The sequence below is a fragment of the Xyrauchen texanus genome, chromosome 3 (genome assembly GCF_025860055.1).
Source record: "Xyrauchen texanus isolate HMW12.3.18 chromosome 3, RBS_HiC_50CHRs, whole genome shotgun sequence".
Taxonomy (NCBI): Eukaryota; Metazoa; Chordata; class Actinopteri; order Cypriniformes; family Catostomidae; genus Xyrauchen; species Xyrauchen texanus.
Window position 1 is genome coordinate 48,618,659 of NC_068278.1, and position 243,543 is coordinate 48,862,201.

Consider the following 243,543-nt stretch of genomic DNA (forward strand, 5'->3'; position numbering starts at 1 on the left):
AAATGGCTTGATGAGCACAATTTTCTGTACTGTGTTGAGTATTTGCTATTGATTTTCTAATGACTAATAACCTTTTGTTTATGTCAAAATCATGAGCCATGATTTGCTGCTTGCTATTGCTAAACTGAGGCAGGTGGTAATGGAGTAAGACGATGTTCTCATTCTAGAGATAATCTTACAGGACAAAAATGTTGATACATCCATAATTTTATGATGAGTAATCAATTTGTTGCTCTGTTTTCTCAGAAGAAAAAGAAAACGAAATGTATACAGTGAATTTAATGTGTATGTCTGCCATAAGTTCACAATTTTGTCAACTTTTAAGTGTACACAAGCATATGGCCTCTAACAGACACCAACAAAACACCAATTGTGATTTCATGGGGTCTTTAAAGTAGATCAGAAAACATTTTAAAACATGATTCTGTTAAAGTTAAACAATGTTTAGTCATTTCTATTTGTATAGCGCTCTTCAGAACACACATCGTTTCAAAGCAGCTTTACAGAATATCATGCTCTAACAGAAAATCAAGCTGTAATGTCTGTAATATCTTGAAGTCCTCATTGTGTGGTTTAATTAAAAAACGTGACAGTAGGTAATGCCTTAATAAATTATTTGTCTTTAGGCCCCTAGTGAGCAAGCCAAAAGTGACTGTGACAAGGAGCACAAAACTCCATAACACGTTGGATAATTGAAAAAAAAACATAACCTTGGGAGAAATCAGGCTCACCAGGGAAGCCAATGTTATTATTTCACAAGTATTAATACAATGGTTAATTTTCAAGATAATTCGATAATTGTTATTCCCATTTAAAATAAATCTCTCTCTATACTTATCACTCAATTAATTTACCATTTCTCTATCAAATCTATTCAGGGTGCAACACCTACCTGTGCTGCCTCTCTGGCTTTCTCCCTTGATTAGCAGGAGGCTTGGGCACACTCTGCTCTTTTACTTCTTTCTCCACACTTGCTTGTATCACACTCTCCCCTTTTTCTTTGTCATCTGAGGCTGGAAGGTGTTGAATGACAGCAGAAGGCCTGATCTGAGTATCTGAATAGCTTTGTTCTTCTTGTTCAGAGCTGAACTGGGAACTGACCTGGCTAAGGTTACCAAAAGACCCAAAACGAGAACAGTCCACTGGGCTGAAAGAGAACACGATAGGTATTACAGAACAAAAACACAATCTAGTGATTGCTCAGTGTGGGGCAGAGATTCTCAACAAAGGGTTTCAAGGGTTTTCAAACTAAAATCTCCTTTTGTGTTTCACAAAAGATATAAAGTTTTACTGGTATGAAATAACATAAGGGCAAGTGAATGATGACAGACTTAACATTTTTGGGTGAACTATCCCTTTATTTTAAGAGCAAGCAATGGTCTTGTAATTAATTTAACATGAATTTGGAATTTATCAATTTATGCATGTCTTGACAGACTATTAGAAACCAAAACAGAAAATGACTAATAATGAATATACACAAAGCAAATTATTCTACATCCTGGGAAGATGGAGGGGGATGTTCACATAACAGCATAATAAATGGCCTCAGGACAGTCATTTATTATGATCTTACTAGCCTTTTGTCAAACATTTGTAGAGGGTTTTCTGGCGGCAATCCTGAACTGTAATCTGTAAAAGAAGGGACCTTGTTGTAGTCTATGTGATCTTGGGGAATTCGAGATTTGTTCAAATGTTCTACTTCCATGCAGGAAGCAACTTGTTTAAGCACTGTTGGACTGTCTGGACTTGTGTCAAAGCTTGGACCCTCTGTATCACTAGGATCTGCACTCCCAGTAACCTCTGACTCGAGTGACAATTTAGCATCCTCTGGTTCCTTATTTTCTTCAGTCTTTAACTCTGTGTGTTTGTCTCGGGTAACAGGACAGGTCTGAGGGGCTACACTTTCCATGGGAAGCCTACTTTCCTACCAAATATGGATAGGGAAGACATGGATTCTTCCTTTGCATTAGCGGACTTCTCTTCATGAAAGAGCCCTGCAGAGAGGCATTTGAAACCAGAAAGCAGACCACCACTCTCTGGTTGATGCTGAGAAGGGTTGGGGCTGGCTGAAGGGGCAGGCATGGAGGAACCAAACAATGAGCTGAAAGGTTTGGCTGTCTGCTGCATATGACATCAAATCACCAAAAGAGGATTCTGACAAACTAGCAAACACTCCTTTAGCAGGTGTTGAGAAACAAGTTGCTGGCTTGCTGTGAACACTTGTACCAGAAAACATTTACATAAAGCCAGAAAAGCCACTTGGCTCTGGGGATCTTTGAGAGTCAGCCTTTCTTGATCTTGGTTGATCAGAAATTCCAGGTCTAGGTCCTCTCATTCCAGGCCTTGTTTCATACATACCTGGTCTGGGTTGACTAAAAGGTCCTGCCATTCTTTGTCTTGGCTGACCTGGAATAGCCGGTATTCCTAGCTGAGGTCCAATAATTGCTGAACATGAGATATAGTCAGTGGATCCAAGGATGGATGTGTGAGTGCCACACTTGTTTTTTTCACTTCTGATTTTTATGATTTCACCTAGTTTCTCTTCCAGTATCCAATCTGTTTGTTGGCATCGGAAATGTTATTTAAGACAGTGTTAATTTCAAATTCAATAGCAAATTTGTCTGAGGTTTGTATGTCATCACCTTTCCCTGATTCCACACTTTGCAGTGTTTTATCATTTTCTGTGGGTTTCTCAAAATACAGAGGTCCATTTTTTTCTTGATATTTTTCCAGTTCCATGGATTCTTCTGAATCCATTGTTTTTTCCAACTCCGCTGGTTTGTCAACTACTAAAAATATTTCAGTTTCTAATGACACCTCTGACTGTTTCTCAGGTCCAGTAGACTACGAAACACTCTTGTGCTCTGATACATTTTCAAAGGACACATTGACTAAAATTTAGGACACATTGATTTAAATATAGATCCGTTTTCTCATTTATGTTTTGTTGTTCAACTATTTTGTCAGCTGCAGAAATTAGTTCATTTTAAAGTTGTTGCTCTATCAGAGGTTCAACCTCTTCACCCTAACTTATTGATGTCATAATTGACTTTGTATCTTCACATATGGCTAAATAAATTTTTTCAGTCTTCATTGTAACATCAACAGATTCTTCTTTGTTTTCACCACAGGGATTCTGATCTATTTCCACAGGAGGTACAAAAGCATTCTTTATAGGATGCACTTTTTATCTATAGTTGTTGTATTTTCACCTGTAACTGCATCAGCTGTTGGTGTCAGTTTTTACCATCTTCTATCTTGGTTAGAGACTCTTGTCTAGAAGCACTGGACGCTTGGGCACTCCCCTTGAATTCTTCAGTAGGTTGTGTTATTTTGGAAGGGCTGGCCTCAGGGTGGAGACTTTGATCACTTAGTTGTGCCACAGGAGAAACAGTATTATGACTTTGAGAACTGAAAGCATCTTGTCCAGCAGTGCTTGGTATGAATGGTACAGAATTGGGGGGTAAACCCGCAATAGAGTCCTCAGGTTTTATCTCGAAAACCTCAGTTAGAGCCTTTGAGGATGTCAAAGCATTAGAAAATATATTGATGCATTGACTGTCCGTTTCTTGAGATGCCACATCTGAAAAAGGCTTTTCATTTTCCTCTGTAACAAAATGGCAAAAGTTAATTTCTTGAGTAACTTCAGTGCTTTTCTCTTGGGTTCTCTCAATGGAAGATAAAGCAGAATCATTTTTCTCTGTAGTACCAGGTTCATCTGTCATTTTTTCTTCACTAGGATAGTTTTCCTCAAGACTGCTAGCCACTGAAATCATTATATGAGGGATAAGCATCTCTTTTGGGCCAAAATCTGAAATGCCCAACGATTGATTCTCTAACTCAGTAGGTGAAACTGGAGTAAAAGATGGTCTCTCTTCAACAGATATCATCTCAAACAATTAATTCCTGTTGTGGAGTAATATCAAATTAATCATTGTTGTCCTTTACAGAATCTGGTTTCAAAGCAGATTGAGGTATTGCTGCTGTTTGAGGTACTGAGGTCTGTGAGGGGGTTTGAGTTAACATATGTTGGATGTCTGGTTTGCCAACTGTGGCTGAAAAACCTTGATCTGATATTTCTTTCATTGGAGATGTTTCATCTAGTTGACCTGAATTACTCTGGTTGCCAAATATAACTAAAGATAGCATCTCTTTCAATTGTGTTTGAAGTGCTATGGGGATATTTGTAGTTCCATTTGCAGAGGTACCAGGGCTTGTGGCATCCGGAAATGACATATCACCTGTGACTGAGTCATCAGCTAAGGGTATGCTTCCAGAAGTGTTTTCTTGAAGAGCTGATGTTCCATTATGTTGCACTAGTAACTTCTTTCAACATTGATAGTTGTTGGCTCAGGGGCAGACCCACTATGTTTGCATTGTTAAAGAATGGTGAATGGAAAAAAACTCAGCCACTGGAACTGGTGAAAATTCAACAAGTTTAGCAGGTGGGCATAACACAGAATATACTGGACTTGGAAGAGGATCTGTAGGTGGATAAACCAAGGACGGTGGTGCAGTATGTGCTGGCACAGTAGTTTGTATGGTTCCACTGAATACTGACACCAAGCTCTTGACAGACGTTTCTGCTGTTGTTATCACTGCCTGGTTTGGAGATGAGCTCAATTCATCGTTAGATCCAATACACTGATGAAGTGATGGTTTGATAATCGGCCCACTTCTTTGGGAGACATTAGCTGTGGTTGACTGTGGGTGGCTTGCTCCATCAAAAATCGATATTAATCCTTTGACTGACTTTTGTGTGGTTGAGCTGGAATCTGGGGTTTGGCCAGGAGATATCTGACAATCATCAACAATACTTGTTTTACTTTGTATTTTGTACTTGACAGCTGGACTTTTTGAAAGTGGTTTTGCATTGGACATTTGAAATTGAGTGTTCATAGCACTTGTGGGCACAACCACTACAGATTCTGGTATAACACCACAGTTCATTGGACATTTTTGCAGTAGCAGTACACACAAAGTTAGATGTCAGACCTTGGTCAAATGTGGAGCTTACATCTTGAATTGATACAACTGGGGCAGTTGCCTTAGCTGAACTCTGAACAAGAGTTTTTTCTAAAACTTTTGGCTTTCCATTGAGAGTAGTTTTCCCACTATAAGTGATGCACTCTTCTTAACATTTACCAGCTTACCATTGTTGATTGCTTTATTTGGTCTGTTAGGTATATCTATTTGAATGTGTTGACTCCATGCATTCTCAGTCAATCTTGAGGGAACTGACTGGTGGCTTATCGTCTTTGCATTGATAATGGACCCTTGAGATGGCAGCTGATTAGCTGTATCCTCTGAGCAATATTTATAAGGCATAGATTTTGAGTTCTGGTTACTCAACGTCACCACTATAGAGTCATTGCTAGTTTGTACAGAGAGATTAGAGCCATCTGCTTTTCACACTTGTGCTTTTTTGAAGTGGATGCTCCTTATTCTCCAGATGTGTGGCGATTGATTTAGCAGATTCTCTTTGTGCTTCCATTTGTTGTACAGAAGGTTTGCAGATATGCATGCTCTGCAAATCAGTTCCATTCAATAGACCATTCAAAGGTACTGGCATATTTGAAGCCACCATAGATTAACTATTGAGGTGATCTGTCATTTGAGTAGGCACACTGGACTGAATAAATGGGTATGATGTTTGAGATCTAGCTAAATTCATAGATTTGGTAGCACAAGTCCTGATTTCCTGGCAGTTGGGGAGAAGGTTGCACATTTGTTGGGGGACTCTGAACAGAATATATGGATGGTTTACATTTTGAGAAGATAGGCTGGTAATAATTGGAGATGAAAGATCTTTGGCCTCATCATCACTAGTGTTTCAATTTACACCAACCATTATGTCAACTGTCAAATCAACAACCCCAACACGAGATTTCTTAAATGTGGTACTACCACTTTTTGGAAATCTGCACCCAACACTTGATATCGCCTCTTTGTTTTTAGTGAAATCTATAGGACTTTCTTTCTGCAGAAGATAGGGGTAGTTGTGTTTTGTAGAAGAAGTAATGACAGAGAAGTCCATTGGTTTGCTAGAGGGGTGAAATTCCGCAATTTCTACCCTTAGCGATCTGCTGACATAACAAAGGTTCTGTAGAATGACATCCTTGCAATAATTGCATTTGGTATGGTTTGCCTTGTTGCTCTTTACTCACTGTTGTTACAGGAGTGTCCTAGTTAATACAGGAGGTGTTCCATTGGCTTTCAGTGGGTCAGGAAGTTGTCTAGAAGTGACCTGAGGCTGTGGTGTAATTTTAGATACTGTTGATAATGTGCCATTAGCTGTTTGTGAAGCAGTAGATTTATTTGTCTCATCTTTCCAACTAAGTTGCCAATGGTTGAATAAATAGGGCTGATTGTTTGTTTACACTGACTTATCATTTGGTCAACAAGCTTTTCATCTACATGCCCAATCCTGATTTCAGGAATTGAAAATGTTTTGTCTTATCACCTTTCTGAAGAGCTGAAGACAGATCAACAGGAGCATTAAGGTGCTGTAAGTCACCCTGGTTTTTCCCTGGTGCCCAAAGTGCTTCATCTTCATTGAACAAAGGTATTTTAAAAAACCATAGTGTCATCTTTGGTTTGTCTTTTCTTCACAGAATAATTGAGGAATTTTCAGTGATTTGTTCTAAAACATGACTCTCCTCCTGGGTTGAGATTGTGGTTGACATTTTGTATCTGATTTTTGTTGATTTGGATGTTTGCAGCTCCTCAGTTGCTGGAATATTTTCAGGAGCTGCTAATTTCACAAGTCCAGATAAGAAGCCACCCGACTGAGGCAGAGGTGAAGTTCTTTGAGATGGTTCAGGTGATGTATCCTGTGACATTACTTGCATTGTGTCTCCTTGATTTTCATGACCTGCTGTTGACTTAGCAGAAGAGGTTTGGGGACTTGCAAAGGTCACATTGGCCAATTTGAATAAACCAGATAAAATTCCAAGCTGGGGAGGAGAAGCACTCTGATGTGGTTGGTTGTGGCTCTGAGCAGTTGCTGGTGATTCTTGATGGGACTTCACTTCATGAGAAGGAGGTTGTTGTTGTGGACCTGCTGGTTGGCTGCTTGTGGTGAGGTTTTCAGTGGCAGCCATTTAAATATATCCAGACAACAGTCCTCCTGACTGAGAAGATGCTGCCCTGGTTGAGACTGATTCAGGTTTTGTGAGCCAGTAACAGTGGATAGCAACCCTGATAGTAATCCACCCTGTTGAGGCTGACTAGAACTTGCTTGGGGTTTGTTGCCAACAGATAAAAGACCAGAGAGCAAATCCTTTGACTGGGGTTGAGACTGTGTATCACTTTGAAACTTTGGCTGCATCGGAGTCTGTGGATGGCAATAGTCCTCTGGCTTGGTTTTTGTTCCATCTCGAAGTGACATGTTTTCAGTTGTAAATTCCAGTTGCTTCTCACCTTGGTCTGCATCCTGTGTAACTATTTTAATCTCATTTTGATTTTCATTAGTAGACAGGAATTTTTCTATGCTTTCGAGTTTTTCAGGGACAACAACAACAGTGGGAATATTTTGTGTGGTTGCTCTTGGCCTTGATGAGGCTTGTGTTACAGTCTGTGCTTTGGGTGGATAGGATGGACTTGCTTTAAATAGATTGGAGAACCATCCAGTATATGAATTTCCTTTGGCACACTTTCAAGCAGCACAGCAGGACTGGACAGTGGTGATTTAGCATCAGTTTGGTGTGTGCCAGGTTTATGAGCATTATTATGTTTACCTGTTGCCAGTTTTAGAAATCCAGAGAGCATACCACCTTCTTGTTTAGGCACGTGAGCATTGGTATGAGCATCTGAGGAAAAGAAAGGGAGCTTTAATTTACTACAAAACACACCTGATACATCACCTGTTTTTGGACCCTCAGCTGACTTGAAAATAGAAAACACTGAGGGGGCAGGAGAATTCTCAGCTGGTTTATCATCAGGTTGGTTGGTTGATTTCAGTGAGTTAAATTACTTTTTAAAGGGGCTGAAGAATCCAGTGTCTTCAGTCGGTGCTTGACTGGCATGTTCTGCTTCAGTTTTACAATCTCCTTGCTTAGACGAAGCCCCTTTTGGCATACCATCAGGTAACTCAACAGATAATTCTGTTTCAGGTAAGAGCTCTACTGGCCCAGTTCCTAATCCCCCACATAATGACTGATGCTCAGGTTGTGAGCCCATGCCCTCTATAGACAAACTCCAGCAATACCTTGATGGCTCTCATCCTAGCTTTCTCCTCCTCACAAGAAGTTGTATAGTTATCAAGGGTGTCTTCAAATAAATGTTTGATAAAATGCCCACATCCTGGTTTTGTACAACAGTGCCTCTCTATATGATTCTTGACCTGCCCTTTGCTTGCGAAGTTGCATAATTGAAGGTATGATGGCAATCTCGGGCAGGGAAATTTCATCCTCAAAGTTTGTAGCTTCGTTATAGAATAGACAGACCTCACTGCTGCCCATGTCTGCTCTCTCGATGAGATTTCCTGATGCATCAAACTCCTCAGCCTTAGGGGACATTACATCACACTCTACTGTCTAGTAGAACTGGCTGGCTTTGGAGTAATTCTACAAATTTCACTCTTGGTGTCATCATCATCCCAAGTTTTCTGCACTGGTTCAAGGTTATCGTCATCCAGTATGTTGTAATTTATTTTGTATTTGGTTTCCCATTCTTCAACTCCCATGCCTGAATCTACTGGAATTATTCCAACTCCATCTATACCATTTGAAAATCTTGTATTCGTAAAGTGAAAATGGATGGGGAAAATTAACAATGGAGAATAGAACAAATAATTTGAAATGAAAATAAATTAATGGATAAACGAGAAAAATCAAATAAAAAATTGTAAATGTATGAACATTGTACAGTAACGTCTGAAATAATGCAGAACATTGAATTCTGGGTAGTGTGCATATTTCAAATATATATTAAAAAAACATATGTAAGCAAAATAAGGTTTGAATATACCTCTGTTCTCTTCCTTCTCTATAATCCAAGTCATAGCTCTGGAGATAGTCTGTCCTAGAGTCTTTTGACAAAGCCTGATGCTGTAATCGTTGGCCAATAGGATACTGATGGAGTGAGGAATTGGGTTGGGCTGTTGTGTGGTATCGTGGAGGCCTGCTGTTTGTCTCACTGCGGTAATCACTGTCCCTGTCATCGACAGCACTGTCATGGTCATCAAAGGCTACAGCACAAAGAAATAGAGAGGATAGTTATGTGTTGTCAATTCCAGGTGTGTGGATAGAGGGGATAGTCTTCACTTAAATCTTTGCTCTGAACATTCAAACAGATGATGAATGTATGAAATGAAAGCAGAGACTCCACTGTACAAAGTGCAACATGGTAGTAGGCATGAAAGTGTCTGTTCTAAAACCTATTGAGCTGCTTCCAGAGTAGCACTTTAAAGGGGTCATGTCATGAGGAATCAAATTTCCCTTGATATTTTGACATATAAGAGGTCTTTCTACTGTAAAAACATACTGTAAATTTCAGAACCCAAATTTTAATCCACAATACAATAAAAGCACTTATTGAAAACAAGCTGCAAAAACACCTTGTTCTCTACTTCCATGACTTCCCAACGTCACTAGGGTAGTCATGGAATTAATAAATTAATGGCCGCCTCTACAGCTCAAAAATATACCCTTGGCTCTGCCCACTGGTGCTTCAGTTTGTAAACTGAAGAGAAGAGAAGGACAAACAAGATATACTATGGCCTAATTATTCCTGAACATCAAAGTAGGACCCATCTGCACTATTTTTGATTATTTTTCTATATATTCATGTTCTAGACAGACATCTTTGACTGCTATTTTTAATTATTGAAAAAATGCACTAGATGGACATTTTTAACCATTTTCAAATCAACATAACAGTGATGACAGTTTACATGAATAATATACAATGTACAGTATACGATACACACAATATGGAATACACAGTATACAATAAAAATTGTATATATAAAATATACAGTAGGTTGTATTGTGCTGTATTGACATTCAGGCTGTCGGTTGATAGTCAGTTGCCAGTGTGTTGTTGAGAGAATATAATGTATGACTGTCCAGTGTGAGATAATAAGATTAATATTGATCGAGAGATCAAGAGTTCAAAAGTCTGATTGCTTGAGGGAAGAAGCTGTCATGAAGTCAGCTGTTGTGGTTCGTGATGCTGCGATACCTTCTGCCTGATGGAAGCAGAGAGAGCAGCACATGGTGCGGGTGGCTGGAGTCTCTTATGATCCTCCAAGCTTTTTTCAAACACTGCCTGGTGTAGATGTCCTTTCGCACCACACTTTGCAGGGCTTTGCGGTTGAGGGCAGTAATGTTGCCGTACCAGGCAGTGATGCAGTCAGGATGCTTTCAATAGTGCTGGTGTAGAACAGTGTGAGGATGTGGTGGTCCATTCCAAACTTCCTCAGCTGTCTCAGGAAGAAGAGGCACTGGTGAGCCTTCTTCACAATGGCCTCAGTGTGGACGGACCATGTGAGTTCCCCTGTGATGAGGACACCGAGGAACTTGAAGCTGCTGACTCTCTCCACCAGTGCTCCATTGATGGTGTTGGGGCTGTGTTATCTGTCTTTTCTCCTGAAGTCCACCACAAGCTCATTGGTCTTACTAACATTGAGCGAGAGGTTGTTCTCCTGACACCAGCGTGTCAGAGTGTGCACCTCCTCTCTGTAGGCTGTTTCATCATTGTCTGTTATCAGACTTACCACAGTCGTATCATCAGCAAACTTAATGATGGCATTGGAGCTGTGTGTTGCCACACAGTCATGTGTGTACAGGGAATACAGGAATGGGCTGAGAACACAGCCCTGTGGGGCTCCAGTGTTGATGGTCAGTGATGAGGGGATGTTGCTGCCCATTCTAACTACCTGGCGTCTGCTTGACAGGAAGTCCAAGATCCAGCTGCACAGCGAGCTGTTTAAACCCAGAGCTCAGAGTTTCTCATCAAGCACTATGGTGTTGAATGCTGAGCTGTAGTCTACAAACAGCATTCTCACATATGTGTTCCTTTTTTCCAGGTGGGAGAGAGCAGTGTGCATTTTAGATGCAATGGCATCATCAGTGGTGCGGTTGTTGCGGTATGCAAACTGCAGTGAGTCCAGTAAGGAGGGCAGCACAGAGCAGTTGTAATCTCTGATTAGTCTCTCAGGGGGTCAGAGCAACAGGATGCCAGTCATTTAAGCAAGTGATTTTTGATTGCTTTGGTACAGGCACAATGGTGAATGTTTTAAAGCATGTGGGGACCATAGTCAAGGAGAGAGAAAAGTTGAAAATGTCCATAAAAACACCAGCCAGTTTGTTCGTGGATGCTCTGATGAAACAAGTTACGCTATCAGCGTATACCTCGATGTCGTCATTAGAGGTGGACCGTTTTTATGTTTCTGGCAATGTGATGGTGTATGTGTGTATCTAGTTCACATTGTGCTTTGTGCTGTGTGCGCGTCATGTGGATGTGTCTTCATCATATCCAGTCATAATACGATTCAAGCATAGCAAAGCAACTATTATTGAAGGATGGGGCAGTTCAAAACACTAATGGACCAGATGCAAAACAGAAAGTAAACCATTTAATTAATGAATACTTCAAATGTCATGAATGTTTAAAAGTTTATGTTGCTTTGTGTTAAATGCTAGGCTTGAGATGAAACAGTTTAAAGTATTCAGATGCAATGTGGTGGATGTGCATTATGTGTAAACCCTGAAATGTATTTAATTATAACATTGTGGGGTTGTTCATTCTCTTCCAAATTAATTTCAAATATCGCTGATTTCAGAGGGCTGCACGATGTTAACCAATCATAAAAGTGGACATTTATTTTGAAGTTTTAAGGAGGTGCTTAGACCAAAACCAAGTGTTTCAGTCAGAGGGCCAAAGACAGGGTAGAAAATGATCATATATTACTAAATTCTGACAAAAGAAAACCCTCAATAACATTGTCAGCAGATCTCAGGGAAAAAAAATAAAACTATATATAAATAAAAGAGCATTTAATGAACCCTTAAAGACATCATAGGCTCTTCCGATGCAAAGGCTGTTCCAAAAGGTAGGTGAACTTTATTACACCGTGTCCAAACCAGATGCGACGCAGCACTGCTGCATGCAATAAAAATGTATCTTTTCCATGTTAAACAGAGTTTTTGTCTTTACCAGCTACGATAGCCATACTTTCTGCAAAGGTGCGTCAGTCAGCACAGTCAATAAATGGGTCAAAAACCCTTCTTATAACAGTGTATTAAAGCCAGCATCTCACTAGCCCATTCATGACAACCTGATTTTGGCCGAGTGTCAAAAACCTACTGAAAGTTGTGCTTCAGTTCTCACTCACTTCAGTCAGAGGTCTGTCACACACACACAACAATTAAGAATGGTGGGGAAATACTGGCTGGCTCCCTCTGACGTTCTCTCCGCTTCCCTGTCATATGGAGAATGGCGAAATAGCAACTGGAGTACCACGTGAACATAAACAATGGTAACAGACTGAATTAGGATGTGATTTGTAAAGTAACTTTGCCCTGTGTATGTGAGTGATTGTGCATTTATCACGTCCATAGAAGGCGTATGTCCATATGCAGATTCAGTGAGAAAATGAGTTATGCTCGATAAACAAACGGTTACATTTGACTGTTCTGATTTTATTGTCATCTTAGTGTATGAATAATGTGGTGTTGCATCACATCTACTGTGGACAGAGATTGCTTGTTGCTGAAATCTTACTGCATCGTGTCTGGTTAGGACAAAGTGTTATGCAGACTCGAAAAATATCCAAATTCTAAGGTATCATCATATGTATCCTTCCCTGGGTAGGCGATCCAAAAATGCACCATGATGAGCTTGATGGAAAAATAAATCCAAGATGGTGGACAAAGCAAGACCATTTTTGATAAACAAATATACTTATAATCCATTCAATACTGTAAAAGCATCGATACAATTTTGTTTAATATGATATAATTTTTTTTAGAAAATGTTTACCCAAAATTTGTGCGCTATGCGTGTTTATGCTCAACTGAGTATTGTATTGTTTCTCTCGATGCGAGTCGAGTCTCATGTGCGCTGCATGGGGGGACACAAGCAGTGACAGCAGTGTCCTGTAGTGTGACATGCTACACTTCACCTCAAACTATTACATTATTATTTCTAATTCTTCTATTATTACATGAAGTTTTATGACTTCGTATTAATTGAAAGATTACATGGAATATTTCAATGATTAAAAAAAAAAACATTTTCACACCACAGGAGCAGATACGTGAACTGCAAAAAGGTAAAAGGTGATTAAAATTGGAGGCATTTTTAAATCTTAATGTTGGTAAAGTTCAAGGACATGTCCTTATGATTCACTCTTTCATTTTGTGAAAGAAAAAAGAAAGAAAGAAAGTCATGCAGAGATACAGAGAGATAGATGCAGTGAATCTGAAGTGAAATGATGATGAGTGATGGACATGAAGTACATACTCTGCTGATTACTCCATCCAAAGTATGTCCAATTGCCTAGTGATGTGGAAAAAGTTGCAAATTTGAAAATGGTAAATCAAAGCATTGCCAACTACAAAACCCCCAGGTCTCTACTTTCCTAATCATTTCATATATCATAAAACAGACATTCTTCTGATCTTCTTAGAAAATACTTTTAAGAAATGATATCAATTAGCCTACTCAAGGACATCCTGATTGCTTAAATAACAGGAAATACCTGACAAAAAATAAATACAACAAGCGTAATGCAACATGAAGTCTGAAAAACATAAAAAGCTAAATGCATTAGAACAGCTATAAATTACTGCCATCTACTGGCTTGAACAGGACATTTAAAAATACATAATTTTCCAATGTAAAAGCTCAAATAAAAACACTTACAGCATTGGGAGGGCACTGAGGGAAGTTGTCTTCTCTGTGCTTCATCTGGCAGTGAATACTATTGAGATGAACAGGACATTTACATGAAAAGTAGGCTAAAAGGTCACGATGACACACAACAGGAAGTGCTTCCTGTCATACCACTTTAATACCTGTGCATATTTACAATAAAGTGCATCCCTTACAGTAGACATATAGGCCTACTTGTAAAGATTTTACATTGATTAAAAATGCAATTAAGCATAGCAGCAATGAAAACTAAATGCAACAATAGATTTCTTGAGCAGGGGTTCTCCCTGTAGAGACATTTCTGGTCTGATCTGCCCTTTCATTTGTTATAAAACTCAACAGTCTATATATGAGTGGCTCTCAATTGGTGGGTTGCAAGTCAAAAATAGGTCACAGGTCTGTTCTGATAGTTTTACAGATAGCATGGGTAAAAATGCTAAATGCAAACAATAAAATGCAACCAACCATATAAACATACAGCAAAATAAAAAGCCTTACTAACTTTTAAAAGGGAAGAGACATGGGTCTCATTTCTTTCATTGTTGACATCCAATGCCAAATAAACTCTCCAGTACTTTGGCACATATTTATCTATCAAGTGGTAAAAGCTAGCCAAATTAGGCAGATGCCACCATGAATTGTGTGTGACATGGTTGTGTGAGACGCCTTCATCCTCGAAAACCATGAACAAAAAACATAAGGTAAGAGAGAGAAAACCCCCCAAAACAGACTATATTAAATACACGTTCACTTGCAACAGGGATACACATGGTTTGTGCAAACCGCATTGTGTTGTGTGCATTGAATTATTGGCTGTTGAGAGCATGAAAGCATTAAAATTCGAAACTAAACATTAAATGATAAAGACAAGTCTCTTGAGTACTGCATTAACAAATTACTATAATATATGAATACATTTCGATTTTTAACTTTAAGGATGCTTTTGTTTACTTTTACAAGATTACAATTTTGGTGTCATGTTGCTTGCTTTAAATGTCATATTTACAACAACTTTTCAATGTCAAATCTGGGCCCTGAAGTAAAACCAGTTGAGAACAATCTCTTTTTAGGCCCCTGCAATGACTCTGTAGACACAGCAGGTGGCAGTAGAAGATAAAAACATGAGCATGATTCATTTCACTTAAATGCAGAAATCCTTTTTGTTTTAGCAACGGCACAAAGTAAATCAAGAATATTGCGTATTACAACAAATTCATGTAGGTTTGGGCAAGTTAGATCAAATATATAACTAATCATGGTCACAGTAAGGAATGCATCAATATTGCTTAAAGAACAGAAAATGAAATAAATAAAAATCCACATGTCTCTTGCCCTGTCCCATTAGAGATGTTTCTTCTTACCCTTACATTATCACATACATATCTCTACACCATCTAAACACATGCATGAACAAACAAAAATGAGATACAGACTGTACCTCATCATGTATTCTCATAGAATTGATACGCTCCAGCTTTTTAGTCCAATACTGGGCCTCGTCATCAGGGATATCTGAACCATCAACAAAACATCAAGATAAAGTTACAGATAAAGTATATTCCCATAAAACTCTTTCACTGTTTCCACTATATCTCTTGCTTCTCCCTTCCAGTTTCTCTGTCCTACTACACACACAGCTCTCTCAAATTCTGTATTCAAAGTGTTTACAATGGCATGAGACACCGAGGTTATTGCAAGAACATCACAAACAGAGCCCTTCTACTCCTCTCCTTTTTTCTGTAATGCTCTGATCTACAGTATGTCTCCCCATTAACCTATCTTTACTATCTTTCTATAACATGCTTTCTTATATATTGCAATTTAAAGAACTGCTTAGGATCAATTCTGAGAAAAGGTATAACACCATTTGTTTGCAGATGCCACTTGGTTTCATATTTTATAATGCAATGAGAATATAAGTGTGGCTTTTAAGGGTCGCAATACTTTTTGAGGCCACGGTATATGGCGCGCACACACATGGCAGCCAGAAAATATGCTTAGGATGGATACAATGCTTTCAAAATTATGGAAATGGAAAAAACAAGAATACCAAAAGGAAGCTCGAAGCGTGTGTCCAGCAGCACTTGGTGAGGAGTGGGGTTTTTAGTACCATATATCTCATCTTCCTTCATCAGAACCTCAGAATCCAGTGAGGTCCATTCTCCAGGCCCCTCCTAACGAGAGAGAGACAGACCAGCACTATAAAAGTCATGCCAAGCAAAGCGTTGTTAATACTGACTCTGAGATACAGTATGAGTGCAATACAGATAAAGAGAGAGAGCGAGAGAGAGAGAGAGAGAGAGAGAGAGAGAGAGAGAGAGATTTTGTTCATAATGTCATGTTTCATGTTTATTTTATATTATGTATATTGTTTTTTATTTATTTAAAAAATATTTTATTTATTTATTATTTATTTATACTTTCGCCAGTGACAAACTTTGCTCTGTGTATGTCATGGTTCCTCAATAGGTAACCCGGGGACAACATCCGGTCTGCTAGAGTCAAATGTATGGCCCGTGCTAAAGGCCTGCTCACACCAAAATGAATGCTAATAAGTCTTACAATTGAATTTGCAATTAAGGAAAGTGCAGGGAGTAGATCTCCTTTGGAGACGAGCTGGAACAGTTGACTCGCATGTGGGACATTTTTTTTGTTTTTGTTTCAGCAGACAAAGTTGTGTAGTTTTGTGTATCTCTATACAAACAAAATGTTCATAATTATTTTAATAAATAAAACAGGCTACTAATACTGAATACTACTAATACTAGTCACGCATTAAAATATTTATGCGTGACTCTTTTAATAATAAATACAACAATATTAATAATAATAATATTAATAGCAGTAGCACCATAAGTTGTCATTACATTGATGGCCCTTGACTTAGTAGTTTGGCCCTTGGTGAAAACTAATTGGTGAACCCTGGTGTATGTGTTGCAATTTATATACGTGCAATTTATGAATTTATGAGAGCCACCCTAACTAATTCAACTAGCTTTTTAGTCCATGTGACTCTTTTCCTGTTTGAGTCACCAGGCATGATTGCTTAGAAAAGTATAGAAATAGGTATCCCTAATACAAATCAATGGGGATAAAATAAGTGCCAAAGTTTAATACTTAAGGTTATGGGTTTTGAAAAAACACTAATTATATTTGATGTACCCCCTAAAACCTAACTGAGTGACTTTCTGCTTAAACAGACTGTTAATTATACACTCATTTATGTCTTGACTGGTAACCTGGGGTTATTCCAAAACTGTCCAGAACATTCCCCACACACCCCAGCTCTGGGTATGACTCAGATGGTCTTGACAACATGTGTGAGACAGGGTGGGAGTAGCACTTTCATGCCTCACCAGAATGACAGTGGAGTTGTCTGCATTCGGATTGGATGATGGTGTCCCCTTACCTCATCTGACGTGTGGATGGTGTTAAGTGGGATCCATGCAGTTCCTATCAAGGTGTCCCAGATGAGTCCTTTATTCCACACCTCCACAACCAGACCCAGGTCCAGACGATTAATTTCACTTAGACCACAGAAACAAACACACACAGAAATACACAAGAAAAAAACAATTAGAACATCAAAAAATATGGACAAATGCACAAATACAGATCTTACATGCATTTCTAAACTATGACCTGTTTCTTCAACCTCAAAGCAGGCAAACTGTAGTTTTATGCCTGGGCCTGGCAATAAAGGAATAGTTCACCCTAAAATAAAATAATTAACTTACCTTTAAGCCATCCCAGATGTGTATGACTTTCCTTCTTTAACAGAACCGAAGTGAAGACTTTTACAAGCACATTTCAGCTCTTTTTGTCAATACAATGCATGTTAAAATCTATTTGACGGTCCAAAAGGCATATTTAGGCAGCATAAAAGTAATCCAAATGACTCAATCAATAAATGTCTATTGACTCCAGTCGAAACAATTCAATAATTTAAATGATTTTAAGTTTTTATCTTTAAATCATTGCTTCCGGCCAGTGGTGGATTGCTGATTGAAATGACCTAACTCTCATGTAACGTTCCTTCCTCAGTTGTCTACAAAGCGTTAACTTCCGACTTCTTGCATGAATGCACCATTTTGCTCACGTAACGTGACAGCAATGTGATGTAGACTACTGGCAGGAAGCGATTTTTTAAAGTTAATAAAGTTTTAATTATCAAAAAAAATTTACACAAACCTATTGATTTGCTTCTGAGGGCATTAATTGACAGTAATTGGATTACTTTTATGTTGCCTAAATATGCCTTTTGGACCATCAAACAGCAAGCAGCCTGATGACACCTGTTTTTTTTTGCATTTGTATGGACAATCAGAGCTCAAATGTGCTTATAAAAATCTTCACTTCGGTTCGGCTGAAAAAAAGAAAGTTATACACATCTGGAAAGTAAAAACATCTGGGATGGCTTAAAAGTAAATAAATCATGTGAGAATTTTTGGGTGAACTAACCGCTTTAAAATAACGTTTTTTGCATCATTCACCTCTTTTCCTAAAATCTTTGTTGCAAAGCATGCTCTCACTTACAAGGGATTTGTGCTCTGTGACAGTGAGACACAGAACAATAACATAAATAAAGTAAATAAAGTACATGATACGCATTAAGACAAAATAACAAATTATAGGCAATAAGAATAACATATTTACACATATGGGAATATGGGAATGTAATAGGAAAAAGAGATAAGGGTATGCATAGGTATGAACTGAATTTACAGCACACATATTAAATTGCACAGTGAATATACTGCTAAGTGCTCTGTAGTGCCGGCCAGAGGGCATTAGATCAAAGAGTTGGTGGCCTGGTTGTACGGGGTTAACAGTGATATTTCCAGCCCATTTCCTCACTCTGGAGGCATACAGGTCTTAGAGGCTGGGCAGGGAAGCACCACTAATCCACTTTAAAGTCCGGACTGTCATTTGTAGTGTTCTTATGTCCGATTTGGTAGTCGAACCAAACTAGACAGTTATCAGAGTGCACAGGACAGACTCAATGTCAATGACCAAGTAGAACTGTATCAGCAACATCAAAGGGTACATGAACAGGGTAAACTGGGCTGAACATCGACATCCAACATCTACAAACAACGATCAACCGAGACTGAACAAACAACCGGGCTTAAATACAGAGGGGTAATGAAGATCAAATGACAAACAGGTGAGAACAACGATTGAAAGCTGGCAGTGATGAGGGCTGGGAATTGTGGGAATTGTAGTTCATGAGAGGTGACACGAGAAACACGGGGCAGACAACCAGGAATCGTAACACTAACCCTAACCCTAACCCTAGCCTCTTAAGAGGGGGCAGTGTGGTCCTGTCTGCTGAATTATTACAGTATTCACTAGTGGTCGACCGATATGGGTTTTTTAATGACTGATGACGATGTCCAGAGAGCAGGGTGGCCGATAGGCCGATACAAAATATGATATATCACTATATTAAATATTGTAAATATTATAAACATAAAATTGCTAAAAAGAATTATAATAAACCCTTATTTAGCAACATATTTACTCAATTTAATACAAAACTAAAATATGATATTGTATTTTAAATGGTAGATTGCAGTTTCTTCAGATTTCTCTTTAGTCATCAAATTTTAGAAATGTATTTGAACAACAAATTGTTAATATATTAGGAAGAAGGAAATAACAGTACACACAGTAGTCCAGCAACCATGGATGGCATGTCCACACAAGCAATCAAATTTTTTAAAAGAATATAGAGTCAAACTAATTGTACATACAGTGCATAGTGAATAAGACATCTACTTATAGCACACGTGAAGTGCTTTTAATTTGGGCTGCATCCGAAAACATAGGCAACTGACTTGCTGCCTAATCAGTTAATGGCTTAACTGACATCTGTTTTGAATGAATGGAACTCTTAAGGAAAATGGTCTCCCAACAGTTTGAAAAGCACCTTATTTTCATCCTACCTCCATATATAGCCTCTGTAGGCAGCATTTTCCTGGTTTTAGTCGCAGCCTTGAAATTGCACTCATGCTCTTGTGTGGATCCAGCAATCTCCTGACAGTTTAAACTGCATGGATCGCTTGCTTGGATTAATGTTTTGATTTGTGAATCAGAGGAACTTTTGATCCTGATACTGAAGGTTTTGATTCTGGATGGAATCTCTTGGGATCATAACTCGTTATAATTAATTATTCATGTTTCCCTTTTAGAGATATTTTGACTGTGGTATATTTTGATAAATAATCTCATCCCCGTTTCTAAACGATTTTGCTTCAAAGCTATACCTATGTGTCTAATATTATTGTCAATAAGCCATGAGAATAAAATTACTCCAATAAGAGAATTAATCATAATTATCTTATTAAAGCTAATTCCCTACAGTAGAAATTGTGAGCGGATACAACTAGACGTTGTATTACGATTTTAATGGTTTAATGGTTAAGAATTTTATTCAGACAAATAATCTAGTTATTTGTCATTTATCTAAATGATAACGATTGTCAAATGTGACTGATTCCATTATAAATTTCCTTACATAGTAATGTAGAAACAGGACCATTTAATTTAATAAAACACACATACTGTTTCCCTTACAAATAATAGTAATATACATGACATTTTAACCAGTGCAGTGAACATTTATCATACCAAATTCGCTACATATATTGTTGTGAGAATCTGGGCACTTAAACTTATTACTGTTTGTTACTGTTTTGAAACCAATTTCATTAGTGTTGACCCAGATCACCAATCACTGGTGTTGGTTGCTATGGTGACGACAGTTCACGGGAAGTCCTAAAGAGACTCTTCTGTGGCAACTAACCGCACATGCGCAACTTGCCAACACCATATTGTCAACACAGTACAGCTAAGCTAATAGCATAACAGCACGCTAAACTAACCAGTTAGCGAACTTTCATTGAAACCCCTAAATATGCTACAACATGCTTCACGTACATGTGATTCCCATGTATTCATTTATAGCCTAAACCTGAGCACGATGTTAAATTCCTGAAGTGATTTAATGTCAGAGCCAGTCTATCCATCTATTAAAGTTGACCACATATATATTCACATCAGTGATTAAGGAAATTATCTTATTAGACTTTTTCCGAAAAAAAGTAAAAATGCTCCATAAAGGTTTAAATGATGCATTTAGTTTTCATCTATTAGGAATATTCCTCCTTATGTAAAATGAAGAAACTGAAACATGCCATTTTCTTCTTCTTCTTTAAACTGTGCTAAATGTGAGAATGTTAAGTGTTCTTGAACTGGAAAAGTGCTTAAGTGCTAAATGTAACATAAATATTATTATTATTTAACTAAATAACGGTGTCCTATCGTAAAAAATTATGTTTTTAGGATATATTGATGTCTGAATTTGTATTTATTATTCACTGCAAAATATGTGCTTGACAATTTCACATTTTGCATGACACCTCTTGCCTTCAGAATAATATTGTTATACATTCACAGCAGTTTCATGCAGATATTAATATCTGAAATACCAGAAGAAACCACAGTTAACAACATGTTCCACAGTTAATGTAGCCTAAAAATTCAGCTTCATCTGGTAAATTTTTTAAAAATAAAATAATATACATTTTAAAATAATCATTTGGATATTGTGCCAATAATAATAATAATTATTATTATTATTATCCATCCATATTCTATAGCTGCTTGCCCTATGCAAGGTTGCATGCCTTGGCAGGAAACACCCTGGACAGGTCTATTACAGGGAATTATTATTATTATTTTTATCATGCAATTATTATTATTATTAAGCTATTATTATGAAAAAGCATAAACAAGGCATATTTTTAACAGAAACCATAAATGGATGAGTAACATTTTAAAATGGGCGTTTCATTTAGTTTTGACACACTTCTGGTTTAAGCCCTACCCACACCCAGTTCTATCCGAATCAGATCATTTTGTCATATGAACAGATACAGATACAAATACGGATAATGGATTCGCTGTACACCCCTACTATGCCTTTGTTTGTGTGTGTGTGTGTGTGTGTGTGTGTGTGTGTGTGTGTGTGTGTGTGTGTGTGTGTGTGTGTGTGTGTGTACGGGTTTGAGTGGATAACGAGGACTTTTCTTAGTTTACAAACTGGTAATTACAAGGGTATTATGCTATAAATGTAGTTTATGAGGACATTTATAGTGTCCCCATAACTCTAATAGCTTAAAAACAAACTAAATGTTTTATTGAAACGTTTTTGTGAGAGTTAGGTTTAGGGGATAGAATCTATCGTTCGTACAGTATAAAAATCATTATGTCTATGGAGAGCCCTCGTAAGGATAGCCACACCAGCGTGTGTGTGTGTGGATTTTTTACATGCTGATCATAGTGAGTCCTAGTGAGCAGCAGGACAATAATCCAGGCACAGAGGATCTCCCTTTACACACACACACACTCACAAACACACACACACACACACACACACACACGTAGTGTTTCCATGTTTTATGGGGACTTTCCATAGACATAATGGTTTTTATACTGTACAAACTTTATATTCTATCCCCTAAACCTAACCCTACCCCTAAACCTAACCCTCACAGAAAACTTTCTGCATTTTTACATTTTCAAAAAACATAATTTAGTATGATTTATAAGCTGTTTTCCTTATGGGGACCGACAAAATGTCCCCACAAGGTCAAAAATTTCGGGTTTTACTATCCTTATGGGGACATTTGGTCCCCACAAAGTGATAAATACACGCTCACACATACACACACACACACACACACACACACACACACACACACACACACACACACACACACACACACACACACACAAAGTCAAGGAGTTCCTGACACATTATCCCTATAACCACACTGTGCCTTTTCAAATGTGGTAAAGGTTTTGATAAAAGCATAAATATATGTTAATTTCAGCTAGTAGTCAACAAATTTGGGCTTTTCAAAAGGCTGTTGCAGAGTCAAAATCAAATTTACCATAAATTGTTACCAAAAATATAATAGAAATTAATACCAAATCCATACATTTCAAGCCATACAACTACATAGTTCATAGTGACCTTGGCTGTCAAGCTTCAAAAAGGAAAGAACACCAAAAAAGCATAATGAAAGTAGTGCATATGACTTGTGCACTCTATTTCAAGTCTTGAAAACCCACAGCAGAGGTTTGTGTAAGGAACAGACCAAAAAGTTATTATTCTGTGAAAATGTTCACTATGTCAGTGCTTGCGTCTTGCCTGTGTTCATGTTCAGAATTTCAAAACCAATGTTTTTTCCCCTTTTCCATAATTTTTTTTTTTATCTAGACACAAGCTAGAGGCAAGCTTCAGCGGATTTGAAGATTATCAGTGAATAATTATGTAATTTCAGTCTGTTCCTACACAAAGCTATCATTATAGCCTCTAAAGACTTGGAATACAGTCAAATAGACTTCTATAATGGTGCTCTAGTGGTGTTTTTGTAGATGTTTTTGGAACTTGACAGATGTCACTATGAACTCTTGTTGTATAGCAAGAGCTGTGTAAAGATTCATCAAAAATGTCAATTTTTGAGTTCAATTAAAACAATTACTTTATACAGGTTTGTAACAAGATGAGGCTCATCCCCAACCCAATTCTACAGGTGATAAGTAGAGAGCATGAATGTAACCAAATACACTCAGAGTATAACAATCACAAAATGCTTTAATCCAACATTAGTCCTTGAGTTTTGTGTAAGTGAATGTTTTTGTGTGTAGTCCCAGTCCTGCTTTCTCTCTCTCTCTCTCTCTCTCTCTCTCTCTCTCTAGTAATTACTTTAATTGTGGCTGATTCTCATTATGTTTTCTTAGGAATTGTTCTATCTAGAACAATCTGAAAATCGGGGACAATTTCTGGGACACACAAAACCTCCTGAGAGGCCATCAAACACCTATTTAACATTTGTCATTTCGACACAAGAGGGTCAAAGGTAAGAGAAATTGAAGTGAGGTAATTTAAAGCAGGACAAAAAAGCAATCTCATCAGACATGATGGCTGTATGAAGAAATACTGAAAAAGTCAACAAAAGAACATGATAACTATTATATCTTTAAAAGACAATTCTTTCACCCCAAATACATTTATTTCTATTTTCTTCCAAGGATAAAAACAAATATTCAAAATTGGGGAACAAATGTAAAAGTTTAAGAATCGATCCTTATCGATCCTAAAACAATATTGATTGACCACTATTCTGAATACTGAAGACCCCCTCTATGGGGTTTACAGCCCTGATTGCTATATAAAATAAAATATTAAAACAGAGATGAACAGACCTAGAATGTTTTCATTTACATGGAACACTTCTGCATATCCAGTTTGATGTGCTCATAAACATCATCTTTCATTTTCCACAGGAAAGTAGTTTTGAGTGTTTTTAAAGTCCTTCAGTGAATCAGGCCCTTACATTAGTCCCAAAATTGAGCACTGTGGAATAGACATGCCTAATAACATAAAAAGAAAAACATAAAAAAACACCGCTATACTCACAACATGAAGTCTTGTTCCCAGCAGGGATGGTCTCCCCGCACCGTGATGGTGGTGCTCTTAACATTCTGGACCTTTAGCGTAACATACACGTTAAATTTGTCTGCAAAAGAAAAATAACCATTTATTATTATTATTAATTAAAGGAAGTAATGTGACATAATCTGGTAATCTGACATCCATTGTTGTGGAATTGTTGTGGAAAATTGAGACGTGACATCTTCCTCTAACTGCGTGTGTAAGCGTGTGCGTATGCGCGCATGTGTGTGTGTGTGTATGTGTGACATATTCATGGGTTTATGTAAATGCAATAGTTATTATGTGCAGAGACAAAGACAGGCTGTCAGAGGTCAAAACAAGCAGGCATAATTAAACCTAGACATAAAGTGCCACAAGAACACTTAGAGAGACATGGGTACCAATGATATCATGATAAATGCAAGTGTTTCTCTATCTCTCCATTCCAATTTATAAAAAAAACTTATGTATAATTGGAATAAAAAGATAGACTAATAGTAAAAGTTAAACAAAGTTCAACAATTCATGACTTTCTTCTCTTGATAATTGACTTACCAGGAAAACATCCAACAACCAATTCACACACACACACACACACACACACACACACATGTTGTGTTTCCATGTTTTATGGGGACTTTCCATAGACATAATGGTTTTTATACTGTACAAACTTTATATTCTATCCCCTAAACCTAACCCTACCCCTAAACCTAACCATCACAGAAAACTTTCTGCATTTTTACATTTTCAAAAAACATAATTTAGTATGATTTATAAGCTGTTTTCCTCATGGGGACCGACAAAATGTCCCCACAAGGTCAAACATTTCGGGTTTTACTATCCTTATGGGGACATTTGGTCCCCACAAAGTGATAAATACACGATCACACATACACACACACACACACACACACACACACACACACACACACACACTTATTGTGTTTTTCAAACTTTCCTTCTAGTCATCTTATATAATGTTCATATATAATACTGGAATTTATAATTCTGTAATGTCTTTCCTATACAATGAACCTCAACCTAAACATTTTATGTAATCATAATATGAAAGCATTCAAATTTATCATGAAGCCAATCATGCAAACATCTGCATCTGCCAACAACTGGTTATGTCTTTGAACTTGTCACATATTCCCTGTTGTCTTTTGTTTTTGTGCTTTTATGTTGAAGTTCTTGTTTAGTTCCTGTTTCCTGTTTGGTTTTTGAAGTCTTTTGTAGTTTCATTTTATGATTGGTTTTCCCCTGATTGTCTCTCATTCCCTGATTGGTTCCTCAGGTGTTCCTTGTTTTCCCTTGTGTATTTAAGCCCTTGTTTTCCCCAGTTAATTTGTTAGTTTGTGCATGTTTTGTTATGCTTTGTGCTAGGTTCCCTGTGTATTTCTTTACTCGGTGTATTTCTTTACTCGGTGTATTTCTTTACTCGGTGTATTTCTTTACTCGGTGTATTATTATTATTATTATTATTATTATTATTTTATTAAAGCTGCACTTAGATCCTCATTCTTCGCCTGCCTTGTCACAGAAGAACTGACCCAAGATGGATCTAGCAGCCATCAGCGTTCTCCTCCTCGAGCAAGGGGACTGTCCAGTTGAGGATCACGTCCGTGAGTTTAGAGCTGACGAATTTAGTGCACTACCCGAGTTCTTGGAGGAGGCTCTGCGAGTTAGCGGCTCGCCTTTCACTGTGGGCGTAGAGGAAGAGGGCTTTAAATCTCCTCCCACAGTGGCCGCTCCCCAGCCTTCCATGCCTCATCCTTCCATGCCTGCCACGGCCAACGAGCCAACGCCCACGCCTGCCAAGGCCAACGACCACACCTTCCACGGCCAACGAGCCAACGCCCACATCTGCCACAGCCAACGAGCTGGAAGTCTCGTCCGTTCCAGAGCCAGCGTTGCCAGCCTCGTCCAGAGAAGAAAGGCTTCTGTTCCCCAGACTCCGCCTTCCACGGCCCCGCCCCGGAGTTCTCCACAGCTCCGCCCCCGGAGACTGTTCCTATAGCGGCTCCGCCTCCCAGGCCTCCGCCCCCAGAGACTATTCCTATAGCGGCTCCGCATCCCAGACCTCCTGACCCGGTCCCTGTCCTGTGGCCGACTACCAGGCCTCCTGACCCGTCCCCGTCCTGTGGCCGCCTCCCAGGCCTCCTGACCCGGTCCCCGTCCTGTGGCCGCCTCCCAGGCCTCCTGACCCGGTCCCCGTCCTGTGGCTGCCTCCTGACCCGGTCCCCGTCCTGTGGCTGCCTCCCAGGCCTCCTGACCCAGTCCCCGTCCTGTGACCGCCTCCCAGGACTCCTGACCCAGTCCCTGTCCTGTGGCTGACTCCCAGGCCCCCTGATCCACTCCCTGTCCACCTCCCAGGCCTCCTGACCCTGGCGTTCAGCCTGATCTGCTCCCTGACCTTGCCATGTTCCTCTGCTCTCCTTGCCCCTTGTGCCCCCTAGAACTGCCTGTTTGCTCCTTGTGTCGTCGTCCCCCCGAACCACATGTTTTCCCCTACACTCCATGGACAATTTGTTTTTGTTTTTTTGGAGCGTCTGGAATCCGCTCCTTAAAGGGGGGGCTCTGTCACACATTCCCTGTTGTCTTTTGTTTTTGTGCTTTTATGTTGAAGTTCTTGTTTAGTTACTGTTTGCTTTTTGTAGTTTCATTTTATGATTGGTTTTCCCCTGATTGTCTCATTCTCTGATTGGTTCCCCAGGTGTTCCTTGTTTTCCCTTGTGTATTTAAGCCCTTGTTTTCCCCAGTTAATTTGTTAGTTCGTGCATGTTTTGTTATGCTCTGTGCTAGGTTCCCTATGTTTTTCTTTACTCTGTGTTTTGTTGTTTTTTTTTTTTGTTTTTTTTAATAAAGCTGCACTTCTTCATTATTTGCCTGCCTTGTCACAGAACTGATCAGTATATCAGTACAAATTTGCAGCACCCATCTGAAACGCACTATTTTGAGATCTGGTTTAAGACAGTAAAAGTAAAAAGTGGTAAATCACTTCTGTATCTTGACCCAGGACTCTGTGTCCTGATTTTTACAAAGACCTCAAAGCAGATTACTATTTTAATACAGTTAGAAAAATTGTCAACCTCATAGGGGTGATTTGTAAAAGAAATGGTCAAATATAAACAGAGAACGAGTGGATGAGAGAGAGGAAAAAGTGCAGAAAAAAGCATTGTCAAATTGGATAAAAAGGATTATTTAAAATATTATTATTAATTTTGAAAAAGTATGATTATTTCAAGATATTGTTATTTCCATAATGAAATCATCCTTGTGATTACTCTAAATGTAGCACAAACAATTTCCCAACTTTTCATTTGGGAAAATTAAGCAGCAGTATATTGCTCAATTGCATGTGTGTGTGTGTGTACAGTGGCATTTTTCATCTAATCTAGATGTTTTCCCTGAGAAGACCTCACAGAAACGAAGTCCATATTTTGTACAGTCTTATATGGAGGACATTCTTAAAACCACTCAAAGAAAATGTTGAACATAAGAGGTGTTTCAGGACATGCACCTCGTTGATGGTTTCCTCTCTTTTTTCACACTTAATTTCTTGTATTTTAACAGTCTGATTTTAGGTCTAATGAATCTTATAGATGGTCCCAGAGAAAATGTTGTGTTCTCACTGAAGAGGATGGCTCAATCTGACCATTTGAGATTATCTGGCAAGGCTGACAAATAGTACAGTCAAGACTTTAATGCTTTCATTCTCTTCCTGCACTAAACCTACATTTTAAGTTCCCCCTGTCCTCTAACTTTCACTTTTCCAGGTCCAGTTTACAAACGAAATGCATGGTGAAAGAGAAGGCAAGCACAGAGAAAAGGGTGCCCAAAGAAAAGATCTCTTTCAAGTGAACCTGTTGACATGCAATTAAGAAAACGTCCCGGGTTATGACTATAACCCTTGTTCCCTGAGAAGGGAATGAGACACTGCGTCGTTGAAAACGACTCTTTGGGGAACGCTCCTTAGCGTGCGCCTCTGAATTATGAATGAAACTATTCCAATCTTGATTGGTGTTGCGTCATGACGTAACATGTGACGGCATAACCGGATGCATAAAAGTGACGCCGGTACACATACACATTAGCCTAGCGATGAAGCAAGCCGCTCTCAGGCCTTGAGGGGCGTGGCAGGACGACGCAGTGTCTCGTTCCCTTCTCAGGGAACAAGGGTTATAGTCATAACCCGAGACGTTCCCTTCCGAGGGAACTCGCACTGCGTCGTTGAAAACGACTCTTTGGGGAACGAATGCCCACTAGGCCACGCACCGAAAAAAGGCCTGCCCTAGGGTGAAACTGAACTCAGGCACTCAGCTAGGACGAGAGCACACGTGCGCCAGGCGTACTGGGGAGGTGCAGACTGTAAAACCTGATGAAAGTGTGCGGGGTAGCCCAACCGGCTGCCTCACAGATCTCCTGGAGGGGTACTCCCGATAAGAGAGCCCTAGAGGACGCCATGCCTCTAGTTGAATGAGCCCTCACGGCCAAAGGTGAAGGCAAATTGCGCACCTTGTAGGCCGAGATAATAGCCTGAACAATCCAATTACTAATGGTTTGTTTCGAGGCAGGAGCCCCTTCTTAGGTGACCCAAAACACACTAACAGTTGGTCCGACCTCCTCCAAGAAGAGGACCTCTCGAGGTAAACACTCAAAGCTCTGACAGGGCAGAGCAAATGGAGCCTCTCTTCTTCTGCCGACACATGAGGTGGAGGATAAAAAGCCTGCAGGACCGTAGACCATGCCGTGTTAGACGGCACCTTAGGCACATAGCCAGGTCTCGGGTGTAAAATGGCTTTAACTCCGCCAGGGGCAAACTCCAAGCAAGCTGGCGTCACTGCCAGGGCTTGAAGATCACCCACCCTCTTTAGAGAGGTAATAGCTAAGAGAAAAGCCATCTTGAACGTCAGGTCCTTGGGCGAAGCCGACTGAAGGGGTTCGAAGGGGGCCAGGGATAACCCTTCGAGAACCACCGCCAGGTCCCAGGCAGGAACCCTGGACCTGGTTGTCAGTCTCATCCTCCATGTACCACAGAGAAAACGAATGACCAGCTGGTGCCTCCCCAGAGGCCCATCACTCAGTGGTGCATGGAACGCCGAAATGGCAGCCACGTACACCTTAAGTGTGGAAGGGGAGAGACCCGCAGAGAAACGATCTTGAAGAAACTCCAGAACTGAAGCCACCGGGCAGTTAACTGGATCTAATTCATGTTCTCTACACCAAGTGGAGAACACATTCCACTTGAGGCCATATAATCTCCTAGTAGACGGAGCCCTAGAGCTAAGTATGGTTTCAACCACCCCCGCTGATAGACCAGCATTTAGGTACTGAACCCCCTCAGGGGCCAGACCCACAGTTTCCACAGCTCTGGACGAGGGTGGAAGACTGTGCCCCCGCCTGAGACAACAGATCCCTCCTCAGAGGAATCTGCCATGGCGGAGCTATCAGGAGTGAAATTATGTCTGAGAACCATACTCGGGCCGGCCACATGGGGGCAACCAGAAGTAGACTGATGCCCTCTTGGCGGACCCTTTCCAGGACTCCCGGGAGCAGAGCGATCGGGGAAATGCGTACAGGCGAAGCCTCGGCCAAGCCTGTACCATGGCGTCCAACCCCAGTGGGGCTGGATGTGAGAGGGAGAACCAAAGTGGACAGTGGGATGTCTCTCGAGACGCGAATAGATCCACTTCTGATGGTCCAAATTTGTCCCATATCAACTTCACCTCTGGATGAAGTCTCCATTCCCCGGGCCTCAGCCCCTGCCTCGACAGGATGTCTGCTCCCTGATTCTGAACCCCCGGAATATACATGCTCTGATAGACAGTATTTTCCCTTGGGACCAAAGAATTATCTGATGCGCCAGTCTGCACAGAGGGCGCGATCTGAGTCCTCCTTGTCGGTTCAGATAAACTACCACTGATGTATTGTCCGAACGTACTAGGACATGGTAACCTTTGATGTCTGGAAGGAAGCTCCTCAGAGCCCTGAACACAGCCAACATCTCTAGACAGTTTATGTGCCAAGAATGATGATGGTCCTGCCACAGACCCCTAGCAAAGCGGCCGTCCATGACCGCGCCCCAGCCAGTGAGGGAGGCGTCTGTCGAAACGGTTTTCCGGCAACATGACGCTCCCAACACTGGCCCTAGGGACAGGAACCAAGGTTTCTTCCATATTAGCAGAGAACGAAGGCATCTGCGCGTTACTCTGATTATACGAAATGGATTCCCCTTGGGGGAAAACACCTTGGCTTTCAGCCACCACTGGAGGGGCCTCATGTGTAGCAGGCCCAAAGGTATCAAGTTGGATGCCGCTGCCATGAGGCCCAGCAGTCTTTGAAACTGCTTTACAGTGATGGCCTGGCCTAGTTTTAACCCGGACACCATCGCCAGAACGGACTCGATACGTGCAGGAGACATGCGTGCCTGCATCTTAACAGAGTCCCACACAACACCCAGAAACGTTGTGCACTGGGATGGTTGTAACACACTCTTTTGTGTTGAGTCTCAACCCCAAACTTCGAATATGGCCAAGGACGACATCTCAATGCCGAACCGCCATTTCTCGAGACTGGGCCAGAATGAGCCAGTCATCGATAAAATTCAGTATGCGGATGCCCTGAAGTCTCAGAGGAGCAGGAGCTGCATCCATACATTTGGTGAATGTGCGGGGAGAGAGTGCTAGGCCGAACGGAAGAACCCGATATTGGTAAGCTTCGCCCCCGAAAGCGAACCTCAGGAACCTCCTGTGACATGGAAGGATGGGTACATGAAAATAGGCGTCTTTTAGATCTATCGTGACAAACCAGTCCTCGGATCTGATCTGACTCACGATGACAGGAATGGTAAGCATTTTGAACCTGAACCTCCTCAAAGGCCGGTTCAAAACTCTGAGATCTAAAATCGGCCTCAACCCCCCATCCTTTTTTTTTTTTTTTTTTTTTTTTTGGAACTATAAAGTACCGGCTGTAAAGACCGGACTCCCTGTCTGAATGAGGAACACATTCTATGGCCTCCTTCAGCAGCAGAGATTGCACTTCTTGTTCCATCACCTGAGCCTGCTCCGGAACCACTGTAGTCTGCACCACCCCAGAGAATTTGGGGGGGGCGGTGCCCGAACTGCAGTTTGTACCCTGATTTTATTATATGCAGGACCCATGCAGATATGTTGGGAAGATGATTCCATGCCTCTACAAAATCTACTACGGGAACCAGCCTCTCGAGGCTTGTCTCGGGTGTTTTTCGAGCACTGTTCTCGACTTCCTGAAGCGAGATACCGGCAGGATTTAGTCGATACAGTCCTTGTGACCACAATTGATGTGTGTTTTTTATTTTTTGAAATTGATGTGGCCCGAAGCGTCAGAGACGGCGGGAACCGACACCGATTTCCTGAGGACTCCGCTGCGAGAGCAACCTCGGTTGCTCTGCAGCGGAGGGGGGGGGGGGACAGCCCTCCGAGGTTCTACCACCTCGGTAGGACCTCTTTCCTGAAGCTTCCACTAAGGGAACCAGCCTCTCGGCTGGTCTCGGGTGTTTTTCAAGCACTGTTCTCGACTTCCTGAAGCGAAAGACCGGCAGGATTTAGTCGATACGGTTTCTGTGACCACCACTGATGCTTGTTTTTTTTTTTTGACACGAACGGCACGGTGTGCGTTCGCTGGAAATTGATGTGGCCCGAAGCGTCAGAGACGGCGGGAACCGACACCGATTTCCTGAGGACTCCGCTGCGAGAGCAACCTCGGTTGCTCTGCTGCGGGGGGGACAGCCCTCCGAGGTTCTACCACCTCGGTAGGACCTCTTTCCTGAAGCTTCAACTAAGGGAACCAGCCTCTCGAGGCTGGTCTCGGGTGTTTTTCGAGCACTGTTCCCGACTTCCTGAAGCGGGAAACCGGCAGGATTTAGTCGATACGGTTCTTGTGACCACAATTGATGCTTGTTGTTTTTTTTGTTTTTTTTGACACGAACGTTCGCTGTGCGTTCGCTGGAAATTGATGTGGCCCGAAGCGTCAGAGACGGCGGGAAACCAACACCGATTGTGTGCGGCCATGTAAGCCCTACTTATTAAAGCAGATGTATCTCTGCAGGGCTTACTAGGCAGCGCCGGGGTTTTAGCCCATATACCGTGCCCCCAAAACATCATCTGTAATCAAACACTGGGGCTGGAGATACGGGACGAATGCGGTTTACCCCACGATCTCGTTTTAGATATCTTTGTGGAGATCGGGGATAAACGGCAAACCCCGGCGCTGAGTTTGTGATCTGTGCCGCAGGAAACGCACGTCTAATTGCTTTCAACTTGCGTTCCCTGCTCATTTTGTGGCCAGCTGATATTCAGTCTGGCCACGGCATGCGTCACAACCTCAATCAGCTCCTCATAAGCTTGGCCAAAAACTGGCGTGCTTGGCTCACGGTCGTCCGCATCGATGCTGAGCATATCCACTTCCTCGGAAGCAGTGAGCTCAAGCAAGGGGACCTGATCATGGGCAGAAGAAGCCGCGACGCGGGCTTCTGCACCACTCACAGTAGGCTCGGGATCCTCAAACGAAGAATGAGAACGTGCCGCAGCAGTCTCATTCTCATCTGCAAAATCCCGCTGCGAACCCCGCGATTTCAATCGCCGCGCTGCCTCAACAGACGCGGGACCAAAACCGTGGGGAACGCGAGCCTGACCGTGTTCATCGAAGCACGCCAACCGGGAGCGCAGCACTCTCATGGGTAATGCTTCACAACTTTCACAGGCAGATCCCTCGAGAGCTGCCTGTGCGTGCTGTGCTCCCAAACAGTTCACACATAAAGCGTGCGTGTCCCTACACGTAATGAAACGAGGGCAGGAGTGCACGCACTTCTTGAACTGTTCGGTGGCCATAATATTTTTAAATCAGACAAACAACACCAAATAAGACAAACAATTTCAACATAGAGCGCTTGCTGAAGAGCGAAAGCTGATGTGTATGTGTACCGGCGTCACTTTTATGCATCCGGTTATGCCGTCACATGTTACGTCATGACGCAACACCAATCAAGATTGGAATAGTTTCATTCATAATTCAGAGGCGCACGCTAAGGAGCGTTCCCCAAAGAGTCGTTTTCAACGACGCAGTGCGAGTTCCCTCGGAAGGGAACAGTATATTCTAGGGTTTTTTGAAAGAAGTGCCAATCTGAAACGTCATTTAAACATGAAAACCTTATGCCATTTAAGGGATTAAGAGAAAGGGGGTTGACAAATTGTTTGTCCCAGAGAATGCAGCTTATGTGGCCAAGTAAACACATGAGACGATCTGATAAAATGCTTATGCAACTGGTTTTTAAAAAGAGTGCATATACAGTGAGGAAAATAAGTATTTGAACACCCTGCTATTTTGCAAGTTCTCCCACATAGAAATCATGGAGGGGTCTGAAATTGTCATCGTAGGTGACGTAGATCTAAAAAAAAAAATCCAGAAATCACAATGTATGATTTTTTTAACTATTTATTTGTATGATACAGCTGCAAATAAGTATTTGAACACCTGAGAAAATCAATGTTAATATTTGGTACAGTAGCCTTTGTTTGCAATTACAGAGGTCAAACGTTTCCTGTAGTTTTTCACCAGGTTTGCACACACTGCAGGAGGGATTTTGGCCCACTCCTCCACACAGATCTTCTCTAGATCAGTCAGGTTTCTGGGCTGTCGCTGAGAAACACGGAGTTTGAGCTCCCTCCAAAGATTCTCTATTGGGTTTAGGTCTGGAGACTGGCTAGGCCACGGCAGAACCTTGATATGCTTCTTACAGAGCCACTCCTTGGTTATCCTGGCTGTGTGCTTCGGGTCATTGTCATGTTGGAAGACCCAGCCTCGACCCATCTTCAATGCTCTAACTGAGGGAAGGAGGTTGTTCCCCAAAATCTCGCAATACATGGCCCCGGTCATCCTCTCCTTAATACAGTGCAGTCAGCCCTGTCCCATGTGCAGAAAAACACCCCCAAAGCATGATGCTACCACCCCCATGCTTCACAGTAGGGATGGTGTTCTTGGGATGGTACTCATCATTCTTCTTCCTCCAAACACGGTTAGTGGAATTATGACCAGAAAGTTCTATTTTGGTCTCATCTGACCACATGACTTTCTCCCATGACTCCTCTGAATCATCCAAATGGTCATTGGCAAACTTAAGACGGGCCTTGACATGTGCTGGTTTAAGCAGGGGAACCTTCCGTGCCATGCATGATTTCAAACCATGACGTCTTAGTGTATTACCAACAGTAACCTTGGAAATGGTGGTCCCAGCTCTTTTCAGGTCATTTACCAGCTCCTCCCGTGTAGTTCTGGGCTGATTTCTCACCTTTCTTAGGATCATTGAGTCCCCACGAGGTGAGATCTTGCATGGAGCCCCAGTCCGAGGGAGATTGACAGTCATGTTTAGCGTCTTCCATTTTCTAATGATTGCTCCAACAGTGGACCTTTTTTCACCAAGCTGCTTGGCAATTTCCCCGTAGCCCTTTCCAGCCTTGTGGAGGTGTACAATTTTGTCTCTAGTGTCTTTGGACAGCTCTTTGGTCTTGGCCATGTTAGTAGTTGGATTCTTACTGATTGTATGGGGTGGACAGGTGTCTTTATGCACCTAACAACCTCAAACAGGTGCATCTAATTTAGGATAATAAATGGAGTGGAGGTGTACATTTTAAAGGCAGACTAACAGGTCTTTGAGGGTCAGAATTCTAGCTGATAGACAGGTGTTCAAATACTTATTTGCAGCTGTATCACACAAATAAATAGTTAAAAAATCATACATTGTGATTTCTGGATTTTTTTTTTAGATTATGTCTCTCACAGTGGACATGCACCTACGATGACAATTTCAGACCCCTCCATGATTTCTAAGTGGGAGAACTTGCAAAATAGCAGGGTGTTCAAATACTTATTTTCCTCACTGTATACGTGGAACAGACCAAATAAATAACATTGAAGTATGTAGTCCTACATCATAACATTAAGTCAACACATAGCAGAAATAATTCTACATTTCTGGGGGTACAGTGGGAAAAGGGTAAATCACACACACTATAAACTATACCAATTTCAACCAATTACCAACCAACTACACCAATTTAAAATATCGACTACTGTCCCTCACATCCGCGTATATACACTCAAGTACATTGGGGAAATCCCAGAGTTAGACACAAGAGGAAACCCCACGATTGCAGAGCATGAGCATAATTCCACTGCAGGTATGTCTATTTCTGACTCCCTAGTGTGGTGATGGGTGTGTTTAGGCTTTAGAAATAGGGACAAATCAGGATGTGAGAAGTAAGAATCTAGCAGGGAGTCAGATTTCCGCACAACACCAGTAATGCTTAGTTCCCTTACTTTTCAGTACACTTGACATTGCGTCATGCTGACTCATATGGGAGTGTCCTTCTACCAAGTTGAAACCTTTCTACAATAATGCCAGTGTTGCCTATGGTCTTTAAGCCCAGCCTTTTTAGGCATGAAGCTGTCTGGTATAAAAGTGGGCACGCAAACACCATTCGTCAGAATTTTCTTCAAGACAGCGATTCATTTCTCGTCTAGAAGCCTTCTACTACTTTGCTGTTTATTTACACAAGTCAGTGGGATCTTTAAGGCAACAAGAAGACTCTCCGCACCCCTGCAGTGCTCCAGCAAACATTTACTCCGCCTCGCCGCTTTAAGTTTTGCTGGTGAATGGGCCGCTTCAGCATCCTGATTCCAAGTAGCGCTTCGGCAGGAGTTTTGTATCCTTATAAGTTATTGTTGATATTGTGTATATATTTTATAAGATTCCATAAGTGTTGCTTATGCAAGGAGTCTGCATGAAAGCTACATTCACTGTCTGGTCACACCCACATAGAGACAGCTCTCATAGAGACAGACTACCCCTGCAGTGCTCCAGCAAACATTTACTCCGCCTCGCCGCTTTAAGTTTTGCTGGTGAATGGGCCGCTTCAGCATCCTGATTCCAAGTAGCGCTTCGGCAGGAGTTTTGTATCCTTATAAGTTATTGTTGATATTGTGTATATATTTTATAAGATTCCATAAGTGTTGCTTATGCAAGGAATCTGCATGAAAGCTACATTCACTGTCTGGTCACACCCACATAGAGACAGCTCTCATAGAGACAGACTGCCCTCACAGTGAGGGCATGTGTCTCAAAACGATTCTCTCATGAATCGCCCTCATTCTGAGGGATCCAGCCTCCAGCGCCCTCCCACCCACCACTTCTGTGACACCCGAGGGATCACACGATGAGGCATAGTGGTGTGGCAAGGTCAAGCGGGATGAATTTGAGGTGGACCTCATGCTGGCACACGCCCCGCGAGCCGCTCAATCTCCATATACTGCGTCTATGCCGATATAGTATGAGCGTGACGAGCTTCGGCTTTCTGCAGAAGTGCACAACCTCGTCACATTCAGTGGTTCTGACACTGGGGATGATGTTATGTCTCTTGCTGCATCAGGCGAGTGGTCAATGGAGGATGTTGTCACTCCTTACCCCAGCAAGGGCGAGGAGCGTGCATGTGCCACTGACATGGAGATGCTTCACATCCTTTCAAGGGCAGTCGAAGAGCTTGGTCTCGAGTGGTCTCCTCCACAGGAACCTGAATAATCTCGCCTTGATGAATGGTTCTTGCAGTCTGGACGCTGTCAAGCAACCATGTTCTGCAGATCTGCCCTGTCTTCCCAGAAGTTCATAATGAACTGACAAAATCCTGGCGTGCGCCCTATTCAGCTCGCTCACACAGTGATTACACTCTTCTCACTAAGTTTCTACTGACATCCGCACTGGCTGGAAAAGCATACTCAGCGGCGGTCCAAGCTGGTACAGCACTCCACGTGATGGCAGTGCTCCAAGTTTTCCAAGCTAAGATACTCAAGGAAATGGATGAGCAAGGCTACGATCCAGTGACATTCGAAGAGCTCCGCACTGCTACAGCTTTTTTGCTGAGTGCTACGTCAAGTCTCAGCAACACTCACAGGCTATGAGACATTATATGCCAAAAAAAAGCATTACTTCATCACATTTGGCTCACTCAAATGTGCGCCTGGCTAGAAACCCTACACCTGCTACCGCCGGTAAACCCACGGAAGCCATGGTGCAAACGAAGGCCGCCTCAGTACAAACTCTGCACCAAGGGGAAACCCCCTCCCCCCACAGCAAAAGTGCTCCTGACAGGCACAGACCTATGAAGTGGAATGTTCCTGAAGAAGGCTCGATTGGAGACACACAATGATGTTCCCCTCTTCCCCACTTCTGTTTGTTGGGAAAGGAATATTGTTGTTCAAAATGTTGTTCAATATATTGTTTCTGTGTCTCGCATTTAATCACATTCAATAAAGAATGCAAAAAAGAGTACAGGCTAGTTGCACATGCATGAGACACACTTTTTCAATAAAGAGTCCCGTTATGCAGACGCGTGTTGAGCCCTTACGGGCATTTCTGACTGCTTGCTAAAAATCATCGAACATGGTTATATGATCCAATTTACACGTCGGCCGTTTCAATGGTGTTTTGTCTTCCACGATTCCGTCTAAAGATGTGCCAGTGTTACAAGCTGAAATACACAAACTTCTCGAAAATAACGGGTTGTGAATTGAATTAATAAGCCTGCTGTCCAGCTGCATGAATGCGTGGCAAGCCCTCACGGGCGTGTCAGACTGGGTGTTTAAAACGATTGAGCACAGTCAAACGATTCAATTTGTATGCCGGCCTCATGAGACCTCGCTTCACCAGTGCTTTGTAATCTGTGGTCTAACCACAGGATGTGTCGGTGTTGTGTGCAGAGATTCACAGTCTCCTCACAAAAAACGCGATAGAGATTGCCCCAGACTGCGACACACACAGTGGGATTTACAGTCATTATTTCCTCATTCTGGAGAAGGACAGTGTGCTTAGGCCCATTCTAGATTTGAGACGTGTCCATTCAAAAGATCTTATCACACATCCATCCTCAGGACTTTTGCATCAAGAGATACCACTGCATGTACCAATCGCACCACAGTACAGGAGGGTCTTTTTAGATTTGTGTTCGAGGGAACTACGTGTCAATTTAAAGTCCTTCATTTCAGTTGGTCTCTGGCTCCCAGCACGTTAACAAAATGTATCAATGCAGCGCTCGCCCATTGAAAATGAACGGTCTGTGTGTGTTTTGAATTACCTTGCCGATTGGTTATTACTAGCCAATTAGAGGCACTACGGAGCGAACACATACTTGCTACTTTGCCATATAGAAAATCTGGTCTAAAGTCAACTGGGCGAAAAGCACACTTTCCCCAGAGAGTAAATCTCCTTTTTAGGAGTTCATCTCATCTCTGTGAGCGTGCATGCGCACCTCATGAACAAGCGTGTACAGACCATTCTTCGGTGTCGGTCTCAGTTCATACTGGAAGAACACTGAAGTAATTTTAGAGAATGCTGCTTTTTATGGCGGCAGCATCCGCCGTCATCCCGTTAGGTCTGTTACGCATGAAACCTATCCAGTACTGGCTCAAGCGATGTCCCACATTGTACCTCGAGCCTCTGGCGCATGCGCATCATGGTGAATCACAGCTGTCTGGCTGCTCTAGCACCATGGACAGCACCTGCCTTCTACCAACAGGGTGTTATGCTGGGTCAAATTTTCAGGGAAGTGCTGACAGATGCATCCAACACAGGTTGGGGCGCGGTGTGTGATGGATGCCTGACTTTCGACACCTGGACAGGTTCGAAACAGGCATGGCATGTCTACCACCTAGAGATACTATCCGAATACTATCCAAATGCTATGCAATTCAATGTGGTAGGATACAGAGAGTTCACTTTTATTTCTTTGGTTCATATAGACACTAAATCATAAATTAACTTAAGTGCCTTCTGACTTCTAACGCATGGACCTTTCACAAAAAGGCCTTTGTAGTGCAAAAAAAAATAAAATAAAAAGATTAAATAAAACCAGACGTTATATTCATGTTCTGTTTCCAGTTACACAACTAACAGTTCACACGTTTAACAGTGACACAATTTAAGGCTGCTCAGGGATAAACAATGAAGAAATGTTCCATAACTTGCCAGCAGATGAATGTGCTTTCGTGTCAGCGCTTCAAGTGTTTTGTTAAATTTGTCGTACTGCCTGCATATTTTATAGCAGCATGACATATTTTACAAACTGCATGGGTTTATCAAAATCTCAATCTCTCTTATAAAACCCAAAGTGTTTCCAAACATTGGCTTTGTAATTATTTGGAGGAAGATGCAGCTCTGCTTCTGCCATGTTAATCTATATTCTATGTCAGCGGTGTCCACACTTTTTTGAGTGATTATCTACTTTTAAATGACCAACTCAATAAGATCTACCAACTAAAAAAAAAAACAGTAAAAAAAATTTTTTTAAATGCTTGTTAGGACTACTTCATGTATCCCTTACATGGAATTAATCTTCTAATTAATTAAAAAATATATAATAATGTTCAATGTTGATATCATTCAGTTTTAACACTAAACCCAAAACACCTACAGCAGAATAGATTAAATAGCCAGGGCATTTAACTTATTCTGATGATTTGCACTGAATGGAATCAGACAGTTTTGCAATATCCGGGTAGTAGCTGCTGGTAGCAAGTATCAAACACTACTAGCTTCGCAATTTCGTGCTCTGTTCTCAGAAGCCCTTGGAAGGCGCAAACCTAGTTGTCATGGCAAATGAATAAACAAAATCTTGCCTGGTCAAAATGTACTCCTCAAGTGCAAGTCAGACAGAAACTAAAAGAAGGAAAGACATTATATTTATTTTTATTAAAATGTAATGAAAACACATTTCAATTTTGTGCGATCTACCAGCATTGCCTTTGCGATCTAAGTATGTGAGTGTCAGGACACGGCTCGTTCTCCGTAGTGTTGTTATACATTATGTTCACGTAGCAGCAGTGGTGATGAAAGAATGCACTGGAGAAACAGTTTAGAGAGGAGAAATCAATCTACATATAATATATGGTCACAAATTATTGGCCTCCCTTTGAGCCTCTGGACTATGTTGAATTGTGTGTGCTTTCTCTTAAGACCGTATTACTGCTGGCTTTGGCCGTATTACTGCTGGCTTTGGAATGGTGATTTAAAAGCAGTGTCAGTTGAAAATTCATGTCTGGAATTTGGTCTGAGTATTTCATAAACCACAGTCAAACCCAGGAAAGGATATGTGTCTAAGGTTCTAACCACACGCTTGAGCGCAGGTGGTTTAACTTCTAGCCTTTTTCCCTCCTCCATTTAATTTGGATGAGGAACAGTTCTTGCATTTGTTATGCCCTTTGCTAGCGCTAAACTCATACAAGACATATGTTTTTCAGTAGGATGGTCTTCTCAAAACACATTCGCAAGGATTTACAACCTAGACATAATGTCTCTCACATCACAAGTCCTTTCTATCTAGAGCGCTTGTTATTTTGTTGACCAAACATACATTTATGCCCCTCTTTTCGAGTATGGGCTCCCTATCATTTTACACAACTGCCTGCATTCAGGCCGTTGTATCTCCCAAAGTCACAAGCACTCATGAATCGCCCTCATTCTGAGGGATGATTCAGCCTCCAGCGCCCTCCCACCTGCCTCTTCTGTGACACCCGAGGTATCACACGAGGAGGCATAGCGGTGCGGCAAGGTCGAGCGGGATGAAGGAGTTAATTCATATTATATGACCATGGTTCATACCTATATTCTGAGTGTTTCCCTCCTGGCTCACCATGATGGTCACTGACTTGCAGCATACTCATGTCGGTCGCCGTCCTGCGGGACTGTGACGTCAAATTTCCTCTCTGGGAAGGTTATGTTGTATAGTGAGGTCTGATGGGAATCTGCTTCCCATATGCATCCCATACACGATCAACTGAATCATAAGGGAACGTCTCGGCCTTGGTTCCCTAAGATAAAGGGAACGAGACATTATGTAACTAGCCGCACTACGGACTCAGGTTTTTTTTTAGGTGTGAGCGATGCGCTCTTTGTCCCTCAGTCAATAAATTCTGAGGAATGGTGTTTGTGTGCCCGTTTATATACCAGACAGCTTCATGCCTAAATGGGCTGGGCTTAAACACCATTGCCAATCCTGGCATTATTGTAGAAAGGTTTTAACTAGGTCGTGTAGAAGGACACTCCCTTATGCGTCAGCATGACACAATGTCTCATTCCCTCCAACTCAGGGAAGGTTAAAAACATATTCGAGACGGTCACCTGCTTCTCAGATGTTTCTCCTGAAAAAAAGACCCTTGTAATCTCACAATATCCTCTTTTAGATTTAGGTCAGATCTCAACAATGTCTCAAACTGTGCTCAGGTTTGCCAGGATACCAAAGTCCATAATCAAAAGTTATTATGAACTGAAACAAAAAGTTCTTCCAAGACCAAATTATCTGTATTATGCTAATCACAATAAATGTTATAGCTCTAGAATCTTACTGTATGCTAACAAAAAAAGTTTTTCTTTTGTGTCCATTTTTATTTATTCTGAGGCATTTTAGGACAAACATCTGAGACAAACTTGACCACAACTGTGAACACCAAGGCCGATTTATACTTCAAACCTATGCAATAGGCTACACGTAGCTATGCCGTAGCCTGACATGCACCTCTTCAAAATGTAAAAAATGCTTTGTGTCGACACAGATGACAATAGTTGTGACTGGTCCATTTTGGAACCAGAGACCATCCCCCAGGATGACAAAAAAAAAAATATGAGATAGCTTTATTAAGTTTATTTTAACAGCTTAGCAATGAGCGTGTGCAGTCGGTGCTGAAATGTCTCAACTTATTCAAGCCAGCCACAGCAGTTTGCCCTCCGGAGGTTTCTCCCGCTACTCCGGGGCAAGAACGTCTTGATTCGCTCAGACAGCACCGCCACAATAGCATACATAAATCACCAAGGCGGCACGCACTCTCGTCACATGTTGCAACTCGCCCAACATTTCCTCCTTTGGAGCCAGCAGCGACTCAGGTCATTGTGCGCCACTCATATACCGGGCCACTTCAACACAGCAGCGTTGGTGGTCCAGCAGATCTGGGAGCGGTTCGGCAAAGCACAGGTAGAACTGTTCGCATCCAAAGAGACCTCCCACTGTTCCTCTCGGGACAGACACAGCATTTCCCCCAGTGAGCCTACTTGCACAGGTGCTGAGCAAGGTCAGGGAGGATGAGGAACAAGTCACTCTGGTGGCCCACTATTGGTCCACTCGGACTTCGTTCTCGGATCTCACGCTCTTTGCGACAGCCCCTCCCTGGCGAATTCCCCTGAGGAAGGACCTTCTTTCTCAGGGACGGGGCAGCCTCTGGCATCCACGCACAGACCTCTGGACCCTCCACATTTGGCCCCTGAACAGGATGTGGAAGATCTAAGTGGCCTACCACCTGCTGTAATAGACACAACGCAAGACTCAACCAAGCCAGAGCTCACTCTACCAGGCAACTTTACGCCCTGAAGTGGCGCTTGTTCACTAATTGACATTCTTCTCAATCTGAAGACCTGCAGAGATGCGCAGTCGGGTCAGAGCTCTCATTTCTGCAGGAGAGGCTGGAGGGGCGGCTGTCTCCATCCACCAGGTTTATGTAGCCGCCATATCGGCTCACCACGACACAGTGGACAGTAAGTCCCTTGGGAAGCACAATCTGGTTATCAGGTTTCTCATGAGATCCCTCCATGGTCCTTTCAGGCCTTCAGAGAACCCCCTTCAAGCTGCTAGGATCAGACAAGCTCAAAGCCCTCTCCTTGAAGATGGCTCTCCTGATTGCACTCACTTCCATCAAGAGGGTTGGGGACCTGCAAGCATTCTCTGTCATCGACAATTGCCTGGAGTTCGGCAGGCACCCATGTCGTCCTAAGACTGTGACCGGGCTACATGCCCAAGGCTTCTATGACCCCTTCGGGGACCAGGTAGTGAATCTGCAAGAGCTGCCCCGGGAGGAGGCAGACCCAGCCTTTTCGTTGCTGTGTCCGGTGCATGCTTTGCGTACCTATGTGGACCACATGCAGAGCTTTAGATGTTCTGAGCAGCTCTTTGTCTGCTTTGGTGGACAGCAGAAAGGGAACGCTGTCTCCAAACAGAGGCTTTCCCACTGGGTCGTTGACACAATCACTTTGGCCTATCACACCCAGGCCGTGCCCACCCCCTTGCGGGTTTGAGCACACTCGACAAGAAGTGTGGCATCCTCGTGGGCACTGGCCAATGGCACCTCCCTAGCAGACATCTTTAGAGCAGTGGGCTCGGCAACACCCAATACCTTTACAAAATTTTACAATCTCAGGGTTGTGTCGGTCTCGTCCCGTGTTCTCTTAGGTCTGAGCACGTAGAACTTGGGAATGCAGTATGTCTGACCAGGTATTCCTTTTGCACATAGTGCCTTTCCCCTACACTGATGTGATCACGTGCGCTCTTTTCCCCCAGGAGAGTCCACTACATTCACGCTCCCTGGATTTTATTCCCCCCTAGCCCTCTGGTCCGCAAATTCAGCAGAGGAATCCCCGACCAGACCCACTACGGGTACTAAAAATGACTAGTTACTACTACTAATTACTAATTACTGCTTCACAGGATGGGCCTTTGTTCCCCCCCTCCTGGATGCCGGGAACCTAAAAAGTTTATGATGATTTTTTATGAGATGTTGGGGAAGGGTACTTGCAGTCTGACACAGCCTGTTGCTTTGGCACGCAACTGCCTGCCCGCATGTACTGCGTAAGCAGCGCATGTACACGGTTCAGCTCATGGCATGATTGAATAGAGACCCCTAGTGTCGCTTCACTCAACACAACGTCAAAGTGAGCGACAGACGGGGAACGTCTAGGTTACTGTTGTAACCTCCGTTCCTTGATGGAGGGAACGAGTCACTGTAACGGTCGAACCTTATTCTCGGCTCTCAGTGCAAAACCTGAATGAACAGATGCAGATGATTCCCTCCCTTTATACCTGTATGTCTGGGGGAGGGACACGCAAATTCTGTCTGCCAAATTCTCATTGGCCTTTTCTCAAGTTCAGCAGTATCCGAGGCCTTCAAGAAAGTGCCCTAGTGTCACTTATCTCGACACAAATGTCTCGATCCCTCCATCAGGGAAAGGAGGTTTCAACAGTAACCTAGACGTTTCATCCATATATTCTTTTACTGTAGGTCAGAATCAGACATCTTTTCTAAAGATGTAATGCCAGTTTACTGAGAATTCCTTCAATCTCTCACTGTCTGTCTCTCTGCAGACTGGCTGTAGCACCCTCTGTGTAATCTCTGTCCCTATGGATTCAACCTTATCCTGATGCCTGCAGAGAGGGACACAACTTCAGCAGTCTGCTCTTGATATGACCATAATGAAGAGCAGAATTGGGGCTGAATGAGAGAGAGAGATGGAAGAAGATAGAAAAAGTTGGTGAAGGGCAATTGATTCTTTCTAAAAGCTGGCCTGGTTTATTGTGTGTAATTTTGTGTATGTATGTGCGTCTATCATTGTTAAAGCGTTAGACCTGAAGGAGGGATTCAGCTGAAGTGGAAAAGGAAATATAACACTATAAAAACCTCTATTTTCTCTTAACTATATATCTCTGACCCTGTAAATCAAAAGTTAACAGGTACATCAAGTATTAGAATCAAGAGTGGTGTAGCAAATAGCCTAACTATTCGAAAAATATAACTATTATGGGTTTGTTGAAGTACCGGAAAAAGCTATGTGTAATGACATGGTTTGTAATGATCTTCCATGTCCACTGATTATTCCATCTTTGTCCCCAATATAATTTATTCTTAAACCCATCCCAGCTGAAAAGACCTGCAGGTCATCAGTATATGTTGTGATCTGGATGCTGGTACTTGTTTAGAATCAGTTACCATATGATTTATAACTTTTGGTTCTGTTAACGGTTCCCGTACGTGCAATTTTCCGCTGACGCGGACAGAACATAGAACTAAAATACTAATACCCCTCAACTGAATCTACAGCTGTCACATATTCCCTGTTGTCTTTTGTTTTTGTGCTTTTATGTTGAAGTTCTTGTTTAGTTCCTGTTTCCTGTTAGGTTTTTGTAGTTCTTTGTAGTTTCATTTTATGATTGGATTTCCCCTGATTGTTTCCCCAGGTGTTCCTTGTTTTCCCTTGTGTATTTAAGCCCTTGTTTCCCCCAGTTAATTTGTCAGTTCTTGCATGTTTGGTTATGCTCTGTGCTAGGTTCCCTGTGTTTTGAATTCTGAGCTGTCTTGTTTATTTGAATTCTGAGCTTTCTTGTTTATTTGAATTCTGAGCTTTCTTGTTTATTTGAATTCTGAGCTTTCTTGTTTATTTGAATTCTGAGCTTTCTTGTTTATTTGAATAAAGCTGCGTATAGATCCTCATTCCTCGCCTGCCTCGTCACAACAGCATTAAAAACAGCTCTACAAAGTGCATAAAGGCAGCATAAAATAATCCATACAACTCCAGTGGTTAAATCTATATCTTCAGAAATGATATGATATGCGTAGGTTACAAAAAATAATTATCCAGCCTTTATGTGCTTTATGTGCAAAGTTCTGGTACCCATTCACTTGCATTGTATGGACCAACAGAGCTGAGAAATTCTTATAATTCTAATCTAAAATCTTCATTTGTGTTAAGCAGAAGAAAGAAAATCATACATATAGGAAGGCATAAGTGTGAGTAAAGATGAGAGAATTTTCATTTTTGGGTGAGCTATTCTTTTAAGGCTTGAGAGACTTCAATCAGGTAGTGCAATTACTGACTGGTTGTTCTTATGTGTAGTGGAAGACACATGAATTTTGTTGTAATCAGTGGAATTATATAAAAAAATAAATGAATAAATTAAAATTAGTACATATTTGTTTGTTAGGATCAAGTATTGGATTACAATTATGCCTCTAAAAAGTCTGTGAAAAAATACCTTTTACAAGAATTGTATTACATTTTTTCCAATTTGTTATATCTGCTCTGTCAAATTTTTTAAATGAGTTCATCCACTTTTAAGCATGAGTTAAGGAATGTTTCACACTTCAAAATTTCGAAAAGGCAGTCATCACTGCTTTAAACCCAGGGTTATCAAGCCCTGCTCAAAATCAGATTTGTGGTACATCCTGAATTGCGGTGGCTAAATTGAGATGCCAAAGGTATATGGTGACTGACTGATTTAATAATACAGGGTAAAGTATGAACAATGTACAAGCAAGGAACAAGATGACCCAGTTGTTATATTTTATCTTGTAATAGTCACAGCAGAACAGACGAGAGCCACACACTAGAATCAACTTCACTTAAGTCTTTTTATTATTCCCCCTCTCTTCTCTTTTTTTTGCGTATCATACAGTCCCAGAGAGCTACGTCGCCCTCTACAGGTTACAACCGTAACTCAATACACAACATATTTCCCCTCTTGTTTAGGAGCTTACCAGGTAAAATCAAAATGACTACGTCGTCTCTTAAATCACTTAGACCTCGGTTGTAATATAATACAAACTTAAATGTTTATATTTTTTTTTAACATTAGTTTTTTTTTTTTTTTCCCGGTAGTTGTAACCATTTAACAGTAGGCTATAACATGCAACCTTATGATGATCACACTTCTAACAGAAGCGTTAAACTTAAGTGAATTTAAAACAAACAAATTCACAAGCAAAACAACATTCAGATTATTGTTATTTTTTTCAGTGACATTTCAATGTCCTTTTTTTTAGATTCCCCCCCCAAAGACCATGAGAAAGATTACTGTACGTAATCATTAAGCCATGCAGGCTTTTTCCTGACCCTGGCAGACATCCGCACATCACCGGAGGATTGTACAGGTCCCGATTCAGGTACCGGAACAGAACTGTCAATGGTATCTTTTACCCTGTCAGGAACCAGTGAAAGATGAGTAGCGTTCCAAGTGCGTCCATCTTCCAGCACATACGCATTTGCACCAGCTCTCCGTACCACCCTGGCAGGTCTATGGAACTTTGACAGTCCTTTCTTGACATGGAAGGGTTTCCGTACTCTTACTAGGCTTCCCTCTTTGATCTTTGGTACTTGTGCACCTCTCCTCGCATCTGTGTAAAGTTTTGATGCATTTTGTTTAGAGATGACACGGTTGCGCAGTTGTTTTTCTGTCAGCAGAGTAGCTTTGCTTGCTGGACCGATGTTCACCTTTGTGCGCATTTTCCTATTGAACATGAGTTCATATGGTGACACTCCTGTTGTACTGTGTGGGGTTGCACGGTATGTAAGCAAGAAGTCCTGTATGAATGATTTCCACGGTTTCCTCTCCTGCTCAGCAGTAAGAAGAGTTTCTTTGAGAACGCGGTTCCAGCGTTCAATAGCTCCGCTTGCTTGTGGGTAATACAAAGACACTTTCCTGTGTATAATATCTCTCACTGCCAGAAATTCTGTGAACTCGCTGGAGGTAAACTGCGTCCCATTGTCACTAATGAGTTCTGTGGGGTTGCCGAGCGGGCAAACACAGCAGACAGGAAGGTAGTGACCGCCGTGGTTGTGATTGAATGTGTAAAAGCCACCTCCGGCCACTTTGTATAATAATCAATCAGAGTCACTGCATAGCGGCAGTCCCAGTTCGCTGACTCAAACGGCCCGACTATGTCAATTCCTACTTTCTGCCATGGACCGTCTGGCAGTGGAACTGGCTGAAGTGGAGCATCATGCGTCTTAGCGCTCTTATCATTCATCTGGCAGGTCACACATGCACTAATGCTGTCCTGCACCAACATGTCCATGCCGGGCCACCAGTATAAGTCACGCAGCCTCTGCTTGGTGCGCACAACACCCTGGTGAGTTTCATGTGCCAGGTCCACCAGCTGTTTTCTCAGGGCCACAGGCACTAGCCGTCGGTGAGGGCCCCTGTATATTGTCACATCTTGAACTGAGAGTTCATCTCTAGTAGCTAAGTAGGGTTTGAGCACTGCAGGTAGAGACTTTGCTGTTTTAGGCCACCCCTTTTTCATCTGTGCCCTGATGGCAGTAAGCTCTGGGCATGCTTCACATGCCACAGCGAAGTCCTTCACTGAGAGAGCTTTCAGTTCTGTATCCAGCAGAGCTACAAGTTCGGGTTCAGTCACTGCCTCCGCATTCTCTTCTGATGGTAGAGGCAGACGGGAGAGACAGTCAGCAGCATAGTTTTGTGCTCCTGCACGATACACCACGTCGTACGTGAAGCAAAGGAGTCTGGCTGACCACCGGGCAATCACGCATTCCTGCGCGCCCAAGTCCTTTTGTGTGTAGCAGTGTAGTCAGAGCCTGGTGGTCTGTACGCAGTGTAAATCTTGTCCCCCATAAAAACGTCCTCCACTTTTCCACAGCCCACACACAGGCTAACGCCTCCTTTTCCACAATGGAGTATTTTCGTTCGGCAGGGGTAAGTGAACGTGAGGCAAAAGCAACTGTGCGCTCCGTGTTATCAGCATGCATTTGTGTCAGTATGGCCCCCAACCCATAATCCGAGGCATCTGTAGACACGATCGTAGTAAGGCTGGGGTCAAAGACGGATAGCGCTGAACTGGTTACAATGCGAGTCTTGACCGTGTCAAAGCTTGACTGTGCTGCTGCCGTCCACTGAAATATGTCGTCACGCAGGCAGTCTCGCATGGGCTCCACCAGAGATGCATAGTTTTGCACAAATTTTGCGTACCAGGCTGTGAGCCCCAGGAATGAGCGCAGTGTGGTGGTGTCGCTAGGCGCTGGAGCCGCTGTAATAGCCTTGAGGTGATCTTTGTCTGGCAGCAAACCCTGAGCTGAGATGGTGTGTCCAAGGAACCGTAAGCTTGTCTGGTTGAAGTGACATTTTTCATTGTTGAGCTGGAGACCAGCTTCCTTTAGCGCAGCAAGCACCATCTGCAGGTTACGATCATGCTCCTCCTTTCCTGTGCCATAGACTATTACATCATCCAAATAATTCTGGACCCCTTGAGGTCTTTCAGGACCAGAGACATCATTTTAGAGAACGCACTTGGAGCTGAACACAGTCCATATGGAACCCGACGAAACCTGAACAGCCCTTCGTGCGTTATAAATGCAGTCATATCTCTGCTTTCCTCTGCCAGTAACACCTGATGATAAGCATTTGCTAAATCAGTGGTGGAGAACACAGTCGCTCCACACATTTCAGAGAAGCGATCATCCATATGTGGAAGTGGGTAACTGTCCATCACTACCGCCTTGTTTGGTTCACGTAAGTCCACGCACATTCTCACTGCACCATTCTTTCTTCGTGTGACAACGATGGGTGATACCCATGGAGATGCGTCAATCCTCTCTATTACATCCATTTCTAACAATCTCTCCAATTCAGCAGAAACAGCTTGTTTAACAGAAAGTGGAAGTCTCCGCAGCTTTTGTTGAACAGGTTGAACGTCTTCCCTGACTTTTACACGGTGAATGAAACCTTTAGCAAGTCCTAGCTTCTCCCCAGTCACAGATTCGGCTTTGATCTCTCTGATTTCTGTTACTGGACCCGCAGGTGAGAGCACGCTGTTGTTGTCAATAGAAAGTCTCAGTGCTCTGAATAAGTCCATTCCCAGCAAAGCCGTGCCTGTCTTTACGATGTACAGTGTAGCTGGTACTGTAATGGTCGCATACTGCACTGTAGTTAACATGCAACCTAGCACTGGAACTTCAGCTTTGGTGTAAGTCACTAACCTTTTTTCTGGCTCAGAAAGCGGAACACCACTGAAGTGCGTTCTGTAGAGGTGCTCAGGAATGATTGACACCGCCGATCCAGTATCCACCACTAACTCCACAGTACGGGAAGTTGCTTTTGCTTTTATGGCTAATGTGCATGTAATTTTGTCATCTCTTTGTCCATTCTCTATCATTCGCACCGTATTCATTTCCAGAATAACCACTTCTCCTACTTTGGCTGTGTTTTGTTTGGACTTACATACACGGGCAAAATGTCCAACCTTATTGCAATTTCAGCATGTCACTTTCTTGCAGGGCAGTCCTGAGCATTTGCCATGTGAGCAGCTGATCCACATCTAAAACAGCTTTGATCCTGTCTCAGTGCTGCTGCAGGCTCTGCGGAGTAACTGCTCTTTGCTCTGGTTCTGAATGGACGTTTCGGTCTTGCCTTCACCACGTGCACTGGAGCATGCGGCTCCGAAGCTAGAGTTTGAGCATGTCCGATAGCTGCTTCCACTTGACACGCCAACTTTACTGCTGTATCCAGAGTGAGGTCTGCCTCAGTTTGTACTAACAGTCTCTCACGTATTTTTACACAGCTAGCGTGCTCAATAAGTTGGTCCCGTATCATCTCATCTGTATTACCAGCAAACCCGCACGTAGTAGCTAACTCACGTAGCGCGCCCACATACTCAGCTACAGTCTCATGTGGTCTCTGTACTCTTTGCCTGAACGTGTCGTTCCACCACGACATTTATTGCTGGACTGAAGTGTGCACGCAGTGCAGCCACTGCTGAATCATAGGTTGTACCTACGTTCGTGAGTGTATAAAATACACGTTGGCCTTCGGTGCCCAAGCAGTGTAGGAGAATTGCACGCTTCCTCGTATCGGGCCAGTCATCCCCTCCGCGTGAATCGCGAGCAGGTAATTCCCGAACATTTTCATCCACATATCGAACGGGATAGTGGGTTGTCCACTGCATGGCAGGAACAACGCAGGAAGAGGCACACCGGCAGTCGCCATCCTCGTCGCCAATTTGTTATATTTTATCTTGTAATAGTCACAGCAGAACAGACGAGAGCCACACACTAGAATCAACTTCACTTAAGTCTTTTTATTATTCCCCCTCTCTTCTCTTTTTTTTGCGTATCATACAGTCCCAGAGAGCTACGTCGCCCTCTACAGGTTACAACCGTAACTCAATACACAACACCAGTTTATATAAACCAAGTGTTAAAAGCCTTTGGTCAACCAGCTTAACTAGAAAGACCATACAGGTCGGCCAGCTTCCACAGCAAAGTTCTGACAGTTAATAGCATGTATATGCAAGTCCACCAGCCTGACAGCACCAAAACAGCTCTAACCACCAAAAATCAGCCTGTATCAGCACTGACTCTTTCAGGGAGACTAATTTGCTAGATTTAACAATTTAAAATGAGCTACATTGTGTTTTGCTGTCCAAAAATAAAACAAAACAAAATCTAAATTTCACAAAATTGAGGTCGCAGGATTCAACGACATATGTTAGGAAACAAATCTGAGCACAACAAAAAGATTAATCTCATTCCTTTCCGTTTTGTAGACCTAACATATAATCTTAAATTGCTGAGCACATGTTTGAATTAGAATAAGGAGTCAGCTTTGAAAGAAAATATAGAAATGAGGTGTGATTTTTGTAATAAATGGTCTAGGCCTAGGGTGAAGCAGGGAATTATCAAATATTAATATAATTCTGAAGTCATCTCCCAGACCTCTAATTAATGATATAGAAGTCTTTTGTTGGAATCTTTTGCTTCCTCCCTCTCTTTCTGCAACACCAATAATTGCCATTATACACCTCCATGACTACAAAAGAAAATTTTCTTCTTTTTCTTTCTTACTTCAGTGCTTCCTTAATCTGCTCTCTAACTCTCTCTGTCTGTTTATCGCTGTCCCCGTGTGCAAGGGGGCACCAAGGGATGCCCAACCTGATGAATATTTAATTTTCGATGACTTATGAAAATAAATAAGTAATATTCGCACATGCCTGGTTTTGAACAGCTGACATTTAACTGCTGTTTAGAGTAACAATGTCACATGATTGGGGGGGTTTCACACACACACACACACACACACACACACACACACACACACACACACATGTTGTGTTTCCATGTTTTATGGGGACTTTCCATAGACATAATGGTTTTTATACTGTACAAACTTTATATTCTATCCCCTAAACCTAACCCTACCTCTAAACCTAACCCTCACAGAAAACTTTCTGCATTTTTACATTTTCAAAAAATATAATTTAGTATGATTTATAAGATGTTTTCCTCAAGGGGACCAATAAAATGTCCCCACAAGGTCAAAAATTTCGGGTTTTACTATCCTTATGGGGACATTTGGTCCCCACAAAGTGATAAATACACGCTCACACACACACACACACACACACACACACACACACACACTTAAGAACCAGCTATAGCCCATATTAGTGATGGAAAATGCAAACAGCACCAGTTAAAACTTATCTATCTTTTGCTTCTCTTTCAACAGTATAATCGTTTTTGACATTTCATACAGTATATGTATTATACTCTAAATCTAAAACTAAAACATTTTTCTAACTTCCTTTATGCATGTCTATATTTTGTCAACTGCCATTATGAATGTTTATTTCCATTGGTGTAAAAAAAAATGGGAAAAAAACATAATATTATTTGACCTAAAAGCATGTTTAGATTCTAAGTTTGCATCCAGAAAGCAGCATCCGCCCCACCCCTAATCTTCTACAGTAGAAAGAATTTAGACTTTTGCTTCAGAGGTCTCAATAATAGGCTTCCAAATTTGATGCAATTAGGCTTTTCCAGCTGTAAAAGTAAAGGGACTCACTTTCACTTTTTCAAAAAGAATCCCTCTGCTAATAGAATCTTAGTAGAAGTCAAACTTCATTTGATTCTGGCACAGTATTGAATTCTCCACTGTGGGTTGGACTCACTAAGCTGAAAAGGTTTTTTTTTCTGTTATTAGCAATAGATGAGATTTCTATGGGACTCTTGTCACACAGACAGAGCTTTGTTCATTTGGAAATCAGACACAGACTGATGTTCAGCTGCTAGGTGTCTCCATCTTTCTCTTCCTCAGTGACTTTACTCTCATTTATGGAATAGTCACTCAACATGAGGTCAATCAAGAGATCATGAATTATGCAATTATGAGGTGCATCATCAGGCAATTAAAACACACAATGCTCAATATAAATAAATAAAAAAAGGATGGATGGACGGATGGATGAGAGCAGAAATCAATTCTATGTGTGGCAGAAGGAGACTAAAGCTCAAAGTTTGTCCCAAATGGGGCCTGGGTAGCTCAGCGAGTATTGACGCTGAATCCCACCCCTGGAGTCATGAATTCCAATCCAGGGTGTGCTGAGTGACTCCAGCCATGTCTCCTAAGCAAACAAATTAGCCCAGTTGCTAGGGAGGGTAGAGTCATATGGGGTAACCTCCTTGTTGTCACGATTAGTGGTTCTCGTTCTCAATGGGGTGCGTGGTAAGATGTGCGTGGGCCGCGAAGAACAGCATGAACATTCTGGGAGTCTCCACGGTGTCATGCACAGCGAGCCACGTGATAAGATGCGCAGATTGAATGTCTCAGAAGCAGAGGCAACTGAGACTTGTCTTCCACCACCCGGATTGAGGCGTGTACCCACACGCCACCACGATGACCTAGTAAACAGCTGGAATTGGGCATTCCAATTTGAGGAGAAAAGGGGATTAAAAAAGAAAAGTGTGTCCCAAACGACACACTATACACTTATAAAATATACTATGAACTCAGGCATGTAGTGTATTAATTTTCAAAGTGTAGTGTGGCAGCAGGGGCGTGGTCCAGTGCCCGTCCGGGAGAGGAAGCGGTAAGGGCGCTTGCACCTGAGCTAAAATTATCTAATTTCAGTGAGCATGGGGAGAGCGGCATAAAAGCAGGCACAGAACCTCCAGCGAGAGAGAGAGAGAGAGAGAGTTGGACCAAGCCTGTCTGAGTAGCTTATGAGTTGTTTGTGTAAAACTGATTGTGAAGCTGTAACTGCTGAAAGTGCATGAATTAAAGCCTTACCGGTGAAGTTGAAGCCTGTTTTCCTGTGTCTTCCTTCCCTCCGTGGAGAAGAGTGTCACACTGGTGCCGAAACCCGGGATCAAAATTTTCCAATTTATGGAAGGCAATCGCCCCATAGAGTCCACCCAGCTGGCGGAGGTCCTCCAGTCCCTCGCTGCAATGCATCAGAGCCACCAACATTCCCTGCTTGAGCTCCGGCAGGACCAAGATCGTCGGTTCTTCGAGATCATGCAGGCTCAAGCAGAGGACCGGCATGTGATCCGGAGTCTCAGCCAGGAGGCCGCTCCAGCCACAGCCGCGACACCGGACCCCCGCGCCTCTTTGCCCCCGCCTGCGTTACAGAAGATGGGGGCGGCGGACGATCCAGAAGCTTTTCTCGACCTCTTTGAACGCACCGCTGAAATTTGGGGCTGGCCACACGACCAATGGGTACCTCGCCTTGTCCCTCTATTGTCCGGGGAAGCCCAGCTCGCGGCTCAACTGCCGGCAACGAACCTCCTGGCACACGTGGACTTCAAAACATGCTTCAACTTCACCGGTAAGGCTTTAATTCGTGCACTTTCAGCAGTTACAGCTTCACAATCAGTTTTACACAAACAACTCATAAGCTACTCAGACAGGCTTGGTCCGACTCTCTCTCTCTCGCTGGAGTTTCTGGTCTTGCTTTTATGCCGCTCTCCCCGTGCTCACTGAAATTAGAGACAGGTGTTAGACATAATTTTAGCTCAGGTGCAAGCGCCCTTACCGCTTCTTCTCCCGGACGGCCACTTGACCACGCCCCCGCTGCCACATGTAGTTTCATCCAAACAATTCAACAATTCATTTACTACACGGAAGCATTCACAGTTAATCAGCTGACAGAAGTGACGTTTCAAACGCACGTGATGTATTACCGCTAGCTTTAGCACATAAGCCAACCTTAGTTCAACACTTGTATTTTAAACAGTGTACATATTCACACAGCTTGGGGTGATGGTAAAGCATTCAACTCACATTTGTAAGGTGCTGTATCCACTGAAGTTTCACCAGCTGCTACATTCTTCATTACTTACAACTGTTTTGACAGACCAGCAGCACAGCCAGGTAACTCTGCCCCTTCCACTATGTACTGCGTGTACTGCGCTGAGTGCATGAATTGTCCAACATTCCACATTGTTTTGATGGATGAAAAAGTGCATCATCCAGGTACTTAAAGTACACTTCTTTTTGCTGCATTTTCAGTGTAAACATACTACTCGTTCTACTTGCACTACAAAATGGCATAGAATAGTGCAGAATTGTGCAGTTTGGGATGCACCTTAAAACCCAGACACACTTAATAAGAAAGGGAGTCAGACATCACAGAACCCTGCTCAGTATCCGCTAATCCTACACAAATTGATTAAGGTTAGACAGAAATATATTAATGTGTAGATACAGTTTGAGTTATGTAGCACATAGTTGGGTCATACTCCTCAATCCATACTAATGACCAGTAATGGATTACATGTAATCTGGATTATGTAATCAATTACAAAAATCAACTGTTGCAATTAGATTCAATTACATTTAAAAATCCTCAATCAGATTACAGTTACTTTCCTATGGATTACATGGTAATATATGAATCAGACAAAGGCACTAAATTGTTCATAATTTATTGTTTCCTATAATTCTTCTTCTTTATAAATATTTAAAATGTTTCATTCTAAATAAGACTAGAGCTGATATACTGTATGTTCAGTAAATCTTAAAGTATTTTTGAATGGGTGGATAGAATTGCACACACTGATACTAGCCAGAAGCCATAATTACACTCAAGATGGAGCCGTAATGCACACATAAATGCTGAAATGATTGCAGTAGTGCGGTTAAATTAGTTTTATTTGCTTATGTGCACGGCTTCAAAAATGTAAACAAATTTGATTTCGCTTTTGGGACAACTTTTTCAAAAATATAGCTTGTCTGACCTGTTACCACATATATATACTTATCAATATATAATTATACATGTAATTGATTAATATGATTAATCTTGCTTGATAAAGTATACCACTGTGATATTATAAATTAGTATGATATTGCAATCGACGATACACCAGCTTCACATCAAATGTGGAAGTGAACTATAATCTATTTCCTAACATACTTACATTCCTTACTTTAACCCTAACATCTGTCTAATTTTGTTCAATATTAGTTTATGTAATTGTATTAATGCAGTGTACTGTATAGATTTTTTACTTTCAGTATAACTCATTTATATTAATAAAATCCCATCTCATTTTGGAAAGATTAGTAATATGTGTGCGCAGGGCACTGACAAACTGAAGAGAGTGCTTATGATGGAGGAAAATTATGAAGTGCACTTTTTACTCTCCCTTTTTTCCATTTTATTGGCAGAAAAGCAAAAAGTGACAATTAACAATAAAAAAATAATTTGACAATAAATAATGATTACATTACTATTGTATCACTGTTATTGAATCATTACTGTTATTTAATATTGTGGTGTGATATTACGGTTTATACGATTAAAACGTAATAAACAATCCTCACCTATTTTTTTTTTGTTCAGAAGAATATGGCCCTTTGCATGCCCTTTGTCATGCTTTGACTAGGGAGAAAATTATAATAATTTACAAAAACATTGTACTGTTTAGAGCTTTGTAGTGTTCTCTGTGATGATTTGTTACCCTGTGAGGGCACTAAACCTAAGATGAGCAACAGAGTGTCTCCACAACTTCATCTTCTGGTGTTTGTTTGTGCTATCCTTAACATGAATCACTTGTGTTGTTGTATTCCTTACTTTTAAATCGCTGTACAATTGTTTGATGCAAATGTAATTTAAACACTTTGCACACAGAGGAAGCCTCACACAATGGAAAGCAATGTCTAGCCAATCTGCAAGCTTTATATTGTATATATTTAAACTTACTGCAGCTCATTATTGAGATCATTTTATACATTTACTTAATAATAACACATTTGTTGTGATCAATCATTTCATTTTAGAAAGAAGAGTAGCTTGCTGTAACTCTCTTGAAACTTTCACTCATTGTCACCTTAGATTTGACCAAAACTACATAGGCTATGTGCCGTGCATAGAGTTCATTATATTACAAAGTGTGAACTGTGACTGATCCGTGTGCATGCTGTTTAAGGCTGATGTTTATTTTGGAATGTCTGGAATGTCTGTGCATTTATTTGTTCAATTTCGTTTTATGTTTTCATACATCAGTGTTGTCTTCAATGGCACTCTAAATTGCTTACTCTATTCCTAAGGTTCGGCCATTCAAAATTACTTGCATGTATGTGTGTGTCTCTCTCTTGGGTAAAAAGTGTAACGGGTGTTAGAGTAGAGTGAAAATTCCCTGATGGACTAGTGCTTGCCTGCTAGCTAACTAGTAAACCAGTTCACCGTCTCTCCAGTCCACACCAACTAGGCCACAGCATGAGTCTGATTCAAGCAGCTCGTTTCAGCACCAAACAATCATATGAACGATAATTTGTCTAAAAGATGTGTTATTTTTGTCTCTTTCAGACTATAGTAATTTTAGTGCCAAAACACACACTGTTTCATGCATGACACAAACCGTCCATTACCTGGAGGTCCTTGTAGCTTGGCTTTTTTTACTGAAAAAGAAAGAAAGAAAAAACAGTAAGTAATAACAACATACAGCAGAAAAGTGAGATTTGTGCATTTGTACAATAAACTGTATGCTTGAAAAAGGGACACAAATAGATACAGAAAAAAAGAATTGAAATTAAATAACAGTATATAGCCACATATGTCCAGGATAAATTCAAACTTAGGACAGTCTCCAATCCCAATCTCTTTCAACCATTCTTTATGCTAGTCTACACTCGCACATCTTAAAATGGAAGTGTGTAATTTCTGCACCACTAGCGTCACCAAACAGAATTTGCAAAAATGATCACGGTTTTAAAAACGGATTCCAGAAAACTCCCCCTTCTTCTAATGGAAATTTGCACCATTGGTCAGGCCAACATTGCTTTGTCAGGCTGGACAGGCTGCTCAAACAAACAAACCAGATTTACACTTTGAAGACTTATAGTTCACTGAATTTTATTTAATTTTAAGTTAACATCTAAAAATTACATCAGCTTGAACGAACACATAAACTTCAGTTACTATAACCAGCATTTCTGGCCAGGGGAGGAGACTAGAAGAAGTGGACTAAGCACAGATCTGGAACAAATAAGATGTCCAGCAAGATTTGAAATGTATTCTCTAGGTTAGAGCAGAAGAACAGAGGCTGAAGAGATGCATGAATGTGATGTGCTTGCATACACATACGGCACCAGATGGCAAGCGGATTACACTAAGGCTGCCTCACCACCAACCCCAGCAACAGTCTATACATATCCCTCTAACTCATCACTTTCTCCTACTGAGTGTGTGTGTTTCCTCTATATATATGGAGAACAACTAGGAATGCACAGATCCGAGACCTGGATCGGTATAGGCTCCGATACTGATGTTTTAACCGGATCGGGTATCGCTCCAACAACACGATGCCATACTAGAAGCAGACGTGTGAATCACGAACTCTGCGCAATTTGCTGTTTTTTTTTTATTATTTTCATGTTATAATCCAGTTAGATTCGATACACCCAGTACTTTAAGGTATACATGGCAAAGAAGTCAAAATCCTAGGTCACTGGAGACATTAAAAGACACTTACATTCTCAAGATGAAACCTCGGGCCTGCAGATCGGGGACTCAATTTGAAATGCGCAACGGGAAAAGATTGATTATCTGGAGTCATCGGAAAGGGAATTATCCGTTAATCCGCCCACTACCAAAAAAGTTGTGGAACATTTTTTTGGAAAACTGGAAGATTCGGAATTTAGGAGCTGAAGGAATAACACACGGATTGTTGGAATTCCTGAGCATGAAGAAGGCAGAGATATGGTGAATTTCCTAGATGAGCGCTTCCCGAGTCTGCTTGACATAACAGGCCATAAACTGGAAATCAAGCGAGCTCACAGAGTCCTGGCTCTAAGATCTACTGAGGGAGACAGGCCCTGATCAATTATGGCCAAATTTCTGAGATCATCTGATAGAGATCTCGTGTTGCTCGAGGCAAGGAGCAAAAGAAAGCTTTCTTGGAAGAATCACAATATTTTCTTGTTCCCAGACTTTGCAAATTCAACAAGAGAGAAACAAGATCGATTCAAGGAATGTAAGAAACTCTTACATCAACTGAAGATCGCTTTTGGACTGATGTTTCCAGCCAGACTGAGAATAGAAACAAAAGGATGGTCGCAGGGTATTTAGATGTCCCAAGCAAACACTGTCTTTTATAAAAACAATGGGTGAGTAAGCCATTTGGGGTTTTTCATGTTGCTCCAGAGTGGATTAACTCACTGTACTTACTCTGGCTGTCCGAGGAAGCTGGGCACCATTTTTGTTTATTTTTGCGTCAGTTCTGCCTAGTGGCTGGAGTTTGTTTTGTGGCATAACTTCTTCAAGAAACTTTTGCATGATCGCTTTTACACTGAAGTTCCCAGCCAGATAGAGAATGGATACTAAGAATGACTGCATACTGTCATGTGTATGACAAAGGATGCCTTTGTTATATATATATATATATAAAGTTGACGGACTGAGTAAGTCATGGTGTATTTTTTTTATACATCCTCCTGAGTGAATAATACATTTACATTTTACATTTATGCATTTGGCAGATACTTTTATCCAAAGCGACTTACATAACCCTTATTATAGGGACAATCCCCCCGGAGCAACCTGGAGTTAAGTGCCTTGCTCAAGGACACAATGGTGGTGGCTGTGGGGATCGAACCAGCAACCTTCTGATTAACAGTAATGTGCTTTAGCCCACTACGCCACCAGTAATACACACTTGACCATTCAAGAATCAGGGAGACCAGTTTTGTTTTTTGTTTTTTTTGTGCTGGTTCCGACTAGCGGCTGGAGCTTGTTTTGTGGAATATTTTTAAGGGTCATTAGAATGATTATGTCATCTGCTGAACTCATAAAAACTGGCTCACTAAACACTTGTTTGTCTGTCCGAGGAAACTGAATGGCTTTATATCAGCTGGAATTAGTTTTGTGTAGGAACAAACTTTTGAGACAATTCTGTGAATTAATCAGGAAGCTGAAAAATTTGGAAAGATATGGGGTGGACATGTTTTCTTTAGTGCTGTCTCAAGTAAGAGCAGGGCAATACTTTCATTATTAAATAAACATCTACAATTCAAATTTCTCAAACAGATTAAAGATAAATTAGGAAGAGTCATTATTGTTTTAGCAGAAATTCAGGGGCAAAGGTTGGTTTTGGCTAATATTTATGTGGCTAACGTTGATGATCAGGGCTTTTTTATTGATCTGGAAGTGATGTTGCAAGCAGTTGGCACCCCTCGTGGTATAATATTGGGAGGAGACTTTAATCTTTTGATGGACTCAGTCCTTGATCAAAGTGAAGCAAAAGTGTGTAAATCCCCTAGACCAACACTGACACTTAACAGGATGTGTAAAAATCTTGGTCTGGCAGATATTTGGCGACTTTTGAACCCATCTGGTAGAGACTATACATTTTTTCATCAGTCCATAAGATTTATTCTAAAATAGATTTTTTTCCTTAAGTCCCTCATTTCATCTGTTGTTGATTGCTCAATTGGAAACATCTTAATCTCAGATCATCCCCTGGTGTGTTTAGAGATGTTGCCACATACAGAGAAAAATAAATAACATAGTTGCTGCTTTAAAGTATCCCTTTTGCAAAATCCTGATTTCCAACAAATGTTAAAGACCGAAATCAATGTTTAAATGGAGACCAACTGGTCCTCAGTATGTCCGTGGCTTGGGAGGCACGTAAGGCGTTTCTTAGGGGTCGGAACATACAGTATGCCTCATTCATTAAAAAATCCAAAGCATGAAAACTCGTGGAGTTGGAAGAGAATATTAAAAGTCCAGAGGCAGAGCTGAAGTGCAGAATGTCGTCTGATGGCCTCAGAGAATTGACTCGATTGAAATACAGATATAATGCTATTTTGTCACGGAAAGTGGAGTTTTGGTTATTTGAGGAAAGATAGTCATGGAAAAAAAAACCAGGGAAGCTTTTGGCTTGATATATAAAACAGGGAGTGTCTTTTTAATTCTTCTAAATAGAGGGGGTTAAGTATTGATTCTGTTTGTATGTTCTCGCTTTATGTGTTAATATAGGAATCAATAAAAATAAAAATAAAAAATCAGTTAATCTGAAAAATAATAAAATGACAGGATTTAAAATTGTCTGATTATACTATATACAATATTATACTACTGCTTATGCTCAAAAAAGTTTATCCCCTAAAGGCATACACTGTAATTTTTGCAATATATATAGGAAGTCATGACCACTCACATTACAATGAAGACTCCAGTCATGTCAGTAACCTTATAAAAGCTGTTTTATTCTACATGGAGAGGGTCCGCACATGGGGGCTGCCAGGTTAGAATCAAATGACCTGCCAAATATTACTCACTTACTCTCAGTAGCTGTCCTGTTATTTGACATTTTCACTCATTGATTAAAGTAATCATGGCTAACTGTGAATACTACATTTCAACGGAATCTGAAACTGAAAACTATTGATTTTAAATTATGCTGCATCCAAGCTAGATATCAGTGTAAGTTCATGATGACACAAAGACAAAAGTTACTGAGTGCACCTTTAAGAACATTTCATGAATCCAAAACTAGGATTGTTCTGTCAATATAAAAGCCCAAGGGACTTAATGTTAAGACTTTACCATTGTATAAAAAATTATAATATTTATTTTTATAATTATTATATTGTTGTTATTATTCATAACATTAACAACAATATTAATTATTATTATTATTTAAATTTATATGGCCGGGCGATTGGATGATGTAATCGGATATCGCCGATATTTTACAAAGATAACGATGATCAGCACAGCTGATAATCGACAATATCGAGAAATGGCAAAACCATGGATCTGGGAAGTTGCCAAATATATTAAACAGTGGCCAGGGTGTGAAACTAGCACATGCCACCCGCCAAATGCGACGAGGCTGAAACCAGTCCACGAGCTCCTCATCCAAATGTATTTCACGAGAGGTGAATTTAGATGTCTTTTGTTTATGTTTTTCAATAAATTAATTTAATTTTTAAAGCAAAATTAATAAAGCAAAAAATGTAACTGACCCTCAGCAGGGGGGTTGACGATTTTTTAAGGCAATTATTGCAAAAAATTGTTTTACATATTGCCATCCCTAGTCCTGATACAACAACAACAACAACAAAATAAAAAGAGAACATGTTTTTTTCTACTATAGACTTTCGCTGGAACAACTGTTAATTTTGCTGCTGCATTATTGTAACGGTTACCCTGTCTTGTCTCACTGTTGCCCTTTGTTTGTAATTTTGTCACTTTTGTTATTCCTTAGTTTTCACTTTTGTCACCCTTGTACCTCCATAGTCTTCCTGTCAGCCCTCGTGTTCACTGTTCATTGTTTTCACCTGCCCTCGTTAAGTTTGCCATTTGCTTCTGTTTGTCATCTTGTTATCTTGTTTAGTGTTCTGTTTGTTCATTGGCCCCTTAGTTCTATGTTCATGTATATATATCCTGGTTTTTGTTTCAGTCCTTGTCTATCGTTGAATGTTGTTGTGCGTAGTTTATGCTCGCTCCCATGCCTGTGTTCCCGTGTTTCCAGTTCCTGTGTTTCCGTGTTTTGTTTTCATTTTGCCCATCGTGGTAGTTTTGTTTGTTCATCCCTGTTTGTTTCCTTTTTATCAATAAACCCGCATTTGGATCCTCATCCCTTGTCTGACTCCGACCTCATTCGTAACAGAACGATAGAACCACCATGGATCCAGCGGTTCAACAAGCAAATTACCACCTGCTCTGCTTGAGGCAAGAATCATGCACGACTTCCTTAAGCTGGCGAGTATTTCGAATTTCCCGGACTACACTCTGGTGGTCTTCTTCAGGGGCAATCTGCACCCTGCACTGAAGGAGCGGCTGCCACAGGTGACGCGTGACTGGACCCTCCGCGACTTCCTGGTGGCGACCCTACTGGTGTGCGACTCACCGCTCGCGGTGGACGTTGCTGAGAAGGACCCTGCCTCACCGTCCACAGTGGTGTCTCTTCAGCCACCCCCCGGCGCCCCCTGTAACACCAACTCCACCTGTCAACGAGGTCACCCTCACGTCAGTCGCCTACCACGAGCCAGCGCGGCTCTCTTCCTCTGCCCGGAGGAGGGAGAGAAGACGGGCTTCCGCCTTCCGGCCCACGCCTTCCACGGTCAGCGAGCCAGCGCCCACGCCTTCCACGGTCAGCGAGCCAGCGCCCACGCCTTCCACGGTCAGCGAGCCAGCGCCCACGCCTTCCACGGTCAGCGAGCCAGCGCCCACGCATGTCACTGTGAGCGAGCCAGCGCCCACGCATGTCACTGTGAGCGAGCCAGCGCCCACGCATGTCACTGTGAGCGAGCCAGCGCCCACGCATGTCACTGTGAGCGAGCCTGCGCCTAAGAATTAGGGTTGGACGATGTCCCCTAAATTGGCAGTTGACGATGTTGACAGTAAAACATCGCGATGGACGATGATATCGTCGGTGGGGTGGGGTGGGGCGGTGTTATATAATTTCATATAATTTTCAAAAATTATATGAAAAATTATAATTTCGTTATTTTACTAACCCAACTAATGACTCGTCGGCGCTTTATCAGTAGGTTGCACGACACGTGAAGCATTTTTTTTAGCTTTCACTTAAGAAGAGTTGTGCACTTTTATTTTAATATATCTCTTTACATAAATACTATTTTCCACTTAAAAACTATAATTTCGTTATTTTACTATCTCAACTGACTCATCCACGCTTTCCAATAGGTTGCACGTAAGGGGGAAAAATATTTCTTCCACTTATGAAGAGTTGTGCACTTTTAAGCACTTTTTATTTTAATATATCTCTTTACATAGATATTTTTTTTCTACTGAAAAACTATAATTTCGTTATTTTACTAGCCCAACTAATTAGTACTCATCCGGGCTTTTTAATTGGCCTATATTGCGCCTAAGAAAAAAAAGTCGTCTTTGGGCAGCCTTCTTGCGAAGAGAGCAGCCACAGCCACGCTCACTGATGAGCAAAAGGTCGAGGCAGAAATGACCATGTACCTGCAGGAAATGGCCATTGATGGGGAAGAGGATCCGCTGACTTGGTGGAAAACGAACGACAAAAGGTTTCCGTTCATGGCAAGATTAGCACGGAAATATCTGTGCATATGTGCTACCAGTACTCCATCAGAGCGGGTCTTCAGCACAGCGGGTAGTGTAGTTACTCTAATCCGCAGCTTATTAAAACCAGATAAAGTGAATATGTTGGTATTTCTGGCCAGAAACATCGAAATTTAAACATGGTCTATGGTGAAAGATATTAGACTTCTTTACGCATTTTTCGCCATCCGTTGCGGAGCTATTCGATTTTGCATATTATTTTTTAAACGTTCATTTGTGTAGTTCATATGACCACTTCACAATATTTCAGTAACATAATTTATTTTGTAGCCTGTGCTGAAGTTAATTGTGCTGCTAATTATAAGTGAAATGTTAATGCCGAGTTTCGGTCTGAGTGTTGTTCCCATTTTCTTGTTCTTTATTTGTTGTTCTTCTATGTTTTAATAAATGTGTGTTCATATTCACCTTGTTTCTTTCATTTGATTTGACATTATGGATTTATGGCCAAGGAAATTTTTCTTTAAAAGTATTAACCAGACAAACGTTATTTGACGTTCGCTGGTCTGGGTTTATCTTAAACTGCCGCTTCAGTGTATACAAGAGCTATGTGACAATGAGCAAGATTTTCTGAGACATTACAACTACTAATAATTAATTAATAAAGGCTATTTTCTTGTAGCCTACAACATAACATATTTTAATATAAATGTACAGTGTAAGACATGTAAAAAAAAAGACAAGAAGCTAACAATGTCAAGATCAATATTTGTATAGCCTGCCTGACACGGTATTTTCAGACTAACACGTCACGTCTCTGGCATATACTACAGTATTTAAAATAGCATATATGCATTAGTTATATTCTCAATTTAATTTACAGAGCAATCCCTGCAAAGTTTTTAGGTTAACTATAGAAGAGACTAGGATTAGTGAGTCACACTAGCAAGACTCGCAAAAGGGAGCGTGGCATCACGATGGTGGCTCTACATCGTGATGTTGGTCAGCCATCACGATGGACGATGATATCGTCCATGGGCACAACCCTACTACGCATATTACTGTGAGCGAGCCTGTCGCCTCAGAAGTCAGTGAGCCAGTGCCTGTAGCCTCAGACGTCAGTGAGCCAGTGCCTGTAGCCTCAGATATCCGTGAGCCAGTGCCAGTAGCCTCGACCGTCCAAGAGCCAGTGCCAGTAGCCTCGACCGTCCAAGAGCCAGTGCCAGTAGCCTCGACCGTCCAAGAGCCAGTGCCAGTAGCCTCGACCGTCCAAGAGCCAGTGCCAGTAGCCTCGACCGTCCAAGAGCCAGTGCCAGTAGCCTCGACCGTCCAAGAGCCAGTGCCAGTAGCCGTGACCGTCCAAGAGCCAGCGCCAGTAGCCGTGAACGTCCAAGAGCCAGCGCCAGTGGCCGTGACCATCCAAGAGCCAGCACCAGGAGCCAGGACCGCCCAAGAGCCAGCGCCAGTGGTCGTGCCCGTCCTAGAGCCAGCGCCTCTCGAGCCTTCCAGGGCTCCTCCTCCCGAGTCTTCCAGGGCTCCGCCTCTCAAGTCTCTCGAGCCTCCTAGGGCTCCGCCTCTCAAGCCTCTCGAGACTTCCAGGGCGCCACCTCCCAAGTCTCTCAGAGTCTCCGAGTCTTCTAGAGCTCCTCCTCCCAAGCTTTCCAGAGCTCCACCTTCCGAAGCTTCTCGAGCCTTCCAGAGCTCCGCCTTCCGAGCCTTCCAGGGCTTCCCAGCGCTCAAGCCTCTCCGAGCCTTCCAGAGCTCCGCCTCTCGAGCCTGCCGGGGCTCCACCTCACAAGCCTCTCGAGCCTTCCATGGGCTCCGCCTCTCAAGCCTCTCGAGCCTTCCAGGGCTCCGCCTCTCAAGCCTCTCGAGCCTTCCAGGGCTCCGCCCCTCAAGCCTCTCGAGCCTTCCAGGGCTCCGCCTCTCGAGCCTCCCATGGCTCCACCCCTCAAGTCTCTCGAGCCACCCATGGCTCCACCTCCCGAGCCTCCTACGGCTCTTCTCCCCGAGCCTCCTAGGGCTCTTCTCCCCGAGCCTCCTAGGGCTCCGCCTCCAGAGCCTCCTACGGCTCCGCCTCCAGAGCCTCCTGCGGCTCCACCTCCCGAGTCTCCTAGGGCTCTTCTCCCCGAGCCTCCTACGGCTCCGCCTCCTGAGCCTCCTGCGGCTCTGCTCCCAGAGACTCCAGAGCCTTCTAGGGATCTGCCTCTAGAGCGTCCTACGGCTCTTCTCCCCGAGCCTTCCTCAGCTCCGTCTCCTGAGCCTCCTACGGCTCCGCCTCCAGAGCCTCCCTCAGCTCCGCCTCCCTTGGCTCCGCCTCCTGGGCCTCCCGAGCCTCCCTCAGCTCCGCCTCCTGAGTCTCCAGAGCCTCCCTCAGCTCCGCCTCCTGGGCCTCCAGAACCTCCCACAGCTTTGTCTCCAGAGCCCCTCTCAGCTCCAGATGTTCCCATCCTGTGGCCGCCTCCCAGGCCTCCTGACCCGGTCCCAGTACCGTGGCCTCTTCCCAGGCCCCCTGACCCAGTCCCTGTCCAGTGGCCTCCTCCCAGGCTCCCTGACCCGGTCTCTGTCCTTGCCAAGTGGCCAGCTCCCGGGCCATCTAAACCGGCCTCTGTCCTGTGGCCACCTCCCAGGCCCCCTGAACCGGCCCCTGCTCTACGGCCATCTCCCAGTCCACCTAAACCCGCCCCTACCCGGTGGAAGCTCCCCAGGCCACCCGACCTGGTTCCCAGCACACACCCCCAGAGACTGCTTATCTGCCCTCTCGCCCTCCTTGGTCTGTCTCTGTGTCCCTTGTGCCCCCCGTGGACTGCCTGTCTGCCCCTCGTTGCCCCCTGGACTGCCTGTCTGCCCCTCGTTGCCCCCCGGACTGCCTGTCTGCCCTTTGTGCCCCCAGTCATTGGTCATTTGTTCTTCCCGTTTTTGTTTTTGTTGATCGTCTGGTATCCGATCCTTGAGGGGGTGCTATGTAACGGTTACCCTGTCTTGTCTCACTGTTGCCCTTTGTTTGTAATTTTGTCACTTTTGTTATTCCTTAGTTTTCACTTTTGTCACCCTTGTACCTCCATAGTCTTCCTGTCAGCCCTCGTGTTCACTGTTCATTGTTTTCACCTGCCCTCGTTAAGTTTGCCATTTGCTTCTGTTTGTCATCTTGTTATCTTGTTTAGTGTTCTGTTTGTTCATTGGCCCCTTAGTTCTATGTTCATGTATATATATCCTGGTTTTTGTTTCAGTCCTTGTCTATCGTTGAATGTTGTTGTGCGTAGTTTATGCTCGCTCCCATGCCTGTGTTCCCGTGTTTCCAGTTCCTGTGTTTCCGTGTTTTGTTTTCATTTTGCCCATCGTGGTAGTTTTGTTTGTTCATCCCTGTTTGTTTCCTTTTTATCAATAAACCCGCATTTGGATCCTCATCCCTTGTCTGACTCTGACCTCATTCGTAACAATTATCCAGTAGACTATTTAAAAATAACGTTTTTCTTAAAAGGCTACACATTTTTTATGGAATCATTTTTTGTTTTCTCTATTTTAAAATGAAATAATGTGTGTAGTAAGAGGTTTGTGTTTCTATCCATGTAAAATAATACCCCTAATCAGTTCCACACAGTAAGGTATAGATATTCTATAAACAGATTAAGAAAAAAACAACACTGGTATTGGATTGGCCAATACTGAGAGTTCAGATATCGGAATCAGATCAGGAGAGAAAAAATTGGCATCAGTGCATCCCTAAGAACAAACTTACAACCATTTAAACTGGGTTCTCAACAATCCACTGCATCACACACACAGCAAATCAAATCGGCTAATGCATTACCTTGCATTTGTACCGCTCTTTGCATATTGTTAACCTTTTCTCATACCTCATGCCTTTCTAAAAACAATTTACTGTAAGACATGGCCAGAAACAGAACTGTTTCAACAGAACTGGAAGAAAAAGTACAATATAATGATCCCCGGTTACGTTCATGATGAGAGCAAATCATATTTATTTTGCAGAGTTATCCCAGAATATCTCTTTATTCATTGAAATGTCAGTCACTTTTGATTTTCCTCTCTCATGACTGCTGACAGCATGACAGATCTTAGTGACACAAAAGACCTCACAGAACTGCAATTTACTGTAGCCCAAACTGAAAAACAAATGTAGCTTATTTATACAGAGAGGAGACTCTCATATACACAGTCAAATGCATGCGTCAACCACAGACTTTCTGTCAGATGCAATTTCCTTTGTTTATATCAAATTTCAGTACCACTAAAGACACAAAATGGAATTGCAAAAAATACTACTGTTTCCAAACAGGTTTCCCAAACACACCCCACATCAGATTATTTTGTACTGTTAACAGAGCCTAGTACTGTCTCAGGGACAAGTGTTATTCAAGTCAAGTCAAGTGGTTTTTATTGTCGTTTCAACCATATACAGTTAGTACAGTACACAGCAAAACGAGACAAAGTTCCTCCAGGACCATGGTGCTACATAAAAACAACAAAGGACCAACACAGGACCACATGAGACAACACAACGAAATAAAATACCTATATAAAAAACCTATATATACCTATATAAAGTGCACGTGCAAACATGTGCAAAAAGTACGGGACAGTACAACAAATTACTGACAATGAACAGGACAATAGACACAGTGCAGCGCCGACCAGTACTCAGTAGTGCAAAAAGATGACAGTTTCTAAAAATGTAAACATAACATACTATGAGATAGTGTTCTATGCACATAGCAGTTATTGAGGTAGCAGACAGTTATAAAGTGACAGTAATTAAAGTGCAACTCAGGACACGTGTGTGTCAAACCAGTCTCTGAGTATTGAGGAGTCTGATGGCTTGGGGGAAGAAGCTGTTACACAGTCTGGCCGTGAGGGCCCAAATGCTTCGGTACCTCTTGCCAGACGGGAGGAGGGTAAAGAGTTTGTGTGAGGGGTGTGTGGGGTCGTCCACAATGCTGGTTGCTTTGCGGATACAGTGTTTTTTGTAAATGTCTTTGATGGAGGGAAGAGAGACCTCAATGATCTTCTCAGCTGTCCTCACTATCCTCTGCAGGGCTTTGCGGTCCGAAACGGTGCAAGTCCAAAACCAGGCAGTGATGCAGCTGCTCAGGATGCTCTCAATAGTCCCTCTATAGAATGTAGTGAGGATGGGGGTTGGGAGATGTGCTTTCCTCAGCCTTTGAAGAAAGTAGAGACGCTGCTGGGCTTTCTTGGTGATAGAGCTGGTGTTGAGGGACCAGGTGAGGTTCTCCGCCAAGTGAACACCAAGGAATTTGGTGCTTTTGACGATCTCCACAGAGGAGCCGTCGATGTTCAGCGGAGTGTGTTCACCTTGTGCTCTCCTAAAGTCAACAACCATCTCTTTTGTTTTGTCGACATTCAGGGACAGGTTGTTGGCTCTACACCAGTTCGTCAGCCGCTGCACCTCCTCTCTGTATGCTGACTCGTCGTTCTTGCTGATGAGACCCACCACGGTCGTGTCATCGGCGAACTTGATGATGTGATTCGAGCTGTGCATTGCTGCACAGTCGTGAGTCAGCAGAGTGAACAGCAGTGGACTGAGCACACAGCCCTGGGGGCCCCAGTGCTCAGTGTGGTGGTGGTGGAGATGCTGTTCCCGATCCGGACTGACTGAGGTCTCCCAGTCAGGAAGTCCAGGATCCAGTTGCAGAGGGAGGTGTCCAGGCCCAGCAGGTTCAGCTTTCCAATCAGGTGCTGGGGAATGATTGTATTGAATGCTGAGCTGAAATCTATGAACAGCATTCGAACGTATGAGTCCTTATTGTCTAGGTGGGTGAGGGCCGGATGGAGGGTTGTGGTGATGGCATCGTCCGTTGAACGGTTTGAACGATACGCAAACTGCAGTGGGTCTAGTGAGGGGGGCATCTGGGTCTTAATCTGCCTCATGACGAGCCTCTCGAAGCACTTCATGATGATGGGTGTAAGTGCGATGGGACGGTAGTCATTGAGGCAGGACACTGAAGACTTCTTTGGCATGGGGATGATGGTGGTGGCCTTGAAGCACGTTGGAACGACAGCGCTGCTCAGAGAGATGTTGAAGATGTCGGTAAGAACATCTGCTAGCTGGTCTGCACATCCTCTGAGCACTCTGCCAGGAATGTTGTCTGGTCCAGCAGCCTTCCGTGGGTTGACTCTACGTAGAGTTTTCCTCACATCTGCCGTGGTAAGACAGAGCACCTGGTCGTTGGGAGGAGGGGTGGACTTCCTCGCCATCACGTCGTTCTGCACTTCAAACCGAGCGTAGAAGTCGTTCAGCGCATCTGGAAGGGAGGCATCTTTGTCACAGGCAACTGATGTTGTCCTGTAGTTGGTGATGGCCTGGATGCCCTGCCACATCCGCCGCGTGTCACCGCTGTCCTGGAAGTGACTGTGGATTCTCTGGGCATGTGTGCGCTTTGCCTCTCTGATTGCCCGTGACAGTTTGGCCCTAGCTATTTTTAGGGCTGCCTTATCGCCTGCTCTGAAGGCGGAGTCTCGGGACCTCGGCAGCGTGCGCTCCTCCGCAGTCATCCACGGCTTCTGGTTGGAGCGTGTGGTGATGGTCTTGGAGAAAGTGACATCATCAATGCACTTGCTGATGTAGCTGGTCACTGATGCTGTGTATTCCTCCAAGTTGGTAGAGTTGCTATATGTTGCAGCCTCCCTGAACATGTGCCAGTCAGTACACTCAAAACAGTCCTGAAGAGCAGAGATGGCTCCTGCTGGCCAGGTTTTCACCTGCTTCTGAAGCGGTTTTGTGCGACTGACGAGCGGTCTGTATGCTGGAATTAACATAACAGAGATGTGGTCTGAGTAGCCGAGGTGGGGCGGGGCTCCGCCCGATGCGCGCCTGGGATGTTTGTGTAAACAAGATCAAGCGCGTTACGCCCCTCTCGTTGCAAAGTCCACATACTGATGGAATTTAGGGAGCACTGTCTTGAGATTTGCATGGTTGAAATCTCCGGCGACAATAAACAGTCCGTCGGGGTGAGCGTTCTGCAGTTCGCTCATAGCCCCATACAGTTCACAGAGCGCTTCCTTAGCATTAGCGCTGGGGGAATGTAAACTCGGTTATGCAAACAGTGGTGAATTCCCATGGTAGATAAAAGGTCTGCATCTAACAGTCACAAGCTCCAACAGCGATGAACAGTAACTAGATACTAGCATAGAGTTCTTGCACCATTCCGTGTTGATGTAAACACACAAGCCACCACCGCGAGTCTTACCACAGAGAGCTGTATTTCTGTCGTCACGAAACGAGGCGAGCCCGTCTAGCTGAATGGCGGCATCCGGAACTCTGTCGCTGAGCCACGTCTCCGTGAAAAAAAGACGCAGCAGTCTCTAAACTCACGCTGCGTAGCCTGCTGGAGTCGGATATAGTCCAGTTTATTGTCCAGGGAGCAAACATTTGAGAGCAGGATAGACGGGAGAGCCGGCCAGCTAGGGTTTGTTTTTAGCCTAGCATGGACCCCCGCCCTCTTTCCGCGCTTCCGCTTTCTCGCACACCGCTTACGACGTCCTCTCCCCCGGCCACCAGCATCAGGCGACGCCGAGGGCTGGAGGCCTGGTCTCCGCAGCAAGCCGAGTATGTGTAGCGCCTCCTGCAGGTCATCATGCAGCTTGGTTTTTGCATGAGTCTTATATTTCAGTAGTGTCTGGCGATGGTAGACATGAACACCGGTTGCTCCGATGTCCATGTGTTGCAAAAGTAGGGCTTTTTTAACAAAAATAGCACCATTGTGGATCCGGAGTGGCCGCTGCGTGCTACCGCGCCGCCATCTTGGATCTTATTTGTCAGGACACTCACATAGTTATATTCGTCTGGTTGTTTGGACATTTTTTGTGTGATATTTAAAATTACACTTTAAAATGGCTATTTCAGCCATTTCATTAACTTCAGCCATGCTAAATTTGTAGGCCACCTTCACGCCTTTAATCGCACGCCCTCTGGGCAAAACCCCGCCCTCAAGAGATGCTCAGCAAATCCAATGTCAGCAAAACTGAACCTGCAAAATGACTGACAGGCAGAGAGCGTATCTGGCTGGCAGATTTCTAATTGGCAGAATAAAAGTGTGGTATGCTATCTTTGCAAACTAAAATAAAATTACACTTAAAGGGGCGGTCACACTAGGCTTTGAGCTTACACATTTTTACGTAACAAACCAGGATATGATGTCACGCGGGAGAGCTTCTTGTTTAAGTAAATAATGAATCACAAATAACAAATAATATTATATTAAAAGTGTTCAAATATAATATCTACTCACTTTCCTGGAACAATAAATCTCGCAACTTTAAAATACGTATCCTTTGAACTGGCCAAGAGGTTAGCGTGTGACCTTTCGGTCTCCTATTGGTCACGCTTACTTTTGTCATTCGAATTCACGGTTCAGAGTTCACCAAGCTTGAACTTTGGTTCACAGCAAAATACCCACCATCCTATAAATTAAATACAGAAAATAATGAGGGTATGAAGGTAATATAGTGCCTAAAAGATTTGCATGTGCAGAGTACGATTTGTAAAAGCATAAATTAAGTTACAAGCTTGATAGAAACATTTTATTGCACAGAATAATTTGTGAAAGCGTAAATCAAATTGCAAGTATAAAAATAAATTGCATGTGCACGGAACGTTTTGTAATGGTGTAAATCAAGTTGCAAGCATAAGAATAATAGCAATACATTAATGCTCTGCATAAGTGTAATTCATGTATTGTAAGTCTGTCATTTCGTATTAACACAAAGTCAATTTGTTGTGTATTCTTCTGAATCCCCCTTTTTTTTTTTGCACTTACACTTTTGGCACTGTTTTTGCACCTAAACATGGCCAAACACATTGCAAACCTGCAATCAGTGATATGCAAGCCAAAGCAAGGATGTCATGAACAGCAAAACGGATTGACTGCGTAGAATCAGTCTGTATGTGTAAAATGAACTACTGCAAACATGTAATTGACTTGTGTTTGTGACATAAATATTTTCCAGAAATAATCCGATATACACTGTTCCATCTTCCATTTGCATATGCAACCTTGAGAGTTCCGACTGACCTGAAGAAAGATTTTCTCTTGAGAATATTTCAGTGAAAATGACATGTGTCCAGTGCTGATGTTGTCTGTTTAAAAGAACCAGCGATGCCATCGAATAAATCATCCTTTTGAGTCTGTGCTTTTCAGTGAATTGGCTAAACAGGCTTGCAAAATGGTCTGAATCGATTCGTGATTCATCCATTTAGTTCATTCGGACTGCTCTCTAATGGAATAATTTTGAGAAGTTTCTCACTCATTAAAACGGTATCATGATATTTAAGAACAGAGAGAGCGATCAGTGATGGATAAAGTTAATATATACCTACAATCAACTGAAACAAAAGACTGCCTTTTTGACAGGTACTGTAACTTCGAGAAACCTCAGCTAGTTCAGTGTCATGTGAATAAGGGGCTGTTCAAGCCAAATGTGTTTTTGTGTCTGCTCACGCTTTTTCAAACATTTACCATTCTGACAACTGTGTCACTTTTCACTGTGTTTTTATCATCTCTCACAGAAGCGCAACATTTTTAGCTACCATTTTAAAAAGAACTTCAAATGTACAAGTTTCGAGACACCAGCGTTCTGCTCTATTCGTTAAGGTATCTTGCTTTTTTGTGCGAGAACTCGTTTGCTGTGAATGGTTACTGGAAGAAGTGCTTTAACCCTGTGGTTCCCAACCTTGTTCTTGGAGGCCCCCCAACACTGCACATTTTGTATATCTCCCTTTTCTGACACACCCAATTCAGGTCTTGGAGTCTCCACTAATGAGCTGATGAATTGAATCAGGTGTGTTTGATAAGGGAGATATCCAAAATGTGGATTGGGAACCACTGCTAGCAAATAGCAACATGAATTGTACACATAATCGAGAGAACAAAATGCTTCTCTTGAAGTCACCAGAAATGTAACCGCAGCGTAGTTCTAGCGGGAAGACTAGCAGCTGACTGTACATCATCGCACCATTAGCCAGATAATTCCCAGCCAATCACTTGTAAGCCGTTGCTTTAGAAGTCTCCTCACAATCGATCACATTGCTGTTTCAGTGTGCTAACACGGCAACCTCCACCACGGCAACCTCCACCACCCCACCACCACCACCCCAGGTTGAGTCCCGTCCTGCACGGGGGTAGGCTCCACGCCCCTGCCTCCTATCTCCGCCAGGATATGACGGTTCCAAGTACAACTATATAAGTGGACTATTTACCTATCTGTTCACAGTGTTTTGTTTTACATGGCTTACTTTATTCATTTGTTTTCTAGCACGAGTTCTGTGATACCAGCTAATTCCATATATTCACCGAAATGCCTTGCCAATGATAATTAATAGTAAATATTATTAAATTGTATATGTATTAATATTTTAGTTTAATATTTAATATTTTTGCACATACAGACATATTTGAATGCGGTCAATTCGTTTTGCTGTTCATGACACCCTTTCTTTGTTTGCAGTTCTCTGATTGAAAAAATGTACTCTGTGTTAATATGAAATTACAGATTCACAACACATGAATTACAATTATGCAAAGCATTAAAGTATTGCTAATATTTTTTTCTTACACTTGCAACTTGATTTACACCTTAGCGAAACGTTATGTACCCATGCGATTTATTTTTATGCTTGCAATTTGATTTAGCCTCCGCTATTTCGATCACGCTTGTAACTTCATTTACGCTTTTACAAATCTTACTCTACGCATGAAAATCGGGTAGGCACTATTTTACCTTCATATGAGGGGAAATGCGTGTTTTGTGAAAGTGTGCGGCAAATGAGACAGGTGATCACTGTATCTACGGAGTCACAGTAACATCGCAGCGCACCCGTGCGCCGGGAAACCACGTTAGCGCATTAAGAGAGAGGACGAGTCGCTTCAAATCCACCATAACACACACAATCGCCGTTTTATAAGTTAATGTAACACTTTCATACAACGAAACGTACCTATTCACTTGATATTTAAATATAACTTAAATTATATCCAGTTTCTGTTACCTGTTGCTTTCACCGGTTGCAGGTGTAGGCCTATTTTAAGTTTAGGACTTTTGCAAAAACAGAAAGTTTTATATAGACCTACCAAAAGACGGTGAAATGTGATCAAGGATAAAATAGGCCTAGATGAAAATATAGAGAGGTTCAAAATACTTACCTCGCACGCACAGAAGCGACATTGCTCAGATTTAAATCCAACAAAAGAAACAGTTCGTTTGTTTGACTCCTGTGTCATTAGCCACTTTAATTCCTCCCTTTTGTGAATGTTATGTGAAGTTGCTAAGAGTAAACGTAGTTGTTTATATTCATTATGAAGGTAAGAGTGATGGACCGCTTGTGTTTGCAATACGCCTGGAGAGCTATTCAGTGTCTTCATTGTGTAGGTGACATGAGCAGGAACCAATCACCTTCGCTAAACTGTTAATGTGGGCGGGTCTCAAAGGCGATGCATCCAATGACGTTTTGGTCCAGCACAGGTGAGCAAAGCATTTTTTAAACCGCATATTTTACTATCTGTAATATTATAATCTTATAAAACTAACAAGGCTCCATGGTTTTTAACATTGTACTTAAGTTCTTGAATTGAATTACGTTTAATTAAATGATCTTATAAAATCTGAAATTTACTCTACAGCTTCTTAAAAAAAATTACAACGACAAAGACAACAAAAGCATGACGTAACGTGTCATTTTTAATTATTTAAAACAAGCTTCTTTGGTAAAACAATGTGATGCAACCTGCTAGACTCCACAGACTTGATTTATGTTTGTTACACCTGTAGTACGATTGCGCCATCTAACGGACAGTAAATGCTGCTTAATTTAATACGGTCTAAATTATTTTACATTTTATTTTATTCCAAAGTGCCTTTATATAGAATCGTGACCTACTGAGAATTTTTCAGCCTTTAATTTGAGTTATTGTCTAGTGGTGGTACAAACTTCTGTACCTTTTGCGTTTAAATAACAATTGGAAATAACAATGTGTCAATAAAATATATAGGCTATATTATACAAAAAAATAACACGACTAATTTGAATAGTGCCTTGTTTCATTTGAGCTCTGTAAGTAAATGTTTATGTTGTTCTCGTTTAAGGTAAATATAACTTTGTTCAAATATTTGTACACTTTGTTAAACAAAATAATAAATTTACTACTGTATGTTTGATGTGCTTTAGTATTTTTTTATCGAAATATTATTAGTGCATAATAATTATAATAATATTTCGGTCCTCTCCTTATCTATGTCGTTCAACTCCAGAGGAGTAAAAGGGACAAATAGCACGTGTACTTGGGCGTGGCTTGATAAGACGTTGCCCGCTACAGAACCAATGAGAGTGCGATTATGCTAATATATTCAAATATAACATAGATACAGAAATTCAATTGGTTTGTGGAAGAGAAAGCGACCAATCGCTTAAATTACAGCCCTTCAGCTGTTCGAAAGTCCCTCCCCCTAGTTATTTTTTTTTTTTAGCAAATCCCGGAAGTATTGTTTTAAAGCGACAGGATCATTTTATGGGCGAGGGGTTTGGACAGACAGCCAAGCAGAAAATAGAAAAAGGCCCATTGGCAGAGGTGGCTATAGGACGTGGAAGGAAAAGAAAGACCATCAAAATAGCTTTGTCGGCATTTGGAAAGCAGAATCACACAGCTAGCAATTTATATGCTCATAGGCCAAATATATGTTGGTTACATAGTGGGATTTCAACGCAGATAGTTTGTCGTCGATTAGACAGAAGATACGGAGCTTCTGCCAGCTGTCTAAAATAAGATTAAACTCTTTCTCCAGATAGGATGGCAATGTTAGTTTGCTGACTGCTACAGTCCTTGTCATTGCCGTCGTTCCTGTCGTTGCTGCTGTGGGTGAGTAACGACTCCAATTCTCTTTGTGCTGCCATCCTTCTTTAGATCGCTCTCATTTCAATATATATATATATATATATATATATATATATATATATATATATATATATATATATATATATATATGTATATATATGTATATAGGACCAGATATAATCTTGATAGGATGATTTCTTCATATTGAAGTTACAGTACTGTTTGCTGTCGCACTGATCAATCATGAATATACCTTAAACCGTTTTCATTTAAATCTATGCTTAAATTATTACATGACTCCTCAGTCTGGTATAATGATTAACTGTGATATTTTCTCCCATTGTACTTGAAACGTTCTCACGTGTGTTTAATAATGGTATTTTAATCACAGCGTTATAATGAGTATGCACACACAATGCATACAGGAGCTGCTGGATGTGCATGCGCAGGGGGGCGTTTCTGCTTTGTCTGATTCATGTTATTTCGTCCACTGAAGGCAACTTTCGTAAGTGCACACGCATTCCGACCTCAGTCTCTGTCCCTTCCCCTCCCTCTCTTTCTTTTGAACCTTTTATTACATTTTGATTTAGTAGATTCTATGCACTTAAAGTGAGAATGATTGTATTTCTATAATGCAATACCCCGTCACCTCCAGCCAAGGCCCATGTGAATCCAGCCTGGCTTTTTATTTTATAGAGCTGTCTGTATGCTTTTTATGATAGACTACAATTTGTGTACCCCCTGAATGCCTTATTATACATGAATATTATCAATAATACCCATATTTTTATGCAAGATTCACCATCAGAGTTTAGGGAGTGGATGGGTGTGTAAACAGGTTGCAGAATATGTAAGAGGCATCCATCCTGCTCATTACCAATGCCAGACAGTACGTCAAGGGAAAGGCACAATGGAGAGCAGCAGAGCAAATTCCATTGTTCCCAGAAAAATTAACAGAGGATCAACATAGACCCTGAAGAATATGTTGTTTTCCTGTAATAGGCACAAATGTCCCTAAAGAGCTGCAGATAGAACCTGCCCTTTACAGCCGACCAGAAGTCCTTTTAAAAGACTTCGATCTGTTCCTTAATACCCTTGCTGTTTGACCTCTTTCAGTGTGGCCATCAACAGAAGCATGCATGTATTACATTATTGGGTTAGATGAAAAAATGCATGGAAGGGATTGCTTCAAATCAGAGAATAAGCATGTCAGGCTGATGTAGGAAGCAAATGTGTGTTGAAGATGGTTATTCAGTGTGAGGTGGCTGGCTTCTCATTAAGGCATGAAGCGACTCTTTTTGCTATCGATACATATGCATTGAATGAGGGGTTTCAATCGAACATCCCCCTAAACACAATGTACTCTTTTACTGTCCTGATGAGATCGTGATGAGAATTGTACTAGTCCATTGCCATTGTCCTCTTAACATATATCCTTACCTGTTACTCAGATTCTGTGTTTGTTAAAGACTAGTCTTGTTATTGTGTTTGGGCTTTGTGAATTAAGTTGATCGACCCTTGTTCCTGTTTGGGGTATTCTGACGATAATTTGTTGTATGTGCAAAAGCAAGTATTTTATTTTATTTTTTTAAATCCCTAAGTGTTAAACTCCGGCGCATAAGTGACGATTTTCACTTTACCAATGACAAAACCGGCAAGGAAATACTATAGAAAAATACTATAGACTTAGCCACATCTAGGATGTCTGTGACACTACAACTCCCACAGTGCATTGTGTAACTGTCGCTTGCGTGTGACGTCACATGAATGTTCAGTGTCGCGTCAGAGGTGAATTAGTTCACCAACCAAGCGGGAACTTCAACGCCTTCCTTTAGTGAATACAGAGAGTTGTCTGTGAGAATACAATCACCATCGGGGAGAGGCTGATTGTGGCGTTGTCAGCGGGATGAAGAATGGGAAAAGCGGGGAGGCACAACTGCTCTGGGAATGGAACAGTGAGGCATGATTGGGGGGATAGCGAGGGATGTATGGGGGTAGGAAGTGAAGAAGAAAATGGTGGATCTTATAGGGAAAGTTGGAAAGAGGTTATAAGAATACAATGGAAAGAATGGAAGGATAGAAGTGGTTAAGAAGAACCAGATGAACTGAGTGAGAAAAACATAATGTTTGGTGATCAATTTGGGGCAAGTAAAATTAATCCATTAAAATTGGCAAAGATGATTGATAAATCTGTTGGAAATAGATTTTGCAGAAGTACTATCCGATGGAAATTTGTTAGTGGGATGTCACAAAGAAGAACAGGCAAATAAAGCTCTTAAACTTAAGGAAATCACCGGAATTAAAGTGGTTAGCACAAACAACGTAGGAGAAAAAGGTAGAAACGGGACAAAGGGGTGTTATACCTGGGGTACCAGACCATACCACTTAACATAGACATGAATGAAATTAAAAGTAACATAAAGGGAGGAATAATATTGAATGTGCGAAGAATGAAATCAAATGTGGAAGGAATTAGGGGAGAAAATGAAACATGATAAAGATAGAATTTCAAGGGGAAGAAATGCCAAAAAAAAGTGATATTAGGGTTGATGGGTTATACTGTAAGAGAATATACACCAGGGCCAGTGAGATGTTTCAATTGCCAAAAGTTTGGACATGTTGCCTCAAGGTGTAGAAAAGAACATAGATGTGCACACTGTGGAGGAAATCATGAATATGATTAATGTGGTGAGGGAGTGCAACCAAAGTGTTGTAACTGTGGAGAGGCCCACAATGCTGCATATAGAGGATGTGAAGTAGTGAAATGGGAAATAGAGATACAGAAAAGGAGAGGAGAGAAGAAAATGACATGTGCTGAGGCTGCAAAACAGATTAGAGGACAAGACATAGGTCATAATGTACAAACATGGGAACAGATGGGAGGAAACAATAAAGTAACAAGGGAAAATATAAGAATTGAAAAGAGAATGTTGGTAACATTTATTGCTGGAGTTATAAACAGTACAGCCTGGACTGAGTCTAAAATGCAAAAATACTGTTGATAGCAGCAATATATGACCTAGAAATGGAACAGTTAACATGGGAAGAAGTAAGAGATGAACTCCAGATAAGCCAATACTCGTACATCACCAGGGAAGGATCAAATAGGGTACTTAATGCTGAGACATCTTAAGGATGGGGCAATGAGAAAACTGTTGACATTATACAGTATACAAGAAGCAGTAATAAAGGTAGAAAAATGGGCATATGAATGGGGATTTAAATTCTCAGAATAAAAAGTCGTTTTCACAAGGAAAATAATTCTCACCGAAAGTAACCTGAAAGTGTATGAAAGAACAGTGGGCGGGGTGAAAGTATTTAGATTCTTGGAATCTTATTTGACCCAAAATTAACATGGGCAGATCATATAAATACTGTAAAATTGTTGGAAAATGTCAGAAAATATAAACATCATAAGGAGTTTAAGTGGAGTGGAATGGGAGGCAAACGTCTCATTTAAAACTATACAGGTGCATCTAAAAAAAAAATTCATATTGTGAAAAGTTTTTTGTCTGTAATTTAATAAAAAAAAGTGGAATTTTCATATATTCTAGATTCATTTCACATAAAGTGAAATTTTTCTAGCCTTTTTTGTTGTAATCTTGATGATTACGGCTTCTAGCTCATGGAAATCAAAAATCCAGTATCTCAAAATATTAGAATAGAGTAGTTATAATACAGAAATTTCGACCTTCTGCACATTTATTTAAAATCATTGTGTAATGCACACACAGAATGACTGTTAAAGCAAATGTTGTCAAATGGAACAATACTGATTGTATCTTACTGCCATGTACATTTACTTGTATTATACATTTGGTCAAAACCCTGCTTGTTATGAATTGTATGTACAAGGTCTAAAAGCTCCAAGAGTCTATATAATGTAAACAATATTACACAAATATCAAACACCAATGCAAGTGAAAACACTGGAGACCAGAAACCAAAAACAGACATGATCAGGAAAGAGGTGGATGGCTCTTTTGATGGGGTACAATTCCAATAACCTGGGACAATATTTTGATTTTGATGCATTTTTGTTCATGTTTCTGTGTATGCAACATTTTTTTTAGCCTTTAGATGAGCAGCTTGGACCTGGGCTTCTTTAAACAGCCATAGATCCAAAACTAAATGGGTTATATAGCAGACAGCTCAACTCTCATGAATTTGTACAGAACCATGGTACGCTCAAAGCTGGACTATGGAAGTATCATTTATGGATCAGCTAGGAAGTCATATATATAACATTTAGACACTGTACACCACCAAGGTATACGACTAGCTTTGGGAGCCTAAAGAACATCACTAATCCAAAGTCTCTATGCAGAAGCCAATGAACCTTCCTTGGAAATCAGACGCCTAAAGTTGGCCTTACAATATGCAACCAAACTTAAAACAAATATAGAAAACCCAGTCTATTCAGCATTTTTCCCAGCATTTATTAAAAAACACGTTTCATTCGTCCATTTGACCTACATATAAAAACCCATCTGGAGAATCTGAAAGTGTATCTAAACAGTTTGGAACAGACACATTTCTGAAAAAGTCCTCCATGGGATCTCAAAAATCCTAAAATACATCTGGATTTAACAAGAAACCAAAAATCCAAAATGCATCCGAATGATTTCCATCAACAATTTCTGGACATAAGAGCAGTATACCCACAACATATCCCAATATACACAGATGGATCTAAATCTGGAAATAAAGTGGCAGCAGCTTTTGCAACAAACCAACTGTGACAGTGTATCTGCATCCCTGACCAAAGTTCAGTCTTCACTGCAGAGGCAAACGCTCTACTACTGTCTCTGAAGTTTATTGAGACTACTCCACAAAAACCTTTTTTAATAATAACAAACTCAAAATCATGTCTTTGGAAGCTACTAAAACTGATCACCCAACAATCGTGATGATTTTAATCAAACTGTCATCTCTTGAAGCAAAGAGTTTTAATATTATTTTCTGCTGGGTACCTGGACACTCGGGAATCTCCAGAAATGAACAAGCAGACAGAGCTGCCAGAGAAGCACTATCTACCGAACCAGTAAAATGCCCTGTACCTCATGGGATCAGTGTTTAAACAACAAATTACATTAAATAAATCTTGTTGTTGGAACAAGATATGTGTTCCCTTTTAATAATCGCTGGGTTCAAAGTTTTACTATCAGGAGAAAATTCACCAAAGTGCTCATCTTGTCAGAACCCACAATCCATTAAACATATTTTACTGGAGTGTCATACTTCTACACATCTGAGGAACCTGTATTATTCAGTTGATACTTTTGATAAGGTTTTTAACCATTGAATCCAAATGTAGTTTTAAGGTTTTTAGTAAAAATGAATCTTAAACACCTTTTTAACTCTATTTTAAATAACTAAACGTGGTTCCTGCCATGAATATAGCCACAGAAGCTGGCATGGTGTGAAAAAAAATGAAAGAAAGAAAGAAAAGTTAAACAGCCATATAGCTGCCATGGTTGGTTAACTGTAATAGCCAAACCCACACAACCATCACTAGAGCTATTTATCTAAAACCTGCCTCACATTTTAGCCCTCCCCTGATCTGTGATCAGCTTTGTGCTTTCTCTATGAGGTGCTTAGATAAGGATTTCAACAACAGAGGCTCATACCAGATCAGTATCACAGATTTAAGTTTGTGGGTGTGCATTTGTGTATTTGTGCAAGCGTGTGTACTCGTATGATATCAACAATGCCAGTGTGAGAACAAGATCCTAACCTGCTAAGCTGTTTATCATTTATTTAAACAAGACAGCCTCTCAAACAAACTGAATTAGAAGTGGTTCAGTGGTAGCAATGCTAAAATAAATCTAATGTATACTAACCCCAAACAAAATGTCATTAAAGTACATAAAATTTAGCTCTTGGTCTTGTTATTCTAGATTTTTTAGAAGTCCTGCTGTATTGTCTTGCAGACTACAGGCTAATTATAGCAATGCCTAAGATGTATGCTCTATTTTCTTTATGGCAATGTAGCCTACTTTGCTTCTGTTGGGCTAATTGTAGGTTAGCTTGATTTTTTTGTGGATTGTGCGTGCCCTTGTACTAGATTAACAAACTATTTCTTTTTCTGCCTCAATCAACTTCTTGAAAATCCATATTTCTCTCTTGCTGTCTTTCATTTTACCCTTGCTCTCAAATCCACCTTGTTTTTCTCATCTATTCCTGTTCTCTTTAAGTCCTTACACTGTTACAGTGAAGCAAATTTGTCACCAAGCAGCCCCACATTGAAGTGTATGTTACCAAGGACATGTTATTTGCTGTCCTCATTCATCAGTGTCAGGTGATAATCTCTACAGAAGGGCTAACTTTAATATCTAGCTAGTCTAACCTATGCATTTTTTATTGTGGCAATGTCGATCACAGTTTAACAGATCTTCCACAATTGATTTATAGAGTCTCAGTTTGTTTCAGTGCTGTTTATTAGTTAGTTTTATTTGTGTATGTGTGTGTATATGTGTATATGTAGTATATATATATATATATATATATATATATATATATATATATATATATAAATAAAACGTACATTCATTGGCATATGGTTTGTTTTAAAGAAGCATATCTGCCTGACACGCACTCACATCATAAATATACATTCAGAGGTAAAGATTGCTGTTCCATTGCTCAAAATAGCTTTGCTTTCTGTGAATAGGGCACAGTTTCTTCTGGAACATTCTTCTTTTTTTAGAGCAGATTCACTTGCTTACTGTAGCCTGATTTCTCTTTTTACACACTCTCTTTGCACGAGAGATGACATCAAAAGATAGAATAATGAAGTGAGAAAGTATAAAGTGTCAAAGGTTTGACTAGCAGAAATCACATCCTCTGTATTTACATCAGTGTAGCCCAGCAGTACAGAGAGCACAGGATTGAGCCTTTTGTGTGTTTTCACTTGGCTCATTGAAGTGGAAAACAGGAAGTTGAGCAGCTGACTATAACAGCGTCAGTCTGGTGGCTCCAAAATGGCTCCAAATAGCATCACAGTTGAAGCTGGCAAGAATATACATTGACAACCACTATGTTAATTAAATGCATACTTGCCATACTGTTGACAAGTTGCTATCATTAAGGATGTGGCAGAAAGAAGTTAAAATAATTAGTCGTGCTTGGATAGACAAACATCACAATTACTATTGCTCATTCTTAGGTTAAGGGATCTAAAAATCGAGAGTTTTGGCAAACTTGCAGCAAAATGTATATTTATTATTTTCACATCCAAATGAGCTTTGCAGCAAACTCTTCAATGTCGCCAAAGATTTGCTGCAGGTTCCCCGCTACCGGTGAAGAGCTGCAAACTTCTGGCAAATATTTGCGGCTCATTTGCATGTGAAAATAACGAGTAGGAAATTTGCGCAAATTTGTCAGAACTATATATTTGTTTTTAAGGGATACTGCTAATCCTGAGTATTAAACACTGGCATGTAACTCAAATTTTACTATTTGGTGCTATGAAAGGCTGATTTACACTTGTTAAAGTCAGTTGACCAGACTTCATTTATTTAAAAATGATGATGAAATGTTCTGACGTTTGTGTTCTGTGAAAGTGTTCGTTTGGTGATATTTCTCCTGCTATTGTGCACATCTATGAAATTCTTGATTTAGGAGCCCTTACAAAAAACCTAAACTTGCTGCAAATTTACAGCAAATTTGCCACTTGTTATTTTCACATGCAAATGAGTTTTGATTCGCCACAAATGTTTGCCAGAGGTTTGCAGCTCTTAGCTTGTAGTGGTGAACCATGGAGAGTTTGTTTGAGTGTGGTTTGAACGTAAAAATCTTTATTTACATATTTTCCTCATCAAACTAATTTAAAAATGATGCAGCACACAGTATAAATGCATGCTTCATTCATTTGGGGTGCATTAGTTCGTTCAGGAGAAAAAAAGTTTGATTCTTACGGTGTATAAATATGTAAGAAATATTCCAGGTTCAATAGAAGTTTAGCTTAATTGACACCATTTGTGGTATAATGTTGATTACCACAAAAATTATAAATTTTCTTTCTTTTCTTTTTTTAAAGCAAAAAGCGAGGTAACAATGGGGCACTTACAATGGAAGTGAATGTGGTAAATTTCTTGGAGGGTTTAAAGGCAGAAATCTGAAGCTTATAATTTAATAAAAGCATTTACATTGATTCTTCTTGCATATTACTTGAGCTGTTAAGTTGATTTAAATAATAATTTTTACAGTTGTTTTAAAGTTTTTTGGCTTGTTTACAATACATGTTGGCTTTAAACAGAAAATGTTATTAAGCAGTTTTATCACAATTAAAATCATGTTAACGTGCATATTGTTTATATATTGTGGCTATACTTTTGACATAGTGAGTATTTTAATGTTAACGGATTGGCCCCTTCACTTCCATTGTAAATGCCTCACTGTAACCCAGATTTTTGCTTTGTTTATAGAAAAGGAGGGGCAAGTCAAAATTAAGTTTTGGGGTACTCAATATTATGACACTAATGCTGTTGATTTAGCTTAACAGGTCTTGAACCTGGAATATTCCTTTATGGCAAATTGTGCAACTTGTTGAGGAGGGGTGTGCTATGAATTTTCTAAGCTATTTTTGACCATTACTTTTTGCCTGGTTGATGATAAATTGGGCAAAAAAATCTGTTGGCTTCCTTTGAAGAAAGGACCTGTACCATATCTAGGAACTAGGGTAGGCCTTTTTGACTTGGGATAGTAAGTAACCAACTAGCAACCACCCAAAAAATAACAACAACAGCATTTTGACTCAGTATCTACTACTTAGAACATCTTAGCAACCACATTGCTACATCCAGGCAACCACCCTTAATATTCTAGCATCATGGCAATAAGTTATATAGAGATCCATCACTGCTACTATTTTCTTCAGAAACATGTCAATTGTTTCTCAAATGTTCTTCAGAAAAAAGTGGTTCTCTGTGTAAAATTCAATGGAGAAATAATTTAATGCAACAGTTTGAGATTGACTTAAATGTGGCATGGCAAGTATGGAGGAGGGGATGGGTCATGTAGCTGTGAGATTTAACAGTCTTTCATAGAGGGAGTTGCATGACTCCATGCGAGGGTCGGACGAGTGAACTGTGAGCTCTGCACACTTTGCTAGTTATTGTTATTGGATGCATTAAGTTACTTTATAGACACACGTAAGTGGCGGTACAAACAAATGTATTAATTTCAGATTAAAAATGGCAGGGTTGCCCTCTTTCCCCACTGCTGTTCTATCTTACCGTGGCGGGAGGCGTGGCCTCTTTCCCCATTATTGTTGCCGTGTAATCTTTTGCTTTATGCTGATGTTATTTTATTATTCCTCTCCGACCCCACTAGATCTATGCCATGCCTCCACAGAATTATAAATTCCTTTCTTAGTTCTCAGGATACTCAGGAGTCAATTGGTGTAAATCCGAAGCTTTGGCTCTGACAGCATACTGCCCAGTAACTGCTTTTCATCCGGGTGCTTTTCAGTGGCCCAAACAGGGCATTAAGTATTTGGGCATTTTATTCCCAGCAAATTTGTGTGATTTTAGTTAGTTAATTTTGACCACTTAATAAAAAAGGTTTTAGAGCGATGTGGGCTTCATTACATTTATCTGTAATTGTATTCCAAAATGTAACTACCTGTTACAATCTCTCCCTGTAGATGTCCCCCTCTCTTATTTCAAGCAATTTGATAGCATAGCGAAGTCCTTCATTTGGAATGGTAAGCATCCCAGATAACATTTCATTAAATTACATAGGCCAATTAACAAAGGTGGGCAAGGCCTACCCAAGATTTTGTTTTATTATTATGCATTTGGTCTCAGATATTTGGCTCATTGGTCACTTCCACCTGAGAGAGCCCCTCCCTGGTTTTGTATAGATAAGAAAGTTCTGGCCCCAATTTTGCCATTGCATTTACACCACCCTAAAGCAGCAGATACTCTGGGAGTGGTGATTACTGCTTTTGGAAAAGGTCATCAGGCATCAGTGTATTACTCCCTGCTAATTCAGAGTCTGGGGGACGGAGCTTCAACTTCTCTTAAGAGATTATGGGAGAGATATCTAAACTTGGTATTGAGGAGGGAGTGTGGGCTTGGCAATTGTGAGGGTTAAGTATTGATTCTGTTTGTATATGTTTTGCTTTTCATTGTTTAATTGATGGATCAATAAAAAATGTTAATCACAAAAAGTCTCTCATAGAACAGTAAATCCACCCCAGCTACAGCCTAGAATATCTGCTGGGGGAAGGGTTCAAAGGAGATTAAAACTTGTTTTTCAGTTGCAGCAGAGAGCACTGTAACCATCTACTTCAGTGTTTTGCCCGCAGTTTTGACAAAATCTATGATTGATTGTCACCAACTCTCTGTTTGTGTCTTTTGTGCACTTTTGTATTTGTTTATTGCTTTGCTTCACTCACCAGCAGAGGACTGGCTCACATCTCAAGCCATGCCCCTAAGCACTTCTTATATGGGCACAGAGCACTTAAAGGAGAAGTAGCTGAATGTCTCTGAAAGGAATGTTTTCATTTTAAGCCAGTCTAAACACCACACCCAATGGAATACATCAGAACTTTACCCTCTGCCTGGCTTAGCACCTCAAAACATTTCATGTGATTAACCCTTCAACTTGAAGCGAACGAAAATTTGTGTTTATTATTACCACAGTCTATCTTTTTACACCCACATAAGGAAACCCTCATACATTCTCAACATAAGCTCTCCGCATACTCCTCTCCTCCCCCTCTACCTTTACCTCGCTGTGTCTAAAGAGATGAAATTAATCTTTGTGTACATGTGCGCCTGTACATGTGCAAATGGTTTCATTTAAGTGCATTTAAGTTACTGCTCCTTATTTGGAAGATGCTGCATGCAATTGAGAGAGCTTGTGCCACATGGATGCCTGTCTGCAGACATGCACTTTACAAACATACCCAACAGAAGTCTCTGTTTCTGTAAAAGCACTGATAACATGCTTTCAAGTCGTAACTTATCCGCTCAGCTGTGCACTTCCTTTTTTGCTTTTTTTTTTATTGGTCTTTTCCTTATTTTTGTTAAATGTATTTGAGTAAAGGATATGATTGTGCACAAGTATGAACACACACAGAACTGTGTGTGCACGTGTGTGCGTGTGTGAGTGCATGTGTGTGCACGGGCAGGTTTGGGTGGTTTACGAGGACATTTCTTTTGGTTACAAATTGGTAATTACAAGAGTATTATGCTATAAATGTGGTTTATGGCACATTTCTAGTGTCCCCATAATTCAAATCGCTTAAAAAAACAATGTTTTTATGCATTATATTAGATAATATTGGCATTTTTAAATTAAAGAGGGCACAAGCAAAAAATTCACAGTAAAATGTTTGTAGGTTTTAAATTATAAAATAATAGATAACCTTTTTTTTTTTTTTTTTTTAGACCTTTGATACAAGTTGCCATTTAATTGCAAAAATGGCTTGGAAAAGTGAGGTTAGTTGATCATTATTTGTTTGCTGATGCCACTTGGTTTTTTGTTATGTAATGCAAAGACATGAATGCCTTTTTAAGTGTGGCTGAAGAGTCCAGATACTCTTTGGTGCCACTGCATTTCACAAAAGTAAAGTGTTTTCTGGCATATTTGCCTCCAAAGTAACACGTTCTGCTTGCACTGGAATGCCTCTTTTAGACAGAGAGGTACACATGTATAAAAGCTGTCATTGGCACCAACACACACAATAACTCATTAAAGTTCTATGAGAGAATACACTGCCTCTGCAGAACAGGTGGGTGGGACATTTTATATTTCTCTTTACCTTTACACCTATCAGGACAGCCTCTGTGGCATCTGATCCCCCTCCGACTGGCCAATCAGAGGCATACTCACCCCCCCCCTCCATCACACACACACACACACACACTTACATGAGCTGTGTGCTGACTGAGCAAGCGAGCACGCCTTCTCTAACCAGCTGAGAGGAAGTAGGCTGAATAGGCAAAGCAGAGGAGAGAGAAAGAGCGAGAGAGTGTAAGTGGTGAGAATTATAGCAAGAAAGAAGGGAGGGGGACTTAAGATGGTATACCAAAGCTGCTTTCATTGTGTTGAAATTGTTTGAAGGGGAAAAGAGATGAGTGTGAGATGGTGGGGGGAGCTTGAAGCAAAGAGAATGGGAGTTACAGAGTTTATATGAATGTGCCAAAGGGAGCCTGAGAGAGAGAGAGAGAGAGAGAGAGAGGTTTTGTGTGTGAGTTATTGAAGGGGGGGCAGGTATGGTGGAGAGAGAGATTCACAGTTGGGCATATAAGAATAGCAGGGGAGAGAGAGCACATAAACAAAGATTTGGCTTTTTAGAGTGCTTGAGCAAGAAACCTGGATTAAACTTAAATAAGCCTTGTGTATCTCTCACTTGCTCTCAGGGGAGGAACAGAAAGAAAGGGCCTGTGCTCCCTCATTCCATGCAAGTAACCTTTCAACTCCTCGCAGTCTCGAAACAAAAACAACCAAGTCTGGAGAGCACCGACAAAGAGGACGGAGAAGCAGGCGAGGAGGAAAGAGCAAGAGTTCTTAGAAAGGTAAGCCAAGAAGTTTGTAGTGTGTGTTTATGGTCAGTGGCTGCAGCGTCTTACAGTGTGACATGCTGTGCTTCATCTAAAATTACTTTAAGCCACATATTTTCTCATTCTTGTGTAACTATTAGCCTTTACATTCAGTTTTATGATTTCATAATTATTGAGAAACTACACTGAACATTTGTACTTTTAAATTCTTGAATGAATGTATTGGACTATTTCAAAGTGTGGATTTTTATGTTACAATACTTTCTCCAGTCCCAGCTTAATATGCAGAGACCACTATAAGCAAGCCTTTCGTAGGTTTATTCCCCCAAAAAGTGTAAGCACTGTGGCTTTGTTGCACTTTTTAACAATGCTCCGTTTGAGCATCCCTACCAGCATGACACTGCAGAATTGGCTCAACCACTAGCATCTGTCATATTTGTTTGACCAATGGAAGACAAGATAATTGTTTGGGGAAACCTGTTTGAATACAGTCATTATGTTTGCGATTCCATTTGGTGATGGAACAGAAATTTGCCTTATACTGATCACTTACTTTATTAGGAACACCTGTACACCACCTTATTAAAGCGATTATCTAATCAGCAAATCATGTGGCGGTAATGCAATGCGTAAAATCATGCAGATATGGGTAAGGTGCATCAGTTAATATTCACATCAACCATCAGAATGGGGGAAAATGTGATCTCAGTGATTACGACCATGGCATGATTGTTGGTGTCAGATGGGCTGGTTTGAGTATTTCTGTAACTCCTCCTGGGATTTTCATGCACAACACTCAAAGAACATCCAGTGAGCGGCAGTTCTGCAAATGAAAAATCTTGTTGATGAGAGAGGTCAACAGAGAATGGCCAGACTGGTTTGATCAGACAGAAAGGCTTCGGTAACTCAGATAACGGCTCTGTACAATTGCATTTAGCAGAATAGCATCTCAGAATGCACAACACATCAAACCTTGAGGCGGATGAGCTACAACAGGAGACCACGTCAGGCACTTTAAATAGGACAATAGTGTTCCTAATAATGTGCTCCGTGAGTATACAGTTGAAGTCAGAAGTTTAAATGCACTTGGGTTGAAGTCATTAAAACTCTTTTAACCACACCTCAGATTTCATATTAGCAAACTATAGATTTGGCAAGTCTTTTAAGACATCTACTTTGTGCATAACACAAGTCATTTTTCCAAAAATTGTTTACAGACAGATTGTTTCACTTTTAATTGACTATAGCACAATTCTATTAGGTCAGAAGTTTACATAAATTTAGTTAACTGTGCTTTAAGCAGCTTGGAAAATTCCAGAAAATTATGTGAAGCCTTTAGACAATTAGTCAATTAGCTTCTGATAGGAGGTGAACTGAATCAGAGGTGTACCAATGGATGTATTTTAAGGCTTACCTTCAAACTCTGTGCCTCTTTGCTTGACATCATGGGAAAATCGAAAGAAATCATCCAAGATATCAGAAAAAAATTGTGGACCTCCGCAAGTCTGGTTCATAATTTGGAGCAATTTCCAAATGCCTGAAGGTACAACGTTCATCTGTACAAACAATAGTATGCAAGTAGAAACACTATGGGACCACACAGCCATCATACAGCTTAGGAAGGAGACTCATTCTTTCTCCTAGAGATGAAGGTAGTTTGGTGCAAAAAGTGCAAATCGATCCCAGAGCAACAGCAAAGGACCTTGTAAAGCCAGACTACAGTTTGCAAGTGCACATGGGGACAAAGATCTTACTTTTTGGAGAAATGTCCAATGAAACAAAAAATGAACAGTTTGGCCATAACAGGCATCATTATGTTTGGAGGAAAAAGGGTGAGGCTTGCAAGCTGAATAACACCATCCCAACCTTGAAGCATGGGGGTGGAAACATTATGTCATGGTGGAGCTTTGCTGTAGGAAGGACTGGTGCGCTTCACAAAATAGATGGCATCATGAGGAAGGAGAATTATGTAGATATATTGAAGCAACATCTCAAGACATCAGTCAGGAAGTTAAAGCTTGGCCACAAATGGTCTTCCAAATGGACAATGACCCCAAGCATACCTCCAAAGTTGTGGCAAAATGGCTTAAGGACAACAAAGTCAAGGTATTGGAGTGGCCATCACAAAATCCTGACCTCAATCCAAATTTGTGGGCAGAACTGAAAAACCATGTGCGAGCAAGGAGGTCTACAATCCTGACACGGTTACACCAGTTCTGTCTGGAGGAATGGGCCAAAATTCCAGCAACTTATTGTGAGAAGCTTGTGGAAGGCTACCCAAAATGTTTGACCCCAGTTAAACAATTTAAAGGCAATGCTACCAAATACTAACAAAGTGTATGTAAACTTCTGACCCACTGGGAATGTGGTGAAAGAAATAAAAGCTGAAAGAAATAATTATATCTACTATTATTCTGACATTTCACATTCTTAAAATAAATTAGTGATCCTAACTGACCTAAGACTGGGAATGTTTTCAATGATTAAATGTCTGTTTAAATGTATTTGGCTAAGGTGTATGTACATTTCTGACTTCAACTGTTTATTCATCTAGATCTTAACCTTTAAATCTTTATTTTGAAAGTGTATGTGTTATTTGTCAACTACCCCATATGAGCGTCAGCCAAAAACATAGTTGCACAGAAAACGTTTGTAAAGAACAGCTGTCTCAAGCATTCTCTCTTTCTCTAGCTTGTGTCGTTGCTGTCAAGGCAGGAATGAATCAATGACATCATGATCCTTGTCGTGTCTAGAGATAATATTTCAACTGACAGGATTTTAGCTTCGATACACTTAGTCAAAGTTGTGCTTGTGAGTGTTAGGTGTTTGTTCTTGCTGTAGTTTGTAATGACATTGTAACTTCCTATGTTGTAAAAGCCAGGTATTTTTGCAAAACCCTCAAGGGATGTACACATAACTAGTGTACAATAGTTTGTCTATACTGACACCCATGAAATGTTATTTCTCAATGGCTTGCTCTCTCTCACACACACTTATAATCAGTTCATTGTCCCTAGTGTTTATGTAACTACACCTACCTGTTGAAATACATGTACCTATAATATGGGCATGTTTTATGATGTCACATGGATCAAGTGATAGAAGTGACACCTTTAGCTCCATCTAAGCTTGACTGAATGAAGCATTGTTTTGTAGTGAGAACACTTCTTTCTTAAAGCCGAAGTGTGTGCTTTTTACACCACTACGTAATTGCATCTATAATTATATATTTTTTAATGCAGGTTACCTGAACACTCCCCCCAGTCTGCGACTGGCCATCTTAACAGATAGTCATGCCATTGGTTGTGCCAATGCATAATGAGCTGGTATGGGAGAAAGTATTTTAACATTAAAAACGTTATACACCTTTAAACTCATGGTAAAATGCTAAATAAGTTGCCTCTTGCACTTCTTTCCTGGTAAACGTTACTAATTGAGGTCAGTTTTTAGTATCCTAATGTTTAAAAAAAACATTAAAATAAAAAAACAGATTATTTGTAACATAGTTTTTGTAGCACCTCAGGAAATCAATGTGCATACTATCCGTATTTTTTTATTTTATTTTTTTGTCCATCTACTGTATTTGTATTGCTTACTGTGGATATTCTTGTTTTTTTAAGAGCTTTCTTTCTTGGAAACAATCTTAAAGGAAAAGTTCTGTCTTTCTGACTTGGTCTAACATTCAAGATGTGGATGTAGATATATTTACATAATAAATCATAAGATAGCATTGTTAACTTGATCAAAAAGATTTATTTACTGTTATATCTGTTATATTTCATCTGCAACACATTGAATGATAAATGATATCAGCTTGGCTTGCATTAATTTCACATTACTACGAATTATACTGTAAAGCATCAGCGAATCCCCACACGAAAAACCTACATTTACATTTACATTTATGCATTTGGCAGACGCTTTTATCCAAAGCGACTTACAGTGCACTTATTACAGGGACAATCCCCCGGAGCAACCTGGAGTTAAGTGCCTTGCTCAAGGACACAGTGGTGGTGGCTGTGGGGATCGAAACAGCAACCTTCTGATTAACAGTTAACAGTTAGTGGGTGCTTTAGCCCACTACGCCACCACCACTCCAAACCTGTGACAGATTTTCAATGACACGTTGCTGCTGCTGCTCTCCAATAGAAATAATGAAATGAGTGAATAAAAAATGAAATGAGGAATACGTCATAATAACTCTAACAGGATGATTGTTAGGTCAGTGTACGGTGACAGGATGCACATAATGCGACCATGGGGTCTGGTTTCAAGATGTGAAAATACACTCACTGTACACTTTATTAGGAACACTATGTTCCTAATAAAGTGACCGATGTGGTCTTCTATTGTAGCCCATCCACCTCAAGGTTCTATGTGAGATGTTATTCTGCTCACTACAATTGTACAGAGTGGTTATCTGAGTTACCGTTCAACTCCAACCAGTCTGGCCATTCTCCGTTGACCTCTCTCTTAAACGAGGCATTTCCATCCACAGAACTGTCGCTCACTGGATATTTTTTTTGTTTTGGGCGCCATTCTGTGTAAACTCTAGAGACTGTTGTGCGTGAAAATCCCAGGCAATCACCAGTTACAGAAATACACAAACCAGCCTGTCTGGCACCAACTATCATGCCACGGTCAAAATCACTGATATTTGTTCCCATTCTTATGGTTGATTTGAACATTAACTGAACCCGTATCTGCATGATTTTATGCAATGCACTGCTGCCACATGATTGGCTGATTAGATAATTGCATGAATAAGGTGTACAGGTGTTCCTAATAAAGTGCTCAGTAAATGAATGTCTTAATACTTGCACACTACTTTGCTACAAACTCAAAAGTGTATACTTTTCCATAACAAAAAAAGTAGTTACTTTAACAGTGTAGTATAAGTAGGTGAATAGAAAAACAGCATCAGTCATGTGGCTTTGTAGGGAGAATGACTTATTAAAGTGAGTTTAGTTGGTATTCCAGAACATTGTTTGTTCTCTTGGGTCAATCATGGAAACAGTGCTAAGCTGTAGCCCAGAGGTACTGTATTTCTTTGATCGTTTAGCCCTTGATTACTACCCCTTGAATGTTAGAATTTTGTAATAATTTATCTATGCTTTTGTCTTGTGCCTGTAACTTTCATCTGAGAAATTGGAATGTTTGAAACGTTGTAACCATCTGCTACCACTTCATTATAAGACTGTAAGTTTGATTAACTATCAAAAACAAATGTGCAACTACACATTCTAGAATTCCGGTTACTATTGGGGAATTTACAGCACAAATTTCTTGTGTTGCAGAGTGATTAAGTTGTAAAAAATCATAATAAGCTCCCATATACAGTGCATTCAGAATGTATTCAGACCCCTTCATTTTTTTTCCACATTTTGTTGCAATCTTATGCTAAAATGCTATAAATGTTTATTTTTTTTTTTTTACATAAATCTACACTCCATACCCCTTAATGACAAAGCAAAAACAAGATTTGTGATAACTTTGCACATTTAAAAAAAAAAAAAAAGAAGAAAAATCTGAAATATCACATTGACTTATGTATTCAGACCCTTTGCTATGACACTTTAAATTTAGCTTAGGTGCATCCCATTTCCCTGGATCATCTTTGAGATGTTTCTACACTTTGATTGGAGTCTACCGGTAACAAAATAAATTGATTGGACATGATTTGGAAAGGCATACACCTGTCTCTAGAAGGTCTCACAGCTGAAAATGCATATCAGACCAAAAACCAATCCATGAAGTCAAAAGAACTACCTGCAGAGCTCAGAGACAGGATTGTATCGAGTCACTGATCTGGGAAAGGCTACAAAAAATGTTTGGCTGCATTGAAGTTTCACAAGAGTACAGTGGCCTCCATAATTCTTAAATGGAAGAAGTTTGGAACAACCAGGACTCCTGCTAGATCTGGTCGTCTGGCCAAACTGAGCAATTGGGGGAGAAGAGTCTTGGTAAGAGAGGTGACCAAGAACCCAATAGTCACTCTGGTTGAACTCCAGAGATCATGTGTGGAGATGGGAGAAACTTGCAGAAAGACGGCAGACTCTCCTCAGTGCAAGAAACACAAAAAACAACTATAGGACTTTTAGACCGTGAGAAACAAGATTCTCTAGTCTGACGACACAAAGATTGAACTGTCTGGCCTCAATTCCAAGCATCAAACCTGTGCAATACCATCCCAATGGTGAAGCATGGTGGTGGTAGCATCATGCTGTGGTGGTTTTTTCAGTAACAGGGACTGGGGGACTGCTCAGGGTTGAAGGAAAGCTGAACAAAGCAAAATACAGAGATATCCTTAATGAAAACCTGGTCCATAGTGCTCAGGACCTCAGACTGGGCTAAAGGTTCACCTTCCAAAGGACAATGATCCTAAGCACACAACCAAGACAACAACGTAAGCGTGATTTAGGGACAAATCTGTGAATGTCCTTGAGTGGCCCAGCCAGAGCCCAGACTTGAACCCAATCAAACATCTCTGGCGAGACCTGAAAATATCTGTCCATTGACGATCCCCATACAACCTGACAGAGCTTGAGAGGATCTGCAGGGAAGAATGGCAGAAAATATCCAAATCCTTGCTTGTCGCATCATACCCAAAAAGACTTGAGGATGTAATCGCTGCCAAACAGGCTTCAACTACAGTTGAATCAGAAGTTTACATACACTGGTTGAAGTCATTAAAACTAATTTATTAATCACTCCACGGATTTAATATTAGCAAACTATAGTTTTGGCAAATCGTTTAGGACATCTACTTTGTGCATGACACGAGTCATTTTCCAACAATTTTTTACAGACAGATTATTTCACTTTTAATTGACTATATCACAATTCCAGTGGATCAGAAATGTACACATTCTTTAAGCAGCTTGCAAAATTCCAACAGTTATGTCAATCAGCCAATTATCTTCTGATAGGAGGTATACTGAATTGGAGGAGCACCTGTGGACAGGGTTGGGAGGGTTACTTTTGAAATGTATTCCACTTCAGATTACAGAACACGTGCTGTAAAATTTCATTTGTACAGTATTCTGTTAGATTACTCAAGGTCAGTAATGTATTCTAAATACTTTGGATTAGTTCTTCAGCACTTGTTTTGACTATAAAAACTGACAGTACAGTAAGACAAAATACACGTTAAACAATTCTCTGAAAAACCTAAATATTATATGCTGTGTTGTTTCTAAAACAAGATAACTCAAATTGATCTTGTTCACAAGATTCTTAGATATTTTTACAGAAAAAACAATACAAAAATTATCAAGAATATGATTTTTGCCCAAATATCAAAGGTCTTACTTGAAAAAAGAATCCAATGATCCAATGTGAATTTTCTCGATGAAAAAATATAATCATGCCTGGAAACATGTACATGTAAAATGGCTTAAAACTGACAATTTACACAAGTTTTATTTCTATTTCTTCTGCTCCAAACTTACTTAAAACTTAATTCTCTGTCTGCTCGTATGAATGTAATGCATCATAAGAAAAAAGCTGTTCAAATGCACTTTTCATCATCATCATTTACAGTTCAAGACTAAATTATTAGCCCCCTATAAAATATTTTAGTTATTTTTCAGTGCTTAATAGTGCTATTTTTTTCAACATAGCATTTCTAAACATAATAGTTTATTTAGGCAACTTTAGAGTGTTTATAATACAAATGGAATCAAAATACAAACAATAGTAAAAATAAATGTTAAAGTATTAACACCATGAGACCACACAGCCATCATACCGCTCTAGAGATGAACGTAGTTTGGTGCGAAAACTGCAAATCAATGCAAAACCCAGAACAACAGCAATGGACCTTGTAAAGATGCTGGAGGAAAAAGGTAGACAAGTATCTATGTCCACATTATAACTAGTCCTATATCGGCATAACCTGAAAGGCTGCTCAGCAAGGAAGAAGCCAATGCTCCAAAACCACCATAAAAAAGCCAGACTACTGTTTCAAGTGCACATGGGGACAAATATCTAGAAATTTCCTTTGGTCTAATGAAACACAAATGGAACGTTTTGGCCTTAATGACCAGTTGTTATGTACAAAACTGACTAATTTACACCAGTTCTGTCTGGAGGAATGGGCCAAAATTCCAGCAACTTATGGTATAAGCTTATCTGTGCAATATTATGTCATAGTATGTTATGTTTACATTCACAACATTTCTAATATATTCTAATATCGTTTTGCACTACCTGTTTTATTGGACACTTTCACACTAGAACTGTGTACTGGTCTGTGCTCCACTGTCTCTTACTGTGCCTATTGTCCTGTTTTAGCAATTATTGTACTGTCTTGTACTGTTTGCACATGATTGCATGTGCACTTTATGTAGGAATGTGTAGGTCTTATTTAGTTCTGTGTAGTCTCATGTGGTTCTGTGTTTGTTTTATGTAGCACCATGGTCCTAGAGGAACATTGTTTCATTTCACTGTGTACCGTACTAGCTGTATATGGTTGAAATGTCATTAAAAGTCACTTGACTTGACTTGTAAGAAGCTTAAAAAGTTTGACCCAAGTTTAACAATTTAAAGGCAATGCTAAGAACAAAACAAATGTATGTAAACTTCTGACCCAGTGGGAATCTGATGAAAGATATAAAAGCTGAAATAAATAAATTTCTCAACTATTATTCTGACATTTCACATTCTTAATATAAATTAGTGATCCTAACTAACCTAAGACAGGGAATGTTTTCTATGATTAAATGTCAGGAATTGTGGAAAACTGAGTTTAAATAAATAGGTCTAAGGTGTATGTGAACTTCTGACTTCAACTGTAAGTACTGATTTAAGGGTGTGAATTCTTATGTCAGTGTGATCTTTCAGATTTTTCTTTCTAATAAATTTGCAAAGTTATCAAAAATCTAATTTTTGCTTTTTCATTATGGGGTATAGATTGTAGATTAATATGAAAAAATAAAATAATTCAACTCCTCAAACCCTCAAACCTATAAAAATAGAATTGGTGTAGAATTCTGGACAGACAGGTCTCCAGACCATTTTTTCTTAACGATTAAACTATGCAAGAGGTTGCACTGGTGCATCTACAAAGTTGCCCGGCACTCTGATTGTGCGCTATCATTTGTTCTTGTGGACCAGTCACACAAGTGCTCAGCCATACAGATCATCATAAACAGTGCTGCGAGAAGCGCATTCTGGGTCGTGGATTTGGCATTGATTATTTGCTCAAAACCTCTATGAAAAACCTATAATCAAAATCGAATTAAATGGCCCTAACATTCTAAATTCTGAAAAAGGAATAAAGGAGAAATCTGTAACATGAACAGACATAATTTGTAGCTAAGGCTTTCAATCCACACATCACAGATATTAAAAAAATATTTACCATGAATCAATATATCGGGGTAATGAGGGAATTTAATTTAAGTGTTTTCTTATGAAAACTGGCATAATTGTTTTTATGGTTACAGTCCATGTTATCAGGGTTTTAATTTGACCTTTGGTTACTATGATCTTATTGCAAAAACCACATCCTGATGAAAAGAAACAGTGAAAGATAAGTTCTCGATTACGTACATAACCTCAGTTTCCTGAGATGAAGGTAACGAGACATTGCATTTATAAACACACATGGGGAGTGCTTTTTACATAACTTAGTTGAAACCTCTCTACAATAATGCCAATATTCTAAAGTTTTGCAATGTCTCGTTCCCTTCATCTTAAGTAACCGAGGTTACGTACGTAACCGAGACGTTCCCTTATGACTCCGTACACTTGAAATTGCGTTTAATAATGCATACGGGGAACAGAATCCCATAACGGCGCACTACACGACATAACCTCCCAGAAAGGAAGCATGACACCATGCTCATGGGACGGCAACCGACATGAGAATGCCGCAGTGAGTGACCCTCTTGTGGGGCCAGGAGAATGAATATATGAACTATTGTCATATAGTAAGAATTATCCCTTCCCGCCTGGGTTTGTGAAGGTATGTTTATTTATAATGTAAGTGCTTGTGACTTATGGTAAATTACAACGGCCTGAATGCAGGCAGTTGTATAATACATGGGGAGCTCATCCTTAAAGGGAGGAGCATAAGTATATATATTTGGCCAATGAATATCAGGCGCTCTAAACAGAGGACTTGTAAAGAGAGAGACGTTACGTCTAGGTTGTAAAACCTTGCCAATGTCTTTTGAGAGGAACATCCTGCTGCAAACATATGTCTTGTAAGAACACAACATTCATCCATGCCCATGAGGAGGCCATACCTCTAGTTGAGTGTGCTTTAACACCAATTGGGCAAGTCTTACCCTGCAACTCATAAGCCAGGGCAATTGCATCGGCAATCCAGTGAGAAAATCTTTGCTTGGAGATGGACATTCGTTCGTCCTCCATAGCATATAAAAAGCTGATCAGACAGTCTGAATTGGCATGTACGCTCATGTATGGATGACTGGATGTTATCCCACTTATTAAACGGCTACAACGCAAATAAATAAATGGACATAAAATACTGATTTGTTTTGAAATTATGTAATTATGTGAGAAGAAATAAATCACTGAACAGTTGATTTGCATATCCGTTCTGTTGGTGTTTCCAACCGTTCTGTAATAACCGTCGGACTACTCAATATCCAGCTTAATACAAGACTACTTGCCAAATAAATAAACAAATGGACATTGAAACATTGATTTGAGTTGAAATTATTTTATTAGCTTACTTGTAGAATTCACACAGTGATCTCAGAAGTAGGAAAGATGACTCAGAATACCGGATGACTGGTCTAATATGTCTTAATTCCCGGATGTTCGGTTGTTACTCAGACATATCAGACCGCTAGTTGATGCCACTGACCAATCAGAATCGAGTATTTCAAAGAGCCGTGTAATAAACAGTGTATACTGCTCAGTATGTAGTAAGCAGAGTATGTTAGTATTCCATTCCGAACATTGCCTCTCTCTCTCTTTCTTTCTTTCTTTCTTTTTATCTCTTACTCTGTGGTTGGAAGCTCAAAGACTCCTAAGTTTGTATTGCCACCAAACTAAAATAAGCCCCTACCTTAGGAGGCCACTGAATAATTTCAAGCTGTGTAATACAAATGCATCTCTTAGAAAGGCCAGATCAAATTTCAATCTTTTCATGGCATATTTTCTGCAGGCATATGCTTATTTGCTTTACAGGGTCATACATTTGAGTTTCATTAGGTGGTGGAGATATACCATAGACTTCATGGTACATGGACAAGGTATCAACCACTTCATTCCCAGAGCAAGATTGCTCTTTCTCTCTTGTGGCATTCATGACAACTGAGACGATGCTTACAGTGCCTTTAACTGACAAGCAGATTGTGATTTTATAATTTAGAGGATTTGCCAGTCTCTTTCCCCAGTGGATGTGTGTATTCTTAAGATAGCTAATTTAAAAAGCTTACAGCTCACTTCCCAAATCGGTTTTGCTTTCTTGGAGCTCCTCTAACCATTTCAGATGATTTATATGTCAACGATAACAGGACAAAAAGATGCTAGGATTAATAAAAGCTGCTCTAGATTATAAGAATGCTCACTTGATTCACATTTTTCCAAAAGCCATTATTTATGTCTCCTGTTTTTGTCATTAATGAGCCTGAAAGCTCATTCTCTGAATTAAGACGATACAAAGGCTCTGTTGTGTGTTTCAGTTTGTTGTCTAGCGGCCTGATCCCAAACAGGCCTGAACTATACAGACAGAGAGCCAGTCAGAGCCATGCAGTATACAGTCTGTTCAGACATGTGTCCTAATCAGATGGCTTGACTGATTCCACAAAGAAGTGTAGTCAGTCATATGATTACTCTTGGTCTCTGTTCCCTATTTGTGCAATTATTGACCACCTGTTTGTTTTATTAACTGGTATAACCTGTTGATGGTTCTTGATTAAATCAATCAGTCAAATCAAAATCAAATCAATGTGAGCATTGATATGAAGCAATACCTTATCACTTCAGTTTTGACAGTGCTTACTATTTCATTTAATTATTAAATAAATAAATAAAAAAAAATGTCCTTGTCTGTCTCATTCTTCTGTGCTAGCTTCTATGCTACTCTAGCTACTCTGGGAACCTGGCAGTATGATAATTTAGATATTGAGTTTTGTATGAAAAAATGCTTGTTTTGTTCCTCATCTGTAAGTTGTTTTGGATAAAAGCATCTGCTGAATGATTAAATGTAAATGTAAATGTGACAGCAATTTACCAGATTACTTTAAATCAGTTTAGAATGACTGATTCTAATTATGTGCAGTTGAACTAGTATTTAATTTGCAGTAATGGACATTGATTTGATTTGAATTATTTGTTGTATATTAAAAAAACACTGTTCTCTGATAGGTTGTGTCTCTGGAATGCCTGGCTCAGAATGCAGCCACTGAGCAGTTCACTCCTTTCAGGAGCCAAGGGGAGCCGTGATTGGCCACTGGACTTATCTGGGTGGAGTTGTAGAAGGGATTTTACCTATTCATTTGCACTTTCTGTAAGGCCCCTCCTACCTCACTGATGCTCCGCCCTTGGTAAGTAAACTAAAAGCATGCACTGTGGTAACCGGTAGCTAGGGCTATGTTCCATAGGGGAACATACTGCTCACTGCATACTGCACAGTGTGAACTGTATACTGCTTGTAATTTCTTTTTTTTAAATAGTATTTGAAATGTATGCAATATCCAATGGTAAACATTTAAAACAGTAGTATATTTCAACAGTGTCATGTGACCTCACTATATTGCATGTTTAATTCATTATATTCATTATTTAAATTGTTTAACTCTTGAATAGGGTTACATCTTCTGTTGGATTTCAGAAAACTCCATCAGTGTAGAGCAGGGGTCGGCAATCTATAGCACGTGTGCCAGCATTGGCATGCGAATGGGTAATCACTGGCACGCCAGCAATGGCAAGAGAGGAGTAGATTATTTTATTTATATAAATTCCGCACCTGCATTCCAATCTACACTGGCGGCCAAAAGTTTGGAATAATGTACAGATTTTGCTCTTGAGGAAAGAAATTTGTACTTTTATTCACCAAAGTGGCATTCAACTGATCACAATGTATAGTCAGGACATTAATAATGTGAAAAATTACTATTACAATATGAAAAAAACATTTCAGAAGTTCTTAAACTACTTCAAAAGAATTCTCATCAAAAAAAACAACTGACAACTGACTGATCACAACTGACTCCACGTGCAGCAATGACAGCTTTGCAGATCCTTGGCATTCTAGCTGTCAGTTTATCCAAAAACTCAGGTGACATTTCACCCCACACTTCCTGTAGCACTTGCCATAGATGTGGCTGTCTTGTTGTGCACTTCTCACGCACCTTACATTCTAGCTGATCCCACAATGGGGTTAAGATCCATAACACTCTTTTCCAATTATCTGTTGTTTGATGTCTGTTTCTTTGCCCACTCTAACCTTTGCTTTTTGTTTTGCTGTTTCAAAGATGGCTTTTTCTTTGCAATTCTTACCATAAGGCCTGCACCCTGAGTCTTCTCTTTACTGTTGCACATCAAACTGGTGTTGACCGGGTAGAATTCAATGAAGTTTTCAGCTGAGGAGATGTGAGGCATCTATTTCTCAAACGAGAGACTCTGATGTACTTACCTCTTGTTTAGTTGTACATCTGACCTTCCACATCTCTTTCTGTCCTTGTTAGAGGCAGTTGACCTTTGTTTTTTGAAGACTGTACACCTTTGTATGAAATCTTCAGTTTTGTTTTTGTTTTTTTACAATTTCAAGATTCAAAATTGTATAGCCTTCATTCCTCAAAACAATGATTGACTGATGAGTTTCTAGAGAAAGCTGTTTGTTTGTTTGTTTGTTTTTTGCCATTTTTGACCTAATATTGACCTTAAGACATGCCAGTCTATTGCATACTGTGGCAACTCAAAAACAAACACAAAGACAATGTTAAGCTTAATTTAACAAACCAAATAGGTTTTAACTATGTTTGATATAATGGCAAGTGATTTTCTAGTACCAAATTAGCAATTTTACATGATTTTTTAAGGATAAGGTGGTTTAGAGATGGCTGCTGGAAATGGGGCCTGTCTGGCTTTTATAAAAAAATGACTTTTCTCAAATAGTGATCGTGCTGTGTTCTACATCAGTAATGTCCTGACTATACTTTGTGATCTGATGAATGCCACTTTGGTGAATTAAAGTTCCAATTTCCTTCCGAAACAGCAAAATCTGCACATTATTCCAAATTTTTGGTCGCCAATGTACATCTTGTGTTAATCCTTCCTTATGATCACTTTGCGTGTTTTCATGAGCTGAATGGGAGACTGAACAAAAAGTAGACGAGACTACAGTATACCCAACAGACACTTGCAGCGCATGCAAGCCATTCGCGCATTACGAGCCGACAGTGTTTCATTTGTTTCTTTTTGCTTTCAAAACACCACATGATGTAATATGGAAAACACCACTATTAATCCTTGAGATTTTCAACCCAGCATACAGGTACCCCTCCTTAAACCATGGCCGCACTCAAAATTACATTAAACTATTAAAAGAGAAAACATAAACCCGCATTGTGGGATTAAAATAATCTGAGTCTATTCAAAATATAAATTAAACCTGGAAATAAAGTTTTTGTATTTTGCAGGTGCGATTCACCGAAAGGGCTAAATAGTTGATCGGCTTGTGATGCTCGAATGGCTGCACATGCAGCATGAGTCTCGTCACACTTTCATAGTGTTTAGACTCCCATTCAGCTGATGAAAACATGCTGCGTGATCATGAGGAATGATTACATCAAGATGTAGATTGGAATGCATTTGCGAAAATCTTCCGACAAATAAATTAGACTGCTTCTCTCTTGCTGTTGCTTGCATGCCCTCTGTATGATTTTGAAAAATGTATGACATAATATAAGGAATATTAAAGATTCCACAAAATTTTGTGATCAGTAATCAGCGCTCAACAATAAGGACTGCCCGATGGCCTGGGGCCAGTGTGAGAGAGATTTGGTCCAGTTGCTAGAACTGTCACTTGCCCGATCAGTCCAGTGCTGCATTTATAACCTTAGTGCAAGCAAACAATACGTGAGAGAGCACAAAAATTACTCTGAGCGAACAAAGTCTTCTAACCAATGATACAGCGCGAGTATAGCTCGCAGAGATGCGCAAACACAAAATATACTGGACGTGCCAAGGCACAGTCATGATCGGTGCACTCTCCTAGCACTGTCCTCCAATCTTTTCTGTCTTAGCAGCAGCTATTGCCAATGTGTAGAAAATGGGAGGAAAAGCCCCACTTAATGAATTTCATAGCGGTATTGCACATCTTGCGCAACATTTTGTGAATTCCCTCACATTCCGTATTCACAGCTGATGTTAAGATTATGTATTTATGTATTTATATCTGTAAAGTGCTTATTTGGGATTACATAAAGCATTGACCAGTAAAATATAAAATGACACGCCATGTCAAAATGGTGCTGACCCCTGGTGTAGAGTATCAGTTGTGTGTTTAAAGCTGTGTGTGAAATAGTGGATACATCATGTGTTCATTTTGTTTAAAGTTTAGTTTATTGAGTTTAATGACAAATAGTGTGTCAAAGTCTCTTAATAGTTTTTTACATTTTCTCTCCCATTTGTCAGGCCCCTGTTCGCTGCCTGTGTGTCTGGGAATGCAGTTTTTGCATCGGAGGGGCAGTGCTGGAGATGGCCAATCTCAGGGGCTAAGGTTAGGGTTTAAGGGTCAACACAATTCAAAAGCTTCAGGAGTGGATGTGGCAGGGCCTATGGCCAAGCTCCAGGCACCAACAGGCATGTAAGTTAGGAAAATGGCTGTTCTACTAACTACTGTAGTCTCAATCATTTGTAAATATCAATTTGCTTACACCTGTTCGTTTTTCTTCAGAAGCAGTCTGCACAATGGAAATCGGCTTGTGCTGACTTCACAACTGACCCCTGGAATATAGAGCTTTGCATCTATGAGACGGGAAGCTTATTTTCAATTTTAAAGCTTTGTTGCACTTGTTCAGACATTCTAGAACTCTCTAGAGCTTTTGTTTGTATTACTTAACACAGCACAACTTCCCCTAAAACAATCAACCATTTCAAGTCACTATGCGTCACATCCATGTAGAACTGGCTCGTAAAGAGCCAGCCATTGAGCTTCCAGCCCAGGATGGAGATTTACAGATGCCTAGTACTCAGAACGAGAGCCCTGAACCAGCTCTAAGGCGAGTAGTTTCCAGGCCTTTTGGAGAAGAAGAGATCAGGCTGCAGAAAGTCTACCAACTATCCATCCTCTCCCAGAGAGGTGGTTTTGGGGAAAATCAAGATACACCACGACCTATCAGAGTAGGTATGAAGCGTGGCCTGGAGGGACCACTGGTCCCTGTTGCACACAAGCGTCTTTTTCAAGAGGAGGCGGATGATGATGATGATGAGTTCGATGGGGAGGTGCTTTGTGGATCTGGGGTGGAACCATTTTTTTCTAGCTCAATCCTTGAGCACAGAGACTCAGAAATCCCTAGGTCACCCCCCCTTTCCCCTTCACACCCTCCCATTCCTGGTCGCCGACCGGCCCAGCACAACCATGACAGGCCCATCCCTGATGCATTTGCCCCACTCTCCCCAAAATCTCCCCCTATGGTGGACCCCCTGGGGACTCACTCTGCCTGGGGCCACTGTGAGGGGAGCCCACCCACCCTCACTCCAAGGGCCGAGACCTCCACAGCTGGGAAACTCCCAGCTGGTTCCATCGAAGGGCCACGGGATGAGGGCCGTAATAACTGTAATCTCTCTCTGGAGGTCAAGGGAACTTTGTGCACCACGGAGGTCAGTTGGGCACCTGTCCCGTTTTCAACACCAGCTGAAGCTCTCGAGTGGGGGACCAATTTTGAATACTCTCCTCCACCGTCAGAAACCAAGACTGCCTCCTCCAACGGACTGAGCTCTCTTGAGAAAACTCCAGTGGAAGCAAATAGTCTAACAGGGTCATCCAGTTCTTGCCCAGTAAAAAAGAGACTTCTCTCCTCCAGCGATACAGGAGAATCCTGCTCAGAAGATGAGGGCCCATCCACCTCAAAACGCAGCCGACTGGCACTGTTGGCACCAGGGCTTGGATTAGCATCCTGTCGCAGCACTGACGCCAAGGGCGCACCCTTCTGGAACCATCTACTACCATCAGCAAGAGAGCACACCAAGGTGGGAAGCAAATAATGTTGATACTAAACTGAAACTCTACTGATAAATGTAAAATGTATTCACATTAGGAATGGAAAGGTACAGATTAGTTTAAAGGGAAATGTTTGACTTTTATTTTTTGGAACACAAAATAATAAATACTGCAGAATGTCCTGTGCTCTTTTCCATAATGGAAAAAAGCATGATAAAAGTCTATTCTATAGTACACTATATTTCAAGTCTTATGACAGCTTTGCGTATGGAAAATTCAGAAATTCAGTTATTCACTGAAAATCTTTCCCTTCATCTTAGCTCTCGAATCTCATTTGTTGCATCAAGGCATGATGTCAATGACGAGGCATGAGGGAACCAGTGAGGTTTCACAACAGTGATGCGAAACCTTGCATGATAAGTTTAGATGGGCCATTTATGGGGGATTTGAGAATTACAATTGTGAGAATTTTTTAACGAATAGCGAATTTGTTATGGGTTGGAGAAGACTTGAAATATAGCGTACAAGTCAAATGGACTACATAGTTTTTTGTGTTCAGACTGAGGTAGAAAGAAAGTCATAATGCCTTGGAATGACATGAAGGTGAGTAAAAGATAACACAATATACATTTTTGGGTGAACAAATGTTTTAAGGGGAAAGGTTTAATAGGGTTAGTGTTAAGGGGGCAGGAATAAACCGCCACCCAATTACTGACAGGTTCAGTTATGAATAAAAGATAGTGAATGGAGTACAGACATATAATGAGGAAGAAGAGAAGAGATATTTTAGTAAAATTCATTTTCCATTGCACTAGAATAAGCATTTGGACTCCAGAACAAATGCCATTGAGAGAGCCATTGTTCAAAAGGTGAGACCTACCTCACCTGACCTCACACATACAGGTTGTTCTGGCTAAATTCAGTTCCAGAATTACTTTTGGGTGAGAGGGCTTACGCAGGCTACAGAAGCTCATAAACTACTACTTTTATCATGACAGGGTCAGTGCTTGAGGCTTGAGCTCAGGACTGAAGAGAGGCCAAGAAAGGAGGAATAATAGAGAAAGTGAAGGACTGAAAATGATCATTGAAACAGGACAACAGAGAGACAAGGGGAATGAGAAAAGAGTGAAAAGGGGTTTTGAATAGAGAAACAGAGATAAATGGACGGAAATAAAGCCAAAGACTAGGTGAAAATGTACACGTTTGATACACCGACTATAGTTAGGCCTAGCTGACATAAAGATAGCCAAGGTAATCAGAATGATACCATGGACTACTGTAGTGTATGTGAAATTGCAGCAACTTCACCATCTGTAAGTATTCATCTTTAAATGTTTTTGACTAAAGTCATTGCTTTATTCATCCTTAAAAAAAAAAAAGAGTGAAATAATTTACAAAAGTGATTTCAGTAAAATTGTCTCCATCCAAACTTTTTGGAGATATATTTAGTCTTGGGTGTGCTATCTATTTAAATTTTTACATTTGGTACTTACTGAGAAATGGAAAGTTAGAAAATCTCTCATTGACATTGACTAGAATGTTTCATTTAAAATCTAATGACACAATGGCTGATGTCATAATGGGCTTCGCCTTTTCTGGATCATTTTACCTTAAAGTTTAATACTTTTCTGATTTACAAACTCAGTATTTTCTGTTAAGGAAAAGCAAATCTAGTTTAAACATTTATATGCAGCTTGTTTTTATGTGATCATAAATTAGACTCCAGCTAGTACTTTAGTATGTTATTTTCTGATGTAAGTCCAGTTTTATTTTAACGGCATATTGATGAAGTTCTTGTAATTCCTTAGATCATTGTAATATATTTTTCAAACTTTCTTTTCAGACTGCTACAGACTGTTCACGTGCAGGGAGAAGGCTCAAAGCTGGCAGCCGTCTCAAAATGTAAGTTACTTTTTTTTCACTCTCTCAAAACAAGCAAAAAATTACATTGGTTTACTCAATATTTATGCATTTTTCTTAGCGAAATTTTCCTAATGTTTAAATAAAACAAACAAACATAAACATAGACAGCTTTAATGGGTTTTGTTTTTCAAATGCATATTATTTTTTTTATATAGTCGACAGCTGCGCAGTGGACGCAGAACAGAGACCAGTCGCTCCTGTGGTTCAGTCTCCTCTTTATCATCCATTAGCAGACCTCTTCTTGGCAATTTTGAGGTACACACAAATCTGGGCAAAGTACAAATACAATAATTTATATACATTAACAAATGGCACCCGTTTTTGCATACTTTTTATTTTTGCCATTTAAACCTAAAATAATTAAAAACCTGTTCAGGAGTTTTCGGCAGTGACTATTGTTTTAATGCATTTCTAATTAGTTTTTGGGTGTACATGTGTCTTTAGGAATCAATTCTAAAGGGTCGCTTCTCTCCATCTGGGCGGATAGAGGGCTTCACTGCAGAGATCGGGGCTAGTGGCTCCTATTGCCCACAACATGCCACCTTACCTGTGCAAGTCACTTACTATGACACATCAGAGCACAGTGCCCCTTCCCCCTTCTTGGTATGTACTTAGTTCCTTTATGTGTGTATGTGTGTGTTAAAATGCATCTGGCCCATTACATTCAGTACAGGGTACTAACACATTATATGTAATGTAAAATAAATATCCATCCATCCATCCATCGTCAACCGCTTATCCTGTGTACAGGGTCACGGGGGGCTGGAGCCTATCCCAGCTAACATTGGGCGAAAGGCGGGGGACACCCTGGACAGGTCGCCAGTGTAAAATAAATATATGCTCCAAAATATTTAAAACATCGATCTGTATTTTAAATATTTTATGTAACATCTAGCCGTGTTCATGTAGCTACGAAACTGATTCACTGCATTTAAAGTGTTTAATACAACCCACAAATAAACACAGGGCATTTGGTTTCTGTTTTAAATGCCATTTCTAAATAAATGAACAAATAAATGCCAAACTGTTTGTATTTGCACCCTGCATCGAAAACAGTGTATTTCAAAGAAGCCCTCGTCTACTTGTCCAGAATTGTTGACACTCTTGCAAACATTGAATCATTTCAGAGGTGTCAGTCATATGCATATGGGGTCGATATCTCTTTAAGGTGTTTTACATCCGACATGTAAATTCTCTGTGGTAAAATGCATATTGTCATATTTTTCTGCCCTATTTAGGGGGTAATCTTGCTAGAGCCACTTGGGAAAAAAGGATACAGTGTACCTAAAGCAGGGACCATTCAAGTGGTGAGCTCAAACTCTTTTCCTTGTTTTTAGCCATTAAAAATTTTACCTTAAGGGTGCTTTCATACTAGCATTTTTGGTGTGCACCCGGGTTCGATTCACATCATGGTTTGGTTTGTTTGGATGGTTTGAACGTTGTTTTCTGAACTCTGGTCCACTTGAAAGATGGTCTGGGGTACGGTTCATGTGTACTCCAGTACAGTTTGCTGTTAATGTGAACGTAATCGTACCAAATCACTTGTGATGACGTATAAACCGCAGATTTACTTTGATGTCTTCTTTTGAAGTTTCATTAATTTGACCTTGTTTTGTGTGTTTCACAGACCTTATTCAACCCCAATAAGACTGTGGTTAAGATGTTTTTGGTGACTTATAATTTTGGGGACATGCCCGTTAATCACATGACCTTCTTGCGCCATCGTATCTTCCTGGTGCCTGTGGAGGAGACAGAGGGGTCAGGGGAGGGGCAGCAGGGCTCCTTGTCTGACAGGAAGAAGATTCTCTGCTACTTGATACACCTCAGGTAAACTTTGAATCCATAGTTGTCTTAGACATGACTCACTTTTGTTATTTTTATAATAAATTGATGAGACTGGTCTTGTGACCGTTGAAGTATGGGAGGAAACTGCTTGTTGTACTATCACTAGTTCTCTCAAATTGTTGCAAATATAGATTGCACTTTTTTCTTGCTCAGTTTCTGTTAATTAAACTTCATGTACTTTTAACTAGATTAATTATGCTCTATTTCAATAGAAACATAAAAGCAACTTTTTTTTATTTAGGAGTATTTCAATTCAAACGTAAGCAATGAAGCAGAATTAACCTATTTTTTTCTCCCCTTCATTTGCATCTGTCAGATTCCAGAGTTCCAAATCTGGGAAAATCTACTTGCACAATGATATCCGGCTGCTATTCTCCCGCAAGTCCATCGAGGTGGACGCTGGGATTCCTTACGAGCTGAAATCTTTCACCGAGGTGCCAAGAAACCCCAAATACTCCCCCAGAGTTTGAGATTGGGACGCACTGCTGCAACTGGGCAGAAGGACTGCAAGAAAAGAAAACCCCATACACTTGAAAGACTGATCTCAAACACATGAAACAAACACACTTACACACTGCAGATACATGCATATGCAGACAGATGTATGTACATACAGTCCGATATCACACCCTATTTTGGAAGACTCTAGAACTGAGTGTGTAACATGCATGCTTTGTGACTAAATTGAGTTTTCCTTTAGTGCCGTTAAACAGTTAAGCTTTGCCCTTCACTCTGCCTGCACCCAACTTCTGCTCACTGTGGACCCGTTGTATCCATGCCCACCAACCTGATCCATGCCAAAATGTTGGTGCCCAGTCATGTCATCAATGGATATGGACATCCTCGATTGAAAGGACTGATTGGATGTACAGAGAGGTGTTATTGAGAACAGGAATGTAGGAAAGCAAAGAGGGAAGAGGACTTTGGGCAAAACGAGAAATTGATTATTCAGTTCCACTTTGGAGTTTCAACAATGGACGCTATGAGTGACTTGCCCATTGGAGGTGATAAGAAAGTTCCAGGAAGGGACCAGCTAAACAAAGGACTGAAAGTCCATCCATTCAGTAGATGCATTGTGTTTACCACAACATGGGTTTTAAAGTGGAGAAAAGCCCTCAGGGTTTTGGACATTTTCTCTTTGGAAGGGCAGCTTGAAGGACACTGTTTCTATCAGCTAATTCTGTTATTGAACAGTTCAAAGCCAGAGAGCAGAAAACAAACTGTAGTATTCATGTTCACAAATGTCTTAAAAAAGCAATATGCTGCACAACTAGAGTGATTTTCTTTTTTGTGGAGGTAGTATCTCTGATAGGATTGAGGGAGATGAAAAGAATGCCAAGTGAGTGATGTAGTCAAAAGGAGAGAGGGAGGGAGAACATAACAAAAACAAAAGGGAAAGGGAGGGGATATGGGGTATTTAAAATCAGAATATGTTGTTTATGAATATTTTAAAAATGATTAAACTCTGCGACTTGCGAGTGAAACCAGTGTTTGACCGTTATTCATCATGGTTTACTTGAGAAAAAATGCCAAAGTTTGCTCCTGTAAATACTGCGTTTCATCAATAAAATACATTGCAACTCAAATTTGATTATTTATTTTTTTAAACAAATGAAAATGCTACTGTTTCATGCCAAGATGTAGATTTTTATCCTAACTGCAGCCCCTGTGGACTCCTCGGAGATTAATGACACAAACAGTTTAACTTTGGGCTTTGGCATGGAGTGAGATCTGTTTGGCTGCTATAGATTTGAAAGGCAGTAAACTCTGGAGTCATAGCACTACTGACTGCCTCATTATAATGCCCATCCAAAATAATGGCTGTTTACCCCAGTAAGATATTATGGGGCAAAATGACCCATATATGGTAATACATGGTAAATTTGATTTTGGAGATAATACTGTACATTTAAGTGTGTCCTTTGCTCCAAAAACTTGGCATTAACAAACAAAAGTTTTTGAATTTAAAATACAATTTAGGGGAATCTATATTGCAATAGCATTTCAGGGTTTTAGTATAACATTAAATTCACACATTTTGATGGTGTAGTTAGGGTTGCTATTATAGTCATATAGCTATAAAAATTAATATATTTTTTGGTTGTTAGAAAATAGTTGTGTAACAGATTACTAGACAGATAACAGATAAATTGAGAGTAATTTTGCCATTCTGAGGCACAAAATGTGTCAAAAATACTAAAACCCCTTCACAATTAGAATGATGCCATAGAGACAAGTGTAATGGAATCAGTTCAATTCAAAGCATGTAGCATTTAGGAAGTCTAAATGCCCTCATATTCTGCACAAATGTATCAAAATTCCCTTTAGAATCAGTCTCATCATTTTGCACAAAGTAATGACTTACGTTATGTTATTTTGCACAGACTGAAAAGAATGAGCTTCTCTCTGTACACTTAGAGACTAATTGGGTCAGTAGGGTTGCCACCTTGGCCCTGTAAAATTCCTGAACACTTGATCAATGACCGAAAAATATTGCTGGCCATCATACAAGAAATAAAACATTATTTACTATTATATTGTTTACTCCTTGTTTGATATGGAAATAACCACATATATACTGTAGCATTTAATTCAATCAAACAATGAAACTCTTTTATTTATTTATTTTTTATATACATTTAATTTATTTTGTTACTCAATTCATATTTTTTAATTTACTCACCCTCATGCCATCCCAGATGTGTATGACTTTCTTTCTTCTGCTGAACACAAACAAAGATTTTTTGAAGAATATATCCACTCTGTGGTTCACACAATGTAAGTGAATGGTGATGAGGCCTTTGAAGCTCCAAAAAGTAGATAAAGTCAGTATAAAAGTAATCTGACTCCAGTGGTTTAATTAATGTCTTCTGAAGCGATCCAGTTGGCTTTGGGTGAGAACAGACCTAAATATTACTCATTTTTCACTGTACATCTTGCCATTGCATTCTCTGGGCACAATCATGATTTTAAGCTTGATTTCACTTCCTAGTGCTTGAGGCATGAGCAGAAGCACTAGATCGCGCTATAGGAAGTTTCATTTATTTGACATTCGTACATTTAAACCAAAGGAAATCAATTAAATGTACATAAACGGGGGCCTGGGTAGCTCAGCGAGTATTGACGCTGAGTTCGAATCCAGGGCGTGCTGAGTGACTCCAGCCAGGTCCCCTAAGCAACTAAGTTGGCCCGGTTGCTATGGAGGGTAGAGTCACATGAAGTAACCTCCTCGTGGTCATGATTAGGGGTTCTCGCTCTCAATGGGGCACGTGGTACGTTGTACGTGGATCGCGGAGATTAGCATAAGCCTCCCTTGCTGTGAGTCTCCGCGGTGTCGTGTACAGCATGCCGCATGATAAGATGTGTGGACTGATGGTCTCAGAAGCGGAGGCAACTGAGACTTATCCTCCATCACCTGGATTGAGGCGAGTAACCGCGCCACCACGAGGACCTATTAAGTAGCGGGAATTGGGCATTCCAAAATGGGAGAAAAGAGGAGATTTGCATTCACTCAAAGAAATACATACACATTTCAAGATTTACGTGTTTCAATTATATAACAAATTTCCATTAAATTGAATTGAGTAATCTTTAACAAAATTAGGTTTTTAAAAAATCTTAGATATCTTAAGATTGTTTTTAATCTTTCATTTAGTTAAAGATCACAAAATTCAATTTAATGGATATTTGTTATGAAACTGTTTGAGTGTCACTATAAAAGAGATCTCACAATTAAAGGAAGAACATTCCTTTTTTGGACATAAACACACAAAAGTGAAAAGTTTCAATCATCCAAACAAACCAGTTAACTAAAATTAATCAGACTTTCTTATGATTCATACGAGAATGCGTTTGAGACACATCCTTGCACAGTGTGCTTAAACAAGGGTTTATAAGTGTGAACATGTTGGGAAAAATTTTAATTCTGGGACATTTTGCGTCCTGGAATTTAATTGCATTTTTCCAGGACAGGTGGCCAAAACCGGTATACGATCCTGGAAAATCCTGGATGGTTGTTAAACCTATCTGGTGCCAACCTACCTCACTCCTTAGAATTCTGGTCTTTTTACTCTTCATTTGTGCTTTCTCACAAATGAAGACTAAAAATGTATAAATAATGATGGAAAATTAAATGTCTCAGGACATTTAAATGCGAATATAAGACAGTCCTATATTTCCTTTAGCGTAAGGACATCCTAAATGTTTTTAAGTCAGTGTAAAATGAGTGAGCTAGGGGTTGTTTCTCATGGTGATCCGCAATAGAGCTCTTTATACTCTGCTTTACCTGCAGTGCCTCAGTTCAAATTAAAGCTTTAGCTCTTGTAATGTAAGGCATACGCTGTTTGCCCCTCCGAGGTTCTAGGCTTTACTTTGCACACAACTTCGGGGAAAGGATCTCATTGCATCAGCCTTCATTTTATTGAGGTATACAGTATGTCTTTTAGTATGTTCAAGTAACTTTTCCAAAGGATGCATAATGCATGTTTATTCTTGTTTCATTGTGCATCACACAATAAAATGTCAGATTATCAATGATGAAGCCAAGAGCACAGGAAACCTTAGGGCAAGAGATGCAAAGCTCCCAAAAAAGGCATTTGGGGGAAAGTATGTTTTGGATATTATCACTAAATGTGCAATGTTTCAATACAATTCATATAATGGCATGTTTAAGGGCATGTGGCATGCTACTTCACCTAAAAATATTTTAAACAGCATTTCTCATTTTTATTCTCCACCTGAAATATACTTGTTCTTATTATTTGTAAGATAAATTATTGTATTTTTTTAATGTCTATGTTATTCTGACTACCCTTAAATAAACTGAAATGAAAAGCTGAGAGCGAAGGCAACAATACTTGTGACAAATTTGCTTCTATCACCACCATCATTCAAAAGCAGTAGGCTACTCTAATTGGCTGTTAACAGAAAACATTTCCTTCACAAAAAGGTCAGTTGCAAATATTGAATTCTTTGTTGCATGTTAAAGGATTATTCTGAGTTCAGTACAAGTTAAGCTCAATTGACAGCATTTATTGCATAATGTTTATTACCACAAAAATTGATATTGACTTGTGCCTCCTTTTCTGTAAAAAAAAGCACAAATCTGGGTTACAGTGAGGCACTTACAATGGACGTGAATGGGGCCAATCTGTAAATGTTAAAATACTCACTATTTCAAAAGTATAGCCACAAGACATAAACAATATGCAAATGTGAAATGTGATTTTAGTGTGATAAAATCCCTTACTAACCTTTTCTGTGTAAAGTTCTAGCCAATTTTAAAACTTTATTTCCACGATGGAGGGGCCATGACATAACACTTTTTTTTTTTATAATTTTATTTATAAAACTACATTTTGATCTTTGACTACATGTCAAAAGATCAAGAAAAAATGTATTCCTCATGTCATGACCCCTTTAATGTCAACAAACAATAAAATAACTGTAAAAATGACAATTTAAACAACTCTACAGCTCATATGATACATAGGTTTTAACAGAAGAATTAACGTAAGTGCTTTCATAAAATTATAAGCTTCACATTTCTGCCTTTAAAGCGCCCCAAAATTGGCCTCATTCACTTCCATTGTAAGTGTCTCACTGTAACTTCGAATTTTAATCATTTTAATGTCTAAATAATGTTTATTATTATTATTATTTTTATTTTGTGGTAATCAACATTATGCAACAAATGCTGTAGAATAAGCTTAACTTTTATTGAGCCCGGAATATTCCTTAAAATTAATTCCTTAAATCTATCACATGAATTCTGCTCCAATCACTGCTGTCAAAGCATCATTGACCAGGTCAACAAATTAGGCTACTCTCCAGTCACAATTGTGGACTTTTTTTTTATTTATTTTTTTAAATACAGCTTAACTATAAATTCGTTTCACTGAATTATTTAAAATCCATACGATTCATACTGATAAACAAAACAACAACATATATTCAATTCTGTGCAATTAGAGCGCAGCCAAAAAAGTACTGTTGCGGGATATGGGGGGGTTGTGGGGGTTGGTGACGTCATCGACTCTCTCCTCCGGTTAGGCGCGCGCGAAAGCAGCGAAGTGAAATCTCTTGAGCTCGCGCTGATCAACCCCAGCAGAAACTCTATCTAATCTTCAAACATCTGCAAAAACCATGGCTGACCCAAAGGTAACAGTGCTATCACCCTCATCCCCTGTCCAATTCAGAGGATGACAGTCGGTTATTTTGGGGGGGGTTTGTTGATGATAAATGTTTTATGAGGATCTTATACAACGGAAGAGGGAAAAGCCGGCTGTGTTTTTCCTGTTCCTACCGCAAGCGTTTCGATATAATGCGTTAAAACGCCCATGTTTTTATTTGTTCATGTTAATATTCCCTCTGAAATAGCCTTGTTAAACGGTATAAAATGCATTTGTTTAGTATAACTCACGTTACACTGTCAATAGTACATGTTACATCCATCAAAATACGCTTTTTGTGTTGGTTACTGCTTTACACACCATAGATTGGTAAGAATTTGTTTTATCATTATTCCATGTTCATGACATTTCCTGTCTAAATTTGGTCCATTTATTTTTAATTGTAAGTTGCCTTGATACGACACTGTTAGCATGTATGTTAGCATTGATAACATGGAGCACACGTGATGCTCAAAACCAGTTTGTTCATCGCCTCTTTGTAAGTCTTGGTCGATTTGAGTGCTTCTACCATTTTTTTGCGTTATTGTATCAAAACAGTGGGAGTAAAAACGAGTGTCAGGCGCCTTAAACGGTGTTAGGCCTCTTTAGGCGCTTATTAGCTGTTGCTAGCCTGTATGATCAAACGATAGCAATGCTTAGTTATGAGAAACTCATGCAAGCTACGCCTTTAGACATAAACATTACTCCGGTATGTTCCTAGTTGATGGCAGTTACTAAAATAATTTGCGTGGTGATATGTATTTGGTGTTTGAACACACTTAGCTGAAATGGGTCGATCCTGCTCAAAGTTCTGTATGTGTTCTGACAGAAGTTGAAAATCTGCTGTCACACTAGTTCAAACCGAATTGAACGAAATGTATTTCCACTGTAAGACCTGCGTTGATCATTATGTAGTGGCCAGCACGTGCATGTGAACGCGGATTCCTCCAGCATCATCAGCATTTGAAGTTCAGGTTCAAAATGGGTGCAAGTTTGGTTGCAGCAGCACTTTTTAGACAATAGGACAAACTCCAGAGAGTGATCTTTTAAATCCTGCAGCTTTTCACTCCATTGATCTGATGAGCATTGTGGAAGCAAGGCCCTCACCAGACAGAATCAGGACAATGGGATGCTCAGCACATGTACTGTTATTAGGAAATTCCATTGTAAATTTGCATTATCATTTTTCAGGATAATTGTAATATTCCATCTATGACAACAATTAATTGTCAACTGATTAATTGATAGAAGCATCACTCAACTGCCACGTTCATGTTTCTTTGAACAGTGTTTTTTTTGTTATTTATTTTTTTACGTTTGTCTTACAAATGTTGCTGTTATAATTAATCCCCCTTCAGGAGGCACAAGATGATCATGAAACAACCACAGAGAATGTTGAAGACTCCAACCATGACCCTCATTTTGAGCCCATAGTCTCACTACCTGAGCAGGATGTCAAAACTCTAGAAGAAGATGAAGAGGAACTTTTCAAAATGTGAGTCCATGTATAGCCCCCAAATGTGCATTGGCCTCAATTTTTCACATGGTTGTTTTTTGTACTTTCTCATATGTTCTGTTCTTGAACTCTTGGGCTGTCATGATTATAAAATTTGACTGATGATTTATTGTCATACAAATAATTGTGATTATGACGATTAGTTGTCTGTTTTTGAGATTTCACCATCATGGTGTTTACTTGTCATACAAATTGTCAAGTGTATGTGTGCTTCATACACATTATGAAGCAATTTATCTGAATTTAACTTTGAATCATAATAGGAGGGAAATACACTCATTGTGTCCTCCTAATAAAGTGCCCGACTTGGTCTTCTGCTGTTTTAGCCCATCCATTTCAAGGTACAATGTGCATTCTGAGATGCTATTCTGCTCTCACAAATTGAGTGGTTATCTGAGTAGCCATACTCCGCCATACCATAGCCTTTTCTATCCGCTCTAACCTGTCTTGCTATTCTCCGCTGGCCTCACTCATCAACAATGCATTTCCATCCGCTGAGATAATTTTTTTCCCTATTCTGATGTTTGATTTTATGCATTGCACTGCTTCCACAAAAGTTTAAATCAACAGTCAAAAAGTATCTTAAGAACTGGGCAAGAGGGTGCCTGCAAAGCTCAGTGGTAAAGGCGCTGGCTACCACCACTTGAGTTCACTATCAGTTTGAATCCCAGGGCGTGCTAAGTTAATCCAGCCAGGTCTCCTAAGCAACCAAATTGGCCCAGTTGCTAGGGAGCGTAGAGTCACATGGGGTAACCTCCTCATGGTCGATATAATGTGGTTTGTTCTCGGTGGGGCGCATGGTGAGTTGAGCGTGGCTGGCGTGAAGCCCCCACACGCGTTATGTCTCTGTGTCAACACGCTCAACAAAATGTAAACAAAAATCTGTTTATTATCAATGCGCTCGAAACATGTTGATTAATAATGCTAATTTCAGACAGGAAAAATTCATTTCTAATCTAAAGGTGCTCTGGAACTTCAATAACAAACAATACAAACCTTGCTTAGCTGAACCGTCTGAGTCATATCAGACACATGAAGATTGTATCTGCTTCATTTTCTGTGGTGCATTTTAGTGAAAGATGCTCACAGTATTTCTCTGCTACAGTCTACTGTTATTAATATAACCGTGTCTGCAGATGTACTATGCGAAGCTTCATGCCGCGCAGGGAGAGAGATTCAGAGCGTGCAAAGCGTGAAAATGCATTAATGAAACGTGTTCGGTGCTATAGAATAAAATATCAAGGATATGACTGGGAAAGATTATTGCTTTCTATTAGGGCTGCAACTAACAATTATTTTGATAATCGATTAATCTAACGATTATTCGGCTATTGTTGCAACGATTCATCATTAGCTCTTAACCGATTATTCTGCTTGTGTCCTGACTTAAAACGTTATATTAAACGTGCTTACTAACAATAAAGAGGGGGGGGGAAATTATCTTTTAAAAATACCTCTAAGTGACATTGTGTTTTTGTTTTATTCCATTTAAAAAAATTTGAAAAATCCTTAAAACAAGATACATTTAATTGGGAAGCAACATATAAGGTATTTAGATTTGCTTTAAGAGAATGTATCATAAATATATGTGTTTTTTACTTGGTTATACTTCTCTATACTGGTTATCTTGAATAACTATATTTTAGGGATGCACCGAAATTTCGGCGCCGAAAATGGCACTTTCGGTTTTTGGCTGAAAGAGAAAAAAGGCCGAAAATATATACTTACTCGCCCCGCCCCTCAGTGCTCCGATTTCACTCTGGATCAATCTAGCCCTTATCACGGCTGTTAGATAATTCCACAACGGCGCTACCAAACAAAGGCCGATCATGTCAGCGGTGTCTGATAAGGACATCAAATTTGCGATCTGCAGTGCTTGTTCAGCAGAACTTTCGAGATATATATACAGAGTACATCAAGAGATTCTACAGGAAAGTGCCCCGATCCACAGCAGTGCCACAACTAGTGCAGCTACACCACAACTTGAGACGTATCTAGCTGAACTACGCCAGAAGTGACAATCCCCTTGACTACGGTCGCATAAACAAAGACCGCTTTCCTTTGCTTGCGCGGATTGCACACAGGTATTTATCTGCCCAAGCACCAGCTCAGAAAGTGAGAGACTGTTCAGTGCAGCATCTCATGTTCTTGATGAGCTTTCTGACAGGAGAGGCTGTCAGAAAGTTTAGCAACTTTTGTTCTTGAAGAGAAACCGGTCACTTGTACTTAAATAGAAAATGGTCTTCACTTGAGGATACATCTGTCGTTTACAGTTGAGGTTGGATTTAGTTCAATTACTGCGGTTTTGCACTGTTGTTTTGCACAATCATTTTCACTTAAAGTGTACATACGTTTAAATAAACAGAATGGAGCACTGATCTATATATATAATTATATATTATAGTTCTATATAGATCAGTGGAATAGAGGCCCTCTGCCATTCGGTGTTCTGCCTTTTTGTTTTAATTAAAATTACTGTTGCATATTTAAACTTTTTGAAAGATGTTAGCTAAGTTCATTACTTGACTGTTGTTTTGCATATAATAGTTTTCTAAAACTTCACATTATTTGGATAATTGTTAATAAAATCTATAAAATTAGATTTTTACAGAACTGAATGAAGAATAATATTTAATATAGTTTTAATATATTTTTTGTCCAATTTGGTGTTACTTTCAATAAAAGTGTGATTTATTTTATTGGTTTGTAGTTTTTCAATTCAGATTCATTAAATTCATGAAATTAATGAAAAAGTATAATATTAATACAATACTCGCATGCAGTAAAGTCAAAATATAGTTATTCAAGATCTGTTCTCTAAAAGCAAGTATAAATATCTTGAATGCTGCTTCTCATGTGAATGCATATTTAAAGGTTTTTAGATGTTTACAAATATTTGTGTTTTTAATATTATATTCAACATTCTCTGATAACAATTTTTTCTTCTGCAGTATAGCTGCCAAAGAAAATGTGCATTGTTTTAAATGAGTTTGAGATATTTTTATTGGAAAACAAGCCAAAACAAATCAAAAACATAGTTTGTTGCAGTGTATAATGGGGCGTAGACTACCCTGTCTCACCTCTATTCACTTCAATCCATCTTTAACTCACAAAAAAGGAAAATCTCTTATTAATAAAGCTGCTTATTGCTAATTTTCTTCTCAATAAGAAATGCACAGTGACATATATTATGATTCAATAAGTCACAAGCCAATACATTCTAAGCTAGCTGCATTAAGCGTGCATTAAGCGTGTCTCTAGGGATGAGCATCACCGTGACAGAGTGCGCATCAGCCGGGTTCAGTTTTAATCTCTCCCCCTTAGATCGGGACATTCGTGCAACTCCTAGAAGAGGCGCTGACCGCATAGAAAAATGCCAGTTTCGGAGTTTGACGGTATTTACATGATCTGCTTCTGTATTATTTGAACTTTAATAAAGCTATATTGCATTAAAGATGTAAAGTCGGGGTGTTTTCTTTAAAGACGCTCGACACGCAAGTTTTGCTTCAGTGGCGCTGTAGCTCCAGCTCCACTTATTCCACAACGAGAGTGCTTATGTATTTACTTTTTTGGTATTTTTGTATAATTACCTCATACTTGGCAATCTACATCACCTGAAACCTGTTTGGAAAGTTTAGAGTGCATCTAGACTGTGAGGTGTGTAATTCTTCCTCAGTCAGGTGCGAACTGCAGTGCTGCTCACGCATCATCATTGGAGTTTAAAGTGATCTCATGTTACATTAAATTATATCAAACGGTTATTCGACAACGAAAATTTGTCAGCAATTTTTTTTGTTGTCGATAAAGTCAACTAATCATTTCAGCCCTACTATCTATGCCCTGGAGCGCTTGCGGTGTACACAGCTCCATTGTTTTGTCATGCTGCTAACCTAAAGTGTAGAAACGGTGAAATGGATCTGATCAGACAAATTAATGATTCCGATATTAGAAAAATTATGAATATCAGATCCGATTATCGGCCAGGGCGATAATCGTTTGACCCGTCTACTAAATGCATAGTTGTGAGTCTATCTCGATTGGGATGCTATCAGAATTATTTGTTTTTGTTGGCCTAGATTATAGCACCTGCCTAACTAAATACCTGCTTACAGAGCACTATTTTTATTTTTTACAGTGTGCGTTGCATCTGCAGCCTACATGGCAGCAAATGATATGCACATTCCATCAACACTCATTGTCACCCTACTAGTGATGCACTGATCCGATACCTGGATCGGTATTTGCTCAGATACTGAAGCTTTTAGAAGGATTGGGTATCGGTCCGATGAGCCCGATCCAAATCCGACACTGTGTGTTAATCGTGTTCATTAATGTCAAGCTCAGACAAAAGAACCATAAAAACAATTAAAGTAGTTCATATGACTCGTGCATTTTATTCAAAGCCACTTGAAGATAGGGCTGGCTGATAAAACTATATCGATATACATCACAATAAAGAAAGTCCATGATAAGCTTTTGAGTAATTTTCTATATTTCTTGCGTGTCGCTAAAACACAAGCAGTTCGGCTTTCTCAGGCTGTGTTTCCACTGGGGCGGACGAAATCCACTCAAATGTGCTCAGCACTAGGAGAGCGCTTGCTCCGCACCGCTGCCAATCCTATGATCCACCTTGCGAGCACGATGCTCTGCTTTCATAGGAATTAAATGAAAATGCTCTCAGCTTCGCTCACAACGCGTCAGTGGTAACGTAGGGTCAGACTGGATGAACTTGCTAATGCTAGCTGCCTTGCTAATGATTAGGCTACATCGGACACCGGATTGATTCCATCCGCACCGCAAGACTTCATGATAATGGTTGCGCCCTCTCATCGTCTCTAGTGAAGAGCGCGACAGAGTGATGTGTACAGCAGCGCTGATCTTTCGGCACTGTAATCTTGAATATTGTACTCTAGCAACAAACATGCATCATTTCTGCCCTGTCCCGCTCCGCTCGCGTTGCCTCTTTGTTTTTTATTTTTTTTTTAAATTTTTCCTGCATGTGTGTAGACTAGGGTTGTGCCGATAGACGATGATATCAGGGATCGACGATAGTCAGATATCGCCAATAGCTGATGCCTTTGACGATATCAAGACGATATTTGGCTCATTTTTCCATTCATGTATTATTATTATTATTATTATTATCATCAAATTAATATTACAATTAATTTGCCCTGCCATATTTTCACATCGATATCACCGCATATAACCAACACTTGCAACACTGACACACGCGTCAGAGGATTATAAAAATGAAACATTTAAAATGTTTTAAAAACAGACTACAAAACTACATCCCACATCATAATTAAATTGCAAGGTTATAGACCTATATTCACAAATTATGTTGAGTGCTTGTTATAAGAGACACATCATTCTCATACAGTTTTTGCTTGAGCCATGGCAAAAACGGCATCGTCATTCATCTGCATTTTGTTTTCTTTGCATATCACATTAACATAAAATTGTAATGATAGTACTAATAATATTAATACTAATAACGCTGCAATACGTTGCTGTTATTATTATACGATTAAAAATTATATAACCACCCATACCTCTGCAGTGGGGTTCTCCGGGATGAATGTCGTTTCGAGACATTTTTCCTCCAGTTTCCAATCCTCCGAAATATAATGGACTGTCACAGACATGTAGGGGGTCATGTTTCCATTCAAATCTTTAGTTCCCTCGTTTTATTGTACAGATCGGGGATAGCAGTGTTGAAGTACTTGCGCCCTGGCAGCTTGTACTGTTTGTCAAAGTTTGTACTAGATTAGGGTTGTGCCGATGGACGATATCATCGTCCATCGTGATGGCTGACCAACATCACGATGTCGAGCCACCATCGTGATGCCACGCCCCCTTTTGCGAGTCTTGCTAGTGAGACTCACTAATCCTAGTCTCTTCTATAGTTAACCTAAAAACTTTGCAGGGATTGCTCTGTAAATTAAATTGAGAATATAACTAATGCATATACGCTATTTTAAATACTGTAGTATATGCCAGATATGTGACGTGTTAGCCTGTGAAAATACCGTGTCAGGCAGGCTACACAAATATTGATCTGGACATTGTTAGCTTCTTGTCTTTTTTTTACATGTCTTACACTGTACATTTAGATTAAAATATTTTATGTTGTAGGCTACAAGAAAATAGCCTTTATTAATTAATTATTAGTAGTTGTAGCGTCTCAGAAAATGTTGCTCATTGTCACATAGAGCTATGTACTCTTGTATACACTGAAGCGGCAGTTTAAGATCAACCCAGACCAGCGAACGTCAAATAACTTTTGTCTGGTTAATACTTTTAAAGAAAAATTTCCTTGGCCATAAATCCACAATGTCAAATCAAATGAAAGAAACAAGGTGAATATGAACACACATTTATTAAATCATAGAAGAACAACAAATGAAAAGGGAACAACACTCAGACCGAAACTCGGCATTAACATTTCACTATAATTAGCAGCACAATTAACTTCAGCACAGGCTACAAAATAAATTGTTATTGAAATATTGTAAAGTGGACATATGAACCTCACAAATGAACGTTTAAAAAATAATATGCAAAATCGAATAGCTCCGCAACGGATGGCGAAAAATGCATAAAGAAGTCTAATATCTTTCACCATAGACCATGTTTAATTTTCGATGTTTCTGGCCAGAAATACCAACCTATTCACTTTATCTGGTTTTAATAAGCTGCGGATTGGAGTAACTACACTACCCGCTGTGCTGAAGACCCGCTCTGATGGAGTACTGGTAGCACATATGCACAGATATTTCCGTGCTAATCTTGCCATGAACGGAAACCTTTTGTCGTTCGTTTTCCACCAAGTCAGCGGGTCCTCTTCCCCATCAATGGCCATTTCCTGCAGGTACATGGTCATTTCTGCCTCGACCTTTTGCTCATCAGCGAGCGTGGCTGTGGCTGCTCTCTTCGCAAGAAGGCTGCCCAAAGACGACTTTTTTTTTCTTGGGCGCAATATATTAAAAAGCCCGGATGAGTACTAATTAGTTGGGCTAGTAAAATAACGAAATTATAGTTTTTCAGTAGAAAAAAAATATCTATGTAAAGAGATATATTAAAATAAAAAGTGCTTAAAAGTGCACAACTCTTCTTAAGTGGAAGAAATATTTTTCCCCCTTACGTGCAACCTATTGGAAAGCGCGGATGAGTCAGTTGGGATAGTAAAATAACGAAATTATAGTTTTTAAGTGGGAAATAGTATTTATGTAAAGAGATATATTAAAATAAAAAGTGCACAACTCTTCTTAAGTGAAAGCTAAAAAAAAAAATGCTTCACGTGTCGTGCAACCTACTGATAAAGCGCCGACGATGGGTTGGGTTAGTAAAATAACGAAATTATAATTTTTCATAATTTTTGAAAATTATATGAAATTATATAACACCACGCCCCACCCCACCGACGATATCATCGTCCATCGTGATGTTTTACTGTCAACATCGTCAACTGCCAATTTAGGGGACATCGCCCAACCCTATACTAGATCTCTAAAACTCAATTGTATGATAGGAGACCATCTTCTTTGCGATATAATTGGAGACAGCTGCTGTGCACTGGGCCCACATTTCACGGTTTCGTTTGTACTTGGTGCCTTTTGCAAAAGCTCCGATGATAGATGACTGACTTTGATCTTTGCCGACCACAGCTTTTCTTGGTGCTAGCTTAGCAGCATCAGCATGGTGCTGGGCACGGAAATGTACATATAGGGTTGAGACTCCTTCACCGGCACAACTCTCGTGCAAAGTTTGCAAATTGCATGTGTGATATCCACAGGCTCGCCTTTTGTGTCTGGTTTAAAACCGAAATATTGCCAAATAGGTGACGGGACATTTTCTTTATCTTTGTTCGCAAAATGATGGACGACGATAAATTAACAAATAAGTAAATTATTGCCCCCCTGCGCAATAATATCGTGTAAATACTGGACTGCTGTCACTGCTTCAGAACAAACAAATGATCTTTTAGCATTCATTTTCAATTGATAACCGGTAAAATTGGTAAAAGATCCCGCAGACTCCACTGCTTTGGCCATCTCTGGAATCCCCGTGCAGTTTTGTAGAGACTATTTTTACTGTTTAGAATACATTTTTTCTTCTATTCTTCCGTCATCTTTGAAATAAAAAAAAAAGAAAGTTCAATGTGTAAATGTATATCGTAATAAATATCGATATCGAACAATATGAAAAAGATTATTGTGATAACAATTTTGGCCATATCGCTCAGCCCTACTTGAAGACATAAAATAGCTCTGTGAATCACAAAAGGCTGTGTGTAATAAGTAAATAAAATGCATGCGCAGCTCCAGCTCATTATTGAATGGCGCAGCTCTGTTTACAAACACTCGCACCCGTGGCTATTTTTAGCCTCCACAGCAGTGCAGAATATTTGAGCGATTCTCACGAACAACAACTTGGATGTAGATGCTTAATAGTTTGGTTCACTTATAATATGCATTTAGAATGGCATATTTACCAGAATTTGAATAAGCTAATTATACTACTGTGAACTTGCCTACAAACAGACACATAGAGGACTTCCTGGTTATCTGTTTACAAATGATAATATTTAAGTTGAATGGGTTCCAAAAAATAACTGTCTGAATGAAAAGTGAGCTGATATCTTACAACTAAATGGAACAAAAAAAGAGATCTGAATCCTTTAAAGTCCAGATACAAGTTGAGAGAATTTTGCAAAAAAATAAAAAAATATTCAACTGAAGACTGGAATTACTGTTAATTTTGCTACTACATTATCCAGTATACAGGTTAACAATAATGTTTTTCTTAAGCTATCCATTTATATTGAAATAATGTGTAGTTAGAGGTTTGTGATTCTTTACATATTAAAGAGCACACCCAATTAGTTCCACACAATAATGTAAAGATATTATAAACCGATTATGCAAAAAAAAAAAAAAAAAAAAAACTGGATCGGTATTGGCCAATACTAATATTTCCGATATCTTGATCGGAAGAGAAAAAGTGCCAACATTGTAAACATGTAAAGTGTTGGTCCCATGTTTGATGAGCTAAAATAAAAGATCCCAGACATTTTCCATACACACAAAAAGCACAAACGAAGAAGCGAGCAGTATTTGCTGATGTCAACGTTGTGAACTGAGTGCCCCATGGTGGCGGTGGGGTTATGGTATGGTGAGGCATAAGCTACGGACAACATTGCAACAATTGCATTTTAAATTAGATTAAGGAAAAATGATTGAATATTGAAATTACACCCGTAAAACCGATTATCGGATGATGTATAAATGGCACACACATCTGATCAGAGTACTTGACAAGCGGTTAATCTTCACGTGCTCTTCAGGAGTCTGGTGTGTGTCAGTGAGACAGGTGGATTTCATTTGGGGTGCTCTCATAATGCAAAAACCCTGGAATATGAGAGACAACAACATGCCGTTCATAGCATTTATATATTTGCTTAAAATTATATATAAAAAAAATTGTAAAATGTGATTTGTATTTTGGAAGTGCACAATAATCCCAATCAGCTGATTATTTAATAATCACGTTTTATTGATGCATGATGTCCACTAGTCAGATCTTTAAAAAACATTTTTAACCATTCAGGGTGTGATGTTACATCTAAACCACTATTAATGATTACCTTTCCTGTAAATCTAGATGACTGTTGTCTTTGTTATGGTTTCATTATTTTAACATGGTGATGTGGTGAGATGCAAATCTGAAATATTTTCCGTTGTCTTCTGTTGTAATAGACAGATGGGTAACTTTCTCATAAACCTCTTTTTGGAAAATAAAAGATTAGGAAAAACTGTTCTTGTTTGGAAGTGGGAATAAAATTTCCTCTGATATAATTCACCAGATAAGTCACAAAAATCTACTTAAAGCTGACAAATTCACCTTTTTTTTTTTAATATATGGTTTTGACTAGGAGGGCAAAGCTGTACCGTTTTGCCAGTGAGAACGACCCCCCTGAGTGGAAGGAACGTGGTACAGGTGATGTCAAACTCCTGCGACACAAAGAGAAGGGTTCCATTCGTCTTCTCATGAGGAGAGATCGCACCCTCAAAATCTGTGCCAACCACCACAGTGAGTTTTACAGTACAGTGCATCCATTCTATTCATCTTCTGTTAACTGTTTAGCTTTCATTATTTTTTAACAAAATTATGGAAATCCTCTTATTCTGTAGTTATGCCATTGATGGAGCTGAAGCCCAATGCAGGTAGTGATAGGGCCTGGGTGTGGAATACACTTGCTGACTTTGCCGATGAACAACCCAAAGCAGAGATGCTGGCTATCCGATTTCTCAATGCAGAAAGTAAGTATAAATTAAGGTATTAGTTTTCATTAACCAAAACCTATGTTGACGAGTGGTTTTATTTTGTTTTAATTTCAACCTAGCTATGACAGGTCAAATTGAAAAGTGTAAAACTATACAATGAAAGATTCTCAAGGCTTTTAATATAATATTGAAATTAATTCAGAAACTAAAAAGTGAAACTTGAATTTACTCTTCAAAAATAAATAAAATAAAACTGCTCATACAAACAAAACAATACAAGTAAAATGTTGTAAATAATAGTAATTGCCTTATAAAATGTTTCTTAAATGCGTTGGTGGTTTTTGTTATTTTTATATCTGTAGTTTAATTGACTTCTGCTTGTTTGTGCTCATCATTAATAATTTCCTTTTTCTTACAGATGCACAGAAGTTCAAAATGAAGTTTGATGAATGCAAAGAAGAGGTCAGAAAGTTCCTAGAAGGTAAGACAACATTTTCTACCAAGTAAGCACGCAGACTCACTCTGTTTAAGACTGAAACATCCAGTCTTAAACTTTCTTCGTCTGCAACAGTCACATGCAGAATGTACAAATTGCCTTACCATTACATTGAAGGTGACAGTACTTTCTGATACATTCAGATGCATTCATATGGTTGACTATTTTTTTATTATTATTATAATTTACATTAAGTTTGTTTAGGAATGCAATTCTAAACTCTTGAATTGAGAACCTAAACTTGCCTTTCATTTCAAGAGCCTCCAAAAATGCATTTGTTTAACTTTCTCACAGGTGACATGAACAGTGCCAACAAAGTGGCAGAAAAGCTGGAGGTGCTGTCCGTAAAGGATGACAAGTCAAAGAGTTCAGAGGACAAGAAAGAGAAGGCGGAGGAGGTGAAGAAAGAGAAGGCGGAGGAGGTGAAGAAATGAGCCCAGGAACGCTGCCTCATATGGATCCTCCACTTGCCATTTCCCCTTTTTCTACAACAGACTCTGCAAACTAAATTTGGACAATTTTTTTTTTGGTTTTTCCTTTTGGCCTCTTGACTTCACAAGACCTTGGTGCCACTCTTAATGCATTCATTTCTCAGTCATTAAGATGTTGTGAGCTTCTGTCCCATTCACAAACTCTCATATCGCCCTTCATCTTTTCATACATTGTGGACCAGTCGTCAGTTATCATGTATTTGTGTATTGACATGACATGCTACAATACAAGGCTTGTGCTATTGATTGATTCCCACATTGGGTAACCTCTTTTGTTGTTTTCCTTTTGTACTTTAAAAGAGTTATATTGAGTGTCTAGATGAGCACTGTCTGATATGAGAGCAGGCTGTATGAGTTGGTAGGGAGTATGAGTATCGGAGATCAATGACTTTTCCTAACAGTAAAGTCACACGAGGAATGTTTGACTTCTAAGTGGCTCGAATTTGCTGTTCTTGAATTTACTAATTTTCTGTGGAGGGGTGCGTCAGGAAAAACGTTTGTCAGTTCTGTCATCAATAACTGAAGGAAGTTTTTCAACCTATAATGTGTGACCCTCTTCTGTTTGAAATGAAAATCAAGACAATAAAGAATGGTTGACTATTCAATTGAGTGTTTGTGGTGCTCCCACAAGCTGGAAAAGTAGCAAGTATCTACAATTTTGTCATCAAAAAGAAGCTGTTTATCGAATTGATTGTGCTTTTTACATGACAAATTATTAACTACCCTTATAACAGATTTATATCTTTACAAAAGGGTTACTCCAAATTAAAGTCAAAGAAACAACATTTGCAATGATTTAAAGGGCATATCTGTGGTGTGTCTGATGACCACACAGAATGCCTTTTGGCTTTTAGAAGATGTTTTCTGCGTTTTAAATTTTTTTTTTTTTTTTACTTTGTACATTTTAGGAATTGCAATTTTTATATTGTGTTTAATGAACAGCAAATTTTCCACATTCCCTGTTTTGAGCATTTTGATAAAAACAGCAGGGTCCCTTAGTATTACTTTGACATTTGATAATTGACACATTTTCTAGTGGTAATTAATTATTCATAATGTAAAGGGTTGTGATCAAACCAAATTAAAAGACTGATGCTTTGTCATACACTGGTGTCTGTTTGACTTCCATTTAAAATCAGATCTCTGTGTTTTTAACATTTTAGTTGCATAGTGTCCAACGATAAAATGTAAAGTAGACTAGAATTATGCCACGATGAATGAGAAAACGGCTTAATTTGACACTGAAATGCCAGCATTACACTGCAGACGGTTAACAAAATTACATTAAGTGCCACTGTATTTTTCTAACAACTGAAAAGTATACAAATGTTTCTAAAAAGGAAAATGCATCATATTGTGTATGAATTTTAAGAGCATTAAATCCACTAACTTGTTAAGCAAGATTTTATGTCTGTGAACTAGTTTGATATCGAATGTTTCCATTAACCGATTATTGTTATATAAAGTGGTTGTAAGTCAAATATGGACGTTCTTATGGGGAATTATATCACTACAGATGATTATGCTTGAAGTTATTAATGCTTATTTGAACTACGCAGCAACTCGATACGGAACATTTATTGTTGAGGAACGGGTTAAGTCGGATCTTTTTAAAAGACGGAACCTAAACAGCCACGTAGTGCAGGGAGGGAACGTCTGAAAGGTTGGTGTATAAACTTTTTACAGTCTCTGCTAATTGTCACACAAAGTATTCCCAATATATTGACCCTGATAGATTGTTTTGCTGTAGCGTGGTCGCGTGTCAAAGTCACGCATCAGTTGCTTGAGGTTTCTAGATCTCGTGCGATGAGGCTAAGCAGCTAACACACTGATGCTAATGTGATCAGAGATTTATAAAAAATAAACTGAAATTTCACTTTTTATCTGGAGGGTTAAATCATGTTTTCACTTTGTTTTTTAAGGATTGGCTTGTTTGTGCTTGCGTTTTAAGCCTAATTCATTACACCGAAAGCAGCGACATTATCTTAAAGTGACAGTTTTTTCATGCTGTTGACAGTCTGATCTGTTAAAGCGTGCTATCAGAGTAACTACTATTAGCTGTAGAGCAATTACGACAGTATGTGGGTTTGATTTAAAAGTAATGTCAGCTTTATTTTCGTGTCAAGATATCTGAGAGTTGTCTTAAAATAAAAAACTAGATCTCAGTGGTCTATAGTTAGACTAAAGTGCTGCTGGATAGTCTAATTATGCAGCCTTACGTGACAGAAATCGTATTACTCCACCACTCTGACGTTTCATATTATGTAATGTGAACAAAACGTGGCAAAACAAATCTCCCGTCCTGTCAGTCACGAGACTGTCATGACACTTAAACTAAGCACGTGCCATTTGAACCACAGCTGTTTAAACGAATTAGTATGTTAAAACATTATTATAATTAAGCCTTTTAATCTTTTTGAAATGCAACAACTGTCAATTTGTGTAAACTGTCTTGAATTGTGTGTGGCTTATTGATTAAAAATCAGGGCTGGTAAGTGAAAGCTTGTTGGCTCAAATACTATATTGTGTGCTTCATCAACTTACAAAGTCAGTATTGTTGTCATTTGTTTCCGGGAATTGCAGTTTTCACAAAAGCTTGGTTGTAACATTCGGTATTTAGAAACACACTATTTAAAAGAACACTATAGCACAATTTTATAGAGAGTAAAATTAAATGAGGGACAATAAATATTCTGACTGTATATAAACATTAAGCATGAATGAAACGGCTAATGCAACACCCTATAACAGTGACAAAGTGAATTTGTGCATCACCATTGTGCCTTGGATCAAGACATTTTTAAGGGTTAGCGCACCCCAAAATAAAAATCCTCTAGTCATTTACTCACCCTCACTCCATCCCAAATGTGTATGACTTTTTTTCTTCTGCAGAACACAAATAATTTTTAGAAGAATATCTCAGCTCTGTAGGTCCATACAATGTATACTTGCACATAAATGCAGCATAGAATTAATCCATAAGACTCCAGTGGTTTAATCCACGTACATCTTGCCATTGCAGATCATGATTTCAAGCTTGATTACACTTCCAAGTGCTTGGTGGAGGGCTAAATGGCACTAGGAAGTGTAATTGAGCTTGAAATCATGATTGCCAAGGAGTCTGCTGATGCCAATATTTATAGTGAAAATTGTTTCGGTTTGGTCTGTTCTCAACCAAAAGTGATCGGATAGCTTCAGAAGACATCGATTAAACCACTGCAGTTTTATGGGTTGCTTTTATGCTGTGTTTATGTGCTTTTTAGAGCTTCAAATTTTGTTCCCCATTCACTTGCATTGTATGGAAATACAGAGTTGAGATATTCTTCTAAATGTTATTTGTGTTCTGAAATAGAAAGTTACACATCTGGGTTGGGATGAGATGAGTAAATGAAAAATAATTTTCATTTTTGGGTTAACCATCCCTGTAACCTTTGGTTACTCCGGGGGGAGTGTCCCTGTAAAATGTGTTGGATTGAAGAATCAGCTTATTGACTAAATAATAGTTTTGTTTTTTTTTCTCCCCAATTTGGAATGCCCAATCCACAATGCGCTCTAGGTCCTCATGGTGGCATAGTGGCTCGCCTCAATCTGGGTGGTGGAGGACGAATCTCAGTTGCCTCAGCATCTGAGAGAGTCAATCCACGAAACTTATCACGTGGCTTGATAAGCTTGTTACCGTGGAGACCTAGCGTGTGTGGAGGCTTCACGCTATTCTCCGCAGCATCCATGCTCAACTCGCCACGTGCCTCATCGAGAGCGAGAACCGCATTATAGCGACTACAAGGATGTTAACCAATGCGACTACCCACCATTGCAACTGGGACAATTTGTTGCTTAGGAACCCTGACTGGAGTCAGTCAGCACGCCCTGGATTCGAACTTGCGATTCCAGGTGTGGTAGTCAGCATCTTTACATGCTGAGCTACCTAGGCCACAAATAAATAATAGTAAATTACTGATTAAATATTTTTATCCACTGCTGTTTTGATAAAGTAATAAAACTTGCAATCTCCTCAGAGTGTGGCTGAATTAAACTAATGCTCCTATTTTACAGGATCACAGGGGACTGAAGAATATCTTGCACCATCATCCAGTCCTGCCTACTGGTTTAACCAAAGTTTGCCAACCATGAAGTAAAAGCAGATTGAACTAAGAGTCAGCTAATTTACATGGATGCCAGAGCAGCGTCTGTATTTATAGAGATATGGAAAATGGAGATATAGAAGCTGCCTCAACCGAGGCCAACTCTCACCAGCAAAACTCACATCAAAGCAATGATCCAAACAGCAATACTGTAGAATCACTGAAGCATGCGGAGCTGGACAGATCACTCGTAACAGAGAAAATCCCTAATGGTAAGTGTTCTGCAGAGAATTGTGTGCAGATTTGGGCCTTGACTGCATAGTTTTTTAAATTATAAAATATGGTTTTGAATGGATGTTATGTACAGTATTTCTTAAATTACATTACAAATGACAAATGTTTGAGCATTGACTTGCAATCAGAAATTCAAACTGTCTGATTATTGTAATGTAAAATAATGTCAGGTTTGGCTGTTACGCTGATGCCTTCAAGATCTTTGACTGATTGCAAGTGTTTTGTTGTGTTTCATATAAAGCCTGGAAAGACTTCAAACATTCCCTGCTTTCACTGTCAATTTTCAGATCTGCCACTTTAGCTTGATTAGGCTGTTTGACTCGAGAACTTTCAAGATACACTGGTTGTTGATGACGTTTACAGTTTGTGAACAAAAGCATAAATCACTAAATGTTATGAATGACTTTTCTTGTCATATACATTTTTATATTTATATGTTATATTGGATGTGATCATACTAATTTGTACCTTAAAGGTGCACTTAAAGTAATTTTTCCACTAAGAATGTTTTAGTTTTAAAGATATTAATAGTAGTCCTACTTTTTTTTTTTGCGTGCACGTTCGTGTGTGTGTGTCTGTCTCACACACATACTGCTGGTCAATCGTTTTGAACACCTACTCGTTCTTTATCATAATTTATTTTCTTCACATTTTAGAATAATAGTGAAGTCATCAAAACTATGGAATAACATAAATGGAACTAAGGGAATTATGTGTAATAACAAAATCCAAAATAAATCAAAACTGTGTTATATTTTAGCATCTTCAAAGTAGTCAACCTTTCCTTAGATTTTGAATGTACTCTTGACATTTTCTCAACCAACATTTTGAGGTATCACCCTGGGATGCTTTTTAAACAGTATTGAAGTAGTTCCCATCTATGTTGGGCACGTATTGGCTGCTTTACTTTATTATTTGGTCATCAGTTAAAAAAAAAAAAATGTGTACAATTTTAATTTCATAATGAAATAAATTAATATGGTGGCACAATTATATATTTGTCTTGTCTTACTAATTTCAAACATTTAAGCATACACCTTAAGGCAAAAGGTTTGTAAGATCATGAGAAACTTTTCAGTCAAGTGTGTGTGTAGATTTTATATATACATATGTATGTGGGTGTACAATAAAACGACAATTCACATAAGAAAGAAAAATTAAACATAAGTATAAATCAATATAGGTGTGGTCACCATTTTGAGGTCACATGACCAGCCGAGTACTACCTCCTTTTGTAACTGGTAATTGGTAATTTGATGATAATTAACTTTGTGCATTTGTGAATAGGGTGTTTTTACAATGGCTAAAACGTTTATGTGATTCTGCATCCACTCCAACCATTGTTGTATCAGTCAGCTCCTTGCTCCTTGCTGTTGCCCTTCTCTTTATGGTAGGCCATGTCAAAGCAGAGCTGTTGCCAAACGGAGAGGCCATGGTGGAGTGTCAGGAAACTGGTGGAGACAGCACCCCACCTCTGGCAACTCCTTTCCTGGGCAGCCGCCTTACCGAATCTTCCTTGAGTGCAGAGCTGGATCCAGGTGTGGCCTCTTTCCCTGACAGCCTAGAGAAGTCTGAGGCAGCTCTTGCAGAGGGCTCTTTTCACAAGGGTGACGCATTGCAATCGCTCAGACTAAGTATTCCAATGCAGGAGACTGAATTGTGTAAGCATACGATACTGGATAAATCCCGTCCCCCTAATCATCCGTCCCTCCCTTTTATGTTTTAACCCCCAGTTTGCTGAAGAGATTGGCTTTTGTGGTTGATAATAGGCTAACCCTTTCTTTTTGGTATAGCCTTTCCTGTTTTTGCCTGTTCCCCTGTTCCGATTTGCAGAACGATTTATAGTGTTACAGTCTTCCTCCATCGCATAATGTCCCTGGCTAATTAGTCTCTCCTTTGGTTGTGGGTATTTTGATGGCTGATGTTCATTGCAATTCTAATGTGGTGAGCAAATTGCTAACAATCCTGGGGTTTTGGTGCTGGGAAGAAGGGCAGTCTTGGTGATTCAGGAAAAATGTATTCCGTTTGGGAATGAGATAAGATTTCAGAATGCATGATTGGTTGGTGGTATTCAAGGCAATATGGCTTGAATATGGCATTTGGCTGAATTAAAAAGAACTAACTCAGTTAGAAACCAAATAACTCTTGACTCTTTCTGACTAAGGATGCAGAAATCATAATGTTTTCACTTAATGGGGTAGTTCATCCAAAACTTATGTGATCATTTACTCCACCTTTATATTGTTCCAACCATGTATGACGTTCTTTCTTCCTTGGATCTCAAAAGGTGATTTTAGGTAGAAAGACAGAAACCTTAGTCACCATTCACTTTCACTGCATGGAAGAAAGTTGCTATGAAGGGAATAGTGACTGAGACAAACGTACTGCCTAATGTCATTCTTTGTGTTCCATGGAAGAAAGTCATATGGGTTTGGAACAGCTTAAGTGTGAGAACAGACAGAATTTTAATTTGGAAGTGAAGTATCCCTTTAACCGAATGATCAAACAAGCATGTTTCAGGATTAATGAGCTGTTTTTTTTTTTTTTTTTTTTAAATCAATGGCTTATTGCGTTTATTCCAATACAGCTTGGTTGACAATATCTGAACTTTTCACCTGTCTGTTTTGTTTCTGCAAGTGTTTGTTTCTGTGTTTATTGATGACGTCTCTCTTGTAGCTTCGAAAGAGCCATCTGTGGAGATGGAAAATGAAGAGAAAATTCGTCAAGAGGCTCGTCGGCGTTTGGAGGAACAGCTCAAACAATACAGAGTACAGAGGCACAAAGAGAGAGTGAGTCACCGAATTTGTGTAAATTACTTTATATTTAATGAATGTGCATTTAAATGAACGGTTCATCCAAAAATGTAAATTCTCTCATAATTTACTCACCCTCATGTCATACCAAAACTGTATGCTGTTTTTTCCCCCCCTTTGGAATATAAAAGGAGAATTTAAGAATCTTCACACCACTCTTTTCCAAACAATGACCACATCTGTCAAGCTGTAAAAAAAAATAATAAAGTTTTTATTAAACTAATAAAATCACTACCAAAGTAGTCCATGTGACTCATTGCATTTATATTCCAATTGTTCTGAAGCCATACAGTAGCTTTGTGTGAGGAATAGACACAATTTTAAGTTGTTGTTCACTGATAATCTTTCCGTCTTTTGGAGCTATTGAATTAAATGTGGTGACATTTTCTTTTTTTATATTTTACTTTGAAGCTTGAAAAGACATGTTCACTAGGACATATCATATGGCTGTGTAAAGAATCTTCAAAAATTCTTCTATTGTGTTCCACGGAAATAAAACAAGCATACAGGTTATGAACTAATGACATGAAGGTGAGTAAAACCCTTATAGGATTCAAATTTTTGGGTGAACTAGACCTTTAAAACAGAGTTTTCATTGGCAGTTTTTTTTATTTTTTATTAATTTGAATTTGACCGATATGTAAAATATAGTGTATAGAAAACTAAACCATGCAGTGTTTGTCCAGTGTTGGCCACAGTTTCAGATACATACAAGAAAAAGTATGTGAACCTTTTGGAATTACCTTAATTTATGTATAAATGTGTTCACCACTCATCAACAATCACAATCGGTTTTAACTAGTAACAGATATGATTGTATTGTTCTTGTACATATTGAATACATAATTCAAATATTCACAGTGTTGGCTGTAAAAAGTATGTGAATCAATAGGCTAATGACATCAACAAAAGCTAATTAGAGAAAGGAGTAGGCAAACCTGGTATCCAATTAATGAAACAAAATTGGAGGTATGGGTTAGAGCTACTTTGACTTACAAAAAGCACTCAAACACTTTCAGTTTGCTATTCACAAGAAGCATCAGCTGAAATGGACCATGCCTCACAAAAAACAAAAAAATCTCAGAAGACATACAATCAATAATTGCTTTTCATAAAGCCGTAAAGGATTACAAAGTTATCCTGAAGACCTTATATTCATCTGTCCACAATTAGACAAATTTATTATGAATGGAGACGATCAAGTACTGTGACTACTCTCCCTAGAAGTGGCCCTCCAGCCAAGATTAGTCTCTTCTTCCAAGATACTTTTTATGCCACTGTAGTTTGTTGTTAATCTATGTCTCTTTGCCTCTCTCAGACCCATCGCTCCACTCCTAAGTGCCGCCCATTTAGCACTTTGGACCCAGAGCTGATGCTTCATCCCGAGGCTCTCCCACGAGCCAATACTGTCGCCATGACGAAGGAATACTCCTTCCTGCGCACCAACGTTCCTCGTGGTCCCAAACTGGGAAGCCTCGGAATCCCTTCCACCAAGGAGAAGAAATCTAAATCATCCCGTTTGAGCAAAATACACTCTCTGGCTGACTATAAGTCCCCTGATTCTGACCTTAAAAGCTCAGAGATATCTGGTGGTGTAGTTTCAGCATCTGCTGACTCATCGTTTAACTCAATGCATTCCACCATCAGCTCTGTTTCCACGGTTTCCGAAATCAGCGTCAGTTCTGAGACCAACACTCATTTGGAATCATCTCAGCCAATCAGAGACAACGTCTCTGAGGTGGATGGTAGTGAATCAGGTTTTAGGGCAGATGGTAATGACAGTGATAGCTCCTCCTATAGTAGTGTGTCTACTACAGGGACTTATAATATGTTAACTGCAATAGTGAACAGGCCAAAAGCTCCATATACTGTTGAAGGAAGGGAGATTGCTCCAGAAGCTATCAGCCACTTTCCATCACTACAAGATGTTCTGCAGGCGGCCACTGATGAGCAGCGCATGGAGGAGCTGCAACAGGAAACAGAGGGCAGCATAGAGCCACGTAGTCGCCGAGACAGTTTCTCCAGCAGGTATGGACTAAACAGAGAAGACATCCCTCAAGATGAGTAGCCATTCATTACCTAAATAAATGACTACTACTTACATTTGAAGGCCTTTAGGGGAACCTCATTATCTGTCATGAAAACCAGCCAGAGTATTGACCGTTTAATTTTGTTTGTGTGTGTGTTGGCAGTGTGTCGTATGGAAGCTCTGTGATGGGTACACATGATGAGATGCTCCAAGTGCTGAAAGAGAAAATGAGGTTAGAAGGACAACTGGAGTCCCTCTCCTCCGAGGCCAGTCAGGTGAGATGATACAGTTGGCCATCATTACCACAAAACAAACCCCTTTTGGGTGATGCAAGATCCCTCTGCTTTGCTTCACAGTCACCCTTTTTATTTAGCAAAAATGACTGGCTGACTGTTCAACAGCCCTTACATAATGTTTGTCTACAATTAGTCAATTTAAGAAATCTTAGCATAGAAATTAACAAAATCTGTTTGCCATTTTGTAAAGACAAGTAGAAATACTATTAATTAATTGAGGAAGGTGCTGAAAAGATTCATTCAGCCTTAACATACCATACACACTATAGAAAAATATGGTTACCATCCAACCGGTACCATCTAAAACTACCTTGTTTTACCAGGCTCTAAAAGAAAAAACAGAGCTCCAGGCAAAACTAGCCACAGTGATTGCCCAGCTGCAGGCTCAGGTGGAGCAGACCCAGGCCAGCCAGGAGAGACAGAGTTCCATCACCTCTGAGGTCACCACGCTACGCTCCAACTGCTCAGTGCTGGAGAAGGCCATGGTGGACCTTCAGGCCAGTCTGGAGGGAAAGAATGCTAGCCTGGCCTCGCTGGGAAATGACCTGCATCTGGCTGAGCAGCAGTACCAGAGGCTTATGGGTAAAGTGGAAGAAATGCAGCAGAGCCTGAACACCAAGGATAGCGCAGGTGAGAAAGAAGTGGTAGGCGAAGAGTCAAGGTTGAACATTTGGAATACTCAGAAATGTCAATCTAATTGTTACAGCCTGGTAATGTTACTTTAGATTTTAGTAAATTTTAGATAATGAAGAACTATTTCCATTACTGTCATCATAGTGGTATGAAGATACTGTACCTCTTCCAGACCAGCAGATGTTTGATCCATGTGTTCTCCTCCGTATGCTCACTTTCATTTTTCCATGTGCACATATTCGTGCTTAGTTCTGTTCCTCCGTTTCTTCACCCAGTTTCTGAGCTCCGGCAGCAGATGGGAGGCCTTCAGGCGCAGCTTCACCGGGTCCAGACTGAGAGGAACGCTCTGCAGAGCAGACTGAAGACCTCACAGGCAGAGGTGGACTCGCTGCAGCAGCTCCGCATCTGGTACCAGCAGCAGCTGACTCTGGCACAGGAGGCACGTGTACGACTGCAGGGAGAGATGGCCAACATGCAGGTACGGTGACCCAATATTGGTGTCCTATATTGTTGAGGACGGGTTTTTAAATTTGTTGATACCAAGGATCCCTGAATATGATGATTCCCTTGCTAGTGAAGGCAGAGATACTGTATATTTTCATATATGTATAAATACCCATATATACTGTGTGAGGGAAAAAAAGTATGTTTGATGTAATTAACATTTTGTTTACAAAATAAAATAATTGGAGTTTATATTGTCATTGTACTAAAGCCAAAATGATAAAATCTGGAAAATATGTTTCGACCACATTTCTTGTTTCTACCCACTATTTGTAGTCCATAGGAAGCAAAATGAAACCGTTATAAGGTAAAATTTTGTGAATGTTTTCTGTTGTGTTATGCACTACATTTTGTACACTTGTTTTTTTTTTTCCCCCTCTGAAATTTTCCATGGATCCCCTAACATCTCCTAGTCTAAAAACCCAGGAGAAAGTGGAAAAAACTGTAACCCTTGCACAGATGTCATATAAAACCCCAGTGCGTAGTTCTGGAAGAGAGTGTGATGGAGTGTAAATATGTAAATTAATCTGTTTACCGATAGTTTGTACATATTTACCATCCAATATTTATCAGAAAGTTTCACATGTAAAATGGCCATCTGTACTGTGTATTTGTTTGTATATTTTCTTTCAGGCAGGTCAAATGAACCAGATTGGCATGTTAGAAAATCTGAAAATGGAGAATGTTACCCTGGCTCACCAGCTCACAGAGTCGAAACATCGCTCCATAAAAGAAAAGGAACGGATTGCTGTACAGTTACAGAGCATAGAGGTCTGGAAAACCGATACTCTTTCTTTCTCTTGCTTTGTAAATCTCTTTTTGTTGCCTTATTTTTGTGTTGGATATTCTCTATGAACGCACATTTTCACCTGTCTTTGTATAAAACTGATTCTCTCCTGGCCCAGGCGGACATGATGACACAAGAAGCAGCCATACATCAGATACATGAGGCAAAGACGATGGTGGAGGAAGATCTTCAGCACAAGCTGGAGGAGTTTGAAGAAGAGCGAGAGCATCTGCTCAAACTAGCCAACACAACCACAACACTGGAAAGAGAGCTAGAGCAGGTACCTAAACTCTCACCACACATACACATTGAAAGAGAATCCTACAGTACTAAAATAATGTTTTCCCCATTTATTGTGGATGAAGCGACATTGTGGTTAAAGATATGAGCTGGTAACCATTAATTTGTAGGTTCTAACCTTTGGATAAGATGATCCCAGAGCTACCACTTTTGTGCCCTTGGGCAAGGCTCTCAACCCCAGGTCACTCCAGTGGGACTGTCTGTGTAACTCAAGACAGCACTGTTCCCTGACAATGTTTCTTTCCAACCCTGGTCACTTGGGAAAAAAAAAGAGTATATTCTATTTTTCATCCTTCTTCCTTATTCAGGTAAAACTCACTCTCTCCCAAAAAGACGCCCAGCTGGAGTTGTTCCAGCGTGAGCACCTAGAGCTGATGAAGCAGCTCACCACTACTCAGGAGAATCTCCAAACCAAAGAGCAGGCCCTCAACCAGCTGGAGGCACGTTATGAGGAGCTCCAGGTCCAGCTGGAAGAGCTGCAGACAGATGCCACAGCTAAAGAGGAAACGCTCCAGTTTCTCCAGAAGGAGAAAATTGTCTTGGAAGTGGCTCTACAAGCTGCACGTGCAGATAAGAGCGAGCTTGATGAAGGAGCAGAGAGGCTGGGAATGGAAGTACTGGTGGCCTCCGATACACTTGACCAGCTCAGACAGGAAGTGCAGGTTAAGGCAACACAGGTGAGAGGTCACAAAAGGTTTTTCTAATAGGAAATTGGGGTTCAACGGGATTAAATAGCATTTTTTCCCCTCTCTCTCTCTTCAAGATTGAATCTCTACAACAAGATAATGGCACCCTTAAAAAACAAGCACAGAAACTGAAAGAGCAGTTCATGCAGCAAAAGGTAAGTGGCCCAAATATTTCACTTCTTTCAAAGTGTAGTCCACTAAAAGAAAATAAATTGAATAAAATGTACATTGTAAAGCCACCTTACACTCTCTAAACTATTCTTAAATCTTCCCAGCTTGTGGTATTTTACTAACCCAGACATTGGATATAGGTCTTTCGATTCGTTTTTTATGACGACAATAATAAGTTAAATGAAAGTTAAGATTTCATATAGTATTTGGTAGACGTTTCTATTCTCTCTTCCCACAGGTGATGGTTGAAGCATACAGGAGAGATGCCAGCTCCAAAGACCAGCTGATATCTGAGTTGAAGGCATCTAAGAAGCGTCTGGTGGCAGAGGTAAAGGACCTGAAGCAGGAGCTATTGAGAATGGAAGGAGAGAAGAAGAGTACCGAGCAGGAGCATGCTCGTCTGCAGAAGGAAGTGGAGAGAGTCCAGCAGCAGATGAACGGTCTGGAAGCCCATCTACATTCCGTACAGACGGAAAGAGACCAACTCGACTCTCAACTGCAGGTACCAACCTTGAGTGATTACAAGAAGATCAGCAATACTAAGATACAGCCTTTTTTGCATATATGTGCTGTTTACATAGCAAATCTTAACATGCTTGAGATGTTTTTGATGGTCTCTCTGTTGTATGCTGTAGTCTCTTCAGTTTGACCAGAACCAGCTGGCAGCAGTGACAGAAGAGAATGAAAATCTGAGGAAGAGGATTGAACAAATGCAAGATGAAGCCAGGAAGTGAGTCACCAATCACACCTCTTCTCCTATCATGAGTGTTTCCATAGTGATCACAGCTTAGTCTCTGACATCATGGATACATTGGATACATATGACACATAAACAATAGAGCCTGTGTGTTCCACCAAATAACTTTGTGGTTGCTTATGATCTCTCATTTAAAGACTGAAGCATTTGGAATTAGGATGCATCCCCCTTGTGTCAATAAATTAATGCAACAAATGTGCTCATTATTTTAGACTATTTTATATGATTTGATTTAGAATATTGAAGAAATAACACTATATGGCAATTTGGCATCACTATAATTTTCATATCATAAATTATGCTCCTGCTTTTTCCTCTTCTAGGGCCATCTCAGATCAGAAGGTGAGAATGAAGCGTTTGGGCACAGATTTGACCAGCGCACAGAAAGAGGTGAAGGCCAAGCATAAGGCCTATGAGAATGCAGTTGGCATTCTGAGCCGCAGGCTACAGGAAGCCCTCACAGCCAAAGACATAGCTGAGGCTGAACTCGACAAACTCAGAGTTCAGGTTTCAGAAGGGGGAAATAGCCGGGAACTTCAGGTAAACTCTCAGTGATGCTCAACAATATAAAAACAATTAGAATTCCATTCAGTTAGACTAGAGCATACATATTGAAAACATGCATGCATCACTATTTAGGGTTCATGTTAACTGAAAATTCTCTCTTTTTTTTCTAAATTAACTGAAAATTTTAAACGCTGTCCATCATTTTGGCAGACAGAAAAGAAATAAGAAAACCGGTTTAGCCTAAAACATCAGTTTTGACTTCACTCTCTGCCCTGTTTATTAACTGGTGTTACAGGTGGTCAGGGGCTGTAAAATAAAGTTATTTTTTTACCACTTGTGTTGGGATTTTGAGGGGAGGGTTTCTGATTTCATGACCACATTATAAATTGCAAAAAAGTATAAGAACAAAAACAAAGCACATTGTTGAGCATCATTTATACCAATTATACTTTCGCAAACATGGCGTTTAGAGCTGTTATTTTTGTAAAATACCTCAATAAACTGTGCTTCAGATTTGTGTGCTTCTCATCTGTGTTGTTTTGTGTTGATGTCAGGCACACTGAAGAAGTTCTGTAACTTGTGCATGTATGCGATTTTCAAATATTCAGATTGGAGGTTTATTTCCTTTTCAAAGCCTCATGTAACCGGCAAAGTGGAAAGAAATTTTCTTTTAGCACAGCGGTTGATTGACCGGTAGAACTTTCACTCTAGAACACCTTGGTTTCACCAAACTCTCGCTTGGGTAGTCAAACAAATCTATCAACTATCCGTTGTCATGAATATGCCATTATAACAGATGCTTCACTCCTGAATGTAGCCCTAGTACGAATGAGATGAAAACAAGTATATCGGATAAAAATAAACCATGTTGGATATTTTATAACTCCGTCTGTCAGTGATGGATAAAGATTTATTCTAGTGCAGCCCCTGACATTATTGTAACCATTTTCTTTGAATCACAGTCCATATCGCTAACAATTTATGAGATTATAGTTTATAGAAGAGTGAGTTTCAGTGTATTGTGTGTGTGTGTGTGTGTGTGTGTGTGTGTGTGTGTGAGCGTGTATTTATCACTTTGTGGGGACCAAATGTCCCCATAAGGATAGTAAAACCCGAAATGTTTGACCTTGTGGGGACATTTTGTTGGTCCCCATGAGGAAAACAGCTTATAAATCATACTAAATTATGTTTTTTGAAAATGTAAAAATGCAGAAAGTTTTCTGTGAGGGTTAGGTTTAGGGGATAGAATATAAAGTTTGTACAGTATAAAAACCATTATGTCTATGGAAAGTCCCCATAAAACATGGAAACACAACTGTGTGTGTGTGTGTGTGTGTGTGTGTGTGTGTGTGTGTGTGTGTGTGTGTGTGTGTGCATTGCTTCAGGCCAAGGTTGAGGCCCTGCAGGCAGATCTGCAGGCAATGAGCCAAAGTAAATCCATGCTGGAGAAAGAACTGCAGGAGATCATCACCCTCACCAGCACTGAGCTGGAGGAATATCAGGAGAAAGTTCTGGAACTGGAGGATGAGGTGAGGAAATTTAGTCATTCAGTTGGAGGACATACACGGGAGAACTGCTTTAAGACCAAGTTTAATTATATCTGTATAGTTACAACCTATTTAGATCTGTAACCATGTAAATAATAATAGACAATGAATTAGACAATCCAATTCAAAGATTAACTAGAATAAAGGCATAAAACGTGTAATTAAAAATCATCGTTAATGATATTTGAGCAGGAATTCAAGTGCAAAGTGTGTAATGGTACAAACAACACCACTATACTTACAACTTGTGCAATCAAACAGTGCAAATGGTATACAGTTGCAAGAAAAAGTATGTGAACCCTTTATAATTACCTGCATTTATGTTTTAAATTTGTCTTAAAATCTGGTTTGAACTTCATCGAAGTTACAAACACCGTCTGTTTTAACTAATAACACACCAATTATTGTATAGTTATTGTACTTATTGAATACATCATTTTAAACTTTCACAGTGTACGTCAATTTAATGATTCAACAAAAGCTAATTAGAGTTAAGAGTTGGCAAACATGGCATCCAGTTAATGAAGTGAGACTGGAGGTGTGGGTTAGAGCAACTTTAACTTATAAAAAGCACCCATACATTTTGAGTTAGCCATTCACAAGAAGCATCTGCTGACGTGGACCAAACCAAAAAAAAGAGAGAGATCTCAGAAGACCTATGATCTAGAGTTGTTGCTTTGCATGAAGTTGGAAAGGTTTGCAAAGTTATTTTGAATAGCTTTGATATTCATCTGTCCACGGTTACACCAGTCGTCTATAAATGGAGACAATTTAGTACTGTGACTACTCTTCCTAGAAGTGACCTTCCAGTCAAAGGGCACTCTGCAGAATGCCCAATGAGGTAAAAAAAGAACCCTAGATTGACTGATTAAGATTTGAAGGAATCTCTGAAACTCGATAACTGGAAGAAAAACGGCTGTTGGAGATCATTTCCCACGGGTGTCAATCCTTACCGCTATTCCTCTCACGGACTCTCCAAAGACATCGCTCTGCCATGCGACCATCACCACAGACCTCAAGAGAACCGTTCACACCAGACATACTAAGAATATGGCTGAGCTGAAGCAGGTTATTGCTGCCAAACGAGGATCAATCAGTTATTAAATCCGAGGGTTCACTCACTTTTTCCAGAGCACTTTAAATGTTTAATGGGATGTGTTCAATAAAGACATGAAAGATTATATTTGTTGTGTTTGTCAACACTTCTGACTTTGATGAAGATGAGATCACATTTTATGATCAATCTCTGAAAGAGAGCTAATTATAAAAGGTTCACATACTTATTCTTGCCACTGTATAATGTTTGTATTAATAAAGACGCGTAATTTATTTGAAATGTTTTGTATAATGGTTACACTAATGTGTTTTCCCTTTTTTTGCTCATAGCTCCAAGAGTCACGAAATTTTAAAAAGAGAATACGTCGTCTGGAGGATGCAAATAAGAAGCTTGTGCTGGAGCTAGAGCATGAGAAAGGGAAACTGTCTGGTCTTGGAAAATCCCATAGCGCATTGCGGGATCATGCCAATATTTTAGAGGCTGCACTGGCCAAGAGGGAAGCAGATCTGGTCCAGCTCAACCTGCAGGTTTGACGCTATGTCATGTAATTTAAAAGAATCCTGACCCCTTTATCACAGGAGTCTATAATTAGCTCATTTAATCATTTGAGGAAATTATTCATATTTATTATGATCATTTTGACATATCAGAACTTTTTGAAACACTCCAGGTTCAGGCAGTGTTAAAGCGTAAAGAAGAGGAGGACAAGCAGATGAGACAACTGGTGCAGACGCTGCAGGCTGCTCTGGAGAAAGAGAAAATGAATGTCAAAGATCTTTCCGAGCAGGTTAATACAGGATGAAATGGTCAAACAATGCCTTCAGAACACAATACCAGCTGCATTATATTTGTAGTTCATTTTAACCCTAAAGGTTTTGTTTATTTTGTCATGTGCGTATGTATGACCTTTGTGTTTATATGTTTGTACAGGTGGCGGAGGCCAAGCTGGAGGCAGCCCATAACCGCAGGCACTACAGAGCAGCCATGCTGGAACTTAGTGAGATAAAGAATGACCTGCAGGCCAAAGAGGAGCTTGTCAAAGCTCTGCAGAAAGAGGCTAAAACACTTGCGTAAGTAATTTTTTTACCAAAGCTCTGGGTTTTAAGATTACAGATGCCTCTAAAATTCTGAAATACTACAGTCACAATCACAACTACTGTCACAGATCAAGATATCTTAAACAAATTCAGCTCTTCAAGAGTGTTGCACTGCTGGCCTGTAGGTTGTGAGATGACACGTGGATAAATGTATATATTGCAGAAATCTCACAAAGCCACTAAAACTACCATTTATAATATTTGTTTATGAGCAGACCTCGAGATGTTTTGGTGTCTGTTGTTTTTTCTCCACCAGTGCTAAGGATGAGAAGCACTCTGAGGAGGTTTCCCGTTTCCAGGAAGAGTTAGTTGATGCTCATGCTCAACTCCAGATCCTACAGAAGCAACTGGACGATGAGCTCAACAAACAACCCCTCACCAACCAAGAGGTACGGTGTGTTTGCGCTGTTAATGTGTATTAATTGCTGATTCTGATTTAGATTCTGATTAGATCAGAGTCTGTATCTGACAAATTGTGTTGCTGCCTCCCTGCAGGTGGAGGATCTAAAGTGGGAGGTTGAGCAGAGGCAGCGAGAGATCGAGACGCAGAAACAGCAGCTGGAGATGTTGGAACAGTGTCATCAGGGAGAGATGGACACCCTGCAGGACACTCTACAGGTTAGATACACCACCATATAGTGCTACTATGTTCATCAGAGTGTCAGTCTTTTGAACATTGATATTTGTGTTGTTTTGGTTTGTAGAGGATAAAATTGGAGCTGGAGATGGTGCAAGAGGAGCTGAACAGCTCAAGGAAGGATAAATTCATGCTGCAGGCTAAAGTAGGAGAGCTGAGGAACAGCATGAAGACCGTTCTTCAGCAGAACAACCAGCTCAAACAGGACCTCAAAAACAGCAGGCTCAGAAAGGTACGACTAATATTAATCTAGCCTTCATTCCATGAAATAGTAGGATCAGAGTTAGCATCTTTACTAGATAATTTTCCTCCAGTGTCAAGCCTATAATTAGGGTGAAATTTTATCTTTTGCCACCTAAAAATAGTGTGTGAATTGAGAACATTTCGAGAGAAAGAAAAGATAAAAAACTGCACCTGACACAAAAGACCCAGCATGATTTTGTTCCTTATATTTTAGTTTTGATGACATACTGTGAGGAACATTGACTGTATATAATTATATAGATAATATTAATTATTTGATTTCAACTTTATGTTGCAGTACCTAATTAACCTAAAAAATGGCAACTAACTTCGGAGTGTTAATTTTGGAATGTCTCTTCTGGAATACTCTATTCTGATTGGTTAGTAGTGCAATCCAGCAGCTTGATATTTCGGAATAATCACCTGGTAGAAAATTATATTTTCACTGGTCACATGGGAATTGCAAGTCATCTTTTCTACTTCTGCAATCTTTACTAGTAAGCTAATAAAATAATTTCGACTCCATATCATATCCAGTATTTCATGTCCATTTATTTATTTGGTAAGTAATCTTGTAATAAGCAGAATAATGAGCAGTCAGACGGTCATTTTGCCTATATATATGTATATATATATGTATATGTATACACTCACCTAAAGGATTATTAGGAACACCTGTTCAATTTGTCATGAATGCAATTATCTAATCAACCAATCACATGGCAGTTGCTTCAATGCATTTAGGGGTGTGGTCCTGGTCAAGACAATCTCCTGAACTCCAAACTGAATGTCAGAATGAGAAAGAAAGGTGATTTAAGCAATTTTGAGCGTGGCATGGTTGTTGGTGCCAGACGGGCCAGTCTGAGTATTTCACAATCTGCTCAGTTACTGGGATTTTCACGCACAACCATTTCTAGGGTTTACAAAGAATGGTGTGAAAAGGAAAAACATCCAGTATGCAGCAGTCCTGTGGGCTGAAAATGCCTTGTTGATGCTAGAGGTCAGAGGAGAATGGGCCGACTGATTCAAGCTGATAGAAGAGCAACTTTGACTGAAATAACCACTCGTTACAACCGAGGTATGCAGCAAAGCATTTGTGAAGCCACAACACGCACAACCTTGAGGCGGATGGGCTACAACAGCAGAAGACCCCACCGGGTACAACTCATCTCCACTACAAATAGGAAAAAGAGGCTACAATTTGCAAGAGTTCACCAAAATTGGACAGTTGAAGACTGGAAAAATGTTGCCTGGTCTGATGAGTCTCGATTTCTGTTGAGACATTCAGATGGTAGAGTCAGAATTTGGCATAAACAGAATGAGAACATGGATCCATCATGCCTTGTTACCACTGTGCAGGCTGCTGGTGGTGGTGTAATGGTGTGGGGGATGTTTTCTTGGCACACTTTAGGCCCCTTAGTGCCAATTGGGGATCGTTTAAATGCCACGGCCTACCTTAGCATTGTTTCTGACCATGTCCATCCCTTTATGGCCACCATGTACCCATCCTCTGATGGCTACTTCCAGCAGGATAATGCACCATGTCACAAAGCTCGAATCATTTCAAATTGGTTTTTTGAACATGACAATGAGTTCACTGTACTAAAATGGCCCCCACAGTCACCAGATCTCAACCCAGTAGAGCATCTTTGGGATGTGGTGGAACGGGAGCTTCGTGCCCTGGATGTGCATCCCACAAATCTTCATCAACTGCAAGATGCTATCCTATCAATATGGGCCAACATTTCTAAAGAATGCTTTCAGCACCTTGTTGAATCAATGCCACGTAGAATTAAGGCAGTTCTGAAGGCGAAAGGGGATCAAACACAGTATTAGTATGGTGTTCCTAATAATCCTTTGATTATTGTATATGTATATAAAAACAACAGAACTGTCGCATACTTGAGGTGAAATTCAGCTGTTTCTGGAGACTGTTCCCTGGTCTCATTCTTCTCGCATAATAATGTAAATTTGACTCAAATCAATGTCCATTTAATTAATTATTTGTTAAGCTGCCATGTAATAAGCTGAAAGAAAAACAGCCTTACAGTTAGAAGTGGGTAAATATATTTATTTTTCAATGCATTGTGATCTTCATTTGAACGATCTCAATATCGACTTTTACATTAAGTTTTACGTCCTGGCGCGACCCTTTAATGCAGTGAGAGGAAATCACTTGCATTAGCAATCAAATTTTACACTGTGTGTATAGAATGTATATATTTGTCTACTGGCTGGTAAATGTTTACATTTTACTTGCCAGTAATTGTGTAGTATAGTGGTGGAGTATTCAGCAGCGAGATCCTTTCACTGCGTTTTGAGTGTAAAAATTGTTCCATGTAATGTGTGTCCAAAGACAAGATCCACGAAACCCTTTTGTAATTGAATAATGTCTCTTTTAATACTCTTTCTGTTCTCTACAGTCAGTTGTTGATAAAAATCCCCCCAATTTTGTTATTCCTATAATGCATGGCACAGATATGATATAGCGATTCGAGTCCTGTTTCATTAACATGCGCTCATCTACAGATGCTCTTTACAGAACTGCTTATTAAAGAATCAGTGCTGATTTTAGCATGTGTTCAATAAATCTATTTACTGTAAATACTTGTTAAAAAAAAAAAAGTTATTATACTATGAACATGTCACATCAAATTTTATATAACATATATTATTGATTAACTACATTGATTTGTTCATTTTTAAAAAGCCAAAATGTGACCAAAATGATGAAAAACTTAAAATAAAATAATTTGTAAAATTACATTTGTTTAAATGTTCCTAGTTATTTGATGGTCCCCTTTTATAATTAACAGCATTATCTGGGAGAGTTTCTTCCATATGTAAGCAAAAAGGGACATTATAACTGCAATACTCATATGAATCTATATTGAATCTAATGAAGATCATGTGAATCGGAATCGAACCGGGAAATTTATATCAATACTCTGCTTTACCTATAATCTCCGCTCCACGTTGGGGTCCTGACCACCCTGTTGGGTTTTATTTTCTAATAATGATTCCTGTAGATTATCTGTTACTTAACACATTCATTCATGATTATTAAGCCATGTAATGTATACATAAATTTTCCACAAGTCTTGTTTCCAAATGATGACTTCATAAAGCTTCAAGTGTAATATTAGTATTCTCTGTGTGTTTTCGCCCCCACACCAGCGGTTGGATCTGAAGGGGGACACAACCCCAGTGACGCCAGTAAAAATCCCAGACTGCCCTGTTCCTGCTTCCCTTTTAGACGAACTGTTGAAACCCTCAACATCTGTTAATAAAGAACCTCTTAATAACCTCCACAACTGTCTAAGACAACTAAAGTAAGATTTGCACACCATACCCATTTATGTATCCCATAGTTCTGCATGTTTTATACAAATAAAGCAGAAGTTTTTTGCTTTGTGGGCTACTTTCCAATTCCTGTGATTGTCATTTTTTGCAGGTTGGAGATGGACAGTCTACAGAAGCAGATGGAAGAACACACGGTCACAGTGACGTCATTGGCCAGTGCAGAGGAAGAGCTTCACAGACTGGGTCTCCATGACAATAGTAGCAACGATTCATCCAATAAAGAGGAGAATGATGATGTAAAGGGGGAAATAATGCCCTCATAATATACAAAGAATCCTTTAAAGACACTTATCTAAGAGAGATCAGTTTTAACTTTATTGGCACTTTTTATTTGTTATTAACTGCCAATATTTGGCTTTCTTTACCAAGAACTTTTGGGTAATACGAAGTGTTTCGTTGTACCATAGCTTTATTCTTTTGGGGGTCATTTTGGTGCTTGTTTGTTCATTGTGTTATTTCATTTGTCACCATTATTTATTTTCATTTGTGTTTAATTCACAGAACTGCTCTCTCTCTCTCTCTCTCTCTCTCTGTCTGATCTCACCATTTATCTCACTTGTAATTTCACAGTAGTCGCCCACTTGACGTTCAGCTTTGATTTTGAGTTGTTTCCTTTCTCATCTCATAAGAGGTGAAGAAAGAGGACTTGGAGGGCTACTGCTAGTCTGCTTAGTCCTGCAGGAGTGAAAAAAATCTATAGGCAACATCCAGGGCACAAGATTTTACTGCAGTGTTATAGTAACTAGTCACCTATCTGGTCAGGTGTATATTTTACATATCTGAATGAACATAATATACTGTGTTTTAGCACTTCCTGCATGGAGAATTCAGCAGCTGAACTGTTCTTCCATTCCTCTGTGCCTGTGAATGAGCAGATCTCTCATTCCGTCACGGGAAAGATGCCTGTCAGAGCTGATCTCGAGCTGTTCCCCGCAGTACAATGCATCCATAATCAACAAAACAATATGACCCATATCTATAAAGTATCTTCGTATCTGAGCATGGATCAGCTTTCCCCTTTCCAGAATGCTGTTTTTCAGAGTTAATTAACTGAGCTTGGATCAGCATTTTTTAGTTTAAATTTGGGGCATATGATCACACACCTCAGATCATCATCTGAAGTCAACAGCGATGCTAACAATTTCCTGTCTATATACACTCTGCACTGTGTGCTGCTTTACCTGTAAGTCTCAGGTCTACTGTTTAAAGGATAGTTCACACAAAAATTACAATTCTGTCATCATTTACTCGTCATGCAACAACATGAGGGTAAACGATAACCGAATTTTCCTTTTTGGATGAACTTTACCTTTAAGACTATTTTGTTGCACATTCACTTTGATTGTTTGACTGTTTCAGACTCGGGACATAAAGCCCCAGGAATGTGTTGACATTCTTGAGGAAATTGGAGATTGGGAGAAAGCAGTGGCCCTTTTGTACAGGGTAATAACTCATGAATATATCACAATACAAAAGGTCATCTGACATCTGAGTGTCTCTGATCCATGCCAGTGGTTTGACAGGGTTAAGATGAAAGATCTTCATTGCTCTTAATGCTATAATAGTTTAATGGCTGTTTGAATTTAACTTGACTAGTTCCATTTAGGGCTGCGCCTTAAAATTGATACAGAATCCTTTAAATATTCCTAAAAATCAATAGCTTGAATGAACCTGCTTAAATATTTCTGTTGAAAGATGTGGGAAAGTATTGTAAAATAGGTTATCTTGGATGAATGGGCTCTTGAAAGCACTGTTGAGTGTTGTACGTATATATACATGAAAGGTCTTGACTTATATTGCACAACTGATAAATGAAAGCTTACTGACTTTCAGGTATGGACAGATGTAAAATATTGTTACTTTTTGATGGAAAGATTTTGGCTTTGATATACCATGTTCACCTATCAAAAAAATTCACCCTTCCAAAATGTTCATAGGTAGTTTGCAATTACAGCCTTAATTATTGGATATGTTTGTGTATATTTTGGCAAATGCATTTTAATTAGGTGTGAAGTTTTTGTCTTTCCCTGATGTTTTCATTTCACAAACTCAATTTGATAGTTATCTGTTGATCAGAACTTAAATTTGTAATTGGCTTAAACTGTTAATATAGTACAAGTATGTTCTCCGATGATGAATTGCTGACATGTAATAACATTTACACTGCTTTAAATGAGTAAGAGTAAGGGACATCAAGCTTTAAAGTCTAAAATATACATTTATCTTCAAACGATTAATACATATTCATTACATAAGGGAGGAAACTGTTTTAAACTTATTGAAAATGTACTGTTTTAATACTGTACTGACCGTTAAAAGCATGAATTTCTGTTCAATGTTTTAAAATAAGAAAACTGTTCATGACTTTCATAAGTTCAATTCTTTGCTTGCCCAGCATTTTTATTTTATGGGATTTACCATATTGATAATTATTGAGTGTAAAATATAAATCATTCTGTAAAACGATTGCTTTTTGTCTTGTGTGTGTATATGTAAATCTTTTTAAAAGCATACAATGATTTAACTAAAACAAGAAAATAAATGAAACTCAAAATGAGATTTCAAGTCCAAGTTAGATTGTATCCACTTCAGTGTTCTAGCCTACATAATTTTACATCTTGCCATTGCAGTCTCTTGGCACAATCATGATTTTAAGCTCGATTACACTTCCTTTAGCGTCATTAGCGCTCTGTGCATGCATCAAACACTAGGAAGTGTAATCAAGCTTAAAATCATGATTGTGCCGAGAGACTGCAATGGCAAGATGTACAGTGAATAAGGAGTTATATTTTGATCTGTTCTCACCCAAAACCAACTGAATCACTTCAGAAGACGTGGATTAAAACACTGGCGTCATATGGATTACTTTTATACTGACTTTATGTCCTTTTTGGAGCTTCAAAGGCCTGATCACCATTCACTTGCATTGTATGGATCTACTAAGCAGAGATATTCTTCTAAAAATCTCTGTTTGTGTTCAGCAGAAGCAATAAAGTCATATACAGCTTAGATGGGATGTGGGTGAATAAATAATGAGACAATTTTCATTTTTAGGTGAATTATCCCTTTAAGATTTTTTTTTAAAATACAAACTTAGACAAAATTGCTAAACAGTTTTATTTCTTAGATAATTCAGTGCCACTATGTGAAAACAAACAAAAAAAAAACATACAAAGTAATGAGGCCATGTGACAATGTTTAAAACATTGGTTGATTAGAGAATAAACACTTCCATAATAGGCTTATACTCTCAGAAGTATAGTATGGTAGTATGCCATTCCGCATAAAGCCACGATTACGTATGCGTACTGCTTCACATACTATTTTTTGATAATTAAAAAATAAGTAGGCAGCATACAGCGTGTACTGCGCTGCATGCAGTAGAGTAGTATGTTATTTAGATCATAGACCCATCTTATGCGTAAATGCATAGTACAAACACAATGCGGCCACTAGAGGCGCTGCTGAACTTTGTATAACTACAAGGAAATATACAACGAACAAGAGAGACATCTGGGAAGCACATTTTGCACAAATGTTAGCAACTGGCGTAATTTCAGTGAAAACAATTTTCTTTTTTTATATAGTTATCTCTTTTCTTTTATAGAAAGTGTCCTCAGCGGTTCAGCCAGTCTGAAATATTTAGTTCCTGCTTTGCGAAATAAATGTCATTAGGCATGGCTTTATGCAAACTGAGCACATAAGGAGCTCTTGGTTTGCATCCCATATTCACCTGCAAACCTCATAAATTTGCTTGCAGAAGCAAAGGTAATATTCACATTCTCTTGCCAAATTGTATTGATAGACTCTCACTTCCACAGTTTTTCCTCCCTTGTTTATCCTTGATTAGCAAAGCCACCCTATCATTGTCAAATGTCATTTTCATGAGATCTAATGTGATTTTTATTTTGTACTTTGATTAGAATATTGAGTTTAAATATATTGGTTGTGTTCGTAAAGTCAAGCATTTTTTATTCAATAAACACCAACATTACAAGTTGTATAATTGTAAACATTACAATAAGGTGTGTGTAAAACTAATTATAAAACCAAAACATTTTAAACGTGTAAAATGCAAAGTACATGTAAAATTTGAGTAAAAACTTTATAATGCTCACAAATATATAAAGTATTGGCTTTTGTTTTGACTTTTTAATACTCTATCAATGTACTGTCTGGCTTCACTGAATAAGATGAATATTAATATGAAATCTGTTCAGAATTATAATAAGATTAATTTAATACAATTTCTTTTAATCTTTGGATAACTAGTGAGGCCATTTGTAAAGTTAAGCATGCTTGATCTGAACACTGTCTAGGCTGCCAGCTTTACAGCGCAAGCGCAGACTGTTTTATGCGCGTGCGCAAACCGAGCTGTAAACAATGCGACCCTCCCAGAGCGACCGCGCGATTATACACGTTTAATTTATCGCACATGCACATTTGCGCGTTCACATCACTCACGGCACCGCTGATAGATGGTAAGTGCTGCAGATATGAGGGGTGACATTTAACTCACCTTTGTTTTGATTTGTCATCTCTATACATATTCAAATTGGAGCATGTCATAAACAGACAATAAACTAAATTGTATGATAATTTGGGCATGACACCTTGGTTCCGATTAAGGTTTTAGTGTTGCAAATGCAGTGGTTGAGGTGAGTGAATTATCAGCAGTCTGGTTCAGACGTGACCGGTGCCAATGTTTGAGCAGATGCTCCTCGTGTTGTCGTAAGTTTTTGAGTCTTAACAATGCAAAGGATCTCGCTGCTGTCAATCTAACTGCCGCCATGACGTCATAGTGTGTTTGTTAAATACAGCTCTGGAAAAATAAAGAGACCACTGCAAATTATCAGTCTCTCTGGATTTACTATTCATAGGTATGTATTTGAGTAAAATGAATTTTTTTGTTTTATTCTATAAAGTACTGACAGCATTTCTCCCAAATTCCAAATGTAAATATTGTCATTTAGATCACTGATGATCTGGGGGTGCATCAGCAAGGCTGGAATCAGGCAGTTTCGTCTTTGTGAAGGACGCATGACTCAAGCCACATACAAGGTTATCCTGGAAGAAAACTTGCTTCGTTCTGCTCTGACAATGTTCCCCAATTCTGAGGATTGTTTTTTTCCAGCAGGACAATGCTCCATGCCACACAGACATGTCAATCAAGGTGTGGAATGAGGACCACCGGATCAAGACCCTGTCATAGCCAGCCAATCTCCAGGCCTGAATCCCATTGAAAACCTCTGGAATGTGTTCAGGAGGAAGATGGATGGCCACAAGCCATCAAATAAAGCTGAGCTGCTTGAATCTTTGCACCAGGAGTGGCATAAATTCACCAAAAGCAATGTGAAAGACTGGTGGAGAGCATGTCAAGACACATTAAAGGTGTAATTAAAAATCAGGGATATTCCACCAAATATTGATTTCTGATCTCTTCCCAAGTTAATATTGTGTTTTGTGTCATTTAAAAATGATTATGAACTTGTTTTATTTGCATTATTTGAGGTCTGAAAACACAGCTTTTTTTTTTTTTTGACCAGTTGTATTTTTCTGCAAATAAATGCTCTAAATTACAATATTTTGAATTTGGGAACATTTTTGTCAGCACTTAATATAATAAAACTAAAATATTCATTTTATTCAAACAGATACGTATAAATAGTAAATCCAGAGAAACTTGCATTGGTCACTTTTTTTTCCAGAGCTGTATATCTGAAGTAAATTATTCCTCAAAAGCAGCATAAATTTACATTTACGCTTTTGGCAGATGGTTTTATCCAAGCAACTTACGGTGCCCTTATTACAGGGAGAATCCCCCCAGGAGCAACCTGGAGTTAAGTGCCTTGCTCAAGGACACAATGGTTCTGGCTGTAGGGATCGAACCAGCAACTTTCTGATTACAAGTTCTGAGCTTAAGCCCACTATGCCATTACCACTACACAAATAAATGTAGGCCAGAGTGAGTCCAGAACATTTAGTGTCATGCCTGAATTGCTCTACCTGTGTCATAGGCTGTGTTTGGTATGGAATTTTAGCTTACTACTTGGAGTACACTCTTTGTATTACACACTGTACACTCTTATTATTAGGAACACCTGTTCAATTTCTCATTAATGCAATTATCTAATTAACCAATCACATGGCAGTTGCTTCAATGCATTTAGGGGTGTGGTCCTGGTCAAGACAATCTCCTGAACTCCAAACTGAATGTCAGAATGGGAAAAAAAGGTGATTTAAGCAATTTTGAGAATGGCATGGTTGTTGGTGCCAGACGGGCCGGTCTGAGTATTTCACAATCTGCTCAGTTACTGGGATTTTCACGCACAACCATTTCTAGGGTTTACAAAGAATGGTGTGAAAAGGGAAAAACATCCAGTATGCGGCAGTCCTGTGGGCGAAAATGCCTTGTTGATGCTAGAGGTCAGAGGAGAATGGGCCGACTGATTCAAGCTGATAGAAGAGCAACTTTGCCTGAAATAACCACTCGTTACAACCGAGGTATGCAGCAAATCATTTGTGAAGCCACAACACGCACAACCTTGAGGCGGATGGGCTACAACAGCAGAAGACCCCACCGGGTACCACTCATCTCCACTACAAATAGGAAAAAGAGGCTACAATTTGCAAGAGCTCACCAAAATTGGACAGTTGAAGACTGGAAAAATGTTGCCTGGTCTGATGAGTCTCGATTTCAGATGGTAGAGTCAGAATTTGGCGTAAACAGAATGAGAACATGGATCCATCATGCCTTGTTACCACTGTGCAGGCTGCTGGTGGTGGTGTAATGGTGTGGGGGATGTTTTCTTGGCACACTTTAGGCCCCTTAGTGCCAATTGGGCATCGTTTAAATGCCACGGCCTACCTGAGCATTGTTTCTGACCATGTCCATCCCTTTATGGCCACCATGTACCCATCCTCTGATGGCTACTTCCAGCAGGATAATGCACCATGTCACAAAGCTGGAATCATTTCAAATTGGTTTCTTGAACATGACAATGAGTTCACTGTACTAAAATGGCCCCCACAGTCACCAGATCTCAACCCAATAGAGCATCTTTGGGATGTGGTGGAACGGGAGCTTCGTGCCCTGGATGTGCATCCCACAAATTTCCATCAACTGCAAGATGCTATCCTATCAATATGGGCCAACATTTCTAAAGAATGCTTTCAGCACCTTGTTGAATCAATGCCATGTAGAATTAAGGCAGTTCTGAAGGCGAAAGGGGGTCAAACCCAGTATTAGTATGGTGTTCCTAATAATCCTTTAGGTGAGTGTATATTGCCTATTATTGCCTATTACATTGCAGTGTACTCCGCTCTCTACTGTATATTTGTCAAATGTATTAGGTCATCCAGGCATTCCATGCATACATTTGCATACTATGAACAGTGTATATACTAAATAATGCCAAAATAGTAAGCGTTGTCACTAGTCTGGTATTTTTGCTATTCTCTACTACCTTTTGTTAGTGGTCCCAACAGATGAGGACATCACCATGACACATAATGGATCCAACTCCTTTATTTTATTTGCTTTTTTTTTTAACTGCTTTTCCCTAAATATGTTTGTTGCATCAGGTAGCCATTGCAGCAGAAGCATGGATGCGGTCCTGACAAGGTTGAGAGGTCTCAGTGCTGATGAGTTAAGGGGGGAGGTCCTTAAGGCCAACTTGAAGTGTGGTCCCATTACTGCCACGACAAGAGCCATATTTGAGCGCAAGCTAGCCAGAACCATAGTGGAGAATGCTGGGATTACTGAGCCCGATGGCAGTGGCAGTAATGGTGCGGGGACAGACAGCTCTGGGAGTGTAGTGCCATTCAAACAGCCACCAAGTGCTACATCAGCAAGCGAGGGTGGGGATTTTGGTTACGATTTAGGCCTTAACCCACCGGAGGAGGAGGCTCTGACGGATCAGAGTAGAACTGTGTGCTGTAACGTGGAGGCACCGACACCTAAAACTGCACAAGTATCACCCACTTTTTTCTACGGGGTGTGTCCACTGTGGGAGGATGTATTGACTAGGAATGGTAAGAGTTTTTACCTTTTGCCCTTGCCCTGTTTCCTATTTTTCTTGGTGGTGTAAAATGTTACTAGTGTTCTTTACTTACAAGATGTACTCTCTTGGTACAGAGATGGTATCTAATATTAATAACATGGTACTTTAAAATATACTGATTTCTATCAGCAATAGACTTTATTCACAGTACCACCATCTTTGAGGTAGATATGTAGTCTCTTCAATGGGTTGTACAGTTTGAAGTGTTTTATGATTGTTCCGCTGACCAAACATTTGTGGAAAAATAGATATGATCTAGGATCTTTTTGATAACTTCTTACAGTGCATGTCCTTGAAGAGACGGTTAGTCTATCCCTCATATCCTCGATTTCATTCTAGTCAAAAATGGCACTATTATTTACTGTAAAATTCTATGGGATTTAAGCCTGGATAAGTATTTGAATCATGGAAAGGTATATCACTTATGCTTATACTGCTGTCTCAGACTTGTTACAATGCTTTGAAACTGTGGTTTCCTGTTCTTGCTTTTATAGAGAGAGCCCATGTGTACACGGATAAGAAAGAAGCATTACAGGCTGTAAAAATGATGAAAGGGGCTCGATTTAAAGCTTTCTCCAATCGTGAGGATGCTGAGAAGTTTGCCAAAGGTATTTGTGACTACTACCCCTCGCCTTGTAAAAGCACTCAATGCGTTTCTCCTGTCAAACCTGGCCTGGTGTTCAGCAAAGGTGAGTCAGATCTCCAATATTCTCAGGAAATGTTTAAATGTTATGATCTGGAATATTCAATTTTAATGCAATTTATTAGGGCTGGGTATTAATACAGATTTTTTGATTCAGATTCACAAGCATTCGATTTATATGGGTATATTTCAGTTATAATGTCCCTTTAGCTTACATATGAAAGAAATTCTGTCCCAGCTAAGTATGTTAATTATACAGGTGGCCGCCTTACTAGAAAATAAAGTTTTACCAATTATATTTTGATTTGTTTTTCATCATATTGTTAAATATGAAAAAAGAAGGCTGTGAAACATATATCCTTATTGTTTATCCTTTTGGTCTTTCATTCAAAATATTTGCTAAAATCTATCCTCAAACAGATATTAAACATTTCCAAACACAACACATGTTTTATCAAAAAGTAAATATTTGTCTCAAATATATGTGTGACAATTATTGGCACCCTTGTGTTCAATATTGTGCTACCTCATTTTGCCAAAATAACGGCTCTGAGTCTTCTCCTATAATGCCTATTGAGGCTGGAGAACACATGGCAAGTGATCTGAAACCATTCCTCCATACAGAATCTCTCCAGATCCTTCAAATTCCAATGTCCATGCTGGTGGACTCTCCTCTTCAGTTCACCCCACAGGTTTTTTTAATGGGTTCAGGTCAGAGCCTTGATTTTGTGGTCAGTTAACTATTTTTGTGTTTTGGATAATTGTCCTGCAGGAAGTTCCAACCACAGCCAATTTCAAGCTTTCTGGCAGAGGCAATCATGTTTTGATTTTTTTATCTGTTGGTATTTGATAGTCCATGCTGCGAACAAGATGTCCAGGACCTCTGGCATAAAAACAGCCCCACAACATTAAAAATCCACCACCATATTTAACCGTGGGCATGAGGTACTTTTCCATATGGCTACCTCTCTGTGTGCACCAAACTCATCTCTGGTGTTTTACTGCCAAAAAGCTCTATTTTTGTTTTATCTGACCAAAGAACCCAGTCCCATTTGAAGTTCCAGTAGTGTCTGGCAAACTGAAGACGCTTGAGTTTGTTGTTGGATGAGAGCAAAAGCTTTTTTTTCTTGAAACCCTCCTAAACAACTTGTTGTGATGTAGGTGACATCTGATTGTAGTTTTGGAGACTTTCTTACCCCAAGACCCAACTAATTCCTGCAATTCTCCAGCTGTGATCCCTGGATTTTTGGCCACTTGAACCATCCTCCTCACCATGGGTGGAGACAATATAGACACATGTCCGCTTTCAGGCCGATTTGGAACATCTCCAGTTGATTGGCACTATCTTAATTATTGAACTGATGGTGGAAATGGGTGTTTTCAATGCTTTAGCTATTTCCTTATAGCCACTTCCCATTTTGTGAAGATCAACAGCCTTTTGCCGCACATCATAACTTTATTCTTTGATCTTACCCATTGTGATGGATGACTAAGAGAATTTGGTGTTACCTCGTATTTATACCCATGTGAACCAGGAAGTCATGGCTGAACAATTTTATGTTCTTGTCACCCAGGTGTAATAAAAAATATAAAATATGAAAGGGAATATACTTCAGATATATTTTACTCCTAAGAATTTCTTGGGGTGCCAATAATTGTGGCAAATGTGTTTTGGAGAAAAATATTTATTATGAGATTTTTCCCAATTTTCAATTGGTGTGTTTTGAATGAAAGATCAAAAGGATAAACATAACCTTCATAACCTTCTTTGCTCATATTTACCAAGGGTGCCTCACTACTGTATATTGCATTACGCTTAATGTTAAGTATTTACATTGATTTGTTATATATATATGCTAAAAACTGGTACTGTCTCTTTAAAAAAATCCAACTTTTCTGTAAAGAGTATCTGGGAATGAGCGGATGTTAACAAGCAAGAGACTCGAATAGCTTTATCTCATTCATGCTATGCGTGATTAGAATTAAATGTTCATTTTTGTTTTGTTTTTGAGCAACAACTGTAGAGAATAGAAAGTGTATTAAGAGACATTATTCAATTACAAAAGGGTTGCGTGGATCTCGTCTTTGGACACACATTACATGGAACAACTATTACTCTCAACACAGTGAAAGGATCTCGCTGCTTAATACTCCACCACTATACTACACAATTACTGGTGTGTGAAATCTAAACATTTACCAGCCAGTCACCAAATAAATATTTTTAGTTGTGGATAGCTTTTCAATTTGGTTGCAAATGCGAGTGATTTGCTATAATTTTAGTGGGCTGCGTACGCATAGAGTAAAATAATCAATATCAAGATCGTTCAAATAAAGATCACGATACATCGGAAAATCTATATTTTTACCCACCCCTACTACATATTTAGAAAACGAAATCAAAGTGTGTATTTTAATGGAGAGAACTGGCACATAAATATACAAAGCACTTTCTTTCTCACAAACCAGACCACACATATATGATTGAGGCAGACACTATTAACAGGGAAAAGGCAAACAGTTTTAAGAGCCCTCGCACTCAAGATTTGACGGCTAAGCTGAGGAAGGCCGTGGAGAAGGGAGATGAAGTGGCTTTCTCTGATCTGGTCTGGAGCAACCCTCGTTACCTCATTGGGTCAGGGGACAACCCTACTGTAGTTCAGGTGAGGGCTGAACCTTGAAAGTACTTATGTACCAAACAGTTTTATCAGGGCTTAACAATAAGGATAGCCTGCTGGCTAGGGGCCAGTGTTAGAGAGTTTCAGGCCAGTTGATGGAACTAATGGGCCAGTGATGCATTGTCGCTAAGTGTTACATTCATTGATCTCGTAAATGTGTTTTATGCCATTTCAATTTAAAATGTTTAAAATTTTGTGATGTATATAATATTGTTGTTGCGACTTCTGCTGACTTTTCACCAGGCCAATGTAACAACATCTAGATGGTTTACATAAACTCACCTAAAGGATTATTAGGAACACCTGTTCAGTTTCTCATTAATGCAATTATCTAATCAACCAATCACATGGCAGTTGCTTCAATGCATTTAGGGGTGTGGTCCTGGTCAAGACAATCTCCTGAACTCCAAACTGAATGTCAGAATGGGAAAGAAAGGTGATTTAAGCAATTTTGAGTGTGGCATGGTTGTTGGTGCCAGACGGGCCGGTCTGAGTATTTCACAATCTGCTCAGTTACTGGGATTTTCACGCACAACCATTTCTAGGGTTTACAAAGAATGGTGTGAAAAGGGAAAAACATCCAGTATGCGGCAGTCCTGTGGGCTGAAAATGCCTTGTTGATGCTAGAGGTCAGAGGAGAATGGGCCGACTGATTCAAGCTGATAGAAGAGCAACTTTGCCTGAAATAACCACTCGTTACAACCGAGGTATGCAGCAAAGCATTTGTGAAGCCACAACACGCACAACCTTGAGGCGGATGGGCTACAACAGCAGAAGACCCCACCGGGTACCACTCATCTCCACTACAAATAGGAAAAAGAGGCTACAATTTGCAAGAGCTCACCAAAATTGGACAGTTGAAGACTGGAAAAATGTTGCCTGGTCGGATGAGTCTCGATTTCTGTTGAGACATTCAGATAGTAGAGTCAGAATTTGGCATAAACAGAATGAGAACATGGATCCATCATGCCTTGTTACCACTGTGCAGGCTGGTGGTGGTGGTGTAATGGTGTGGGGGATGTATTCTTGGCACACTTTAGGCCCCTTAGTGCCAATTGGGGATCGTTTAAATGCCACGGCCTACCTGAGCATTGTTTCTGACCATGTCCATCCCTTTATGGCCACCATGTACCCATCCTCTGATGGCTACTTCCAGCAGGATAATGCACCATGTCACAAAGCTTGAATCATTTCAAATTGGTTTCTTGAACATGACAATGAGTTCACTGTACTAAAATGGCCCCCACAGTCACCAGATCTCAACCCAATTGAGCATCTTTGGAATGTGGTGGAACGGGAGCTTCGTGCCCTGGATGTGCATCCCACAAATCTCCATCAACTGCAAGATGCTATCCTATCAATATGGGCCAACATTTCTAAAGAATGCTTTCAGCACCTTGTTGAATCAATGCCACGTAGAATTAAGGCAGTTCTGAAGGTGAAAGGGGGTCAAACACAGTATTAGTATGGTGTTCCTAATAATCCTTTAGGTGAGTGTATATTTCGAAATAGTGAGAATGGCGTATGTAAGAATAGGTTGAAAATAACAAACAAATCAGGAATGTTTTGTATTCTATGCCATCGTTTTCAGCCCAAACAATTTTTTTACTAGTTTTTAATACTGTGTATATATTAGTGCTGTCAGTCGATGAAAATATTTCACCTCGATTAATCGCAATTTTTCCAAACAAAGCCTTTTATAGTATAAATACAGAAATGCCCTAAACAAGCAATTCAAGTAACACTAAATGTTTCCCAAAGTCTAAGTGAGAGGTTGACTAAATGAAAAAACTAGTCCCCAAACTAGACTTCTTTCCACATACCTCATTTAATTGTAATTATGACACCCGTCACTGTGGCATAAATTGAATAACAAACTGTCAGGTTAAAGACTAGTGCGTCCACTTTTAAATGTATTTTTCTACTGGTTCAATGCAAAATCTCTAAACTTTCGGAATATTTTTTTACTGAAAATGTTTATGTTTGCAGGAGGGCTGCAGGTATAATGTGATGCATGTGGCTGCTAAGGAGAATCAGCCAGGCATTGTCCAGCTTTTGTTGGACACTCTGGAGAACCCAGAATTCATGCGGCTTATGTACCCAGATGACCAGGAGAGCATGTTGCAGAAACGGATCCGATATATCGTAGACCTCTATCTCAATATGCCAGATAAAGCTGTAAGTGGAACCCTTACAGTTATCTTAAATGTTATGTTAATATGAGTAACAGAAAATTTGGAAGTTTGCCATTTTTAAATACATGCGTTTTACGTGGGTGTTCAGTCAGCAACTTTTAGAGATTATCAGTATGCAAGCCACTTAAATTAAGACTAATTGTTTTATCCTGTGTTTCATAGGGATTCGAGACCCCTCTCCACTTTGCTTGTAAGTTTGGCTGCCCAGAAGTGGTGAACGTACTCTGTTCTCATCCAGACATAGACAAGAATGGCAAGAACAAGTACAACCAGAAACCTACTGAGGTACGGTAACCCTAAAAAATTATCAGTGATTATTATTATAATTGTGTAATATATCAGTCATCAGTTATTATCCCTTGTATTTTTTCTGAATTAGGTTATTTGTGAAAGAATGAGAGAAAAAGGTAAAGTTCAGGAAGTCAAGCAGAAGATACATGAATATTTAGAAGGTAAGGCCACAGTACATCTTAAGATACTTTGTAATAAATAAAAAAAAATGCAGATTGGTTTGCATATTCTTAAATTGTTTTCTTATTGGCTATAGATCGATTATATATCCCCTTATTGAGAGCCACTGATAACTCCTCTCAACCTGTTATTGGTGCTCCATGGTCACCTGAGCCAATGGATAAACTGTCTCTAAGGTTACCTAGAAGCCCAAATGATCCAGTTATGGCAGTAAGGGCCTATGCTGGGCCGTTAAGTCCATCTAAAGTGAGTTTTATAGAAAGTTTTTTTACTAAGTTTTGTGCTAAGCTATGTCAACAAATGTTTGGGCATTAATTATAATAAAATAATTTCACTTCTTGAATCCAAAACATGTGGTGTTTTAGGCTGATGAGTTCAGACGTGCATGGAAGACACCTCCCAGAGAACGGGCAGACTATTTCCACAACATTTTAAAGTCTGACCCAGACCGTGGGGCAGAACGAGTTGGCAGGTGAGTGCTAAGCTTTATTTAAAGAATTTCTGGAATTTCTATTTATTATCATAGAAATGCACTTTTCAACATAAAGCGTTCCTTATGTTGTTAAGCAATGATAAGCAATGTTTTGTTTACTGTCCATGTGCAGAGATCTGGCCCATGAGCTTGGTCACTTCTGGGCAGAGTACTGGGACTTCCTGGATAGTTTTGTGGACCTGTCATCTGCTGAAGGCCTGAAAATGCTTGAAGAGTACCTCAGTAAAAATTATTTCAAGGAACGCGCTCATGAAGAGTCGGGAGAGAATAAAACCAGCAACAGGTTTAAAACCCCATCTCCAGGTAACATCACTGTTATATAAAGTTTCAATCGATAGACATTTTGCTATATCGCGTATATCTCGATATGTACACCGATCAGCCACAACATTAAAACCACCTGCCTAATATTTAGTAGGACCCCATCGTGCCGCCAAAACAGCACCAACCCGCATCTCAAAATAGCATTCTGAGAAACAATTGTACAGAGCGATTCTCTGAGTAACCATAGACGTTGTCAGTTCGAGCCAGTCTGACCATTCTCTGTTTTTGACACCATTCTGAATAAATTCTAAAGACTGTTGTGAGTGAAAATCCCAGGAGATCAGCAGTTACAGAAATACTCAAACCAGCCCATATGGTACCAACAATAATGCCACGGTTCAAATCACTGAGATCAAATTTTCCAACCCATTCTGACCATTGATGTGAATATTAACTGAAGCTCCTGACCCGTGTCTGCATGATTTTATACACTGCACTGCTGCCACATGATTGGCTGATTAGATAATCGCATGGATGATTGTTGGTGCCAGACGGGCTGGTTTGAGTATTTCATGTACATTCTATAGAGATGACTTGAGCCTAATGAAGTATTTATTTTCGTTGGAATGATTTTTTCTTTGATGTAAATCTGATGTAATTCTGTATCAGACTTAAATGTTGCACTTATTATGGTAAGGCTGATTTAAAACCAAGTTTGTTTGTTTTCCTTTGACTATGTTAGTCAAGTTCCAAATAAAGAGAAAATTATTAGAGGAAGTAGTTTTCATTTCTAAACTATTTAATTAACTGACTGGATAATCCAGAAATAGACATTACAATATGGTTATATAATATATAAACACATTTTTATAGATTTTCCAGAAAAATTGTACTATGATGTATATCGTTACAGTGATATAAAATTGTTCATTTTGTGATAAAAGATTTTAGTCATATACCCAACCCCTACCGGGCTCTGTGGGGGCCATACCATCTGTTGAAGAACTCATATTCTATTCTTTTTGCAAAAGGAATTTTTGGAAATCTAAAATTGATAATCCTTATTGGCACTAAAGCAGAAGATAATATATATCATCTTAAGACAAATGTATTTGTTAAACATCTAATGTGCCTAAGACTTTAGCACTGTAATGTATTTGTAAACAAACTTCTTATGATTGGCTAATTTTAATTAAAATAAAATAAACATACAATTAACGTGATTTGACATCACAATCATTTATTAATTTTTGCTGTTTAGTTTCCATAAATGGTCTGGGTGCACTGGTCAGGGAGTTTTGTGTTGTGAATTATGTCTGCATAGTACATTTGTGTTTTTTATTTCTAAATAGCAAAGAAAATCCTGTATTCCATGTAATGTCTCCTTTAAATTTCAGGCAAACATAAAAAGTTTTGTAACTCCATCTCTGTGGGGGCATTTCTGGACGAGGGTGATGACATCAGTCTGGAGGAGATCAAAAACAGGCAGAATGCTGCTCTCACCAGCATTTCTTCTGTATGCTCCAAAGATGGCTTGCAGGGGGCGGTAGGGGGTCTAGAGATTCATATCCTTCCTGCCTCGCTCAGCACTGATCTCATAGAGGCTGCAGCAGAGCAGGATCTTCTACTGTCTGAAAAATCTTTACTCTCCAACAGTAAAAATGGCCTGTGTGAGGAGGGCCCCAGAGATAGGACTCCAAACGGGAACAAAATGCCCCCTCGCATCTGCGGCTCCTCCAATTCCTGTATGCTGTCACCCATCTCCAACCTAATGGCAGAGTTTGAGAGAATGTCTCTGTTTGATGAGCCTGAAAGGACAAACCGAGAGAGGAAAAGGAGTGGGGGGAAACATCACAGTGACGCAGATGCCACAGAGCTCTCGTCTGGACTGGGCCATCTCTCGTTGTCCTCCGAAGACGACTCCGTATTTGAGAAAGACAGGACATCGCTGTTAATAGCAACTGAGAAGGATGAAGTGGAGAGAAGAAAGGAAGATGTGAGGTCCAGCGCAAGTTCAGATGAATATTTTATAGCTAATGAGAGGTTAGAATTGATGAGTCAAAGGACTATAGAAGCTCCAAGGGGAGAGCACACAATCTGTGCCAGGTCAAAGTCCTGGGATCATGGGGGAAGAGACCTAAGCTCCTCAGGGTCTTCCAGATCCTACAAATCTCTCGACAGCTCTCAGGACTTTATATTGAGGTCGCCTCCCAGAATGACGAAAAGACTCTTCATCAAAGGGTGAGAGAGACTCATTTTTGACTCTGTGAAAATAAATTAGCTTGGCTTTTCAAAACGTCTAGTGTCACCAACGATTCAGTTTTTCACTTACATTTTAGCCTATTTAGAAATTAGGGCTGCACGATATTGAGGAAAAAGGTGATATGCAACAATTTGTTGCAAAATGCTATTCAATAATCCTACGATAACTTCATCAGAGCACGTGGAACATCAGAACCGTCACCGCCCAAATAAAGTTTATTGGAATAAAAATGGACCTTCTATCCGAGATCACAAACATAGCTGTCTTTCGTTTCAAATTGCATATAGACAGCATATAATATGTACAGTTTTACCGTCAGCTGTGTAACAGATATTGAAAATTCATCTTCAATTATTTGTATTTTTATTTATTTATTTTAAAAGTATTGGAATATAAATTAATTTCACCATATTGTGGGATATCCTTAAAGAATCTGTGTTGTAAAATATTTTATTTTTACACGAATTCATGCTTGTATTAATTTCAAAACCAGTTCATTTAAAGTGGGGCTTTTATTTTGAAAGATTATGTCTAGAAGATCTTGCCGTAGGCATTCGCTTTCTGATTTGGTTTAATGTGCTTGTTGTCAGTTTGTGCTGGACTTGATACTGATAGGAATGATTTCACGGGACAATCCATTAATTAAAACCCATCCTTTGATATATCCACACAGACCACGGTGGCCAATAAACAAGCCAACTTTGAGTTTGCAAACTGGTGTCTGGTCTCATTATTATCTGCACACATACACAACGCAGTTTGAAAGCACAAGGCCATGGCAGTTACAGCTACATATGCACACATTGTGACACTACACCATTTGAGTTTGCGCCTATGCACACTGCACGCACACTGCACCAAGTGACAATCGCACACCCAGTCTATTCTCTGCTATCTGTGTCGCTTGAATGTTACTGTATTAAAATTATTTCGTTATTGCAAACCCTGGCGATATGCATATTGGGATATTTGATCAACTCAATGTACATCGTGCAGCCCTGATTAAAATAAAACTTTGTAATTATCATTGCGACTACACCATGAGGGTACATGAGCAGTTTGGGGACAGTGCAATCTACTGGTAATGCAGGGTTAAATCTGCTTATAACCTTTGAAGCAAATGGCATAAAATCTTAATTTTATGTGTATGCGAAGTCACTGTCGTGCTTTGCATATAGCTTGCAACTAGAATTATCTTACATTTGTGATTACATTAAATCATCAGTCTTTTTCCTCTTTAAAACAGGGATTCACCCACGAAGTTGGACAGGGAGGTTTTGTTGGCTTTACAAGCCTCAGACATTGACCCTCTTAAGTATCCCAGCATTCACAAATGGAAGAGCACAGTTCAGACATACTCCAACTTAGAAATGCAAAGGTAGGTAAAAGTTATCTGTATAGCACACGTTTAAATTTTTATTGATTCTAACGAATTAAACAGAAAATCATTTAACTTTTAACCCCCATTATTCCATTTCCCCCTCCCAATCTCCAACCCCACCCTGACCCTCAACAAATATCCCTGTCAAGTATACACACACACTCCAAAAAAAAAAAACAAAATATATATATATATATATTTGAGAGTGGTGGTGGTGTAGTGGTCTAAGCACATAACTGGTAATCTGGTAATCAGAAGGATGCTGGTTCAAGCCCCACAGCCACCACCATTGTGTCTTTGAGCAAGGCACTTAACTCCAGGTTGCTCCAGGGGGATTGTCCCTGTAATAAGGGCCCTGTAAGTCACTTTGGATAAAAGCGTCTGCCAAATGCATAAATGTAAATGTAAATATATATATATAATAATCACACACATTTAAAACTATAAATCTCTCTCTACTGCCCCTCCCCGAGAGCCTTCCAAAAAGGCCAAATAGCTGCCCCATTTCTTATTAAATAAATCCCGGTTGCCTAGCCTTCTAAATGACATTTCCTCAAATGCCACTACCCTGCCCATCTCTGTGCCCCACTCCTGAAATGGAGGCATCCCAGCCGATTTCCATCCTCTAAGGGTGACTTGTCTGCTGATCATAACACTGGCTAGGACCCAATTTTTTAATGCATTTATCTCCTATATTAATGACATTCCCATCGCCTAATATACAGCGTCTGGGGAAAAATCTAATTTGAGTGCCCAATACATCACACATAAAACTCTGAACCCTCAACCAAAATTCTTGGATCTTAACACACCACCAAAAACATGGGTTGTGTCCCCATCTTTTGATTGGCATTGCCAGCAGGTGGATGTGTCATTAAGACCAAGTTTAAACAATCTTGTGGGAGTCCAATAGAATCAATGTAAAATCTTACATTGCATAAGGCACACCCTTGCATCTCTAGATGTAGACTTGATGGTTTTTAGAATGCTAACCCACGCTCCCTCCTCCAATTGCAAGTTTAAATCTTTCTCCCATAATCTCTTGAGAGAAGTTGAAGCTCTGTCCCTCACAATCCACTCTGTCCAGCAGAAAAAGGACTTCTTATTACATATTTTTGGGTTCAGCCATATGCTCGAAGCAACATTTAAATAAATGTCTGAATTAAACACTGGACACTTTTGTCCACACCGCGTGCAAATGCGAGATAAAGGGGTGTAACTTAACTTCTCAGGTTAGTTTGATAGAAAAGATTTGCAATGGCGAAATAGGGGCAAGAACTTCCTGTTCGATACAAATACAGGGAGGGGCTCTTTCAGGTGGAAGCGACCAATGAGCCAAATGTCTGAGACCGAATGCATAATGTGACAGGGTGGAGGGCGCACCCGGTCCCTTATCAGGCTAATTAAGCTTCTGAGAGGGATACAGGCCGACTGCAGACGGTGGTGCGACAGAGAGAGAGAACGTTTACGGTGTGTCTTTTTGGTTTATTTCTTCATTAATCTAGTATTTGTATTGTCAAGCCGGTTCTCGCTTCCTCCTTTCCATTGTTCCCTTTACACATAATAATAAAAAAAAATCTTGGGTATGCCTAGCCCACCATTGTCAATCGACCTATGTAACTTACTGAAGTGTAATATGGGATGCTTACCATTCCAAATGAAGGACTTAACTATGCTATCAAATTGCTTGAAATAAGAGAGGAGAACATCTTTAGGGAGAGATTGTAGCAGGTTGTTGAACATTAACCTTCAACATCATAGATAAATGTAATGAAGCCCACCTGCTCACATTGCTCGAAAACCTTTTTATTAAAGGGTCAAAATTAACTCTAAATAAATCACACACATTTGCTGGAAATAAAATGCCCAAATACTTAATGCCCTGTTTGGGCCACTGAAAGGCACCTGGCTGAAAAGCCATCACTGGGCTGTATGCTGTCAGAGACAAAGCTTTGGATTTGGACCAATTAACTGTATCCTGAGAACTTGGAAAAGGAATTAATGATTCTGTGGAGGCAAAGCACAGATCTAGTAGGGTTGGAGACAAATAATAAAATATAATCTGCATAAAACAAAAGCTTATGCGCCACACCTCCTGCCGTCACCTATATCATAGCCATATCGTGGCTGCTAATGGTCCAGGGCATGACAGAACAATAATGAGGAAAGAGGGCAAGCCTGCATGGTGCTCCTGTCCAGAGTAAAATAATCTGAATTTAATACATTTTCTACCGCCGCTACCGGGTGTCAATAAAGTAACTTTATCCAAAAGTATTCCTGAACCCGTACATTTCCAAAATCTTAAAAAGATAATCTCCATATCAAATGCCTTTTCAGCGTCAAGTGAGATTGCAGCGACTGGAGTCTGATCATTCGCCACAGACCACATGATATTGATGAAATGCCTAAATATATTAGAAGAGCTGCGGTCCTGAATAAACCCCACCTGATCTATATTTATTAGATACGTCATAACTTAATCGGTTAGCCAAAATGTTTGACAGTATTTTAACTTCAAACTAGATCAGGGAAATTGGACGGTAACTCTTAAACTCACTTGAATCTTTGTCCTTTTTAAGAATCAGACTGATCGGGGCTTGTGTCATGGTTGGCGGAAGCTATCCATTCTTTAATAATTCTGTATAAACCTCTAGCAAAAGTGGAACCATTTCTGTATCAGTGGAAAAATTCAGTGGAAAACCCATCTGGCCCCGGAGCCTTGCCTGTAGGTAAGGCCTTAAATACCTTGCCATGCTCCTCCAAGGTTCTCTCAAAATCAAGATAATTGTTTTGCTTGCCAGTTTAGGAAGTTCTAATGGTTCCACAAAGTTTATAATATCCTCATCAGTAGACAAAGACATGGAACTATAGAGATCAAGATTAAAAAAAAAAGCAATATTAATATCAATGTCCGAGGTAAATATTTCACCACCAGCAGATTTCACTGAGGGAATGGTAGAAAAGACTCTCTGTTTTATATATCTTGCCAGAGGTTTCCTTGCCTCGTCCACAAAATAAAGTATGACTGTCTTGCCTTGAATAGCCAAAACTCCTCCTTCCGCGACAAAATAGTATTATATCTGTATTTCAATTGGGTCAATTCCCTAAGGCCATTAGACAACATTCAGCACTTCAGCTCTTCCTTGGCACTTTTAATATTCTCTTCCAATTCCACAAGTTCTTGTGCTTTGGATTTTTTGGTGAATGATGCATACTGTATGATCCGGCTCCTATGAACCACCTTAAGTGCCTCCCAAGCCACACTCTCAGAGGATACTGAGGACCAGTTGGTCTCCATTTAGGCATTGATTTCAACCTTTAGCATTTGTTGGAATTCAGGATTTTGCAAAAGGGATACATTAAAGCGCCAACTATATGATTTATGTTTCTCCGTGTGTGGCAACACCTCTAAACGCATCAGGGCATGATCTGAGACTAAAATGTTTCCAATTGAGCAATCAACAACTGATGAAAAAAAAGTATAGTCCCTACCAGATCAGAGTCAGAGACCAAGATTTTGTTCACATCCTGTGAAGCGTCAACGTTGCTCTAGGGGGCTTGCACACTTTTGCTTCACTATGATCAAGGACTGAGTCCATCAAAAGATTAAAGTCTCCTCCCAATATTATATCATGAGGGGTGCCAGCGGCTTGCAACATCCCTTCAAGATCTATAAAAAAGCCCATATCATCAACGTTAGGTGCGTAAATATTAGCCAAAATAAGAGTTTGTCCCTAAATTAAACTAAAACAATAATGACTCTTCCTAATTTATCTTTACTCTGTTTGAGACATTTGAATTGTAGGTATTTACTTATCAGTGTAATGACTCCCCTGCTCTTACTAGCCGGTCCACTCGGCTGCAACACGAGTGCAAGGAAATAACTTAATCCAATGACTTTGCAAGAAATACTCCACAACACAAACTCCAGCCAATAGGCGGAACAAGCACAAAGAGTGTATAGATTCATCCATAAAACTGTCTTGAAGGTGTGCCACTCCACAAAATAAACTCCAGCCGCTAGGCAGAACCAGCACAAAAAAGCGCAGATTCCCCATGTTCAGTGAGCCGGTCCACTTGGCAGCATTGTGTGTACAACAAGATCATTTACTCACTCCATTGACTTTATGAAGGACATTGCTTGTTGTGGGCATGTGAATGTTTTACGGCCATCCTTGGCATCCATTCTCACTTTGGCCAGGAATATCAGTTCAAAAGCGACCTTTTGTTGATATAAAAGTTTCTTGCATTCCTTGAATCAATCACGTTTCTCTCTTGTCGAGTTCGCAAAGTCTGGGAACAAGAAAATTCTGTGGCTCTTCCAAGAAAGACTTCCTTTTCTCCTTGCTTCGGGTAACACAAGATCTTTATCGAATGATCTAAAAAATTTGTCCAGATTTGATTGGGGCCTGTCTCACTCTGCGGATTGCTGAGCAGGAATCCTGTGAGCTTGTTCGATTGCCAACATCTGACCTGCTATGTCGAGCAGATTCAGAAAGATCCCATCCTGGAATTTCCCCATATACTGTCCCTCTACTCCCCTCCGGGACTCCAACGATATGGACGTTATTCCGCCAGCTTCGGTTTTCCATGTCCTCCAAGTTCTCCCAGACACGCTCCAAATCCACCTTGGTTGCTAGCGGATTTGGCCGATTGTGATCACTTAGATTCATGGTCAATCTACAGCAGACTCGAAATCAAACATGCACAGCTACTCTAATGAATGAGCACTTGCTCAGCCCTTGCCTCGGCAAGCTATTGAGATTGCATGCTCAGCCTGGCCTCGGGCAAGTTATTGGACATTCACATATTTTTCATCCGTAGTGTATTCTTGTCTTTTATTTCATTTTTATGTTGCTATATCAACAAAGAAAGGTAATCTCCCTGTTAAGAACAACTTAAAGGACAACTGTGAGAAAATAACTTTGTTTGCTAAGAACTCTTTATTTGTATGTTTTCAGCTGGCAGACTCCTGCTGTTTGCAAAAGCCATTTCAGGCCTCATTTTGTAACCCCTGGCTCTCCAGCGAGCAACCTCATGTCACCTGTGAGCCGTTTCAACCCAGCTCGCCACATGGGCTCACCAGATCTCTGCAGCCCTGGACGCTACAGCCCAGCACACTCTAACTACAACCCTGCTCATTCAAACTATAGCCCTGTGAGCTACATCCAACGGATTCGTCTCAAACACTTCAGCAATGCCCCCATTTAACAAATGCTCTTTACCCTGCCTAGCCACGCCCTGAATTTTTACAAATTAATTACTGTCTGAAATGACAAACTCCAGTGTGAGCTGTCTCAAAGGATGGAATGTCCCCAAGGATAATGATGTCATAATAGAAGATCTGAAATGAGAGATTTGAATCAGCTCGAAGTTAAACTAAAACAATTAGTGCAGTCGAAATCGCTGTTTAGATCACTCAACAGGCCGTCCTTCAGTTTGACCACATATGAACACACTGGGTGTCATGCACAGAAGTACTGAATATATATATATTCACTGATCATGCTTGAGATGTTTCTACAACTTGAATGAAGTCCATCTGTGGTAAATTCAGTTGATTGGACATGATTTGGAAAGGCACACACCTGTCTATAAAAGGTCCCACAGTTAACAGTGCATGTCAGAGCACAAACCATTGTCTTATGGGGAATTGTTTGTAGAATTTTGAGGAAAATAATGAATTTTATCAATTTTGGAATAAGGCTGTAACATAACAAAATGTGGATAAAGGGAAGTGCTGTGAATACTTTCCGGATGCACTGTGTGTATATATATATATTCAGTACTTCTGTGTATGACACCCAGTGTGTTCATATGTGTTCGTTTAGACTTTATCTAACACATTCTTTTCCATTTTATTTCTTATAGATGTGTGTATGTTTGGGAATTTGATCTGTGGATAACAATTTGCAAAGCTGTGTCATTAAGGGACAATTTAGAATTTCCTATTTAACACAGTGATTTAAATTGTAGGGAAAAAAAAGATATTCAATATGTAAACTCAGAGCTAAATTAAAATGATATAGTAGTAAATTATTTAATTATTTTTGTTGTTGTCAGTAGCACAAAATGTTTCGATGACTGCCAGATGTTTTTATTTTTTAATTGGGGAACTGCCTTAAATTTCAGAGAGTAAAGACCAACCTCAAATGCAGTTGTTCATTCATGCATCGTTAATAGCAGCCTTAGGTGTTTGGAAAAAAATATGAGGTCTATAAAGGAAGACGTGACAATAGTCCCATTTTTATTTTAAGTTCAATAAATGTGATTATTATTTTGAAGTACTTGTTTTGCGTTTTTAATTAGTTTTGGTGTTTGACAGTTCATTATGACAATTAGATATCCAAGCACACACTCACTGATTCATTATGACTAGGGATAGTAAGTTGGCACTGATATTGCATAAATATCATAATAGCTGTAAAACCTACATGATTATGGAGCGAGTTTTGTAAATGCACTTGATATGTATTCATAGGTCATTGCAATATCAGCCATTGATTATGGGATGTGGGACAATTTTACTACTAGATCATGTCAATATGAATATCTCATTTGCTTTTGAAACGAATGCACCTCATTTCTTCTGGAATCAAAGTTGGATGAGACTGATTAACAGCTGGCTTCCACAGAAGAGCTCCCGGTAGCTCAGCTTTATGTGAAGAATACTCTGAAAATCCCAAGGAAACGAGTCTAGAACATCCTCTGCTGTACTTTCAAATCTATTATTTGTGCCCATCATTTTCAGTGTAGTGCTGGCCTGTTGATCTTTGCTTTGAAAAGCTTTTGTGCCTTTGATTATGATCTGTTTGGAAGGGCCTGTGGCTCCTCAGTATGCAAGATGCACAGAAAACAAAAGCTAAATTGACCTTTTTCTCTCTATTTACTAGTTTAAAATACAGAAAAGTAGCAATGGCATATGAAGTGTCTAAATGCGTCTTTTACAAGATTGTAAGAGAAGAAATATGGTTTACAGTGTAGTTATTGCTAGTGTTGTATCAATGCCAGCCTTAATTTCTGTTAAAAATAATGCTTTGTAGTGCCAACACTGGTGAATTGAAAACAAGTTGCTGTTTATGGTTGAGAATTGAATTATTTTTCTTGTCCTGACCTTTACTTTCCATGCATTTTTAGTTCTATTTAATTACAGTATACATCAAAGGAAATGATTTGATGTTCTATTGACAAACGATTAAATAAAGTGCTCAGTCTTGTAACTTTACTGAATTTCTGTCCTAAAAAGAAAACAAAGGTCTCACTTTATGAAAACAAGTTATATTTTGGGTTTGAGCAAAACATTCTCAGAATTTACTCACCATCATGCCATACCAGTGTGTATGACTTTCTTCTGCAGAGCACAAAGATTTTTTGCATTTATTTTTTTATAGCTCTGTAGGTCCATAGAATGCAGGTGAATTTTGACCAAAACTTTTAAGCTCCATAAAGCAGCAGAAAAGTAATCCATGACTCCAGTAGGTTAATTTATGTCTTTTGAAGCATTTTATCGATTTTGGGTGAGAGACTAAAATATAACCCCCTTTTCTCTGTATATCTCATTTGCAGTATCTAGACACAATCAAGATTTCAAGCTGTATGTTACACTACCTAGTGCTTGACCCATGTGCAGAGTGCTAGGAAGTGTAATTGAGCTTGAAATCATGACTGCTGATTTTAAGATTGATGATGAAAAAGGAGTTATATTTTGGTCTGTTCTCACCCAAAACTAGCTGGATAATTCAGAAGACATGAATTAAAAGACTGGAGTCATATGAATTACTTTTATGCTGCCGTTATGTGCTTTTTGGGGCTTCCAATTTTTGGTCACTTATTCACTTGCATTGTGTGGGACCTACAGAGCTGAGATAATCTTTTGTGTTCTGCTGGACAGTAAGTCATACACATCCTGGAAGTCAAGTAAATTATGATAATTTTTTTTTTTTGGGGTGAACTTTTCCTTTTTTAAACCATTAAATCATAAACAAATGTCCTAGTCATATTACACCCCAAAATAAAAAGTAAAAAATAGTTTATGTTGAATTAAATAAAAATATAGTATGCATAAAGATAATGAACCCTATTTTAGGATCATTAAGATTTTTTTATTGACAATATTTTTTATTACAATTACACCAAAACTATTTTATTGGACCATTAAGTGACTAAGAATTAGTACATTTTAAATATATATTTTTTCACATTAAAGTAGGCTCCTGAGAATTGGGTGAAATGTGCTTATTGTTTATTAAAATAATGTTACAATACAAACGTAAGTAATGGTCCTAAAAACAGGCTTTATTTTCTTGAAGCAAAAATATATATTTTTTATTTTTCCATTTTGATTTTGTTTTAAGATTCACTCAGCCATTGTCTGACAATAAAAATGGACTAACACAACTGAACAGCATTAATAATCGTGTCATAATCGACCTCTTAATTCTAACAATTTAGCAGAAAAATTCACACACTTTAAAATATTCATAAACATGATTCCATGTAAACAGTGCATAAGACACCAATTGTCACGACAAGGCCTCCAGAGCTTTCATAACACTCCTGGAAAAAGAAACCCTGTTTTAAACATAAAAAGTATACTTACTGGTTAATATCACCTATCCATCACAGTTACAGATGACAAAGCAGGGCACAGGAGTGTTCGTGTCAAATAGAAGACATATCAATATCCCATTACTTGCTTGCTTAAAAATACAAAATAATTACACTTATGGAGAACTGATCACAGAACAAAAGATAGTAGGGTTGCAAAGAAGGAGAATTTCCCAGTAATGTTCTCCTAAATTGCAGCTTTGCACGATTATTTATCAACTAGCAAGATTTACAGTAAGGAATAGTTCACCCAAAAATTTCAATTCTCTTTATTTACACACCCTCATGTTTTCCAAACCATCATCTGTGGAACACAAAGAAATTGTAGGCTGAATATAACTGACAGCCTCAGTCCACATTCACTTTAAATGTATGAAAAAAAAAAAAAAAAAAGCAGTATAAACAATTTTCAAAACTTCTTTCCACGGAAGAAATTCATACATATTTGGAGTGTCATGTGGGTGAGTAAATGGCAACAGAATTTTCATTTTTGAGAGAACTAACCCAAATAAATTCTCAAGATTCTGGAATTCTGTCAATCTAAAAGGTATTTCAAAATTTCATGAGGCATTTAGGAGAACATTATAGACATTTCGTGAGACTTTGCACCTCTAACAGCGGTCAACTTCACTCATCCTTCTTGTAATGAGGCCATGATAGTATAGACTGAGGATGTCAAGTCCGGGAGAGTTTATCCGGAGGCATGAAGCCAGAGTCTCCCATTGCTCTGAGAGCCACTCGGCCACTGGGCCGAATTGTTAGCCAGGTTATGCTGCCATTGTTCAGGCCCATCCTCAGCCAGCCCTCTGGAGGAAACTGCAGAGCCCTGGAACAGACACATTTCAATTATAGTGATGGTCCTGGCGAATACTTTTTATGAGACAGAATGTACTGAGACAATGACCTCGACATGCAGCAGATGAAACATGTACAAAAAAGAAAATGCATAAGTCAGATTATACAATGTGCTAAATTGGCTTATGGCTGGAATATAAAAAAATATATACATATATTATTATAACATAACAAAAAAAAAAGTTAATAATAAAAAAAAAAGTTATGACTTTCCAAAAAAGGCTTTTGGGATAAAGTCTTTAAAAGAAATACTAAATAATATTATATATTTTTTTCAATTAAATATTATTATTAAGTTATTAAAATGACATATTAAAATATTTAAAAGTAGAAAATAGTAACAATAATACTTTACACAGAATTCTCTAATTATTAATATTATTATTATTACATTTATTAAAGAAACATCTGTAAATAATATTTTATTGACATTTCCTGAAAATGTTATTTAATAAGATGGGGGTGTAGAAATTTTTTTTTTTAAGTAAGAATTAGAGGTTGACCGATATATCAGTTTTACCAATTAATTTGTGCCGATCGGTTATCTGCAAAAATCGAGGATGATATTTGTGATACTTTATCTCCAAATTCGTCTGTGGCCAAATCCCTTCATCTGGTTAATATAAAGGCTACAAAAAGCTTAATTTGGCAAATATTTACATAAGAAGCATTGTAACAGACCGAAGACTCTGTCACCAACACAGTTTTTGGAATAATTCAGGATTATGAATGTGAAATGTTATTTAAAAAAAGACACCTTATGACAATTGACAAGCGATTGCTGATGATCTACTATTGATAAATGATGACCTACTGTATATTATTAATGCTCATACAGTATTTATTAGACCATTTGACAATGTTCACTTTATAGTGATTCTATTGTAATAAATTCTATGATTGTAAGTGTGCATGTTTTGTTTCAAAAAGCACAGACATTTCAAAATAAGAGTCCCTGGTGCATTTTGGGCTTGTTTATATATTTTTTTTCCTGGTAATTTATTTTAAACACTATCGGCCAATAAACTGGTTATTAGCCTTTTTACCACCTTATATATCAGTTGACATCTAGCAAGAATAACTAATAAAATGTGGTTGCAAATAGTGATTTCATTTGGTGCATATAGTGCTTAGGTTTTTATAAAAGCACCAACCAAGACAAACAACAAGAGATAAAAGAAATGCACAGAATAGCAAGCAAACACAAACCTGCACACAAAATAGCGGATAACATTGGCATGACAGACGATAATCTCGTAGCTGTCCTCCTTCTGTTTGGCATCGGCTCTGTGGATGTAGCGGCGGAATGCTGCCTCGATCCGTGCGCCGTCCTCATGGTACTGCTGAACCCGGAAAAAGAGTTTCACAACCATCCATGTGAGGAGAGTCCACAGTGCCCCCACAACCAACCCACACACAATGTTCTCCATCAAACATCAACATTTCAAAGAATAGTTAACCGAAAGTTTTAATTATGTTATTATTTACTTTTTAGTAGATGTTACGCAGAATGTCCAAAATGCTCTGTTCCATTCAACAAAAGCAGTCTGGTTTGATGGGCTACTTTTATGGAGCTTGACAGTCCCTGGTCAATGTACATTGTTATTTTATGGAAAAGAGCAGTCTGAACATTATGCTAAATGTCTCCTTTGTTTTAAAACGAGAGGAAAGTAAATGAAAGAATTTTCATTTTTGGGTGAACTTACACTTTACAGTTTCCTTTAGGATCACCAACAGTGGAAAAAAGCACTAAAAAGCCAAACGGGCTGTTCGATGTTTATTGAAGAGACTTGGGCTGATTTTATTGTGGGATTTTGTACACAAGCACAATCACTGTACCCCTAACTATGTATTATGTTACTCAATATAGACACTCAAACCATGAATTGGTACAAACACAACGACCCAGGAGGAACACAAGAATTGGGGACAAACAGACTTCAAATGTGTGTTAACTACATGATTTGTACTAACCATAGCCTCAGGTTTCCAGTGACCGACAGGAGGTACTGGCTCTATGGGTGCACCCTCTTGCAGCAGATCACAGCTCACAAGCTCCACCGCTAAAAGAAACACGGAGTCATATAGCTGAAGAAAATAAACATGATTAAAGGTTGAAATCAAAGGATGTGACTGTACCTGGCAGGTATTTGCTGAGGATGTTGGCTGTCTCTGTAGCTCTAGTCATAGAGGAGTGAATGAGCAGGTCATACTTTAGTCCCAGTGCTGCTAACCTTTGTCCCGTCAATTCAGCCTGTTCACGGCCTGCAGCAAAGACAGAAACCAACACACAAATTGATGTCAGACCTGTGGGTTGGGTGGGCTATTGTTCTAATATAACTCAGTATTATCTCTAATGGAGTACACTAAGCCAGGGTGGTTTGGTATTTGTATTATTTTAATATATGCTACGAGATCAGTACCTAAAGGAGTGAGGACTCTCTCTTTGTCTACTTTTCCATTGAGGTTGTACTGAGAGTGTCGGATGAGGAAGATGTGACGTGTGGCTTTTGGTTTGTTGTTCTCGGTGTCTTGACTTCCGCTGTCACCAGCACTTTCCTTTCTCTTCCCATTTACCATGGAGGAGGGGTCACGTCTGAAACAGACAGACAGCAGTATTCCCACAGTGCCATAAATTGTACTGTATGAATAGCAATTAACCAAGTCTTAAGACTAAAACCCTTAATAAAACCATTTCAATCTGTGCCCACACTGTTCCAGTTCTAGGCGTATTGAGGCTTACTGGTTAAAGATCTGGGTTTCTAAGCCAAAGGTTGTAGGTTCAAATCTCAAATATCCCCAAATGGGATGATCCATGAATTATCAGCATTTGCTTCAGGATGACATGCCCATGTCAATACCATGTTTTTCAGACAAGTAATATGGAAGTACCATGGTATTTTTGAAAGTAATTTGGAGCAGTGACTAAAAACGGTTCAAGGAATGAAAACCAAAAATTAACTAAATTCTTTGGATGAAGTAACCAAAAACAGGAACAAAGTCCCTTTCAACTGATTCAGTAGATAAACATTATTTTTAAATGCTGGTATCCGGTTAATAGGGCTGGGGAAAATACCGATTTTCCGATCTTTATTTGAACTATCTTGATATCGATTCTTAAATTCCAAGATTGGTCTATGTGGAAACCCTGTATAAAGTACATCACTCTCATGGGCGACCAAATTTCATGCTATGCTATTTCTTACTTGTCCCAGTTATAGTCCCAGCCGTTCGCAGTGGGCCAGGCCGAAGGCTGTGCTGCATGCACGGCAGTTGGGGTCTCTCTGAGGCGAAAGCGCTCTCTCAAGTATCCGTGCTTATCTGCAGCGACTGCCGCGCACACCAGCAACGCTGAACCGCCGGCGAACCCGCACGCCAGTCTGGCTGCCCTACGAAACGACATGACTCAAATGAGAAGTGACTGTACCGAGTAATCACGTCTGATCTTCACCGCTAAGCACAAATGAGTCACTCTGCTCAGGAAGTGCCACAGTTTTCTCCTTTCAAACACCCTAAAACACAGTAATAACCCTTCACTGATGTCCCGTCTTGACAAATACGGGGTTTTCTGTCCAAACCATGAGTGAGAGAGTATTTACACTCCAGAAATATCCTCTTTGGATACAAAATAAATTCCAATAGCAGTCACGACTAGATTAGTGAAGACAGATACAATACGGCTGATTTATTTTGAACCTGTCAAAATAAAAGCCTCTGGCACAATTGTCTAAAAGTGTCATCTTTCAGCCAGATAATTAAATACATTTCATGAAATATTTACGACCCCCATTTCTTTATATTTTATTTATTGACTGCAGCTTTTGATACTTTGTATAGTTATTATATATTTATTATTTGTTATGTGTGTGTTTTTGTCCCTTACATTCCTCCATATTCAAGCAACTCGACAAACGAAAAATATTTAGGAGTCTAATAAATGATTGTAAATACACCACGGTGATGCTGGTTAATTGTCTTATAAAACTATTGAATTTCATCAGTTGTATATGTTGCTCCAGTCCTAAGTGGCATTAAAACGACAGCAGAGGAAAATTAGCAGTATGTTAATGTTTTGAAGTAGGCGGCGACATCTTTTGCTGATGATAAAATGGGGTGTGTCTTTTTGTTTGTGTGTATTATATATACACGTGTCTGTCTGATTGTTGTGTAGTAAAGATGGACACTGACGAGGGTGAAGATAATGAGTGGGATAGCAGCTTAGAATCAGACATGCTTGACACAGGTGGGCACTGGCTTACAGCTTGATAACTATGTTGTAATGCATGATTTATAGACCGTTTCTCATTTTAGAATAATGTATGAGCTTTATTAAAAAAGTTTTCGGGGTACTCTTATTTAGCTGTGGTTTATGAAGCAGTCCAGCTACACAGCTCAATATTTCATGATGGCTTATGTCTGCAGTCAATATGAATATACCTCCTCGTGTTGACCAGCCACTGTCAGGTACATTCAGCTGACTATTTGAACTGTGACTGACTTGTCATTTCAGGATGCACTGATGTTGTTCCAGCCATCTCTCAGAGAGTCATCCTGCACTTTGACTTGGACTGCTGCTATGCACAGTTGAGATGATCCAAAATCCTGCCCTACGGAACAAACCTCTTGGTATAACACCAGAGACTTAAAAGACATTAGACTTCAATAATCAAGTATAAGATATACAAGGAATTTGTCTTTTTGCATTAACATTTGAACAAAAACACATGTATTGCAAATGCAATCAAAAGTGTAAATATTTTGTTTTTCTGCCATTTTCTACCCAATTTGGCATGCCCAATACCCAATGTGCTATAGGTTCTCATGGTGGCATAGTGACTCGCCTCAATCCAGGTGGTGGATTCAGATCCAGATCCATCTTATCATGTGGCTTGTTGAGCGTGTTACCGCAGAGACGTAGTGCATGTGGAGGCTTCCCGCTATTCTCCGTGGCATCCACGCACAACTCGCCACGTGCCCCACCAAGAGTGAGAACCATATTATTGGCACTCATTTTTTTAAGTAGAACCCCTATTACAATTTCTGCCTATATATTTTGTTTCTTAGGTATACAGCAGAAATATATTATAGTGACTTGTAAGTTAGATAGTTTACTTTATTTTCACAAGAACTGTTTATGTCATACTGCCCCCTGGTGGAGAGACTGGGATTTGATTAGAACTTCATGGAAATTACAGGAATGGAGGGACAAAAGCAGACACTTATTTCAGATCTCTCCTTCAGTGGAAATATATACAAGCATGAATGTGAGTATGAGCCCCATAAGCACACATTTATAGTTTTAAAATCAGTGGTGGCAGCAGGAGGTCAAACGATAGTGGATTTTGCAGATACAATAACTAAGTTGATGGTAAAGATAATTGATTAATCGCAGGCGAAGAAGGCATGGGCAGATGTTGAACTTGTGTGAAACCAGCAAAGATCAAATAGCCAAGCAGCTTCTTTTTAATGCTAGACTTTATACTCTGGGTGAGTTAAGTTGAAAAGAAACTTGCTGATAAAATTATATCCTTTCCTTTTGTGAATATTCAGTGTAGCTGTGTACGAAGCACCACCCACACAGGTCACTGCCAAACCAAGCAACTTACTACTGATCAACTCAGCAAATTCACCTGTAAAAGTTCACCAAATTGAACTCCACGCAAAATCAACGGGGAAGTTCTTTGCCACTGGAAGTCCATCTTGTGGATTCCCATTGAGATGACTGTATTTCGCCTGTGGAATTTCGCTGTGCAAAGTTAAACGTGACCGTGCCTTAAAACAGATATATCGGTCAACCTCTAGTGGTAGCTTAGTTGTAATGGATCTAATAATCTATAACTGATGAACTGGAGAATTACTGGGATCGCCTAATCACTGGTGTGCCCTTGAGCAACCAAAAGTTACTCTAGTTGCTTTAGATGTACTGGGTTGTCATGTATTGCATACCACTTTGGGTAAGAACTCTTCTGCTAAATGATGAACTCTTTACTCTACTTCAGAAGTGGTGATTAAGTAGCAGCTGAGGCCAGGCAAGCCATGTTCAGCACACTGGGACTAACTGGGTGTACTGGTATTACTCACAACAAACTCTTAGCCAAGCTGGTGTCAGGCATCTTAAAACCCAACCAGCAGACCACACTTATGCCATATAGCACTGCAGAGGCCATCTCTAATCAGCCCAAAACTTTCATATTTCCCAGACATCCAGATTTTGAGTGCTCAAATGTTCCAAACATGAACTCAAGAGGATTGTCATGATTCACTGTTGTCTGCCCTGTGTTTCTCCCTTGTCATCTGTCCCGGACTACACTTCCCATAATTCCCTGCCCTCATCACTGCCAGCAGTATGTCATTGTTCTCACCTGTATGTCATTTAATCATTATCCTTTGTGTATTTAAACCCTACTGTGTTGTCAGTTGTTGAATGTTTGTTCTGGAATGTGTTTCTGTCCGTGTCCTTCGGCGATGTTGTAGCTTGTTTATATTTTGGTTTCCCATTGTGGATATTTTATTTGTTCCCTGTGTTTTTTGTTATACACCGGTTTACCCTGTTCATCTTTAGTTTTTTGTTAAAGCATCATTTAGATCCCACTCCTCGTCTGCCTTGTTACAAGGATCTTGTACAAACGAATAGGGAGTGTTTGCCAAGCTGCCTCCAGGTGTCGATCTGGAAGTATTCAAACTTCTACCTGAACACATAGACACTTTTAAAAGGAAGACTCTGTACAGCTTTATAACAGATCTGCTCACGTGTCTTCTAAAGATGCTAACCCCACAGATATCAGTATATTTGGTTTTCTGTTTTTAATATATCTCTGGTGGCCCAATTGTTCCCACAAAGGGATTTTTTGCCCTTGCTGTACAAGGGATGAATTGCATGGAATCATTTATTAGACTTCTGAAGTATATTTTTGTGTCTTTTTGAAGCTTGAAGAGGTGGTCAGCATCCACTGCAGATTGAGCATAACATTTTATCAAAATGTCTCCATTTGTGTACCAAAAAAGAATGTCATATTGGTTTTGAAAAACACGAGGGTTAGTAAATAATGAATGCATTTTAATTTTTTGGTGAACTATTCCTTTAAGGCCTTTGTTTTATTTGTATTTCCGGTACCTCTTAAGTCGTGTTGCTTCACAGTGTAATCCTGCGTCGCTTCCTCCATCTCTAAGCAGCATCTCTTTCCGGGCACATTATATCAATTTTATTCAGGCCATTATAAGCTCTATCCCGTCCAGCATTTTCGCCGATACACATCGTCGGTTTGCAGGTCGTCTTTGAGGATGAAAGGAGCATGGTTGGCCGTGGTTTTGAGCGTGCTTTTGGCCAATGTCTTCCTGTCTGAAGCAGCGCGGAGCAGGAAAGACTCCAGCAGCCAGAACAGCTTCAGGAGGGCGGCCAGCGGCTTCTACCAAACACTCAGTAATGTCTTCGGAGAGGATAACATCAGGGCTCTCTACAAGGTCCACATAAGATCATGCAATAATCTCATGTAGTCATTTAAAATTTACACGCAGTTTTTTTTCCATCCAAGTTGCTTTAAATAAGGGCCTACAGAGAATACCAGCTGTCAGTGGCTGTGTCTCATAACCTGCTGAGCTGCCTTCCTAGAGAACATACGGGCTTGATAGGCGCGTTCGATGCGATAAATATAACCATTAAAACAATTGTGATGTCCACATTTCTGGTAGTAGGTCACTAGTTTTAAGATGTTATCAGTGTCTGATCGGTGATGAATCTGCTACTTGGCGGACTCTGGTCCGGATTCGGACCGAAGGACAATTAAATCCGGACTGAGCAAAGATGCGAATTCGCGCAGGGCGGCTCGAATGAAGCGAATGCCGCGACTCGAACACGCGAGATCGCTTCATTCGCGTATTCGCGCGAGTTGAACATTTTCAAATCAGAAATTTCAACTCGGGCGAAAATTCCGCAGGACACGTTGTCGCGAAAGCCTATCGGCATTGAGATTGTCCGGATGTCACTGAAAAAACTATGAAAACCTTGTTGTAGCGGTGTGTGGACACCCGGAATTGTCCACAACGTCATAAATGTTCAGAGACCGGACGAAAAATAGACATCGCTTGGATGAATGTGATCCAGGAAGTTGGACTGCCTGGTAAATTCTGAAAATATAGGCGTCTACTTGATTCCAGCTATTGGTTGTAATTTACTATGAACCAAGTCGTAGAAGCCCATCCTCCTGTCCTTTTCAGGAAGAGAATGGAAATACTCGCGGGTTTAAAAACACGTCTATAATCCAGCGGTCAAACTCGCGCGAGCAATGCGAGGCAAAAAACAATATTCGCGTTGTATGTGAACGCTCCATATTCCGCTCCATATTCCGCTCCACGCGCGTTCCTCTCTCCCCGCTATAGACACGAGGCGCCACAGTAATGGTGCGTTCACATACAACGCGAAGTGAGCGTTTTTGCAGCGCGATTACATAAAAAGTCAATGCGAATAGACGCATCCGATTTCGCGCCGGGCGGGGCGAATGTCGTGACTCGAACGCGCGAAATCGGTTCATTCGCGTATTTGCTCCAGTTGAAAATGTTTGAGTTTAAACACAATTTTGAATTTGATTTAAACAGAAATTTATAATCCATCGATAGATTCTGAATGTAAAAATATTTCAACAAAACTGGACTGCTGTCCTTCAGCTTCAAAACAAACTGTCAAAAATTTATCTTTTAATATTCACATCAAAGTGCGCTCGACTGATGAAGTCTTGATGAAATATTTAAATCTTTTGGTAGCAAGAGCTCTCGGAGCCCACTAGCTTTCTCTGGGCTAGTGTCCTCATTAGGATTTTTATTTTTTATTTTTACAAAGTACAATTGTTGTCAACATGGCAAATGATAAAAACTATTAAAAAAAGATACATAATGTCCTAGCCATATAACTACTGACACCATGTAAGCTACATACTGTCCAGACCTTTGCTGGGAAGGAAATGTAGAGACCGGACCTCTTGGATATTTAATTGAGTACCCCTGTGCTAGTATATCATACAGGTTTAGATTAAGATTTTGGTAACACTTAATAATGATTTAATAATACAGTCACATGCATTACAGATCTCTTGACAAATCAGTCCTTTATGTATAGGAATGTATATGAATAATTATATTTATATATATTTATATATATATATGTATATATATTACATTTTTTTTTTTATTTGTTTTTGAGATTCACCCTAATGTATATTTGCAATTCTTCCAGTCTTCAGTTATTAAAAAAATAAATATATATATTTTTTATTTTTTGCAGTTCTTTTCAAAGACCACCGAGAGGTTTGTTAATGGAGTTGATTCATTATTGGACACTTTGTGGAAACTCTGGGTGGATCTGCTGGATGTTATGGGGATTGACTGTAAGTTTGGATCAGAATTGCTTCATTTATTTATTTGTGTTAATGAAAATAGTGAATTACTGCAGTGTTTGTCTAATGCAAAACAATGACAATTCCTTTATCTCTCTCCCTCCTTCATATTCTGTTTCTGACTCTGTTCCACCAAATCTGGTTTTGTTTCTCTATCTTTGGCTCTCTCTCTTTCCTTCCTTCTCTCTCACTCTCTCTCCAGCCTCTAACCTGACTCACTACTTCAGCCCATCATCCGTATCCAGTTCTCCGTCTCGTGCTCTCCTCCTGGTGGCAGCCTTGCTGGTAGCTTACTGGTTCTTGTCCCTGTTCCTGAGTGGCTTCTTTTATGTCCTCCATGCTGTGTTTGGCCGGTTCTTCTGGCTTGTCCGTGTGGCACTTTTAGCTCTCTCGTGCCTGTACATTCTACAGAAGTTTGAAGGCGACCCTGAAAAGGCAGTGTTGCCGCTGTGCTTCATCATGGCAGTGTACTTTATGACTGGACCGGTAGGAGCGTACTGGTGGAAAGGGGGCGGAGCTGGAAATCTGGAAGAGAAGATTGACCACCTGGACACCCAGATCCGCCTTCTCAACATTCGTTTGAGCAGAGTGATTGAAAACCTGGAACGCTCTAGTGACCAATAAAGAGACAGGATTTTGCCGCAGGCTAACAGTGTATCCTAACCAAATGCGATGCTATACCATTCTGGCGACAAGCAATTTGTCTGTCCACACTGAATGTGAAACAGCGGTGCGACATGTCACAATCACAGCCGATCAGAACATATTTGATGTTAAATATACAGTTATGATGACTGGCATTTTGGACCAGTGAGAGTTCACAGGGGGCAAGGCTGCAGAAAATAGAAACCAAGTGATCAACAAAATGTTGCAGTCATAGCTGGCTTGTCGCATTATTGTGTCGCATCTGGTTAGGACATAATGTTAAAGCTGCAGTTAAGATTAGGTGAGAAAAAAAATTACGATCACTTAAGATTTCTTTTTGCCCCTTATTTCTCAGGATTTCCAGCATCTTCAATGCCAATAGACCTTTTAGTCAGGCAAGAATAGTTTGTGATTCAATTTTCTCTTTTGACACGAACAATAACAAAGCTAGCATTGAAATGAACCCTCTCATTTTGTATGTACTTTTAATTCACAAGTTGATAGACTGAAGAAAGTTTCCATTACATTTGCCATATTGTAGTAGAATGTATTATTAGAGTCCAACATCCACTGTAGCTGCCCATTTCTCTAAGTAAATATCAGGATGTTTTTGTATACTGTGGATCTGTGTGTAATGGCAAGTCAGTGTCTGCAAGGGTTTCTTGGCCTTGAGTTGAGTGTGTTATTCCATTGCGCAGTGTTACACCCATTTGTCATTGTTTGCTACAGACACCTGTAAGTGTCTCAAAGTGTGAAGGATAACAAGTATCACTTTATTTGTCTCTTATTGAATCATAAGGTCACCAGAGGTCACTCTAAGTTCAGAACCAATCAGCACTATCAGGGATAGAGATGTATGTGGAAATCATGTTAAGAAAGCAGCTAGTCATCAATGTACACAGTTTCTCCTTCCAAATTTTAATGTGGTAAAATAAGTATGAGCAGGGTAAAATCTGGTCATGCATTTTGTTCTCTGCATGAGCTCATGATTAACATTGAATCTGGTTGATTTTTGTTAGGTTGATTGTTGTTTTATCACTTGAAGATGTGGCTATACTGTGGATGCACAGTATAGCCACATATCTGTGTATTATACCATTTTCATATGTACGCATATAGAAAGGAATCAAATTAATATTTATATAATCACTCTACTGATATGATGATCTAATAGTTGGTGCCGCTTAATTGTTTTCGTAAGAAGTGTGTGTGTGTGTGTGTGTGTGTGTGGTTCAATGCACATTTTGTTTATTTACTAGATAAGCCCTCTAAATTCGCAATTATCTGTCGAGCAGCTTACTACTGTTCTAGGTTATCATGTTATTTATTATTCAGTTTTCATATGAATCAATCTAACTTGTGCAGTTTCACTCCTTGCTGTTTGTTTTAATGTCCATTCCACTTTTTGGCTTTTGACTTATCATACTCTAATAATTACACACCCTTCTTATAGGTGCTGGATACGATTTTAGCTTTTCTAGAATTTCCACAAGTTGAGCTGTTGGATTAGCCACGCCCCCTTTCTCCAAACTCAGCACTCCAAAGACACCAAATAAGCTTTTATTAAGACTGTCTGGAGTAGAAGCATTTGTCAAAAACAACAGCAGCAAAACAGCACCCTCAACTCTTAATTTTTAAACACTTAATTTTTTTATTTATTAAACATTAATACTACTATATTTAAGTAAATACTTTGAAAGTCGATTTTCACGTTTGAAGACCAGGAACATTTCATGTACTATATTGAAAACAATTGTGTAGATTTTCAAATCAGTGTTACTAATTTTCATTTTCTTAATTTCTTCTAAATTATGTTTTGTTAGTATAGATGTCTCCGGCCTGCTGTCCGTTTTCTTCAATGAATTTGATAGTTATGTGATGCACTAATGTCAAAAAGTCCCTATTTGTGTGTATGTGTGAAGGATGTTACCTGGTCTTTAAATCATACAAGACAAGCACCAACTTTTGTGTAACTATCCAAATGGCAAACACTCATGTGTAATTGCGAAGTACCAGCATTGTTGTAAAAGTACTGGGAATGACTAAGTATTACACATCTAATTTTTTAGCAAATACTCCATTATATATAATAGGCTACAATAGTACTCACATTTCTGCAATTGTAACTGTTTTGAGAAGCCACAGCAATACACTGTGAGATGTATCTATTTTTTGCTGTAATGTCAAGTGTAGGCCAAGCAGAATGGATGTTTTTTATTTAGCAGTGCAGCCTTGATTTGTGCTGGAATTGCAGTGCTGTAGAAATGTTTTTTTGTTTGTTTGTTTTTTCTCATATCAGAGCTATTTTCCAACCTACACTTTCTTGCAAATTCATTTAAATCTTGGATTTATACTGCATAGTTGTGGAATATTGTGTTTTGTATTAGTATATAATCTACATCAAACATAAGGGAAATATACTGAGATAATAACTACAAAGATCCATTTTTTTTTTTAAAATCCCATATACTGCGCCAGTGCCAAGTGTTCTGTGTTGAGGATTTTTTATTTGATTGATTTGAACAGAAAGCAATGAATCTATATGTGAAGTCTAGACCTTAGCTATTTTAAGCAAATCTGGTCTTCTTTTGTACTGTATAACTTTCATCAGAATTGTTCACCTAGAGTGTTGCTTGCTGTGGTATTCTTTGCGCTGTCTGTATCATATTTTGTGTTTATGAAACTTGTTAAATAATTTTCTCTAAAATGAAACAGTGGTCCAAAAATTATTTAATAAACAGAATATATGATTTGATCAATAAGTCTTGGGTGTTTTAATGTTTATTTCAGAAATTCTTGGGTTTTATTTCCATACTTATTTTTTCCCTAAGTCTCTTCAAATGAGAGTTCAGCCCTTACTATGACAAACAGCCTCATCCTTGTGCTCACATTGCAGTTCTTGATTTTTTAACTTTAAAGAAAAGGTTGCTTAACCTCATAATTTGGACATGCGAGCTTGTGTGTGGTGCAACAAAGATTCTTGGTTGAATATTGCTTCATTTGTCTGTTTCGATTGGCTTCAGATAAACTTGGCTAATGTCCTAACTTGAATCAATGAAGCAACGCATGCAAATCCTAAAATTATATATAAACATTAATAAAAGGACTGAGCGTTTCTTTGTATTCAATTATGTATTCCCCTCCGGCACTAAACATGTTTAAAAGTGATGTAGGCTGCATATAATTCAAACGCAATGTATGAGAAGTATTCAGAGACATGGATTTTTCCATCAAGTCAGTTTGCAGACTGCCTGGCTGCCCTGCACGGGATTGGGCACACCTCTTAAATGCTCCATCAGTTCTCCGCCTTCTATTGGCCAAACGCTACTGTGGGTTGAATTGGCGAAACGATTGCGTGACCTTTGATTGGTTCATTTGTCCGTCTGTTCATGTTGCTGTCTCTCTTGCCGCCGTCTCAGCTGATGTGAGACCAGTTTTAGCAGCCAATGAAATAAAAGATATGCTAATCGTGGCGCAGTCATATATCCCTCCGCCAAAGCCTGATAGCAACTGATAGTAATGATTTTTATTCCAACCCATTTAAATTCGGTGGTCAGGAGGCCACATTTATTCTACTTTTATGAGTTATTATGTAACATGCTTCAAAATGTAATAAAAAATTATGTAAATGGCACTAACGTATATATTGTACAAAATATTGAATATAATATTGTTAATTATTATTGATGGACATTGTAAAAATAGAAAAAATTTTAATAATAATATATATATATATATATATATATATATATATATATATATATATATATATATATATATATATATATATATATATATATATATATATATATATATATATATATATATATATATATTAGAAGCGGATAGGTATAGTTTGTTGTTGTTTGTTTGATCTTTTTATTGTTAGCATAGAACATACAATAACAGTCCACAAAAAAAACAATGAACTTGTCACAGTACATATGGATGATAAGACAAATTAAATATATAACAAATACCAGATGAGTAACAAGGAAATATAAATCATTTATCATTTTTTGATGGACAAAAAAATTATAAAACCTTAATTAATACATCAACTAAGGTGAAGAGTTTGAAGGTCCACTCAGTCATATTTTGTTGTCCTCATTAAAGAAGTTTAACTCCTGAATACATTAATTGTAATTATCATGACTACTCACATTAAAATGAAGACTCCAGTCATATCAGTAACCTTACAAAAGCTGTTTTATTCTATATGGAGAGAGCACATGGGGGCTGCCATGTTAGAATCACATGACCAGCCGAATATTTCTCGCGTAATCTTAGTAACCGTCCTGTTATTTGACATTTTCACTCATTGATTAAAGTCAAGGCTGACTGTGAATACTATGATTCTTCAATAGCATCTGAGACTGAAAACGATTGATTTTAAATGATGCTGCTTCCAAGCCGCTAGGTGTCAGTGTAAGTTCAAGATGACAAAAGTTACTGAGTGCACCTCTAATGAATGTCAAATTTGCTTAATAAATTAAATTTCACTTGCTTTCAAGGGGGCTATTTCAAAATAGCCAAAGATAGTATTTTTAAAATGCGCTGAAAGTCTTTGGAGACATCATTTGTAAGGAATATTCTTAAAGGGATAAGTTAATCATTTTAAAGCATTTGATCCACAATATTGATTAATAATAATAATAATAATAATAATAATAATAATGACTTTCCTCTCCATTTCTTCAAAAAAACAAAAAACAAATCTGGGCACTTACAATGGCAGTAAAGGGGGCCAACCCAGATACTCACTATTTCAAATGTATAGCCACAAGATGTAAACAATAGGCTCTGTGTGTAAACACACTCATTAGCCCTTTTTATGTAAAGTTATAGCCAATTTTACAACTTCGTTGCATGACTATAATGTCAACAAACCCCAAAACAACTGTAAAAATTATTATTCAAACAGCTTACAGCTCAAATAACACATGAGTTTTAACAGAAGATTTAATGTAAATGCTTTTATAAAATTAAAAGCTTTCTGCCTTTAAACCCTCCAAAAACTGTCCCCATTTACTTCCATTGTAAGTGCCTCACTGTAACCTTGATTTTTGCTTTTTTTTAAAGAAATAAAAATGGATTAGTCGAAATAAATTTTTTGTGGTAATCAACATTATGCCACACATGCTGTCAATTGAACTTAACTTGTACCGAACCCAGAATATGCCTTTTATATCTCTCCACACATTAGCGTTTGACTGTAGTGTCATTAATTTCTGTGTAATTTTGACAAAAAGGAGTTTTTGTTTCACATTTCAGTTTTTAATTACATAAAAAAACATTCAACAGTGTAAAACGTATGTATCAACTTAAAATATTTATTTTATTTGATATCTGTGAGAAAAAAAATCTTTGCGGATGGATACGAGGAGTGTGACAGTGTGGTGTGTGTTTGCTTTGTGGGCGGGGCTTAAGCTGCAGCCTCTGGTTGATTATGTGCCGCTGACGCTCGGAAGTGGTCCATGTGTCTGTTCTGCTTGACTGTACGTGTGCGCACAAGTACACGATCGCCTAACCGTTCCATCCCACTACTGTAGCGCGTTTCATTCGTTCCTCATAGGTTATTCAGTATTTACAGGCGCGTGTCATCCGATAATGTCTAAAAACACGGAGGCGGAGAGCGAGGAGATTATGGAGTCGAAGGTGCTCTGGTACCCGGACTCGAAACACAACACACTGATGGACCGATTCCGGAGTCTGGTGAACCGGGATTTTGGGCTTGATCTGGGTGAGTAGAGCCAAACCGGGCTAGAATAAATGCAGATTAGCATGTCAGCTAACAAGATATGATAGTAAACATTCACACAGATTCCTATATCATAATACAACTAAATATACTACTATGGTGTAGCGTTAATCCCATTAATAGCTCATCCTGAAGTTGGGTTGTACATGCATACAAGGTGCTTAGTGATGATCATCAACAACATTTGAGCATTTTTGTTTATAATGCCCACTGAATTGTCACCAGGATCCTTTTTAGTGTCTTAGCTAACACTTTCAATTACATAGGAATGGATGCCACATATTTCTAGGTAAAACTGCTACATAGTAATGCATTGCATACAAATCGGAACTTGAAGAACCACCAGTATCTGAGATGTGATTTTGACATTTGTAACAAAGTTTTAAAAATACTTATTCAGGTTTAGTTTAACAATGAACAATTGAAAACTCCTTAATTAGTGAACATGTCTATATTAAAATGGATGGCAATTACGCCCTGATTTGTACTGTGGGAATGGTTGCTGAGCTAAATCTAATGATGATTTTTAATAAACATCTGTTTTATTTTAAAGCTAATTATAATGACCTGTATCAGTGGTCCGTGGACAGTTACCCGGAATTCTGGGCACAGGTGTGGAAATTCTGTGGCATCATCTATTCAAACATGTATGAAGAGGTAGGTTCCTTTCCCCCATATTTTATTGGATGATTATATGAGATCTAAATCATCACTAGGAACCAGCATCACAGTGACATCACTGTGTCAAAAAAAAAAAATCTAAAGAACTTAATATATATATACGATTAATAGGTATGTGTTTGAGTAAAATTTGTTGTTTTATTCTATAAAGCACTGACAACGTTTCTCCCAAATTCCAAATAAAAATATTGTCATTTGTCATTTATTTGCAGAAAATTACAACTGGCCAAAATAAGAAAAAGATGCAGTGTTTTCAGACCTTGAATGAATGCAAATAAAACCAGTTCATATTCATTATTAAGCAACATAATACTAATGTTTTCACTTAGGAAAAGTTTACAGAAAAAGTAATTTTCTGCAAATGATAATATTTTTATTTGGAATAAATAGTAAACCTAGAGTAACTGATCGTTTTGCAGTGGTCTTTTGTAAAAATTAATAAATAAATAAATATATATATATATATATATATATATATATATATATATATAATATTAACATTGTTAAGTTTGCTCCTCACTTAGATGTAGACATCTATTGTTAATATTGTGGTTTGATTTCAATCTGATTGCCGTGGAGGTATTTGTGATACAGATTTCATGGGGGTGGTGGACAAATGAATAAGTCATATGTGAGTCATATTACATAATCCCTCCTTACTAATAAACATTTATGAGATTTTTACCATTTAGAACTTCTTTTAAAACTACTGCTGCTAATTATTTGAATGCTCATATCATATCTATACCAGAGAGGGTGTGTCAGGGCTCTTCTGTCTTTGAGTGCATTCGTTTTACTCAAGAAGTGAGTCATATGATAAAACAATAAAATAACCGAATTAACAGTCTATATCTGGCCTCTGTTTATACAAACAGATGTGCAACCCTTTCAAAGTTTATTACGGCATGCCCTCTCTTGATTGCTTTCTGACTTAAAGTTAGTTTATTATTCATTATTACGACAACATGATAGCTATCGATTGTATCATGTTTGTAAGAAAACGAATAAAGGGTGACATTCTCATTGGTGTTTTATGATTAATAAGGGGAAAGTCTTACCTGTAGTCTTCTCTCCAAATTATATCCAGTTGTTTGCTAAAATAAAGGTATTGAAATGATGCCATGAGACTCTCCTCTCTCTGTTTTAGGTGGTTGATGTGTCTAAAAGGATATCAGATATACCTGAATGGTTTAAAGGCAGCAGATTGAATTATGCAGAGAACCTGCTCAAACACAAAGACCAGGACAAAGTGGCTCTCTATGCGGCAAGTACGTCTCAAAACTGTTAACCTATAAACAACCCTAGTTTATTAAATATGTTCAGACAGGATGCATTGATCATCCTGAACCAACCCTATGCCAAAGTCTGACATAATCAGCAGACCATCAAAAAACTTTAGATCCAGCAGTTCACATTAATTATAGACCAATCTCAAAACTGCCTTTCATTTCCAAGATTTTAGAGAGAGTTGTCTACACACAGCTCTACTCCTACCTAAATAAGTTCAACATCTTAGATACATTTCAGTCAGACTTCAGATCTCTACACAGTACCGAATCTGCACTGTTGAAGGTAACTAATGATATTTTCCTTTTCTTAGACTCAGGCTCACATGTGGTTTTAGTTTTATTGAATTTCATTGCCGTGTTTGACACTATTGATCATGATATTCTTTTAAATCGTCTGCAGTGTATGGTTGGCATTCAGGGCACGGCTCTTCAGTGGTTTGCCTCTTATTTGAACGGAAGAACGTTTTCTATTAACCTCTACATTGGCTACTGTATTAAGTGGGGTGCCTCAAGGGTCAATTCTAGGACCCTTACTATTCTCCATTTACAATTTTTCAGAGATATGGCATGTCTTATAATTGCTATGCTGATGACACTCAATTTTATTTTTCCAGCATGATTGGACAAAAAAAAATCATCAATAGAGAATGCCCTAAATTGTTTAGCTGATTTTAAGTGCTGGCTGGCAGACAATGTCTTGCAGTTAAATGAGAGCAAAACTGAAGTCCTGATTCTCATCCCCTCCAAGTCCTCTTTACCTGGACTGGTCGACCAGCTAGGTCTGCTGTCGTTAAATGTGCAAGCTCATGCAAGGAGCCTTGGAGTGATCTTGGACTCGTCGCTAATTTTACATAGACAGATCAGTGCTGTTGCTAAGAGCAGCCTTTTCCATCTGAGATCAATTGCAAAAGTAAAACACTTTCTCTCTAAATCAGATCTAGAAATTGTGATTCACTCACTAATATTGTCAAGGTTAGATTAATGCAACTCATTGTATAAATGAGTTGACTGCCTCAAACTGCTTTGTCCCATTCACAGTTGGTCCAGAATGTGGATGCTTGGCTCTTTACAGGTTCTAGAAAGTTTGACCACATTACTCCAGTATTAGCATCCCTACACTGGCTCCCCATAAAATGGAGGATAGATTTTAAAATTCTGCTCTATGTATATAAAGCTCTATCTGGTCTCGCACCTCAATATCTCTGTGACCGTCTTGTCCCTTTTCTCCTACTAGAGCACTTCGGTCAGCTGACCAAATTCTGCTGAATGTTCCTTGTAGTTGCTACAAAATGATGGGCATATTCTGTTGTGACTGAAATGTGTATTGTAAAGCACTTTGTGTCAACTCCTGTTGTTCTAAATGTGCTCTATAAATAGAGTTTGTGTTGAGTTGAGTTGAGCTGTATGTAGTGGCAGTTGTCCTGGTGATTTATAACAAGATGACCTGTGCCAAACAGGCTCTTTAAGAGATGCTAATATTTTTTGTTATTGCCATTTTTTTTAAGTTACAGCATTATGTAAGCGCTGCAACAACTGATGACACTGGAAATAAAACCCCAATTGATGTTGTCATCATTTCCTTTGATTTTATGAAGCATTTCATCAAACATTTCTATTAGTTATCTCAATAATCTCCATGACCAGATGTCACACAAATGCAAAACATATGGTTCTCCTGATTTCCAACACAACACTGTATCTCAGCTGGTCTCCCCTCTGTGAATCTGACCTTATACACAAATGGCTACTTTAAAATAGTCACAGCACTTTGGGTATGTGTTTATGTGTATGTGTGTGTGTGTGTTGTATCGTTATAGATAGGATCTGTCATTGCAGTACTCTGGCTAATGTAACACTAAATGAATTACTTTCTGGGTAATTTGATTTGTGATCTTAGTATTTGGTATGGGCGGGACGGGACGGACGTTGTTTTGCTTTTATATAGTGATGGATGTCCTGATGCAGTCTAGGACACAGCGGATGTAATTACCAAAGTGGCAGAGATCAGAAACATACCTGCGTCATTGGTCTGTTTCTCTGTTAAACGGGGGGAGGGGGGCTTATTTACCTGAAAAAGTAGATTACATAGGACTCTGGAGTGCAAATTAAATCAAACACTTAATTTACTGATTGCATACTGTAATGAAAAAGATTACCCAAGATGACTGTTTTGTCATTCACATCATTGTCACAGATGGCTGTGAATTCTCTTGTTATTCATTAAAGATATTATGTTCCTATTTATTCTGTAATGTAGTTGAACTAAAATGTATTATTAATGTCACTGTAATGTCTTTTAATACGTGTGAGATGTGTGTCTAAAGGATTTCCCCCTCCCCATGTATAGCTGAGGCGAACGAGGAAATTGTCAAGGTGACGTTCGGAGAGCTGAGGCGTGACGTTGCACTCTTTGCTGCTGCCATGAGAAAGATGGGCATCAAAACAGGAGACAGGGTCGTAGGTAAGTTTTTCACCTCTCCCTCTTTCTCCTGTTCTCCTTTTGCTGTGTTTTTAAACTCACTCTGTATCTACAGTGTTGTCTCTCATGCTTGCTCTGTCATTCCTTGTCTTTTTTTCCTCTTGTTGTCATTCCTTGTCTTTTTTCCCCTTTTTAAGACTCCTTGTTAGAAGTGGAGGACAATGCCGGGTTCTAACCAGACCCTTGTCTTCTAGTGTATTTAAAAACTCACTGTTCTATTTTTAGTATAATCAAATTACTTGAGAAGTGGGTCTGTTTCAATTAAAAAGATGGAAAAACAGAATTTCATATTGGTTGTTTTATGTATAATAAATTTAGCATGTACAATGAAGAAATTAACAATGTTGTCCAATTATATATCAGATCTGTTATTATAATAAGATTAAAGGACTGGCTAATTTTAAGGGGGTTCATGAGAAGAGAACACAAATTCAGACCAGAATTTCTATTTATTTATATAAATGAAAGGGTAAATGGGGTAATGTTTCATCTTCAATTCCACAAAATGAGCAGGTGCTATCAACATTCACATATTTCGAGACATACTGTAAGGTTCACTGGAAATATCTTAGGCTGTATTTTACTAATACAGTATTTATGAGGCAACAAGACATTTTGCTGGTTGCTTGGATTAGTTTTTTTCCATGTCACTCTGGACTGGGTTACTTTGCCCACATTGAAATCTCATCAATCTAAATTCCAGCTTCACATAACTGTGTAGTAGACATCAAATATGATGAAAAATCCGGCACCTCGGCACGGCCTTCTGACACCTGTTCCGCTGTATTGCCTAGATTGCACTGTTTTAAGCTTATACGCGCTCAGCCTTGCTGCACTACCTTCCTTTACGGTTCTACCGATAACACCCCCCACCCCCATTTAGGATGTGATGCATTGTGTAACTTTACTTTGTGAATGTGTGTGATTGTGTATTTATCTGCTCAGCATGCCATAGAATGCGTGTGTCCATATGCAGCTTGTAGTAAAGTTGACTTTTCGTAAAAACAGACTGTAGTGCCTTAGGTTTCTGATTTCACTAGCATTTAATGTAGGAGAACCCCAGGAAAAATGCTTGTTGACAGTCACAATCTGCATTTCTCGCTGATGAAAAAGTTCAAATAAGCATGACGTCTTGTCAGTTCTTTACTAAAAGATGACATTCATTGGTCACTTGACAAGAATTCAAGAGGCGACAGAATAATTTTTTCAAACACATTTGATGGGCTTTTCCAGGTGTTGTAACCATTAACTTGGTAGGTAGTCCTGATGGTCAAGGGATTAACAACATCGCACTAGCAGATGCCTATGCGCACTCAGTCTCTCACCTACTACCTGGTGATTATGTAATTGAAGCTTGCACCTCAAAATCGCTGTAAAAAGCTAGTGTAATGCCAGTTTAACCTGCTTTTCCTGCCATTTTTCTTTTCGCTTTCACTCTTTTCTCTATTGTCCCAGCTCTGAGAGCCAGACCGTCTCTTCAGAAAACACAAATTCTCCTTTTTCTCCCTCAGTTCTGGGATTAGAGAAAAAGTGGGGCAGTTATAACATGGCAGGTGTAATTAGCCTTCAAGATGCTTTTTTCTGGGATTAAAAATCTATAAAGTGTATATACTATTTAGATTTATAAAGTCTAGTCAAACGTCTACATTCTGAAGCTGGAGATTGGATAGAATGCTCTGATGCCTGATATGTCATTACCCTCGTTTGGCTCCACCCTCCATTGTGTTAGCAGGCATGAGGAATGGTGTCTTTATGATGTAAGAGGTGGAAAAGAGTGTTTGCTCTGTGATGTCATTCTCCTTCCATTGGGTTCATTATCTGCAGTGCTGATCATTTCATTTCATTTTCATTTATGAATTTGGCAGACGAGTTTATCCAAAGCAATTTACAGAGCCCTTATTACGGGGACAATCCACCCAGAGCAACCTGGAGTTAAGTGCCTTGCTCAAGGACACAATGGTGTTGGCTGTGGATATCAAACCGATAACCTTCTGCTTAACAGTTTAGTGCTTTAGCCCACTATGCCACCACCACTCCAGATCATCTCTGACTGCCTTTAATAATGTCTGTAAATGAGTGGAGGACTTTAAAGTAACATGCACTCATAAGATTTATTAATATATGAGTCCCTAAAGAGTAATAGGAGGGAATGAGGTGGATGTATAGAGATGGGGAGAGACATTTAGAAGGGACAGATACATTTATACTCCTGGTAGACATTTACTGTAGTTTAAATATGAATATCTCAACAATTCAGATACAGTGTGTATATGTGTCTGTTTCTGACGCCATAATACCAGGTTAAACTAGGTTCTGGGTGGTTGCTAGGCCATTGTTAATTGGTTGCTAGGGTGTTCTGGGTGGTCGATAGGTGGCTTATTATTGGCCCAAGTCAAAAGAACCCACTCCTATGTGATATTGTGGACCATAGATATTTCTTGTGTCCCTCCACCAATATACTGCAATTCTATGGGAATTTACTGGGATGATTCTCATTAGAAATCAGCTCGTTAGTATTCTCATTAGTCTTTTTAGAAAATGTCCTCGTCATATTTAACCTCAAATCAATAAGAAAAATATTAAGGACCCTTGAGCACATTTTAGCATCCAGACGTTTTACTTTTCCCATAGTTTTCAAATATGTTTCTCATTACCATTACACAGTCAATTTTAACTGTATCACAATAAAATAAGATGCTGTTGTAAAATTATTTTCTCAATTAAAATCAGCGAATATGAAAGGCAGTACCAAGGGAGGACTACTATGACGTATAAATACAGTTGAAGTCAGAAGTTTACATACACATAGGTTGAAGTCACCAAAGTCATTAAAAAAATTTACCCACTCCACAGATTTCGTATTAGCAAACTATAGTTTTGGTAAGTCGTTAAGGACGTACTTTGTGCATGACACAAGTAAATTTTCCAAAAATTGTTTACAGACAGATTGATTAACTTTTAATTGACTATATCACAATTCCAGTGGGTCAGAAGTTTACATATACTAAGCTAACTGTGCCTTTAAGCAGCTTGGAAAATTTTAGAAAATGATGTAAAGCCTTTAGACAATTAGCCAATTAGCTTCTGATTGGAGGTATACAAAATTGGAGGCATGCCTGTGGATGTATATGTACCTCAGAAAATAAATTGTGGTCCTCCACAAGTCTGGTTAATTCTTGGGAGCAATTTCCAAATGCGTGAAGGTACCACTTTCATCTGTACAAATAATAGTATGCAAGTATAAACACCATGGGACCACGTAACCATCATACCTCTGAGGAAGTAGATGCATTCTGTCTCCTAGAGATGAATGTAGTTTGGTGTGAAAAGTGCCAATCAGTTCCAGAATAACAGCAAAGGACATTGTGAAGATGCTGGAGGAAACAAGTAAACAAGTATCTATATCAACATAACCTGAAAGGCTGCTCAGCAAGGAAGAACCCACTGCTCCAAAACCGACTTAAAAAAGCCAGACTGCAGTTTGCAAGTGCACATGAGGACAAAGATCTTACTTTTTGGAGAAATGTCCTTTGGTCTGATGAAACAAAAATGTAACTGTTTGGCCATAATGACCATTGTTCTGTTTGGAGGAAAAACGGAACCTTGCAATCCGAAGAAAACTATCCCAACCGTAAAGAATGTGGGTGGCAGCATAATTTTGTGGGGGTACTTTGCTGCAGCAGGGACTGGTGCACTTCACAAAATAGATGGCATCTTGAGGAAGGAAAATTATGTGGATATATTGAAGCAACATCTGAAGACATCAGCCAGGAAGTTAAAGCTCAATTGCAAATGGGTCTTCCAAGTGGACAATGACCCCAGGCTTACCTCAAAAGTTGTGGCAAAATGGCTTAAGTATAGCAAAGTCAAGATATTGGAGTGGCCATCACAAAATCCTGACCTCAATCCAATCTCTGGGCAGAAATGAAAAAGCATGTGCGTGCAAGAAGGCCTACAATCTTGACTCCTTTATACCAGCTCTGTCTGGAGGAATGGGCCAAAATTCCAGCAACTTATTGTGAGAAATATGTGGAAGGCTACCCAAAGAGTTTGATCCAAGTTAAACAATTTAAAGGCAATGCTACCAAATATTAACAAAGAGTATGTAAACTTCTGACCCACTAGGAATGTGATGAAAGAAATAAAAGCCGAAATAAATAATTATCTCTTATTATTCTGACATTTCATATTCTTAAAATAAAGTAGAGTAGTGATCCTACTTTAAATGTAGGTTTAAATGTATTTGGCTAAGATGCATGTAAACGTCTCACTTCAACTGTACTAGTGCTGTCAGTCGATTACATTTTTTTCATTCTTTTGTAGTTAATCATGATTATTTGCAGATTTTAAATGCTGATATTTCATACTATACAGTATATACTTCTTTTCCTGTCAAAATGCATTTTTTTTTTCCATCTTTGGATACGATACAAATTTTTTTTCCAAACAAATCCTTCCACAGTATAAAGATAGAAATGCACCAAAAAAAAGTAACATTAAACGTTTCCTCAAGTCTATTTGGGAGGTTGACTAATTGAAAGAACTAGTCACCATAGGTTGCATTTTAATTACAATGGGCATTAAATCTCTTATTTACCGGTATTTATCTACCTGTAGACTGTGGCCATCCACTTTCCTTCAGCAATTGTGAAGCCGCGTTCATGATTCGCATCTTAGCATCAACACAAGCGGCGCTTTGAAATACACATGAGGAGCGATTGTGGGCAATAATGTCTCATTCTGCATTTTGGTGATAGTTAAGACTTGACATGCTTCTGTGGTAATTAAAATGCGCCCATCTGGGCTTGTTTTGTACATCAAATAGCGCTTTGAGGTCCTTTCTCCAGTTTATCTTGGAAGCACTGTTGTGGAAGGGGTGTGTTTGTGTGTTTTGTGAAGTGTACTTTAGTATAAAGACTTAGGACAGACACATTGCAAAGGTTTTGCCCTTCCAACAAGTGTTTATACTGGTTTATGTTGTATTAATGGTAAATGCGTTAATCATGATTTAGAAAATTATATTTTTTAATTAATTGCCTGCGTTTACACATTAATTCTGACAGCCCTAATAAATACTTTTCAATTTTAATTACATAATTCTTTTTCCCCGTTGCGGTAATGAGAATATTTTAATGACCATCTTTTTTTTTTTTTGCATTGTGGGAGAATTCGGGGCTAAAATGTTAATGTAAAAAATCTTAATGGTGCTAAAAATAGGCTGTATAGGCAAAATATAATGTCTTCTTTGTTTTTGGAGTACAATAGGACCAGGACATTTTCTTGACCGGTTTCATGAGAATCACCCACAGGTGTAAATCGAGTATAAACATGCAAGACGATTTATGCACAAAGGTTTAATACTTGGAGTTAGGGGTGGAATGTCCTCTGTTAGCTAGAAATGTAAGTGTGTGTTTATTCTGCTGTATACGTCTTTGGTGCTTTGTACCGCTTCTGTGCCTTTTTTATATGTCTAAATGTCTACGTAGATGCACACGTCTATGTGTCCACAGGGGTGTGTCTGTTTCATGCAAGTGTGTGTGTGTAGTATGAAATAAAAACGTGGCAAGTTTACATAGGCAGGAGTATATTCATCCTGTTAGGGTGTTTGTGTGTGTCCATGTATAAAGTGTGTTTCTCCCCCAAGTGGCCTTGTCTGTCCCCTTGATTTACTTTTGTGTGAGTAGGAGTGGATATATGGCCACTTTACATTCAGAGTTTATTGCTGCTATGTCATTAGCTAATGGACACTATTTCTGTTCTCTGTTTCTCCGCCCTCTCTATTCCATCAATACAATTCAGTTTCATTTACATTTACGGTGTAAATATTTTGGGCATGTACTTTCTTTCCAAGAGAGGCAACTAATGCAAGTAGGGAACTAGAGAAATAAGTTAAACACTATGGATGAATGTCATACAGTCACAAACAGAAGTGAAGGTTTTTCAAGTCAGATAATATTAAAGATGGTTGATTGGAGATGTGGCCTTGCAGATAGCACACATGCTTCAGATGTGTGGAGCATTCGCATTTATTTTTTAAAATTGTATGTTAAAAATAACTTTTTCACTATCAGATCTCTGAGTTAAAATGCAAGAGAGCAAGTATAACATAAGTACATTATACAGTGCTGTGACAAAGTACTTGCTTCTTATTTCTTCTGTTTTTGAGTATATCTCATACTTAAATTGTTTCAAAAATTCAAACTTAATCTAACATAAAACAAAGGCAATCTGAGTAAACACAAAATACTCTTTTTAAATTATAATGTTATTTATTGAAGCAAAAAATTTAACCAATACCAACTGTGTTAAAAAGTATTTGCCCCCATAGTTAATAAATCCCCAAATCTATGAAACTGCATTCGTAATGGGCTTCTGCTGGACTAGACACACCCAGGCCTGATTACTGTCAACACTGAACAATCAAATCAACACCCAAATATAACTTTTTCAGCAGCATGAAGTTGGCTAAAATGTCTCACCCAGTAGCACATTATGCCAAGGTCTAAAGAAATTTCCAGAAATTATGAGGAAAAAGGTGATTGAAATACATCAGTCTGGGAAGGGTTACAAAAATATTTCAAAGGCTCTGGGACTCCATAAAACCAGAGTGATAGCCATTATCTCCAAATGGAGAAAACTTGGCAGAGTAGTGAACCTTCCCAGAAGTGGCTGACCTTCCAAAATTCCTCCAAGAGCACAGCAATGACTCATCCAAGAAGTGACAAAAAAGCCAGGGACAACCTCCAAGGAACTGTAGGCCTCTCTTGCATCAATAAAAGGTCACTGTTTATGACTCCAATATCAGAAAGACACTGGCCAAAAATGGCATCCATGGAAGTGTGGTGAGGCAAATACCACTGCTAACATCTGGTCATCAGGTCGTGAGTTGAAGCTCAAGAGCAACTGGATTATATAGCAAGACAGTATTCCAAAGCATAGGAGTAAGTCCACCTCTGAATGGTTCAAAAGAAGCTAAATTAAAGTTTTGGAGTGGCTTAGTCAAAGTCCTGACATGAACCCGATTGAGATGTAGGATCTTAAATGGGTAGTTCATGCTCAAACCCTCCAATATGGCTGAACTAAAGCAGTTCTTCAAAAAAAAAAAGTGATAAAACATTCCACCACAGTATTGTGAAAGACTGATCTCCAGTTATCAGAAGCATTTGGTTGCAGTTGTTGCTGCTAAAGTTGGCACAAACAGCTATTAAGTTTAAGGGGAAGTTAGTTGTTCACATGGGAAATATAGGTGTTGGATAGGTTTTGAAAGCTGTATTTTGAAAAGCTTATTTGAAAGCTGTATTTTGTTTAATCACGTTGCCTTTTTTATGCTTTATATCATTTGAAGATCTAAAACAATTTTGAATGGAAAATACCCAAAAATAGAAAAAATCAGGAAGGGGTAAATAATTTTTCACATCTCTGTACATTGTTCTGCCCTTTTTCATTTAGCAGCTCTGGTGTATTTTTTGGCTGCCACCTGCAATGTTTCACTTCCAAATTTAAAAGCTAACCATACACTCATACAGTGGACAAATGGCATAAAATGGGTCTAACTTTACTGAAAACCCCCCAAATTTTGCTTAAAGATTTCAATCATTCCTAAATAATATTGCATATATTTAAACTCTTATAATGAAAAAAATTGTGTTTCCCCAACTTCACAAGTATGTAATTCTGGTTCTGTTTGCTCTATCTTCCTGCAAAAAGTTTGATTTCATTCCACTAGATTGCAGGAAGTACTAGGAAAAATATATTTTCATCTATTACCTTCCATCACAATATACAAATCTGAAATGGACATGGCACTCTCAACATAGCTGAGCATTCACACAATAGACATCCAGTCAATTTTGAGTTGCATGCATGTTTTGTCACATCTCAGCCTTTGAATGGACTAGAAGTTCAATATAGAGGTTGTTGTAAAGCTGAGATCCTCAGAAATAGTTGATAACATATTTTGCCAATGATTTGTTTATCATGCTTTTTCTGCTGAACTGCAATTTTATTTTTGGACATCTGAGATATAACACTAGATTATTTTAAGCAGGCTTACAGACAGGTAAAAAATGGCTAATTTTAAAGCAGACAACCTAAGATAAAAGCTTATATGGAGTTTTGGCTACTTTGGGGCTTACAGAAGCAGTGATTGGAGCATACATGAGACGTTTGTCTTTCTTGTCTTACAGAGATCATATTTAGCTTCTTTTGACCATCATTCAAACTTTGGTTTAAGGACCACAAAATAAACTGTATTATAGAGAATAAGAGCTTTTATTTGATATATGACTTGTCTATTTAAGTGCTATGGGAAAAACCTATATTTCAACATCGTGACTTCTCGCAACACAATGTTTTTAAGTCTTTATTTTGTTATTTTACGTAACACGGCCCTCACACGGACCCAGAGTTCATGTAGTGCGTTCTTCATTTCCCACTATTTTGGGATATATTCCCTCTCATGTGGCAATAAAAGGACAATGATTCTGAAAATCAATTAATATATTGTGCGCACTAAGTGCTCACTAGAAATAACATTATTACATCTCTTAAGAGATTAAATAATTCATGTCGTCCATGATCTATTGCTCTGTTTAATGTCATTTTATCAAGTGTTTCTCTCTCTCTCTCAGGATATCTGCCCAATGGGATCCATGCTGTTGAGGCTATGCTTGCTGCAGCTAGCATTGGAGCCATCTGGAGTTCGACCTCTCCAGATTTTGGTGTCAATGTAAGAGTTTAATGTGCATATTGGTTGCTAATATTTTAGGTGACCATACATTTGATGATAGCTATGAAGTATACAGTAAATACTGAAGCTGTATCTAAAATGTAGATTATGCACTCGGCCATCTAGTAATATGAATTGTCAAAGTGTAGTATCATTTCAAATGGAAGACTAACGTTTTTTAACAACATGGAAGTATTTGCTGTATTTCAGCTGAAGGAAGTGTTTTTCAATCACACACAGTGTGTTTTCTCTAGCTTTAGCATGTTAGCCAACCTCAGTGTAACACTTACTGTATATCTCAAATAAAATAAATATTCACACAGCGTAGGGTGATGGTATAGCATTCAACTGACATTTGCAAGGTTTTGACTTCACAGATTCTCTGTAGCTGGAATATGTCTTTTATTTGAGATATACAGTAAGTGTTACACTGAGGTTGGCTAACATGCTAAAGCTAGAGAAAACACACCGTATGTGTTTGAAATATCACTTCCTTCAGGTGAAAAACTGTTAGTCTTCCATTTGAAATGATACTACACTTTGACAATACATATACTAGATGGCCGAGTGCATAATCGACAGCATTTGTGGCGTAATGTAGGTTACTAATAAAAATTATGTATTTAATTATTGTGGTAATAAACATTGTGCCACAAATGTTGTCGATTGAGCTAAACTTGTATTGAACCCTGAATATTCCTTTAAATTAAAGTGGCAAATAGAAAATTCCTTGAATAAACGGATAAGTTAAATGCTCTCGAGGGAAAATGGTGGGGCCAGTCCAGTGTCAGACATGAACTTTTACATTCTGGGGCAATATTTGCACACTGGATTTGATTTTCAGGAGCATTTTTTACCTTTATGAGGGTGTATTGTTTTTCTGACCATTTCAAATGTAAACCGTTTATGTAAAATATGTGAATTTAATCAATTCACTAATACAAATTCTTAAGATTGAGTATTTTTTATATCTTGCCATATGAATGAATTCAACATCAACCCATATTGTATGCCATAATATATCTAACTAGGACTATAATATATATAAAAAATATCCGATGTTACAAATAATAAACAGAAAAATTCAATTTGAGGGCACTTTTTGCCATAACATTTTGATTTTCAGTGGGCATTTTTGTCATTTTTAATGTCATTTTTGCCCAAGCCCACTTTAATTTCTGACCCTGGTCCAGTCACTGGTGAGAAACAATCACAGAGTGTGGATGTTGATAAAGTGGATGACTCAGATGCCTTCAACTGCCAGACATTATGTGTACCACGTAAGCCCAGCATTCATATGCCCACGTCTTCATAGCTACACTGGTGCAGTTTTGGTCATGAGCTTCCTCTTTGTTTTGTTTTATGTATAATCTGCTCTCAAAGTACGCTGGAGATGCAACATCAATGACCTAATTTTACACCTGTCCAACAGTTCACATGGCTGTAAACCAAATGTGATTCAACAAGGGATTTGTTTTATGATGTTTCATGGTTCATTTTATTTGTTTGGGTTATGTAAGGTCAGGTTTATTTTGATTGTTGGAATCTGTTGTACTGTATGTATATATATATATATATATATATATATATATATATATTCCAGCTCTGTTCAAGTAGGTTACTTGCCATCAATTCTCACTGTCTTCAAATGAGTATGTGTCCTGTAAGCTATGTAAGACAATCTGACCCCCCCCTCCCCACACACAAAAACACATTCACTCCCTCTCGCACACATCTCTCTCTGTCCCTCTACACACATGCAAACACACACAGACTCGTTTGAGGACATTAAAATGAGTCTACAGACCCCTCAGGGCTGTGGTTATTCCATAAATAGAACCAGATCTAAAAACTAAAGCAACATGGTTTTAGTTTGGCTGATCCACTAAACACAGCCTTTACAATGCTGCCCCCTGTGGTTACGAAAGTGAACTACACCATGCGACTGCAGAGTTAGCATTTTGTGTGAGATGAAGTTTGACTCATAACCCATATTTATAGGTTTATGTATGTCTTTATTAATGTATGTTTTCAATATTTTACATCTCTTTCTCCTGCTCTCAGGGTGTGTTGGACAGGTTTTCTCAGATCCAGCCCAAGTTGATATTCTCAGTAGCTGCTGTCGTGTATAACGGCAAGCAGCACGACCATATGGAGAAACTGCAGAATGTTGTTAAAGGTATATAATACTCATTTCAGCTCATGCAGAACTATGTTTGCCATCATGCCTACTGGTGATGTTTGCTTGTTGTGGTGCCTTATTTGTTTGTTTGTTTGCTTTTTTTCTTGTCATCTCTCTCAGGTCTCCCTGACCTGAAGAAGGTTGTGGTCATACCATACGTTCGCTCTCGACAAGAGACAGACCTCGCCAAGATTCCCAACAGGTCTGTGCGTCTCTGTGGGTTTGGGTCTTTGATTAGGGTGAATTTATTGTTTTTTTGGCATTCTTCATCTTTAAGTCACTTATACATTATATTGTAAAATATATTTCATACTTTTTTGCTCACTAATATATTGTTTTGTCTATCTATCATACTTTTTTACTATTGATCATTTTACAAATTTTTCTATCACTTGATTTTTCAGCCTATCATTCTGTCTTTTTTCATATCTATCGTTTTATATTTATCTATCATTCTTTCTTTTTTGGAAATATATCTATTTTTTTGCATATCTATCTTTTTAATATAGCTATAATTTTTCCTTTTTACATATCTGTTTATCTTTTTACATAGAACAATACACGGATACATCTATCTATCTATCTGTCTGTTGTTGTTTTTATATTACATTTACATTTATCCAAAGCGACTTACAGTGCAATTATTACAGGGACAATCCCCCCACGGTTTGTTGGTGGCCGTGGGGTTCGAACCAGCGACCATCTGATTAACAGCCCTGTGCTTTAGCCACTACGCCACCACCACTCTAGTTTCTATATCATTCTCTATTTTTTCATACCTATGTATTCTATATTTTAATCTATCTATCTTTTTATACAGTATATATATCGTTCCATCAACTTCATGATGAAGTTGTCTGCTGAATAAATTCCTATAAATGTAACACTGCTAAGCTGACCGGCTTGATGAACATGATGAAAGCTCTTTGAAATTCTTGTTGGGTGTTACTTTTGTGATTTAGCTAACATCTGCACAAACATGTCTGGTTCGGACATAGTGAAAGTCTCTATCCTGATACTGTTCTTTATATCTATAGTGTGTTCCTGGAGGACTTTTTGGCTACAGGTAAAGAGGGGGATCAGGACCCTCAACTGGAGTTTGAACAGCTGCCCTTCTCTCACCCTCTTTTCATCATGTACTCCTCTGGGACCACTGGAGCTCCCAAGTGCATGGTGCACTCTGCTGGGGTAAGAGAGCGTGTGTTTGTTAATCTGTGTGTACCAGAGACACTGTGCTGTGTCTGTGCTTTCCAAACGCATGCTGATTTCTAAATTCAAATCTGCATGAATCCTTCTTGATATAGCTACTTTCTGACCATAGAGCACACTGTTGTCTGATGCCTTGAAGATGACATATAGGCTAAAGAAGCAAAAATAAATGTTACACTTATAAATCTGGAGTGGTGGTGACATAGTGGACTAAAGCACATAACAGTGGACAAAAGCACATAACTGTTAATCAGAAGGTTGCTGGTTCAATCCCCACAGCCACCACCATTGTGTCCTTGAAAAAGGCACTTAACTCCAGGTTGCTCCGGGGGGATTGTTCCTGTAATAAGTGCACTGTATGTCGCTTTGGATAAAAGCGTCTGCCAAATGCATAAATGTAAATGTAAAAATAGGGGACCTCAGCACACTTCCAGGGGCCTCAAGATTTCTTAAAATTATTTAAATTAAGTTAGATTATTACAATTATTATAATACAACTTACTGAAAATGCTACAAATGTAATAACTCCCTAAAACAGCTTGCTTTTTATGAAGAATTTGCAGTTCTAGATATTTCTGGAATCACAAAATTTATGATTAATTGTTTTAATCTGTTGAAGCTAGCCGTTTTTTTTTTTTTTAAACTTTGAAAAACAATCTTTTCCATCATTACAGTATAAGTATTAGAGGAAAGATCTTATAATATAAATATTGAATAGCCTACATGGTGGGCCTTCGAATATTTTCTTCCACAATGTGGCCTTGGAGTCAAAGAGGTTGAGAACCACTGCATTAGATTACATATCAAACCAAGTGGCATTTCTTAAAAATAAAAAAAAAGATTGCACATGCACACCTTTTAAAAAAAGAAGTGTGTTAGGTTTCAAATGAAAGTGCACATATTGTTCAAAATTAAGCCCAAAAAATATGTGGACACTTTGGTTGTCAAATTTAGTGGAACATATCTATACATCATGTGATGAACTACACCTGTGGTTACTCTGCTAGGACACTTGTGTGAAGTTTAAGGGAACTGACTTCATTCTGTGCATCCCCTAAAAATAACTTTGAGACCAGTTGGTTAAAATAAATAGCTAGAATGGCTTAGAAACGTGAACAATGACTAATAAATAACTGATATTTGTAACTAATGCATTGAAATCCAGACATTTTCAAGTTTGTCCTTAAGTGTCAATACTTTTTGCTACCACTCTGCAAAGAGCAAACATTTGCTGAATTGGTTTTATTATCATGTTTTGTTGGAAGGTTGACTCATTGATGTATTTTATTGTATACATCCCACTGAATGATACCATTGCTGGCTTTTAGTTGGGGTTATTGACTTTTGTATAAGTTTCCAATTTGGAAGACTGGCATTTACATTTATGCATTTGGCAGACGCTTTTATCCAAAGCGACTTACTGTATATTTATAATGGGGATAATCCCCCCGGAGCAACCTGGAGTTAAGTGCCTTTCTCAAGGACACAATGGTGTTGGCTGTGGGTATCAAACCGACCAGTTTGCTTACCAGTTCAGTGCTTTAGCCCACTACGCCACCACCACTCCATCAAGTGGCATACCATTGTCCTTTTCCAAGTAGGAAGTTTGGACATTCTGAATTTCCTAAATTAAAGGAATGTTGCATATGCACACTCTGATCAGGTTCTTTTTGTTCCTTCCTGAAGGATGTAAATAATCTGATGTGCAAAATCCCTTAACTTTGCAACATTGACCACTAGGTGGCAGTAAGTGTAAACTTTAAAGCCTCGGCTGCTCTCAGCTCAAGATGCAATCCAGATGAGTAATTATGTGCACTTTCCAGTGCATTTCCTTTATGATCCCTGTGTAGAATACAATGTGAGAGACGCTGCAGCCAATATTGGTCTAAATATGTCTTTATTCTACCACAAACCACACCAAACATCAAGGAAAACAGTGTTGAGAAAATTCCTTGAAATTAAGTAAAGGCAACCAGTCCTTGACCTCTTGTGTTTGTATTACAAATGGCTTTACAAACACACTTCTTATATGTTTTGTTAATGTGTGTGTGTGTGTGTGTGTGTGTGAGTGTAGCATTGTGCAGTTGTGTGTCATTATTCACAGCTTTTGTGGCCACTGACACCTCTCGTTTCTGTGATTAGAGCGCTTTGTGTATGAACACATACAGTCACACATATGTACATATTAATATATAGATATCTCTCTCTTTCTCTCTCGTTCTCTCACACTGGTTGTGGCTCTGGCTCTGTGGATGATAAAGGTTCAACATGCTGGGTTATAGCAGTTAGTGAATGAATGAACACACTCGTAATGAATGCTTGCGCTCGGATACGCGTTAGATGTGTGCTACAGTGCTGTCAGGGCACAGTGTGAGAAAAGAGAAACGTGATGAGTTTTTTCCTTAATCTGTGAGGTGTCGCTGATCTTTTAGTTCAGTAATTAGGTTGTTCCCTGCATGCCAGAATACTTCAGAATTAATGACACCAGCACAAAAGAAAGAATTTAACGTACAAGCCAGAAAAACAGACACGATCATTTTCAACTTCTGCTTCAGGTTTCTTTGCTTCTAAAATTACGGTCTGACCTTAACACATTTTACTCTATAATCCATGAATGGTTCCCCCCTGACCCAATGTAGTGTATGTTTAAGATTAAGAAGCATACATAGAAATATTTAATTGTCTACTCAATATTTCAGTATATTTGTCCAAAACGTTCATTTGTCCAGACTTAATGAATATTAGATGCACATATAAAGTTTCCACTTTGGTACATCTCTAAATCTCGAAATAAAAATGTTGTGGATGGTCAGACTGATTTATACATGCATGCAATCTGAACTTTTTTCTTGTCTATTTCACAGGGCACTCTCATTCAGCATCTTAAAGAACACATTCTCCATGGCAACATGAGCTACAATGATGTCATTATATATTACACTACGGTATGTTTGTGACCTTATCCAAATCAGATCATTAAATGTGCACTTGTGAATTCTTCCCTAATTTATACGTTTTACACACAGAAAACTCTCCCTGAACACTTTATTAGGAATCCTATGGTCCTAATAAAGTGCCCGATGTGGTCTTCTGCTGTTATAGCCCATACACTTCAACGTTTTGTGCATTCTGAGATGCTATTCTGCTCACTACAATTGTACAGAGTGGTTATCTGAGTTACCATAGCCTTTCTGTCAGCTTGAACTAGTCTGGGCATTCTCCGTTGCATTTCCATCCACAGAACTGCCGCTCACTGGATGTTTTTTGTTTTTGGCAACATTCTCAGTAAACTCTAGAGACTGTTGTGTGTGAAAATCCCAGGAGATCAGCAGTTACAGAAATACTCAAACTAGGTCATCTGGCACCAACAATCATGCCATAGTAGAAATCACTGAGATCACATTTTTCCCCATTCTGATGGTTCATGTGAACTTTAACTGAAGCTCCTGACCCGTATCTGTATGATATTATGCACTCACCCTCAAGCCATCCCAGATGTGTATGACTTTTTTCTTAGAACATCTCAACTCTGTAGGTCCACACAATGCAAGTTAATGGGGTCCAACACTTTCAAGCTCCAAAAAGCATATAAAGGTAATCCATAAGACTCCAGTGGTTTAATCCATGTCTACTGAAGCTATACAATCGGTTTTGGGTGAGAACAGACCAAAATATAACCACTTTTTCACTATATATTTTGCCATACGCAGTCTCCTTGGAGATCATGATTTCAAGCTCGATTACACTTCATAGCGCCAACTACCGCTCTGCGCATGTGTCAAGCATTAGGAAGTGTAATCAAGCATGAAATCATGATCGTGCCTAGAGACTGCAATGACAAGATGTACACTGAAAAAAAAAAAGTTTTTTGATCTGTTCTGACTCAATACCAATTAGATCGCTTCAGAAGATTTAAGGAGTCTTATGGATTACCTTTTATGTGCTTTTTATACATTAAAAGTTTTGGTCACTATTTGCTTGCATTTTATGGATTTACAGAGCTGAGATATTCTTCTAAAAATCTTTGTTTGTGTTCTGCAGAAGAACGAATGTGGATACACATTTGGGATGGCATACGGGTGAGTAAATGAGGAATTTTCATTTTTGGGTGAAAATATTTTTTATATTATGTTGCCTCAACCAAGTCACCTTAGTTACATCAGCAGGTTGAGAAATGAACAATTATGGGAACAAAATTATCCCAATCTAAGAGCAAATTTTCTTTTTTGTGTACAGACGGGCTGGATGATGTGGAACTGGCTAGTGTCTTCTCTAGCGACTGGGGCTTCCGTAGTTCTCTACGATGGCTCTCCACTCGTTCCGAGCGCCAATGTGCTCTGGGACCTAGTAGATCGGCTTGGGTAAGTTGTTTGTGTGTAAGAACCAGAGAGAAGAACTATAATAAAGTTTTCAGCGTCAGGTTTCTTGTGCCCGCACTATAATTGGCTGAAGTGTGAAATGTGCTAATCACTAGCATCTGCTCTGCCCTTTGTGTAAATGACACCGCATCACCACGGCAAACTGTTTAAAAGAGACAGGTCTAATTGACCACCTTTAATGTGCCATTGAGTTCCTTGCCTTTACCTGTTATTGATCAGAAATGATTGATGTGCAACAGACACCAGGGTTCCTTTGGATCATGCTTGTTTTGTGTGTGTAAGTGTGTTTGCTCATTTTCTGCTCCCTTGGCTTCTGGTGGAAGTCTCTATTCTTAACTCTCATTGTCTCGCCTCTTCCCAAGAGGAAGAAAATAGAGACATTTTAGAGCAGCTTTTGGGAAAGCCAAAATGCACACACACACATACACTCACATTTCCATTACTCACCAGGCCCATGTGTGCTGCTTTGATTGCTTCAGGGACATATGTCTCTATATATTTTGAAATAACGACAGCTTTGGTTTGTATCTGAGCTGTGAGTGTTCTTATTTAGACAGTCCCTGTGCTTTTCTGTCTTTCTAACCATCTTTCATTCTGATTTAGAAACTTTTGTGTGATGCCAATTAAATGTATTTCTTTTGTGCTGGATAGGGTATATTTAGAGTTTATTTAGATACTGAAAAGAAGTTTAATTTTTAGTTTAGTCTATTCTTTGATCCACGGTCCTCCTGGAGTAGCTGATGTGTAAGTATCTTGCTCATAAGCATAGTGGATTGTAGAGAAGGACATACAGCTTTCAGTCAAAAACTTTATACTGGGAGTTCACCTTAAATACTGTTAGGTAGTCACCAATCTCAAATGGATGTGAAGCTTTAATTAGTTTAAAGCCTTTTTGCCTTTGCATTGGATAGACACAATCAAGGGAAACCGGAAATTAAGGGGAGAAGAGGAGGAAACAGAATTGAGAAATGTCACTAGCATGAGGAGTATAACTAAACCGAGTTAGAGTGTATGTGTAGGTCCTACAAGCCATGGCTCCTGAGATTCCTTTAATTATGTTTAGTTTAGTTTTACACAACTGTTGAAGAGGCTATTTTGTTACTGTACCTTTTATGACTGCTATATCTATATAACCTTATGATTGTCTTGCCTTCATGTACTGATCACACTGTCATTCATCTAGGCAGCAAAGTTGCTGCATGTTGAAAAGATGTTCAAATGTGAGTGTTCAAATGTCAATGGCCTGTGATAGCAATGTCATAATTTTTAATTAATTTCTGACTAATTTTTGCAGTTTAGTTTCCATAAGTGGTCTGGCTGGACTGGGGAGGGAGCATTAAATTGTAAATATTTTTTACAATTATTTTAAACAGGATTTTACATCCTGTTTTTCATTATATTAAGCCTTTTAAACATCAAACACAGATATTGTTTTGGTAATATTAACACTGGTTTCTGGAACTGCCTATTCAATCAATCAATTTATTATTTATAGAGCACTATTAAAAACAACTACTGTTGACCAATGTGCTGAACAATAAAACATAAATTACAATCAGACAGGCACACATAATACAAAACTGTGCCAATACAGTAAAGCATCACGTCACAAATTGTAGGCCAAATCCAAAAAACATTTTTTTAGCTTGGATTTAAAAATAGGTAGTGTGCGTGCAGATCTAATTTGACTTGGTAGGCTGTTGCATAGTTTCGGATCTGCTACGTGAATACCCGATCACCCCTAGACTGTAATCTTGATTTTGGAACCACTAAAAGGCTTTGATCGGCATACCTGAGAGCTCTCACTGGGTGATGATCAATCAACAGGTCAGAGATATATGAGGGTGTTAAATCTTTTCGGGACTTAACCAATATGAGCACTTTAAAATCAATTCTATAGAGAACAGGTAACCAATATAAAGACATAGGGGTAATATGTTCCCACTTTCGAGTCCCTGTTAAAACTCTAGCAGCCGCATTTTGAACTATCTGAAGGCGACCTAAAGAAGAATGGCTAATTCCCAGGTATAGAGAGTTGCAGTAATCGAGCCTAGTGGAACTGAAAGCATGAATCACCCTTTCAAAGTTCTCAAAAGAGAGAAAAGACTTTTGCCAAGGCTCACAGTTGGAAAAAATAGCTTTTACAACCTCAAGTTTTAGTGCACTGTCCAAAAGGATTCCCAGATTGTAGTGCACTGTCCAATAGGATTCCCAGCAAGCTACCAAGGGGACTAAACTTCTCTTTTTAGTCAGTAGGAGAAAAATGTGTGTGTCGTCTGCATAACAGTGTTAAGATATGCCATGTTTATTAAAAATAGAACCAAGTGATAGCATATAGAGTGAGAACAGAATGGGAGCTAGAGTAGAACCTTGGGGGACACCGCAAGTCAAAGGAAAATACTGGAATTGGCCTATATTGACTGAAAAACTCCTGTTTATAAGGTATGATTGAAATAAACTTAAGGCTGAACCCTTTATGCACACAACCTGTTCTTAGCGAGATAAAAGAACATTATGATCCACAGTGTCATAAAACATAATTTAAAACTTTGAAGAGAGCTGTCTCAGTAGAATGAGATTTCTTAAATCCTGATTGAAATGTATCAAATATCTTGTTTTCAACCAAGAAACTCTGAAGTTGGTGGAGAACTACTTTCTCCAGTATTTTAGATAAAAAAAGAGAGGTTAGAAATGGGTCTAAAATTTGATAGAACTGAGGAAACAAAATTAGGCCTTTGAAGTCTGGGTTGTACCAAGGCACGCTTGAAATAGTCGGGGACAACTCCTGATTCAAGTCACTTATTAATCAAATGTAGAAGAGTAGGTCCAACTACATCAAACACTTGTTTTGGTAGCCGTGGGGGAATAACATCTAAGGAAGAGCCAGTGGGCTTTAGTTGGTTTACAACACCATGCAAGTGAGTAAGAGAAATAGTTGTAAACTGGCTTAAAACATCAGTATAATTTGATGGGACAGCAAGGTCATAAACAACAGGGTGAATATTCTGCCTCATCTCAGTTACCTTATTGATAAAGAACTTGCTAAAACGTTCACACATAGCCATCGACTCTGTAGGATACATACAAACAGCCTGGTTTAACACCACATTTATTGTATTAAATAGTGTTCTAGGGTTGTGAAAAGCCGATAAATACACAGACTTGGCTGATCTCACAGCCTTCTGATATTTAGAAAGAGAATTTTATATGAAATCTGTACTTTGTCCTTTTTTCCATTTTCTTTCCGCCCTTCTACAAACCTGTCTCTAGGCTTGTTTCAAGTCTATTGATCTTGCTATCCAAATTTGTAGACTAAATTTGACTCTGTTAAACATAAAAGCTTCAAGCTCATAACTTCAGACTACATGAACCCATCTACCTATGATGTAGACAACGTAAAAAAAACATTGGCATCTACCAAATTACTTAAACATGGTCTCTCTTTTTGTCCCATAATGTTTAGTGGGACAGATAGACTGATCCTGGATTAACTTTTATTTTGTGCTGCTGCCAGATTAATTGTGTTAAATGTTTACAAATGATCAATATTCAATCAGTGAGCTGATGTGGTGTCCATGTAGATGAAGAGAAAAGAATTAGAGGAAACGTGCTGGACAAAGAGCCATTGTAAGACTTGGTCATGCTTGACAACTTTTTCTTTGTCCCATATTGTTGCTCTTTTGGCGGAAGATGTTCTTGGGAAAAAAGAGCTCTTTTTAGAATTTTAATATAAATAACTTATTCTCTGAAACACTTTAAAGTAAACATAGTTGTTTTGCAACACTCTACTGGTGTTGTCCTTTTTGTTGTGCACTCTGCGTATACACCATTAAACTGGGCATAACATAATTTACCTTTAACTAAGCTCTGCCATCCTTTGTTACTATTGCTCACTCTGATAAGCTTTGTAGAAATTCCCTTAAGAATGAATGGTGTATTGTCTTGAACTGTGCGGTTTTGGACTAAATATTCTTGTAAACTGAATTGGTAATATTCTTACGTGGGCTGGAATGAAGAGTGATATTTTAAAACATATTTGTCTTATATTTTTAAATAAATTGTTAACAATAATTTATTATTGTATTAACAATGATTGTGGAGACTGTGAATCAGAATTGAGACAAATGATTATCACAGTCACTTGAAAAGAGTACATAAGTGTAAGTGAACAGAACTGCTCATAACATCTCATAACATAATGACACTTTATTTACTATTGCCTTTACTAAAGCATGAATTAATACACAAATGAATTAACTAAGTTATTAGCTTTAATTTACCTAGTCATGACATGAGGAATACAATTGACCTTGATCTTTTGACATATAAGAGGTCATTTTATTATAAAAACATACTGTAAGTTTCAGAACAGAAAACGTCCTCCTTAGTAGAAAAAGAGCATTTATTTAAACCAAGCTGCAAAAAAGGCTCGTTTAGAATTCTTGGAACTTGTGATGTCACAAGGACCAAATACATCTGCATTTTTTTCCATCATTGCACCCTTGGCCCTGCCCACTGGTGCTCAGTCAGTCACACAGATGAAGAGGAGAGAGATGGGGCCTGTCATGGGATATTCATACTAAGTGAAATTACACAGGACACCTTAATGTGCCTGTCTGGATTTAAATGTTTTTCTACATAAACATGCTCAGACAGACATCTTTGACTGCTTGGTACATATCTCAGGCCACTTTTAAAAGTGGTAAGTTTAGTATAGAGTACTTGTTGTTATTATTATTGTCATGGTATAGTAAGTAAGTTATTTAAGACAACCAATTTATTTGTTTATAACTAATTGCCGCACTGGAGCATTGCTGACAAGGTGGAGAGGGAGAATAATATTAGATAATATTAAATTTAAAGATGGAAACTGCTTACCTTTCCTCTTAATTTACTGTTTTGAATTTGAAAAAAAAGATAATATGAATTCATGCAGATCCATTGAGTTTTTTCCGGGGTTGATGGGCGTCCAACATGTTCCAGTCATGTTATAAACATGGGCGTTCTGAAGAGCATTGTTGCGAAGCATGTTTATAAGTTAATTATTAGGAGTAAATAAATCATTAATGCCAACCTTTTATGAATATGATACCTGAGTTTTTGCTTTTGTGCGGCTGTTCGCTTGTTTTAGAAAACCAAGAACCAGCAGATTACATTGTGTGAATGAAATGCACACAGGAACATTTTATATAGTTATAGTTTTTTGACTATGTTTTCTAGTTTTAATGACATTTTAAAAAACAAAACATAAAAGCATGGTAAAATATATACATCTGAAATATAAATTTGACAAATTGATTTTGCACATTGTTATATAATTCTGTAAAAGGTTTTCCTGCGAGGGCTTATAAAATCTATATATAAATTATTGCCATTTAAAGTGATACATTGAGTGGAAAGTTTTCACTCATACATTTTAAAACTATTGGCCAATTAATCCGCTATCGGCCTGTTTTCCCACCTTAGTTATCTGAATTGGCAAAACCCAGTATCGGTCGACCTCTACCATAGACTCTCATTGGAAAAAAGCAAGCGCTTGTCAGAGAAATTATGATAGCAACAGTTGTTAAGAAAGGATTGGTCAGAAACGCTTTGGAGGCATGGCTTAACAAAGAGTCAAATGGGGGCTCGTCCGGGATCTGAATTAAGCTGGATAGTAAAAAGACTCTTTCAAGAGCATCGGATGTAGTGGTTTAGTCTGGTTTCAGTAACAAGTCTTAAATTATTAGTCCAGAATACAATCTTAATTACTGTGTTTTCAGAAATGTACAAGACTTCGCCATGTTGTTACAGGGACCGATCCCTTTAAAATACCTGGGGTTAAGTGCCTTGCTCAAGAGTTCACCCCTTGCAGGGTTCAAATCGTCCAACTTGTTGCCCAGATCTTTTACCAGAAAGTGAAGTAACTAGTCCATTTCGGGTTATAATCCAGTGTAAACATGTAATGTGATAAGAGTCTGCAGCAAAACCTTCTTTTGTACTTGGCTCATAAACTGTACCCTTTCTAATTTGCCATGTGCAGATGGGACCAAAATAATGTTAAAGTAGCCATTGCTTGGAAGAAATGAACTTGTTGAATATTTAGACTAGATTTTCTGCTTGAATATTTGAAAACTGGACAACCCATGATGATCTATCTGGAAATGTAACAAATAAGAAGCTCATGATGTCACAGACAGAAGTGAGACATCAATGTGTGTAGCTGGTCTTATCATTAGATTGGCATTGGTAAGTTTTGCCATTTTACCCTGACTGATGTCTTGCTTGTGAACTCACGTTCCATTTCATTTCATATAGAATGCTCTTCCTACATCCTAAACAACCAATTACTAACCAGGCCTTGCCAGCTGCCACCAATCACATGCAAGCAGGAGGTTTTCATGGCACTCACCCACTTAAGGGACATCTCTTTTTGGAAACCATAAACAGGATGACGGATGAATTTACAGTAGATGGACACTTAATTGCATATTTGAGCAATGTAACATAATTTGTCTAGCAAGTGAAATGCCCACAAAACATATTTTAAAGGGGCAATTTGGTAGTTTTGTAGAAAAGTGTTTTTTTTTTTTTACACTTAAAAATTAATTTTACACTAACAATATTAGACAAATTTTCTTGCACCAAAAACAATCATGTTTTTTTACCCATACCTTTAATTATTTTATATGTAAAAGACCACTGTTATGATTGGCTAAAATCTCTTTAAATGTGAAATAAGGCCCTTCCAATTTGCAAAATACAAAATATGCATTAACACCAGGACAATATTTGAATGACATGTTTTTTTTTGCAGCTTAGGTTCTATTAATGGTCAAACTCTTATTAAAAAACAAACCAAACAAAAATCCTGTTTTTATTTATATCCACTTTAACTTTAAAACAAAACTTATTAAATTGTATTAAATTGGTCAGGCTGATCTATTGCCTTTTTGTAGTTGCATTCATGCTTGCATTGTATTTAGGAATGAGCAGTATATAGAGTCTTAGGCTTTTTTAAAGTCTTTAGTTGAAAGTAAGAGAACTAAGAGCTGCTCCACTGGAATCTCACTTTAAAAGTCAGTATAAACTTATGTGCTCACTAAACAAAGTTTACTAAAATGATCATGTTCACAGCTTTTAAGCATTTCTGTGCTCTTCAGATATTGCAGTTTAATGACCTATGCCCCCCTGATTTCTGACCCCGAGTGATTCCATCAAGAGATGGCAGACTGAATCCTCTACAGGTTAATAGGCCGTTTAGATCAATTCCACCTTATTGACACGGAAAGTGTTCTGCTCTGTGTCCTACAGTCAGAGAGGAGAGATCTCAAATGGGATGGAAATTAGATTATCATGGTTGTCGGACACGTGGTGCAGTAGCATGTGGTGTATATGTTCCGACACATTGCACAGTGATGAGTTCTAATTGTTAATTGTAACTGTTAATGTTAACATGAACATTTTTCCATTCTTTTTGTTCTTCAGAATTACAATTTTTGGGACTGGAGCAAAATGGTTGGCTGTGTTGGAGGAGAGAAATCTAAAACCAGGTGGGCCGCAATACCATTAAATTACAATTCCTCTCATGTTCTATGTCATCATCTCTCTCTCTCATTCTTTGTCTCCCTCCTCACAGTCTACCTATCTAATATTTATTTTTTGCTTTTCCTTTTATAATAGTTCACATTAATTTTCAGCTCTTTCCCATCAGTCTCTGGATCCTTCTGACTCATTCACTAAACTGCATGTGCATGCTTGTGAATATTAAACAATAATGAGAGAAACTGAAAGTGAATTAAAATGCAATTTACAGAAGAAAGTGAAGGTGTTTGTGCATAACGACTGCCAGGGGAGCTATTACATTACAGGTCTATCTTTTTTATACAGATATCGGTTACTATGGTTGTGCAGAGAACTCTTTAGATGAGGAGCCAATTTTTGAGTATTTGTGGTTGCACTTGCAGGAATTAAGGCAAAATTAAATCAGAATTGACCCTGTTTATTTTCCTTACAAATGGTCTTACGGTGCACAATTTATAGTGCATGTTATTCTAAAGAAAATGCATTAATTTTGTGTGCCTCTAAAATGACTTTTCTGCTTATCTAACCAAGGCTGCATGGGCAGGGCAAAATAATATTAACCATTAATATCATTGCACGTTTTTTACGATCCAATCAATTCCTTATAGTTAAGTTAAGTCCTGGGGCTTCATACGTATCTCAAGTCTTAAGTAGGGATGTACCAATGTATGGGCTGTTGATGTTTATCAGCCAATTTATGACCAAATAAAAATTTTAAACATGAAAACGCAGATACGAAAAACAGATGGTTAATTACCATCACACTTTTTGTTAAAATTCAATTGCACAATCCAGAAAGAATTATACACACAGAATGTAGAAGGGCTGGCACTCCTAAGAACATGTAATATTGCATTTTTAATCATTCTTGTTCTCCCCGTAAATGCGGAAAAACCATTGTTACAGATGTGACTGTTGTGAAAGCAGTACTTGCCTATAAATGATGAGGTAAAACCATCCAAACAGCTTTGAAACTAGTAAACTTTGACATTGGAATGGTATCCATTATGGCTACAAGATTGATTGAGTTAAGATTGAAATCACAATATGGTCTTGTGCGATTGCTAAACTTTGAAAGCTTAAAAATAGACTGCATTCAGTGATTCAGTCAGCACTTCATTCAGCATTATGTGAGCAAGCAGCGCCCTCTAGCGGTGTGTATGGCATCATCCATTATACTTACCGTAATTTCCGGACTATTGAGCGCACCTGAATATAAGCCGCACCCACTGATTTTTAAATAAAATATTATTTTGAACATAAATAAGCCGCACCTGTCTATAAGCCGCAGGTGCCTACCGGTACATTGAAACAAATGAACTTTACTCAGGCTTTAATTAAAACACGGCTTGTAACAAAAATAAATAGGCTTTAACGAAACACGGTGTGGCAGCGGGGGCGTGGTCAAGCGCTTACACCTGAGCTAAATTATGTCTAACACCGGTGTCTAATTTCAGTAAGCATGGGGAGAGCGGCATAGAAAGGCAGCAGCCACAGAGCTGAGAGAGTGACACACGTCAGTCTAGTGTTGGCGCATAGAAGAATTGAGAAACTTTATAAAATTGATTGTAAACATTGCTGTGGCCATTAAAAGCCTTACCTGGAATGTCAAGTGCCCTGCTGAAAACTGTCACACTGGTGCCCGTGTGACAGTTTTCCCAAGAAGGACACGTGAAGCAGGGCACTTGAATTTAGACACCGGTGTTAGACATAATTTAGCGCAGGTGTAAGCGCCCTTACAGCTTTTCTCTCCCGGACAGGCGCTTGACCACGCCCCCGCTGCCACACACGGCTTGTAATAAAACATTTGCAGTAAACAGTAGCCTACCAAGAAAGTCATTGGTCACTATCTTCCTCCTCTTGTGCACATGAAACCACTGAAGTCATCTCCTTCAGTGTCGGAGTTGAATAGCCTCAGATTAGTTGTCTTTTTGCACTGAGTCAATTCCTCACGCTGCTGTTTCCAGCGCCTTATCATCGACTCATTAAGACCAAGCTCCCGTGCAGCAGCCAGATCAGATGCCTTCAACTTGAAAGCAGCATCATATGCGTTTCTCCATGTCTTTGCCATGGTGAGGGTGACAAAATTACTACTGTAATCAGAATGATGGGAAGTTTGAGCGCGCTCGATTTAATCTAAACAGTAAACAAAAAAAGTTGTTTTGACCTTAACCCGTTCGGCAATTTCATTGGTCTAATGAAAGCTTCACGCCGCCAAAAAACTGAGCACGTCACAGAATGTTTTTTAAAAAATTTTTTTTTATAAAATTTGAAAGCGGGAAAAATCCATATATTAGCCGCGTCATTGTATAAGCCGCGAGGTTCAAAGCGTGGGAAAAAAGTTGCGGCTTATAGTCCGGAAATTACGGTAACTAGAACTTAAAAGGGTGTTTTGTTCCTTTGGTATCTTTCTATTTTCCCATGATGTGGTTGACATTTCCGTAGAATTGCCCAACATATGCATAGTATGAATTTGTGATATTATATTATAGGCTAAACAGTACAAACAGGCAAAATATGACTTCTGTTATTTTTAACTGCAAAACAGAAGTGCTGTTTATAGCTATATAAGTGTTTATTTATTGAGGTATTGCAAGGGTAAGGGGAATTATTTGTGCTTTTGTTTGAGAATGTTTTGCATGTGTGTGGATTGTGTCTGTTGGGGGTCAGAGAAGTGCTTCCTGGCCTTCTGCTGCTCGCTTTGGCTGCTTGACATTTCAGAGTGACACCTGTTACCCTGTGGGGTGTGGCACTGGCTCTGATAACCAGGACGAGAGACCCCTCTCTACACGGGACCCCAGACGGGTGGCCTGGCATGTTGCCTGCATAAATTTCAGCGTAGTTTAATGTGCTTCATTAGTCTGATCACTGAAACCCATACTCATCTGCCTCCAGACTACAAACCATTCTAAATAGAGATAATGGATCATGTTTAAATTGATTTGATTTGTTATATTGTCCTGTTGTCTTCATAGAATATAGATTTATTTATGAGTTGCGATTGCTCTTCTACGTCTTCTGAAGCACACCAGTATTTCCTTTTCAAATCTCGTAATAGTAATTGTTTTTAACTTTCTTTTTGTTGTCCATTCACAGCAAACACACACAACCTGCAGACCCTACACACACTCCTGTCCACTGGATCTCCATTGAAGCCTCAGAGCTATGAGTATGTGTACAGCTGCATTAAGAGCAATGTGCTGCTGGGATCCATATCAGGTGGGCTTTGTGTGCCAGTGTACAGAGCAATTTTCTGTTAGATTGTATTGAATATAGGAAGATATCTGTCCATTAGGAATTTCTTTCTTTCTTTTGCTCTTTCTTTTGGTCTTCCTATTTTTTGCTCTTGCTTTCTTTCAATCTTTTGTTCTTTCAGTAGCTCTTCTGCTTTTGATCTTTCACTGCTCTTTTTTTGGCTCTTTCGTTCGCGTTTTCTGTAGTTTCCTCTTTCTTTTGTTAGCTTTTGCATTCTTTTGTTAACTCGTTTTCTGTCATTTTTTTGTTTTGTTCTGTGTTTTGCTCTGTCTTTTTGGTTTTCTCAATCTCTTTTGTTCATTTGTTCTTTCGTTTATTCACTTTCTTTCACTTTGTCTTTCACTCCTTTTTCTCTCTTTTCTCTTCTCTCTCTTTCTTTTGCTTTTCCTTTCTTTTTTCCTTCCCCTTTTTTTCCTTTTACTCTTTCTCTCTTCTCTCTCTCTTTTGCGCTTCATTTCTTACTCCTCACTTCTCTTTTCATTGCTCTTCCCTTCTATTTTTCTTTTGCTCTTTTCTTCTTCATTTCATTCCATTCATTCTTTATTTTTCACTTTCTTTTGATCTTTGGTTCTTTAATTGATCTTGTTTTACTCATTAATTTGCTTTTTCTTTTGTTTGTTTTTTTGCTTTCATTTGTTTACTGTTTCCTTTGCTTATTTATTCTTTAGATTGTTTGATTATTCTGTCATTTTGTTTTTGGTCTGTCTTTGGTTTAATAGTTCTCTCTTTCTTCTCTCTCTTGCTCTCTCTATTCTGATCAACCATCTGCTGTAATTTCTCTCTTGTCCTCCAATCATCAATACCCCAGCTCTTCTTGACAGCGCGGTGTATGTACTCTATGTGTGTGTAAGTCACATTGTGATCTCATGCCTGCAGGCCCCTGCAGAAACAAATTAGCATCAGCCTTAACAGCTGTGGTGGACTGCTGATTTTGTGTGCACGTGTGTGTGTTTGTGACTGGGGTCTCGCAGCATGTCTTTCTCACACACCACCTGTGCCCAGTCTCTTCCTGCGGTTTCACCAGATGAGCTTTGCTCTCATGGCAGGTCAGCGGCAGCCTGCTACATTCATGTTATTCAGATTTGGCCTTTGAAAGCAATTTGTTATTTATCTTATTACTTGGAGTGCTCTTCTTCTCCATGGATCATTAGAGACAAGAAAGTTGTAGCCACACAATTTTTAAGGTTTTGCCCATCAGCTCAACTCTTGGACCTAAACTCTTTGCAGAAATGTACCATGGTAACCATAGTTTATGCTGAAATTGGGATAGTAACTATAGTTATTGATAAATATAATATGATAAAACTGTGGTCACTTGTTATTAGAGATCACTGTCATCGCAATGACAGTTTACTACAACGTGTTTCATATTTTTTTATATCTGAAATATTTTTTAATTATTATTAAATGATATGTTCATTTTCTTTCATCTAGATATGATACATAATATAATCCAGTTATCTTAAATGACTGACAGAGAGATTTCAGGATTTTTGCATAAGTCTGCCTCGAAAGCAGTTTGATATGCCATTTAGATCACATTTGATACCATGACAGCAATCTCATTGAGATCTGACACGTCTGCAGAGCAAATGTGCCCCAAAACATTCAGAAAAGCCTTTGATGGACATTTCTCGACTCCAGAGGTTTTTGAAATGTCAAGCTACCTAAATATGTCTACTGAAAACAGCTGCGCTGATACATGATGCCTGTGTTGAGTCCTGAATTCTGATAGCCTTTTGGCCCTCTGAAATACAGAGAAATAATTTGCTTTGCCCAGGATCAGTGCGATGCCCCTCTCCACTCAGACAAGTGACCTCTGCCAACCCAAGGCAGATTTGACCTTGACCCCAATGTCAAGTAGAGCATATGTGACAGGGCTTGTTTCCCACTGTTCCTGTTATTGTGCTAGCCAGACTTCGGAGCTCAGAGGGGCAGCTGGCAGGAAACTTTACCACTTTCAGCCACCCAGTATTACCTGAATCTAATAGACCCCCCAGAATCACCTGCCATCTGTCTCTCACACACACACACACACACACACACACACACACACACACACACACACACACACACACACACACACACACACACACACACACATACACATACATATGCATACAAACACCAGCTAGTCTATTTCTCTCTTGTTTACTTCATACTTTTTTCTTTATTATAACTTGGCAATGATTACTTTCTTCAATTACTGAGTTCTATTTTTATTAACACCCACCTCTGATCTGTCTTCTTCACTCCCAGTTTTTCTCCTCAAAACCTCATTGTTTTCAAATAGACCTTGCTTCTTGGGTGGCAGTATCAACTATCTATCTCGCTTCTCTTCATATCTCTCTCTCTCCATCTTTCTTTTTGGTGAAATCCAAATGGCTAAGGATATGAGCTGTTTGCACATGTTGTAGATTCAGTCTTCATAATTAGGACTGAAACGCTTAGTCGACGTTATTGACAACGTCGACAATAAAACATTGTCGACAAACATTTTCATTGTCAAATAGTCGTTTGATCTAATTTAATGTAACATGAGATCACATTAAACTCTACTGATGAGAGCAGCGCTGCAGCTCGTACCTGACTAAGGAGAGGAAGAATTACACACCTCACAGTCCAGATGCACTCTAAACTTTCCAAACAGCTTCAGGGGATGTAGATTGCCAAGTATGAGGGAATTCTAATGCAAAAATACAAAGTAAGTAAATACAGAAGCACTCTCGTTGTGGAATAAGCGCAGTTGTAGCTGCCACTCCGCTGAAGTAAAACTTGCGTGTCGAGCAACTTTAAAGGAAACACCCCGGCATTGCATCTTAAATGCAGTTATTTTTAATGCGTTATAGCTTTATTCAAGTTCAAATTATACGGAAGCAGATAATGTAAATAACTCCGAAACTGGCATTTTTCTGTGCGGTCAGCGCCTCTTCTATGAGTTGCGCGAATGTCCCGATCTTAGGGAGAGATTGAAACTGCACCCAACCAGAGCATGTGAGCGTAGCGGAGCGTGAGCGTAGCGGGGAGCGGAGCGGTAATACTTCCTCCTGAGCGGAGAGCGCCTTTCTGAAGATTCCGCTCCGCTCGCTCCGTCCGCTCAGCGCCGCTCGCTCTACCCGGAATGCCCTATTGTGATTTGCTAGTTCGAGAATCTGTGAATTAGCTAAAGCAATAGTGGGTTGGTTATGGAGTTCAAATATTGTTTTAAGGAAGTTGCGAGCCTTATGCATAAATGCACAGTAAAAATCACGGTTAAGAACGAGCAGGGAGGAGAAATTGAAAGGGAGTGTGGAGAGACTGTGAGAGTTAGCAAAGATTCATATTGGAATATAAAGCGTCACATTGCCAGAAAGCAGGAGGATGTGCTACACAAACATGGTAGTGCAGCAAAAGGTGAGCTATAGCCTATACCATTCAAAAATAAATGAATAGATAAATGGGTAAGGTAGGCTGTTGTACTGAGCCCCTCTCATGACATGCAGACAAAAATATATTGTAATATACAAATTAACATTTCGTTCCCAACTTCCCATGAATTAAGAATTCGTTCTCTCATTTAGGGTGGCCACGAATTAAATTAGTTTCTACAAATTCTTAAATCGTTCCCTGGTTTAGTAAATCGTGGCCATGTTGAACTAATTCGTAGGCTACTCTCGTTTTATTAAAACAAGGAAACAAATTATTACAACGTGGTCACGATTTACTAAACCATGGATCGAAATATTATATTGTTAATTTTGTACGATTTAAATTAAATTAGGAAATTAATTATTAAAACATGCTGAAGTCAGGTTGGAACGAATTGTTAATTCGTTATGCAATCATCATATCAGTGCAACTAAAAATAACCTATAGCCAACTCACAATATGAATTAGCCTACATAATTGTAGTTGATGTAGCCTATTTTTAAGTTGAAATTAGACAGAAGTTATTGAACCACTTGTTAAATTTAAATTAAAAAAAAAACTGACCCGAATAATTAGGTAGGCCTATAATTTAGATGTAGGCCTAGGCAACAGAAAATGTACTGTACTCTATTATAATGTACGCAAATTAGTTTTTACAGAAAAAACTGCTACCAATCAAAGGGAGATAAATAATTTTTTTCCTCTCCTGCGTCCCCAGACTCCCCAGTTCTGAGCACGTGTTTTCCGCCGCTGGATTACTGTCCCGGGCACACCGCATGAGCCTGAAACCTAATACTTTGTCCAAGCTAATGTTTCTAAAAGTAAATTCTAAAGTGATGTAAAGATTGAGACGTTTTTAAGTAGACAGCAATTACCCGCAGTTATATTTAAACTTTAGAACGCGCGTTTCTTTTACTAATGCCAGTAAATCATCCAGGTGTGCTTTGATAAGATGTTGTTAAGTGCATTTCACCTGTGTGTGCTTTTATGAGCATGATAGTCCAGATGTGTTTTGTGAAGTTCTACATGCATTTCATCTTGTTTGTGTGTGCGTCATGGCGTTTTAATATGCCTGTTTTGCAACTGCAGTTGTTCACGGAAATAAAATAATGAAAATCAAATATACCTTTTCAGTTATTGCATTTAATAGACAAGTTTGCCAAAGGGCTAGACATGTTTTATAATTAAGTTAATTTAATGCATTTAAATGAATAAAAAGAACAGACTTTTATTCAGAATCACCCCGAAATAACTTCTATTTACAATCCTAGCTACTGTAATTTATACATGTATTCCAGATATTCATTACAAAGTACAAACAGAAAGCAAGTAGCCTACAGAGACATTTTATGTCTGAGCGGGATCTGAGCGGGATTTGTTTTACCGGTGAGCGATTCATCAGTGGAGCGTTCGCTTGGGACGCGAGCGACTGGCTGGAGCGCACGCGCATAGAGTGGAATATTGAGCTGAGCGTCACACCGCTCCGCTTCGCTCACATGCTCTGCACCCAACTGATGCACACTTGGTGCAGTTAGATTATAATTCTCATGACTTATTGAATCATAATATATGTGTCACTGTGCATTTCATATCATGAAGAAAATTGGCAATATTAATATGAGAGAGTTTTTTTTTTTTGTGAGTTAAAGATGGATTGAAGTGAACATAAAGGTGAGAGTGGGTAGTCTCCGCCCCTTTATACACTGTAAAAAAAGTACATGTATGATTTGTTTTGGCTTGTTTTCCAATATAAATATCTAAAACTCATTTAAAACAATGCACATTTTCTTTAGCAGCTATACTGCAGAAGAATTATTTTTTTATCTGACAATGTAAAAATCCTTTAAAAAAGATGCATTCACCTGAGAAGCAGCATATAATATATTTAGACTTGCTTTTAGAGAATAGATCTTGAATATAAGTATATTTTATCCTTACTGCACTCGCAGAATTATAACCAAGTGAAAAAATACACACGTGTACAAAATACACTTATATTTAAGATACATTCTCTTAAAGCAAGTCTAAATATTTTATATGCTGCTTCTTAAGTAAATTTATCTTGTTTTAAGGATTTTTAGACAATTTTAAATAGAAATCAAGACAAAAACACTTGATAACAATAGGATTGGGTGCAGTGAATTTCTTTACTGAATTAAACCTAATAAAAAGATTTTATTCCCGTTAATTCAGTGAATGACATTTAGAGGGATTTTTAAAAGATGATTATACCCTCTTTATTGTTAGTAAGCACGTTTAATATAACCTTTTAAGTCAGGACACAAGCTGAATAATAGTTAAGAGCTAATGATTAATCGGTGCAATAATCGCAGAATAGTTGAATAATCGTTAGATGAATCGTTTATCAAAATAATCGTTAGCTGCAGCCCTATTCATAATGGGTGACTCATTAAATGTATAGTCACTGCAATTGCAGTCCTTTCTTATCACTTCTACGTATGATTTATTGGTTTTCTTTGCGATTAATGGTACTTTTTGCCTCTTTGGATGTGATGTAGCTACTGTAAATGACTAATTAGAACTCCCTATCGCTTTTTTGCAGCATGATTAAATACATTCCCCTCACATTAAGTTTGATGAAATGTCCTGAAACTACCTTTGCTAGCAAAAGGTTTGCTTGATACGCACTAAGGATATGCAGCAGGCTATTTTCAGTGTAGAGAAGTAACTTGTAGGCTAAATTCATTGCTGAAGAAAGGCCTTAATGTATTGGACCAAATTAATCTTTGGGCACTTTTGTTCAGCTTGTTCCTCTTGCTATTATTGTGTCTGATAAACAAATCGATAAGAAAGTGGGGCAGTAAAGAAACAGTTATCCATATAAATGAAGGCAGGAGAACAAAGCTACCTGCAAATGATCCCAGCATGTTTATATTTTAATTAACTAAAACATCCCATCCGTTTGCAAGAAAAGTCAACTATACTGCCCTACAAAGGCAAAACGCCGTAACATCATGTTTGGTTAAAAATGAGTTAATGTCATTTTTGGGGTATTCAAGACCTCCTTTATCATGTGAATAAATATCGTGAGTCAATTTGATTGTTTTAACGAGAAATTAAAGGGCTATGACAACCGTAACATCCAAAACCATACGAGAAACCACAGCAGAATGCCGTAACAGTTGTTACGGCTCTTAGCCTTTGTTCCGGCACGCTGAAGTTGAGTTAAGGTGTTCTGACTTTGTTTCGCCTGGCATCAAGAGAGATGTTACGGTGCCGCTGTGATGTTACTGTACTCTGGCTTTGTCATACTGTAAAAGATTACCGCTCTTTTATTGTCACCAAACCGCGTAACATACACACGACACATCTTTGAAATAAAGTGTAGACTGCCGACTGCCGACTGCTTGTTTGTATTATTACTCTGTGATAGCGATGTGATAGGGCGATGGTTCAGATCTGTCAATGTCAGTGACAGCCCGGAGCTAGCTAAATTTAATCTGTATCACGTAAATTAGCGCTAACGTTGACGCTGACACTCGCCTCACATCAGATGCTGAAAACCAAATATTAAATACAGAGGCATCCTACCTTTCCATGCAATCCGATAGAAGGTATAATAGAAGATATAATCCATAGCAATGCACGTCATCTGCTGTATCCACAACAATCCATACGTGTTTGAGCCATATTTCCTTCTTGCAGGTGTTCACGTCAGATTTTACAGCTGGTTATCGCTAACGTCCGTACAAAGTAGGCTAACCTAAATAGTAAAAGTAATTCCAACTTTTTTTCGGTATACTCTGTCTATATTATCTCAGAATTAAAAAGTAGTAATCCAAGTCGAGTTCAGTTGACTGAGCATCTTGAGCAGTTTGGTGGCCCTTAACCCTTTAACTGTCACCCCTCCCCTTTTTTAGCATAGACATGAAAATCACTATCCAAACTTAAATGGTTGTATTTCAAGAATGCTTTGTCATATATACCTATGGACAAGTTGTTTTCCAAATTTTAGGTTGATATCTCAAAAAATTAGCTTTCAGTAAGATTTTATTTGAGCAGTAAAAAACTTGGAATGAGCAGTCTCTAATCTCTAATGTATTGGTCCAATGTTTAATTAATTATTACTCTATATCTTGCATTTAAATACATATACCTTTGTATTCAATTATAATTAAATTATCTTTATTGTGAAAATATTTATTGTATTTATTCATACTGTACATACTGTACTGCAAAGTAACTTATCTGTTATACTGTTTAACTGTGTTAGTGTTGCCGCACTATCCTGATCATTATAGCACTAAATAGGAACAACCAAAGGTCTTCTATATAATTTAAAACAAATACCATGATGACTAGACCTTGGTTAGGTGTTCTTATAATGGATGTAAGTATGGTGAACAGCAAGTAAATATTGATTATATGTCAGTTACTGACCTTTTGCCTTTGCATGACTCCTGATTTTTGGCACATGATACAAAGGCAGAGTACAGTAACTGCCAAACAAGGGTCAAAGGTCAATTTTGAGCTCAATATTTTTTGCATACAAACATTTCTTCAGTATAGCAACTAGTTGTGAAATTTTGGGAGTCCTACCTATAATACTTTTGTCTGGACAAAACAGAAACTTTAAAGTCATTTTTCTCAGTTTCACACTCTAGTGAGTTAAGGTCTTTTGCTTTTGCAGGGCAGTATATTTCTGGACCTTTTTGATCTGGCCTGAAGATACTCTCTGTCTCTGAAATGTCATTTCTACATTGTGAAATATGACCCGTTTGAATCTGTCTTTGAATTTGTCCTTAAAGCTGAGATTCTCTTTTCTTTTAACATTTTGACCATCTTTGAAACTGTATCTAAACATCTTTAATGTTTCCCCAGGTGGCACAGACATCATTTCATGCTTTATGGGACAGAACATGACTGTGCCCATTTACAGAGGAGAAATTCAGGCGCGGAATCTGGGCATGGCCGTGGAGTCCTGGAGCTGTGAAGGTAAAATGTGGCTCATGTTTATCTCTGATTTTATGGTTTGGAGGCTTGGTGGTTTGCTGGTTTTAATAAAATAGAAAGTTTGGTCTCAAATTGAATTTGATGAGCCATGTTGGAAGCTGTTGCGAATTTGGTGATATTCGCTCACCTGTCACATCTGTTGAATAGACACTGTACAGTCAGCAAGGAGGCCCCGTCAACTCATGGTGGGAAACAGGGAGAAACATCTGCTAGATTTGGCCGAAAAGCTGTGTAGTTCTTTGCACTTTAAACAAAGCCAAAATCACAGAACTGAAGTTTTATCTCTTGCCAACCGAAAAAAAAAGAAGCCATAAGAAAACTGCTGTTACTACAAATAATTAATTGAGAAGATACCTGTCAAAACCTCACAGGATGTGCATATCTGCAGCAGATATTTTATTAAAAGTAAAAAAAAAATTAAAAGATGAATAAATATCACAAATCATGCTAAATTATTGAAGTACAGTACGGCAGATTTCAGATCATCCTCCTATAAGCCTGATGGGGATCCTATCAGAAGCTATGAATAAACTGCACAGCTTTTTATGTATTTCTTGTTTAGCAACAACAAAAAATTCAGCTTATTTGGATATTTCTCTTCGTTTTCCTCATAAGAATGAATGGCTTATTATGGTCACCAGGATTTGTTTTCCCCTAAACTAAACCATGCCCCCAAGTGAATGATACGTTACTGACTGTAAGTCTTTTTTACAGTCAATGCCCACTTTCACATTCTTCTTTTGTTTTTGGCGATTCACATTCTTTGTGCATATCGCCACCTAATGGGCAGTTAGGACTTAAATATTTATCTGTTTCTCACCCACACCGATCACATCACTTCTGAAGACCACTGGATTACTTTTATTCTGCGTTTCTGTGCTTTTCAGAGCTTCAGACTTTTGGTAACCATTCACTTACATTGTGAGTGCCTACAGAGCTGAGATAGTCTTCTAAAAGTATTTGTTTGTGTTCAGTGGAATAAAGAGTCATACACATCTGGAATGGTATGAGGATGAGTATTTTTTATGTTTGGGTGAACTACCCTTTAAAAACTCTGTTGTGCTTGTGTTTTAGGTAAGCCTGTGTGGGGGGAGAGTGGGGAGCTGGTTTGTCTGAAGCCTATCCCATGCCAGCCCACTCATTTCTGGAATGACGAGAATAGCAGCAAATACCACAAAGCCTACTTTTCCACCTTCCCAGGTAACCCCCATCGTTCAGATTTAAAGAGGCCCTATTATGCTTTTTGGGATTTTATCTTTCCTTTAGTGTGTAATATAGCTGTTTGTGCATGTAAAAGTTACAAAGCACAAAGTCCACGCAAAAGGGAGTTACTCACTCCCACAGACAACACAGCTCAAGAACTACAAGGATTATAGTCCAGCCATTTCTTCCGTAAAGTATCTACGTCACTATGTAACATATGCATAATGCCCGCCTAAGGGCTACTTTGACCCGCCCTCAAACAAACGTAGTTCTAGCCGAGGCCAGGCTGAGTTGGGTTAGTGTTGACACCATGTCGAGAAGACGCTGTTTTCTTCACTGCGAAAGCAAAACCTCTTTGTTTGGACTTCCAAAGGCAGACGAATTGAAGAATCAGTGGTTAAAATTAATTTTTACGACTATTCCTCAGCAGTACAATCACAACCAATGCCGGATTTTCAAGTCGGTTACTCCTGAAAGATGGTGCAGTTCCCACATTGTTGGGACAATCTGGTGCTTCAGGATCAGAACCTGTAAGTAGGCTTGATTATTTGTAGATTTATCTGCTACCGAGAGTTCAAATGCCGAGTTTTTTGTGGGTTAGTTATGGTGTACACCCAGGGCACAACTGTAGACCTCTGCTAACCTCCTAGCTAATGTTATTGTGTTGAAATAGTTTGGTTAATCAGCTGCATTTAATCACTTTTACCTACAGTTGTGTAGAATTATGCAGATTGTTTGTCGTTCTTACTATCATGAATAGTGATCAAGTGTGGAGATGGATTTATTTTTACAGGCGCTGATTTGTTTTAAAATCTGCAATCCACGGTACACGGCTAACTTGCTATGTAATGTTATTGATTTGGTAAGTGTTTACTATTCAGCTGTGGGCCGGCTTTTACCTAAAACTGTGTAACAAAATGGTTTATCTCAAGTGTCATATATAATTATATAATTACATGCTGTAATGTTACAGCCACTATCCACGGTAGTCCACGGCTAACTTGCTGACTAACTCTCTTATACACCTGGTAGTGTCCAACCGGGAGTAAGCCTCTGTTCTCCGTTCATATCCTGGGCAAAAAATGTTTGGCTACCCCCATTCCAGGAAAAGATGACTAACTTGGATGCACTGTGATTTTTACTTGAAGCTTTGTTAGTTCACAATAATCAACAGTGTACAGTGCTTGCGAAAGTGGTTCGGGTCGATCAGCTTGTTCTTCCAAACTTTCATTATTTCTTTAATTATTGGACTCTGGCTAGAGCTGGAGAATTGATGCCACTGTTACCATAGTTACAGATGCACAGGAAGACTCGAAAGCTGAAACTCAGTTATGTTAGGGCGTTACATTTCCAACATGCTCTACACGGTTGACCAATCACAACTGACTAGGCCAGCTGACCAATCAGAGCAAACTGGGCTTTTCGGAAAGGGGGGCTTTAAAGAGACAGGACCTTAATCAGAGTGTTTGAGCCAGAGTATGAAAATGGGTTTAGCAGAAATGTACAGTATGAGAAAAAGAATGTGTTTTTTGAACATTAAAGCATGTAAACCTATTCTAGTAGACCCCCAGAATAAAATCATGAACCTATAAATTAGCATACTATGGGCTCCTTAATACTGTTAAGGAATAGTTAACCCAAAAATGAAAATTCTGTCTTCTTTTTCTCTCTCATGTCATTCCAAACCTGTATGACTTTCTTTCCTCTGTGGAACACAAAGGGAGACATTTAGCAAAACGTCCAAGCTGCTCTGTCCCTAGTCACAATTTACTTTCATTGACATACTTCAACATACAATGAAAGCGCAAGTTTTGACGTGGTCCCTGGAAACACGTTTTCTGTCATCCTTCTGATTTAGAAAACAAACATGCCGTTTCAGTTTGTTAAGGAACGTGACTGCAGTTTTTTCCTCCGTATTGATTAAATTATTTATGAGGGCAAAAAAAATAAATAAAAAAACACCCTGCCAAGTTTTGTTAGCACAAGAAAAAATCTCCTTGCAGCCTCATTGCTGACAGTATGGAGATGTAGGAAAAGGCCAATCAGGACAGTTCAGCCTCATTAGCGTTCTCAACCTGCCAGCAGTTAGACATCTCTGCTTAGGTTCACAATAGCTGCTTCTGTCTATAACCATTTGTCCATTCCTCTCAATCCATTTAATTTGTGTGCATACCTGTTCATTCAGGAGTCTGGGCCCATGGTGATTACTGTAAGATAAACCCAAAGACAGGAGGAGTTGTCATGCTGGGGAGAAGGTAAGCATCTCTTTATGACAAATTTTAATTCTCTTAAATGCAGGTTTTCATAATCTTTTCTATTTTCTGTAGAGCTGAGTCGTTGTAGGACAATACTCCTACATTAGTCACACTGTTAGATGTTATACTATACTAAAGCAGTGTTGGTTCTGTTTGTATTTTTTTGTAGTGATGGAACCTTGAATCCTAATGGTGTTCGATTTGGGAGCTCAGAAATATATAATATTGGTGAGATATTTCACTTTGTTTTCCTGCACAAAAAAAAAAAAACAGCTTAGAATTGTAGCCCACAGTTTAGACCAGCCTGAATATTTAGATAATGGTTTTTAGCTGGTTTTAGATGGTAAAGCCTGGTTAAGATGACGAGTGTAATTATGCTGGATGACCAGGCCAAACAAGCCTGAAATGCACATTAATCTTAAAACCAGCAATACCTTTTGGTAGTTTGAGGTGGTTACCTGCTAAACAAGTAATCTGTCATTTAAAGGATAGTTTACCCAAAAATGTAAATTCTGTCATCATTTACTCAACCTCATGCCATCCTAAATGTTTATGACTTTCTTTCTTCTGCTGAACACAAACTAACATTTTTAGAATAATTTCTCGGCTGTGTAGGTCCATACAATGCAAGTGAATGGTGACCAGACGTTTCAAGCTCCAAAAATCACAAAGGCAGCGTGAAAGTAATCTATACGACCCAGTGGTTTAATATATACCTTCTGAAGCGATGCAATCACTTGAGAAACAGATTCATATTTCAATCCTTTTTTAATATAAATTTTAGTGGTGGGTAAAAATATTGATTTTCCAATGCATCTTCATCTCGATATCAGTTCATAAATCCCAAGATCGATCTTTTAGTCTATGCTGAATCCTGCAAGTGAGGAAATCACTTGCATTAGCAACCAAATTTCGTGCTATCGGACTAATATGTATAAATGTAGCAACTGGCTGGTAAATTTTTTCATTTTACTCACCAGTAATTGTGTAGTATAGTGGTGGAGTCTCTTTTAATATTCTTTCTGTTCTATATATCAGTTGCTGATCAAAAACAAAACAAAAATAACCATTTAATTCTAATCATGCATAGGACGGATAAAGTAAAGACATTGTAGTCTCTCCCCTTAATTTGCATTTACAGACGCTCTTTAGAGAAATGCCGTTTCTTTAAAGAGACAGAACCGGTTTTTAGCATGCGTAAATACCTATAAATTTTACAAATTATGCCATTAAACAAAAACATGTAACAAAAAATTATATATACAATGTAATATCATATTTATTGATTTAATTCATGGATTTGTTTATTTTTTAAAAGCTAAAATTTGACCAAAGTGATAAAAAAAAGCGAATAAAATATAATTAGCAAAATTTATATTTTCATAATGTACCTATTTAGAAGATCCCCTGTATAATTAACAGGATTAGATTGGAGGGAATTTATTTCATATGTAAGCAAAAGGGACATTGTAACTGAAATATTTCCACAAGAATCAATATCGAATTGAAATCGGAATTGAGAAGCTTGTGAATCAGAATCGAATCGAGAAAACTGTATCAATACCCAGCCCTAATAAAGCTTCACTTTCACTTGCAGAATGTGAAAGTGGAGATTTATAGTAAATAAGTTATTTAGATAACTTAACTTAAATATTGATCTGTTTCTCACCCACACCTATCATATCGCTTCTGAAGACATAGATAAAACCACTGTAGTTGAATGGATTACTTTTTATGCTGCCTTTATGTAATTTGTGGACCTTGAAAGGTCTGGTCACCATTCAATTGTATTGCTTTGACCTACAGAGCTGACATATTATTCTAAACATCTTAATTTGTATCCTGCAGAAGAAAGAAAGTCATACTTACCCTCATGCCATCCCAGATGTGTAAGTAAATGAGGAGAGAATTTTCATTTTTGGGTGAACTAAGATGGTCAAAGAAAAATGAAAATTCTGTCATCGTTCATTCCCCCCCTCAAAGATGTTCCAAACCTAAATTACTTTCTTTCTTCTGTGGAACACAAAAGGAGGCGTTAGTCCATTTAATCATGAAAGATCCGGTTTAGCTTGTACAAACATGACAAAGTAGCTTTTCAATTATAAAAGATCCTTGTCATGCTCTCTCTTGTACCAGTGGAAGCCTTTGAGGAAGTATCCGACAGCCTTTGTGTCCCCCAGTACAACAGTGATGGAGAAGAGAGGGTGATTCTGTTTTTGAAGATGGGACCCAATAAGACCTTCAGTAAAGAGCTAGTTGGGAAGATCCGTAGTGCTATCAGATTTGCTCTTTCTGCACGACACGTACCTGCCTTGATACTGGAAACCAAAGACATCCCGGTGAGTACATTTCTTTTCTACTACGGTTTGCTTTCAGTCTCACTTTACTTTTTCGATCTGATTTATTTTACTCCTTGGTATGTCTGCAGTACACTATCAGCGGTAAGAAAGTGGAGGTTGCAGTCAAACAGGTGATTGCAGGTAAGGAGGTAATTCAGCGAGGGGCATTCTCAAACGCTGACTCCTTGGACCTCTACAAGAACTTACCTGAGCTCCAGAACTTCTGATCAACTGCATGAGATACAAAACATCTGAACTCCTGGCCCAAGGTCCGAATTTCTGGGTCCCCTTCGTAGGGTTTAGATTCTGTGGACACATGTTGGAACTCTGGACCATCTGCAGGAATTATAGAGCTTTCAAACATCTAAGAAGAGTTATCCGGCACTTGTTCGAACACTCAAAACTCTCATACACAGTTGCTGAACTGGTGGAATCTGTACATATAATATGTCCTGAATTACTGAAGTGCAAATCAGTCTCTCTTGGGTAGACAACTGAGTGCCATTTTATGAGATTCCAGAGGTGTTACATCTCAAAGGGACATTTTATCTGCGTCTGTTATTGCATCCACCAAACATTATTCCCAAGCGACTTAACAAACTCACAAACAATATGTTTGAGACTAAATCAGTTTTTCCCTCTACCATGTCAGTTCCATAATTCACCTCATATAGTTTTGATGCATCGTCCCTTTAACCTTAATGCAGGCTTTTTAAAATCTAGGCATTTGTAATTTAAGGCTTTAATATGACACTAATTGTGCTCGTATTCACGAGTCAAATACAATGTTAAGTAACTGAATGTTGCTATCTTTGAGGAAGAGGTAATTTTTATTAAAGCAGATTTTTGAATAATGTGAGGCATTTGTCCAGGTGAAACACTGACTACTTTGGTGCAAACCAACTGTTTGCACAATCAACTAGCATTGTGAGACACAGTATTTGCCCAGCTGGTACAGTTTCCTGATCTACAAACAGTTGTTGTAATGATGTCCATCTAATTTATGCATATTTTTCTTTCCCTCAAAAGCTTGATATTCTGTCTAGAAACCAGACTGTATTATAAATGTTTTAACTATATCCCATCCCCAGATCTGTTGTAGAAAATATGCTAGATACCAGAGCACTATTAAGATTTCATTTAAACCAATGTAGCTCACTGGCCTCAAAAGGTTTATATATATTTTTACATGTATTACAAATAATATACACAGCGTGCACATATGAGAAAACCACATTTTTTTGTTTTCTGAAATCAGCAAGATCATTTCAACGAAATTATATCTTGCTAACCTTGAGGTAGTCACTGGAATGTCCAAATATCAAAGTTTTTTTTTTTTGTTGATGTTATATAATGCATTCTTTGATGCATTTACACTTGTTTTCCAGCATATCACAGAACCAATTATCCACACTTGCACAGAGACTTTTGTGAAGTTGGAAGATTATATGCTTTATCTAGTCACAACAAAAAACAGATAGTTTGTGGCATTTTGATAATTAAGAAAAATAGATTATGCAGCTAATGTTATTTCTGCAGTCGTTTCCTCCAGAGAAGTCTTACAGGCTAGTACTAGATGTACATTTCAATTTTGTAGGGGTCATATTTCTTTTTGGCCAAGTTTATATTGTTTTGGACCATCACCTTGTTTTTGGAATTGTGCACATTTTTTATTTAACATGGGTTTATTGAAATGTAACATAATCTGGGTTTGTTGCATGTTTGGGGAAAAAATTATCTTATTAATCCACTTGACTTTAGTGAGGATACCTTACTTGGTGTCCTCAGTGAAATTCAACTAATAATATATATCTACTGTGTATATATACAGTATATATATACACGAGTGAGACCAACACAATATTAAGCAAGTGGTTTTATATACACCGATCATCCACAACATTAAATCCACCTGCTTAATATTGTGTTGGTCTCACTCGTGCCCCAAAACAGCGCCTGGGATCTCCTGGGATTTTCACACACAACAGTCTCTAGAATTTACTCAGAATGGTGTCAAAAACAAAAAACATCCAGTGAGGGGCAGTTCTGCAGATGGAAACGCCTTGTTGATGAGAGAGATCAACAGAGAATGGCCAGACTGGTTTCAACTGGCAAAGTCTATGATTACTCAGATAATCGCTCTGTACAATTGTGGTGAGAAGAACAGCATCTCAAAATGCTATTCTGAGATGCGGGTTGGCGCTGTTTTGTCGGCACGAGGGGGACCAACACAATATTAGGCAGGTGGTTTTAATGTTGTGTGTGTGTGTGTGTGTGTGTGTGTGTGTGTGAGCGCCTGTATTTATCACTTTGTGGGGACCAAATGTCCCCATAAGGATAGTAAAACCCGAAATGTTTGACCTTGTGGGGACATTTTGTTGGTCCCCATGAGGAAAACAGCTTATAAATCATACTAAATTATGTTTTTTGAAAATGTAAAAATGCAGAAAGTTTTCTGTGAGGGTTAGGTTTAGGTTTGGGGGATAGAATATAAAGTTTGTACAGTATAAAACCCATTATGT

The 243,543-nt window shown here is 39.1% G+C and overlaps 8 protein-coding genes and 1 non-coding gene across 15 annotated transcripts in view; 7 read left to right on the plus strand and 2 right to left on the minus strand.

The window, feature by feature from the left end:
• The window catches only part of LOC127624970 (protein unc-13 homolog B), a 92,432-nt gene extending 68,198 nt beyond the window's left edge, over window positions 1–24,234 (minus strand). Inside the window, exons 1-8 of the mRNA XM_052099969.1 lie at window positions 24,182–24,234; window positions 17,294–17,411; window positions 15,935–16,058; window positions 15,323–15,396; window positions 13,876–13,933; window positions 13,474–13,509; window positions 8,974–9,193; window positions 893–1,147 (exon numbers count right to left, since the gene is read on the minus strand). Of these exons, the coding sequence (XP_051955929.1) occupies window positions 893–1,147; window positions 8,974–9,193; window positions 13,474–13,509; window positions 13,876–13,933; window positions 15,323–15,396; window positions 15,935–16,058; window positions 17,294–17,411; window positions 24,182–24,234 (938 nt within the window). The remainder of the gene's footprint in view (window positions 1–892; window positions 1,148–8,973; window positions 9,194–13,473; window positions 13,510–13,875; window positions 13,934–15,322; window positions 15,397–15,934; window positions 16,059–17,293; window positions 17,412–24,181) is intronic.
• Window positions 24,235–76,848: 52,614 nt separating this feature from the next.
• Window positions 76,849–112,083, plus strand: LOC127626831 (protein FAM214B-like). Of its 3 annotated transcripts, none has more exons than XM_052102902.1 (11): window positions 76,849–77,193; window positions 89,547–89,702; window positions 102,036–102,214; window positions 105,309–105,480; window positions 105,571–106,865; window positions 108,680–108,738; window positions 108,915–109,014; window positions 109,204–109,362; window positions 109,998–110,066; window positions 110,387–110,586; window positions 110,921–112,083. In XM_052102902.1, exons 5-11 carry the CDS (start codon window positions 105,780–105,782, stop codon window positions 111,072–111,074), a joined length of 1,827 nt encoding a protein of 608 aa, XP_051958862.1. In that variant the 5' UTR covers window positions 76,849–77,193; window positions 89,547–89,702; window positions 102,036–102,214; window positions 105,309–105,480; window positions 105,571–105,779; the 3' UTR covers window positions 111,075–112,083. The 3 variants fall into 3 exon arrangements, with proteins under 3 accessions (XP_051958862.1, XP_051958881.1, XP_051958872.1); XM_052102921.1 differs by having other exon boundaries at window positions 105,574–106,865; XM_052102912.1 differs by lacking the exon at window positions 76,849–77,193 and adding an exon at window positions 89,078–89,157.
• Window positions 112,084–116,630: 4,547 nt separating this feature from the next.
• On the plus strand, window positions 116,631–130,668 carry LOC127626878 (ran-specific GTPase-activating protein-like). The gene is made up of 6 exons (XM_052102982.1): window positions 116,631–116,763; window positions 118,133–118,269; window positions 128,231–128,388; window positions 128,490–128,618; window positions 129,001–129,063; window positions 129,373–130,668. Exons 1-6 carry the CDS (start codon window positions 116,749–116,751, stop codon window positions 129,510–129,512), a joined length of 642 nt encoding a protein of 213 aa, XP_051958942.1. The 5' UTR covers window positions 116,631–116,748; the 3' UTR covers window positions 129,513–130,668.
• On the plus strand, window positions 129,094–129,221 carry LOC127634020 (small nucleolar RNA SNORA77). The gene has a single exon (XR_007969306.1). It is a non-coding gene; the product is annotated as a small nucleolar RNA SNORA77 (small nucleolar RNA).
• Window positions 130,669–131,192: 524 nt separating the features above from the next.
• LOC127626757 (golgin subfamily A member 3-like) lies at window positions 131,193–153,917 on the plus strand. Of its 3 annotated transcripts, none has more exons than XM_052102780.1 (24): window positions 131,193–131,232; window positions 133,623–133,923; window positions 135,340–135,606; window positions 136,622–136,734; window positions 138,077–138,786; window positions 138,951–139,062; window positions 139,407–139,713; window positions 139,992–140,194; window positions 140,854–140,991; window positions 141,126–141,287; window positions 141,616–141,984; window positions 142,071–142,148; window positions 142,403–142,666; window positions 142,800–142,894; window positions 143,245–143,461; window positions 144,814–144,957; window positions 146,362–146,559; window positions 146,703–146,819; window positions 146,963–147,102; window positions 147,386–147,518; window positions 147,625–147,747; window positions 147,834–147,998; window positions 151,187–151,341; window positions 151,464–153,917. In XM_052102780.1, the coding sequence occupies exons 2-24, from the start codon at window positions 133,773–133,775 to the stop codon at window positions 151,633–151,635; spliced, it is 4,533 nt and encodes a 1,510-aa protein (XP_051958740.1). In that variant the 5' UTR covers window positions 131,193–131,232; window positions 133,623–133,772; the 3' UTR covers window positions 151,636–153,917. The 3 variants fall into 3 exon arrangements, with proteins under 3 accessions (XP_051958740.1, XP_051958748.1, XP_051958755.1); XM_052102788.1 differs by having other exon boundaries at window positions 135,340–135,483; XM_052102795.1 differs by lacking the exon at window positions 135,340–135,606.
• A 1,669-nt stretch (window positions 153,918–155,586) lies between these two features.
• Window positions 155,587–177,022, plus strand: LOC127626782 (ankyrin repeat and LEM domain-containing protein 2-like). Its single transcript, XM_052102820.1, has 13 exons — window positions 155,587–155,853; window positions 158,957–159,406; window positions 159,930–160,124; window positions 162,548–162,741; window positions 164,746–164,934; window positions 165,114–165,236; window positions 165,331–165,403; window positions 165,499–165,668; window positions 165,788–165,894; window positions 166,028–166,218; window positions 167,577–168,420; window positions 169,689–169,820; window positions 174,785–177,022. The coding sequence occupies exons 1-13, from the start codon at window positions 155,727–155,729 to the stop codon at window positions 175,032–175,034; spliced, it is 3,045 nt and encodes a 1,014-aa protein (XP_051958780.1). The 5' UTR covers window positions 155,587–155,726; the 3' UTR covers window positions 175,035–177,022.
• Window positions 177,023–178,023: 1,001 nt separating this feature from the next.
• On the minus strand, window positions 178,024–182,949 carry LOC127626846 (serine/threonine-protein phosphatase PGAM5, mitochondrial-like). Of its 2 annotated transcripts, none has more exons than XM_052102942.1 (6): window positions 182,492–182,949; window positions 181,709–181,881; window positions 181,425–181,550; window positions 181,260–181,348; window positions 180,495–180,625; window positions 178,024–179,256 (listed from the first exon to the last, which is right to left on the minus strand). In XM_052102942.1, exons 1-6 carry the CDS (start codon window positions 182,686–182,688, stop codon window positions 179,106–179,108), a joined length of 867 nt encoding a protein of 288 aa, XP_051958902.1. In that variant the 5' UTR covers window positions 182,689–182,949; the 3' UTR covers window positions 178,024–179,105. The 2 variants fall into 2 exon arrangements, with proteins under 2 accessions (XP_051958902.1, XP_051958893.1); XM_052102933.1 differs by having other exon boundaries at window positions 180,495–180,628.
• Window positions 182,950–186,418: 3,469 nt separating this feature from the next.
• Window positions 186,419–192,064, plus strand: LOC127626858 (BRI3-binding protein-like). The gene is made up of 3 exons (XM_052102953.1): window positions 186,419–186,746; window positions 188,560–188,662; window positions 188,874–192,064. The coding sequence occupies exons 1-3, from the start codon at window positions 186,567–186,569 to the stop codon at window positions 189,293–189,295; spliced, it is 705 nt and encodes a 234-aa protein (XP_051958913.1). The 5' UTR covers window positions 186,419–186,566; the 3' UTR covers window positions 189,296–192,064.
• Window positions 192,065–194,807: 2,743 nt separating this feature from the next.
• On the plus strand, window positions 194,808–241,254 carry LOC127626815 (acetoacetyl-CoA synthetase). 2 transcript variants are annotated; one of them, XM_052102881.1, is made up of 18 exons: window positions 194,808–195,059; window positions 195,631–195,734; window positions 196,906–197,026; window positions 199,395–199,508; window positions 208,157–208,254; window positions 210,319–210,433; window positions 210,557–210,638; window positions 211,474–211,624; window positions 214,510–214,590; window positions 215,882–216,006; window positions 223,492–223,556; window positions 226,684–226,806; window positions 235,093–235,206; window positions 236,299–236,424; window positions 238,613–238,682; window positions 238,852–238,910; window positions 240,819–241,021; window positions 241,111–241,254. In XM_052102881.1, the coding sequence occupies exons 1-18, from the start codon at window positions 194,927–194,929 to the stop codon at window positions 241,246–241,248; spliced, it is 2,022 nt and encodes a 673-aa protein (XP_051958841.1). In that variant the 5' UTR covers window positions 194,808–194,926; the 3' UTR covers window positions 241,249–241,254. The 2 variants fall into 2 exon arrangements, with proteins under 2 accessions (XP_051958841.1, XP_051958849.1); XM_052102889.1 differs by lacking the exon at window positions 226,684–226,806.
• Window positions 241,255–243,543: the final 2,289 nt, after the last annotated feature.

Coding starts and splice junctions, on each gene's coding strand:
- LOC127626846 (XM_052102933.1), bottom strand. CDS start 182,688: ATGTCGTTTCGTAGGGCAGCCAGACTGGCGTGCGGGTTCGCCGGCGGT. Junction 181,882..182,491: donor TGGGACTATAACTGGGACAA/GTAAGAAATAGC, acceptor TGTCTGTTTCAG/ACGTGACCCCTCCTCCATGG. Junction 181,349..181,424: donor CCTCAGCAAATACCTGCCAG/GTACAGTCACAT, acceptor TGTTTCTTTTAG/CGGTGGAGCTTGTGAGCTGT.
- LOC127626757 (XM_052102780.1), top strand. CDS start 133,773: ATGGAAAATGGAGATATAGAAGCTGCCTCAACCGAGGCCAACTCTCAC. Junction 133,924..135,339: donor AACAGAGAAAATCCCTAATG/GTAAGTGTTCTG, acceptor TCTTTATGGTAG/GCCATGTCAAAGCAGAGCTG. Junction 143,462..144,813: donor GAAATAGCCGGGAACTTCAG/GTAAACTCTCAG, acceptor GCATTGCTTCAG/GCCAAGGTTGAGGCCCTGCA.
- LOC127626858 (XM_052102953.1), top strand. CDS start 186,567: ATGAAAGGAGCATGGTTGGCCGTGGTTTTGAGCGTGCTTTTGGCCAAT. Junction 186,747..188,559: donor ACATCAGGGCTCTCTACAAG/GTCCACATAAGA, acceptor TATTTTTTGCAG/TTCTTTTCAAAGACCACCGA. Junction 188,663..188,873: donor GGATGTTATGGGGATTGACT/GTAAGTTTGGAT, acceptor CTCTCTCTCCAG/CCTCTAACCTGACTCACTAC.
- LOC127626831 (XM_052102902.1), top strand. CDS start 105,780: ATGCGTCACATCCATGTAGAACTGGCTCGTAAAGAGCCAGCCATTGAG. Junction 109,363..109,997: donor GTGCCCCTTCCCCCTTCTTG/GTATGTACTTAG, acceptor TGCCCTATTTAG/GGGGTAATCTTGCTAGAGCC. Junction 110,067..110,386: donor AAGCAGGGACCATTCAAGTG/GTGAGCTCAAAC, acceptor TGTGTTTCACAG/ACCTTATTCAACCCCAATAA.
- LOC127626782 (XM_052102820.1), top strand. CDS start 155,727: ATGCGCGTGCGCAAACCGAGCTGTAAACAATGCGACCCTCCCAGAGCG. Junction 155,854..158,956: donor CACGGCACCGCTGATAGATG/GTAAGTGCTGCA, acceptor TTGTTGCATCAG/GTAGCCATTGCAGCAGAAGC. Junction 169,821..174,784: donor TCCAACTTAGAAATGCAAAG/GTAGGTAAAAGT, acceptor GTATGTTTTCAG/CTGGCAGACTCCTGCTGTTT.
- LOC127626815 (XM_052102881.1), top strand. CDS start 194,927: ATGTCTAAAAACACGGAGGCGGAGAGCGAGGAGATTATGGAGTCGAAG. Junction 208,255..210,318: donor CTCCAGATTTTGGTGTCAAT/GTAAGAGTTTAA, acceptor TCCTGCTCTCAG/GGTGTGTTGGACAGGTTTTC. Junction 226,807..235,092: donor GCTGCTGGGATCCATATCAG/GTGGGCTTTGTG, acceptor ATGTTTCCCCAG/GTGGCACAGACATCATTTCA.
- LOC127626878 (XM_052102982.1), top strand. Junction 128,389..128,489: donor AATCTGTGCCAACCACCACA/GTGAGTTTTACA, acceptor CTTATTCTGTAG/TTATGCCATTGATGGAGCTG. Junction 128,619..129,000: donor CCGATTTCTCAATGCAGAAA/GTAAGTATAAAT, acceptor TTTTTCTTACAG/ATGCACAGAAGTTCAAAATG.